The sequence below is a fragment of the Magallana gigas genome, chromosome 9 (genome assembly GCF_963853765.1).
Source record: "Magallana gigas chromosome 9, xbMagGiga1.1, whole genome shotgun sequence".
In the NCBI taxonomy this organism is placed as follows: Eukaryota; Metazoa; Mollusca; class Bivalvia; order Ostreida; family Ostreidae; genus Magallana; species Magallana gigas.
The window spans coordinates 35,379,359-35,667,716 of NC_088861.1; the positions used below are offsets into that span (position 1 = coordinate 35,379,359).

General features: G+C 33.3%; 12 protein-coding genes and 5 long non-coding RNA genes across 34 annotated transcripts; 7 read left to right on the top strand and 10 right to left on the bottom strand.

The window, feature by feature from the left end:
* Window positions 1-40,057: 40,057 nt before the first annotated feature.
* LOC136271648 (major antigen-like) lies at window positions 40,058-51,303 on the bottom strand. Its single transcript, XM_066072032.1, has 4 exons — window positions 50,488-51,303; window positions 41,131-41,259; window positions 40,930-41,025; window positions 40,058-40,521 (listed from the first exon to the last, which is right to left on the bottom strand). The coding sequence occupies exons 1-4, from the start codon at window positions 51,179-51,181 to the stop codon at window positions 40,115-40,117; spliced, it is 1,326 nt and encodes a 441-aa protein (XP_065928104.1). The 5' UTR covers window positions 51,182-51,303; the 3' UTR covers window positions 40,058-40,114.
* Window positions 51,304-58,555: 7,252 nt separating this feature from the next.
* Window positions 58,556-67,324, bottom strand: LOC136271649 (uncharacterized). Its single transcript, XR_010709583.1, has 2 exons — window positions 66,662-67,324; window positions 58,556-60,486 (listed from the first exon to the last, which is right to left on the bottom strand). It is a non-coding gene; the product is annotated as an uncharacterized lncRNA (long non-coding RNA).
* A 1,286-nt stretch (window positions 67,325-68,610) lies between these two features.
* Window positions 68,611-91,231, bottom strand: LOC105328745 (angiopoietin-2). The gene is made up of 5 exons (XM_034477242.2): window positions 90,483-91,231; window positions 82,654-82,802; window positions 82,171-82,267; window positions 69,736-69,906; window positions 68,611-68,995 (listed from the first exon to the last, which is right to left on the bottom strand). The coding sequence occupies exons 1-5, from the start codon at window positions 91,162-91,164 to the stop codon at window positions 68,745-68,747; spliced, it is 1,350 nt and encodes a 449-aa protein (XP_034333133.2). The 5' UTR covers window positions 91,165-91,231; the 3' UTR covers window positions 68,611-68,744.
* Window positions 83,704-161,546, top strand: LOC136271288 (uncharacterized). The gene is made up of 2 exons (XR_010709208.1): window positions 83,704-84,014; window positions 160,991-161,546. It is a non-coding gene; the product is annotated as an uncharacterized lncRNA (long non-coding RNA).
* On the top strand, window positions 87,576-88,641 carry LOC136271509 (uncharacterized). The gene is made up of 3 exons (XR_010709391.1): window positions 87,576-87,826; window positions 87,999-88,124; window positions 88,544-88,641. It is a non-coding gene; the product is annotated as an uncharacterized lncRNA (long non-coding RNA).
* On the bottom strand, window positions 96,639-101,180 carry LOC105323585 (uncharacterized). Its single transcript, XR_010709835.1, has 3 exons — window positions 100,289-101,180; window positions 99,241-99,333; window positions 96,639-98,961 (listed from the first exon to the last, which is right to left on the bottom strand). It is a non-coding gene; the product is annotated as an uncharacterized lncRNA (long non-coding RNA).
* LOC105323587 (uncharacterized) lies at window positions 107,436-123,616 on the bottom strand. Of its 3 annotated transcripts, XM_011422643.4 has the most exons (6): window positions 123,279-123,616; window positions 118,528-118,909; window positions 118,018-118,256; window positions 110,845-111,123; window positions 109,499-109,586; window positions 107,436-108,778 (listed from the first exon to the last, which is right to left on the bottom strand). In XM_011422643.4, exons 2-6 carry the CDS (start codon window positions 118,904-118,906, stop codon window positions 107,703-107,705), a joined length of 2,061 nt encoding a protein of 686 aa, XP_011420945.3. In that variant the 5' UTR covers window positions 118,907-118,909; window positions 123,279-123,616; the 3' UTR covers window positions 107,436-107,702. The 3 variants fall into 3 exon arrangements, with proteins under 3 accessions (XP_011420945.3, XP_065926885.1, XP_011420944.3); XM_066070813.1 differs by lacking the exons at window positions 118,018-118,256; window positions 118,528-118,909; window positions 123,279-123,616 and adding exons at window positions 111,537-112,122; window positions 112,239-113,214 and having other exon boundaries at window positions 107,436-108,772; XM_011422642.4 differs by lacking the exons at window positions 118,018-118,256; window positions 118,528-118,909; window positions 123,279-123,616 and adding exons at window positions 111,537-112,122; window positions 112,239-113,168.
* LOC105323588 (oligodendrocyte transcription factor 2) lies at window positions 142,051-144,436 on the bottom strand. Its single transcript, XM_011422644.4, has one exon. The coding sequence runs from the start codon at window positions 144,287-144,289 to the stop codon at window positions 143,504-143,506; it is 786 nt and encodes a 261-aa protein (XP_011420946.3). The 5' UTR covers window positions 144,290-144,436; the 3' UTR covers window positions 142,051-143,503.
* Window positions 150,848-161,546, top strand: LOC105323589 (cytoplasmic tRNA 2-thiolation protein 1). The gene is made up of 14 exons (XM_034477246.2): window positions 150,848-151,013; window positions 154,441-154,564; window positions 155,330-155,448; window positions 155,966-156,080; window positions 156,323-156,400; window positions 157,364-157,405; window positions 157,708-157,757; window positions 157,938-158,002; window positions 158,517-158,582; window positions 159,250-159,308; window positions 159,423-159,482; window positions 159,655-159,742; window positions 159,877-159,913; window positions 160,079-161,546. Exons 1-14 carry the CDS (start codon window positions 150,957-150,959, stop codon window positions 160,298-160,300), a joined length of 1,182 nt encoding a protein of 393 aa, XP_034333137.2. The 5' UTR covers window positions 150,848-150,956; the 3' UTR covers window positions 160,301-161,546.
* LOC105323590 (exodeoxyribonuclease) lies at window positions 161,158-170,261 on the bottom strand. Its single transcript, XM_011422647.4, has 10 exons — window positions 170,059-170,261; window positions 169,632-169,652; window positions 168,849-168,899; window positions 168,564-168,611; window positions 165,720-165,905; window positions 165,041-165,239; window positions 164,043-164,114; window positions 163,562-163,708; window positions 162,929-163,112; window positions 161,158-162,791 (listed from the first exon to the last, which is right to left on the bottom strand). Exons 1-10 carry the CDS (start codon window positions 170,170-170,172, stop codon window positions 162,668-162,670), a joined length of 1,146 nt encoding a protein of 381 aa, XP_011420949.3. The 5' UTR covers window positions 170,173-170,261; the 3' UTR covers window positions 161,158-162,667.
* Window positions 170,262-170,497: 236 nt separating this feature from the next.
* Window positions 170,498-174,207, top strand: LOC105323591 (ankyrin repeat and SOCS box protein 8). Of its 3 annotated transcripts, XM_066070982.1 has the most exons (4): window positions 170,511-170,653; window positions 171,059-171,082; window positions 171,808-171,937; window positions 172,389-174,207. In XM_066070982.1, the coding sequence occupies exon 4, from the start codon at window positions 172,396-172,398 to the stop codon at window positions 173,407-173,409; it is 1,014 nt and encodes a 337-aa protein (XP_065927054.1). In that variant the 5' UTR covers window positions 170,511-170,653; window positions 171,059-171,082; window positions 171,808-171,937; window positions 172,389-172,395; the 3' UTR covers window positions 173,410-174,207. The 3 variants fall into 3 exon arrangements, with proteins under 3 accessions (XP_011420951.3, XP_034333139.2, XP_065927054.1); XM_011422649.4 differs by lacking the exon at window positions 171,059-171,082 and having other exon boundaries at window positions 170,498-170,653; XM_034477248.2 differs by lacking the exon at window positions 171,059-171,082 and having other exon boundaries at window positions 170,506-170,653; window positions 171,757-171,937.
* An 809-nt stretch (window positions 174,208-175,016) lies between these two features.
* LOC105323592 (uncharacterized) lies at window positions 175,017-177,301 on the top strand. Its single transcript, XM_011422650.3, has 4 exons — window positions 175,017-175,255; window positions 176,275-176,397; window positions 176,686-176,808; window positions 177,112-177,301. Exons 1-4 carry the CDS (start codon window positions 175,183-175,185, stop codon window positions 177,204-177,206), a joined length of 414 nt encoding a protein of 137 aa, XP_011420952.1. The 5' UTR covers window positions 175,017-175,182; the 3' UTR covers window positions 177,207-177,301.
* A 1,466-nt stretch (window positions 177,302-178,767) lies between these two features.
* Window positions 178,768-188,981, bottom strand: LOC136271285 (tripartite motif-containing protein 3-like). Its single transcript, XM_066070981.1, has 2 exons — window positions 188,799-188,981; window positions 178,768-180,953 (listed from the first exon to the last, which is right to left on the bottom strand). Exon 2 carries the CDS (start codon window positions 180,922-180,924, stop codon window positions 179,218-179,220), a length of 1,707 nt encoding a protein of 568 aa, XP_065927053.1. The 5' UTR covers window positions 180,925-180,953; window positions 188,799-188,981; the 3' UTR covers window positions 178,768-179,217.
* A 2,534-nt stretch (window positions 188,982-191,515) lies between these two features.
* On the top strand, window positions 191,516-193,232 carry LOC117681738 (uncharacterized). The gene is made up of 3 exons (XM_066070983.1): window positions 191,516-191,558; window positions 192,270-192,620; window positions 192,822-193,232. The coding sequence occupies exons 2-3, from the start codon at window positions 192,305-192,307 to the stop codon at window positions 193,040-193,042; spliced, it is 537 nt and encodes a 178-aa protein (XP_065927055.1). The 5' UTR covers window positions 191,516-191,558; window positions 192,270-192,304; the 3' UTR covers window positions 193,043-193,232.
* Window positions 193,233-201,493: 8,261 nt separating this feature from the next.
* On the bottom strand, window positions 201,494-208,584 carry LOC105334814 (baculoviral IAP repeat-containing protein 2). 5 transcript variants are annotated; one of them, XM_066070979.1, is made up of 7 exons: window positions 208,447-208,584; window positions 204,312-206,102; window positions 203,922-204,123; window positions 203,376-203,630; window positions 203,199-203,273; window positions 202,801-203,012; window positions 201,494-202,537 (listed from the first exon to the last, which is right to left on the bottom strand). In XM_066070979.1, the coding sequence occupies exons 2-6, from the start codon at window positions 206,094-206,096 to the stop codon at window positions 202,816-202,818; spliced, it is 2,514 nt and encodes an 837-aa protein (XP_065927051.1). In that variant the 5' UTR covers window positions 206,097-206,102; window positions 208,447-208,584; the 3' UTR covers window positions 201,494-202,537; window positions 202,801-202,815. The 5 variants fall into 5 exon arrangements, with proteins under 5 accessions (XP_065927051.1, XP_065927050.1, XP_065927049.1 ...); XM_066070978.1 differs by lacking the exon at window positions 208,447-208,584 and adding an exon at window positions 208,205-208,398 and having other exon boundaries at window positions 201,494-202,569; XM_066070977.1 differs by lacking the exon at window positions 208,447-208,584 and adding an exon at window positions 208,205-208,397.
* Window positions 208,585-218,765: 10,181 nt separating this feature from the next.
* Window positions 218,766-274,215, bottom strand: LOC105334815 (baculoviral IAP repeat-containing protein 2). 10 transcript variants are annotated; one of them, XM_066070971.1, is made up of 7 exons: window positions 227,371-227,484; window positions 225,181-226,968; window positions 224,791-224,992; window positions 224,253-224,507; window positions 224,063-224,137; window positions 223,663-223,874; window positions 218,766-220,076 (listed from the first exon to the last, which is right to left on the bottom strand). In XM_066070971.1, exons 1-6 carry the CDS (start codon window positions 227,467-227,469, stop codon window positions 223,678-223,680), a joined length of 2,616 nt encoding a protein of 871 aa, XP_065927043.1. In that variant the 5' UTR covers window positions 227,470-227,484; the 3' UTR covers window positions 218,766-220,076; window positions 223,663-223,677. The 10 variants fall into 10 exon arrangements, with proteins under 10 accessions (XP_065927043.1, XP_065927042.1, XP_065927040.1 ...); XM_066070970.1 differs by lacking the exon at window positions 218,766-220,076 and adding an exon at window positions 221,169-223,460; XM_066070968.1 differs by lacking the exon at window positions 218,766-220,076 and adding an exon at window positions 221,169-223,554.
* On the top strand, window positions 229,282-242,368 carry LOC136271287 (uncharacterized). The gene is made up of 3 exons (XR_010709207.1): window positions 229,282-229,482; window positions 229,604-229,693; window positions 242,238-242,368. It is a non-coding gene; the product is annotated as an uncharacterized lncRNA (long non-coding RNA).
* Window positions 274,216-288,358: the final 14,143 nt, after the last annotated feature.

The following is a 288,358-nucleotide window of genomic DNA, read 5'->3' on the forward strand; positions in this document are numbered from 1 at the left end:
GTAAATAACTTCAGCTATCTCGCTACAACTATCACCAACATTTTCCAATATGGCTAGTGCTAATACATTTTTCAATTTAAATTTTTTTTCTCTCGAATAATTAAAATTTGATTTGGAAAGTGGGATCAAAACGATTGAGAGAGGGTTCTAAATGCGATTAATAACATAATATATTCTTTATTCAATAATCACATTCGTTTATTTCTTTTCTAAGGAATATTCATTGATATTCTGTTTTTGAAATATAGAATATGTAAACCATATACTCGGTACTCTATGAAATAAATATTTAAAAAATGATGAAAAACATTGTTTAATGGATCCTTAAAAATAAGAAAGAAAGGTTTATTAATCCAGCCCTTTTTGAAATCGAATTAAACAGGGTCCATTTTTTCCACAAGACAGGGTCATATTTTACGTGACACATGCATTATGTTTTGACTTCTCTACTTTATTTAGAATTACAATTTAAAAAAAAAGGACCTCCATTAAATGATACAAACGATATTTTTTATATTCCTGCGAAAAATTGCTAAAGTTCAGCTTATATATCAGGAAATAGATTTTGAGTTTTAATATATATATATACATGTGTAAATTGAGTTTTAATATATATATACATGTATATAAATATCTCGTTTCCTGACTTAACACGCGTGGAAGCTACGGAAGCTACGGAGTTAGTTTATTAAATATCCGTTGTCTGTGAAAAGGATTCAGAAAAACATCCGCTCAAGATATTGTTGCGTTAAACAGTCAATATATATATTGTATAACCTTTAGTTGTAAGATTTTTAAAGACATACATTTAGATTTGATTTGAACATATTTTATTACATTATATATTGCGATGGGATTTGGCACAAGTTATAAAAACTTAATTCGCCCTCTCCCTACATGTTGAACAACAAATACAATATTATTGCAAATGCGTCTCAGTTTGTACTTATACAGTAATAAATTACATTAGTACGTAGATATTTGATAAATGTAGTTAGAAAGTTAATGTTATCTACAATTAATATTACATGTACATATATGCAAGGATGAACGAGATAAATAAATGAAATAAGCAAAATGTTATCAACAAAAATACTCAGATTTGTGATTATTCAAATCTGCCAGTACCTTGAATATAAATTTGAACAATTGAAAAGGTATTCATTTTCATCCACACTGAGTGATACGTCTCTCCAAAGTAAGGAACGAGAGTCAAGAATACGAAAATGCCAAATGTAAGAAATTTATAAAAAAAAAAAAAAAAATGTCATCCCTAACAGTAGCATACTTAGAACAAGCGAAAAAGAAGTGATGTGCGTCTTCAATCTTCCCACGTGAACAAAGGGGGCTTGATATAATATTGCATCTATATAGATCTATGTTTAGCGCACAATTTTGACGGAGTCTTGTGTGTAAAATATTAGTACCTTTTCCCAAAACTGAAATAAGGTGGAGCTGCGGTTAGAGATTTGGAAATATTTTTTTTAAATAAGGATATCGAACTCGAATCTCTAATATCCAAAGGTAAGGAATTCCATTCGTTGACCACAGTTGGAACAAATGATGATTTATGAATTTGCAGTCTACACACGGGTATATTGTAGTTTTGTGAGTTTCTCGTATAATATACAGATGAATTACATCGCATATCCGATACAATTTTAGATCTCATAAACACCATAGAAAGTTTGGAATTATAAAGCCGTGGGGATTTTTCATTTGATACAATAAAAACCTGTATAACAACGAATTGTTAGGCAATGCATTTGTTAATTATTGCAATGTAAAATAATTTACAGGGTGTCGGTACTTTAGAAAGATGGTTAGTTAATAATCATTATGCAAGCTGACGATGATTTGTTGAAAAAGGAGTTTTTATAATAGTAAGCGAGTTGATTTACAATTTAATTTATAAATGATGAGCTTTTTAATATCATCTTTATAAATAACGGGATGAGAAAGTTGATGAACTTATGTGCAGCTGTATAAATATATATCTGTATTTTACGTCACTTATAATTTAAAGATCATTGTAACTTCAACCTGTTTCAAATATTAAAACATTTCTGATAGCAGCCGTAGAATGGACAAAGTAGCAGGTGATAAGATGATCGGGGTAACTACCATTATTATCATTTCTAAATGGTGGTCAAGGAAAATTCCATAAAGAAACACTGGATTTTAAATGGAAAACAAGCATGACGATTGAATAACAATTCGAGTCACTTAAACATAAGGATTCAAAGACCAGATTTATGGTTCAACGATTAATCGAAATGTTCTCCCAAATTGAGCAATTATACGCCTGATTAGAGAAACATTGCAGTCCCGGCACCCCTCGGCATTCATCTCTATTCATGGTCTCCTCTTCAATGTGCTTTTTCCCGAGCTTCATTAGTCAAATAGAATTCATCCGGGTGTTTAATCTTCGTCGGTTAAGCGCTTGACGACAAGAGGTGGAAGACAGCTAAATCTGCTCCGTCCAGCAGTCAATTACTCAATGATCGTCGTTTAGTCATTCAAACTCTTGTCATTCTAATCCCCTTTTGTTCTCTCTCCTCTCATCGAGAGGCCATTTATCTGATGGTCACCTCTGCGTTTTAAAACAGGTGGCCAGACTCTTGGAGCTAGGATGCATGTAATGACGTGAATATGCAAATTATTTATTTTCAACCGATAAATTCTTTGTTCAATTTTGCAGTTCCCAATGCAATGTATTTCCCTGTGTATATATAATGATAGCATGTGTGTGTTAGATTATACATCTAATTATATAATTCTCAATTTGAATTAATATGTGTAAATAGGTCATTCCAAGCAATATAATATTTCTGTACATTCCTAGTGAAACACGAGGAATCAATTTCCGCGTAAATCACGTTTCGCAGATTTAAAATCTCGCTTTTATTTTTCAGACAGATATAAACTATATGAAACTATGATAAAAATTCGGCGTTCGAGATTTTATATTCTCGCGATTTGATGCAAAACGTTTGAATCGCAAAATTACGTACTTGCGTAAAATTAGGAATCTACAGTCATTATAAAATAAATAACTGAGGCAAAAATAATCTTTTTTTACCTTTCTCAATTTTATCATAGATGAATCTTATTTTTTACTGGTATAAAGATCTGTTTTATTGTAATTAATCATGGATTTATGAAGGATTAAATTACGTGTATTGTCTAATTTTTATACAAAGATAACATTTTTACACTGAAAACACAGCACATGTAAATAAATGCTTTGAAATGATGACTTGTATAACCATTTAATAGGACATTCTTTCGCTGCAGTCATGTTAAAAATATATGTAAAATATTGGCCATTCTGTAAAAAAAAATTAACCGATTATTCCTATTAGGCTATTTTCAGAAGGATAAAAAATGATTGGCTTTTACTTTATATAACTATGTAAAACATAAAATTTACGAAGATTCGTTATTTAATCAAATCTAATTTTATTTAAAAAAATCAACAAAACGCTTTTTTAACTTCTGCATCTAAATAATGTATGGTTTAGGAACAATTTTCTAACAAGTTACTGATTTAGCTGTGTATAATCTATACACCAAGCATAATTCTCACCATAAGAATGAGACAAAAATATGACAAGATGATATATGTGTAAAAAGGAATTACTTGTTTAGTTCCATTTTGATGCTGGATTTTAAATAAAAGAAAAATATAAAGTATTAAACACATACACACACGTATATTTCATTTGTTTTTTTAATATTTTTTTTTTTGGATAGATCATAATCTGAGAACCTAAAGATCAACATTCTTCTGACTCAAAGTTAAAACGTCAACTTTGTTATCTTTATTCATTTGTTGTATTTTGTGTCCGAAAAAAATTCTATGCAAAAATCAGTACAGTACATTTTACCTGTACTACACAAAGTGACAATAAAAATCTTAACTGTTAACGACTGTATTGTATGCAAAGTACTGTTTTATATAACTTTTTGACTGTTATGTACTCTCTCTCTCTCTCTCTCTCTCTCTCTCTCTCTCTCTCTCTCTCTCTCTTTACGGAGAGAATGTTGACCCCGGTGTTAATATGGACTTTCTTTGAAACTTTAATAAAGGCTAAATTTCATGGTAAATAAGACTCAGATTAATCCAATGAGCGCGGCGCTGTGTCTGGCCATTATAGCGATAATTCATTTTGTAATGTTAACATAATAATTTTTTTCACTTGTTTTAATCTAATTTTCATATTTTGATTATTTAGCTCTTTATATTTTTTTTTAAATGTTAATGGTTGCAATCGTCATTATTAATTTAAATATTTTCTTGCAGAATTTACATATTAATACAAGTTATATAGAATGAGTTCGAGGTCACAGCAGACATATATATACACGTACAAATACTTTGACCCCAATTCTTAGTTTCTATTCATACAGTAATCGATGCTATAGCAAGGATGATACTGGAATGAAACGAAGAAAACATAATAAATTTTGTAAGAGTTCTTACTTTGTGCGAGAAATACGGGGATTGTAGTATAAGAAGACTTGTGTAGATGCAGCAATTCAATATTATATAAACATTTTTTAATATTTTTTTTTTTTTTTGGGGGGGGGGTTACTAACTGTGTACAGTAATTTTAAACATATATAGATGTATTTGACATGCACACACTGTTGCAACATTTTTTTTTTTACAATAATACTGAATTACTGCTCCGTTAGACTCAAATCCATTTGATATGTCGCAGACGATCTAAATGCAATTATTGCAATGCTGTTTAATAAATGGAGGTGATAATCCGAAACTGTCGGATTGTGTGCAATCGGTCTATTCAAACCAACATAAAACGTATGAAATCTCTCACCGAATCCAGCTATGTAGTAGACAACGAAAGATTAAACCCTTTTTTGAAGACTTTTTTTCACAACTTGATATATGAAATATGTGTCTTTCTTTTAACAATTTTTTTTCAAATATTTGCTCTGAGATTTTCCACTGAATTTCTATTTCCCCAGCAGACGATGTAAATTAAATGGAGACTGGTTTCTTTTCCTTAAACGCCGTCCGCTATGATATTGGCGCTTAATCTACTAAAAGATAAAAGAAAAATAATCCTTCGCAAATACGATTCGAGTACCCTCTGCAGTTAACGATGATATTGCTAGTTAATTTACTCCTTTGCTGGACTGTAAAACATACAACCTTTGACCCCAATGTACATATCAATAAGAGGTCCGGATTTTTTCACAAGTGGTCTGTACCCTACGTGTAACGTCGGCATTTGAAAAATTTCTGCATGCATTTTTTGGTTTTTGTTTTAGATGATCAAATCATTTTCTCTATTGTTATATCACTTGTACAGTTTGGACAATTACAATCTCGTCCTCTTTTTTTTTTTTTTGGGTATAAAGAGCTCGAGGATACGCGTATAAATTTTCGCAGCTTCCCAGTGGCTTACATAGAGAATACGTAGTATTTATATGATATGCATGTGTTTACAATCTCTTGATAGAGGAAATGAAGAATGAATAAATGAATGAGTCACAATTGTTATTGCCTTTAACATGTACTATTTCTTTTTTAAGAAATGCTAAGCAAAGTAACTTTTGTTCTTAATGGCAGTGACATAATTTTGTGTCTTTAAGTAACTTTCCCCACACAAATATGACTAACAGAAGATTATAAAACCATAATTGTTTTTGTCATTGTAGTAGTAAATTGCAATTTCACGAAAAAAATTGCGGTTATATGATTTTTTAAATAAATGTATGTCGCGAATCCCTATATTCACCTGCGATACATGTACATGTATATAATTAGAATAAATTATTTCATGTCATTTAAATTGTAAATTAAAAAATATAGTTTGCAAAACAAGAAAGCGAAGCGCACATCCATAAACACTTTATCTATATCGTTTAGAAAGCGAAGCATATGTACTTGTATATGTGTATATCTACATGTATCTCAGCTAGAGAGCACCGTGTTCAAACATCTAACAATATCAGCTAAAAAGCGAAGTGTAAATACATGTACATGTATTTTAATCAGCTAGTAAGTAAAGAATACATACATGTATTGGATTTCTTGGCTAGAAATTTAAATTGAAGTGTAGATACAGACATGCATTATACATTATGTAAAAGAAACTTTATCAGATCAAAGGGTTAAAAGCGAAATAGTATAAATGTGTCTATGTCAGCTATTTTTTTTATTGACAAAATTTATATGCAAACAACTTTGAAATATAGATCTTTCAACAGATGTTTTGAGAGGATGATACACAGTTGTGTGGACAATGCAAGTATAGAACGAAGGACGATTCAATCAGCTATATTTACATTCAGTGTATACATGTATTTCCCCTTATGTTTGCATTGGAAATCTGCGACGTTCAATTTTCTATGAATACACTTTGCTAATTCATGCGCCATGAGCACAAATATAAACGTCACCACGTGTTTTGAGTATATAATATTTATTTTTATAAGATTAAATGAAACGTTCAACCTGACATAACCAGTTTTATATGTACATTTGAAAAATGAAAAATAATCATTAAATTATATCTACTATATAGCTACTTATTTAAAAAGATTTTTCTCTTCAAAGTTTCTGTCACTGTATTTTTAGCTCCGGAAGCGTACTAGACAACATGTTAATATGACTGTTCCATGTATGTTTCATATCCTTGACTGAGATCTTATATAATGGCTTTACAGCAACAATACACATATATTTCGTACAAAAAACATCATTATGAGTATATGAATAAGTGGTACATGTAGACTAAAATAAATGAAAGATAATTTTGCATGGAATTTAATAATAGTTTAAAATGTAGTTTGTACAATGCCATGTTGTAACTACACCATTTTTATCATTTAAAGCACATTTTGCTAACTCTCATAGAACTTCTAGAATTTTCGCTAAAGATTTAAAAGTGTTGAGTTCTGGTCCCCGTACATCAATGGACGGATTACAAAACATCAATTAAGCGAGAGTCAATACCTTCGATGGTACTACACAAGTGATTAGTCCGGATTTGTGTACAGATCTACAAGAAATCTGATGACCAGCAGAAGGACTATGTTTTGAGAGCAAACACAGACTCAATGTCCCACTAAAAGGATCAACGGTATTTAAAACAACCCGGATCAACAGGGGCCTGGTGTGAAGTAGAAACATTACTCCTCGGCATACGCCGTGCTTCAATATTTGGGGAAAATATTAAAGCGCCTGTCTGACTTTGATCTGACGCAGATTTGTTGATGATGTTTGTACGTCAAGAGATTCGCCGCCCGAAGCGTGTCTTCTCTTGAAATCTCTGCACATGCGCTGATGGATATCCGTTACAAACGTGATGCTTACGAACCCAAAAATTCTTGAGATTGAAATTGATAAGTGATATTAGAATTTAGATTTTCATGGATCTAAATGCCAAAAGATGCGATATATAAAGTTCCAACAGTCACACTTTCGAAACGTTAGTTGTTAGTATCTGGAGTTATCATTCACTTTTCTTAGTCAAGTTTTATTACCTTTACTTTTTTTTATCTCTGTTTCAAACAACTTATAATGAATTGATTAGTTATGAAATAATACTTTTTTCTTTTGATCGACGTATCAAAAAAAAAAAAGACCGGAAAAACTTCATAAATGCGCGTAACGCAATGATGAAAAAATTTCCGGTTAATGAAGTTATTTGCACGAATGACGCAATGAGATTTCGCTTGTCCCTTTCGTTACACGAAGGTTGACTGCAAGTCAACTTACGTGATACGTACACAATGCTGTTGCTTCTGATGCGTGTGAATTGCATATTAATAAGATATGTAAAAGTGACAATGAAAAAATACCTATTACGTTATTAACAGAATCGAAAGTTTTAAGTACACTCCCCCCCCCCCTGAAAGAACACAACAACAAAAACAAACTGTACCTTCTTTTCGACAAAAAGGTGGAAGACAGTGAAAAAAAGGAAGAGAAGGAACTTGATATTGAAGAAGATTTTAGGGAAAAGGCAAAAAATTTCTCAACCACTTCGACTAACGATATTTTAAACTAAAACCAATATAAAATTGTCAAGGTACGTCGAATAAATTAAGGTCGTTTGTAAGCAAAATTTTTTCTCCATTTTGAAAATACTGATTATCATCTCTTATGACCATAGAAACATTTTAAAACTGTTTTCATAATTGTATCAAAATCAAAATACTAGTAACCAATTGGTGGACTTTGATTTTTTTTAAATGAATGAAGTTTAAACGTTGTCACTCTTTTAATAACATTTTTTTAGCCTGGCTATAGGCAGGCCAATCGCCAATGTTACTATAAATAGCACAAATAAACAAAAAACCAAACAGCGTCAAGGTAAAGCTTCCGCTATACGAAATAGTTACACAAAGAGCCACGTTTTGTCAAAAGTGTTGGCATTTTGTTTCTTTTTTTAAATTTAGAATGAATTGTCTATCTTTTTTAGTTTTCTTATTAATAACTTGTTTTTAAAACATTACTATGCATTTTTAACTCATACAATGCGCATGAATTTCCATGAACTACTTTGCTGCACGATGAAGAAACGGGGATTGAATATATAATGCTTGTTGCAAAATTCAAAGCAGCAACTGTTGAACTTTTTTAACTTCTACTAGACAGACTTGTTTTTTGTTTATAGCCGCTTACAAAATTTGGTGGCTCTCTGATGCTTTGCCGAAATTAAAAGCATGAGAGAGAGAGAGAGAGAGAGAGAGAGAGAGAGAGAGAGAGAGAGAGAGAGAGAGAGAGAGAGAGAGAGAGAGAGATTTTCAGTCTTTACTATACAATATGCATAAATACACACCAAAAGAGCCCGGCTTTCAGTACTTCAGTACTTTGATTAAAATCAAGCAATTCAATATGGATTGTTTTTATTGTTTATGGTCTCAAAACAATATTAATGGAATGATGGGGAAACATACATGTAGTTTTGATTTTACGTCCCTTACGAGAAACTGTTGTCAACACAGGCACGTAACATCGGCCCCCGGCCCCCACACTTTTCGATGAGCATGTAAAAATTGAGGTAAAAGAAAGAAAATTCCCCCCAGTATTAGGATTTTTGAGGATTTTCGAGAAGTTGCCTTTTATTTTATTTTTTTATTTTTTTTTTGCTTGTCAAGAATTTTTCGATCATTTTGCCCCCCCCCCCCCTTTCACTTTAAAAAACGATGCTACGTGCCTGTAACATAGTACATAGGACACTTATACTGTTGTTCCTCCTACGCATCTAACAGGGAAATATACTGTTATATAAACCTGCTAATTACTTATGTACAAATCTAAATATATGTATGATATCTATATATTTTTCATGTAACAACATGTTTTCCCCCCCTTCTATCTTTGCTGTATTAATGACATTCTTAGCATGAAACATTTCATATGCGGAAATTTACTTGTAAATGAATATTTTTCTCCTTTTTTTCGTCCTAAACTGTAGTACGAAAAAGTTCCAGAATGTATGTTGCACTAAACCTCTGCGCAGGCTCACTACCTTCTGTTTTGTTACATATATATGATTGAATAAATGTTTGAAAAAAAAACAAACCAAAAAACAACCCCCCCCCCCAAAAAAAACAAAACAACAAAAACATAGTACAAAGTTTCATGTCCGAAACATTTTACTCATTAATGTATCGGAAAATCATCCGAATCAATCATAGCATTAACCAAAAATACAAAAATATGCATCCTATAAGAATAATGATTTGATTGCTCATCATTAAATTAGATATTTGGCTAAATTCACAAAGCAAACTATTTTCCAAATTCTGCATTTTAGTGGTTTCACTCATAGTCATTCAGGGGTTATTAAGGAATAAGGAATCATTCTTTGAGTATTATGAGGTGATAATTTTGGTCGGGGCGTGATCAAATCCAATAAAGCCCAAAGGGCTTTATGATATATTTGATCACGATCCGACCGAAATTATCACCTCATAATATTCGAAGAATGATTCCTTATTACTTATATTTATATAATTTTAAACCATCTTACGATTAAATATTTAAATATAAATAAGCAAACCCCGCTGGCGCCTCAATTTGGCCTTATGAGTTATATAGTACAAAATCCATACGTAGTGTTATCACAGGCAAAGACACAGGAAAATGTAAATATAAGGAAACAGAAATACCGAAACAATTGTTTATTTATATCGATATTGGCCACACGAATATAATTTCTTGTTCGTCGGACTATACAAATAAAATTGTTGATTTTCCGCATCTAGGAAATTCTGTACTGTTTTCTGTTCTGTTGCCGCTCTCTTTTTTGTACTTTAAATACTTTTAATTTATAAATCAGAAACAAGAAGAAAAAATTTAACCGTCCGCATAGCGCACAAATCTATTTATGTACCGCCTAAAATTTTTGGCAACAGAAATTAATAATAATGGAAAGATTTTTTGGGGCTCTGTTTGAAGCTAATTTATATAAAATTGTCGATCTGTAAAAAAAAATTGGCTTGCTATATACTCACCTTATGTGTGATACTGTATCCTTCTAAAACCAGACCGTCTCATGCAAATAAAATAAATATTATACATGTAAAATGAAATTAAAAGATAATATGTTTAATATAAATACTTATTTTTGAAAGCTAGGGAGTACTACTTCGAAGACACATACATGAACACACTCATCCTGTTTACTCACATGTAATTGTAAATGGACAGCACGTGTGTTTGTGGGGGACCCGTGTACATACCTTTGGCTATTTATTTTGAGTAGATGACGTAACACGTGCCCTTTATGGTGTACGCTGACGGTAGCAATTAACATTTTCTCCGATAAATTTGTGAAATCGATATATTATACATGTATAATAAATCATGGTTTGTGCATTGTGCAAGATTTTCAAATAAAATACAACCATAAAACAACCCCTTAACTCGAATACTCCCCTCCTGCCTTGCATACAAGGTACTTAGTGTGGTAATGCACCACTTTCTACACATATGCACGCGCACGTACATACACTGTATAAAATATGCATTCTCGCATTTTCATTCTTTTTTGTTAAATTTGTAACATGCAATTTCTTTTTTGATATTTGCGGATTGTACCGAAAAATTCACATATTATACATTTTCAGCACGATTGCACATGACGGAGATATAAGGATTTATCCCCCCCCCCCTCACGGGAAGAATCATATTTCCCGAGGACAACGCCTGAGGGAAATACGATTTTTCTGGGGGGATAAAGCTTCATATCTTCCAAACTTTCATGCAATAAATTGTTTAATATTGTACCGAACGACAAGTGATTATATAGACTACATCAGGTTCTGATCGTTTTTCATTTCTTGTAGGGACTTAGTGAATAACGTAGTGACATAGTTGAATCTTTCTGTTAGTTTTCTGATATGAAAGGGATTTAAAATTATAATCATTAGATTATATCGTATGCTCATCTTCAGGATTTTCATTCGCTTGGAATGAAAAAACGCCTGGCTTTCGAAGGGGTGGAATATGATGAAAAATATGACGATGGCAGGGGAATATGAAATTTTTATTGCTATGACACGTGGTTGTCTACAGCCAATCAGCAGATAACTTGTTGTATAGAACTATTATAATAGGGTTTAATAAATAATAAAATTTCATAATCCGCTTACAGAGGAAATAGAGCTTGAATGAATGCTAGACTTTATTTAAATCGATGATGGCATGGATCTGTTTCTGATTATGTTGGCATTGCTTTGGTAATAATCCTTATTCCGTAAATTTTTTACATGTTTGTTTTACAAAATCCGTATATGCATGATTATTGCTTTGTTTGAAATTAAACAAGCATGAAGCAATGAAACATCGTTTTTGAAAGTGGGGGCCAGACTTAGCCATAAAAACTTGACAAGCCCCCCCCCCCCCCCCCCCAAAAAAAAAAAAAAAAAGAAAAAAGGAAAAAAAGGAAAATAATAAAATAGGCTACTTTCGAAATCCTCAAAGTATGCCTTGAACATTACTTTTACTGTTTATTTCCTTATTTTCAATTAATTAAAAAATGCCCCGATAAAAATGGGAAGGGGGGGGGGGGGGCACTCTCCATGTTCATAAATTTCTTTGTATGTACAGTTAAGAAAAGTTTTTCCTGCGACAAAAAGTGTGTGTGTGTGTGGGGGTGGGGGGGGGGGGGGGTTCCCCCACCCCGATACTAAATGCCGGTAAATAACGATAGATTTTAGCGATGAATGTAATAATGGCGGCTTAGAATAATCATTTTATTGATTTGGTTTGAACTATTTTAATGTAATATAATTACAATGGTACTGGAGCAGGGCACACGTTCTATAGCTGATTTAGCCCACTCTCTGCAATAACTGACAAACTGTTCACATGCAAATAAAATATCAAGATTCAAAATAATTTACATACAGTAGGGTTAGGTTTCTATTAGCGCATGCTGATACATAAGTTAATGCGCAATCAAAATTTCTAAAATGGGAACAAGTGTTATTTACAGCATTTATTTACTAAGTTTGTCATCTCTCTAGATTGAGCAAAATACTTGTGTATTAGATACTAGGAAAACTGATATACGCAACTGGTTGACCACGATATAAAAAATGCTGATTTAACTTCATTTGTTAAAAAACATACTGTAAGAATTCTCTAGGATTTTAAACATGATATTGAAAGCCAAACATGTAAAGAATCAGAAATACATTTACAGTTTTGTGGTCCTTCAATAACAACCATCATTAAATTAAAATTTATGTATTCGATTCAAAAACTAATTCAAATGAGTACAGCATTTTAAACAACATTACATGTACATACATATACATCTGGGGAGAAAACGGTGTTGAAGAATTGATTTAAGGAGTTCTAAATTATTAACAAATAATGCATTTATCTGTATGTTTTAGAACTCATACTTTAACAGAATGCTGGTATTACAAGCGAGACAACTCACACAACTAAACACCAAATCACAGTAACTCTTCTGTCTTTATCATTTATTTTTTTTCTTCAAAATTGAAATTGTTAATATATTTTATGTCATAACATTTTAATTTACACGCCAGTAACTCAGAGGCACGCAGAGGTGTATGAAAATTTTAAAATACCATGTTTTATTTACAGCCAGTGTATATTTTCCCTCATTTTTACATCAAAATGTAAATTAAGATAATATGTAACATTTCTGAAAATTTGGAGAATTTTGGAGAAATTTTTTTTGACTCCCCAGCATCCTTATGCATGTCCAGTATTGAGAGGTCACACCGTGTTTGGCCACAGAGGGAGAAAAACCATCGGGATATCATTGTTAAATTCCAAAGCTATCGTGATAGACACCTAGTGTTCACCAACAAACGGAATCTCAAAAGCTACAATCGCAACCCTTCAAATAACAGCAGAATTTACATCAATATTTCCATGTGAAGTGTGGTAGAAAGATATCATAAAATGACATCCATATCAATTATTTACTCAAAATATGAGAGATCTGAAAATTTGAAATGACCTGAAATTTGAGCTGACCTGATTTATTATTAATTCTTTTGAGAGCCTCGTGCAACTAAATAACCATGATTACCTTCCTAAACTGAAGTGTAGATAAGATTTATTATTCCACCTGGGGAAAAAAATACCGGCTTATTTTGTACTTAAATTTGTGCAGTTTCTAATAGATGAGCACGGTCCATCTCTATTTTATTATGTGGTCCCTTGAATTAATATTAACTGATATAATAGCTTTTAATTCAATACAGTGCAACAAAAAATCAAAATGGTTTGAAACACATAATCTCCAAGAAAATAAAGATGAGTTGAACTTTGTATTTGAACAATGTACGAATCTATTAAAGTTTACCTTAAAATTTGTATTGTATAGCAACCAAATCGTTATTTTCTTCTTTGTGGTGGGTTTTTAATGTAAACAGACAATGGTGATTCATACAACAATCATATTTTTTTGCGGTCCATTTGATGCTTGCGTAAATAATGTTTGAAAATCTTGTTTACAATCAATGCATAACATGCAGGTTGAATAAACTTAATTATTCGGATGACGAAACTAAATGATTACTTTTTCTAAACGTTCATATGATGGTTTGTTTTTGTTTGTTTGTCCAAAAAGGAATTATTTTATTTACTTTGAATATTTCTAAGGAGACCGATTCTGCTGGTGTAATTGTGCAAACGTCCATAAATTTCTTAAATATTTGGTTTGTATGGAAAATTATTCGATACTCTAGTAGCGAAGAAATCGGACCATGCAGCTTAAAGAATAATAATTAATTGTCATAGCACAAAGAGAAACACATTAGCATTTTAAAAGTTTTATTTCATTAAGAATAAATTTTTATAAGCCAATATATACCAGAACATGCCAGTTTTCTTGAAGACCATCTTTGGTATTAAAACCATTTTAACAAGAATTTGGACTTTGGGTAGTTGTGTTAAACAACAATCTGACGCAGGCCTGTCTTTTTCATTGTCAGTCATTCAGCCTAGGCCCTCTAAAATCAACAGGACGTGTTTGGTTTTTAAGCTAAGACTACGCAATCGCTGCATATTTTGCTTAAAACCGCGTCATTTTTAACTTGGTTTGACGCAAGAGATATATGCAAATGTAGCTACGTCATACTTAAATACAAGGTCTTGTTAAAATGGTTCTATCTGTAGACCAAACCACGAAGAAAATATTTTTTTTTAAATTTCATAATGATTAGCTGGTGAATTTTTAAGAATAGTTTTCATATATTTGAAAGAAAAGTAAATCCGTGGGGCAGAACCCCCACTCCCCCCAAAAAACAAAAAAAAAAAAACCCAAAAAACAAAACAAAACAAGAGGCCCAATGGGCCACATCGCTCACTTGAGCAACACTTGCTTTATATGGTCGTTCAAATGATATTGTGCCATGTGGCCCCTCGGTAGATTAACAAAAAATGAACATCCGCAATATAAATAACTAAATTTTCAGTTGGTGTTCACGGTTAACTTCCAGTTCCTTTTATTTTAGCCCCCCCCCCCCCCAATCACTTAATAAAAAGATTTAAATACATGAGAGCATAAAGGTACATTTTCTCACTCCACTACTGACTAGTTATTGTATTTTATTTCTAAAAATCCTATATGTGAAAGAAGAAAAGTGAATCTCAATGCATCAGAATAAATGCACTCAATTCTTCAAATTAAAAACATTGAAAAATTCAATTGGCCTTCTCCATTATAAACGATTGTCATTTACGTGGCATAAATTCATTTCATATGACGTTTCATTTCCTTACTCACTTGATTGAAGAATAAACTTCACTGAAAAATGTTGTCACATATGTTAAAAAGCTATAATTCAAATCAATGTATTGGCAGACATGTCGCTTTATTGCACCAAGGCCCACCCATTATTTTCATTTTTATTTGAAAACAACAAATGTCTACAAAGATGATTTTTCGTTGCCATAATTTTTTAAGAACAGCGATAATGCTTTTCTCAAAATAATAATGTGTCAGGACTAGAAAACTGTTTAAAAGGCGTCGTTTTCATATACTTGTGTTCGAAAATCCATCAAAAAAAGATGGGGGAATACGATGGTACAACTGCCCATTTGGTTTAGTCGTAAAATACAACTTCAATTTTAACACTTTTTTCAATTAAATATACTTGATATGTTATAAAACAAGTTTACAAAAGGGTAATTTCTAACTATATTCAGTTTGGAAATTTTTCAAAAAATGATAAGAAAAAGATAACAAATCCTAAAGTGTTGGTGGTATCGAGCCTACAACCTAAAAACCTATGTTCTATAAAGTTACCTAATGTCTGGTGCTCTAACCACTGAGCCATTTTATTTACAACAAAGTGTGTTGTTTAAATGCTTTATGAGACATTGGCCATGAATTTTCGGACTTGTATTATTTTTCTAAAACGTTCAATTGTTGGGCTATAAAATGACATTTTTAAAGTATAGTGGGTCATCTCTCCACATTTTTGTTGATTAAAATCGGTTTAAATTCCATTTAACCGCATTTAGACTACATCAAAAATATGGAGTACAGACCCACTCTATAAAAGAGAAGGCATTGAAGTTATAAAAATGACATTAATTGGAGGTTTTGAGACACATACGCCAGTTTGAATCAACCTATTACAAGTATTTAAAATTTACAAACCGATATTACGTTAAATATATATTGTTTTTAATTATTTTTAAAACACTTATTAGATTTAATGATATTTTATTTTTGCAGTATCTAATCATTCATCTACTCATATGGGCATTTTGCATGCCTTATTCACTCATCTCCTTTGTGTATATTATATGCAATTCATCGTTGAAGAAGGTGCACCAGAAAGTAGTTACAGCATATCATCCTTTTGGCAAGACATTTCTATTGATCAATCAAAATGTCAGCGTCAATCGTAGAATTATAGGAAGATATATAACTTGGTATTTCCTATTCAGAATAAACAAAGGCATGGCCTGAGTTCTGTGAGCAAAGCTCTGTATCTTGCTTATAATTTAAAACTTGACACAGCTGAATATGGTTAGTAAAGAGAAAATTGTAAACAATTAAAACAAAAGAAACATGCACTAAATTAAAAACAAAGAAATAGCACAATTTATTTTTCATAATATATTTATACCTATATATTTCTATAGCAAAAACAATTTCCGTTTAGAGTGACAACGCAGAGCATCTTAACAAAACACGTTTCATTATAATCAACCATAACGTAGAGATCGTACCGAATTACTAATAGAATGTATAGTATTTATAATATAATATGTGTAAGTGCATCAGATTTTGCTCATTTTGCGCAGGTAAACAATTAACTGTTTGATTTACCGAAGTTTATATTTGATTCGATACATAAACATTCCAAAATACAGCCAATATTTCCATAAAGCATAAACAAAATTCAAAACAACGTAAAAACACGGGCACGAGTGAAAATGGCAACGCATGGAAAGATTTAACCTCAATTCACTTCACGAAATCAGCACAAATATATTAGCATGTTTCAAGTATCCCTTCGTACGTAAGCTGTTGCACAACAGTCGACAAATTTATCTTTGTCAGTTTGACCTGTTTGTCATAAGTCAACATTCAAACATGGCTGCTTTGTACATAGAACTTTCGTTTTCGATATGGAATACCGAACCCGAAGTTATAAACTGATTGACCGCGATTATATCTTTATTTTTATTTTCGTAAATTACTCAAATTTGAAACAGAATTCGACAACAATTTTTGCAATTTATATTTTCTTTTCCATAAGGATTATTCATGCAAAATCACGTTGAATTTGACTCAGTAGTTCTTGAGAAGAAGATTTATTAAAATTCACCCCCATTTTACTACAGTTTCGATGTTTTCTCCGCTTAGAATAAAGATCGGTCATTTATTTCTGCAATTTATATTTGCCTTCTCATAAGGATGCTTTGTGCCAAATTTGGTTGAAATTGGCCCAGCGGTTGTAGAGAAGAAGTTCAAAATGTAAAAAGTTTACAGACGGACAGACAGACGACGGTCGAAAGTGTTCAGAATAGCTCACTTGAGCTTTCAGCTCAGGTGAGCTAAAAAAGGGAAAAACGTGAAAAATTAGAACTTTTTCAGCAAATTCCCATATGGTCCCTCAGTAAACAAGATATGTTTGTCAAACACTTATGCCCATCTCTCTTGGAAACATCCGCTAAGAAAAGGAACGGAAACTGCAAATAATTGAAACTTCTTTTAAGTCAAAGGGGCATAACTTTGTCAAAAAATGCTTGGTTGAACCTAACATTAAATTTGACCAAGATATTATTATGATAAACATGTATACCAAATTCCATTTCAATATATGCATCATCTGCGAAGAAAATGAACGGAAATAATTCCTATTCTACACCTAAGGGGCATAACTCTGTCGAACATTTCTCGGTCGTACCCTAAATCGAACTTGACCTTATTTAAATATGTGCATCTGCAAAGAACGGAAACTGTTGGTGGACCGACAGACCGACAGACAGCAGCAAAGAAATATGCCCTCCCTTCTTCGAAGGCGGCATAAAAATGATAACTTTTGAGTGACCTGTTACGACGCACTTTGAAAAATTACGCACTTTGAATTTTTTTTTTTTTCAAAGTGCGTTAATTTTGGGACCATGTCAACGCATTTTTAAAAAAATATTTTCTTTTCAAATTGCGTTGACATCGCGATATTTATGCACTTTGAAAAAAAAATTGTTCAGGGTTTAGTCGAAATAATTGATACTATTATATACTATAAATACTTGTTTTAACCTTGTGTAGCCTAATGGGGTATATTTTAGAAAGACCCAACTGCATTCTCAGCTAGCAAGATAAACAGTTTCTGAATTAAATATTGACTTATCCAAATATGGCATAAACTGCACCGCTTAGCAACTGCATTTTCTTATTTGTGTATGCAGTAAACTTAGTAATTATCTGGTACATTGTGCTGTGCCAGAAACGAAAATTATGTAATTTATTTATTAATAATGGAGATAATTTATAATGTATTTAAACAGTCTTCAATTTCATTTGCTTATAAACAAACATGTGAAAAAATGATAGGTTAGTTATAGTTATCAAACACAATATGACCTTTTAGAGGATCTGCGCGAGAGAAAAAACTCACATCCTTATGCATATTTTTCAGTTTACAATAATTTAGTCTTTGTCAATGTACATGTTACTTTTTTTTTTATAATAAAGTAATTTATTTCATTGGAATTAGAAAAGAGGGTGTTACGAGAGATAGATAAAACACATCTGTTCGGTACAAATTCTTTATCTAAACTAACTAAGTTATTTACATGGTAACAACACAATACAATCATAACAACACAAAGTACACAATGACGTCATTACTATTATGACATTACCATTATGACGTCATAACTGGGAATGTACATTATAGCATTGAATCATGATTTTTTGAAGTATACAAACTCATTACTGCGGAGTGACAAAGATCGCTGTAGTTATGAGACTGAATATTTAAAAAAATCATGATTAAATGCTTACATTTACATTATTAAAATTCAAGCCTTGTCTGCAAATGTGATTTATACCTTAAAATTCCTATCTTATCCTAAGGCTAAGTTCATATTAATGGAAGAGCCACAGTAACAGCCGCAAGCGTGAACTTTGATTTTCGCTTGTGACGTTGCAGTTAACAGCGTTTAACGTTTGTGGCGTCATAATGAAACTCGTCATTTTAACCTTTGACTACCCTGTGTGCATTACAGTGTTATAACTGCCGTAGATTTTAACACTTTTCAAGCAAAAAATTATGTGGAATCTAAATATTGTACATTATATGTCACACAAGTAGAATGTTATCGTATTCATAACATCCTCCGCAGGGCACAATGTTTCCGATGACGAATATATATATACATATACGGTTAATGTTCCAAATTACAATTCAAGCGGATATGATTAAAGTTACACGACCATTACTGGTTCTTATTGTTGCTAAACGAGACAAGTGATCTCTCCCTTCTGCAAGTTCTGTAATTAATCATAGTCTCCAATTCAGTCTTGGGCTGGTGTCTTAAATTTGGACGGCGTCTCCAACTTTTAAAGTCTGGACGTTGTTCCCACAATTACGATGGTATTCCCGGAGACTTGTAAGATATTCGTGTTTCCATCGTTGGTGTAAATTGGCAAGGAAATTCTGTTTGCGAATGAAGGAATCTGTCAAACGTTTCTTGTCCACTTCCTCTTCGTGATCTTTCTCCGGGCCACAAAAGTATTTTGGAAATGCTCTGCGTCCATTGAGTAGAAGAGAAGGTGTCAATGGTTGTAGGTCATTGATATCCGAAGAGACATATGTAAGTGGGCGGTCATTAATTGTGGCTTTTGTTTCTGTTGTCTGAAGATCTGCGGGATTGAAGTCAGTTGGAATGTATTTCCATGTATGTCCTTCTGTTGATTGTTCAATCAATCCTTTTTAATTGGTAATGAATTGATTCATTGGCTTTTTGGAATGAAGCTAGTTAAGGACAAGTTGACTGTCACACCATAAGGTTGTTGATATTACGTTTAATACTACGCCATTCAGGTACTTGGCTAATTTGGCTCCAACTACTGCTCCCATTAACTTAAGACGAGGTAAGGTTGTAGGTTTGATAGGTGCGACTTGGTTTTTTGCCATAATTAGTTGTGGGGTATTTTCTGTTACAAGATATGCACAGACCCCGTAAACTCTCTTGCTGGCATCTGTGAATATGTGTAAATTAGGAACCATATGATCTACAGTTGAATCTGCACATAGATATCTTGGTATTGTAGTAGATGACAATTCTCAAAGTTCCTCAGCGAGTTCAAACCATTTCTCCTAGTAACTTTCTGGAAGTCTTTCATCCTAGGTAACATTTTTGGCTCTAATAGTGATGGGACTCAAAATTCCTAGTGGGTCGAAGATCTTGGATGATTGGCTGAGTACTTCTCTCTTTGTTGTAAATTTTCTATTGATGTCCAAGTCTAGTGTTAGAAAGGAAATCTGGTCTGTTTTTGGATCCCATCTCAATCTAAAATCTCTACACTGTCATCACTGTCCAGTACTTCTTCCTCATCTGCTTTCTGACACAATCTCTTGTTATTTGAATTCCAGCTTCTCAAATTGAATCCAGCCTCTGCTAGAGGAACTCGAGATTTTTCATAAAATTCGACAAGTGAATTTTCATTCTCAAAATTGGTTAAAACATTGTCTACATACAACGATTTGGACAGTTCTCTTTGACTTTCACATGGATTTCTTTCAAAATGTGTCTCCAATGTTTTGTTGAGAAGAAATGGTGAACAAGTTGCTCCAAATAATACTACTTTGAATCTATACGTAGAAATCCCAGCATCTGGATTTGTATAATCCGCCAACCAAAAACAATCTGGTCATATCCTGGTCCTTTTCATGAAGTTTGATCTGTAGGAAGGCCTTTTCAATGTCGGTTGACACAGCATATTGTTTGGCTCGAAATCTTGTCAAAATCATTGGAATTTCATTGAGTTGTGGAGAATGAGATTCAAGGCAGTCGTTTTGGCTAAGGTTTCCAGATAGTTTACAACTACAGTCATAGACTATTCGACTTGGTGTTGTACTTGAATCCTTTTTAACTGGATGGTGAAGAAAGTAATGTACCTGCCCACCAGAAGTGTCCTCTTGCTCTACTTTCTCAATGAATCCACATTTTTCTTGTTCCTTGGTTGTGTTGTCATATGTTTTTAACATATCTGGATCTTGACATAAGCGCCGAATTACATTCTTTGTGCGTTCCAGTGCAATTATTTCGTTTGAAGGTAAATTGCAGACTTCTTCTTTCCATGGTAACTTTGCTGTGTATCGACCGTTTTCATAGGTAACATACTTCTGATCCTCAACCGGCAAATCAGTTGTTTTTTCCAAGCTTTCGGGGTCTTCTATTTTCCAGAATTGTTCTAAATTCAATTCCTCTGGGCGATGATAAGACAATACGTTGTAGGAAGAAACATGATTGTGTTTGACACTTGAGTGTGTTGGTCCGTAGAGGAGATAGCCTATTTTAGAACTTACAGCAACTGGTCCAGGTCCCCAAATGGTGTCATTTCCAACAATGTCCCAGTAGTGATCAACGCCGATAAGTAACGAGACATCAAATGGCGATCCATCATATGATTGTGCAAAAGTCAAATGTTTCATATAAGGGAGGTTCTTAATTGGTACATGATGCGTATGGACTTTGGCCGCAATACATGGGACAACAACTACATGAATCTGAATTGTTTCCCCAGAATCTGCAATCAAATATAAGGTAGAGGTTTTCAAAGTCCGCATCATTTCTTTTCCACCAAATGCTGCAATCGTCAGAGTTTCAGTTCCCGTGTACTTCAAGTTCAAATTTTCTGCTAATTCCTCTCTAATGAATGACCTCTATGACCCCTCAAATAATATATTTGTGGTCATGACCGTTTTTCCACTGGTAACTTTGGCAACCACTGTTTTAAGTATAGTTTGAGTATTCGCCACTGAAGATGCATGTAAAGCCGCTGATGAAGGGATAGCTTTCTCGTATCTCGTTGAATCATGTGTTGTTTTTCTTAAGGCATTGCATAAGTAAGTATGGCGTCGTTTCCCACACTATTTGCAGTTTCTCTTTATAGTACAGTCTTTGACACTGTGTTTTCCATGACAGTTGAAGCATAATAATTTCTGCTTCACAATAATTTTTCTTATGTTCACAGGTTAAGGTGCAGTTGCCTCCCATGTGAGTTTCATTATCACAAAATACACAAGATTTGATACTCGTGTGCATCACTGGTTTCAAAGTTTGGTTTGTCTTGAAAGAATTGCTGTCTTCTATTGTTAGTTGGCTTTCCCTTAAATGCCTTTGCATAAAAGTTTGCTGTTCTCTGACATATTGAGTCGTTGTAATACCAATCTTCATCAGTGTTCGATCCTGCTTCAAGAATTGACAGCTCATGTCCTATGGCTTTCCTCAGATCACCAAGTGTCCAGTCATCTCCTCCATTGGCTCTAGCCAAGTTCTGTCTGATTTTTTGATGGTAGTTTTCTCAAGACTACAAGTACCAATAAGTTTCCATAGCACTCTTCAGTCTGGTTTAGAGTTTCTAATCCACGGATGTATGTTTCCATCTTGTCATAGAATTCTCTCAAACTGTGTAAAGCATCAGTTGGTTCAGGTAGGTCCAATAATGCTTGCATATAAGTTCGAGTAATTTTGTGTGGCTGTCCATACCTCTCTCTCAGTAGATCAATGGCCTTTATATAATTGGCATTGGTAAGCGCTAATCCTTCTACCACTGATAAAGCCTCACCCAGGAGCAGTGATTACAAGTAATTGAACATCTGAAAAACACTTAAACTGATATTGGCATGAACTCCAGAGTTAAATGAATCCCAAAATGTTTGCCAATCTAATTTGTTTCCGTTGAATGTAGGTAAGGATAACTTTGGTAATTTGTGGTTGGAAGCAGTAGATAAACTACCTGACGGCAATGACACAGGGTATAGATCACGTATTAATGGGACTGTTGTGTGATCAGATGACACTTCATTGATTTCATAAGGATTGAATGTACCATTTTCATCATTTGACTTACGAAAATCTTTTTTACATTTGCAAATTTGTTGTCAATGAATTCTTTAAAACGCCTCAATCTAATGTCTAACTCGGTGCTATAATCATCTGTTTCAATGATTTCATTCTCGATTTCCTCCTCTTCTGTAATTTGATTCAATATCTGTTCGTCCAGATTGTCCTTTTACTTCCTTTTCTGCTTCAAGTCTTCAAGAATTGACAAAAGATCTTCCCTCGAAAAATCTTCAGATCCTTGGTATTTTTTCAGTTTTCTGGTAACAGCACTTCTGTTCCCTGTTCTAATGGCTTTTAACTTGCGTAGTTCCATTTTCCTGGTCACGGCACCAAAATATTACGAGAGATAAATAAAACACATCTGTTCGGTACAAATTCATTATCTAAACTAACTCAGTTATTTACATGGTAACAACACGATACAATCGTGAAATACAAAGTACACAATGACGTCATTACTATTATGACGTCATCTTCATTATGACCTCATAACTGGGAATGCACATTGTACATTATATGTCACACAAGAAGAATGTTATCGTATTCATCACAGAGGGTCTATGGGTGCTTTCCATTTAACCGGGCATCGCCGGATATGCTGGTGTTGCCTTTGTTGCCGATTGCTGGAACGCGCGTCGCCGGCGAGCGATTGTGGCAACGTAATATACCGTTGCCGATTAGGAAACAATATGGCGTCGATGTTATCTTCTTCCACAAAACCAGTATTTCTAAAACTAACATTTGTCCTACTACATTGAAATACATTAAAACTGCAAATAGCCAAACTTTCTGGATCAAAATTTAAGATAAGTATCAGTTTTAAGCTGCAATCGCCCTCGTTCGAGCATTGTGACGTAGCCAACCGTTCCATTTACGTCACCGTTTCCCGATAACGTCGCCGGCGAGGCAACGTTAATGGAAAGCGCCTTATGTTGAAATACTTATGGATTCTTTAACATACCGTTAGAGAAATTATTGTTTGACCAGCTCGTTTTTTTTTCAAAATCACTGTACTTAATTTACAACAAAGCGTATTTCTCTATCTGATTTTATACGTTTACTCTAACTTGCTGAATATCATATATGTTTTGGAAAGAAAAAAGAATGGTAGGGAGTCTTCTTCCAGTAATCAATGAAAAAAAAGTACTGGTTATTGACCTGTATTTTTGGTTAACCCCCACCCCCACCCTTGTCCCCGTTTTTAAAGACGGTAACGTTAATTACTTATTTTACATATACACATATTAATTATCATTACTGAATCATCATACTATCAACAATTAGGAATCTAATTCCAGAATATGTGATTTATACATATTTTTTGTCAAATTGCGTTAAGTGTCTCGATACTAAAAAATGTTGATGTACCTTCATAACGCACTTTGAAAAAAAAATGTTCAAAGTGGGTTAACTTGGTCCGAAATTTAACGCACTTTGAAAAAAATTTCAAAGTGCGTTGATTTTGTCCGACATTTAACGCACTTTCGAAGTGCGTAATTTTTTCAAAGCGCGTTGCCACAGTGGTAAATGAATGAATTTTTATCTTAAAATTATTGATATTGTAGTAAAACATTATGCAATATCTAGAGTAGAAATAGATTCGGTCTCGTTAAAACAGCCACTTTCCTACATTCTTTTATAAAATCATCCCGAGTTAGGCTGTGTTTAATGTCCCGTTTTCAACTGGACCTTGCAAGCTTTAAAAATACAACTGGCCGACTGATATTGCTTATTGATTACAATATTTCTTTCCGCTGATTTATTAAGTGTTTTTGTAGTCCCAATCGCAAGGTGATCATGGATTTTTTGGCGTGCAAAATAGCCAACTAAATTAGAAGCATCGTGAAAACAAGAGAAATTTCAGCTTCATGAAGCTCTGTGATTTTAGAAAAAGCATAGATTTTCGCTCTTATATCACTGCAAACAACAATACGGATAATCAGATAAAACTGTCCTTTGTTTAAGATGCTATTAACATTGTACCTTTATTAATTATGTCAGTCGTGACTCATTATTTTTAATTAATTATCAGCAAAAATAAGTCCAAATATCCGAAATCTAAACAGGAATAAACTTGGACTTTGCATTTGCCAAGACCAGAGCTCCCGCGTCACATGGATTTAGAAATGGAGCGGATCCATATTTACGGTTTTCAAGAAGTGTACATATAAATTCTACCAAGGATCTTTTTGTCTACCTATATATTAAGAATAGAACACATGACACTCAGGAATGTTTCTAGGACAGCTCACTATAGTGATTTCGTAAAGTGCACGCACAAGCTTTGCATTCGCCTGGGGAGGGGGGGGGGGTTATAACATAAAAACGAAAATGTTTATTTTTTTTTTATTTAAAACAATTACACATTCAATAAAACTAGTTTGATCTCCATTTACTTTGGCAAATACAATGTAGCACATAAACTATTTAACGGTAGAGGTTGTTTGCATAAAAAAAATTCACATGTTTATCCGTTACTTTTTATATAAAAAAAAATACTTAAAATTTACATTAAGGACTGGTATAATGCAAAAAAATAAATAAATAAATTGATAGAAGCAATATTTGAATCACATCATTTAAAGCAATGTGACCTGCAATAGTGCTGTCAGAAATGTTGTATTGTGAAACTGTAATGACCACCAAAAGTATGGATTACAACTTCGGTTAATCATTATTGTCGTGTTGTTCAAAAATTGATTTCTTATATATATTCCATTTTACAGAAATTTTGATTATGATACAAATTATATTTATTATAAAGGTTAACGTTACTCACTGATATAATATAAGATCATTTTTGGTAGCAAAATAAATTCTCAAAAAGTACAACTCATTCATGAATTGCCTTTAAACACTGCTGGCATTCCCTTGTAACCGTTCTTTTCCTTGGCAGTTCGATTCTAGTGTAATCAACATATGTGTGTTATAAAAATTTTAAATATCATACCGTATTCTACAAAATTAGTCTATCTCAGGTTATTTAACCTATCAACTTATGAGATTAAACAAATATTTTATTATTTTGTCTACCTATCCATTTCCCGTTTAGAAGAGTTCACAACGGTAACTGACCATTCAAAATAAACCGAAAGTCATTTGTAGTTGATGGTCCAATCTGCAAAGGTATTGGATGCTTTATAATCCTCTATTACATGTATATACTAAATACATGTACATGACTGTGTAACCAGGCAGTTTTTTATGTTTAAATTGAATCTTACCAGAAGATAATTCTGGGAAGTTTTCTTTTTCCCTTTTTTCTCTTGCTCATCAAGAATTTTTTGATGATTCTGCCTGTTATGTGCCTTTTCCCTGCCTTTTATACGCACTACTTTCTACATACACGCACATATGTGATATGCATTTTTTCATCGTCGATCTTATTTGTAATCTTGTAATTCCTTTTACATGTTATATTTTTCTAAAAATTGCTGATTTTCTTAAATACATGTTTTTACATACATGTTATTTCAAAAGAAAATAAATATGAATGAATGATAAATTCTATTATTTCGACGGTATAGCAGAGATCTGTTTCTTATTCAATTTGGTATTTTTCGGCTACAATCCCAAAATCCGTTATTTCGCGAATTCTGTATGTCATAAATAGTTATTTCATACACATATTAATGCCTAGGGTTTATTTATAAACTGTATTTTCATAGGTCCCGCCAGTGAATAATTATAATGTACAAGAAGCGATTGTGTCATAAAACTTCCATGTAATCCATAAGACAAGATATGAATAATAACAGAAAATGTATTAACGTGTATTCAAAAAAGTTAAACACAATTAGGAAATTTACATGTGATTGATATTATGAACATTACTTGATTAAGTGCAATATTAAATTAATTGATTATTCAAAATCCCAAACACTTTAGTATTAAATATTCTTGATATTACAAAGCCAAAATAAAGAAAGAATTTCACATACAAGTACAATAATATGGTCAATCAATAACATTTAGAATTCTCTTATAAATTAAAAAAAAAACATTTTATGTCTCGGATTCGTTAATCAAATGTGTACAGATGTCTGGACCACATTACGTGTACATACACGAACATCTGGGGCAAAAACTGCATAGATGAATTGATTTCAATTTAAACACCAAACGATATTTCATTAATTCCTATTGTCTTATCTGTATTTCATTTTGAATAGCTTTAAGGAGTCTGGGCAATTAAAAGATTACTATCAGATGTTCCCTAAATTTTATGATTTGTTCAGCCATTTTTTTTTGTAATTAATTGTTTTTGTTTCATGAATACAAAGTATAAATAAAGTTTATTATTTTTTGATTTATAATCTCACACATACTTTTTCCACACACATTGCATGCATTCAGGTAGGTGATTACCTTGCCTGGGGAAAACCATTCAAAAAACCCAGTAAGTACAGAAACGAAAAAGCTACAATATGAAGACTATTGAAGAATATTTTTCCATAAAGACCATACTTTTCGAAATTGAACAATTTTCTGTTATTGAATGGCAGCATATTTTTCTATGTGGTATTTCGTTGTAAAGTGGCAGAGTAGACCAATAAAATTTGGTTTTTTATTTTGTTTTAAGGATAAAAAAATTGTTGTTGAACATACAGGATAATGGAGTTAATAACCTGTTTGTAATTGGACAACGGTAACTGTCCAAAAATAATAGAACATACATTGAAACCAACTCTTTCTGAAGTCTTTCTAACAATATGCAGACTTAATTCCCTCCACCATGATTTTATAACTTTCTCACATGAAATAAAAACATATAATATTGTTTCAACATTTTCCATACAAAAACAACAAGGATCAGATGTCTTAATGTGTTTTTCAAAAGTACGATCCAACATGAATAATTCTGTGCAAAATACGAAATTGTAACCACTTAACAGAGGAGTCAGTGTAGTTTTAAAGTATATTTTAAAAACATCTTATACAGATACTATAATTCCATATGGCACTGATAAAAAGCTACTCCGAAGAACGCAAGGTACTTAAATTTGTGTTTAAGATATTTTTCAATTGCATAATATATTCTTCAAACCTAAAATTTTGCAACACTTTATAAATAAAAGACAAAAGACCATCACATTGGGTCAAAGGCCTTTCAAAAATCAACAAGAGCAAGGAACCTGGAAACTTTTGTTTCTCTGTGTAGGACATATGATCATATACAAAACGGGTATTCTCTTTAATTTATCCACCTTTGATAAAACCAAAATGTGTATCTGATATAATAAAATCTAATTTTGATAACGCTAAATTCTTAAGCTCAGGCAACCAGATATTATCTTGTAGAGAACATTTAAAAGTGTTATTGGTCGCAAATTCTTTTTTTTAGAAATTGTCTTGGTTTATAACCTTTTGGCAAGCATGGAATAATTCCAAGCTGTTGGGAAATACATGCAGGAAGCTTCTTCTTAGAAAATACAATTGATTGCTCTAACAACATAATTCTTTATATCACTCCAACTTTTTTTTAAAACTATGCAGCGTACCATCATTTCCAGGGGATTTACAAATGTATTATTTTTCATGTTTTAATACATTAATGACTTCTTTTTCACAATATTTCTCTAAATCATTAGTTAGATTTGTATCTATTTAATAGGAAATATCACAATTTGAGAAGATTTCTTCCGAATCTACATTAAATAAAGATGTATCTTTACATTTAGAAAGGTCTATAGTAAAACCTGATTTTATTCAAAATTTCTGCTTGTTCATAAACCTTACCGGCATCTTTTAATTCAGTTTTTTAATTTTTTTTTATAGATAATTCCGAGGGTCTAGGTTGCAAAAATATGTTGACGGTTTCTCCCCTTTCTCAACCCATCGTGCACGAGATCTTATCATATGACCCAATAACTTTTCTTTATGAATTCTTTCAAGTTCAAGTTTATTTTTATCTAATAAATTTAAGTCACTGGAAGAGTCCTCGATTTCCTACAATAGTGTTATTTCCTTGATGTATCTTTCCTTTTTCTTATAGGCTGAGTAAGAAATGGTCCATCAATAAAACCTAAAGAAATAAACTATACACGATGCTATTCCTGCAGTGAAAATTCTTACTATTGTCGTTTTCTAAATATTGATAACTAACACGCTGTGTTACATTTTTAACCTTTTGAACAGAATCTTTATCTGTTAATGGATTATTGTAAAATTTCAAGAAGCCATCACTCCTTTAGAATGGATGTTACCTACTATTTATCAGGATTTAAAACTCTATGATAATCGACAAGGTGTAGGTCCTCTATAACTTAAAATATATTACATGGAGCCTTAGAGTTGTTAACCCCACAATAATTATGTGTATCCAGGGTTGTCAATATTGGGGTCATTTATATTTATACGAATTACCTTGTGGTCCTCAAAAGTCAGGTCCAGAGCCAGCAAATTTCCTAAATTATCCTTTTTCACAGAAGGATTACAAACTCAAAATTACTGTTGAATAATACAGACACCCCTAGAGTTAGACAAAAAGGAATAAAAAACACATTTATATCCCAACATTGTTTCTACCAACACTTCATCTTCGGCATTCAGAAGTTGGAGTTCAATTCGCTTATCGCTATTTACAATTCGAAAAGCGATTAGAATTCTGTGGTCGGTTCGCTATTTAAATTATCATAAACATGCTAAAAAACGTAAATTCAAAACTCCATATAAAATTACCTTTTTATTTGAAAGAAACAGTTACACCTTAAAAGTATTACTTGCTGACCTGACCTGAACATTGCCATAATTCGCATAATACAGTTATAATGAGATTTCTTTAAGGGGCTGGCTAAAACCCTGTTTCCCATATTAAGACCTTCATATTTCGGTGAGGATGGGGCCCCGGTAAAGCCCAGTCGACCCTCAAAAGGAATTGGGTTTACACGACCAGTAAGAGGCTTAGCTAGTCTGGCAAAAATGCGACATTTCGTATAATACAGATATAATGCGATATCTTTCAAGGGGTTTGCTAACACCCTGTATCCCATATTTTGACCTTTATATTTAGTGAGGATGGGGTCCCGGATAAGCCTACTGAACCTTCAAAATGAATTAGGTTTACACGACCAGTATGAGGCTTAGCTAGCCTGGCTAAAATGCGACATTTCGTATAATACAGTTAAAATGGTATTTCTTTCAAAGGGCTTGCTACTACACTGTATCCCATATTTGGGCCTTCATATTTGGTAAGGATGGGGTCCCGATCGAGAAAGCCAAGTCAACTAGGCTTTCCCGGGGCCACATCCTTACTTAATATGAATGCTTAAATGTGGGATACAGGGTGTAAGGCAGCCCATTGAAATATATGCAATTACATGTATAACTGTATTATACGGAATGTCCCATTTTCGTCTAAGCAAACAACCATTTATAATAAAGAAATTGATACCTTGTTTAGGTAGCGTTACATAGAAGATGTAACTTTCACAGACACTCCCACTTCGTTGCTTCACCAACGCTGGTCCACAAACACAAAAAACAAAAGAAAAGGTCACAAACACAAGAACGAAAGTCGCGGTTACGTGTCTTTTTGACTGAGAAAATTGACAGATTTGAGACTTACTTTATTTTAGCGACAAGAGACGTAAGAATATCATGGAATTTTTAGTATAAGTAAAAGAAAATACAAATAAACGATTACAGTACATTCTGATCCCGATTAACCACCGATCCCGATCGAAATATCCATATTCTCGGATCGCTAAACAAAAACTATTATATTCAATGAGTCAATTTACCGGCGACGGTGTCAAACACGTAAAATTTATGTATATACCCGCACTTTCTAAAGAAAGTTCGGGTATATTGTTGTTACTCTGTTCCGTCCGTCTGTCTGTCTGTCCGTCTGTCACATTTTACTTTCTCAAACTGCTCTGACATCACATAAACCGGCAAACTGAACTCTTGGATTTTGATTTAGGGTGTCATGTTGTTTTGTATAAAAGTTTCAAAATGTTTTTTGTTGTCAAAGAAGTCAGATACTTGGAAAAAAATTGATGTTTTTTCACAAATAACCTTCTTCCTCGAACTCCTCCTACATGTTTAACAGTAGACAAACTATCTCTTTTTACACTAAACAAAACTGGTTTCAAAAACGTCAACATGTTTTTCAGTAGCCAAATGATTTTCTAGAATATGATTGGGGGTGCCATTTTAAAGTATGATCAGGTTCCAAATTTTTTTGTTTTATTAAGGGGATCAGTGGGCAACAAAAAATGATAATTTTTTTTGCAAAAAAAGTATGGTTCCCAGAACTCCTCTTACAACTTTTTGAGTAACTACGTCATCTCTTTGGATATAATTGCGGTTGTTCTACAAATGTGCAATAAGGTTATAAAAATTTAAATGTCATTCAGGAAGTCAAATAGTAACAGAAAATTGACGTTTATCACTCCCAAAAAAACATAGATCCCAGATCACCTCTTATATGATTTAATGCATAGACCTATTATATCTTGAGATATGATAGGAACTGTTCTATAGATGTGCACTATAATAATAACAATAATTAGATTTAACCCGCTCATGACATACACACTGTTTGGTGCCCTTTCAGGGTCAAGAATATATATGGTTAAGGGGTCGGGATCTCAACCATTTTTGAGATATTTGTGCACTTCCTGTTCGTGGGGGGCCACGACCACCCCAGGGGCCCATGAACTACATACTTTTTGATGCCCCTTGACACAAGGAACTAGAATATATATGGCTTAAGGGTGGGGATCTCAACTGTTTTGAAGATAAAAATGGACTTGCTGTTCGAGGGAGTCAGGACCACTCACAGGGCCTATGACCTACATAACATTTGATGCCCTTTGACATAAGGAACAAGAATATATATGGTTTAGGGGTCATGATTATAACAGTTTCTGAGATATATGGTAATTTCAAATTCCTGGGGGTGGGGATGACCCCCAGGGGTCAGATCTAATAAACTCTATATATTGCCAGTAACAGTCAATCTATGATTATGAAAATCCTATGTTATTATCTTTGTCCGTTTTCAAGTAAACAATAAAGTATACATAATGTTCAATATTCGACCCCACACCCTTTTGACCAACACCCCCAAACAAAAGTGGTTGTCTAACCCCAAGTGAGAAAATTAAACCAGGGTGCACAACTAGATATGCAGGCCTATCGTATCCTAGAGTTTTGTACAATTCCGTTCCCCTATCTCTGACAAACAAGTTCAGAGCGGGAAAGAAGAAAAAAAGAAGATGAAGAATAATAATACATGTAACAGAAATAGTACAAAAACAATAAGTCTCCAAATTCCATTTGGGATACTTAATAATAAAGGTTAAATTGATATAGGATCATCAAACATCAATAATTTAAAGATAATTGACAATTTCCGATTCGAAGGGGGTTAGGATGGCCCCTTAGGATCATGACTTACATACCATAATGATCAGAGGCGCCATGACCAAAAGAGGAATACTATCTTTAGATTAAGGTGGGGATCTCAATGGTTTTTATGATATTTGATAATTCCAGGAAGAGCACTTGGGATCATGACCTACATACCATCTGAAACGCCTTGAACAAAGAAACAATAATATATGCATATGATAAATGATTCAATTTAAGAACCCAGATATAGATCTATCATCTATGTTTTGTAATACTTCCAATGTATATATGCATGTATTAGTTTGTGTTTTGTTCTATACTATTCATGTTCATGACTGTAGAATGGCTTACTTTTATTTTAAATTACATTAACAAATTGTCAAATATTTGACTTGGAAGAACCCTCACCCTCAAACAAACTCAAATATAAACTCCCCCCCCCCCTTCCTCTTTGGAAATTTTCTGGATCCGAGCATTTAATCCTCCTATAAATAACTATAAATAAACTATAAATAAAATGAAATTAAACTATAGATTAAGGTGGGGATCTCAACTATAAATAAAATGAAATTAAAAAGAAATCATTTATTTATGCTTAAAATGAAAATAACCTTACATTTACAATTTCTATTAATTGTCGAATGATCTTTTAAAATCAAAATCAAAATATAATTTGGGGTCTAAAAAGTTTTATAAACTGGTAAAAAATGTTGTGTTATTTTTAAAAAATCACATTACACCTTGCATAACTGACATAATTGATATATGATCAGAAGTCATATTTCTACCTTTCTAACTAATATTTATTGAAAAGTTAAAATTATTAACAATAAATGATTAACATGTTTATATTCCACATTCAACCACCTAATCAAACCTGGTTCTAAAGAATCAGTCTTCTTACATTCTAACATGTGTTCAGTAGCAAATTTTTAATCTTTTCTTGATTGCTTTTTCTTTTCTAATGCACATTAACATTTTGAAATTTTTCTTTTACTAAAACCGGTTCAAATTTAGAGACAGAAGCTTTTTTGAATTTAACCAGTCGTCAATTAATTAATGTGTAAATGATATCTAACATTGTTGACAGATCTAAGCAGAAAACTGTAGCAAAATGTTATTTTTACGGATTTTTTCGTCAGGGTCTACTTGGTTTAGAGCTTAAAGCGTGAAAAGTAATCCGTCAACATATGATTTATTTTACCAAATCTTTTTTTCTAAGAAGTCATTTTTTAGAATAAACACCATGAATTTTAGTTTGAGTCCATAAAATAGTTTTAAAAATGACCAAACACGATACATGCATCGCATTTTCTTGTATTCAATTTTGATATATCAGGTCCATAAAGCGTACTTACTTACAACAATTTGCGCAAAATTATTGATGAGATATGGCTTAAATAAATGTTTATACTCTATTTTGTATGCCCAGTTCTAATTTCCCCAACATTGGTGATCATTTTTAGGAAAAACGGACTTCTGGCATTGTCAATAATTTTCGCAAGGGGGTACACCCGTCTGAGAGGTTATTACAAACAAACAAGCATGTAAAGATACATATTTTCTTTTGTATACATGTATGTATTGCTAGAATGTATATCTATCATTTAAAGCTAAGCTTTTAATGATTGAGCCCATTGAGTGCCGAGTATAGGACTACCTTAAGGCGTCTCGATGCTAAAATACGGCTTGAAAACGATATCATTTGAATCATCACAAAATACTTTGATCGGGGGTATTTCTTAAAATCTATGTTACATTTATTGTCACCGATGTTAAAAATTATATTTGATGCATTTTTGTGACGCCATATGCTCTTTGTAATCACGTGACGGGAAATCCTATTACTGCAAATGATCTATTTAAATCGCATCGGCGAAAGTGATTAATGACATTAAATCGTACATATTTTTAAGAAAAGTTCTTTTGTTATTTCATATACTATGAAGTTCTTGCTTGGGAAAGAAATAGATATTTCGTTTATGAAAGATTTAGTCCAATCCACACTTTGCAAAAGCTGTTCCCCTTTGCGGGGTCAACCCAAAGGTCAAAAGGGAAAAAACAACTTTTCTCTTCTTTATGCAACCAAATATTTGGGCGTCCTGTGAAGAAATCTCTTGGAATTTAATTTATTCCTTCGATGTGTGGGTTGTCCCAATTTGGGGGAATAAAATTCACAGCGGAAACGGATTTCTAATGTCAAATGACGAAGTTACAGCCCTCTAAACTACACAGGCCACTGTGAGAAATATATGGGTTTTTCCCCAAAGATGGCGGCCAAGGGACATAACTTTTGTAAAGTGTGGATTGGTCTATTGTTGAAACATTCCACAAAATCATTAAAATAATGCACATTTGTACTAATCAAAAGCGATTTACCAAAACATTTGGGTAAATCCGTAGGTTTCCCAAGCACGATTCACATTGGAACTTATATTCTTTACCAATATTACGTAAAATATTATAAAATTTTGTTGATCTTTCACCTGCGCCAAGCTGGTTTTACATGAATTAAAATTTCTTCATTCAGTTGTTTACACGTAGCAGGAAAGGTCTCCAAACCAGTAGTTTATAAATAGTCTTTAAACTTTAAACGAAGCTTTAAAACTACCGATTATTTGATACTGATTTTTAATATGAATGAATTCTGTACGTCTAGCATTAACGGCATCACCTATGTAAAGGAAACATGCGGTTTTTTAGTGGTTTGCTATAATGTTAAGATACATTCCCTAAGAACTAATTGACAAGAATGCAGATCGTGACGTCAAAGTTAATTATGACGTCATATCGTATGAAGTATAGAGACAAGTGACTTTCTACACAATGCTGTAAAATCCATCGGGAAGCCTTAACATGCCCGTGGATGTAATGTACGCTGAAGCATTTTTTTTTAAAGAAAACGTATTTATTAATACCTAAGAAACAGTCAGATTTTAAATAGTACGAACAATTTAGAAGTTTTTTGCAGCCGTATGTATTCCTACGCCGGAGCTCAATATGGTCTCGTTCAACCATTGGCGGAGATTAACGGAGACAGCCGAGCATCTGGTTGAATGAGACTAGAGTTCATAATTAGTTGAATCCATACCCCTTTTGAAATATTTCGAATACCGATACAGTGGAGCCTCAGTTATCCGGACGCTTTCGTTCCCAAGTTGAATCGTCCGGATAGGTGAAGCGTCCGGATATCTGAAATGTGTCTATTGTTGTCATGATTAATAATGTATTTGTATGCAATGGCTCCCAGTGTTGATACTAGTTTTGTTTTGCCTTTCATACCATATAGCAACACATGCTAGAGTCAACGTTTTTAAGAGATAAAGAACTCTGCTTTATTTTATTATTTTGTCATGAAATATTAACCGGACAATAATGATAACCGAATCTAGCTGAATTCTTTCTGTCCAAGTGTGATATGTGTGTGATACACTGTTGTTCGCAATTTTCCAATTTTTGAAAGAGATTTGGGAAGTCAGTGTACACTATTTATACAAGCTACTCATGAGGGTCTAGCACGTAAAAAAGGTGTGAAACTTAATTGACAGGCGTAATCTTTTGTACTGAGTAGGGTATCATCAAATTTTACCGTCCGGTTAAATGAAGCAAGATTAGTAGTAAATTAGTGTTTAGTGGCAAAAACAGACCGTCCGGATCCGGAACGCGAAATTCCGGATAAATGAGACAAAATAACGTATAAAAAATCTGTTCCCAAATAAAATCGTCCGTAAACTGAAGCGTCCGGTTATCTGGCGTCCGGATATCTGAGGCCCCACTGTACATAGTTTGATGAAATCAATTCCATTTTAAAATATTGCACAACATGATTCATAAGACGTTTTCTCGAAATTTTTGTCGGAAAAGTCCGAGAATCCATATTATAAAAATGTTCGTAATTCAAATAGAGATTAAAAACTACTTGCCAAACAAAATAACATATCGTTGATTTTAAGATAAATAATAATCGATAAAATCAACTCCCATGGTACAATAGTACTTTGATTAAGATTTATAAACAAACAGGCACGCAGCATCTTTTTTGAAAGGGGGAGGGGGGTAGACTCATCCAAAAAATCTTACAAAAATCCTTATACGTTGGGGGGGGGGGGGGGCAAGTATAAGGTATACTTTTTTTCACTTCAATTTCACTGTTTGTTTCCCTATTTTCAATTCAATTTTTACATTGTCGCAAAATTTAAATTTAAATTTAAATGTTAATTCAAACTTTTGTATGTTAACTAACGAGAAATCTTTGCTGCGCAAAAAAAATTGGGTAAGGGGGGCAGCCCCCCCCCCACCCCCCACTCCCGATGCTAGGTGCCTGACAAAATGTTATATGCATGTGTGTTCGCCTGTTTGGGGCAATTCTAAAGTCCCTAAACAAAGCAGTGTCATTATTAGGCTAGGAATTACCCACATGGATCTAACACTACATATGAATAAGATAAAATACTTTTTATTATTTTCAGAATGTCAGGGTGTCTCCAAGAGGTCAAAGCCTTTAAACAATTTGATGTGCAATGACACAAAGAGCAAGAATAAGTATATGGCTTAAAGATGAGGATCTCAAAAGTTTTCCAAAATATTCAGTTTATTATCATTTCCTATTTCTTAAGTGGAGGGGTGGGGTGGGGGTATAGAGGTTAACGACAAAACCTGGGGGTCATGTACTTTACACCATGTGATGCATCATGATGACATTAGAAAATATTTTGTATTTTCCTGTTTCATGGGGTCAGAACAATCCCATAGGGTCATGGCCTACATTGTATTGATGCAATATCTATGCTACCATATTAAAAAAATAAACTCGAATTTTTGGTCTTTAATACCGAGAAGTCGGAAGAATACTGTGTTTTGTTTTATATATTTTAAACATCAATGGTACTTGAAGATTCTCAATTTGTTTTTATTTTTTCTCAGTTAAGCTTCGATAATTAATAACCAACGAAAATTTCTCAAAAAAACCCCGGAAATCACCTGGATTTTTTGGATTTAACAATCTTGCGCTTTCGCAATACATTCACGCTAACGGGATCTTTTGTTTATGTTTCCACAATATCACATCTGCATGAATGAAATGATAATACAAATACGGGTATATTTTCATTTGACTTTTACTGTGTATTCTGTTCATATATTGTTTTTACATATATGTAAATGTTACATTTAAGTTTCAAAAATTCAGAGAATTTAAAACTATCTATAATGGTTATAATTTCTGAATGTTATTCAGCACAAGTTAATATTTATATTATATTTTTAGCATTTAAGAGTTACACTTTTTATTTCAAAATCATTTAAATTTTATTATTATTGCTTTGCTTTTTTTCTCTGTTAAAAGTTTTACAGTAATTTTACATCGTGATCGAGAAACTATGTAAGAAGCATTTTACTTTTTAATTGAATAACCATGGCATCTAAACAATTTGACACATTTCTAGAAGTGATTTAGTTACGACAGAATGTCGAACAATAAGTTAATTTGTTAAATAAACTGACAAATTCCTTGTCCAGCAAACCTTTGAAGATAAATTCTCTGTGTTATCAGAGCGACACTTTAGCGACTCGCGAAGATAATTCTATTTTCATTACCTCATAAAACTTATTTACTCGTTTCGGCTTTACTTAATCTTCTCCTGGTTAACATACGTACATCGAAATTCATCTAATTGACTTTATAACCTTTTTTTGGCCTTTAGCAATCAGTGTCAGCTTGTATAAGAAATTCTGTAAAATTAGCCCGCTAGCCTTTAAATCAAGTATCCTGATTGGTCAATTAGAGGGATAAATAATGATCTAAACCTTAAAGATTTTTTATTATATTGATGACGTCACTTCCGTTTTGGAGATATTGACGTTGTAGCTATTTTTAGAGCTGTGGCTTGTTACTCCTAAACTATAAAAGATATTGAGTTCAAACTTTCAGGGATTGTACACAAAAGATTCTAGATTTGCAATTTTATTTTCATTTTAATCTGGCTTGAAAGGCGCCCTTAAATTAGGGGACCAAAGGGCTCTAAAGATTTTTATACATTGCCCTTTACTGAAGGATATTTTGTCAAAGGTTTTGTAAGCAACTAATACGTTTATATATCCTTACAATGTAATTAGTTTCACATGTGTTTTCCTTATTAGGGTTTTTAGGGGCTAGAAGTAATAAAGTTTAATTTTTTCTATTTCGATTGGAAGAATCTTTTTAAAAAGAAACGTAAGAGAACTTATAAAAAGCGTTACAGAAAAGCATTAGTAATCCACTCCTTTTTCCAAAACATGTTTTGTTATCCAAAATCAAAGACGATGATGAAATATCACCGTCTAAAAATCAAATCAAAGGGAAGACCTTCTCGTTGCTCGAAACGAGATCGTGTCTAGGTTTATTGTATTTTTCTGTTGCTAATTTTGATAAATTTTAGTTTGTTTTGTTTAAAATACTTAATAACATTGATTAACTATATTTTTCTTATTATTCTGCGGAACTATGAATTCGTCATTCCAGAATTTTAGTTTTAATTTTCTATAAAAGATATTTGGCGACATTGTTTATTATGCTTTGATACATCATTTTGCTTCATTTCCTTTAAATGTGTGATTTTTATTTTTGAACTTCTATGCTGTTAAATACAGTAACTGTTTTTGTAAAGTCCGAATTCGCTGCGTAATTATTGTAAACCTGTAGTGAACACTTCAGTGTGAGAAGGTGAATTTAGGAATTGGTAGAAATTCGTCAGCTAAGAAATATTTGTAAGTTATTTCCTCTTTAATTATTTAATGACAACAGTTTATATTTTGTTTTCTAGTTTTCTTGCATTTTATAAGCGTTATGCATTTTCATACTTATGCGGAATTATCGATCCTTAGATTATAAGCGTAAAAAAACGATCTCGCTTTCTCGCATGGCTGTGTTGTGCTACAGGCTGTTTCGAAACATGTTTTTATTTTAACACTTTCCATCCGACGCTTAAAGAATAAAGAACTTGTTTTAATTTGATGAAATTGTTTCTCTTTTCCGTTAGCAACCAGAAGAAAGCCGAGTGGCATCCTACCAAGCTATTCCCCAACTTAAGCATATTCACAAACAGAGAAAGTCTCTGTGTGAAATATACACCACGTGAAACCCCATCTAAACATCCAAGCTGACTAGATTTAGGGGTCCAGATTCAAATCCTGATTTGTTAAGCTATGAGCAATAATAAATTAAAAAAAAATCTATTTATCTAAGCCATGAAGATTTGATATTTTGCTATCACTTCTTCGGGAGATTAATTTATTATATAAATGACCATGAAAATTGAACCGACATGTTGTAGCAAACAGGACAACTCGTATGATAATACACGAACTCTTAAAAGGGTATTTTCTTAGGTTTCTTCAAAGTTAATTTTGTAAACACATGTTATAAGCAAATAATTTAAAACACAGTATAGTAACTCGGAGATATATACAAGTTTGCAAATCATTTTTTGTACGAACAGATTTGTATCTTTAATTAAGATAATACAACTCCTTAATATGCAGACCTTATATTGGCCAGTGCAAAAAAGAGAGAAAATGACAAAAGTATTTACATGGGTTTTAATTTCTAACAATTAATGTTGATAAATTCTAGATTGATAATCAGTCGGTCAGAAATATTTAGTTCTGTGAAATAAAAATATATTAAATAGTTCTTCATTACTTCAACAAAAATCCAGAGAATGACTGATCTCCTCCAGTACTATGAGTATAATGCTCACCTCCGATCCTCATTCTGATCCAAACCCTGTCTCCATGGATTAATTGCAGTACTATTAAATTTGATGATGTTCTGTATGTACGATCCGATCTTCCAAAAACCAAGGTTTGTGTCGTAACTGATCCATTCAGAATAAATTGGTAAAACATATCATGACTATTTGTCGCCTGGGTTATCTTACAGAAAAAGACGTACACTCCGTCCGCTGGTGCCGTAAATACGCCATCTTGATTGTTGTAGCCACTACCAACGTTTGAAATAATGTCGTTAAATACTACTGTTTGTCCGTCTTTAGAGGTATATGACGTTGATATTCTTGATGAAAAAGCAACCTTTGAAGAACTCACTACAAATAAAAAAACAGACATATTTTTCATAGGAGTATACCACTCCAAATGAATCAATAATTTACTTTCTTTAAAGAAAGATAGATTTTACATTGTATAAAGATAGATAGATAGATAGATAGATAGATAAAGAAACGCATTTTAAATTATATCAAAGTGTGCTTGTTCCCATATCCTTGCTTGATTATGAACCATTGTATTTAAAATCAATATGCATTAACGTTCAAAAACAGATACATGGCTGTTACTTACCCAACATTTTGTAACAATCTTAATTGTCTCATTTCAAATGACTGAAAGGCATGGTTTCATGTTGTGTCGATAGACAGTAAACAGGTATCTATAATAGCTATTTCAATAATATTCTCCACATTATTTAATCATTTTTAATTTATTCCCATAAATACCTGTGTTGTTTTTCAACTTTAAATCAAGTAACTCGTCCGATATTTTGACTTGTTCGTGTTGAATTCTGAGTAATACCTGCTGCAGATCTCGAGTGTCTGAAAAGATAGTTTTAATGTATATTGACTGTAAAAATCAAAAATTTATTTTGTCCAAAGAATTAGCCACAATGACAGTTCAGCACTATGTGTAAAATGACTCACCGTTCATAAAATGTCTCACTTTAGGAAGAACCTGTTCCAAATTTCTGACAGATGTATTCAACATTGTCATTTGTGTCTCAAGGCTAAAGAACCTTGTAGTAAAATTCAAGATCTCTTCGTCGACTCTATCTACATGTATTAGAAAGAAATTTTACATTGTTAAGTTGTTTTAACTACACCAGTAAACGTTATGAACAGCCTCAAAGGAATTAGAGCTTGATATAAACAAAACACGTTAAAGGAAATTAATGCGTGAAATTTGTGCGTCTAGACAAAAAACACACAACTGTCATGTTGTGTATATCCTGTATATTCTGTGTTTGTTCTTGGATTTTTCTAAGGTTTATTATTAATAAACAATAGATTTTAATTTGATATTCACAAAGAAATATAAGCATGTCTCGACACACAACGCAGCGATTTTAACATGTGAATTTGATTATACATGAACATGTACAATAGATAATGTATATTCTGTCGCAAGTTTCAATGATTCCAACACAGGAAAGGTAATAAAAACGGTTTTTGCTCTAAAAAATAAAATGAACAAAAATTCAAAATGCCCAAGACAATGATTGAACCCGGAACCCTTCGTTTACTGACATCACCTCACTCCCTCTGCGCCACGCAAACTCATTTTTCATTTCACTGGTTTTTATAACCTATAAAGCGGTGGCTATTAAATCAAAGTAATGGGTATTTTTTACTTGAAACGATTTTGACTTCCATTCAGTTTGTAACAATCAATTATATCTCATTTATGAATTACATGCATGTTTTTAGAATGAAATACGGCACTTATTCTTCAGTTAGATTTCTTCCAAAACATCCGATCCAAAGTATGATATACATGTATGTAGCTGTTCCAATACAAATGTCAAAAAATTCATCTGACCCCCTCCCCATGGATCTCTGCCAATGGATGAGTTTATTCGTTGCGTGAACAGCAATAGTAATAGCAGGATTTCGCGACATAATGTCTCATTCATAGTTTTTGCGCACCGATTAGTTGACGAGTCCATTGAGATCATGCGAATACCCCAGAGCACACCATGTGTTTACATCACAGGCACGTAGCATTGGGGGTTGGGGTGAGGGGGGGCTGCTTCCCCCTCCCCATTTTTTTGCAGCTGGCACTTTTCTTAACTTTATATGATAAATGGAAATATCATGGATTTGCCTGTGAAGATGATTTTGATGAAGCTGCCCACACACATTAAAAAACAATACGTGTTTGTATTCATATTTCATATGGTTGGAAATTTTTAAAAATGACTTTTAGTTAATTTTGCATCTTAATATAACAAATACAATTTAAAAAAGAATGACTATTTACCCTCCAGCTTTCAAGCTTACACGCACAATAAGTCACATATATGATATGTGTACATTCCTAAAAATTGAATTAATAAAATAAATGATTTTCAAGTTATATATAGTACATGTTCTTAAATTTGCACGTTCTGTTTATAAATCTATGCAAAGAAAATTAAAATTCATTTTTAATTGATACATGCATGCTTCCAGTAGATAATTTTGTTTAGTCAGGCAAGCGTTTTGGAAAATTATTACTTGTATCATCACTTGGATCTTAATTTCTGTATTTAAGATGAATCTGTTCAGCTTGATCAAACTTGACTGAAAGGAACTTAAAGAAGGTGTAAAGGCAACTTTAAGGGAGCGTAAATGCCACTTAAGCTTAAAGATGACATACAGAAGTTTGGACATTAAGGACCTATAAGCTCAGCTTAAATGTGACTTAAAGGTGGCTTAAAAATTGTATATCCTTTAAGCCACCTTTAGGCCATCTTTCAGCCACCTTTAAGGACTTTCCTAAATATTGTTTTTCGCCCTGTGAAAGGCACATAAAGTGATATCGACGGAGCTTGCAAGCATTCTTTAACTGTACGATTGGTTATTCTTATTCATGTCGTCCAATGAAATATCAAGTTTCTCGATGTATTCAACTATGGTTTCAAATTATTTAAGGCTTTCTTCCATTAATAACTATCAAATTGATGTGTCTGTGTCATTTCGTCGCTGAGTTATTTGATAAAGAGTTATTGTTGGCAGTTTTTTTTTATCAATACAAAAATTCAGCTACCTTCGATGTACAATATTCAGCTCGGAAAATAATGTACCTCTCGGGTAGCTAAATCGTCGTATTGACCTACAAAACAGTAATGATTGTATTATATAATTAAGTAATACAGGTATAGGGTGGATGGCTAGGGAATATCAAATAAGAGCTAGCTGCAATTAAACGAAGCGGTAAAATGATATAAAAAAAATAACAATGCAAAGTAATTGGACGTTATACTATAATGACAAGTGCAATAAATTCGTGCAGATTTGATTGTCAAATTAATTAATGATATTTAATAAATAAAATAATAAATAAATATAAAATAAATAAATAATATTCGTGACATATAAGTAGTATGAGACAGGTGTTTGCATTTTAAATTAGTTATGTGATACAGTAGTCCCTGTTTTTAAATCTACCCCACATGTATGTATCAATATGAAACATAACAGATTTTTTTTACTAAAATAGCGTTTTTGTTAATTCAATCTTTCTGTTCACGATGTCGCAAACTGTGGACATGTATCTATGTATAACTTTTTTTTTCAAGTTGGACATAAGAGCAGATGAAAACTGTTAATAATGATCATTAAAACATTTCAAACCGTTAAGGAATAGCTTATATATTTTATAAGCCTTTTTGGCCAAACCAATTTCATTCTTTTATAGACACGCAAACACACAAAGCGCTTAATATCATTAGACATACTAAATATTTCAATTATTCTTTGCTTTTGAAGTCACAAACATAGCAATGATAACTATGTCCATTAACACTCTAAAATAATCGACAAATCTTTTTAAAATCTAATTGTTTGTGAGTTCATTTTCATTTTTAGTTTACTTTTCTGGCACGTATTTTCCTAGAATATTAAAATTGCAAAAATGGAAGAAATTTTTGGACAGCGCTAACAATTAAAGAAAATCACAAGCGCACGTTTTAGAATTTCTATTATTGTTGAAGTATTACACCATTTTTCTTTTTCTTTAATAAATATGACCAACTCCGCCAAGTTAACAAAGCTAAGCCCCTGATTATCGAAACAGCTTTAATACGTCGAAAGACAGAATGACAAATGCCGCTTTAGAAATATATATCATGTTCAATTCAGAATGTTTCGATAAAAAAAATATTGTTTTACTTTATTTTTGATTTAACTATATATTTAAATGATTAGTATCATATCTCACCACGGTTCAGATTTCTTTACATAATATGACTAATCATTGAGTAGTAAACATGATCAACGTGATTATGCTTAATCTATGCATTTTAAATGAATAGTCGGCGTTTAAAACATGTACAAGGAAAACAACGGAAGTTGATTCTTACCTTTAATGGCGTTTGAAATGTTCTTATGATAAACAAAAATATCAGTGTTGATTGAAGCTTGATTAGTTATTTCCCGTTCCATAGCAGTTGACAAATTCTTAACGGAAGATTGTATGCTTGTAATGTCTCTTTGAAGATCAAGAAATGTTAGTGATGTGTATCTTATTTCCCTCTTAAAATTCTGCATTTCTTTTGTGATGTTTGAAAATCACATTTACAAGTGTTCTGTTCTGAGCTTGAGAAATATTGTTTCCCAGTTGTCTTTCCATTATAATTAAATCGTCCTTCAGTTGTTTATTTTCGTTCCGCAACAATGTTATGTCGTTTTTCAGGCTGTCTTGTTCTGTCTTTGCTTCAACTTGAGTTTTCTTTACCTGTTCAAGTTCTTTCAATATCCCCGTTACTTTTCTCTCGAGCTCAATTCTAAGCGTGGTTTCCCGAGTAAGGATCTGGTGCAACAGCGTGGCATCATTGGTCAGTGCATTGTTTGGAACAGTCCTTTGAACCGTCGATGATGACGTAGATGTTTGCAGATGCGTATAAAGTGAACTAAAGTATGCGGGTGCTGGTTTATTTAAAAGACTCGATACTCCCAACACAGAAGCTGCGTAAGTTAGTAAAAACAACAAAGAAGCAAATTGCGCCATGTTGATATATGTGATCAAATGAATTAAGCGCATTATAAATGATTTTTTGATAAACTTATCATCTTCTACTTGGACTTTGGTTTTATTTTATCAGTTATCTAAAGTATCTTTTGAGATTTATCACTTATCAAGTATTATGTACATAACTACAACCTTTAACTGCGTATGCAGGGCAAAATAAATCTATTAATATTGACAGACAGGATACTTGAGGAAATTCTTTGCAAATGGTTACGCTAACCATCTGCTTATTTGTAAACTTATCACATCCAAATTACAGTGGGGCATCAGTTTCGCATTCGGGATCCGGACGGTCTGTTTTTACCACAAAACACTGATTTACTACTTATCTTGCTTTATTTAACCGGACGGTAAAATTTGATAATATCCCACTCAGTACAAAAGATTACCACTGTTAAGTTTCATACATTTTCTTACATTTTCTTTCCCTAATGAGTAGCTTGTATAAACACTGATTTTCAAAATCGCCTTTAAAATTGCCAACAGTGCTGGCGAGACAGGATAAGTCACGCCTCACAGCACGTGGCTTGGATATCTTAACCTGTGCACCTGTCAATTGTCGTCGCTTTTTTAAACATCCCTGTATTTCAAATAAAAAATATGCTTATTTATCAAGCAAACTGGAACGTTTTACAAAGCTTTATTTTATCTCCCTATTCAAACGCTATTTTAAAACGAATTGTCTCATAAATGCATTCTTAGAGCAAGTCAAAACCGGAAGTACAGGAAGAAAACAAAATGAAAGCATGTTAACTCATCGGAAGTGCATTGGTGGAACTTGCAATTTTCCAACTAGAAAACGTTACTTCTATCAATAAAATTAGAAAGAATAGAACATTAATTTTAAAAATAAATCAATTATTGTGGTAAATTGACACTTATAGAAAAAAATATTTGAAAACATTACGTACATGTAGACATGGTAAATGCTTGGGCACACATCACACTTGTTCACAAAGAATTTAGCTAGATTCTGTTATCATTATAGTCCGGTTGATATTTCATGACAAAATAATTAAAGAAAGCGGGGTTCTTTATATTCAAAACTGCTCATATCAACGGACAACTCTATTATGTGTTGCTATTTGGTATAAAAGGCAAAAAACCAAGTATCAACACTGGGAGCCATTGTATACAAATACATTATCATTCATGACAACATTAGACACATTTAAGATATCCGGACGCTTCACCTTTCCGGACGATTGGACTTAGGAACGAATGCGTCCTGATAACTGCATCAAAAAGAGCTGTTTAAGCTCTAGTCTCCCTTGATGGGGATTTGGAAAATCTTCTCCTATACTTCTTTACTATTGACGATGTAAGAACAATGGGACTACGGGTGTCAAAGAAGAGTAAGTGGCACAGTGTTTGTTGAAAGGAGAAATGGCTTTCCTCCTGTTTTAACGACTGATGAAGAGAATGTTATGGCTAATTATGTATGTGAAATGGCACTAAGGTGGGTGGGATTAGGACCATCTGATATTCTGGTTCAGAACTTATTGAATGAAGAAAAGGAGAAAAAAAATCCTTTTCAGGATAGCAGGCTATGCTATCCTTGGTATTATGGATTTATGGCTAGACATCCAGATAAATCAGAGAAAAGAAAACAACATACTCCTTGCAGCCTCTTACTCAAAAGTCAACAAAGAGGTCGTAGATGATTCGATTGAGAGGTACCGAGCGTTTCTTTTAGAGAGAAACTTGTTGGATAAACAACAAAAAAATTCACAAATCAGATGAAACAGGTTTCACATTTGGAAGTAAAACTGGAGTGGTTGTGGGGCCATCAAGACAGAGATGCACATATCACATTCCACATTTATCAGACGGGTCAACAAAACAACTCATGCCAGTGATACATTTTGTATATTGTGACAGTTCTGAAAGAGTTGTTTTACCACCCATTTATGTGTATCCAGAACCCAAACCTACAGCATATGATTCTTTGTAAGGTGCAACAAGAGGCTCAGTAATTCATTACACACCAAAAGGATTGATGGATTCAAATGCTTTGTCTGCATTCATACACAGTATTCATAACAAAGAAGACAAGAATGACATACCAGTTGTACTTTTGATTAACAGTGTAAGTTCCCATAACAACAAGGACATATTACAAAAGCAGGACGTAGAGGAATTGAAATTTGCATGCTAGTACCAAATGCTACCCACTTAATGCAACCATAAGACAAAGGTGTGTTTGTGCCTCTGAAAAAGAGTGGTAAAAGCAGTGAGGAAATACATTCAGGAAAATCCGGGCAAACCAACTGACAAAAAAGACTTTGCTTTGAAGTTGCATTAAACGTACATCGCATTTTATATACCCGGCATTGTCATAGGAGCATTAAAAGTCTCTGGTACATGTATTTATCCTGTGAGGAGATCTGCAATTTCGAATGACAAACTAAAGCCATCCCATGCTTTCACTGATACAGAAATATTTCTTTCAGCCATCGAGCACGTTGAAATTTCATCATATGTTTTATATGAAACTAACAATTTGCTCGTTTTTCTTAAATCTTTTGTTTTTTTTCTAAATAATATCGCAATGTGTGTAACACACAACAAGTTTTGTCAGAGAAAGAATTTATTTTTACTTTTTTCATATCATGACATGGTCTAGAAGTTTTCTGTAAATCAGAAATGGTGAACACCACGTATTCACCATGGTCAGACATATTTTTGATATTCAGTGATATTAATGTCTGAACCCTTTGTGGTGTAGTCAAAGCTATCAGTGATGTCGATTTCATAGTCAAACTTTTTAAATCTAAATTCTCCAATGGGTAAAGAGATTTTAGATATGTCAAAACCTTACCGACATCCCATGTTGAGGTATACTTTGGTTTAGGTCTTCTTTTCAAAAATACTCCTTTCACAAATCGTATCAGCAAAGGATTTTGACAAGTTTTTACAAGTTTTTTTTTTTTTTTAATTTGAACTTGTTTTTCCACAACAATTGATAAGTAAGTTCTTATTTTAATGTCTATCGTTGGTAAGGATGTTTTACACTATGTGGTTCCTAATAAGGGAGGATAACGCAAAATTTGCAATTTCTTTTTTCAAACATATTTTCTGAAGTAAATGTAAACATTGCGGTAAAAAAGTTGCTAATCGTGTTATGTAGATACGTCCTTTTACAACTAGTGTTTTTGGAGATGATACATTTGATTTTGAAAAATGTCATTAGATGTAAGAAATGCAAATTGAAAAAAAAAGTAGAAGTTGTGTCGATTCTGATATGTAGCCCTATAGCTTGAACAGGGTCAGATTATAGAACATTGTCAGTATTAATTTTAAAAAGTAGCAATGTTTGTTGTCAATTGTCTAACTGACTCATCCACTCCTTTTTTATAATCGATAAACCCCCTACTGTATTTTATGCATAAAATATCACCACTGCACACGTTCTTTGCAAAGAACGGGACACCTGTTTCGAATAACACAGAGTGAATGATTCTTGTCCTCAAACAAAGCGTGGTTACTTTAACTTAAAAATTATAGTTACGGTTGCGTGCTTTCAGTTCTATAAATACTTTGTAATAAATGTCTTCAATTGGAAAAGCAAGCCTGCATTGAATGAAGATTTATTTCGCGATTAACTGCCAATTAACTGGTTCGCGTCGACTAAAGTTCGTGACCAAGCCTTATCCAGACCTGTATTGTTATAAAAACTATAGACAAACGATTGGTTCGCGGCGAGAAATATTCGCGACGACAATGCTCTCGCTTACCTCGCTAAAATTTCTTGCACGCGAATAAAAGGATGTTTACAGTACACAATCCTGTATTGAAATAAAAAAAATCCAACCCGATAATTTTATAGAAGAAAAAGTATGCCCGCAGATGGAATAAAAGCAGGGCATAAAAACATCATGTGAAACATAGCCATCTGTTAAACCTTCTGAGCTATCCAGAAATTACTCATAATAATGAAAATATAAACCACTATAATAGAAATCTGTTTTCGAAATGTTTGTCGTTTTTTTTTTTCAAAATTCAACTCCAGGCTGTCCCTAAAGCAATTCTATCTTAATATATAATTCCTTTGAACAAAATGTATCAAAATATATAAGATTGTGTACAGAGCCAGGCCGTTCCTTAAGGATATCTAGGCTAAAAACCTTGCAGAAATATACCATTTTACTGAGAAAATGGTGTTTTGGAGATTAATAATAAAATTGCAAGAGGATTATGATAGGTTAAAATGCAAATTCGAAAAATTTAGAAATATCTACGATAGAAAATAACAAAAGAACTTTGATTTTCAAAAGTGACTTCGAAAATTTATAATTTTTAACAGTCCCAAAAGAAGGAGAGGGTGAAATTTTATTTTCATATTCAATTTTTTTTTTCAATGAAGTAAAATTCGGAATAAGTTTGCAAACAATTTAATACTTTTAATATAGTTGTCGATGATTTAAAAGTGTTTATTATCGTAGTTATTAATGACTGTGATGATTTTGCCTTCAAAGTATTGATATAAACTATATCTTTATTCTGTCTTACAAGCCAACTCACATGTCGATCACGTGGTTTGTGTGTGTACATGTATGTGTCTAAAGAGGAGTCCTAGATGGTCGTATCTATCTTTATGCTATATTAAGCTCCTTTACAGAAAGACTTTCGTATTAAAATATAGGAAGCTAAAATATTTGATTTATTTTTCTTAACTACATAATATAGTTTAAGTTTCCAGCGTATCATATTTAAAGTTTTAGGAAGATTGGATGGGAAATTTGTTGAAAGAAATGTACTTGGTTTGGTCACGGAGTTATTAAAATTATTATTAAAATAAGCTGCCTTTTACAGTTTGCAACAGCTCAAAATCATAATAAACTACATGTATTTTTATTTGCCTCAATATATGTCCAACTGGACAAAGAAAAACCACACCGTGTATACACACAACGACTTAATAGATAAAACACTTATTTCAGCATTACATATATTAGTAAATTTAAAATTGCACGAATTATAGTGTCTGTCTTTGTCATCATAGTGTCACGTTTAAGTACCCTTTTTGTTGTTGTTTAAACATCATTTTACAGCCTCACTTAATTGAGAGTTTTAATTAGATGTTCCTTTGTTACCAGTCTCTATTGTTATATTAAACCATACATTGCTAACTTTATTCTTATTTTATTATATCTAAGTCACTTAATATAATATTATCGATTTTTAGAGTAGTTATAATAATCAACAAATTTTAAATGGTTGGCGTTTTATACACATGTTATAGGAAAAGGACGTAGGTTAATTCTTACCTTTGATCGCATTTGAAATGTTCTTTTGATAAACTGAAATATCAGTATTAATAGATGCTTGGTTAGTTTTTTCCCGTTCCATAGAGATTGACAAATTCTTAACGGCAGATTGCACGTTTGTAACGTCTCTTTGAAGGTCAAGAAATGTTAGTGATGTATATCTTATTTCCCTCTTAAAATTCTGAAGTTCCTTTGTGATGTTTGAAAAATCGCATGTACAGATGGCCGGTTCTGAACTTGAAAGACTATTGTTTCCAAGTTGTCTTTTCATAATATCTAAATCGTCCTTCAGTTGTTTATTTTCTTTCCGTAACAATGTTATGTCGTTTTTCAAACTCTCTTGTACTGTCTTTGCTTCAACTTGAGTTTTCTCTACCTGTTCAAGATCTTTCAATATTCCTGTTACTTTTCTCTCGAGCTCAATTCTAAGCGTGGTTTCCTGGGTAAGGATCTGGTGCAACAGCGTGGCATCATTGGTCAGTGCATTGTTTGGAACAGTCCTTTGAACCGTCGATGATGACGTAGATGTTTGCATATGCGTATAAAGTGGACCCGTTGGGGATAAAAAATACGCAGGTGCTGGTTTATTCAAAAGACTCGATACTCCCAACACAGAAGCTCCATAAGTTAGTAAAACCAACATAGAACCAACTTGTGCCATTTTGATATGTGTGCTCAAATGAATTAGATGCATTATAAATGATTTTTGATAAACTTATCATCTTCTACTTGGACTTTGGTTCCTTTTTATCAGTAATCTAAATTATCTTTCGAAATTTATCACTTAAGTATTATGTACATAACTACAACCCCTAACTCCGTATATAGGGCAAAATAAATGTATTATATTGACAGTCAGGATACCTTGAGAAAATTATTTGCAAATGATGTTATGCTAACCATCTGCCTATTTGTAAACTAATCACATCCGGGCAATTCAGTTTACGGACGATTTTATTTGGGAACAGATTTTTATACGTTATTTTGTTTCATCTATCCGGAATTCCGCGTTCGGGGTCCTGACTGTCTGTTTTTACCAAAAAACACTTAACCTGACGGTAAAATTTGATGATACCCCACTCAGTACAAAAGATTACCACTGTTAATTAAGTTTCACACATTTTTACGTGCTAGACGCTCATGAGTAGCTTGTATAAACACTGACTTCCTAAATCACTTTCAAAATTACCGACAGTGCTGGCCAGACAGGATTAGTCACGCCTCACAGCATGTGGCTTGGATATCTTAACCTGTTCATCTCAAGTACCATCGCTTTTTTAACATGCCTGTATTTCAAATAAAAATTATGCTTATTAATCCAGCAAACTGGAACGTTTTACAAAGATTTATGTTTTATCTCCCTATTCAAACGTTATTGTCTCATATATGCCTTCTTTGATTAAGTCAAAACCGAAAGTACAGGAAGGAAACAAAACGAAAGCATGTCAACTCATAGGAAGTGCATTGGTGGATCTTGCAATTTTCCAACTAGTGAATGTTAATTCTATCAATAAAAGTGACTTTATTTTAAGAATAGAAAATTAAATTTAAAAATAAATTAATTATTGTGGTAAACTGGCATTTATAGAAATGAATATCTGAAAACATTACGTACATGTAAACATGGTAAATGCTACGGCATATATCATACTTGGACACAAAGGATTTTGCTAGATTCTGTTATCATTATTGTCCGGTTAATATTTCATGACAAAATAATTTTTAAAAAAGCAGGGTTCTTTATATTTAAAAATGTCCATATCAACGGACGACTCTAGCTATTATGTGTTGCTATTTCGTATAAAAGGCAAAAAACCCAGTATCAACACTGGGAGCGGAGCCATTGTATACAAATACATTATCATTCATGACAACAATAGACACATTTCAGATATCCGGACGCTTCACTTATACTAACGATTGGATTTGGAAACGAATCCGTCCTGATAACTGCCTCAAAAAGAGCCGTCCTAGCTCTAGACTCCCTTGATGGGGATTTGGAAAATCTTCTACTATACTTCTTTACTATTGACGAAGTAAGAACAATGGGACTACGGGTTTCAAAGAAGAGTAAGTGGCACAGTGTCTGTTGAAAGGAGAAATGGCCTTCCTCCTGTTTTAACGATTGATGAAGAGAATGCTATTGCTAATTACGTATGTTAAATGGCACTAAGGTGGATGGGATTGGGGCCATCTGATATTCTGAATCTGGTTCAGAACTTCTTGAAAAAGAGAAAAGGAGAAAAAAATCCATTTCAGGATAGCAGGCCAAGCTATCCTTTGTATTATGGATTTATGGCTAGAAATCAAGATAAATAAAGAGAAAAGAAAACAACATACTCCTTGAAGCCTCTCACTCAAAAGTCACCAAAGAGGTTGACGATGATTCGTTTGAGAAGTACCGAGCGTTTTTGTAGAGAGAAATTTGTTGGATAAACCAAATAAAGTTCACAATGAAGATGAAACAGGTTTCACAATTGAAAGTAAAACCGGAGTGGTTGTGGGGCCAACAAGACAGAGATGCAAATATCATATTCCACATTTATCAGACGGGTCAACAAAACAACGCATGCCAGTGATGTTTTGTGACAGTGCTGAAAGAGTTGTTTTACTACCCTTCTATGTGTATCCAGAACCCAATTGCAAACCTACAGCTCATGATCTTTTGTAAGGTGCAGCAAGAAGCTAAGTTATTCATTACACACCAAAAGGATTGATGGATTCAAATGCTTTCTCTGCATTCATACACAATATTCATAACAAAGAAGAATGACAGACCAGTTGTACTTTTGATTAACAGTGTAAGTTCCCATATCAACAAAGACATATTTACAAAAGCAGGAAGTGGAGGAATTGAAATTTACATTCTAGTACCAAATGCTACCCACTTAATGCAACTGTAAGACAAAGGTGTGTTTGTGCCTCTGAAAAAAAGGTGATACAAAATAGTGCGTAAAACACTCGTGAAAATCCGGGCAAGATAATTGACAAAAAAGACTTTGATTTGAAGTTGCATTAAACGTACAATGCATTTTATATATCCAGCATTGTCAAAGGAACATTCAAACCCTCTGGTACAGTGGTTACAACGTTATTGTTGACAAGCTTAACGTGTAAAATAATTCGTGTAACGTGGGTGATCGTTCGTGCAATGAGCAGGGTCGTGCGTGTATCAGAACAATTAGTTTGCGTTTTTTACCGTGCGTGATCGGGCATGATTATGCAGTATTTTCGTTTTGTAACTTTTTTTTCAGAATGCCACGATTTATTCTAAAAACAACGACAATTAGTTTTTTATTTAAATAATGCAACAATGTGAATTGAAAACTTTTTTTGTAGAAGAACATTGACAATTGTTAACATCTATGTATCATGTCAGGCTGATTTTTTTTATCTATTTTCTCTTTCGTCGCTAAATACATTTATTTAGTATTGCACTTTGTTCGGTCGAATTAGTCTTGCATACTTTTATAACCAGCCTTTATCAAGCATCTATTTTATCTTGACACATAATTTAAATCATATTAGCAGGAGAGACACGTTGAATGAAAGCAGTCAAGCTTACCCATCCCCGGATCGGATGACATAAATATCGACTCGTATGTAAATAATTTTGTGTAATTTATGCATTATTTTCATTTCTTTTACACTTAATTTTCTTTTACTTATGTTATAAGTTAATATTCGTTATGGAGACAAAAAAAATTGTGTTTGAATCCTGTATAATATTATTTACTCGTAAAAAATAAAACAGCGACTGCATGGCTACTGTACATGCCACTTTTCGATAGAACACAAGCATATTGTGGTACAAATTAAAGCAATACGTTTCCTTAATTCTAATCTTAAAAATTAATTTTGATTTTGAAAGTCTAATGGTGTAGAATTGTTCGTTTGTGTATTTTATCGTTATTGTTGTGTATCGTGAAAATTCAGTAAGTTAGTGATCGCCCGTGTATCATGCGTGATCGTTCGTGTATCGTGCGTGATCGTTCGTGTATCAGAAATGTGCGTGTCGTTTGTCAACAATAACGTTGCTACCACTGTATTTATCCTGTGAGGAGATCTGCAATTTCGAATGATAAACTTAAGTCATCCGATACTTTCTCTGATACAGAAGAAGTTCATGAGACAAGGGTTTCAACTGTAAACACGGTTGATAAAAAAGCGGGTTCAACAGCGACCAATGAGACTTTTTAAATTTACAATGATACTATAGTTCACAATCAAGACAAATGTACGAACAGTGATTGGGGGAGTATTAAATGGCTATCTCCTGGCTTTACAGTGAACAAGAAACTGAAAGAAAAAGCTCATCCTTATGCTCTATATGATATAAATCAAGAAACTAATACACATGCATCGAGTACTTCAATTCAGCATTCCATTCAGAATGTTGAACAAGACAGAGAGAAAACTTTATCTACCCCAGGGTTGTATTTATTATCATTAGCTTTACACGATGAGGAGCAAGAATGACACAACTCTTTCATATAATACAACAGTATTATGTAAGTTGTCACCTGCTTTTGAAGAAGTAATCAGATTATCTAAACTAACAGCTATCTATAGTAAACCAAAACCTAAAAAAAATGATAAGTTCTTTATCATACAGTTTGACATCAGCAAACTCCATAAGACGAACTTTTAAAGGCTTTGCACCAACTGAATTTAGCAAGAGAAAACTTAAGGCAGAAAAAGAAAAGGTAGCAAAGAAGAAAGAAAAGAAGGTAAAGCAAAATCATCTCCAAAAGCACCTCAAAAGAAACAATCCATTTTAAAGACATCATGAAGAATTGCAAAGACTGCCAGAAAGTCCATTCATTATGTGAAACAATATACCCAGTTTGCTTAGGCAGCTTTGAAGATGAAATGAATTGGGAACAATGTGGGTAGAATTTGATCACTGTCATAAATGGATGCACCATGATTGTATTCCATTAGGAATTTCCAGCGATAAAAGTTTGGAATAAAGTGATAAGTTTGTTTGCCATTTTTGTGCAGTAAAAATTGAATGAGTGTTATTATGTTTACTTTAAAAATATTTCATTTTCATCATTGACAAGAATTTTCTTTTATCTTGAATGTTGGAATACATTTACACATCTTGGTGTATTGCCAAATGCTTCAGAAATTAAGAATTGATTCATTTTTTTTTAGTAAAACCAGTGCTGTTCTTTATCAGAACCAGCAGATAGTGTATTGATTTTTATCCTATGTGTTATTTGTATATGATTGCAAACATATTTTTTTTTAAAACAAATTGTGTATTGTTTCAGAAATCCCTTCAATCTATCGACTCAGTATATCCAAGTGAACATGAAATAAAAGATACCACAGAGTCTATGTCATCTGTTTCATATTTTGGATATTTTACTGGAAATGGACATTGATGGTTACTTAACAACAATACTTTATGATAAACGTGATGACTTCAATTTTTTTATGGTCAACTTCCTTTACTTATGTAGCAATATACCTTAATCACTTGCATATGGTGTTTTTGTCTCTCAGCTAATTCGATACAACGACCTTGTCAGCAAATACAATCTTCCACTGGGTCGCATGCTGACTGACGTTTTTTATACTAATTGTAAGACCATAATTAATCGCCTACTTGTCCACGGACTTTTCGGGCGTTTTTCCCCCCAATTACGACAAAGAGCACAAGGCGGGTGTGACTGGTCGGCAGAGAATGCTCACTCCTCCTAGGCACCTGATCCTACCTCTAACTTTTTAGAGGTCTGTATTGCTCTGTTTTGAATTTGTATTAGGTTTTATGGATTTTTGAGATGGTTGACAGTTTGTTATTGTCATTTTCCATACCACTGAACTGTGGATGAAAAATTCTGTGATAAACGGATACCACGTGCATGAAATGCGGCCTCCTATGAATCTGACAGACTCTTCAACAAGATTACCCGTTGGTCTAGAGTATACCAAAAACAACTTATAAACATGCCTCTCTGATTTGGATTCCGCATATCTGTCAACCGATTTACACAATGTCACAACAGATGTGAAAAGGAATTTAAAACTAAGTGACATTGCTGGTTTGTCAGTTGGCCATGCCCTCTAGAGGCCTAAGTCTTGCATTTCGTCAATTGATAGGAAATATCCGCCACATACACGTCATGACAGTAGGAGATACTTGCCAAAGTTTTCCTCCATGGCCCCCTGTTATGGAAATCGGAGGGGGTAGTAATTCTCTGTGGTTATGTTATCACATGTTCACCAGATATCATTAATTAAGCCAAAGAAGTAATTCCGAATGTTATAAAACAAATCATGTGAGGAATGCCATGGTGTTGAAGGTTACTTGAAATCTAAGTACTGAAAGTACTCATGGGTGTTGAACTAGCATAAATTTCATTTCAGTAGTATGTTTGTAGTTGTACAATATACGTTAATAACTAGACAACATTGAGATGGTCACCATCACAAAGGGTCCTTGCTTAAATAATGGACAATAGAATGAAAGGATTTAAAAGAATTTTGCTTTGACATTGACCCATAAGCTAAAAATTTTCCAGCTGGCTTAGAACGTTTCTTTACAAAAAAAGATACCTGTTCGAGACGATTCAATAAACATATATATATATATATATATAGGGACAGAAAAGGACCATTTTTCACAAATGATTCACTTATATTGCCTGAGAAAGCATCGTAGCAACGTGTTTTTAAAACAAAAATAATTTAGCAGATCACATAGATTTAAAGAAATATGAGTAGAATATATACATGTACTGACAAACGTGCTGGTACAACTCATCTCCATTTTTCAAAATGAAATCTATATCTCCTAAAGTCCAATCCAAAACTTCCTTTAAATTGAGATACTTGTACAAAATACCGATGAGTGCATTTGAAACACACTACCTTCCTCGACTCCATTCTGGAAATATACTAGAACCTTGGTGAAAGTTACTAACCACACTGTTTTCAACATCACTACTACCACAAGCACCTTTTTAATGCTTCTTCCTTTCATTAGAACAATAAGGTGATATGTATCTCTTTGGCATATTGGTTTCAATTTTAAAACCAAATTCCCTCATTATAAGTTGATACACTGAACATACACATATCAATACGCCCTTTCCTTTTATTGATGTATGTACCGGTATGTAACTGTTCTAGTCCTTGATTTGCATTAAGTTCCCCTCTTTTGAAAGTTCATCTCCAGAATGTTCATCCCTTTGTTTGTTCCATTTACCATTGGATCTCAATCTCAATGATCAACTCTACGATTTAATCTCAATGATCACCTCTACGATTTAATCTCAATATTCAATGTTAATTTTTTCATCTCCATGTTTTTCAACTCTTGATAAGTTCTTTATTTATTAAAATCATCATCAAATTTTTTAGTTCAACCATACATGCATTTGTTGTAAAGAGCAAAACTGAGTAAGATTTCTAGTATATAAGGGGTTTCAAATCATTTTTTTTATTTCACGGAATAAAAACCTGTCAACTCATTAAACTTTGCCTCTTACACCCTGCAGCACACTGATTTCATAGATCACTACCATGTACAGTCATAGTAAATACTATTGCACAAATTAATAAATACCACTTAAACATCAACATCAACGTCATATCATTTACACAACCCTTCAATCACTGTTAAAATATAATTAAATACTTTCGAGATTCGGTGCACTCAAGACTTCAATTATTATAACTTTCAGATTCGCAGACTAACAAAACACTATAACTATGAAACACACAAAGTATTTTTCAGGTTCATTCTAAGATACTAGTATTCAAATAATAGTTTCTTATATCATAGACATAAACGTAATCAGAAGATTTTACATTGGCCTTATTCTACCTAAACCACAACACGAAAACACGTGAACATCGAACATCGGCTTGCACATATACAACTCTAATCTGACGGAATCGCTGACTTTCTGGCGAACATGCGTATTCTTGCAGTAAAACGTTATTTCAGCATTTTTATCAGGATTTGACAAAAACCTGATTTTCTTTTCTTCTCCTACATGTATAAGCAATTTTCGTCGATCTTCTTCGAATGTAAACAAAAGTTGACGCTATCGTGTATGAATATTTTAGTGTACTATACTGAATTTTCAAACGAAAACTTGTGAGGTATTCGTATACAAATTGTTCTAATATACTCAAGGTATCTATTAATTAAAAGGTATAAAGCAAACAATGAACTATTTTTCATTACACTCTATACATTGCAAAGCTGTTTCGCGCCACCGTGTCCGTCTCGTCAAGAGCACTACTTTTAAAAGCACGTTTGGTTACAAAACATAAACAAAAACAATAATTCATTATACTCAAGATATCAATCTAAAATTTAATAAGAATTTGAATAGAAAATATAAACTTGATTTTATTAACATCATATTCATCTGTTCATGTATTTTATCAACATTGATTAACACGGATTATTTGAACGCGGAATACAAAATTGACATTATATTAAGTAGTTCGCCCCATACAAATTATTCTTGCGCTGAGTTTGCGTGACAGTCTAGTTAGGTTGAACATAGTTCAACTCCCAACAATGAACAATTATATGCATCATTAAATGCCAAATGATGTTTTTTCCAATCTATTAATTGAAAACATTTTCATCATGTCTATTTTGATTTTACAAGTTTTAAAGACTCATTTTACATAATGGTATCTCAGTATTCTTGGGAATTTAGTACTATTTTATGATTAATCACATATTCATTTTATTGCTGTAACTTTTATTTATGTACTTCAACTCATTTGTTTAAATCAAGTGGTGCACATGAATATATTGAGTACAATGTTTTTGTTTTAGATATAAAATAGAATTACTGTTTTCTGCTCTTCTTGGTATCAGACTTTGTTGGTTTGTTGTTTTACCATATATTTTTCAATAGAAATGCCAATAACTGGGATGGTTTTTATTTTAAATTATCTTCTGGCAGGTCAATCAATTAAATCCTAGGTCCAAACTTTTAGCCCGCGTTCGAATTGTATGGGAACCGCTAAGCTATTCGGAACTCAACTTCTTAATTGTAACCGGTAAAATGACAAGCTTAGATTTTTTTAAATTGTTCACAATGTTCCTTGCAGTGATAAACTATATCAATGGTCCATTTCAATTTGTGGGTATCTGGGCTTCTTTGACAAACAATAAGGATTTCAAAATATCGCTCACGTATGTGACCAGCACAGCAAATTCGGAACTGGTCGAATGGCTGTACACATGTTTTACATAATATAGGTATTTTGCCCGTCGCATGGTGATCACATTTCTCGCGTACTTTATAAAATGGAAACATTTTAAAACGGTCTCCCCCACATATATCAAAATGTTCACAACATGGAGTGTTAATACGAATAGATCCATATGGTAATTCACAATATGCTCCAATAATAAATGTCTTTAAAATTATGACATTACATTTGTTCCTCATGCAATCCAAATATATTTGCGTATGCAATCGAGAGTATTTTAAGTAAACATAAGTGTCACTTTAAAGCAAATTAATGCAAAAAATCATCCAATGAATTGATTAAACATATACCAGTCTATGACTATACATAGTAATTGTATATTACAGGGTAACCTAAAGTTCTATAACATAAATCCAGAGAAAGACTGATCTCCTCCAGCTCCATAGCTATAGTGCCGACCGCCAAGAACCATTTTGATCCAAACCCTGTCACCAGGGATTAACTGCAGTACAATCAAGTTTGATGATGTTCTGAAGGCATGGTCTGGCCTTCCATATACCATATTATTAGTCATGGCTGATCCATTTAAAGTAAATTGGAAAAGCATATCATATTTATTTGAGCTTTGGGTTATCTTACAGAAAAATATGTATGTCCCACTAATTGGTACTGTGAATACGCCATCTTGATTGTTGTAAGCACCGCCAACGTTAGATAGAACTTTGGAAAAGACCACTGTCTGCTCATTTTGAGATGTAAAATGTTTAATAATTGCCGAAAAAGCAACCTTTTTGGAAGTCCCTGCAAATGTAAAAAAAAACAACATAACTATTCAAATATTAACCATCTTAAGACCAATTATGATATCGTATAGATAGATAGATAGATAGATAGATAGATAGATAGATAGATAGATAGATAGATAGATAGATAGATTCCATATATAAAACTGTATTTTGTTTTAATTAAAAATCAATCCATTAACATTTTGTCGTTTGTGGAATTTCCTTTTCTTGTCAACCCCTTTTTATATGAAGTATTCCTAAAACGAGAGATGACTATTTGAAACCCCCTAAAGCATTGAAAGTTCTTTCCAATTAAAGACACAGCTACGTAGACGAATATATTAACATCACACAATATGATGATAATGTTTTTTGATGTTAACATAAATCAATTCGATTTCTACTTGCCAGTGTGTTAAAAAATTGCGCATTAAATGCTCATGATATAATTTCGCGTTTCTCTGGAGCTGAAAGTATATCTTATTCTGAGTTTTGAGTTTTATTCTGTTTTTAATATGCAAATATTAATCAAATGTAACTTTAATATAAACACATGGAATTTTTAAAAATATTCTTCTCCACCTGTATTTCTTCATCGCCCAATTAGATCGATAATATTGGAAGAAAAAAATAAATAAATAAATAAGAATATCGAAATGATGTAATTAAATACAAGTGTTATTAAAAGCAAAAAAAAAAAAAACAAACAAACGTAGGTAATGATTTAACTTGCAAGCGTGATAAAAGTTTGAGCGATGAAATGTTTTTATATCAATACATTTCTCCGAAGCTAAAATATATAAAGGATCTATTGCGAATGATAATTGAATAGACCTATAGGATTGGTATTGGTTTCTGTCTTTATAAAAAAAAGTATCGATTTCTGTTCCACTTATTGATTTTAGACCATACACAGTAAACTCATAGGTTTTAGTTCTAATAATGTATAGTGATTGAAAAAAAAGTGTCAAAGTCGTTGTCCGAGCAGTATAAGTTATGGTCGGTTTTTTTTCTTGATTGTATTCCTCTCACAATTGTACCATTTCCTATAGATGTTCTGGAAAAGCAAACGCAACAGTTTTTGCTCAGCATGATTTTTTTTACGTGGCACCCGTTTTAGGTAACACAGAGTGATTTTTGTCCTCAAACAAAGCGTGCTTACACTGTATAGTTCCGGTTGTTGCTTTTACATGTACCTAAGTATATACTTTTTTCCATTGATATCTTTAATTCGTAGAGCAAATGTGCATTTAAGGAAGAAGATCGATATAAGATATCCAAAATGCACAATTCTGCATAAAAAGGGAGAGGTGTTTATAAATGTCGTTAATTTAAAAAAAATAAGTATGCCCACAACTGAAATTGAACCAGTGCACAAAAAGCATCACGTGTTACATAGCTAGTGGTTTAATCTACTGAGCTGTTCAGAACTTACACACTGGAAAAATAGACCAATATTATAGAAACCAGTTTTTTGTCCGTTTTTTTGTAAAATTCGACCCCATTTTATCTTACGGTATACGTTTTCTCAGAATAAATGGAGAATTCCACTGATCGATGATAATGAAACACCATCTAATGTGTGTTAAAGATCTATGATCGCAGTACTATTTTTCACTTTCAGAAAGGTAGGTCAATGACCTCCTTTTTGTGTTATTGGCCGTTGAGTTACTGTTTGAACAGTTAAGAAAAACTTTTAAAAAATTTACATGATTGAAATTGTCTTAATTGTAAAAACAATACAAATTGCTAAATTCTTTAAAAAATGAAATAAAGTTTATGAATGGCAATGACACTAAACAGACACAAAGCGTTAAGTTTTCATTCACATTTTTTATTTAAATATTCCAGTCCGAATTTCCTTTATCAGTTATCAGATCTCTACCAACTTTTTATTTAATTCAACAAAGAACTGAATGATGATGATACCAAAACATTTATAGCATGAAACTAAGTATATTGATCTTTCTCTGCAGGCACTTATATAAGGTCAATGATCAAAATTTTGAGATATGGAGTCAATATTTTTGTAGCAATTGCCATTCAATTATCTTAATGAAAAAGTGATATAAAACCAACTGAAAATGAGTTAAAATAAGCAAAAATATGTTGAATAACGAATAAAATCTTAACTATGAATATTACAATACTACCAAAAATATTTCAGTGAAAAACAAAATCTGAAAATAGTTCAAATTTCTTCTGTTTTGCTAAAAGTCCTAACTTTGCTTGAGCCTAATTCCATAACAAAGTGAAAATATTGAATGGTATGTCAATAATAATTCATATCTTAAACACTTTCAGTGTTTAGAACAATTTTATTTATGACATTGAACTTTATAACAATCTGAATTTGAGAACCCAAACCCTCGGTATACAACGTCCTTAATTTATTCCTTTGAACAAAACCTATTCAAATATCATAGATTTTTTTAGTGGCAGGCAGGTTCTGAAGGATATCTAGGCCAAAAACCATGCAAAATATACTATTTTGCTGAGAAAATGCTGTTTTCGCCAACTTTGAAGATTATTAATAAAATTGCAAGAGCAATATGATAGGTTCAAAATGCAAAATTCGAAAAATTTAGAAATATGTGCGATATATAGAAAATAACAAAAAAACTTTGAGTTTTAAAAGTTTTTTTCAGGACTCCATCTCCCCTTTAGATCAAATAAATTGTTATTCGCAATAGATCCTTTATCTAATTCTGACTCTTAAGGGAGGCCGATTTTGATTTTACTGCAAAAAAAACTACAACAGCAAAACTGTTCATTTTTTAACCATAGGTATTTTTACACAACACAAATTCTAGTATATTTGCGAAGTTTTTAAACAATGCGCAATGAAAACTAAAATCGATATCCTGAAAAAAAATTTGAGTTTAATTTTCTGTTTTCCAATTGCAAATATGAATGTTAGTATCAATTTACACGTGTAACGTTTTCAAATATTTATCTACCTATAGTTCTTTATCACCCACTCTGATCGATAACATTAAGAAAAAAAAAAGTAGCATCCAACTAAGTTTGTAAGCGTATAATCAAACCCGGAAGCTTCGCAAAAAGAATTGAGAAAATGAATGCTGAACAAGTTTAATAAATGTCTCTATCTGAACAAAAATGAAAAATTATATCTCTATTTCAAACTAATATAGCGATTGTACTGTTAGATGAAAAAAAGCGTTTTACTGAATTTTGAATTTGATAATAAAACGACATAATGACAACAATTAAATCATTTACTAGATCAGTACTGTTCAGAAACATAACTAACGACAAAAGGAATATTCTAATACACTGCCTGTTAAAATGAAATTATCCTTTGGTTCTCAATGTATTAAATTAAGATTTCATTATGAAAATATCGGTGATTTTATAATGAAAATATGCATACCCAATGATGAAAATACTAGAATTTTATAGTAAAAAACTTAAATATAACTTCGTAACTTAACAAATGTGTGAATGCCAGTTGTAGACACTACTGCTATTCTCCTACTTTTTATTTAAAACATGCGATTAATGGTGGTTATTTACAAATGACTTTGTTATTGAAGGGACATGGTCACGATTTTGGTCAAATTCTATTTTTTCTGTTTTTAATATTTCAATGCTTTAGAAATGCATTTCTAATGATCAAATGAAATTCAAAATAGACAGTCGTTAAGTTATAAGCAAGACACAGGGCTCACAGTTATTTGTCATGTAAACAAGGCTCGTTGCCCTATTTTGTTTACATATGTGGAATATACCAGTAAAAAAATCTTTTTGAAGCTAATTTGGCTATCTTCGTATTCATTTATAACATAAATAGACGGTTCCTAACGTTTAACATTCATTTTCGGTCTAGAACTAGAAGATCACTTCAGCATTCAAAATGTAAACAAAAACATTGTTTACATAGCTCTGTAACTCGCTTAGTACTCAACGACTGAGACTCAATGTTTGGTCGCCTATTAAAAATGCCTTTCTAATACATTATAAGCATTAAAATCGAAAAAATGATTTGTGACCAAAATCGTGACCATGCCCCTTAAGCATGACGTATTCAGTTTTCTTTCGGGATATTAGTATTCCTGCTATCTTTAATGTAAACCGAATTGAAAGTTAATTTTATTAATTTCATATGTATTCCTATACGAGACACAATATGAGTTTAAACACTTGTTTTTATCTAAATTATATCTGCTGGTTTAATTTGTTTTATTTCAAAGCAATGCATAGGGATAAAGATAAACTTTGGTATTCCAAGACAGTAATGATATATTTTAACTGAGCTTGTGTTATACTCGACACAATTTGAGTTTAAACACTTTTTATATATGCACATGGTTGCAATAAGTTGACATGCGAAAATTTAATGTTTTAATTTGGTATTATTTCAGATCATCTTATAGAGACCAATTTTTAAAATAAAACGCATTGCTATTCGAAGAAATTGAGAATATTGACTTGCCTGACACAAATAATGTTAATTTTCTGAGCTTGTTTTAGTTTAAAGATATATCTAAATTTAACTAGAATTAAGTTTAAATGTACCAGCTGCTCAATACCATACGTAGTTAATGAATCGTGCGTATAATTTGTATATAAACAAATTAAAAACGCTTTCGTGAGGCAAAAATGTAAGCCATACCGATTGTGGTCTGTGAATCAGATATCTTTTTCATCTCTCTACAGATTTAAATAATTGCTATTAAATCAATTTTTGAACTTATCTTAACTGCTATATGTGGATTAGAATATTTTTTACCTGACGTGTCATTACGTGACATCTTTTTGTTATCGAAAATAGCAATGCCTGTCCAAGAATGATTGGGGATTACTAGTAAATTCCTTATTTTACGCGAGTACTTAATTCCGCGATTCCACGGTTTTGTATCAACTCGTGAGATCATAAAATCGCGATTACCAATTTTTTCTTATTATTTCCTAAAGTTTGAAACTGTCTGAAAAATAAAAGCGAGATTTTAAAATCCGCGAGGATTGCTTCTCGCGATTTTACGCAGAAATTAATTCCTCGCGTTAAATGAAGAATTTACAGTAAATTAAGACCAGAAAAAGTACGGTTGGGGTAATCCGCACATTAGTGAAAAGTGGTTTTTGTTTGGCTGCGCTGGAACCCCGCACAATAGTGAAGTTGGTGTTGTTGGCCCAACTCCGTCAGATCTCTGCACTTGAGTATCGATTTAAATATTAGTATTACAGTATACTGTTCGTGCACAACTTCCGCGCGTTATCAAGTTGTTGTACTCTAACTCTGAGACTCGGTTTGCATTGGAGTACCATACACCATTTTTACAACACAACTTGTTGAATGTTTTTATTCGTTTTGGTGATTTTATTCAGCGTATACTTTACTTATTAAAAATGTACCTTCCTCTGAATTCACCATATCAATTTTTAAAACACATTTACATTACAGTTAATAAACATAAGGTATGTTCGAGAATGTTTGGCAGAACTTCAGTTGAAAGCCGATATGCATCCTATCGAGTTAACCAAAACTTCACGATAAAAACTTCAAGCTTAAACGTTAATGTTAAAACTTGTATCGGAACTTCATAGTGACCCACTTAAAATCTTATCGCATGATTTCCAACAATATAAAATCAACGGCATTCCGGTACTGTTTAGCACTTTGATTTATAATGTTTTAAAAATATGCATATAAAATACCATCCATTTGAACCTAGTAAAAACAAAAAAACCTGTTTACACTTGTTAGTCACACTGCATATATGTACTAAATTTAGTAAACCAGAGGCTCATGACATTAAATCCAAATAATTTACCGAGCAGATTTTAAATTTTGGAGGTATTCAATTTTCCACCCAAAACACAGATTTTTAAAAATATGCCTTTTTGAAGCAAAAAGCAAAAATAACATGTTTCAAAAAATCGCTGAGTTGTAATTATTAAAACAAATTTATTGTTTCAAGGAGTCGGCTTTATTTACCATAACGAGGATTCCCCTAGCACGAAATACTAGTACATGTACTTAGCATCGTGTCGAGTTTGATAAACATGTAATAATCCGCCCCTGGCAACGATCCGGCTCTTTAAATCAAATTATATAACTAAATTCGTGTTCAATGATTATATACTGCACATTGTACTATATAAATGACGAAATAACAAATGCAATGATTTTATATGAATAATACTGCCAATGATTACACGTTACATACCTTTCATCATGTTAGAAATATTTTGTTGTTGAACTAGAAAATCATCATTGAAAGATGCCTGAAGTTGTCTACCACTATCAATAAAGCTCGACAATTTTTTGAAAGCAGACTGTAGGTTGGATATATCTCTTGATATGTTTCCATTTCTGTTGTCACTGGTTTAAAGAATGCTAACTTTAATGCTGGTCATTTCCCTTTGAAAGTCGAGCAACATTTTTCTAACTTCCCTCTTAAAACCATGAAGATCACTTGTTATGTTTGTTAGATCACATGTGCAAGTTTGCATTCCTAAAGTTGAAAAACTGTTGTTTACTATTTGTCCAAGCTCATCTTTTAATTGTTGATTTTCGCTGCGTAACGAGGTGATGTTGTCAATCAGTTGTTGGTTTATTTTGTCTTGTTCCTTTTTCAATTCCGCTTGATTTTTGTTCATCTCTTTGAACTCGTTCATCATCTCCTTGACAGTTTTCTCTAGATCAATTCTAAGCGATGTTTCTTGAAGAAGAATTTGGTGCAACAGCATGACTGTTATTTGACTTGTAAAAGACGTAGAGGTCAATCCACTAGTCAAATGCATATCTTTGTACGGCGAAATCGTTGAGGATGGAAAGCCAGCAGATTGGGTAATAGAAAATCGACCAAAGATTCCGAGTATGAAAATAGCCAAAAGGACTATATATGATAAGGGCCTAAAATGGCCCCCTAAAATGAACATCATCATTTTACTATCATTCTTGGCTTTCTTAGTACCGATATGTATGTGATGTGTTTACATAATATTCATTTTGGTTCAAGTGCCCACAATTTAGAAATATGACATTGTAAAGACAACCTTTTCCCGCCATTTTTGCATATTTAGCGTAAACCAGCTTGTTTTCAAGCAGTTTTTCCTTCCGAAAACATAGAGCGCATTCTTGAACAAATAAAATATTTTAATCAGAGATGTATCTAGCCAACAATAATAAGAGACAAAAAAAATTTCCTTGTTCAAGCATGCGCTCTATAATTCCCATTCGTAAATAGATAAGAAAAATGTCGATTTTTGGCTAATTTTGATTGAATTATAGAAATGGCGTCACTTCTGACGTCATATACTGCCATTGAGTGCAAAGAAATCAAATAAATAGATGAAAAATATATTTTATATCAACTCTTCTAAAAAATTAGTTAACATTTTATTGTACCCGAAACACTTAAAAAATGGCGAATTATGGGGGCCAAATTTAACTCTTATCATATATAGTTCTTTCATATTCTCTACCTTACTTGGTCCCATCTATTCTATTCACGTTCTTTCATTGACATGATTACAAATCAAACGAAATTAACTGGTAATGAGTTTACAAAATCATCGATAATGCATCATTTAATAAGATATAAAGTATCAAAGCTATTCACAGAAGTTAAGATGTGTCACTTTTTTTAATTCAAATTTTGAAAAAATCAAATTCATGTTCCTTTGAAACTTAACTCAATAATAAAAATGTTTTTTTAAGTTCTGAACCATCATTTAATACCTATTAGGAAAAAATCATGAATCGGATAAATACCAATAAAAACGTTATAAGCTTTTCTTAAATCAAAAATGCGGTTTCAACTTGTGTTTCAAATGAGTTTAAACATTTATTTGTGACTGAACGTTAATGCTCCGTACATCGTGTCTGTGTAACCAATAGCATCTTATAAAGATGTAACTTCCTCCTCCTTTAATAAAGATGCGGCAGTATTGATAGCTTATTAAAGATTCAAATAGAATATTGATTTGAAATCAATTATTAGATAAATAATTTAAGATTTATCTGAATTAAATGGGGGTTAAAATTTATATATAAAAGTAATAAATTTATCTGGTAACATTATGACATACATATCGTGTACCATTGTCCAAAATATGATAATCAACTAATTTGATGACAACAATCATATAAAAAACAACTGAATAACTGCAATTGAGGGTATTTTCATCATTTATATATATGCATAAACATGTGAAAAAAGAATTTTAAGTTGTTCACATAACATAAATTTAACTTTTTAAAAAGTTACAAAAATACTAGTTCTTGTATGCTGATACTCATATTTTTTAATGTGATTTGATCAACATGGATGTTCCTTTCACTTGCCTTCCGCTGGTATATTGCGAGTACCAAGGATTACGCCATTTATCCGATTGCCAAGGACCAGTGAGATAGGCACTATGACACCTATTAAACCACCAGCCTCCTAAGAAATCTACTGCACAGTTACTGGAAAAATTGTCATTGTCGACATCGAATGTACTAAATTGCATTCCTGTAGCCCTGTAAATAGCTTCATTCTCTACCAGACTATCTCCTAAAAAAAAGACAAAACAATTTTTAACCATCATTTTTTATGTTGATAATATGTCCTTATTTGTCATCTTGTTGTTAGACAAATGTTGTTTTTCTTATGATAAAAAAATAGCACTTTATTTTATTTTTTGTTGTTGCTTTTTTATATAAAAAGTTATTGCAGTTCAGTCTCAGTGCTCTTCCAAATAAATAAAACAGTAACCGTTTAAAACATTTTTGATGTTTTCTTATCAAATAATTATCATGTTTTCTTAATACACAGCAGATTCTTTTGAAAAAATATAAGTGTCGATCTTAATTACGTGCAACATCAATTCTACGTAAAAATCATAATTTTATACTGCTTTGCATATTCACTGATTTGTTTTTATCGTACACATGGATTCACGTACTTAGGTGTAATTATAAGACGCTATGCATTTGTTGTCATGGGTAACTTTTGACATGTCATTTGAAAATTAATTTCTTTCAATTGCAGCTTGGATATTTAACTATAGCAATAATTTTAAATATTCATCTGTGATAAGCACGACAAATACAGAGAAAAACAAAAGTAAGATTTGTTTTTTACAATATTCTAAATGATAATAGATACTAACAGTCACTTTAAGCAAATGATATATATATACATGATTTTTAGACAAGTTGATGGGTATTTTATTTAAAAAGTATTAGTGCAACAATTCGTAATTATCTGCAACAGTGATATTCAAAGTAAATATATATTGCTATTCGAAGTACTTAAATTTCCATTTCCAGGATTTGCGATTTGAAGTCTATAGTTCTGGTCCTCGCCAAAAACGTAGAACTGATGATACGTTTTGAAAGAAACAAAACTATCGTTCAGTGGCGTAATTGTGACATGCAAAGACAAATTTCGTCCATTTGCTAACTGATGTATGGCATCGTTTCCTGAAATTATAAAATATATAACCGAATAAACGAACAAGCTACTGATTAACTGTGCAGATAAAATATGAACTGTAAATAATTTTAATATAGATGCATTACATATAGTAACAGCCCATTGGATGAGAAAATAACATGAGGTTCTTGTTCTGTTCCATATTGTTATCACCAGCAACAATGTCCGCCTCTAGCCATATTTTTCTTTACAATTTTCTTTTTATTATCTAACACCGGAAATAATTTTTATAAATTTTATGTATATTTTTTGACATCCTGTCATTGATAGCTATTTACATGGTTCTTTCATTACATATATACATCACAACGTGTTACGGGGTTCAGCCTTCTATACTATTAGGCATGCGTAAACAAAACACATGCAGGGCTCGCAAAGATTCCCCTGGACATGTTTGCTGATAAAAATATGTCTTTTCTTCTTCTACCAGGTAATAATTGTTCAAAGTTTTTAAAATAATCACAGCTATTATTTTGTAAGCATGTATTTTGCGTGTGTATTAAAGGAGTTGCTACAACCTAAATTCATTTTTGCAAATGAGGCCCCTTGAGGGGTTATTTGACACACACAGATATATATATATATAATTCATATTTGCAAATAAGCCCCTTGAGGGTTATTTGACACACACAGATATATATATAATTCATTTTTGCAAATGAGGCCCCTTGAGGGGTTATTTGACACACACAGATATATATATATATATATATATATATATATATATATATATATATATATATATATATATATATATATATATATATATATAAATGTCTGTTCTTTTAAAAATGAACCGAAATTGGTAAACCATTAATACATTATCGATAAAGTGATGATGTGTTCCGTTTAGAGAGTTCCGTTAACCTCGTATACCATGATGACCGTAGTGGGACGAAGCTCTTTTAGTTTTCGGCACGTGTCAATTACTGTCAATCAAAGTCTACGTGGTACAAATAAACGATATAAGATTATTCCGGTTGTAACTCTTAAATTTCCGGAAGCCCATAATAACCTTAACTAAGTATGAGAAAGGGATTTTTATGTATTTCAATTATTGTGGTACCACAGCTCGACTCTTCCTTGTACGACCTATCTAATGCAATTCTCTCCCCTGACCTCCATCTTGTCAGACGTGTGCTGCTACATATCCTGTAATTAGCCTATATCTGGAGGGATTTGTCAGGTAATTTCATCGTCCATTACGACATTGGCGTCGCCGGTAGCTGAGGAATCCACGATAACCTCGTTTTCCAAGTTACCAACTTGCATAAGACTTTATTTCCCATTAAATCAGACAGCCCCTCACGAAACCCGTGTTGCCTGTTTGTTGATTTTTAATTCGGGGCCCATATCGATAAGTATCGATTCTAACCTTTATTAATAGTATTTTTTGTGACATTTATTAACAAAATCGTAAAATTTCATGAAATTAATGCAGAAAGTTTGATATTTAGACTGCTTTATTTTCATTCTAAAATTAGTCACGTGACCCAGTTTCCCTCGCTTTTGTAAGTAGGGTGCGCAGTTCGCGCCATTATAATTTACGCATTTCGAAACTGAAACAACTTCTATTATAGAATATCATACTGAAATTTAAAAGATATTTTGTGGCTTCAATCCAATTTTTTTATTTCTATTCATCTGACAAACCATAGCCCCATACTTTTTGTAGGTATTGGGGCCACTGGCTCTGCTTCTATCACTCATTTTTTTTACTATAAACATACATATTTCTCTAATTCAAAAATCTTATTTACCAATTATGGCTGCAAATACAATCAACCTCTGGGATGCCTCTGAGGCTGACCTGAAATCCTTGGATGGCATAGGACAAGCTAAAGCCAAGAGAATACTCCAGCTTAGAGAAAGAAAAGAAGAATTTAATTTTGATGATGTGGCCAACGTCACACAGACTGAGCTGGCTAAATGGATAGCGTGGTGCAAAGCTGGTGTTGTTTGTATTAAGAAACCCACGGCGGAGCCTTCAGCGAACCCACCTGCGCAAGCGGTAAGCGATATGTCCACCTATGAGCTTCACTCTACCCTCATTGAAATGAACAAAAGCATCCAGCTTCTGCATGATGAAGTGAAATTCCTGAAGACAGCAGTTGTCCTAAAATCGGAGGTGGATGAATCTGTGTACAAAACGCCTACTGCACTTACCAGTGGACTTGAGGTCGCAGAGGAAAGCCTGGACAATACATTGACCTTTCCTACAAGTAGACACCAAGCAGCAACAGAGCTGTCGGACAAAAGGGCAGATCAGAAGCTGATCATAGACAGACTAACATCAGTTATTCCCCCGTCAGGCTTCATCTCTGATCCATTTAAGGGAGCCAAGCCTAAAACAAGTACACCCATCAATAGGGTGCTCGAAAATTCTGATTTCCATACCATTTCTCCAATACAGCCAAATTCTAAATCCACTCAAATGCCCAATGCAAATCCCAAAAGATTGGTGCACAATGAGAAACCAGCATCTGAAAAACAGTCAGCAACACCTAAATCCGGGTCTCAAACTTCACAGGACAAACCTAGTGCTGTGGGGTCTCAGACTCCCATGGAAACAAGCTGGGGTAGAACGACAAAGAAAAGCAAGCGACGCAGATCGCGGTCTACCAGTTCGTCCTCATCTGTTAATGCTTCATCAAATTGGACCCATACCTCGAGAAGCAGGTCAAGAAGTAAACGTCCGCAGAGACAGAAGATGCCGGTATTCAAAGGTAGTGACAGCCCAAATTGGGAATCTTTCATATACCAGTTTGAGCGAGTTGCAGCGCATAGAGGATGGTCTGCAAACAAGAAAGCTTTTCGCCTGCTGGATTGTTTAGGAGATGTAGCGTTAGAGTACGCCCGGAAAGTAAATAAAAATGGCGACTACAAAGACCTTAAACGGCACCTCATGCAGAGATTCAGCAGGAAGGAAGTGCCAATTCTTGCTCGTCGTCAGTTACCCTACACTTAGCAGCTGGAAAATGAGAACGTTGAAGAGTTTGCACAGCGCGTCTACTTTTTAGCACTAGATGGCTATGAAAGTTGTGAGGGAAATATGATTGAGGAAATTGCAACGGAAACTTTTCTACGTGGCTGCCGAGATAAGGACGCAGCAATGAAGGCCATGGACAAGGAATCGTCAACATTGCAAAAGCAGTTAAATATGTAAAAACCGCCATTGCCAATCACCGTGCTATGTGTGAAATTAGAGTAGCTAGTAGAGCGCCTTCCTATTCTCAACGCCAGGTCTCAATTCCTAGCAGGGAGGGATCCCCGACAAGTGATTCATCTCCTTGTTGGGCTGATCCCAAGCTCTCAAATGAGAAGGACAAAAACAATCGTTCATTGGATGAGCAGATTAGTCATCTTACCTCCCTGGTTGAGAAGTTGACAACTAGCTTCCAACAATCACTTAGCAGGAATCAAGTTCGACCCAGCTCACCAGTACCAAGAGGCCTTCATTTTGAGAAAAATTGAAGTCTCAGTAGATCACCAGCCAGAGGACAGCGCTTCCCTTCCCCTACCCATAGTAAGAGTTCCAACGAAGCTAAAGGCCAACCAACAGGGGATTTAAACAGGAAGGGGTCAGGCTATTAGGCCCACACTTGACCCTTGATAAGAGTGGCCTAACGGATCATGTTATTACTATATGACGGACTTCAAGAAGAAGTATTAAGCTAGATATCACCATGGATGGGGGGAAACCTATAAGCGCTATTATAGATACAGCCGCAATGATAACACTTATCAACGAGAGCTTAATCCCAGATAACCAGCTAGCCACGAACGAGCTCATCAAGTTAAAAGGAATAGGATCCCAGATACTGCATGGCAGGTTGATAAAAGGAGTGGCTTTTGCAGTTGGCAATCTTCATGTCTCCTGGGACTGCTGCGCTGTTCCAATAGATGATGAGATGATACTGGGACTCGACTTTCTGGCAGCGTACCATGGAATTGTCAACATTAAGGAGTGCACAATTTCGCTGGAGAACAACACATTTCCAGTAAAGCTGATATCGGATCTAAAACAGCACCCTAACTCTTATGTCCGGATACAAAGGACAATGTGTGTTCAGCCAAACACCATAGTTAGGATAGCTGTTCAACTAGAAAACCACTTAACAGGTGAATATGTTGTTTCTCCTGTACGCCTTAAATCAGGATTGCTGGGATCTCATACCCTTGGAAGGGGCAATACCACAGCTATGAGCTTTATAAATGACTCTAGTACTGCGGTGAAAATCAAAGAAGGAACTGTGGTTGGAGAAGCTGAGGCCTATGCAGAAATTTGCCAAGAGGAGGAAAGTCCTGTCCTCATCAGGAAGCTCCAGACCTCTGCCCAGGTTGATGATGAACTCCCGGAACATCTCACCGACCTGTACAATAGGTCGACTCCTGAACTCAACGACAGAGAGAAATGTCGTGTTAAGCAATTGCTAGTGGAGTACCATGATATATTCTCTAAGCATGATTTAGACTTGGGCTGTCTAACATCAGTTACTCATAAAATAGACACCAAGGATAACCCACCTGTTAAACATAAAATGAGAAGAACACCACTTGGGTTTCCAGGACCAGGAAAAAGCGCAACTTGACAAAATGCTGGATGCTGGTGTCATTCAACCCTCGAGCTCTGACTGGGCATCAGCACCTGTGCTCGTGAGAAAGAAAGATAGGTCCATGAGATGGTGTATAGACTACCGAGCGCTCAACGAGAAGACAGTAAAGGATTGTTATCCACTACCAATTATTGAGGATTGCTTGGATACGTTACAAGGAACAAAGTATTTTGCAACCCTTGATATGGCCTCAGGCTATTACCAAATAATGATAGACAAGGCTGACAGGCCAAAAACTGTTTTCATTACACGCTATGGCTTGTTTGAGCACACACGAATGGGAATGGGACTATGCAATACCCCAGCCACTTTCCAAAGGGTTATGCAACTTGTACTTAGAGGTTTAACATGTACTAAAGTCCTGGTGTACCTTGATGATGTAGTGGTACTAGGCTCCGACTTCGAGAGCAGTCTTAGAAATCTACGGGAAGCTTTTGATCGTTTTCGACACTTTAACCTGAAGCTAAAGCCAAGAAGTGTGCCTTGTTCCAAAAAGAAGTAGAGTTTCTTGGGGAAATTGTTAGTAGCAGGGGCATATCAATTTCACCAACCAAGACAGAAGCTGTCAAAAACTGGCCAGTGCCAACTAATCCCACTGAGCTATTGTCCTTCCTTGGATTTTTAAACTATCATAGGTATCACATCCAGAACTATGCTGACATTTGTGCACCCCTTAATGACTAAGCTAATGCTAAGGGCATTTGGGCATGGAACACCTGTCACAAGGAGGCATTTGAACAAGCTAAGATTGCCCTATGTTCAGCACCTTGCTTGTCATACCCAGATCCTGATGGACTTTTCGTCTTAGACACTGATGCCTCAGATAGGACCATTGGGGCAGCTTTATCACAAGTCCAGGAAGGCAAGGAGAAAGTTATCTGCTATGCAAGTCACGTGCTCCTCAAACCCCAGCGCAAATATTGCACTACCAGAAAAGAGCTATTGGCTGTAGTAAAATTCTGCAGGCACTTTAGACATTACCTCCTTGGACGCCGTTTTCTTTTGCGCACCGACCACAATAGCCTCATATGGCTCATGCGGTTTAAACACATAGAGGGGCAACTCGCAAGGTGGCTAGAAGAACTGGCACAGTACAACATGGAAATTGTCCATCGGCCTGGCAAAAAGCATACCAATGCGGACGGTATGAGCCGTTTGAGAGATGTTATACCTGAATGTGACTGTTACAATGCGGGGGCACGCGTTGAGGATCTTCCCTGCGAGCGATGCCGCTATTGTCAGAGAGCGCACGTACAGTGGGGGAGGTTCAGTGAGGATGTGGATGATGTGGTTCCTTTAGCCAATAGGTCTTCCCTGTCTGCGGGCCCAGTACTCGAAGTGAGAGCGGCCATGCAGGTAGATAAAAAATTTGAGCCAGGCGGCCTTCGAGCTTGCAACTGGGCAGTCGGAAACTCTCCAGCTGAAGTACGCTCGCTGCAGGAAAAGGATCCAGATTTGTGCCCTATCCTAAAGTGGCTCGAGTGCAATACTGAACCCAAACAAGCAGAGCCCGCTTACAAAGTCCAGGAACTAGAACACTTTGGTTAAGTAGGAAGAACCTGCAGTTTATCGACAGAGTCCTACATTACAAGTGGGATGGCAAGGCCAACAGAAGTCTTTGTCTAGTTGTACCTCAGGGTTTACAACGTACAGTATTGCATGGCTGCCACGATTTGAAGTCATCAGGTCATCTGGGACAACAAAAGACACTAGAGCGTTTAAAGCAGAACTACATGTGGTACAATATGTCTAGGGACTGCATTGACTATGTCACATATTGTCGCACTTGTAATCAGAACAAGAAGCCCAACGTAAGGCCAAAAGCTTCCTTGGGTCAGTTTCATGCCGGTTTTCCCCTGGAACGTGTTCATTTGGATATACTTGGTCCATTTCATACCAGTGAGGATGGTAATAACTATGTGTTGATGATGATCGACCAATTTACTAAGTGGATTGAGATGGCAGCTCTCCCGGATCAATGTGCCCTCTCTGTTGCACAGAAGTTCTTGGTGCACTTTGTCGTCACATTTGGGTGTCCCTTGAAGGTACACACAGATCAAGGAAAAAACTTTGACAGTAATTTGTTTAAAAGCTTATGTGAGGTACTGCAAATAGCCAAGACCCGGCCGGACTACACCCTATCATCCGTCATCAAATGGACAAGTAGAGCGGTATAACACCACGGTCCTCCAAATGATTAGATGCTATATAGATGAGAACAACAAGACTTGGGATAGAGACCTCCCTCTTCTAGCTATGGCTCTTCATTCAACAATACATAGACAGACCGGTTATACCCCAAACCGCTTAATGCTAGGTCGGGAAGTCATTCAACCAGTACATCTGCTTATGGGAAATCTCCCTGACGGCTTACACTCTCAAGAGCCAAGCGACTGGTGCTTGGATCTTGCCAATCGGCTCTCTAAAGCTCATCATCACGCTCGTCAAAATCTGCAAGAGGCACAACTACGTCAGAAAAGAGATTATGACATGAGGCTGGTTGAGCACCACTACAATCCGGGTGACATTGTTTACAAATTGGATTCAACAACAAAAGTATGTCAATCGTCAAAATCAGGCCCCCCTGGACGGGTCCATATCTGGTGATTTCCTGTAACGCTCCACTTTACACTATCCGAGATCAAAAGAAAGAGCAAGTACTGCATCATGACCGCCTTAAACTTTGTAAAGATCGAAATATTCCTATGTGGTTGCGTCGATTACGCCATCGATATTTTCAGAATGAGTTTGAAGCCATTGCTTAGGATGATCTAGACTTAACTCAGCCCGCAATAGAGCAAGACCAGGGAGAGGGCCCCGATGAATGTCAGGACCTTCACAAAACTAAAGTCAATGATGATGAATCCTGTTCGTTATCGGATGCACCAGTCCAGACACGACATGGAAGGAGTGTAAAGGCTCCGTCGAAGTATAAGGACTTTGTCTAGGACTGACCAAAAAAAACCCCCAAAAAACAAAAAAAAAGACAAAATATACTCTTCTCTCCTATTTTTATTCTTGCACACTTTTATTTCCTCTTATCTACTTTTTATCTGAGGAGCCAGTGGTCAATACCTTTATTATAGTATGTGTTTATTTGCATGACAACTATTTGCAGACTGTTGAAGGATGGAAGAGGACATGTACGACATCAGCTTCGTCCCCGACTATGACCCATCATCAGAGAGTCAGTCGGAGGATTGGATAGTCATAGACGAAGCCCTGTCAGAAGACGGAGAAGCGCAGCAGAAGGAGGAGAAAAGGCCCCAAGAGATATCCCAGAAGCCAGAACCGTAACACTGACAGAATCTGCGGTTAGACCAGCAGTGGTTCCTGATGTGAAGGTACCCAATCCCCAGTCAGTGTCTAGGGTTTCATGCTCTGACACACATTCAACACACATCGGGAAGTACCACTGTCCGATCTGTAACATAGGTCTCCACGGACACGTTAAGCGCCACGTGTTGCGTAGCCACTTGCCGTGGTTCTGGATTGGTAGCCTCTTGTGTTGGGAATGCAGACAGCTTGAAGGATCAGTCCTAAGCCTGACCGTTAAACATACAATGGCCCGCAAGGGAGAACAGCGTTCCTTTGATGATGACAGCTTGCATGAATGGTGCCTGCAGCTGTTTAACGGATCCCTACATTTGTTGAGAGAGTGGTTTGGGGCCGAGGACTTGGACGAGCTGCTTCATATGTTGTCCACCTACCATATTGGTGCTACAGGAGAGTTCACAGTTGCAGAATTACAACTAATGAGGTTCTACTCTGCCCATTATAGCACGACCAGGCCTGAACAGTTCAGCGTCTCCCCAATGAACCATATTGCATGATTGCTCCACTGGCAAATTATTTCCACCGTGTTGAGAGCCCAGACAGTAGAACACCAAGTGGCTTTCCAGAGCCATCAATGCCGCCTTCTGACCAGTGGAATGACAATAGGCAAACCATTGCGATATGAGGAACCCGCCATGCTGGTAGATAGCCATTTTCACCTAGACAAAGTGCTTGGGCGTTCAGGCTACGCCAACTGGGACGATCTTCAGAGAGACCTACAAGGCAGAAGGCACCTGGAGCTGGCGGTGGCCAATTACGTGATTGGGGCAGATGGGATAGACAAATAGGATCCTCACGTAGCATAAAGGTTTCCTTTGGGCTTCATCCTCACGTGGTGTGTGATGCACCGTCCGCAATATTGGACAAGCTTGGCGTGCTTGCTGGCTTACCACAATGCTGTGCAATTGGAGAGGTGGGGGTAGATCTGACTACAAAGTGCCACTGCAGTCCCTGTGGTGATCCTCATGAATGTCGGCACACTCCACTGAGGAAACATGTAATTAACTGTCTGAGGCCCTCCAGATTGCAAGGAGTTTGGGCAAGCCAGTGATCTTGCATTGTCGAGATGACGGTTCCGGAGAGGCAGCCGCACAGACGCTCTCTACCATCCAGATGATGGACATGTCAGATCATATTTTCCACCGCCACTGTTTCACTGGAGAGGCCCAAGAGTTGCGTCAGTGGCAGAAGGAGCTGCCAAATGCCAAATTTGGAGTAACAATGAAGTCAATCAAAGACCCAAGGACGGTAGCGCTAATACCATCAGAGCGGCTTCTCCTGGAGACTGATGCTCCATATTTGCCCCCTGCTCCTGGATGTCGCCTCAACCATCCATGGAATGTGTTGTCTCTAGCCAAACAAGTTGCCTTCATCAGGAACACTCCACCCTCACATCTTCTGAAGGTGGCTAACGCTAATGCCATGGACATCTACGGATGCCCCTAAACCCGTCATCCTGTAGAGGGTCTATAATACTGATAAACTCTGTATATACCTTTTTTAGTTGCGTTTTCATATGTGCTTAGGGAAAGTATATATAACAGCAATGTTTTTGATGTGTGATCTGGGCCAGGTATATAGCCTTTATTATTTTTTGGGTTTTTTTTTCTATTCGTCCCTTACACCACATACAGCTCCAGTACTATTGAAATTGATTTTTTTTTTACTGTGTAGGGATTCTATCTCTCACAGAACTTCATTCATATCACACCGAGTACTGCAGAAGTTAAGCATTCAAATGTCACCTATCTAAAGCATTACTGGACATAATTTTTGGGAGGGGTGGATTTTTCTAATTTATAATTATTGGATTCGCCAATGGATATCATCGGCTCTTCAAGAAGGGGAGGAGTGTGGTACCACAGCCCGACTCTTCCTTGTACGACCTATCTAATGCAATTCTCTCCCCTGACCTCCATCTTGCCAGACGTGTGCTGCTAAATATCCTGTAATTAGCCTATATCTGGAGGGATTTGTCAGGTAATTTCATCGTCCATTACGACACTATCACAATCAACGTTATTTCTTATTTCCTAACGATACATTTGGTAAATCTGAAGTTATTCACACATGTGTTTTCAGCTGTACTGTCTCTCTTAAAGTATGTCATACAATAGAAAGGCGGTGCAGAATTTAATTATTTTAGGAGGATTCAAACATGTCTGACGCAAGCCGTTGTGACGAAATGGTTTACAAAAAGGTCCTATTTTATTAGTTTTTGAAATTAAAATGCTTTTTTACTCATCCAAAAAATATGAGGCCAAATATATTTTTTTCTACCTTAGATAATGTAATGAAGTTTCTAGCATGTTTAACCACAACATACCTACTGGAAAATTTGTTGAAAATAACTCCAGTTTTCACAATTTTCCCATATTGTTTGTATCTATACCCAAGATAATTCTTTTTCTTTTTGCTCTATAAAAACTATTGAAAAAGTCGCCAAATGGTAAAATTAAAAGATGTCGACCTCTTGGTTTGCTAAAGGGTGTGTTGGTTGATTTCATTTTAATGTCTCATCTCAGTAAATTTGAGACAAGTAGGGGTATACATTGAATAAATGAAATCATCATTAAAATTAGATATTTAAAGGTATATGTGGCGTATTTTTTCATGCTTAGAAATATTTGATTGCTTTATTTCTTTAAATATGTTATATAAAGATATATCTTCACAATAAATTACGCAGTTTATATCAATCGGGTTAAAAAGATATAAAAATTAATAAATAATTTTTATAATTATTTTCGAGTCCACGATAAATAGAGCATTTGAATAAACCCCGCCTTAAATCGGCCACGTGATACCACGCTCAGTCTATCACAACAACAATGGTGACGACGAGAAAGATAGGTATACCCGAAATACATGTACCTTTAAGTTTGACAGATATGGCCAAAAAAAGAGACAGACTAACAAGGGTAGGAACAATGGGAAGATTGTCATCAGAGACCATGTAGATTGATGGAATAGGAATTAAAGCCGATTTAAGCTAAGTTTTTATCATGAAGTTTTAGGGATTTGCTAGTCAGGTTCGTACGTGCTCCATGTGTTCCATGTCTTTACTTTATAAGTTATGAACCACAAGTGGATTTTCGTTAAGAGAAATTTTTGAATAAAGAATAAATAAACAGTCTCAGTAGATGCATCCCTTTGGGAGAGGGGGTATTCACTCATTTTACCATGTCGTTGATGCTTTAATAGTGTCTCATCTTTATTACACATAATAAGCAATTTATATCGTTCTACACTAATGAATAACGGAATAATAATGCTTTGGGTATCATCTGAAATAAGAATTATCTAATTTAAGACATAAAAAACGTGATTCTAATTTGTAAACAAACTGTTCTTCCATCGTGTTTTCAATACTAGGTTTTCCCGCACTCATGCGCAGTGGCGTTACAAATGGCCGACCACATTAATATTCATAAGACCTGTAGCAAAGTTTAGAGAGACAAACAACTAAAGAAAGAACATGTTTAACGGGCATAGAGTTTGTGAAACGTCTAATTATAAGAAGCGTGATGTATACATGTCAATAATGTTACTCTAAATACGCCACATATACCTTTAAACTAACTGTTTTAATGCTCTGTTAAAAGAACAAAAACACCGCCTTCTCGAAATCGCAAGCAAGCTTTCGGCTTTATTCATTGTTGACAATGCCGGAACAGGGCTATCGTAAGTGCCATTTTGACATTTTACCCGAAAAATAACATGAAACTCATTAGTGTCACTTATTATGTTAATTTTGAATTAAAATATAACACGTGAGAACGTTTTATATTTGCACCTACAACTGCATGTCAAAAAAGTCATATGCATTCACACTTTGCTTGATTAAAAGAATTGTTGAAACATTATAGAAGCTTCTTAAAGAACAAAACCCTGTAACCAGTTTTTAACTATCACTGCGTGATTATAAAGTTGGTCGTTTGCATGCGCAAGATAAAAATGTCTATTACACAACAGGCGTGAAGAAAGGATTGACGGGAAATTTGCTGGCCTAGAGTACATCATCGTTCCAAGCCATGGTCTTGGGTAGGTAGGAGAGAAATGTACATTTAGTGTGTGGTTTGCGATGATCGAAACACGGTTGGCATGCAGGATTTATTTTCCGAGGAAAAGGGTTTTTTTCGTGGAGGGGGGGGGGGGGGTTCGTTGAGACCCCAAGTAATATCCTCTTATAATGTCTTTTTTGTCGATGTTAATTCGCATCTCTCTCTCTCTCTCATTTATTTTTTTTTTTGGTTTGGAGGGGGGGGGGGTACTTTTCTCAGTGTATTTATTATTTACCGATCCAGTAGTCACCATAAGGTGTTCCAAATCCAAGTTTGTACTCCGTCCAATTACGATTGAAGTTTTCTTCTCCATTAATTCGTCTTTGTATTGCCTGCAAAAAATTATTTTCTATTTTTACAGTGTATTTAAGTCTCTGTTTATTGTTAACTAAATTGTTCACTAAACTGAGTAAAACATTTAAAAGTTTAATTGCAAAGGAAAACGGGAAAATACTCAAAACCCTTGTACATGGTGTGCAAATGAAATATAAATTATATCACATGTTTTCTATGTTAATTAGTAGAAAAAATTTCGGACAGAAACTATACATTAGTGTCTTCTGCTCAAGGACTATCAGGACCTCCTTTTTTGCCATATGATTTTTTACTTGTAAAGTTTAGACCCACCTCAAAATATTCAATGACTTTTTTCTAATTCTTTTTGTTTTACTTTAAAGCCATGGATTTTTAGATTTCGTTTTTAAGTGCAAATTCTGACCGTCCATCCGCCTCCTTCTGTCTCCATATCACAGTAGACCTGGACAGGACGGTAATTAGGGTCAGACCTCTCCAACGGGTAAATAGTGTACACACCGGATTTTCTTTTGCCGTTCATGTATAGTTCCTTGCAGTCTAATGGCCATGTCTCTGTTTTGAAAAGAACAGCTGCGTAATCTGTGATCATGAATCTAATATGCTCAAGAAAAAACCTTAATATAATCTTTAGAAGAATATTCTTACATTTCAATTGACTTCAAAGAATGTAAAATGTACGTGACTTTTGGGTTTTTTAACCGGGTTTTCCAACGGAAAAATCCGGTTATTAAAATGGTGAAAATGGCGGGCGGGCGGGCGGGCGGGCGGCTGCCAAAAGGGTACCCTCATTGTACGGATAACTCCTCCTACAGTTTTCAAGATAGGAAGTTGTTCTTTTGCAGATCAATTGTACATATATTAGAGGTGTGCATATTGCAAGGATTTTGATTTCCGATAGTTTATCGAAAAAATACCAGCTTTTGAACTTAGTCATTTTTTGGCAAAATTTTGCATATAGGGTACCCTCATTGTACGGATAACTCCTCCTACAGATTTCAAGATAGGAAGTTGTTCTTTTGCAGATCAATTGTACATATATCAGAGGTGTGCATATTGCAAAGATTTTGATTTCCGATAATTTATCGACAAAATACCAGCTTTTGAACTTAGTCATTTTTTGGCAAAATTTTGCATATAGGGTACCCTCATTGTACAGATAACTCCTCCTACAGATTTCAAGATAGGAAGTTGTTCTTTTGCAGATCAATTGTACATATATCAGAGGTGTGCATATTGCAAGGATTTTGATTTCCGATAATTTATCGACAAAATACCAGCTTTTGAACTTAGTCATTTTTTGGCAAAATTTTGCATATAGGGTACCCTCATTGTACGGATAACTCCTCCTACAGTTCTCAAGATAGGAAGTTGTTCTTTTGCAGATCAATTGTACATATATCAGAGGTGTGCATATTGCAAGGATTTTGATTTCCGATAATTTATCGACAAAATACCAGCTTTTGAACTTAGTCATTTTTTGGCAAAATTTTGCATATAGGGTACCCTCATTGTACGGATAACTCCTCCTACAGTTCTCAAGATAGGAAGTTGTTCTTTTGCAGATCAATTGTACATATATCAGAGGTGTGCATATTGCTAGGATTTTGATTTCTGATAATTTATGAAAAAAATACCAGCTTTTGAACTTAGTCATTTTTTGGCAAAATATTGCATATAGGGTACCCTCATTGTACGGATAACTCCTCCTACAGTTCTCAAGATAGGAAGTTGTTCTTTTGCAGATCAATTGTACATATATCAGAGGTGTGCATATTGCTAGGATTTTGATTTCTGATAATTTATGAAAAAAATACTAGCTTTTGAACTTAGTCATTTTTTGGCAAAATGTTGCATATAGGGTACTCCATTTCACTGGATACGTGTTGATAGGATTATGGATACAGTTCACGTAAAAGAAAACCCGGTTTGCTGTCACATTGACAGCTTTTCTCTTGTTTCTATTTGATTTAAAGTATTCTAACGAATACTTTGGTTCCTTTGATATAGCGTGTTTAAATATAGAAATTAGAATAGACCTTTAGTTACTAAAATAAGTTTTCTTAGAGAGGTTTAACAGGCCAACGTGTACGTGTACACGTACGTGTAGGTTACAAGTTAGAACTACGCGTACCAGTTCACATTACTTTTCATGTTTAGCAGTTGTAACGTGTACCTGTTCGTTAAAATGTTTTTTTTTTATGTAATATTGATATCCTCTCCTACTAAGCGAAGAATTTTGGTAATAAGCGAAAATTAGGAATTCTGCAAGTGTTAATTTTAATATGCATCATTGTTTATATATGCATAATTATATTTATTTATCGCTAATTAATAAGATAACGGAGTTATTGCATGTTTTGGAGGAAGGGATGCGTGAAATAAAACCGGCGCCAATAACATATTAAACTTTAATGAAAATTTATGTTTGCAGATATCAGTATTCGAATTAAATATTCTGGCTTAAGAAAAGTTAACATATTTATTAAAATAAATAGCCAACAAGGAAACAGAGACTACAAGTTCGACCTTACGGGTACTTTGCAATTTACACGTTTGTGCATTCGGGTACATACATGTAGAAATTCGTTATTTCACAAACTGATGACGCAATGCACTTATTATTTTGTCTACACGTACACGTACGCGTTGGTTTGCTAATCCTCTCTATTAAACTCGGATAGACCTCTACTTTCTAATTATATACGGGAAACATAATTATGCATATATGTTGAAAATAATCTTATTTGCTGGCGTGAGTCATACCAAGCAATCAAATTTCCACTTCTGGTAAACAAACCACAAATATGGAAGTTTCAGATGTAAAAGTGAAAATTGCAATCCATGTTTTACAAAATTTTGTTAAAATATTACCAGTCCTTCTTTGGAAAATAATATAATAACTTTAGCCCTTCAACATGTTCAATCTGTAGATACATGTGTATCGATTTAAAAAAAAAAAGCATATTTCAGTAAAGTATTTTAATATCTTAACATAGACTAAAATGATGTAAAATAATCAAAGTACTGAAAGTACTGAAAGACGGGGTCTTGAAAGTTTGAATTTGTAACTGTCCACTTTTTCCTCGAATATGAATCTGTGTTAAAATTCGGATTTTTGCAATTGTCTGATACTTCGTCAAAGTTTTACTGAATCCCGGCCGGGACTGTCCTTCATAATTTAAGAAAATTGACACAACGGTATTTCATTTGAAATAAGACCCCAACGAAATTTAAAAAAAAAAACTACAACTAACCGGGAAAATTAAAACAACTATATCGAGGTAGATAATTTAAATCATAAAATTTATTTAATTTTCAATCGCAACTTCTCAGGCCATTCCGGCAGGCTCGGAAAAACACCTCGAATGTATTACCTAGGCGTCCATGACAACCCCCTTTTTATAAAACTTGATATAAATACAACACATTTTGCGATCTGTTGAGATTTTAGCTAGACGTCATTAAAGTAAATGATTTACCCTAAAATATAACACAGAAGCGACTTATAGTGCTTTCTAGCCGATACTTATTTTAATGGGAAGCGACTCCATTTTGTATAAAATTCTAACATCTGGTAATGTTAATACATTCGAAGTGTTTTTCCGAGCCTGCCGGAAAGGCCCGAGAAGTTGCGATTGTTTTAATGTTGTGATCGAAGGAAAAAACCACAAGTCGGACGGTATCCGTTTATGAAAACACCAATACTCTCAAACTGCTGAATTACAGAACAAAGTTAACATGTGTATACCGATACCAAATACAGGCACCTGACGTAAGAAGTATTAATATTTTCTTTTTACAATAAGATTATTCCAAGTACTATAACAATAACAAGGTTCGTCACGGTCGCCATTTTGATTTTTAGACCGACTTTAGAACGATTTTTCTTGCAGCGATTCATGTAAAATTAATAGGTACAAATAAAACCGTTTGCCACTGACTACTTTTTTGTGTAAAATCGTGCATCATCTACACGAATTACGATACAACCGCTCCTTTTATTAAAAATCATACTCCAAATTCAGTCAAATCGATAAAACTAGAAAATGGAGACCGAAAGTGAATGAATCTCGTCGAATGATAAAGACATAAACTGATAAACATACAGAGATTAGTCAATAAAAGGACTGGTCAGAAAAAAATAAGTAGAATGTCCAGATCAGTCAATTAGTGCTAACGAAGGAGAGAACTTCAAGATGTCATGCCTAAGAAACATATTCACACGGCGGTAATATGTTTTATTGATAATTGATAAAGCAATTATGTTTATTGTACATGTATGATGGTTGTAAATTGTTAATTTTAGCTATTAATTCAGAATTATTTGATTTTAAAATTTCTAATGTATACAAAGTTGACGCTTTTAACAGAAAAATTAACAAATGTTGTAGGACATTGTCATTTCAGGGAGTTGCGTCCTTTCATTACACTCTCGTCTATTAAGCGCAAATTTTCGTGAGTGGCTTGGAAAAAATGAACTTAATTTCGAAAGCGATTTAATTTGATTTTTTATTCGAAGAGCTACAATAAAGGATTTGTAATTCAGGTTTTAAAACTACGATATAAACTATCATAATGAGTTTGCATCTTCTTAAAATTGAGATAAGTACTATTTCTATTTACATGTATTAACACACGGTAAATTAAAAATTTAAAACATAACAACCATGCATTATCTCTGAATCCATATGTCTAACGTTGGTGTGAGATATTTACCGATTGAAGAAAGATCAACTGAGTTTTTGATGATAGACATTAAATATCCATGAAGATTTTTTTGAATCATAAATGTAACTGAATTTGTCCGTTATAAAGTATAGGGAAAAAAGTGTAAACTTATATCTTAAAACATTTAAAAAAATACATATATATTCCAATAAGCCGGACTACATGAACATTAACATTTAACTTGGTTCTTCAAACGATAAGACTGTATGTATTGTTTGATGTATTGGTCACCCAAAATGTATAATATATGTTATACAATGCAATGTTCAAAATTTAAATTCAGTTTAATTAAGTAAAGAGTCAATACGAGAAGGCAAATTCAGACTTTTTTTTATTTGCTATGTACTAAATTCCGCGGTCATACAGCAAGTAGACTGGAAGCCAATGAAACACCTATTTCTTATTTGTTATTTCCTGATTTGCAAAACATTTGTGTTTAACCCTTCCAGATTTAACTTCGGCTCTTGCATGAAGTTCGGTAGTATTCAGGGGATATAATGTTAAAGTGGAAGGCTACATCGTCAAAACATGTCTGACTTCCGTTCGAAACGCCATTGTGTTCCGGATTAATAACATTATGTCGTGGTACAAAATAGCTATACACCGTTTAATTGAACTCTTCTAACCAAGGAGGTGAGATAGGAATGAAATCACCAAAACGCTTAGAAAATATGTCAATTTTTTTCCTGTTTAAAGCTTTTAACTAACATTGATTATCAGCTGTTTTGTACGGAAAACGTGGAATCTAAATAATATACCGTTTCCCTGCTCTGCTGCTATTGGCAACACATTTTTGTCATGTCATCTGCAACAGACGATCATACATATGTGGCGGATTATCGATATAGGTAAGCAGATGTCAAATTTTCATTTAAACTATATATGTATGATGAATATAAAACGAAAGTACCGTAGTACGATCTCTTGAATTGATCCTAACTTCCCAAATTTAAAAACATTTGCAGTAAAAGACTTTCACTGAAACTTTGACATTGAACTAATGTATTTTGATTAAAATAGATACAACTAGGTAGCAGTAGCAGTGGAAGCCCGGATTTGCAAGCCAAATGAGGGAAAGACAGAATTCTGAAAAGGAGCATGTTTTTCATTTCCACACATGCATGTGTATCACTATGGACATCTAATGTATGTATTTATATGCTTATGGTTGTTGTTTATAATTGCTATTGTATATAAAAAAGTAAAAGGCAATTTATCATATAATTAACTACTAATAGTTTGTTCTGAAGAGTTAAATATATATATAAATGCATTCATCAATAATATGATTTTTCAGCTTCAAACATTATCATAAGCACTACTTATCTTATATCTACATATTTAGCATAAACTTGTTCCTTTTTTAATTTTTCTTCGGGATTTTTATTAATTAAAAAATTGATCCCAAGATATTTGAGACCATGTAAAATAAAGAAAGACAACTCTTAAACAGGATCTTTCATACCAAGATTTTTGCAATAATTAAGTATTTCCTTTCATTTTTCAATTTCATTCAATTTCTTTTCTTCATCCCACTCACCAACGAATATTGTTTATATTTTCAGGTTTTTGTGGGATTTTGTCCAGCAGTTTGCCTTAAAAGAATTTTTTTTATATTTTAGTTTCATATTTATGTGGATTCCAATAAAAATCATACAAACTTTATTCATGATTTTTTTGTTTTTCATTTCTAAACTTAATAACATTTCACTTTCATAAGAATTTTAAAACAGGAATGTTTAAAAATTTGATTAATAAGGGGTTATCTGGAACCAGACTGATATTTTAAAAATTCTCTAGAAAATAGTGTATTGTATTTTGAGGTATATTATTGTTGAATACTGTGCCTAGTATTGGTAACAAATGCATGCAACAAAAATCTCCTACACTTATTTGGTGTAGAGATCCACCTTAAAATGAAATTCACAACTTTTAAAAAATGGCATATTGCGTTTGGGAACTTTACTTTCGATTCAACCTTAAACCTCTTCTATTTATTAATGAGCTCGTCCACCAACTGAAACGTCAAAGGAGTTGTGCATTCAGTTACGTAACTCATTTCACAAATCGCTACAACTATTGAATCCGAGCAAGAATAGTTTTATCAATAAAACTATTTGTGTATTTTCTTTATAGAATTTGATTTATACATAGAGGACTTTAAAAGATTTAATGCGTGTTTTTATAATATATATTTACTGAAATGCATGAAAACTTTCTGCACTATTTTCTTACGCGTAGACTCAATTCATGTGTTCTGTGCGTGCCTTTCGGTTTGAGACTTCGGCTGACAGTAAACTAATAAACGGGGTCACGTGACCCCGTCTAAAAATCAGCTGGCATGTTGACGAAGCTATCTTAGGACTATATGGTGCGTTCTCAGTACATCGTAAAGGACATATCGAAAGTTTCTGCAATGTGGAATATTTTGCACGTTTTGCCTTCCTTGTTTATATATATTAATAACTTCTAACATTTTGTAAGCTGTATAAAAGCGGTAATTAGCCATAGTATCAAATTAAATCATAGCCCCGATTGTTTAAATATTCGTTTATCAGATAGCGTGTCACGTGGTTCAGTGACGTCACATGAAACCTTCTTCAAACAGCTAATTGTAAACAAATTGTAGGATTAGCATAACATTCTTTAAATCTTTGACAATTATTCACCATGTTTGTTGTTTTTGTACATGCTGACTCAATTAAAAGAATCCTACTATTCAGTCGTACATGTTTGAGCCAACAGTACGGATACAAAACGATGTTATAGCCGAAGAAGTAACAATGAAGTCGGCAATAACGATCAAGATCAAATTAATCGACGTGTAAACATGGTAAACACAACTTAGTGAGGATTTTAGCGAAAATAAATCGGTTACATGTGTTTATTTTATAAAAATCTACGATAATCTTGTTATTTTTGCGTTCTTTACGACTCAGAATGTCCATTGTTGTAAAATTGCGGTGCGCAAGAAGTTAAACTGGTCACAACTTTCGAAGGCTCTTTACTTCATATTATACTGTATAAAATATGGTTATAAATATATATAAAAGGAAAAAACGTTTTCTTAATTATTGTTTTTTTCTGTAAGATCCCAAATTCGTTTTTATCTATTTGTGTATAAATGTATATCAACAAACTTTGTCTACCTCTCGCGTAAACATTTAAGTTTCGACAACTGCTTGTCTTCTCCCACAAAACATAAAGCTTACAGAAATCTCAGATACCGTACTTATGATTTCTGCAGAGATGAGCTATGCATATGACGTCACACATAATGGCGAGTAGATCGAGAGAGAAAATATGCATACCGCCACATTTGAAAGTTCAATGATAATAAAACACATACTATGAAATATTTGATGACACAAATACTAAATGGCATATTTAAAAATAATAACGGGTACATCCTTTTTTTTCCATTTGTACAGGCAAACATGTTCGCATGTTTCCATAGGTTGATAGTTATTAAGTATCCCTTTTTTTAATTAACATAACACTTACCTATAATCACGTTGGAAATATTTTGTAGCTGAACTAGAATATCATCATTGACAGATGCCTGAAGGTTTCTATCCCTATCAATGAAGCTTGACAAGTTTTTGAAAGCAGACTGTATGTCTGATATGTCTCTTGACACTGCTCCTATTTTGTCGTCACTGCTTTGAAGAATGTTAGCTGTAGTAATGTTCATTTCCTTTTGAAAGTCGAGCAGGGAAAGTGAAACATTATATCTAACGTCACTCTTAAAGACATGAAAATCACTTGTTATATTAGTAAGATCATATTTGCAAGTTCCCATTCCTGAATTTAGAATTTTTTCCAGCTCGTCCTTTAATTGTTGATTCTCGGTGCGTAACGAGGCGATGTTGTCGATCAGTTCTTGGTTTAGAATTTCTTGTTCCTTTTTCACTTCCGCTTGATTTCTCTTCATCTGTTCGAATTCTTTCATCAAATCCCTGACAGTTTTCTCCAGATCCATCCTGAGGGATGTTTCTTGAAGAAGAATTTGGTGCATTAGCATGATCGTTTTTTTAGTTGTAAAAGACGTAGAGGTCAATCCACTAGTCAAATGCATATCTTTGTACGGCGAAATCGTTGAGGAGGAAAAGCCAACTGCTTTGTTCACAGAAAATTGATTCATGATTCCCAGTATGAAAATAGCTAAAACTACAACCTGCGCCATTGTATTAAACTCTCTGACTACACAGAGACAACTGTCACATGACCTCGATATTGGACTAAATAACAAGCGAACCACTTGTACTTTTAACTGATTTTTTTTTGTTTCCGAACTTAAGTGTGTACTGTGCTATTAACGATTTACATCTTCTCTTCGTCGAGGTCATGTTACAAAAGAGCAAATTTTAAGTAGACAATTAAAGCTTCAGGAACTTTAACAAAATTGCGTTTTAAAAACCACAAATGACAAATTAAAGATTACTAAACAAAAAGAAATTCTACTTTATTTATAGTTTAGAATATGGTGTACATGTAGTTAAAGAGGTACAATAGCGCAATTTATGAATAAATATTTTATGGTACTTTAAATTGTTTTATGAAACAAGTTTTACGACATTAGTATTCTTACAGTACCTTATAGCAATTTCAAAATTTATCTGTAAGGTACGTACCCCAACATGTTTTACCAATCAGAATTCATTATTTTTTCATGATCTTAAATCTTTCACTATTAAAAGAGGCAACAAAGTTTCAACAACCTCCACATCCGGTCCTCCTTTGTTCATTTGAGAATTATACATTTACAAAGTGAATTTCATTTAGCGTAACGTTGCACTTAAGATTACTCTTGATATATTTTGTTATTTATTAAATAATAGACCCTCTTTAAGTAAGTCATTTCAAGTAAATCAAATATAGAAGTAATAAAAACTAGAGGTACTGTGAGCAAGCTCACAATTGATACCCCCCGCTAAGAAAAAAATCATAACGCGTGTATTTTTGCTATTATAGAAAATATTGGATGAATCTATTTCACTGTCCATTTTCTATAAATAACAACTGCTTTATTTTTGAAAACTGTTAATTTTTAGCTTCTAATATATCCATTAATACAAGACATGACACAGACAGAATTTAGCTTTTTTGAAACAATGACCTTGAACTTTCTCAATTGACCTTGGGTCAAGGTCATGACACACCCTTTAATCATAAGCAATCTTTGTGTAAAGTAAGAACTTCCAATGTTTCCCCATAAGAAAGATATGGACCGGACACGAATTTTGCATTTTTTCTGCAAGTGACCTTGCCCTTGCCCAAATGACCTTGGGTCAAGGTCATGACACACCCTTAGGTCATAAGCAATCTTTGTGTGAAGTAAGAACTTCCAATATTTCTCCATAAGAAAGATATGGACCGGACACGAATTTTGCACTTTTTCTGCCAGTGACCTTGACCTTGCCCGAATGACCTTGGGTCAAGGTAATGACACACCCTTAGGTCATAAGCAATCTTTGTGTGAAGTAAGAACTTCCAATGTTTCTCCATAAGAAAGATATGGACCGGACACGATTGCACAGACAGACGGACAGACAGACAGACAGACAGACGGACAGACGGACGGACGGACAAGGTGATTCCTATATACCCCCCCAAACTTTGTTTGCGGGGGGTATAATAATGTCTATGTATATTAGCTAAGGCGAATGGTTAACTCCTCCTCCTTTAAATCCATTCATTACTTTCCAATACTATGATACTATAGTAAATAACAACACATTGTGTGGAATTAGCAACGACACGCTGCAGCTATTTTACAGGCACGTAGCATCAGGGGGGGCCAGGGGGGGCCTGCCCCCCCCCCCCCCCCCCCCACTTTTTCTCGGAGTAACATTTTTTTTTAAAATTTACATATAAAAAAATGAATTATAATGAGTTGGCCCCCCACTTTTTTGGAAGTAAGTAAGAAATTGATATGAAGATAAGGAAATGAGGAGTCAAATTGAAGTGTCCCCCCCCCCCCCCCCCCACGGATTAGGAATTTCATGATTTGGAGGGAAAAAAATTTTTGGTAGGGAATAATTTTTATATTTTGGAAGTATAGTTTACTCTCCCCCCCCCCCCCCCCCCCCCCCCCCCCACGGATTAGGATTTTGAAGATTTTTGGAAACTTTAAATTTCCTGTTTTTTATTTATTTATTTTTGCTTGTCAAGATTTTTTGGATGGGTCTGGCCCCCCCACTTTCAAAAACGATGCTACGTGCCTGTTTTATATTTGGCATATTAAATGTACACACACATAATTATGGCATTAAGTTGGATCACATGATTTATTTATATTAATAAAACAATTCTGAAAATTTAAACTTTCCGTTGTACGTGTCGTCCTAAACTGGTATTTAACACCTGAGCAATTCTTTATATAGCCTTGCTAATAAACCGGTTCTTATGAACCAGGTGACACACACAGGTATTCGAATGAAAACCTTATATTTCAGGATAATTAATTTATTATTATACCAAGTAAAAATTGATTTCTATCTAATTCGTCCCTCAAACGAAAGAAATCATATATATTTAGATATACTTCGCTTGTGATGTTCGTGCATCAATCTTGTTTAGCACCAAAACAAGTGCATCGTTAACTTCCATTCCCAAATACACCACAAACGTTAGAAATAGTAAATATCATCGTATTTCATTCTTTTGAATAGTGTATCACTCTGTTAGTTCTTATTAGTAATCCATTACATACATGGTGATCCAAAATATCTGATACTGTTATTCCCATTACAGCTTAAAAGAATAAATTTATATTTAGTGAATATACAATGAGTTTTACACTATGTAGGTTAAGTGCCCTTTGCATACTTTACATAGCAGAGCTGGGAAATTCGATATAAACATCAAAATAGCAAAATTACGTCCTATGGTTTACTTGACGTTTTTCGTTTTGCAGCTACAAAAATATAGTTTTTATGACAAATTGCCATCGCACCCTGTTTTACACTTCTGTTCGGATCCTCTCCACATTTCTTTCATTTAGCAGCTTCAATATTTGAGATTTTTAGGTTTTATTTAATAACTTGATAATTTAATAACATCAAATGAAAGATCCCCACCCCAGATTTACACCAGGGTTATGAGTAATGCAGCAGTGAGTCACCATCTAGGCTATGTTCTACAACAGGAATGATACTTTCTTCAATTTTGTTTCAAACCACACAACCATTCCTGATGTTTTATGGTACATTTTTCATCTTTTGATCTACTATCATTCAAAATTTTGTTATTCTGGATCTCATTAAATACACTTGCTAACATATTCAGCCCTTTCAGATGATTAGTTAGAGAATCTGGACAAAACAGAAATCTTAATTTACCGAGTTGTCCACAGTTTTTCTTTTACAATATAAGCGTATATGGTGAACTATAATCTTCTGCCATCTCATATTATTTACTACCCCACTACCGGTACTCTAAAAAGTTTTAATATGCCTGCAAAAATCAGTTCATCATAAAACGGATTACAGTTTAAGGTGAACGAGTCTTGAATTACAGTAGCTCGATTTTCTAGCCATTTGGTAAAATGGGGCACTAAGAAAAACCCAACAGAATTTTATAACGCCTTTGCTTCTTTTTCAAGTAGAATTTTTTCAGTAAAGTTAAAATGATACAAGTAATAGCTTTCCAAAAAGCTTGCCTGACTAAACAAAATTATTCAATGGAAGCATACATGTATCAATTAGGCTATCTTATCAGAAATAAATTTTAATTTTTGCTGCTGATCATAAATCTATAAATGGAACATGCAAATTTAAGACGAAATGTTAGTCTTTTCTTCTATCTAGAACATGTACATATAAATATATATAAATATATATATATATATATATATATATATATATATATATATATATATATATATCACTTGAAATTCATTTATCTTATTAATTCAATTTTTTAGGAATGCACACTGGTCATTTAAGTACATGTAAGTTTGAGAGCTGGAGAGTAAATAGTCGTTTTTTCAAATTGTATTTGTTATATTAATTGCAAAATCAACTGAAAGGCATTTTTTTAAACTTCCAACCTTATGAAATATGAGAGGGTATACAAACACGTATTGTTTTTGAATGTGTGTGGGTAGCTTCATTAAAATCATCTTGACAAGCAATTAAAAAGGGTAAATTCTCAAATTCATGAAAAAAACCCTAACTGTAACTTCAATTCAATTAGAATTCCTTTTTGCAGAACTGTTCATTATTGCTTGCTCCTACAAAAGTGGAGGGGGGGGGGGATAAATCCATAATATTTCCATTTATTCTATAAAGTAAAGAAAGTGCAAGCTTTCAAAAAAGAGGGGAGAGGAAGCAGCCTCCCTCACCCCAACCCCCGATGCTACGTGCCTGTAATGTAAACACATGGTGGGCTCTGGGGTATTTGCATGATCCCAACAGACTCGTCAACTAATCGACGCACAAAAACTATGAATGAGACATTTTGGCGCGAAATCCTGCTTTACCGTTCACGCAACGAATGAACTCATCCATTGGCAGAGATCTATGGGGGGAGGGTTAGATGAATTTTTGACATTTGTTTTGTAACAGCTACATATATGTACATTATACATGTACTTTGGATCGGATGTTTTGGAAGAAATGTATCGAATTAAGAAACACCTTGATTAGTAATTTTTAAATGTGGTAATGTACATTTAGTAAGACATGCGAGTTATGTTCTCTTTTCAAGATTAATGAAATCGCCCAACTAAACGAAAATAGGGTCACAACCCGCTTTGGCGATTTATTTCCTCCAGTAAACATTCCAGCTGTATAAATATTTATTTGTTTTAATCCAAACTGATGACTCTCTTGTAATAATGATAATCCAACACCAATTATTTCTTACATTGTACCGTAATAGACAATATGTTACAACTTGTTGCGGTGACCCCCTCCCCTTTCACCGTTCAAATATGGTGGGATGCTGATCTATTTTTAAAGCAGGATTACACACGTGTTCTGCATGGTGACCGTCCCTTTTACTTGAAAACTCTTGCTCGCTGTTGTTATTACATGCCATATAACATTTTCATCAATTGTGAATGTAAATGCTGGTCAACATCTTAAACATGCATCGGTTAATCTTTTTTGTGAAATATCATGATACTGCTTGTCCCATTGTCTGCACTGTTTCGGAGATTGCAACTTTTAAACCTTAGATATGCCTGACGTCATGACGTCAGGCAATAAAATTTTAGCCACTTGAGATCAAAATGATATCTTATTTAACAGTTTATCTCATCAGGTTGAGAGTTTTATGAAATTTTAAAATGGTATCAGAATTTATGGATCACCCTGTACGTTTGACGTTTATTTTGTTTTAAGTTTTGTAACACTTACAAAATGGTGGTAATTTTCAAGCCGTGAATTTAAATATCTCTATATTTTGTTGTCTTTTTTTAAAATATAGCATATAATCTTTCATTGATAAAAAATGATGTAGACTTGTAAGGCTCCTGAGGTAGGATGGTGGCTGTGAAATTTTGAGATTTGGAAATTTTTTTGGGGCACCTTTAAACTCTTAACCACAGTTCGTATTGTTCTTTTTATATTACGTGCACATGGCTGTTTATGGGCATCTACGTTTAAAAACAAAAATAAACTCGACACTTTATTATTACGATTGATCATTTAATTGTCAGTGCTAAACAGTAAATAATATCCATACATAATATTCGCATTAAAATAATAGTCATACATTAAATACTATATTGTTGTCATCAAGGCATTAAAATTTTTCGTGCCCTGTTCCTCCGCTATATCCTAAACAATATCGTTGAGTGGCTTATCAAATTGTTTATACGAAAGTTGTTAGAGAAGTTCGCGGACAAGTTCGATTGCGGGTGGACTATTTAGATGATACAAGCAAAACTTTTCAGATTTAAACTTTACGTATATTTTAAAGCTGACATGAATTCATAAATACGCATTATTTCCCTTTTATCTCCGAATACCGCCATGTATTAGTTCGCGATTTCTATTGTCCTGCTCATCGCTACACACCCCTATATAAGGCGGAGAGCGTTATCATGCTTCACCGCATTCAGGAATTTCATACACCCGAACACGTTACCTTGGACGAAAAGACGTGTAGAAATGCGTTTCGAACAAACATAATATGATAACCACTGCACTGGTAAGATATATCCAATAAACGACGAAAGAATACAAACTGAAATCCAGGCGGAGATACCTCAAAAATTCTTAATAATTGTAGACCGTTTACCTTAGTATGTTATAGCATCGCACATGCGCAAACCACACATTGTTACAGATCAAGCAATGTCAGTTATCGAATATGGATTTTAGAAACGGAGCGTTTTTGTAGGAAGGGATGGAAACGATGTCACTTCCTTGGATTTACTATCATTTAGCTATTGTGTTGAATGTAGTGCCGCCGGGGTTTTCAAGAAGATGCAGACGTTATGCACTCTGTATGAACAACACACGTGTTCGATGTGCATGCGAAGTAAGGGAGCGCAGTCTGTGCAAAATAATACGGGTACATTGGACATCTTTTCAAAGAATAAATATATTTTGTATTTCATCGATTGTTGTTTTCTTTATTCTCTATTACTACATCTGACTACAATGTGTAGTTCATGCATTTAAAAGTCCGTGCAACGTGAATGCCTCGATCGGAAAGCAACCGACCGTTACTTTCCCAACCGGTATATATATACCCCAGTGGCAGTAGAGGAGCGATCGAAACTAATATGGCGACCAAATGCTTTTATGAATTCATCAGCTTTACGAAATATTTAAAGATTTGTTTTTTTTAAATGTACCATAAAAATATAGAGCTTAACTATTTTGATAAGTTATGTTCACGGAGCATATCATTTTTTTAAATATTTTGTACGTATTTTTCCTTTTTAGGAAGATGTACCGTTTATGCGCATAAAAATTAATGATATTTCATATGACATCACAACTAATGAATAAGAATCAGAGAGGTTTAAAGATGATAGAACTAATTATTTGAGTTTTTGCAGCATCCCAACCCGTAGAATCCGGATTTTCCACCTATGGATTTCGCCTTTTTCTTCTCTTAAGTCGAAACTGCGTAAGCAGAGATTTTGGCTCTAAATAATCAACGATATGGCACAAAAGACAGTATACAAAATCCTGACAAATAATGGCAAAAAAGAGTATCTTAAAAATTGGTAAAAAATGACTTGAAAAATGTGTGGAACTCAAAGGTGTTTACTTTAAAAAAAAGTTACAGGTTTGCGTTCCAGTTGATTGACGTTACCTGACGTTGTGGAAATATAAAATTGTGCTCCGTACATCTAATTCATGCCAAGTAAAAATCGCTTTATCGTTTGAAAAAAAATTCAAACACATATTATTTTAAATACTTTTCAATTTGTAGCCATTTAATAAACCATACGTCACCCTACAAAGTACAGTAATTTTGCCGTCACTCACTTTGTCCAAAAACCTTTCTAAAAACCCTCGTATATCATCTAAAATTAAAAATTAAAAAATTTCAGTATAATGTAGACCTTTTTTGTAGAAGTTAGTCAATGTGCAGGATTCCACTTGCTAATATCACAGCAAAAATCCTGTTAATATTTGGTCTCCATATATAGTTTCAGTGTAATATAAAGAAACCCCTACAACTTTTACCCAAACTCTATCTCCAGGACTAAGCTCTAACACAATCGAACTTGATGATGTCCTGAAAATGTCTGAAGGCCCTTTGTTGCTAATGTCAGTGCCTTGTATTGCCCCATTCTTCACAAAATGAAGGCTAGGTCCATTACTATTTTGCCTGTCTGTTAATTTGCAATTAAAAAAGTAAACCCCGCCGAGTGGTGCCGTGAATATACCAGTTACATCGTTGTAACCACCGCCAATATTAGTTAGAATAGTGGAAAATACCAGAGTTGTCACACTAGAAAACGATTTGCTTTGTGAAAGCGTAGCCGTGAAAGCAACTTTTACTAACATATCTACAAAATAAAGGTATCTTGAATTCAGACATGTGCATATTTCTTCAAATCAATATTTAGGTGAACTTGCAGAGTAAAACATAAAATAAGATTAATCAAATCGAATAATTTATACATTTCAGATCAAATGTACACGTTTAAAATTATGATATTTCACATAAAATAATACACCATCATACAATTGATAAATAGGAATCATTCTTTTTTTAATTACTTAATCGAGTTATCGAACGGATGACAAATGATTAAAGTACAAAGATATTGTTAAACAAGTCTCACCTGTCTGATTTGTCCTCACATTTTCAAGCTCCGTAGAAAAATCAAATTGTTTGCGCTGAATTCTGACTAAAATATCTTTTACATCTCGGATATCTGAAATTAATTGAATTCATATACACGCATATACATTATAATCCAAATTTATATTCTTTTATCCGGAATTTTGCAGACAGTCTATTTCAATTTTTAATGTTAAGATGTAACAATTATAACTGCAATTTTGAAAAAGAGGTCTGAACATTCAGTGTATGAAAAGCATGAATTCTGATGTATTGATACATGTATATGTGATATATGCTATATGTATCATATTGCTTGAAGAGGTATTCCTGTTAGGATGAAGAAATCACTGATATCCTACAGAACAAGATTTATAACAATGAATAGTTTATCAGTACATATGCATGATATTTCATTTTCTATATCTGTTACAAGTATCTAAGTTAAGTACAATATAACGGACAATTGCAAATAAAACTAAAAAACCCAGAAACATATTAAAGAGATAAACATATTGTCAGATATGACAACAGTTGTATAATGATGCATTTCACCTATCTGAAGGATTTGACTTGAAACTTAAGGGTCCTGACATATCCAAGGCTCTCTGATATTATATACATTTAGCCGCAGCTACTTAATTATCATAACAATTAATATACATTATAAATTTCTGACCTTTTTAGCTATCTTCATTAAGTGTAAGTTTTTCCTGATATTAATTTCTTATTCAAGTGGAATTATCATAATGTTATATCATTTTTGTTAGTTAAAATCATTGCAGTAATATCTTAGATCCCTCATTTTTTGCGTTTCATTAAATGTACACAATTGGGAAATATATGTAACTTTTTTCATTTGTTGCTGTTATTTCTTTTTTTGCCAAACGTCTCTAAAAGCAAAAATACCGCATGCTTAGTTGTAATTCTGCAGTGATAAAGTGAAGACAAAATATACCAAAGTACGAACAAAAGTTATATGGTTTCGTCGCGAATTTGAAAAAAGAGATGTTTTTAAAATAGATATTAATAAACTTAGATTTTAATACCTTTTATGGCAGTTGTAACATTTTCTTGTTGAGTATTTATGCGGTCAATGTCCTGCTGGATATCAAGAAAGCCTAACGAAAAATATCTAAACTCCCTTTTAAAGCTCTGAAGTTCTTTTGAAACATTTGTAAAGTCGTGGTAAGAGTGCAGTCCAGTATTTGAACTTTTATTTTGTGCCTGCAGTTGAAGAACCGATAGTTCGTCTTTCAGTTTTTTATTCTCGCTGCGTAACGAAGTGATGTTGTTAATCAATTGTTGATTGACGATGTCTTGTTCTGACTTTTCTTCCATTTGATTTTTCTTCATTTGTTCGACTTCCTTCATCAGATCCCAAACTGTCTTTTGTAGTTCAACTCTGAGCGAGGTTTCCTGAATAAGAATTTGATGCAACAATGTGGCATCGTTAGGCAAGCGTTTTTCAGCAGTAGTCGTCGAATATTGAGATGCTGTAGGACTCACTCTTGGCTCACCAATCCACTGAGATTTAGAGTAGCTGGTGGGAATAGTTATCTGTGGATGAGTAGCTCTAGTTGAAATTTTCCATTGGTTTGTAAGGTAGTTGTACTTAAAAGATGAAGTCGCTGGATAAGGATGAGAAGGACCTTTTGTTGTTGTAGTTATTATCCATCGGTTAGTAAAAAAGTTGTATGGCCATGCTGGCGAATAAGGATGAGAAGGACCTTTTGTGGTTGCAGTTATCCATCGGTTAGTAAAAAAGTTGTAATATGTAGACGGTCGAGTACCAGTTGAGGGTGTAGACGTAGTAGTAGGTACAGCCACTGGAGAAGCAAGTTGGCGACTTGATACTCCCCATGAAAAGACAGCAAACAAAAATAAAATCCCAAAATGACCAAGCTGCGACATTATTGAACGCTTTTTCAAATGGACAGATATGGCGTATCTAATATCATATAATAATCGACTATCAATTTAACATCTTGTACTTTGAAATTTATTCTTATAATCTAACATATGATAAACAACTATCAATTTATCCTTTTGTACTTTAGTAGTTACTCTTATAATCAAACGTATCTACTGGTGTTTATAAAATCTTAGTTTCGGGAGTTTGAAATTTATATTAAAATGATTGAATAATATTTTGTTATTATTAACAACATAGTTAAGAAGACCCTTTAAACGAAATTGGTTTGAATATCTTTATATGCTGTCGCACAGCTACTTGTTGGATAAGAAGCACAACCCATTGTCATTTAATTTACAATCCTTTCAAGCATACATTGAAAGTGCATAAAGGACTAGAATTTTACTACAAAACAAATTAAATATTCAGTTTAGATGTATTACAGTTTAAGTGCAATAGTACCTTTTTAATAATATTAAATCATTTTATGAACATTTTTCCTGTACATTCTGTGATACCTGCATTTAAGAAATTTTAGCCTGATCTAATTTTCTCTACGTCTCTACTGCTTTACATTGATCTGATTCAAGGGCTACATTCATAAAACGGGAATTTCCAAAATAAGCACCGTCAACAGTAGGTAAAGCCATGGTATTTCTTATGTATGCGAACCTGATGTAAATAAAAAAAATACCACTGAAAAACAATACTCGTTAATTATAATTTTTTTTTTTAAATGGAAGAAACAGAAACTTAAATCTTTTCGTAATTTTGTCTACTTGAGGCTACGATCAATATTTCATGCGATACCGTTCCAGAAGTTGTGATTACATGTTAACACTGTCATGGTTGCAGTTCACATTCTTGATAATGATGAGTTTTAGATTAACACACAGATATTATCGGCCATCAGTCTCAAAATCGTTCATGATCAGCTACTATTTCCCCTCCTTCAGCGTAAATCAAGAGCCAGATATAAGATTTTAAAAAGTACGTCACTGGCTCACAAATTGCCAAGAAAAAAAGAACGTCCCGCTATTTTGAATATAAATGAAACGTTTATATTTTGTTACCTGTTTCGCTTTCATTCTTAAGAATATTATTGCAGAACGAGTTAGAACTTGTCTCTGGTAAATAGAATGAATTAATCAAATAACATTGGATTAAAAATGTCTTTCATGTACAAAGTACAAATAGTATTTTGCACTATTAGTGTTTCTTTTAGAAAAAAAAAACAACAACAATTAACTTATCTCACGCAAAACTTATTATTTTTCCACCTGAATCCCAATTCCCACTTAGCAAACATTTATTTGTTTATTATTTATAGAATTTAAAAATGCTAATGAACCCAGGTAGCACAAAACGTTTTCATAACATTTTATTCTGGTTGTAAGGTTGATTTCCAAGAACATTTTCATAAAAACATTTTTAGAACGTTTTAAAAACATTTTATTTTTGTTGTAAGGGTGTTATAAGAAAACATTATCAATATAACATTTTAAAAACATTTCCGTTTATAATTAGTTTTGACAACGTTGTAAAAACATTATAAAAAATGTTATGGTTTTTTAGCATAAAAACATTTCTAGAATATGTTATAAAAATGTTTTATTTTTGATTTTTATAACACTGTTAATTAGAAATGCCTGACCAAAATTGCTTTGTATTGGTATTTTATATGTATAATTCTTTATCGTCAGAAAACTGCTTATAATACAGAATGAAAATGTTATAAGACAGCATAATAAAAACATTACCTGGCAATGTTTGGAGAACGTTTTTAAAGCATCTAAATAATCTAATTGTTTTTTCTCTTTTAGAAGCTAAAGATTGGCATACCTCAGTTATGCATGCTACGGACAAAATAAAAGTTAAGCAATAATTTACAATTCAGAACACTGTATATTAAATATCATTATTTAAAAAAACCAGATAAATTGATTTTCATATTCATGCTGTTTGTTGTATTTTTGTTTTAAATTTAAATATTAAAAAGACAGATCATGAGTTTGATTAAACATGCATCTTACTATGGAAAATATATGAAAATACTTAGAGTGCAGGGCATTGGGTTTTCCCTTCCAATGTGTTTACTGCGAGTTAATTGAATGTCACAGCGGGATGCCATGGCCAGGGTGAAAGCAGCCGATCCCAGTTATACAGTTTCCGCGCTATTTTTTTTATCTTACTGGGTCAGAATTTTTGAAAAACCCACGCCATTTTACAAAGAGCAAGGATTTAGAATGGGGGATATTTTCGGTAAATGCAAGTATTTTTTTATCTTTCAATTCAGAATAATAACTTGGGTAGTGTTTAACAGCTTTGCGCTAAGCCATATCATATCTGTATACTGCTTGTGTTATTTAATTGGCGATATATGTACATATGCTAGCGATATACAACTCATTTGTGTTCATTCCAATACCATGTTGTTTTCAACTTTTAAATACAGGTTACATTTTACCATTTACTAGGGGCTGCTCCTAGAGCTTGACTACAGTGTACCATTCCAGAGTGAGAAGTTTTGTTTCATTGTGTTAGCCGAAGATATGACTTTCATGGGTTATCAAGCATAAAGGTATTTGAAATTTATTCCCCAGCATTATATATGTATTTTTATATAAACTACATGCAATTGTTAATTGAACTTGCTAAATGCATCAGAGGATAAACCATTTTAATGATTCAATTCCACTGACCAGATGTTTTATTTTTGTTTTGTTTTTTGTTTCAGGGCTAAGAAATTCAGTGAAACACATTTGTTGCAACTATAGCAATTGAAATGTGTGAAAACGTTTCAGACAATTGTGAAACTGTGACCACTGGGATGCTGTGAAGTCTTGATATCTAATGACAATGGATTATACTGTGGATTATATCGTTCATTTTGTGAAGTATAGTTCTGTGATAATACAGTTAGAAAATTTTAAATAATGTTGTTCTGTTGTGTATGAAAATGTTTAAGGCTCATGTCTTTTATATAAAACATTTAAAACTGTTGTATTAAAAACATTAGGTTTTAAAAGTAGAAAGAAAGTTTCAGAAGGAAATGAAATTATGATTTAAAAAACGTTCCCTAAATGATAACATACAATGTTTAGAAAATGTTTCTTTTAAACGTTTTTATAACATTTCTTAAAAATATTTTAAGAAAATGTTATTATAACGTAACAAAATCCACACAGATTTACGTTGTAATAACGTGTTTAAAATGTTTTGTAAACATTTCTTAGAAATGTTTTAGATAATGTTATTATAACGTTAAAAACACCACACAGATTCACGTTGTAATAACGTTTTTAAAAATGTTTTGGTAACATTTCTACAACGTTTTCAAAACGTTGTTGTGTTAACTGGGAAGTGGGTTCGCCCACACATGTACACAGTTGGGTGTTGTTAAGGATAGTTAATTCTAGATTCTGGTTCATGCGAATAAATTTTACCACGAAGACTAGGACAAATTTGAACAGGACTGACCAGCGATATGCAGTTCTAAAGTTTGACCATTCTCTGTTATTTTGCTGGCATTTTAATTATCTATATCATCTGATTTTATTTTTAAATTCATTGGTTATAAATAATTAACAACACAATATTTATACATTTTTTTTTTAACCAAACCAGTTTGTTTAAAAAGAATGTTATAAAATTTACATGACTATCCGGCGAACCTTAGTACATGCAGATTGTTAAAATTTAGAAGTTAATATGACATTTAATTGTTTGGTACATTGAATTTCTTTTTAATACTTTTAAAAATCTTTCTGTTGTAAATATCCGCAAATTCTTAAGAATAAAAATAAAGTGTATAAAATAAAGGGATTATTGTGACGGTATCATTTTAACAGACATGATAAGTCATACATTCATTAATTATGTAAAGAGTTATTCTGGATGATTTTAAGCATAATGAAATAGAAAATTAAGTTGCAGATAGTTTTAACAATTTCAATACGGGGATATGGTAGTATTAAAACGATTTAAACTAACTCATATTTGCTGAACTACAAAAATTGCTGGTCTATTCAAGATGGTTGATTGTGTCTGTCTTGTGATCCATACATCGCGAGTTCGAATCCTGCAGGGGCTTTTGTTGTTACTTACTGAAATCATTATTTTGGATATTCATTTTTTATCCCCAAACTGCAATTATTTCGCTTATTTGACATATGTACAGTTTATTTATCATTATATCTTTCATTATCAAATAATGTCCTGGGGATCGTAACATTAAGTATACTTTGAGTGACTCTTTTCAGGTGTGTTATTCCACCTTAAATACGAAAAATCAAAAATAGACTAGGCTGTGTAAAACTATATTCAACATTGGAACCCGTGTGCCTGTAAAATCCGAACTTTTATATATTAAGCTTTCAAATAAACTTAAGTTGTTTTTTTTTCAAATCACGATCCCTAATGGTTAGAAAGAGATTAAAACAGGGATTCAAAATTCATCATTAATATAATGCAAATGTTAGAATTTTCGTATTTTTCATTTCTTTTTGTTAACCCCGAAGCCAACAACTGACAACAATTTTGGCACAAAGCATCAGTGATTATGTAGTTTTATTCTGATTGAATGAAAGGGTGCACCAAAGTATAAATATAACCATTTTAACAATAGCTTGGACTTTGGGTAGTTGAGTCAAACGGCAATGTCACGTAGGCCTGTCTATTTCATTGTTGGCCACTCGGCCATTGATTTTTGAAATCAACAAGACTTGTCTGGCTTTTGAGCGAAGACTACGCTATCGGTGTATATTTCGCTTAGACCAGCGTCATTTTAACTTGTTTTGACTCAAGAAATAGATCCTTACATTCTACTGAAAGTCCAAGGTGTTGTTAAAATGGTTCTACTAACAAAGAAATATTAAGAAATGGGTGGGGTGTGTCATCCAGAGAATCAAAAAACAAGTTAAATCTTAACATTTACATTCCTGACATATGGAAGATTTTTTTTCAATAATGGCCCCCGGGCGTAAATTAAGGGGCCCCAATAGCGATGCAAAAATCAAGAAAGGAAATACCACTAGAACAGCAGCTAAGGACCAAAAGAATAACTTGCGGTGAGATAATTTAGGTTAGAAATAACAATTTTTACACTGAAAATATTCTTTGGTAAATGACAATATGTGTATTGTTATGTTTTGCCTATTGATATGTCGTCGCTTACATAACATGCACCATGCACCAGATGTGTTATAAAGCAAATCATGCGCGGATCCAGATATTTTTTTCCCGGGGAGGGGGGGGGGGGGGTCTGAGGGATAGCTAAGTTTGCAATTTAAAGAAATTTGAATTTCCAAGGAGGGGTGCCCAGCCCTCCCCCCCCCCCCCCCATCCCCGGTCATGCATATTGTTCACCTTCTTAAATAAAATATTTATGTCTTTTATATCAATATGAACTTAGGATTTTGATAAAAATCATATAGCTTCTTTGAAATAGTAAGGTATATGCATGGTTACTCTAACTTACTCATGTATAGTAGACCAATATATGTACTAATATATGTAAATATGGTCATCGGGAAAGTGGTGTTGATTTCTCTACATTGTGAACATTAGATGGGGCAAGTTTTACTAGAGGTATGACATTCTGTATATTATGTCATGTTGTAAATTTTGAATTTAGAACTTGTCATGTTGTAAATTTTTTTTTACTGCCACCCGGTAAATTCAAAATTTACATGACAATTAGAACCATTTTTACAAGGCCTTGGACTTTCAATGGGATGTAACTATCTATTTTTTTTTTGTCAAAAAAAGTTTAAATAACGCTAATTTCAAGCGAAATCTCAAAAGCCAGCCAAATCTTGTTTATTTCAAAGAGCCATGACTGAGTGGCCAGCAATGAAATAGACAGGTCTTCGTCACACCGCCGATTGACACAACTACCCAAAGTCCAAGCTCTTGCTAAAATGGTTCCAATATTAATTTCAAACGATATATATAATTAATGTACGTGTTTTGAGCTCATCTCTACTGACGCTAATTGTTTATGGGTAGTTCATTGATGGAAAAAAATTTGCAATTCGATGACAGACATTTGAAAACAGTATTAAACAAGAAATAAAGTCATTTTCACGTTTTTATCCATCGAAGTTTGACAAGAACTTACCTTGGATTGTACGCGATATAGATCTAACACTTAATATATCTGTCGGAAATTATAGCTTATGCTAAAAAATTTTATGAAATGTTAGAATATAGTTCATCACATGCTAACTGATATCTTATGCGATATGATTAGGAATAGCATAAACAGATATTTACAAGAATACATTAACATTAAGAATTTAATAAAGTTCATACTGTTTCACATAAGGCAAAAGACCTAGAGCTTGCTTCGACCATGAACCTACAGTCCTTTGTCCCTTTTTCATGAAACACATATAATATTTCTGTACATATATATACTATATGTATAAATCCATAATAACATGGGTTCTTTATTTGTATATTTTATGTTTTTGGGCTTTAATGTTCAATGAAATAATGTTCACACAGAATGGTTTTAAACACAAAATGAAGGTTATGCAAATTAACTACGATTCCAGTTCTGACATCATCAGTTGGTGTAGTTCCTCTTGTGACGTGTACACAGATGACAACGTCAGCGTGGTCTCGTTTGGATCAAAATGTGGCCTCTCCGAAATCGAATTCGCCAAGAAACGCACATATAAATGTTCCATGCAGAGACAATCCGAATAACACCATTTCACGAGTAGTGTCGACAGAGTTTCACAGTTAAGCTTCATAACAAAGTTCTCAAAATACATCTTTACTCGTTTCTCTTCCATTTCATGAATGCTGTTGTCGGTTGCAGAAAACATGTAGATTGTCTTCTCAAACAATGATAAAGCGTTTGGCGTAAGAAGAGAATAAAACGAGAACACGTCCTGTTCCTCTAAGTGGCTGAGGAAGTCGGATATGAAGGATTGCAGTCCGCTCCTCATCTCATACAATGCCCAATAGGATTTCTGCTTTAGGTAAAAGTTTGACATCTGTAGAAGAAGTTTCTCTAGATTCCCTGGTCGTGGTCTTTGTGTGTTGCCATATAATCTCAATACCTGATACAAGCTTTTGGTCGTCTGCATAGAAAATTCAGAGCAGCCGGATCGGATTTCTCTCTTTGCTTCAGTGATTACAAATCTTTCCTGGTCTGACATGGTCCGATGAAGTGACGTAAGGAGTTGTCTATCCGAACACGTGTTTAGTATCATGACGCATGCGCAAGCCTGTGATAGCTTGACTGGCCAATAGTCTAACAGTATTAGCCCATGGTAAAGGATTTGACCAAGCGTTTTGTAAAAGTCAGGATCTATGGAGACATCAATGATAGGGACTGATTCTTGGTTGCCTGCGAAAAAATGGGCAAAAGCTTCCCGCCAAAACTGCACAAATAATGCGTGCGGCGACAGTGGCACATGACACACATCGTTGTCACGGGAGTGTTCTTCGAAGCAGACATTAAAATCTCGCTGAACTATCTCTGGATTTTTCTGGTAGATTTTCAAGACATCTGACAGAACATTAGATCTCCTGACATGGATTAAAGTTTTGTCCTGGATTTGCATGCGAAGAAATTTGGATATTTCAAATATCTTGCATTTGGCTGAAACTAAATAAAATAAAAAATATATCATTTCAAAGCAGTTACTTAAAGAATAAATAATCGTTCTTTACGTATTAGGAGGTGATCAGATATGGTCGCAACTGAACAAATCCAACAAACCGAAAATCTTTATGATAGATTTGCTCACACCCTACCATATTTTATCATCTCAGAATATCCTAAAAATGATCTGTTATTACTTAAGCATTGAATCATTATTTTTTGAAAGATATAGTCTCATAACTGCAGCGGTGTGTGCATACAAATTGAGTAACGGGCGCTAGCATACATAACATAGTAATTGTTAACAGTATTGTACTATGCATTACAAATTTGATCCGTAGTTTCATCTCAAAGACACTGGAAAATGTATATATATATAATAGTGTAAACCTATGTGTGTATTCTTGCATGATGCATATACGTATGTGTATACAAGACAGTGAAGTTATATGTGCCAAAACTGCAAGTACTTGACAAAGGAAATTGAAATTAGATGCCTTATATGAACATGTGCCTTATATGCACAGATGTCTCATATGAACATGTGCCTTATATGAACATGTGCTGTATATGAACATGTGCTGTATATGAACAGATGCCTTATATGAACAGATGTCTAATATGAACATGTGCCTTATATGAACAGATGTCATATGAAATGTGCCATATATGAACAGATACCTTATATGAACAGATGCCTTATATGAAGGTGAACAACTATACCTTTGGGCTCATTTGCAATGTCCTTGGGATTACTTGGAGCATGAATAGGTTCAGTCTCACACTTTATGACTGTGTTAGTCAAGTCAAGCTATAGAAAAAAAATTAAATGAAAATTATCGTTATAAAATGAAAATATATCAATTCATTAGTTAATAAATAACTACATCATATGAACACCAATGACTGATTTTTAAAATGACTAATGAATACATATAATGATGGAAAACATTACAATTCATCTCAAAATTTGCTTTATAAACTGTACTCATGGGGCATAAAAAGGTTGTATTTTGTCATTATTTATAGTTACGCGGGTAGGTTAAGGCAACTCCGAGTTTAATGACTGTCAAAATTATGATCAATTTAAAAACTGTTTATTTTTATGAAAACAATGCTGAATATTAATACTAAGTGAATGTGTTCACCAAGATATAATTTTTCTACTTCGGAATCGACTCAAATCTTTGAAGCTGCCGTGCCATGGAATCATGAGACAGTTAAAAATAGATCACCTTTTTACCTTAACAAAAAATCAAGAAGTGTAACACTACCCAGAAGTTTATTTGTATGTTTGCTACAATAATTTAATCAGCAATTAGTTCATGTTTATTAGTATTACTGCTAGAATCCTATTGTCAATGGCATAAAATAAATATTGTCAATGTTTATCGGAAATCCTCTCAACTTCTTTAATTTCATTGAAAATACTACATATTTTTCATTTACAACAACAAAGCACAGGATTCTAGCAGCACTTTTCAAGTAATGTTGATATTTACAAAAGTCATCTTTCATAATATCAGGGGTAGTGTTACACGTTTGCCTTTTTTGTACACATTGACAGAGGAAAGGCTGGTCAAGCTATATAGATTTCGATCTGCTTACTTTATATCACACGCTGATAAAACAAAATATCTATGCCTGTATTATCATGATTATATCCTAACTAACACTCATATAAATTTTAGGCATCTGTATTAAATAAGTCTTCTTTTCGGCATTGTTTACACTACATTCCGATGATTTGTCTCCCGACATGATCTTCTCTATTAAACATGCTTGTGACGTCATCAATGATAATTATACGTAATAGAGAGAAATCAAAGATATATTCAGTAAGAAGAGTTTCTAGTGATATTTTACGCCTGTAGTTTTTATAATTAAACCCAGAGACAAAGTTAAAATCGACATGTTTCTGAGTAAAATATGACATCATGCTGCTTATTGTGATGTCATATCGATCAGAGGAATTTTTACTCAATCAATCGTTGAGAGTTGCCTTATCACACCCGGGTAGACTTCAAGAAAATTGAAAACTTGAAAAGCCTTAATTAATAAACACTCACGATAACTTGTTGCTGTACTATTGGTGGTGAAGGCGGTTGTTCCCTTTGATACGCATGGGTCTTGCCGGAAATGGACTCTTGGGCACTGTTGGACGATGTGGAAATAAACGACTGTGATGCCCCCTCCGCGCTGCCTTCACTGATAGGTCTGGGTAACTCTGGAGGAGTTCCGATGAGAGGTATCTGGTATGGCGGGCTGGTAGTCGAGGAGACCTGATGCATGAAGTACTCCTCACCGCAGCGGTAAAGGACCTGAGGGGGTCGCTCCTCATCCTTGGCCTACAAGAATTATACTACATATGTAAATAATGCCAGTTTGGGAGGATAACAGTAGAAATTGAGAAAAGTCAGTTGAGAATGGTTTTTGAGGGGTGTCAATTTCAACTGTTGCCCTCCCACACAGGCACTATTAATTTTATCATACTGAAAGTCTTCATTTTAAAGAAAACTTTACAGCTTTTAATTTTTTTTAATAATAAATGGATCAACAAATAAACTTCAGCAAACTCTTATTATGAATATTTTGTAAATAATAAATTGAACATTCAACGATGATTTAAAATGTTCAACAATAAAATAAAGTATTGAAACTGGAGTTTGGTTCTTTTATGAGTTCATTTATTTCAGTTATTCAAACAAGGACAAACTAATTGTGGCATCATGTTCAAACTCTGGGTTTTCAAAACATTGACCTCTTGTTGTTGACTGCTCGATGAGGATGAGAATTCGTCGAATGTTGAGTCATTAAAAACTGCATCGAGATGCTCTTGTTTTAGACTTGCACGTGAATTTTCTTGATCCATGTGGGTTTGGGTAGGATTCCTACAAACAGTGCCTAAAGATGAGCTGAAGTAATGGGACATTTCTCTTTCCTTTGGCTGGTCCAGAAGACATTCAGAGCATCTAATTGATGATTCATTCCTGTGTTCTGTAGTATCCATAATGTGTCTTGCCTCTATCTCTGCTTCAACATGTTGATCCAAAGCTGTAATAGCTGTTGCACGAATTGAATGGTTGGTGTATATGCGGGACAACTTGGCTTTCTTGGAAATTTCAGACATTAGGCATGCTAAAGTGTTTTTTCCTAATGGAGAACTGCAGTACCATGCTGTACTTTCTTCTGAAAAAGCCTCTACTGGACGCTGCCACAAAGCATCTAATTTCATGTGAAGCTTTGACAAATACTTTCTAAATGAATTCACAGGGCACATGCTTTCTAAATGTGGCTGTGCATACATTCTTTCTTCTCCAATTGTCTCATTTGGTGCTGCATTGGATCTGAAATAAAGAAAATTAAGTATTAACAATTATGAAAATTATTAAACATTAAATTTATAATTACATAATAATAAATCACCACTCTTCCTTTACAAAGAGTAATAAATAATCTTTACCCGTGGTTTTTGTCAACTTCGTCGATTGCCTGGAACACGTATTCTCTTCCTGTTGCATCAGTTTTAATCACAAACGTTTCTTTTGTCATTCTCCGGAGGTTCTCTCCGCCTCGTCTGCATAGGTAGAACTTTATATCAAACCAGACCTTGTTTTGTAATCCCCATGGTGTATCAACATTGAATACAATGCTCTCCGAGTTATACAGCTTTTTTAGGTCCTCTGAGGAAATGGCTGGTTTATGATCCACGAATCCAAAACCCTTCTTTTTCATGTCTGTGAGGGCGGCCTTGTACACTTCATTTGAATCGTTGAATTCTGGACCTTGAATGTCAATTTTGCAAGTGCCTTTCAAATATTTAGAAAGACCATATTTTATGTTGTTTAATGAATTCACTTTCAGGTTCGTTCCTGTTTTTTTTCGAATTGAAACATAAAAAAGTCGCAGATTCTCGTTTAGCTCTTGCTTGGATAGGCCTTCGAATTCCCCGCTTCCTCTTTTTTCAATCAGGAAGCTGCGGAATAAATTAACAGATCTTTTTACAGTACGTTGAGTACTAACAGAATCTTTCTCATCCATCATTTTCGCTATTTGGGACTCCTCAACATCTGCAAACATATTTCATTGTTTGTTATCCCTGTCCGACTGTCGTTTGTTTTCTTTAATCAATCTTTCTCGGGCGCACGCTTGGATTTATGCTTAATTTAATCGTATTATTTCAAACGCATTGCTGGCCTCATTAATAAGAATGCTGGTCAACCCGGTACCTGGTAAACTCGGCACTTGGGGAACTCGGCACCGAGAATAATGAATTCGGCATCCGGTAAATTCGGCATCTGGTAAACTTGGTACCTGGTGATTTCGGCATCTGGTGAATTCGACATTTGTATATTATTCATTTATCTCTTTGTTGTAGACACACATTTTTTATAAATTTGGAAATATTAATTTTATTATTACACAATATATGACCAATACCGTTATCATGGAAATCTCTGTTTGTGAAGAAGGTGAGTTTCAAAGTAACTTATTACTTAACGTTACAACCACATTTATCAACAGATACAAAATAATTAATTAGCTACTGGCTTAACATTAATTTTTGAATTGAATTAATTGATATAATATATGTAAGAATTTATCATTTTATGAACATTTGCACATTTGGTTGTTTATTATCAAAACCGATTTGGTTTGACTTTTCCTATAGCGTCACGATCATTTCTGTCAGCTACGTCATGCATAAATTATACACGCCGCCGACTCCTATTTTTAGGCCGAGTTATCAGTATACGCTTATGCAATGCCAGAGCTGAAGGATTTCTCAGAACAGTTTATTTCCCCCCAATATTATTCATTCAAAATCGACTATCCCGTATGTTTAAATTCTGTGCTAAACTCTCTCTCTCTCTCTCTCTCTCTCTCTCTCTCTCTCTCTCTCTCTCTCTCTCTCTCTCTCTCTCTCTCTCTCTCTCTCTCTCTCTCTGTGTGTAAACGGGCGTTAAACCATAGCCTCAAGCTACGGTCCAGAGTACGGCGTTATAAAAAATATAATATTTAAAAGTTGCATGTGCTAAGCGTTCATTTCATGTAAATACCGTAAATGTATAATGCACATGTATTACTTACTAACTTGCCAGTCAAAGTGATAGGTATGAATTCCTCGATTTCTATACCTTTCGATCGGCAATCGACAGTCAATAAAAGTATTGAACGATGGTGTGAAAGAACGAGACGGAAGTTGAGAGTGCAAGGAGGTTTGTACATGTGCGTCTTCATTAGGCAAGTGTCCGATTCGTTTCTCTTCTGTTGCCCTATCACTTTCGGTGTAAATATATATACTAAAATATCCACAAACCATTTACTGCAGATTTCTTTATTGAACACTGGTTTGTTTACATACATAAAAAATACAGTTCTTGATCCGCTTTCCGAGTACGGTTAAAGGTTGTTTAATAGGAGAAAGTTTGGGGCGGGTAAAGCTACAATTATTAACAGTAGTAAACTAAATGAAGAATTATTTAAATGGATTATTTGCACAAAATGTGGTATGGTATGATGTAAATATTTTTAAAAAATAGTGTTATTTTTATACGCGGCAAATTGCCGTAAAGTTTTTTTGTACATGTAAGTATTGTATGCACTGTAGCTTAGCTTTATATTTTCTAACCCAAAATTTATACACAGAGCTACAGCTATATATGTTATGTGCCGTATGTATTGTTTTATCACAAGTGTACACTTTCGAAAAATAGCCCAATTTCGACAGTCACGAGTACCCATGTGAATTTTTCATTCTCTGATATGTTGTTGTTCTGTCCGTGCATAATTTAGTCTTAGTTAACCAGCAGCCAATCAGCGGTAAGCTGAATCCACCAATAAAAAAAACTGGTTAAGGTGCGGGTATTGTTTATGTATGACGTAGCTGAAAAAGTTGAACGCGACGCGATCGGAAAAGTCAAACCAAATCGGTTTTAGTAATATCTGTCCAGTCTAGATTCGCCTTGGCTAGCGATGATCTTCACGTTCACCAATGAGAAATCATAGGCGATCCCCAGCTAATTACGGAGAAAATAGTTAAAAGATGAAAAGAGGCAATACATTTTCATGAATTTAAACAATAAGTATATGTAAATCTATTTACATTTGGACTATTTGCCTCTACACTGTATGTGGGTTTTTTTTCATTTATAATTATCAGAGAGAGAGAGAGAGAGAGAGAGAGAGAGAGAGAGAGAGAGAGAGAGAGAGAGAGAGAGAGATTTAACAAACTCTTAGAATATATATTGACAAGTATTTTTGTGTTGCAGCACACGTATCAAGACAAAGGTTTCCTAGATAGAAGATTGAGGACCAGTTGTTTTAATTGTCATAATTGTATAATGGTTTTATGTTTCCTCTATGTTTTTTATATCTTTAATTATGATAAGAAAAAAATAACGAGGTGCCGAATTCACCAGATTCATAATGCCGAGTTCACTCGATGCCGAATTTACCAGTTGCTGAGTTCACTATTTACGCAGGTGCCAAATTCACCAGATGCCGATTTCATTTGTTACCTTTAAGAATACGTGAATTCTACGGTGAACCGTACGCGCATAATTTAAGCACATGTAACAATTCGTTGTGTTACTAGTTGCCAAGTATGTTGCTAACGCTGAAGTGATTATACACAGCGTCTTAACCAATTAGATATAGGTATTTAACAGAGGCGTTGGAAGCAAATTGAAAAGGGGAGACTTGACTAATCATCAGAAATCTTGGGGGGGGGGGGGGTGCTATATGCCTCCAAATTTCAGTATCACTAGTAATTTTTCAATCTTTTTAAGGTAAATTTAGGAACAATTAGGTTGTCGCGAGAAAAAAGTGGCGGGGGGGGGGGTGGCCCCTCAATGATGCTACATGCCTAAAACAAGAGGCCCGTGGGGCAATATCGCTCACCTGAGCAATAGTGACTTTATATGGACATTCAAAGAATATTGTGCCATATGGCCCATAGGCTGTTCGATAGAAAAAAAAAAACCGTAGAGTATCCAAATTTTATACTTATCTTTGCATACACTTAATCTTTGACATTGTATTTTTCTGAAATACCATTTTTACCGAAAATAAGATCCAATGCAAGATATTTTTTAAAAAAAAGTTTGGTAGGGGTTCACGGTCAACCCCCAGTTCCCTTTCCTATCAAAATTGGTGTTGATTTTATATATATAAACAATTCTATAAGAAGGGGCGCCAGAAACAACTGTTTAAAAGACTTCGTTTTAATTTACTTGTGTTTAAAAAAAAACTATCAAAATTGGTGTTGATTTTATATATAAAATCAATCCTATAATAAGGGGCACCAGAAAATATTACTGCATATCATCCTTTTAGCAAGACATTTCTAATGATTAACCATACAAAATGTCAGCGTCAATCGTAGAATTATAATTAGGAAGATAGAGACCTTGTTTTGAGTCATATTTTTGTTTACATGAATTTATTTCATTCATTTTAAGATTTTTAAATTTGGTATTTCCTATTCAGCATTTAAAATATAAAGAAATTAAAGCATGACCTCACTTCTTTGTACAAATGTTACAATAAAGTTTTAAGATTCTGAGGTTGTACCGTTTACATTAAAAATTTGAATTGGCGGTAATTCCGTTGAAAGCTTCGTATGAAATGAGTCTTTTCTCAGCTCTTTGAACAAACATAGCATTATGCACAAAGCTCTGTTTCTTTTTATAACTCGAAACTTGATTCTTAGATAGGTCAGTAAATTATAGAAAAAGGTAAACAATTAAAACAAGAAAAAATGCACTAAAAACAAAGAAAGAGCACAATTTATTTTTCATCATAAATATACCTACCGGTATATATTTCTAGAAGCGGGGGCGCTGGCGTAGTGTATACATAACTTCCATTTCACTCCTAATTTCCTTATTTTCATACCAATTTTTCCATACTCCCAAACAAGTGTGTGTGTGTGGGGGGGGGGGGGGCAACTCCATAATAATTTAATTTTTTATATGTAAATTTAAACACATTAGTTGCTGCGTAAAGAATAAAGATAGGTCTTTCATTTCTGCAATTTAAATTTGTCTTACCATAAGGATGCGTGTTAAATTTTGTTAAATTTGGTTGAAATTGGCCAGTTTGGTGCAGCCACCCGGTTCCGACGCCTATGTACAACATTATGTACAACAACTACTAAGTATATATTGATACACAAAAACCGTTTACAAATGTACATGTACATGTACATGTATATATACGGGAGCTCTCCTTAACAAATCCCACCTTTTTATACACCATTCAAGTACATAACTCGCATACCAGTCATATTATACATAACCTACACCAACTCATGCACAAATCGAAAACAACTTATACACGCACTATATATTTATACAACGACCCCATAAAACATTCATATACATGTATACAGATATCCCATGTATGCATCACGCAACACACAAGTAGAATTTGATAGTTAAACTCATAAACGAATAACAAACTCGTATACAAATTACAGAGTTTCATCCATATACACTTTTATATATTGCTCCTGGATAATGAGGAAAGTATATATGCACAGTTCGAGTTTTCCTGACGTCTTACTAAGGGTTGTAAAACTTCTCCTTATAATCAAACAGGTTGATATAACCTGAAATGTTACGACTTCTTTTGAATTAATTTCAAAGTTAAAAAAGGGTAATAACGATTGCATTTGCTAAATATAGTCAATCTTATTAAGAATTACCGGTAAGTGTTATTGGGGTTGATTCGTTGCAGCAAATAAATTAATGCATGTACGAAGGAAAGATCATCTAGTTATCACATTGACAATTAACTGGAAGCATTAATAGAAGTAGTAGTAGTTTATTGGCGTATACATTACATACATTGCCATTAATATACAACCAGGGAACTCAGGTTTACGTGACATGGCATAGATCAAAACCCTTTCGACGCTGTGCATAGAATTGTTCTTATTTATCCGACAAGACATGTCGCCTCATAGGCAGCTGAAGGTTTACTTCTATGCAGGTACCATAGACGACCCATTTACGAATTTCGAAAAATATATCCACATTAATATCGACAGATGTCCCATACCACCTTAAAATCATTTTATATCTATTATTTAGGGAAGAAAATATCTGTTTATTTTAGCTTTTAAAGTTTCAGTATTTTCCTATTTAATAATACAGAGCCCTGTCTTCTTATGAAGATGAATATACAGTCTGAAAATGGCCCCAACCACCCAGCCCCCTTAAAATTAAAATACCTACGTAAGGAATTATAATGAGGCTCCCTTGATACTTGGAGTCTTTTATTGCCCGCGGGGTGTACTTGGCTAGCCGGATCAGCCGCCGCTGTTTGTCTATCTTGTAGATGTCAAACTTCTTCCCGGCTAGGTTAGGGTACAAGACTTCTGATATGTACTTTTCAAAGTCCTGTCCTGAGAGGGAGAGGCATAGCTCGGTTTTTCTAGGAATTTGATTGGAGTCGTAGTCCTGGGCAGGGTAGCCTGAAAGTTGAAGGCGCCACATGAGTATTTTTTTTTTCCACAGAGTTTTTCTTAACATACTTTTATTACTTCACTTTTTACTGTTAGTGTATTGCAATTATTTATTTTGGTGTGTAAACATACGCTTACATAAACTGAGTCATAAAGCATGTACGACATGATTTATGATGAGGTTCACGAACAAATTCAAGGTAAAGCTGTCATCGATACATCAAAGTGTCAACAAGTATATATTTTCTCTTTATTTTGCATATAAAATTAAACTGCGTACCGAATCCTAAATCTTGGTGCTCCTGTACCAAAGCTTTTTCGGCTAAGTCTGAGGAAGAAAACTTCGGAAGCTTTGCGTGTTTATCAGGAAGGCAGTACATTGTCCTTCGGAATGTCTCTTTTTCTTTTGGACCTCTTTTCAACTGTTCTTGCTTTTTGAGCATGCGCCATGCATTCATAAACCCCGGGTGTCCTGTGCTTGTAATGAAACGAGCTGGCAGTAGCTTATGTCCCGGAATTGATCGTCTAAGCATGACCGGAAGTGGTTTAGGAGCAATGGCCTGTAGACCTCTTGGCTTCTCTCTTTCACTGGTTCCAGGTGTGTTCTCAATGATTGTGACGTCATCGTTTTCTGACTGTAGATTTTCATCGACCTCCATTACCTGAAAGATTTAGGTATATGCATAAAATACAAATTAAATATGACGTTTGATTTCTTTCATCAATATGTGTAATGTATTTCGTGATACATTTGCAATACGCCAATTTGGTATGCAGTATTGATTGATATTATGCAACGTTGTGCTGATTATCTGTCAATAGATAGCAATAGATAACAATGTGATTCAGCTGTTGTTCTCTCTCTCTCTCTCTCTCTCTCTCTCTCTCTCTCTCTCTCTCTCTCTCTCTCTCTCTCTCTCTCTCTCTCCTTTTATATCACTGATACTCAATTGACCAGACACTAAGGTACATAGATAATATACAGTCCATTTAACAGTACATGTGTTACATTAAAAGTTTAAAATTTATCAATTTAAACTTAACTGTTATAGTTAAGTTTAAATTGATAAATTTTAAACTTTTAATGTAACACATGTATATGACATACAATTTACTAATTAATTTACGTGTTTAATGTTGTCTATGGGAAAGCATGGAATAGGCACATCAAGTAAAAACTGTCTGCATTAATTCATATAAAACATGTATCTAATAATATCACTATTAGAGGTCACAGTGTAGAATGTGTAATAACGTTTATCATTTTTTTCTTCAATAAATAACATTTGACGTATGCCATGTTTTTCATACTTTTTCTTTAAGTTGCTAGTAAATATTATATCTTGGTCCGATACGAATTAAACCACTGCCGTTGATCGAGCAAAGAAAATTCCTTATTACTGTTTTTTTAATAAAAGATAAATTTTACCAAAAGGCGTCGTCAATCATTGTTTTTATTTAATTTTGGATCTAATGATCTTAATCGTTGTGCACACGTGCATAGTAATGCAATACAGATAACAGTAATTTTATTATCATCGTATATATATTTATATGCTGGCAAGAAACTGCGTGCTCTTGTAAATTCAACAAATGATATCATTCGATTCTCTAATAGACTAAGAATTCAGTTATCAAAGATACCACTAATGATCGAAATAATATTTCCCGTGATTACGTACAGACGTAGATAAAATCATCCACTGAATCGACTCCTATCTATATAATTTATATTTCTTTGTTATTTGTCATGGACAATTAAAATAAACTACAGAGTGAACTAACTTTCATAAATTGAAATTCAGCGAACAGCAATCATTAGGATCATATATTTATTTTTAATGGAGATTTTATTCATGTCTATTCAAGGAAACATCCAGAAAAAAAAAACAATTTATTAGAAAAAACTTACGCAACAAATAGATCTATAAAATATCTGTATTGGATTAAAAAAATACAACTTACCAATACATTTTACAAATGTTTACTTTATTCGTTAAATCTCCCTTTCCACATAGCATCAACCACTAAACCATGTTTAGTTTGTTAATTTCAAAGTTTCGTCTGCTTTCGTCTCAATGTGTGTGGGTGTGTGTATGTGTTCGTGTGTGTGTGTGTGTGTGGGGGGGGGGGGTGGTACAGAGGATGCAACAGTTGTTAGAAATTGAATTATAATGCAACATTACATAACATCTCATCGTGTAAGGCAGTCCTACTCAATTACAGTATTTCTAACTACAAATTATCGACAATCAGGCTCTGTTGACAGATTTTAGATAACGAAAATCAAATACGATGTTGATTTTATTCCATTTTTTTTAAAATAAACAATTTGTTTACACGAAAAAATAGCCTCAATATTTCCCGTTAATTAAATATAAACCTATTAAGTTTTATATGAGAATACAACAAGTCTTGACAACTTACGAAGCTGTTGGAATCGAAAAAAAATTTTTGAAATAGACAACAAGGAAAATAACAAAGAGAAGTATAGGGGAATGAATGGTTAATTCATTTAAATTGTATTAAAATGACTTCAGACTTATTTCAAACCATTTCATTATTTCGTCTTATCCAAGTTACTCTTGCATTCCTTGCATTGCTAGTTTCCTTTCCTATTACACATTAAACAACTTACAAAAACCATGAAATGTTTTTCAATTCATAAACAATTAAGAGTAAAGTTTGTTTTATATAAAAGACTAAGTGTTTTACTTATACATGTACAAGATTGCCTTTCGAAACATTATATTATAATTTTTTGGTGTTTTAAACATGTATTCACAGACGGAAGCTTGTGAAACTTATTTGATAAACTATTTAAATTGAAATTAAAATGCGAAATGTAAATTAATTTTATTAACTTGAAAAAAATATTTCAAAAATACCTATTTATGCATGATTGCTTTTCGCTTTGTTTGTTTTTATGGCATACTGTAGGGGAAGAGATAATTTTCAAAGGTACAACTTTGATGCAAATTGCGGAGAAATAATTCACAATATACAATGAACGCAAACATTACTTTTGTTTATCTAAAAGTTTGGAAGGCAATATACCCTTAAGTTAAAGCCAAAATTAATTCCATCCAATCAATATAATTCATAAAAGTATGATTAATGTATTCAAAGTAAATATCCCAAGAATCGAGGTTTTTTTCTTTGCATATCAGTGAAATAATAAAATTACATGTACAAACAGCTTGCAGTTAAATAACGGTATAATGCATTCTCTGTTTCACCAGCCTTTGTCATGTGCATAATTATGTACATGTAACTAGTCCATTAGTATAATCTCTCTCTCTCTCTCTCTCTCTCTCTCTCTCTCTCTCTCTCTCTCTCTCTCTGTATATATCTCCTTGTAAGTTTTATTTGAGAAAAGAACATTGATATTTTTTTTCTTTTCCACCCTTTCAAGTGCATTACTTAACAAAATGTAAATTTAAAAGCAAATTCCACTCAATTTGCTTCTAAGGTGGTATGGGACACCTCCATTTTGTGCCGTACTTTCTATTAAAGGTAACAGTAAAATCCAGTAAAAATGTTATAGATATTTTCTGTGAATCAATATCGTTACCTAAATGCGTAGTGCAATGGGATAGAGCGTTAAGTTTTTTGGGTTTTTTTTTGTTTTGTTTTTTTTTTTAATAATTTTTAATATTACAAAAATATTAACACATATTTCATAGTCAAATATCGTAAAGTTTGAAAATTTTATACCGGCAAAATTGTATTAATTTTAATTATAATACTCCTATAAACATCAATATCGACAGGTGCCCCATAGTACCTTAAGCTAAACATATTGAGAGGAGAGCTGTGAGTGGGTGAGGTAACACATGCATGTATCCGTCTCCTTTTGTAATATCCCTTTATTTAGATAATACAAATAAATTCTATATATCAAATCAACATAATTCAGTATTATATATTAATTTTCATAATCAGATATGTCTGCTTATCAATGCACATGTAACTAATATCCATAGTCAAGTGGAAGACCATAAGTTGCACGCGTATCATTCATACTAATTATAACCGATCCATATTTACCATTTCATTGTGTGCTGCCTAATAAAATTGCCATTTATTTAAGATATTATATGTATCAATGATCGACTGGTTCACACTTTAGATTACACTCCAAATAATGCTGACATGCTCATATTGAAGCATGTTCTCTTTACTGAATAACACGATTCAAAGCAACTCATAACTTTTTATATACACGAAAACGGCAGTTCATCATATATACCAGTTAATGCACTTGATAATAACTTTATTGCATGGTCGACTGTTGATTCAACTTGGATAATCAATATTTTTGTCTCTGAAAAAAGGTAGGGGTGAAATAAGATTATTTATCGCTCATGAACTACTATACATATATGAAATAAAATTTAAATACCTCGCTTGTAAACAAACTAGATTAAATGGAGAAAAACATCTATAAATAGAAAGACGGATTTATATTGGACATAACCTTGTTCCAAAATTTCTGATTGTTAAATGTAAATACATGCATGATATAAAATGTAAACATTAACAGCGCAAAATCAGCCCGCGGTCACGAGTGAACAAACATTTTTTTTGAGAATACAGCGCACTATATAATATTACACCAAATATTTTGCTTGTTGCTTTCTGGCCTGTACATATAATATTGGCACAGCTGTGTCTCTATGCGACTTATCATTAAATTAAATCTATAATTGCATAATCTGATAAATCTTGGCTTCACAAATAGTGCAGTATTATATAACGCCATTTACAAAGCTAATAAATTGCGTTCCAATTTTTACCCTCTTCCAGTATCTTTTTAACTTTTTGAAGGATATTAAGAAATTTTTCTTGCGATTTAATTTTGTTCGATGTTTATTTTGGCCTGTTATACACTGCGACCTCGAAATGACCCAGTATATATAGAGAATATTTATTCAGATTGCGGCGAGATAAGCCGCGACGCGACACTTATATAACACGTGCGTTTTTTTAAACAGCTAAATCGTATTTTAACAAACAAAAAATACCTACCTTTCATGAAAAATCCAAGATCCCGCGACGTGAAACTCTCACTAGTAGGCGTATGATAATGATAACTCTCCTCAACTATAACACAATTTGCCGCACTGTGGATAATTACATTTCACCGGGTGCTATGGAAACGCAAGTCTGTTCGTCTGCTTCTACGTCGATAACGAAGATGACTCATCCATAAATAATGTTAGCAGACGATACAATTTCCCGCTATCGACCGCGTCAGAAGAGAAAGAAAAAGAACGGGACGAAATAGCCGCTGTTTATCGATTTTGTTGTGCCTCACTGACGCCGATAAAGAAATTTCTAAATAAAAATCGTAATTATCTGAAGAGTTATAAAATATCGTTTTACGACAGCCGACATTAAAACGAGACCTTTAATAAACCGATTAAAGCTGAAGGATATAAGCTGTTTAAAGTTAGCAGGGCAGAGAGAATTTAATTAAACGCCCGTAAAATAAGATTTTATCCCCCTCGATCTACTGTATAGGACAAAAGAACATTGTTTATTTTAGTTTATTCGCTCTTTTGTGTTTGCAGTAAATATAATGGCCCCTTTAATTATAACCTTGCAAACAGATCCGATAAACGCGATAATATTACATTGTTATACAATGTACAAAGTAAATTAAATGATATTTTTTGTAAGCTTTGCACGTAATCTCTTTTATGATGGTTTGAACGGCCAGCAATAGCTACATGTAGTGTTACAGAAATTCTGAAACACGCATATGCTAACATGTCTGGACATAAATGAAGGTTCAAACTCGGGTTACTCTAAATAATTTGAACTTAAACTGTACGATGTATACGAATAGTTTAATAGATATTTTGATCCTGTTTTTTTTTTTTAGAAATGTGTGTTTTTGTGAACAGTATACATTGGCAAGAAGGAAAATATGATTTAATTTTCATAAAAGAGTAAAAATAATTCTCAAGATGACCTTTTAGGAATCATTCTTTGGGCATCATGAGGAGATGATTTTTGTCGGGGCGTAGTCAAATCCAATAAAACCCGTAGGGCTTTATGATAGATTTTATCACGCTCAGACCGATATAAGCAGGTCATGATATTTAAAGAATGATTCCTTATCAATTATATTTATATTATTTTTACCAATTGTACGATTTAATATTAGAATATTGACATATTTATGTAATTTTCATTTATTAAAATTATGCAAACCCCGATTGCGCCCCAACAATATATCATTTGAATTTATTGGACTGTTAAATAAAATATCGAGTGGTATTTTTATCACAGACAAAGACACTGAAAATGTCATATTTAGATTTAAACATATTTTATTGATACTCAAATGTATTGGGTAACAGGGATAGCCTTTAAAAACCCTTTACCAAATACAAGTGCCAAGTCAAGTATTAGAATTATAAAATATTTCAATAATACAATATAGAATTATTGCCTACAAATTTAAAATATTGATATTTTGTATACATAAAATAAGGTAAAATTAAATAATAAGATATCTAAACATTTTCTTATATATAAAATTGTATCTAAAACAATTTGTAGTCACTGTGATCATAGGAAAATAATTAATGTGACTAGGAATAAGTTGATATAACTATATTTAAATAAAATAATTTTCAAGTGCAAGTACTATACTGCACCGGGCGATGATACCAGTGCCATAAAAGCACATTTGCACCCGTCTAAGGGCATTTCCAAAAGTGTTCAAACAGGTCATAGAAGACTATGGCTTAATTAGTTAGTAACCACTTTTATTATTGGTAAACTTTGAATTCTTATTTAACCTTTACAATAAAGATATCCTAATGGAAAATAATGAGTCCAGTAGAGAAAGTCGACTCTTCTGCAAGATCTTTAGAATTTTCCTCTGGGGTTCCTCGCGGAATTTCAATTCCAATAGGGTTTGAAAAAACGTCGTACAAAATTTTAAAAATCTGGTAGAAAAATCGAATTTTTGTAAGAAAACTACTTGTTCTTTTAAAATGTGTCAGTGAAATACTTATATCCTATAGGAAATAAAAATATGTACGACTAGATCAGAAAATATCATACACATTTTCTTTTTATATATCCTTAAAAAAAGGTGTTTTTCTCTAAGGAAGTAAAATTCTCCTATTGAATTTTTCATTATAACAGAAGTGACTTTGTCTACCTTAAACCATGTATGAATTTTCCTGTAGGAAAATGTACCATAGACGGGTGAACAAATACTTCCTTGGTACTGCGTGATCAGGCACAGTGTTTTTTGTTTGTCAAAGTACTTATGCTTGATTTGAGGATATTTTATTGTGTAAATTACACAAGAGGAGGATTGAAAACAAGTTCTTTCAACTAACATGTTCTTCTCCTAACTTATGCTTGAACATGTCATTTTCAAGAAACAACATACAACTTCCATTACATTTTCAGATTTAAAAATATCTATTTATCATTATCAAACTTGTTAATTGGTGTGTATTACAAGATAAAGCGCTGTCAAAATAACTCTTTTATCTCGATTACAATCAACAAAAAATAATGCAAGATTGATTTATTTCTTCTTTCTGGCATGTCAAACAAAAGTTGTCAGGATAAATGAGCTAAAACTTGAAACGTTTATCAAGTTATTTTTAAAATTATCTATAAAAATGTACCTGACTGAAAGTTGATCAAAGTGAGTAATACCTAACACCGGTTTATTATTTATTCTCAACCAATAAACTGTAAACCAACTTTTATTCAAGACGACTTTATATCACGATTTTCTTCCAATAAACTGGTTCACGACGACTAATGTTCGCCACCAAGCCATATCCAGACATGTGGCTTATAACAACCAAAGGACTAGTTCGCTGCAAAAAATGTTCGCGACGACAAGGCTCTCGTGAACCTCGCGGAAATTCCTCTCCCGCGAATAACAGTTGGTTTAAAGTTAACTGGTATTTCTGTATGAGTTTATTTACAACTTATTTAGTGAAATGTTTGTATAAGATTTAAGATTCTAGTACACCACTTCATAAAGTCATATTTTTTAAAAGACAAAAGAATACGATTTAAATGTTTTGTTCAATTGTTTGTAACGATTTGAATTTGTATTGTAGATGGTTAAATATCATCCTTGTTCAGTGGATAAAGTATTGGGATTGTGAACCTAAGATCGTTTTCATATCTATATACTACTATATTAAATAATAGACTCGAGTTTTTGGGCTTTAATATTGAGAAATCGGAAGAGTATATATTTTATATATTTTAAACATCATTGTTACTTGAAGATTACCAATTTTTTTTTTATCAATCAAGCTTCGCTAATTAATTATCAACGAAAATTCCTTTAAAAAATCCGGAAATCATCTGGATTTTTTGGATTTTACTATCTTGCACATGCGCATTACATTCACGCAAAATCACGGGAGGCTATTTAGTTTGTGTTTCCCTATATCACATCTGCATGGATAAACTCAGAAACGATATGACAAATATGTGTAGATTTTCATTGAAAATTTTTCATATGGGAGGCATTTAACTGTGGTGAAGGCCTGTCCCGAAACACAGTTAGCATGGTTAGATTATTCTAACTAAGCAGATTGTAGTGAAATTAATAGCATTATTGTAGGCTTAATGCTTGGTTATGTAAATGTTTCAATACGGTGCGTCGATGTATCCATTTCCTAAATGTTTGATATCATATGCAATGTCAACCCGTGCACGCACGGGTCAAAGTCTAGTTACGTTATTAAATTTCTGAATATCATCGTGTTCATCCAATTAAAATTACACATTTGTTTTTTCGCCTTATTGGCTTGATATACTTCTTATGCAGAATGATATCTATCATAATTACGTAATGTTCTGCCGATTTGAGAAACTATTTAAAGTGTAGTGATCCACCTTAAATCAAGAACTTTTCAAAAGTCTAAAGTATGAAGGATTAATTGCCTTATTAGCATTTAAATTTGATTTAATTGACTCGCTCAAATAAAATTTAACGCGATGACATTTGTCACTTGCGCACTTAGTATAATCACTTTGAATTCTTCTCTACATCATTTTGTACACGTTGTCAATCAGGTATTAGTTTGGGACTGTAGAGGGCCAATTTGAGAACTTACCAATCAAACTGTAGCTAACTACGAATCAATTTTGTACTATACAGTCCAATAAATTTAAAAGATATATTGTTGGGGCACCAGCGGGGTTTGCATAGTCACTTAATATTTTAAATATTCCTGAAAATTATATAAATATAAGTAATAAGGAATCATTCTTTGAATATTATGAGGTAGTAATTTCGGTCGGGGTGTGATCAAATTTTTCATAAAGTCATTAGGGCTTTATTTGATTTGATCACGCCCCGACCGCAATTATCACCTCATAATATTCAAAGAATGATTCCTTATTCCTTAAAAATAACATCTCAAGAACTTTAAATTGGTTTTATCGCCGCCGATTAGGAAAGTTGCATCTATTCCCATTAAAACTGACAAGTTGCTAATTCAGGTCTCAATTCTTAATTATCTATATTATGAGGAACTTTAATTATCCATTATAATATTTAAGAGAAAAAGTGTTGTCAGTGTTGAATATATCAAAATCCAATACTAGTGAGTTACGACATTAGTAAATAGGTCAATGGTCAGATTTAAAATTTTCAAAATTCAGAGTTTTATATCTTTCAAAGTTTTTTCGGGGGCACTGAAGTAACGGACACATTTTATCATTAACGTAAATATGAACTGGTTTATATACATGTAATAAGAATATTAAGTAATAAGTTACTTGTTATATATGTTATCCTCTTTAGATACTCACAGATGTAATACCATGTTGACTTTTACGATCCAACTGACGATTAATTTGTGACTTATTTATCTACTTTAAACAGTAAAATATATATCTTACTAGATTATTCAAAACAACAACGTACTTTATTTTACCCATTTGCTAACGAAATTTCTTTTGATTTGCGTTCTTACTTACTTTTAATTCAAATATTTATCACATTATCTTTCCTACTAAATGATAATTACTTATATAATTATGATAATCAACATGTCTTTGAAAAATAAAAACAAGTAATTTGTTACTTTTACTTTCTACTTCAATTCTTCATATAATGGTTTTCAACAGCGATCATTCTTATTACTTATATTGCATTTATTTACCTAATTAATCTGTTGTATAATCAAGCAATTTCTGACTTACCTTATTAATTGTCTTGGTGACTTTCTTACTTGCTAAATTATTCACATTTTTTAGGTAATAAGTGATGGTTCTATTTAATTCCTTTTAACTTTGTACTAATGCAGTTAATTGCGTCATGAACAACTCATAATAACTCTGAATACAAGACTTATTATGATTAAGCAATTTTTTTTTTACCAAATTACTTGTTTCTTACTAGCATACTGATTTACATACATAATTTCCCCGTATTTAAGTGCATTAATTAATTCACAATTTAATGAGTAATTTAGATTAGAAATGTATACCAATAAATTATGAGGATACATAGACTTATTTACAAATGACTTTTAGTAATTGTTATTATACTTTCTTACCCAAAGAATATAAAAAGAGCGTAATTTGTATATTCTATTTACCTTTTTTCTTATCCATCAACGTAGATTATTTTATGCGAACGTATTTACTAACTAAAAAAATTACTTATATATTTATTTATATTCATAACCTGATTACTTCGTAGTTGCTTTGGTACTAACTTGTTTATTTATGTAGATTAAATTCTGAACTTTTTTTCGATAATTATCTAGATAATTATTAAACTTGAATATGCTTCCTGTTTGAACTGATAAAAACGGCTTGCAACTGGTTTTGGCGTTCAACATGGGGACATTGAATCACATCTCATCAATCAAAAGGCGATTTTTACACATTCAATAAGAATAAAGTTTTGTAAGAAGAGCATTCCATTAAACAGAAATAATTGAGTATAAATTTGATCTTTTCATACATTTCATAAATTATTATTTTCGTCTAAAAATGATTTGTAGAAAAAAAAAACAATTTAGATGTTAATTTTATTAATATGAATTTTCCATTTGTGTTCTCTATTTATAACTTGATTAATTAAAATGAATAACATTGGACTTTCTTGAATAGGAACTTTTTTTCAGTGTGTGTATATATATATATATATATATATATATATATATATATATATATATATATATATATATATATATATATATATATATATATATATATATATATATATATATATATATATATATTTATCTATTTATTTATTTTTTTTTATTTGATATTTGTTACAATTGTTTTGATAATAAACATTTGAAATAAAGAATATAAATTAACAAGTGTGATAGGTTTAGAATAAATGAGAGCTAAAATAGTTAGTTAACTTTTATTTCATAAATCATGCTCACGTGCCCATTTTTTGTCTGATGTAACAACTCAACACGTGTATTAAAAACTGCGTAATAATGTCAACATCTGTCAAACTGTCAATCAAAAACCTAACGAATTGCATGGATTATTGTATATCATTTTTAATTCGTCAGTGTATTATTTAGCTGTTGAACCCAATGAATGGAAGGAAAGAATAAGAAATAGAAAAAAGATACGTGCAATGAATGCAAATTTTACCTTACGTAAACTTAAAAAATAATGAAGATTTATATAGCCTCACATTTTACCAGGCACGTGGATGTCTCACTTCATGTCACTTCAACAAGTATTGTGTTTATTTATGCAACTTCTTTCAAAAGTACTACCACTGCATACACATAACATGACATGAGAAGATATACATTTCAGAAATTTTATTTCACTTTTTATTTTAAATACATGAACCTGATATTTTAGCCACATTTATATTTCATTTACATATTATGATATATATTCCAGTTTGCAAATTCACGAAATTTAAATGTCCTAAGATCAAATGATAAATGAGATCAAATTTCTAAACAATAATAGATATTTAGAGAGAGATTCCATACAGAAGCAAAAACATTCTGTTTTATTTTGAAGTTTAATGTTATGAAATAGAAAAACCAAACAATTCAAACTAAACGTAAAATGTTTAGTAAATTTATTTGATCTTTTTTTTTGCATTTGATGGAAACAGTTAAATTAACACTGTTCAAGTTCACCAGCTGTTGTGAAGATGAGTCGACTTTAATTACATGTTCACAGCTGTTTAACGCATTGTCCAAATGCGTATTTTGTGTAAAAATAACAACAGAGAAAATATCCCATTAAGAGTATTACAAACTGATAGGTTGTAGCTTTATTTAGTTTGGAATTTTAAAAACATTACTTTTTCGTCATCAAATTGTTATTAGCTATATATCTTACAACTTTAATAATTTAGAAAACAGGATATAATATTTAAAACACAATCATTAGACTTACTTGGTACAGATGCTTGTGGTAGCAATGCACTTAGTTGACCAGAGCAAAGTTATGGAGTGAACACCTTATATAGAATACTCTATGCGTGTTGTGCATATTGAATTAATAAAATATTTCAAAAAAAAAATAATTTATAATCAAGACAATGTTATAACTTTTTTTATTTTTTACTTTGCATATAAACTCTCCAAATAAAATTAATACAAATTTCATACACAATAAAACCGTATTTTAATATTTTCACTATATGTATATGTATTTTAGGGAGGGTTAATGTGGCCAGGCGAGATGTCCAATATAAACGAACTTATAAAAAAAGTATTAAATTCACAACCAACATTAAACAATTGTTAGAATGTTTAAACTCTCCATTAATCCAAACTGAGTTTTGATAATAGTTTTTGTAATAAAAATACTTATAAAATAATACTAAAATAACTAATAATATCTACTAATAAGAAAATTAAACATCGGTCAATCAATTACACTTCTAATAATTTTGCCAGCTTCAAAATGAGAATTAGAGGAGATAGTAGTAATATTACATACTGTGAAATCATTAGAATTCACGGTGCTTTAATTTTTGTGTAGCCCTCCCCTTAAAAATATCCTCGACGAGAACAAAAACATTTCTTACGGAAACGAATTTAAATGATTTCACTGTACTTTGAGGGCATGGTCACCATTTTTTCTTTTAATTAACGTATTCCAATTTGTTTTTACAATGCCTAACTAAGGTATTTGAAATGGTCAGGCAATTGTACATTTACCGACTTTTGTCAAGTGAGAAAAAAGTGAGAAACGAATTCACATTCTTTGTTACATGTATGTTTACAATGGTTCGTGCTATGTTTTTGTTTACATTTAGGTTGCAACATAGAATGAAACATAACAAGAAAAACATAACACTAGAAATTTCTAAATCATGTCGATAATGTTAATAATGAACTTGCAGATTGAAATATCTAGGGGGGGGGGGATACCAGAATATACAATATATGTGCGCAGCACTGTTAAGGTTTATTTTGTGGTCGCGTCGACCAGAAAGTACGGGAAATGTTAAAGCAATATGAGCTGCAATTTTCATGCTGAAATTTTTTTTCACAAAAATGTTAAAAAGCATTAATTGAAGCAAACTTGAATTATTGTCATCCTGTACAAAAATTGAACTGCTATATATTCCTTAGAAGAGAAATCTTTTTTTCTGACAAAAATAAATGATTTTTTTTAATCTTAATTATCATAAAAGTTTAAGTTACAAGCAAACTTAGCGTACTAGCAGGGTTTTGCAGCAAAATAAAATTCTAAAAAATACAGCTCATATTGTTTTAAATATGACATCACACAAAATGACAATTCGTAAAAAATGCTAATAAATGGAGTAATTTTCGATTGTCATGGGTAGGAAAACATTAAACTACTTTGAAAATTACCTTTGCATGCAATCTTGTAGTCAAATAAGTCCGACAACAATAAATACAAGTTGCTGTCCTTTAAAAAAGGACTACAATACGTGGACCATTTGCATGTGTTTCCAACGAAAACGTGAAAGCCTTAAGATTATCAGAGATTCCACCGACTTTAGCCCTCTGCTTTTAACCACTAAATTAATACGTTGTATTACGTATACATGTATGTATATAGCCCTCACTTTTTATCTCAGAATTTAAAGGGTTCATACTTCTAGAATAATTATGATCTATCTGTGAATGAAGTTTGCATGTATAGTATCAGGCATTGGGTGAATTCTACTATTTGCGCACACATTACGATTCGCACTAAGCCTTCTTTGTTAAGTTCTATGCAGTGACAGCTTTGTGTAAATTAAAAATTTCAAATTTTGATGCATTTTTCTTGAGATTTAAACTTTAAGACAGTGACATAATTATTCATTCATACTTTAATGCTTAAAAAAATTATTCGGGAAGTTCTCTAGCCTCGCCTACTATAAAAGTAAAGTTAAGTTACATGTGTATTCGGAAAACAAAACATTGCAAATTATGCTATTTGATGCATGTTGTAGTCTCGGCATAACATTAACTTATTTCATAATATTGATAGTTCATATCACATGCCAATCATTTATTTAAAAGGAATACTTTGTTTCTGTACTGTTTACCGACAACTTTACAATTACAGCGCCTTTGAACTTATGTGTGCATATGGCACAGAATCCCGACCCCGATTCAGATAGACGTGTGCTAGCCTGGTTCCCTGAGCTACCCATTACGCACAAGAACCAGACTAGCTCATGCGCAGGCTTAATTTTCCCCATAGCATCCGGTTTAACCTCGCTTATATATTTTCTGCGTGGACCTCAGGGTCCACGCAATAAACAACTGACTGAACGCAGTGCACTTATCGATGTGACGTCATAGTGTTAATTTTGACGCATATTTTGTGTAGAGAGTGGCGTATCAAACGGTTTTTAACACGGAAAAATGCCTTTTATAAAAGAAAAGGGCATAGCCTTAAAATAATTATTACACCATTAAATTTTATCTATTATGTTTTTTATGATTCGACATGTGATTATTTTTTAGAGCGTGTATTATTTCTTTTCAATAGTGTTTAATGTACAAGTTCGATGTGTTTAACATCGGGAAGCCTATCTAAATCCGCTTTTTACAGGGGCATACACTAAACAGATCATGACTATCTTTTGGATATAAATTAAGGGAATGTTTAATTTATTTAAATGTGCTGCTGCTTTGATGAAATCTATAGAATGAATTATTAAATACGTAAAATATTAAGCGAAGGTCATATAAATTCCACTCGGTTCTCATTTCTTTGATATTTATTCTAATATAAGATGAACTCTATACAAAGCAGCAGCACTTTTCAGAATCTACCAGAAAAGTAGAATTTAATTATTATTTGAATTTTTAATAATGCCCTTGTAATATTAAAATTTGTTTATGACCTCCATTTGGGAGAATAATCAACACATGTCATGTGATTCAATTCCGGGGACCACACTAAGTTTCATACAAAGTAGCATTTACTATACTGTGTTTCTTTAAATATCACATTTATATCATGATAAAATAACTTGACATAAATATTTTGTAAAAATAAATGCATCGTTTTATGAAAGTTTAAAGCCGCTGATAATTTCATAATTAGCCTTAACAGTGCTGCGTGGAGATCACATGGCTGGGGCATTGTTGCATAACGAAGAAATGTGCGCTGAATATCTAACTAATGCGGAAAAAATCAAGAGAAGCAATCGTGAACATGGTTTTTAAATTTTCTTAATGTGCAAAATGTAAAAATGGTGTTTGTATAGTTACTATAAGTTTGATATTAATTGCATCAACCTTGGCTGTACAAAAAGGTGTCTTTCATCTATTTTTTTAAACAGGAATTCATTATCATAATAAAAAAATTGCTTCGATCTTGCCATAAAATCAAGTGAGGTCATTAGCAAATTGGTATATCAGTACCAGTTGGTAGTTCTTAAACCCTCCATCAGCCCGTCATCAATCACCTTTGTATCCATACAAAAACTATTGTACGCTCATTTTTAAAGTGTATAGAAGAAAAATATTACAAACAAGTGGTGTTTTTTTAAAGCTTCTGTTTTACTAATAAAGTTAATTTGGCGTGGTATATATCACATAGTTTTATTACAGGTTTTTAACATTCTGAGATTTATTTTCATCGGTAAAGTGTTGCCGAGTGTGAAATGTCCTTGCATGAAAATGTTTTGAATTTTCAAATGATATTAATTTTAGTGTGTTTTGTTATCTTTAAAATAATAGGAGCTTAATAGTACTTAATTTTGATAAAAGCACATTCTTTTTTCATATTTACGTTTCTTACAAAGGGTTATTAGATGAAGAAAAAACTACTATTCGACTTTTTTAATGCTTTGTATCAAACGGGAAATATAGAAAATATTGCATTTTCAAAATTGAACAATCCTTTTTATAATTATTAAATATAGAATATATAATAAGATATGATGTAAAAATATCTTTTAAAGAAAGAAGTAGAATGAAGACAAATTATTGATTTTTATATCTATAAACTTCCAAACATTTCTCTTTTTTTGTACTTTGAGTGAGGAAAAATATGCTATAAAATATATTAAGAATATTTTAAAACGTTCAAAACAACTTGATATAGAAACCCATGTGTCAAACTCTCGTATATAGATTACAATAACTGTCAATATAGAAAAATGAAACTGTGTAGTGTATTTTTCATGCTAGTCCACAGTTTTCGTCGACGAGTTATTTCCCATTGACTACACAAGTATTAAAAAGATTGACATTCATCTCACATTTGTATTTAGCAAAAATAAGATAGACCTACATTTTACAGTAAAAATATGTTTTCGACATTTTCCAAACAAACAAAATACCAAATGAACTGTTTACCAAGACAAAAATCATGATTTTGTTTTTACCTGAATGATCTTGAAAATAGTGTGCTTTCCCACCCAATTTTGATTCAACCGAAGATAAATCACTGACAGATATTTCAGCACAAGTGAACAGATATATGTTGTCAATCATTATATATTTAAAGTTTCTTAGAAAACACTGAAATCAAACTAAAGTCAAACTGTTAAATATAATGTTTAGTTGTTACCTAAAAAGACTTTTGGTGTCATATAAAAAATCAATTGTTTTTAGGTGTTTAAAATTTCTTATTGACTTTAAAATAATTCTTCATTTATCTGATTTTATATGTAGTATTCGTTAGATTTCCTCAACCTGCGATTGTGCGATTAAAACTAAAGTATATAACTTTTAACTTAGGTCTTATTTTCCACATATTCTTATTGCAATAGAAATATGATTGCAAACATATATTTACGTTTAAAATACTTGTTTACTATAATGACCGAACGTATATGCAAAGGCTTGTTATGATGTGTGGTAGGATATGTACGTATTTTGATAAAGAATTATTATTTGATGCATCATTGTGATATTTTTTGATATTACATTAATTTGATTGCTTGTTTCAAACACTTTATGAAAATATTATATGATGAATATAAAATATAATACATGTAACCCTACATAAACGCTTTTTAGCTCGCCAAACGCTCAATTCAGTGAGCCTTACTTGTCCGTTGTCTGTCGTCTTCGTTTTTGTCGTCCTTGTTGTAATAAACATTTATCATTTTACCTTCTTCTCCAGGACCAAAATCCAATTTCAAATAAACTTAGCATAAATCATCCTTGTTGGCAGGGCTTTCACGTTTCTTCAAATGATGGTCCATGTTCTTTTTAAAGGGGAGATAATTTAAAATTATTGAAAAAAAAAACTATCATCAGTCTCGTTGAGGTCATCTTTTCGTACGTTCTATGGTCGATACAACGACCTTGTCAGCAAATACAATCTTCTACTGGGTTGCATGCTGACTGACATTTTCATACTAATTGTTAAACCATAATTAATCACCTCATTGTCTACGGACTTTTTCGGGGTATTTTTCCCCGATTACGACAAAGAGCACACGCGCGGTACGGCGGGTGTGACCGGTCAGCAGAGGATGCTCACTCCTCCTAGGAACCTGATCCTACCTCTATCTTTTTTTTTAGGTCCATGTTGTTCTGCCTTGAATTTGTATTTCGTTTTATGGATTTTTGATATGGTTAACGGTTTGTTATTGACATTTTTTATGCCCCAATGATAAGCCTTCTTTAAAGTGTTTCATGTACATTAAATTGTTTTGTTTTACCTTTTATTTAATGGGAAATATAGAGCAACACTTGAACAAGGAAACCATTTTGTCCCTTATTAGTCTACAATAAATACACCTCTGGTAAAACTATATTGTTTGTTCAAGAATGCACTCAATAATTTCCGAAAGAAAAACAGTTTAAAAAACAAACAGTATTATGGGGGAATTGGCGAGAAAAGGTTAATTTTGTAATACCATATTTCTAAATTGTAAACATTTAGATCAAATTAGAAAAATTATGAAATAAGTTTACATGTACATGTGTATGTGTGTACAAATGAAAAAAAAATGAAGATCCTTTTAGAGAGCCACTTTAGGTCCATATCATACATGTATATAGTCCTCTGTTGGTAATATTAAAACATCTTTATCTCAAAAACTATTTGTTCAGAAAACCTGTAATGTGGAAGCATTCTTAGGTAGAGTACATTCAGATTTATTCATAAATTGATTCCTGGGGGTAGGCTGGAATCACAATTTGAAAGGGAGGGGTAGAAAATTTACATTGTAAAAAACAGAGAGAAATCAACTTTTCAAAAACTAGTCTGCCAGAAAATCTGTACTTTGTGTGGAAGCATTTCGGGTAGAGTATATTCTAGTTTTATTTATATCATGATCCCTAAGGGTATGGTGGGGCCACCATAGAGGTCAAAATTGGAGTGGCGTGGGAAGGCTAAATGTTTACATTGAAATAAATAGAGAAAAAGGAGCTCAAAATGCTTAAATTAAGAACATTTGTAGAGAAAAAATGAAAATCTTTTATGAACAAAATATACTCAATTAAGATATTTTGTATTTGATAAGATGGTCTACGCTTTTCTGATTAGTTATAGCTATTCCTGCTAAAGTGAGCGATGTTGCCTGTGGGCCTATTGTTTCTCTCAGAATCACATTCTAGTTTTAATGATGATAAGCACTCGTATAATTCAAAAGTATATAATATAAATATATCATGTTAATTCTTAGAAACACACAGGAACCCACTACGTTTTTTTAAAAACTCCTTTGTAAGTGCGTGTGTTTTATGAAATACAAAAAGCTTAAATAGTTTACAACACCATACAAATTTACAATAGCATAAAGAGATCTAGGGATGCATTTACATGAACATTATTATCTGAGTTTGGAGTCATTTTACTGAAATGTTCTTCGACAATTAAATTCATTCATAGATGGTTAATTTTATTTTTACTCTACATTAAACCAGGTTATGATAAGTCTTCTAACTAGGATTATAATACATGTACTTTAAAATTTGTGAAGTGCCTGTTTTATAAGTTGTATTACTAGCACTTATTGGTAAGTAGCTACCAATCAAAAAACAAGAAATCCTTAATCTAGGCAAAAAGAAAGTGGAAAGATGTCCGCCAAACTCTCTTTTTAACACAGAAAACATTAATGATTTGAGAAATCTGTTCATTTGGTAAAAAAGGAAAACAAGTGAAAGCAATTATATATCTATAAACAATGTTTACGAATGGCTAAACTTGACAATTGTAAGAATCTGGGGTCGTCCTTTGAACCCTTTTCCTTGATTCCATGAAGTCTGTGATTATATCTGATGGCTTTTGTCGGCAATGATCAGGAAGCAGCAGACCGGAAGATGGCTGGACTCCCGGGTTTGACTAAATGACGAAATAATGGCCCAAGGAACAAGAGTTTATGTTGCACTGCAGGGAAAATAATTATTTTCACAACTGCGCACCATACGAACTGTGGACCCTTCTGAAAGCGGGCAATGATCAGTGAAATCTGTGTTTCTTTCAAAGTAGTTTGAGTGTAGAATGGAGGTTGCACTTTTTACGAATGAATAGTTCAGTATGAAATGTGACTGTGGTAGAACATTTGGTAGAACTATGACAATAGGAATGCATTAAAATGAAAGGTTTAATATTTTCCCCCAAAAAAACATTTTTTTACAGATCTGCACTGCATGTAATAAAATTCCATAAGAGCTTTCAAGTAAAACACCTTTTTTAATGTTATTTAAGGAACCATGATAAATAATCCTGTCATAGTTGTATATGTCCAAATCCGTTCTTTATAACATTTATTTGCATATATTTAAAAACAATGGCAGGATGTGTTTTTGTTACATAGCGGTTGATGTCATATGCATTACATTTCAGAAAAATTAAGTTAACACATCTATGTTATAATCACAAGACGCTTTGTCACTTCATTGCACCTAGAACGGTAATTGAAAGCTTGAGGCGTCCTCAGCGCATTTGTCAGGCTGTAATATCATATCAAACGGTCTGACTACAGTTTGCTCTGCAGACTGCAGAAAGACACAATAAAGTCATCAACTCAATTAACAGATCAAAGTCGAACAAGAGCGTTGTTAGGAATCTGGTAACAAGTCGAACCGTCTTCGCCGATGACGACAAAGATTAAATTTGGCCCGAAGGAACAGCAATATTTGGCGCAATAACTTTTACACAAGAGTTCTTTAAAGTTTGACTTCAGTCTACATGAGGATGATCTGCTATAATCATACTTTGGTCGAAGTCATTACAGAAATGATGTATGCGTATAGAAATTGTATTTATTTGTAAATTTAGTTAATTGACAGATGTTATAACAGCATTGTGCGGATTTTAATGTTATGCTTGTTCAAAATATAAGCTACATCTCTCAAAATATCAAAATGTATTTTTTTTTTTACTTTTAGGACAAGATAAATGATTGAGTAGCATTAGTCTAAATACAGACTCATACTCTATACAAATTTATAATAGCATATATGAAATAAATTATGCATAAAAAAGATATTCGAAAACATTACATCTCTCTTCTGCTTAAAATGTGTTTTCAGTCCTGAAACTATCTTGTTTTCCTTGGAAGAGATAATGAGTAGCCGTGTCTCCAAGATCGATCGATCCCTTGTCGACAGCCTCACAGCTTCCATTTTTTGAATGCTTAATTATGAGAACACCAGCTATCCCTGAAGGACACAAACCATAGGGAAACATTGAAGACCAAGGGTGTGACGTGTGTCGTGACGTATTGACCACGCCCAAGCCACATGTTCGTTTTCATTTAATCAGAAGAAATTCTCCTTGGCCATTTCACAAATTGGTTTGTATTGAAAATGACAAACGTTCATGAAACATATTCATTTACAATAATCTATTGAAAACAGTGTTGGAATTTTCGTTTGAAAGGATACACCAACTACTTCAAGAAGACAAAATATATTTTGTATAAATTTTCGATTGCAAATAATATTGTCTTGAAAGTTTCTGCTGATTTTCCAAATCAATATTATCTTTGAATTTTCAGTACAATGAGTGAATAATTCGTTTACCTTTTTTTTCAAGGGAAAAGTGTAAACACTTTGTAAATTGTTCATATCGTATAATATACATGTATTACTGGCGACCAAATATAATATTCATATATGTCACATTTCATTAAAGGATCATTATTTTTGTGTACGTGCGCTAGACAAAGAAATAAAATGAAAATAAATTTAACAATGATGTTCCGACTAGTTTCTTAAATTGTAAAACAATTTTACATGTCATCCTTATGATGTTCAAAATAATTTAGCACTACGGAAACGACGGCATATTATGTTTTAAGAAACATTTATAGGTAATTAAAATTAATAATTTTGAAAACCATGTTTAGAAAATCATGTGCGTACCATATTTAAAAAACAAACATTCCTTTTTACAAGTAAAGAAATAACCTTTTAATTAAGCAATAACCTCATATCTATCGGATAGAAGATTTTTTATGAATTGAAGAGCAATGAACATACATTATATCAGGTTCTGTAACGTGCTTAGTATTTTATTTTTTATTTTATTTTATTTTTTATTTATTTATTTATTTTTTTTTTTATTTATTTTTTTTTTTTTTTGCTTTCAAAACAAACATTAAAGAATTTGTGTCTATTACTTGAATAGCAAAGCTAAGCAATCATTGCTGTTAATATTTTTGTCTGATCATTTATCTCGTTTGGTACGAAAATGATTCCAGTATTAAAACGGGAACACGAACATTCTAAAATTCTCCTTAGTTACGCTTAAATTTTTTTTAACTTTTCAGTGCTTTTTACAATCCAAAAAAAAAAAAAAATAAACCGACTGTTCATTACTTTGAAGATAAATGACAGAACATAATTAGTAGGATGGGGCTGACAAGTATTATGTGTGCAAGGCTAATAGACTGGTGCAGCTAATCAGGGACAGTTTCAAGAGGGTCGTCTTGTTGCCAGTTCCTACTTGAATCCCTCTCCAGTGGTTCGTGGAGGACCTAGGTTGCATGGTGTCAATTTCTTGGCGTGTCACTGGTTACGGGAAGTAGCCTTTGTTGTCCGCTTATTTTAAAGGGATCAATTTGTGTACAAAACGTTCAAGGGGTTTCCTAAACAGGTGGCAGAATTGGCGCGATGCATTGTCCTAGAGGTTCAAGTAGTTTCCTCAATAGGTGAACATGTTTCAGAAATCTCGTTTTTTCTCCCCTGATCTGTAAACGTTTACTAGAAAAGAAACAGCTGAAACAACTTGTATAAAGGCTAAAAAAATATTGCAGCTCTATTATCTGAGATAAGAATCCCCCTAAAACAATCAAATAATCTGACCTTTTACGATTGTTTGCCATACAAACATTGTATACTTTTTAAATCATATTATTATGCGTTACTCGTACAGATAAAGCTCGTTTGTTTGGTCTTGAGTATTAATGGATAAACAATTATTCAAAACTCAGAAAATAAATGAAAACAAATTAGAAAGTGCCAAAGCAAACGGATATTTACAAATTATAACACACAATGAGATTTATGACATTTAATTGAAAACCATTACACAATTTGACCTGCAAAAAATAATAATTATAATAATTATATTATTCTCACATTATATTGTTGATTTTAAGCAAGCTTATGGTATAATGAAATTGTTGCAACAAAAAGACAATATTTGCGATCTCTTTGCAATATGCTTTGAAAAATTAGGTTAAGTCATTATATGCTTACATGTTACATTATTTTACCAGAAAGAAATCTTTTAATGTTTGGAAATAAACTTTCTGAAACCAAACCTTGAATAGACGCTGACGTTCTGTATTTTTATTTTTTATTTTTACAAAGCTAATATCTTCGCACTAATTGCTATTGGTCTATGTTCTGAGGGTAGCTTTTAAAATGCTCTAGCATATTTATTAATATTTTTGATAAATGTAAATTAAGTTGTTAAAAATGCACTTTTCATAATTGTAGTAGCTTAGTTCATGAACTATAACAAAGCATACTTGTAAGCGTATAAACTTATGTTTGTTACCTTATTGTTTTGGTAATGTTGTATAGAATAAATTCCTTCTAAAAAATGTTTTTTATATTTTATACGTACAAATTTCTTTTAGTTATTTATCATTTTTCATTTTTAATAATTGCATTCAATTTGATTGCTTTTTTGTGTTTTGATGTGTTCTTAGTTTTTATTATCTATACACATTACCACATTGATACATTTCATTCACATTGCAATCAGATTATTTTGATTTGAATACTAAAACTGAATTAAATATTGCCCTTCCCAGTATCAATTTCATATTTTATTTCTGACATTGAAGTATCTCATAATTAAGGCATAAATGTAAAGAAAAAAATGCTCTTTTATTTGCTTTAATATTGTTCCTCTTATTGCATTAAATTTCCAGATCACTAATTAATGAAAATATTACTGTTCCAAATTTATAATGTACAAAAACATGTCTTTTTTGGCTATAATATTTTTACAAGAACCACTCTGAAATCTCAGGAAAATTTTTAAGAAATGAAGTTCAAAAGTTAAGAGTCATTTCATGATACTGTTTCAAATGGATTGAATTAAATCCCCTAAAACCTATAACCATCAACGAATTGCTTAAGTAAACACATTTTGGTTAGCTCGTTTTCTGCATGGTGACTAATCCATCATTCTGGTGACAGATCCAATATTGGGATACCTAGTGAAGTAAGTTATGTGTGGTCAGTGTCTGTGTCTCTAAACGATGGGCGGATCCAGGGGGATTAGAAATCTCATTATCCCAACGGGAGTTCCTGCTTAAAGGCCTTTGATATATCATACGTAGACAACATCTACGGTGATTTGGTTACAATGTTAGATGTTGACGAGAATTTCATCTGGTGTCGTTTTTACGGCTAGAGATTATTAAAATAGTTGTCCGTCTTACTCATAATGTAACTTAGAAGTCAGCCTATAAGTTACAAAAAGAAAACATTCCATAGCTTGTTATGCAACATTTCGGTAAATAATAATTTTTTGGTGTTCATTTTTCTCCTATTCTTTTTTAATAGAAAATTATTTTTTGTGCATGTTACTTATAATATCTATTTTAGAATTTGATGGGAAGCTGTGTAGTAATTATTTCTTGACTTTAAGTTCATTTTTGTTTCATGTAAATATATTTCTTTTCCATTTATAACAAATAAATATAAGCATAAACAATTTATGCCCCCTTTATTCATCAGATATAAAGTAAGTCTAATAAAATATGCGATTCAAACGCATGATTCACTGATGATTTGAATCATTAAAGGTGAGTTACTCTTATATTTCTTTTTGATATTTGAAAAAAAAATTATGAGAAACATAACAAAAATAAATTTGGGGATTATCTACATACCAAATCAAAATCTGACGATTTACAAATAACTGTTTATTATTACTATCTTGACATATAATATCCTTTTTAGATTTGTTTCTTTTTTACATTTACATGATTTTTTGCCCTGATTTTCGGTTTTTTTTAACCAAATGAGTCAAAATTAAAATGCCATAACATCATGTCATGACAAACCATGAACATAAAATAGTGCAGTTTCGTCAGATGCCAGGTACATGCTTCACGAATTTAAACCAGTATGGTTCCAAAGCGTTTTGTATATGTTTTGCATATGTACAATGTAATGATATGATACAACAATCATAAGATGGTCAGTGACCAAACTATACACCTTCAATACAAAAATAGAGTACTATGTCCTTCAAAAATGCGATTGTTGAAGACAAAACAGTACATTCGTTTTTTAAGTTAAAATGTATAGAAGACACAAAACGTTCTTTTACCAGTGAAAATGGCACAATGACAGAGATTTCTTCAAACATGAAAAATTCTATTGTCACTTCCGAAATGAAGATGGACTAGGTAAAGTTGCCCCTGGGTACTTGGTTGCCATGGATCCGTAAGACATCCTCATAGAATCCATCATGCACTGACTGCACGCGCACGGCACGGGCCAACGATGTGAGAGCATGTGCCGCTCGTGGGGGTTCGGCATTGGCGTCAGGGGTCCCTCCTTAGAAGAACCTGCACGGATGGTTTCGGCTTCAGCTAGATGAACTGGATGTTGTAGCGGGGTCATTGTAGACAAGAGGTGGGGATGTGGTGACGCTAGGTGGTGCGAGTGGTGTATATGGGCGGCGGGTGGTGCCCTTGGTCTGTTTGGGTGGCTCTGATAAATGTCACTCACTAGTTTCTTCATCTCTTCCAATGAATTGTTCAACATAAGTATGTAGTTTTTTGCTAGTAACAGGGTAGCGATTTTGGATAGTTTTCTTACAGACGGCCCGTGTGCGTAGGGCATCACCTCCCTTAGTCCGTCCAAAGCCGAATTTAAATCGTGCATTCTTCTCCTTTCTCTTGAATTTATTTTCAGTCTTAAAGCTTGAAGTTCTTTTTCATCCATGCACTTGTTCGAGGGCAGTGTTTTCTTGTCATGTTTTAACGATGATAGGTCGCAGTTTTGGGAATGTCTCTCTGAAAAGGAAAACATGGCAGATACGGATGTGGAGCTTCGAGACTCGTCGCTATCATCGATGGTTACATCGTCCGAGTCGTCAGCCTCCAGCGATGACATCGAAAACATCTCCTCCTTGTTTCTCGTCAACTGTGTAGAGTCCCCCATTTTATCATTGGACCGTACGCTCGACAAACACTTCTCAACACATCCACGAGGTTCCAGAGAATGAACAAAAATATTCTCTCCCCCCAAAATCAATTTGTCCCCACTTCATGGACAATGCCTTGAATTTGTTTCTTATTCAAACGGTGAAATCGCCCGATGCCGAGATTGGCAGACTTGTCACTTGCTAAGAAAACAGAAGGCGGGGACTGAGAGTGACTGAATCCACTCAGAGGATTGCTGTTCCTCCTCCCTGAGGCGATGTTCTGTGTGTTGGGTGTTGGCCCAATTCATTCTGAACTGCTTTCAAGAGAATATTCATTGAAGGAGACAGACGAAACATGTTTAAGATCCTATTAACTTTTATTGTGAATTTTCATTGTCCTGTAGAGCAGTTTTGGTAGCGTGGTGCTTCTGGATAAAAACCTCCAAAAACGTTTTAACATTGTTCTCTGTATGGAAATATACATGATAATCAAAAGAAGCTGTTTTTTTCTACTTTAATTTCACACGAAAAAGGATTTATAAAATTATTAACAAACATTTACTGGATTTTTAATATGCTTGGATTTTTAATGTTTTGATAGAATAAAGAGGATGAAGATATATTATTTGTAATATTCACGAAATTGTCACCAAAAGGGACTACTTTACTTAGATCAAAAAGGGTTAAAACCCAATTTATTTAGAATTTCTAATAGTTTTGTCAATCATAATTTGTCTTTTGTATAAAGTTTTTTTTTTTGCCTGTACATGCCCGCTAAGGAGTACGATCTTATTTTCAAGACTCGAGAAAAACACAAGTGGATTAAAATTAACTAAATATACCGAGCTGAGAAGGTTTAAATTTACCAATTTTCCCTTCAAACAAACAAAAAATAAAAATGTTCTCAGATCCAATTTGTTCATATTGTGAATTGCCATATAAGCTTTCTAATTGTCATAACGATATTGCAAATTGAGGTTTTGTTAATTTTGCTATCTACTTTGCCACCACCACTATGTAGGTAATCTTACATCTGTCATCTCAGATTCAGATTGAAAATCTACGCCTTCCATTGCCCTTCTGTACTAATGAATTAAACTAGAAGGAGTTGCATCCTATCCAATAGGTTGGTTAGGATTTAGGCTAATGCCTTAATCAAAGTATTACTTAAAAAAAAATCAAATTGAATCTGTTTAAACCTAAATATCAAAAAAGCTATCAAACCTTCAGTTTGAATAATTTGTTCAGTCATACATGTAGATGAACTTCGCTGAAACAGATATCAGATCAATTAATATCGATATATGATAGGGGCCGCTCGAAGTTTTGAGGCAAAACTTTGAAACGTTAAGACATCACGATAGATTTGGATATGCAGCATACAGTGATTTAATTTTTAATAATTTGTTCAGTCAAATTAACTATTTATTTACATACATATTCAATTTTATTACAGAGAGAACTGATGAGAAAATGAATCAATATTAAGGCATGTGTATATAAAACATTATTTTTACGTTTAGCATTTACACCCAGTACATTGGGTTTATAAATTAACAGTAAATGACGCTTGTGCGTTTCCTTCAAAGTGTATAATTTTTAGCTATGGTTCTAGAAGGACTAGATTTTTCTTGCTAATAATTATATGATTTCTTTCATATGACTACCGATCTTTTTTATTGTTAATTCGCCTGAATGTTTATTTATTTATTCATTAATGCAATTATCTATATGCATATATTGCTTGGTTTATTGATTGAAAAAGTGTGATCTATATTATGTAAATTAGTTAAAGTAAAATTAGAAATTGATTGCATAAAATTTGATTGATAAAAATTTGTCGTTTTTTTTCAACCAGTCCATTTGTTTTTAGATATATTATCCGGCAAAATCATGTTATATCAAATGTGAGGATTTAAATTTTTTTCTTTAGAGTTATGATATCACATACCGCGGTAAGTTTATTTAGAATGTTCAGATATATAAAAAAGTGAATTTATTGCACTTTAAAAATGGAATGACTGATACATGTAATGAAAATTCTTCCAAAATACTTTCATGTATACATTGTAGTTCACTGTTCTGAATAATTTTAAAGACTAGCAGTGATTTTACTTAAAAATGCGTATAACTCTAGCAGAATATGTACTAACTAGCCGTTAAGAGAAAAAAATAAGAAAAATGTAAAAATAAACATTGGTGTTTTCTAAAAAACAAATTGTTTCTTTTACCATAACACCCTTCCTCTTTTCAATCCGAATCCCTAGTTAGCTTAAATTGTTTGTTTGTTCTTTTGTTTTGTTTTGTTTTTTTGTTTTTGTTTTTTTTTGGGGGGGGGGGGGGGGGTGGGGTGGGGGGTTATTGATCATGTATAAGAAATAAAATTGGTTAAGGTAATGGTACATGCCTCTTCATAAGGAATTCTTGTTTTGCTTTTTTCGATTTGACAAGCTACTTATTTCAATTCTTTATCATATTTGTTTATTTCTTAAAAATCTTAATCTAGATTGTCGACATAGATATGAACAAACATTTCAATTCAATGGGTCTTAGCAGTTTCAGAGTTACTGAAAACGCGTTACTTTATATACATGTACATGTAGATACGTCATGAAGCTGCAGGTATATGTTAGTCAGATAAAATACATGTAGAAGTTAAGGGCTGTGGGCACATAAAATATGTATTTTTATTTCTGTAAATAAGAGAAGAAATATTGTACTTTAAGAAGAAACGAAATAATGTCAAAATGTTAATGGTGTAATACATTGTACATTGTTTTTTAATTATACAATTATGTTAAACAATCTAATATCCTACATATGTTTCACTATTTACAAATATAAAATGAAATGTAGATTTGAGGATGAAATTATGTCGGAAGGAAACCTTATACAAAAACTAAAATATAACCATAGTTTACAAAATGATATTCTGAAATGTGCCAAGAAATTGAGATCTTATGATAATTTGTTTACTAGCTTATAAAATTATTTGTGATTAGAATATTTTGCTTTGAATCTATGGTGTACCTGTTTCTTCAATATGATTCTTAAAATTGTTTTAATAAAAGAGAAAAAAATCATATGTGTACAGTTATGATACAGTGTATGTATCATAATATTTCTGATATAGAAAATAATGTTGAACTTGACAACTTTCGTGTGCATCCCTTTTTTAGAATTTATGTATGTCGCATTGACATGTAGATATCTTTTTCGGACTCTGATTTATTTTTTTTGGTTTTGTTTTTAATGAAATTTTAGCTATTTTAAAAAGTAATTCCAGGGGCATGCTTTTCACAAGAAACGGTAACATATACTTAAAATAACATAATAAACGACGATTTTATATATAATGAAAAAAAAAGATGAACGTTGTATGGTATTGTTACGTTGCAAATTTTGGTATTTGTCTTTTTAATAATATTAAATGAAATATATACTGATAGTTTCATGTCATTTAGCAAATTAAGCAATCATAGATGTATGTACAGTGTATGATATTTTTTGTATACACACGCTAAATGCCCCCCCCCCCTATTTCTTCCGATAGTTTGGTAAGTCAACAGCCAAAAACAAAAAAGAGAATGATGCTATGTTAATTTTGGTTGTTTTTGTTTTGTGGTTTGTTTGGTTTTTGTTTGTTTGTTTGTTTTTGTTTGTTTGTTTGTATATTTAGTTTTTTTTTTGTTCGGGTTTTTTTCTGGGGGGGGGGGGGGGGGGGGGGTACGAAACTTCATGAAAAAAAGACGTTCTTGGACATCCAAGACAGTTTCAATCTTTGTGTATGTGTGTGTTTTGTAATATCATTATTAAATTCGCACTGTGTTATGATCTTTATTGTCTTCACACATTTTGCTCTTTTTTAATTTCAAAATTATAGCTCTCATTTATTTGAAGACACAAGAGTACACAAGGAAAAAAAAATATTTATTTAGATACAACGTAGAGTAGAGTGGTTTATTTTAGAAAATTCAGAACGTGCTTCTCGTTTTTTATTATAAAGCAATATGAGCTGTAATTTTTAGAATTTTATTTTGCTGCAAAAACCTGCTGGTATGATAAGTCTGCATATAACTTCAACTTTTATGATAAATATGACTTGAAAAAAACCCATTATTTTTTGTCAGAAGAAAGATTTCTCTTCTAAGGAATATATAGCAGATCAATTTTTTTTTACAGGAGACATTAATTCAACTTTGCTCCAATTAAGGCTTCTTAACGGTTTTCCCACATAAATATGGCAAACAGAAATTTCAATTTCAATTTCAATTTTCTTTATTGCAAAGACATACGTCTTATAGCACTTACATGTATAAATGTGAACAATACATGAATAAATAATAATAATAATGGACGGTCAGTCCTTACAAATCTATAGAATAATTTGTATTTGGAGAATGAAATAACACATATATTATATATATATTGATAGTAATTATAACAATTGAAATCAGCAGATGACACTTGATATAGTCAAACCATTCTGAGTGTGAGGGCTTTGTAAATGAATTTTCCTAAATTACACAATTCTTTAATATTGTTAACACTTAATAACTGTATTAATTTGTACATGGATGGTTTACACCAGTAATACTTTTTTATGAGCTTTGATCGTAATGCTAAGTACATTGGACATACAAGTATAAAATGATATTCGTCTTCAATGTCTGTTATACAAGTTTTACAAAATCTTTTGTCTCTTGGTATATTTTTATGTCGACCTGTTTCAATAAGCAAATTATGTGAGGACAACCTCATTTTGGAAATACATTTTTTATACAACCTTGGTATTGATTTTTCTAAATAGTATTGTAAGCAAAAATTATCAACTAAGTGCTTGTAAATAAAACATTTTGTTTCTATTTGCATCTTGCCATGCAGCGTTTGAATAAAGTTGTCTTTAAGTCTTTTCTGAATAATTGGTAAACAAATACGACTATTTAAATTATTTTGACCATTCCACATGTAGCCAAGTCCCAGATTATATAATTGGTCCTTAATAAATTTTGCCCAGCTTTGATAATTTTGCTTTTCGTTTTCACAAATATGACCAGCCATAAGCAGCTCTTAATATACAATTTTCTGTCTGTAATAATTTAAACCAGAACTTAAACATTCGATATATACGAATAAGATATAAGGGTATTTTTTAGTAATTTTAGTAGAAAATAAGATTTTCGTAAAAAAAAAATTAACATGAAAATTGCAGCTCATACTGATTTAACAAATAAACTGAATAAGAAACACCTCGCTATGGCTAAAGATGTAAACCTCATGCAGAAAGTATTGTAGCAGTTGGAGAGTGTAGCCTGGTGGATAGAAAAGATTCCGGTGCCGATTTTAAATTTTGATTACCCAAGTCCCCATTCGCCCCCTGTGAAGTTAGACAGATGAAAAATCTGTCGCCATGGAAATAAAATACCGCACCGGTCAGGAAAAATGGGCGGGATGAATTGTAGCCGGCGATTTATTGGGTAATTCTACCCGGTTTTTCCAATAAATCCAATCAACGAATCACGGCGTATCAATGCCTCTCGTCTTTTAATCGCGGCGTATAATGATAATTTATTCGTGTTTTCGCGACTCGTATTCTAACCATAAATGTGGTTTTTGGTTAAGAAGGGTCAAGATATCCTTTGTCTTGGGTCTAGTACAACAAGATGGCAGACCGGGTGTTAGGGGCTTTTGAATGCAGTCTCTCTGGTATTAATGGCAGGGCATTTATGAGGGTTTTAAGGAATTGCATTTTATTGGTTTTAAACTTTATTGCAAACTTTACCCATTCTTAGTGTATTCACTTTTTTAGTTTTTCTAACTAGAAGGTGTATAATTTCATATACTAGTATTTGATAGACAGAAAAACGAATTCGTTACTTACTCGATTTAATACAAGTTGTTAACATTATTTCATTTTCATTTTTGTAGAAAAAAAGAGAAGGAAAATATCTCGAATAGAAAGTATTACAAAAATTACAACGAAAATAAATTTACGTATATAAACCTGATTATGCTTTCTCTATATAAAAAAATAGGTAATCATGCAGGTGCGTAAAGTATGTTTTATTTTGTTTTTGTTTCAGTTTTTTGTTTGTTTGTTTGATTGTGTTTTAATACATTCGAATCATTTTATATTTCATTGAACACAAATATTAATTTTTTCAAAGTCTTTTAGAGTCACTTCTGGATCAATTCAAAAAAGACTTTTTTTAACACTTGAATTTAATGATATTTTGCCCTGCAAATTGCAAAGTATAGAGGGGAGTATTAAATATTCATGTTAATTTCAGTTGTGTTTGAAATATCAAGTTTTGAAAATGAGTTGTCAGAAATCTATTTCAATTATAACGTCAAAAAATGTAAAGAAATTTTACATAATTTTTATACAGTAAAATTAATGTAAACTGAAATTAGGATTATAAAAGATTATTAATGAACGAAAAATAAATGGATACACAAATAAATTGACAGAATGATAAATAAATAAATAAATAAATAAATAAATAAATAAATAAATAAATAAATAAATAAATATGCAGGAGTTGTCGTTCTTTGGCAGAGTACTCTTTTGTGAGTAGAGGCGTTTAAAGCTATCTTTGCAAAACAAAATGTTGCACAACGATTGACACAGATAAAATTATGTTTGCTGGATAAAAAGAACTTAGAGACTTTATAACCAACACAATGCCAATCAAGTGTAACTTGTGTGAAGCGGGAGCTATTTTAAAACGACCTAAAACAGTAAGTGAACGCTACAACTCTTTGTGAAATCAATGCACACGTGTAAATTGACTCGAATTTTCTCAAAGTGTTTTGAAGTTTGGAGTATTATTATTTACGGCTTAATGACAAACGAAATTGCCGCTGATGAAGATCCCAAAAATTAATTATTCTACTTTAAAGTCAAATATTGTTAAAAAAAAACCCAAAGACTGGTGAATAAAAAAGAAACCGAAGTCGGACAAATTAATATATGAATAGCCTACTCAATTTAGTCATTAAATACATGTATACACTATTGTAGGCCATGAAGTAAAGTATTTTACAATACATGTATGTAGACATTTTCACTTGTTTGTATGGTTTTACACTTTCCTATGAGAACACATACAAGTAAATAAATAAATAAATACACATGTTGACAAAGCTTCCCCCCCCCCCCCCCCAGTAATATCTGTTTTTGATGTGTGGCAGTGACAGTGCTTTAGGTGAAATGTAAATGATGGTGGAGAATGCTTTTTGTTGTTGAGCACATTAAATGTCTGATTTGTTTGCTAATGTAAATACCCAGATCATTTTCATTCCAAAGTCAACTGGGAACCAGCAGGGTACCAATTTAACGAGGGTCGCTTTTCTGCAAGTAATTAGGCAGTCTCTTGTGAACACCGTGGAGACTTCATAAAAAGTTTAATAGAATATTATTTCATCAGCTGTCCAGAGTTAAACGCTATCAGTACATAAAATATGTCTACGGTCTGTAAAGTGATTCCTGGAGGCATAAAGACAGACCAAGAAGGTCCGAATATCCGTCAATTCTCTGACGGGGCCGTCGTATAATTAGAGCCGAATTTGAAACCGATTCTATGCATGTTGTTTTGGGAGACTGGTGAGTTCTACCTTGTGAATCAGTCTTCGCTTGTCAACCCAGTATGAAGCACCTGGATATTAGGGTAGTGTATATTTCCCCCAGAGAGAAAAAACTTAATTAAGACGACCATCTCCTGTTACCATCTTCAACCCGCCTCCCTTCAGTTATTCAACCCCAAAAGCCAAATACATACGGGAAACCGAGGGAAAAAGCATTGAGCACAAGTTGTTTTTGTTAGGCTTTGCAGGCCCAAAGTAATTGCTTTGATGTTTCACAACCTTGGGTATGGTCGATTACAGCTGATACCTTCTTTGCTCTGAATTTCAAGTGGTGCTCCAAGGCAAGTTTGAGAGGAGCCACGCTGTGAAAATTGGAAGTCAGGAGATGCAACGCTTGCAGCAATGTCAAGACAATGTATCAATGTTAATATCTGAGGCCGCAACATTGGAGTGCTGTCAAAATCAAAAGAGATAAAGAGATCTGCTAATAACATGAATAAAGTGTCTCTGTTTTGAAAGTCATTTGATGATGTGGTGCATTTATTATGAATTATGATTGGATGTAATTTTGTTTAGTTTAAATTTATAAAATTCAATTTTCATGAATAAGTATATTCCACAAAGAAATTTTTTGTTTAATGTAATAAAGTTTGATATGGATTAAAATTTGACTACAAATGCTTTATAAAAGGCTGCATTGTGAATCAGTTATTATTTATTTTAATTGTATAATTTAACATAAGTAATTCATTTTATAATAATAGATAATCAGGATAGTATTTTATTTGCAGTAAGGGTGACAACTACAATGTACATTGTACTTAAAACTGTTGTGTTATGGGAGTTCTTTTACAAAACTGCATTAATTGATCCCAAGTCATTCATTTTTAAAAAGTAATCTTCAAGAAGAAGAAAAAAAAAACAGATTGGAGACTCATATGAGGAATATATGGTGCAATTACTGGTTTAATTATATATATTTTGTCAAAGACAAATGTTGATAGTATTATAAAAAGATTGCCCTCAGGCTCTCTTTTAGATATTAATTAACTGGATAAATTAATTCATAGATTTATAAATAAGAATTTTTATATTAATTTGAAGTATGTTGGATTTTGCATAATGATAGTCATCCAATGCTTTTATTGAAAAAACTCAACCTGAGAGATTTGGAATTTAAATCTTATTTTTTTTGGGGGGGGGGGGTGTTCTTTGTTTTTTTTTTTTTTAAAGACAAGTAACAATGATTCAGACCAGATTCCACTGTGTTGATACTATCAGGATCGAATGACACCAATACTTTGTCTTGTCTCCAAGTCTGTAGTTGTAAACCTGTCCGATCCGCTCGTGATGAAATTGATTCAAGCATGAGGCCCCCTTGTCTGTTTTCCCGACGGAACATTTCAGAAACCTCCTGTCGGACATCTGCACAAACACACGCTCGAGTACGATCATGACCAAGATCCAGAATTAACTAATTAGGTATAAATAAACGCACGCTTGATGTTGAACGATTTAATTTGTCGGGACAATGGGATGCGCCTGCCGAGTGACTGGATCTCGGAGTTCGGAGTGACAATCCACGCACATCATCGCAAATCAAGCGCAAGGAAATGAGTCTCTCGGAATGCCGTTAATAAGTTTTCTGTCAGGGTGGGGGGACCATGTCAGCAGGGGTTTGTCTGCTTGACAGGAAATCTTTTCGCGCTCCACTGAATTGTCCTGTGTGAGGGCTAAACCGATTTTTAAAGAGCTTTAAATGCTTGGGCAGACTGATGGGATTTCATTCAATGGGTTTGACCACTGGTACTCACTTAATAGACGTTGATGACATGAGCGTGAGATGATACATTCTCTTTTGTCCTTCAGATGGGTAAATACCCATGAAATATGGAGGCAGTTTTAATTATTTTTCAGAATGAAAATGTTCATGGTCAAATACATATTCCAGTACATGTACCTTTCCTGAAGTGAGGCTATACAAATAGGTTTTTGTCACATGTAACTGTGTAACTTTTTTAATGTCGTTGTCTAATGACATGATTTTTTTAAAGAAAATTCGTTTAATGCAAATCAACATTCAACTTTAAAAACAAAATCATTGATTTTTTTTTACTAGCTAGAAAATCATCAATTACTTTTACAAGATGATTCATTTTTCCTAGTAAGGTTATGAACTACAGAGACAGAGTCAAATAAGTTATACTTGTAGTCCTACTCTGACAAGTGAACATTTGTGAGGGCTCTGGGCTATGGAGGAGGGTTTTTTTCCCATTTGGACGAATTGTTTTTATTACATGCCCTTTTTGTTCTTTCTCTTAACCTTCAACTTGGTTTAATTACTTTAAGGTCAAGGTAAGAAACATTAAAACAGGAGTGCAGGTATAAGCTTATTCATTAAGTGCAAGGTGATATTGATCTGATTCATAATTGTTCGATTGATGGATCACAAAGGTAGAGTCATAGAGTTAAATAAAAAATCATCATTATTATTTAGCACTCAGTGTGGAGATACACTTACTTAATGTACACTTTTATGTAATGACAAGTACTGAAGTTTTTTAAATTTTTGTATTTCAAGGGAGATGCTCTGTGTAAGAACTGTTTCTATTTCGCCTTTGAAGAGGAAGTCCACAAAACCATCACAGATGCCAACCTGTTTGTACGAGGGGAGACAGTTGCCATAGGAGCCTCAGGGGGCAAAGGTAAGCTATTTATAGAACATGGTCCATTATAGAAGGAGAAAAGAGGAGGGAGGCTTGGTTAAAAACGAGATTATTAGAAAATATAAATGCATATGTATATTTCTCCTGGATCAAGATATATTACAATATTTACATTCCAAATACTTTTTGCATGTAAAGTGTGTGAAAAGATACTGCAGTTATAAGACTGTATCACACACAGAGTACTCAAAGGTTAGAATGACTAATTTTATTATGACTTCACAAACGTTGAACGCTGTAAAATGCAACATCACAAGCGAGAATCAAAGTTCACGCTTGTGGCTGTTACAGTGGCTCTTCCATTTGAACTTACCCTTAGGATAAAAAAGAAATTTTGACCTATAAATCCCATTTGCAGACAAGGCAAGAAGTTAAAAAAAATGTAAATAAAAGCATTGAATCATTATTTTTTGAAAGATATAGTCTCATAACTGCAACGGTGTGTGCATTCAAATTTTCATAACGCGCTAGCGCGCATTACTCAATTTGTATGCACAAACCGCTGCAGTTATGAGACTATATCTTTCAAAAAATAATGATTCCATGCTTAAATGAATTTATTTATTATATGTGTATTTTTAAGCAATGATAAGAAAACTAAAACCTAGTGGTAAAAAATAATACATTACGTGAATTGTGAAAATTGTGAAATTGAACAAGCAGTACTGGCAAACATTTTGATGACTATTATAGGCTCCACATTACTTGCTGTTAAACTGGTAAATCTATTTGTATATGTTACAGATTCCACAGTGCTGGCCTATGTGCTGAAAGCCCTGAACCAGAGATACGACTACGGCGTGAATCTTGTCCTGTTGTCTGTCGACGAGGGGATCACCGGTTACAGGGACGACTCACTGGAGGTAATCCCTGGGGGTCAGAGGTCAAACACTGACCTTGAACTAGTTTTCCAAGGTCATGTGATATGATGTTAAAATCGGAGGTCATGCAATCTATTAGATATCTGAGGCCTGTTTAGCAGAGAAGGGGCTCATGAATACTATGTGTAATAGGGAGAGTTGTGTTGGGAGCTCTAGACTATGCTGTTGAACAAGTCTCTGATGTAACAGTGGTCTAACAACTAGTATTACATATACTGTAAGCCACAAATGCAAAAAAAAAAAAAAAAAAAAAAAAAAGAGTTTACCTAATAGGTCAGTGCTTACAAGCTAATAACATTATGAGGCATAAGAGAGGGTGGAAATAGAGATGAAAAAATTATGAAGAAAACTTCAAAGATTTTCCACTTTTGAACAACTGTTTCCTGTTACATGTACCAGTACATGTTTTGATGTCCAACAGTGTTAGCTAATATGTAGGTACCGATACTTTATAAAAAAAAATTTTATACAATGAGGTTTCATGACCATGTTGTTACAGACGGTGAAGAGGAACCAGCAGCAGTATGACCTGCCCCTGAAGATCGTGTCGTACGAGGAACTGTATGGATGGACCATGGACGCCATCGTAAAACAGATCGGCCTCAAAAATAACTGTATGTCAAAGATTGGTCAAAAATATAAATATGTACATAACAGATCGACCTCAGAAATAACTATGCATAACAGATCACCTCAATATCTCTCTGTGGCAGATCTGCCTCAAAAATAGCTGTACATTATAACGTAGAAAATCATAAAAGTAATTATGTAGGAGATCAGCTAAAAATAATTTTATATTTGAGTTTCTAATTCACTGTGGTCTGTACGATGATAATGTTTTTATCCTGTTCTGTAGGTACATTCTGTGGAGTGTTTAGACGCCAGGCTCTGGATAGAGGGGCTATCCTGATGAAAGTGGATAGGATAGTTACAGGTACATTTGTAAATGATATAATAGTTGCAGGTAAATGATATGATAGTTACAGATAAACGATAGGATGGTTACAGATAATTGATAAGATACTTACAGGTAAATGACATGATAGTTAAAGATAAATGATAGGAGAGTTACAGATAATTGATAAGATAGTTACAGGTAAATGACATGATCGTTAAAGATAAATGATAGGAGAGTTACAGATAAAGGATAGGATGGTTACAGGTAAATGATAGGATAGTTACAGGTAAATGATAGGATGGTTACATGTAAAGGATAGGATGGTTACAGGTAAATGATAGGATAGTTACAGGTAAATGATAGGATGGTTACAGGTAAATGATAGGATGGTTACAGGTAAATGATAGGAGAGTTACAGATAAAGGATAGGATGGTTACAGGTAAATGATAGGATAGTTACAGGTAAATGATAGGAGAGTTACAGATAAATGACATGATAGTTACAGGTATATGATTGAATATTTACAGGTATATAATTGAATGATTATTATTAAATATGTAATTGGCTAGGATAGTGACTGGTTAGTGAAATGGAAATTGTATATATTAAAAGATATGACATAGTAGGATAACGATAGGTACATTGATGAAGTATCCACATCTGTTAAAATTTATGTGGTGTTTCGTGTACATGTACAGGTACTGGTAAGTTTAAGCAAAAGCTAACTGGAAAGGATGGTCACATAAAATAGAGTAGAAAAGTAACATTCCAATCTCAGTTTATTCTATGAGCTGATAGGACATATAGGGCAAAAGTACATGTATTTATATTGATATGTAGGGGGGAAATATGTACTGGGTTAGTAGTGACCTGTCATACGCAAGGACATATTTGTATCTCATTTGTGTGCATTTACCTTTATAGCTTTTAAATGATGATTGGGTTTAATGACAGTAAGTGATTTTTTAAACTTACTTATAAGTTGTATTTATTGACAGGTCACAATGCAGATGATATTGCAGAAACAGTGATAATGAATGGTAAGTAAGAAACACAAAGGTACATGTACAGTGTAAATGATCTCGCATATATTGAATCATGAACATTGGTTAGAAAAGAATTCCTTTATACATTTGTACTGATTTTTTTCTATTCATGCCGTGTGCTCAGTTGCGTATACTTAAAATATTTTTAACAAAGGAGAAAAGCTCAGCTAGTTACTTGGAAAGCAAAAAATGTATTCAATGTTTTAGAATTGAATATACAATAACAAGTATATGAATTGAATGACAATTGCCTTTTAAGATATCATATGATGATAAAATGTTGTTTTTTTTCCTAGTGCTTCGAGGAGACATAGGAAGATTACAGAGATGCACAGCCATCACCACGGTAACCAAAACAATTTTATTTATTACAGAAATGTTCACCAAAACTGTTTGATGTAAAAGTTTAATATATGTGTTGCAGCAATGAATTCATTTCCTGATTGAGTAATGTGTTGTTATGTTTATAAGTCAAAGCATGATAGAAGTCAGGATTATTAAACTAGGGAGTTTTTTCTTTTAACAGGGAACAGAGGGGGCCCTGCCCAGGAGTAAACCATTCAAGTACACATATGAAAAGGAGATTGTCATGTAAGGGAAACAGGAGATGTCTGTTATACAGTTCTGAATTAATTCAAAAGAATATTAATACTGTATATACTGTCAGGGTTATTTGCGCCCTGTGTTATTTTCGCCCTTCTACACCACAGGGGCCAAGCCCGTTTTAACATTAATTTCAATGGTTACATTGAAATTAATGTTAAAACGCGCTTGGCCCCTGTGTTCTACACTTGCAAACGGATTCGCCCAGTCTTGATTTCGTCAAGATACAGTTGTCTTAAAAGAGATATAAATCGAGACATTGGAATTCGCCAAGTCTTAAATTCTTGCACTAAAACGAGGGCGAAAGAAGCGAAAATAAAACAGGGGTGAATATTTCCCTGTATACAGCAACACATGAAAGATGTAACAGCAAGATCTTGGGCATAAGTGCATTTATAAATAAAGATTTACTGAAATGCAATACTCAGAATTTTTTTTTACGATTATCTATTGCAAAATTGATTTACATATTATTCTATTAGTTTCTGTTTTCACACCTTAGGTATGCTTATTTCAAGAAGTTGGACTATTTTTCCACTGAATGTATATATTCTCCAAATGCATACAGGTAAGGTGAAATATTTACCGTACATAATAAAAAAGTAAAAAGATGAGACAATTTCTTTGAAATTTTAAGAGCTCATTACATTGAAACTATTTCTAAGAAATTATGCAATGTATTAAAAATTCTCTGGCAATTTTATCACAAGATGAAACTGTGCTATTCGATGCAGTCATTGACAAATGAATGTTACCTGAAATGTCTGAAAGATGACTATAAATGGTAGGGCTGTGTTTTACAAAAGAACTTTTATATTAAAACATTCTACAGGTCAAGGTACAGTGCAAGTTCTATGTGGGACTTTATCACTTAGTCACCTATAAGTTAACTTTCAGGGGACAGTTTTGCTAAGATTCATCTCGTATAAAATGCAATTTAAGGTAGATTTACTATTTGTAAAGTAAGATAACTCATACTTGGGTGAGAAATATGTATTTTTTGTCAGACTTTGCTCTGAAGATGTATGATACATATTCAGGAGCAGTAACTTGTATTGAATTTCACCTTTTCATTAAGGGTAATTAAATTTATTTTCAGAAATTTTAACGCATGTAGGTAGTGGCTGATTCACTTGTAAGTCTAGGATTTTAAAAAGTTATGTATACTTGTACCAGTATTACTATATAATACATGTAGGCATTTGACATGTAACATGTATAATTCTCTTCTGTAGAGGGTTTGCCAGAGCCTACATCAAAGATTTAGAGAAGATTAGACCTAGTGCCATTATTGGTAAGGCACACTAGCTAAAAACTTTATGAAATTGAAAATGTGGAGTCTTTCTGTAAATCAGTTACACACAGCTGTGAGAAAGTTCGATGTTCATGTACAATAAATTTGCTTCAGACATAATCCACTCGGGAGAGAGTCTGTCTGTGAAGAAAGCAGTGAAACTTCCCACACAAGGTCAGCTTCTCTTTTATTTTTTTCCTCTGTTACAATTTTCTTCCCATTCTGTCATAAAAAGACTTCCATTAAATTCTCAAGATTATGAATAGCAGTAAAATTTCCATATGAGAAATTTAAGTGGATGTATTTACATGTACATGTATTTTATGATTATTCTTGAATTGTACAGGAACTTGTGAGCGGTGTGGCTACATCTCCAGTAACCCCCTGTGTAAAGCCTGTATCTTGTTGGAGGGGCTCAATAGGGGGCTACCCAGGTATGTAAACTAGTCAAACTTTCTATACTATAATTATAATATTGGTCACTTCCTTTATTGCCTACATAAAATACATGTACATGTATGTACTGCATGTAATTTGTGTATACATTTTTCTGCATTTACAATCTTAGGCTCGGAATTGGGAAAAGTCACAAAGAAAGAAGGAAGGTTAGTTTTGTATAGTTAAAACTATGGCAGTCTTACAAATTACATATATTCATCATAAATGTTTCAATTCTGCAAAACATTGTTTATGTTTATACTGAATAGATATCTGAATGTTTCTAATGTGAACAAAAAATCAATGATGATCTTCCTCATTTACCATAACAGCTGAATGAAATGTTGGCACAGAAAGAAGAGGCTGGTAATGAGAAGACAACTCCTGACAACTCAACGGAGACAACTGAGAATGCTTCCTCTGAGAAGTCAGCAACAGGAAGCCCGAAACAGAAGTGTGAGAACTGTAGCTGTGGACAGAAATGTCTGTCAGAGAAAGTGGAGGACTTACAGCTGGACAGAAGGAAAATAGACCCCACCCTCATAGACTTCTGATTGTTGGGGGCCTAGATAGGCTTGTAATGAAACTGTTTGCAATAACTGTCAATCATGTTTTTAAAAAACCTTGCTAATTGAATATATGATCTGGTTTTGGTATTAGGTTTTTAATGCAGTACAGTACTTAAGAAATTTATATGTTTTTTAAATGCTCACAATTAATTTTCCACCCCCATTTCACATAGAGATTCATTCGTGTTTTTTCAAGTGGATTATTAATTCATGACAACTTTGCCTGTCACTGGCATTTTCCTTGATTTGAAATACATGTATATAAAAACAATTTAGCAAATTCTCAAATTTTAAAGCAATAACCTGTTGGTTATTGTTAGCCAAAGCTACAATGAATTTTGTTTATTAACCGGGTTTTCCAACGGAAAAATCCGGTTATTAAAATGGGGAAAATGGCTGGTGGCTGCCAAAAGGGTACCCTTATTGTACGGATAACTCCTCCTTCAGTTTTGAAGTTGTTCTTTTGCAGATAAATTGTACATAAATCAGATGTGTACATTTTGCTAGGATTTTGATTTCTGATAATTTATGAAAGAAATACCAGCTGTTGAACTTCGTCATATTTGAAAAATATCGCATATAGGGTACCCTTATTGTATGGATAACTCCTCCTACAGTTTTGAAGATTTGAAGTTGTTCTTCTGCAGATCAATTGTACATATACATGTATCAGAGGTGTGCATATTGCTAAGATTTTGATATCTGATAATTTATGAAAAAACACCAGCTGTTGAACTTAGTCATTTTTTGGCAAAATATTGCATATAGGGCACCCTCATTTGATTTTTGATTATTTAGTGAAAAATACCAGCTGTTGAACTCAGTCATTTTCTCACAGAATATTGCATATTGTTACTCCATTTCTCTGCATACAGTAGGAAGTGTTTATCAATTCAGGGTTGACATGGATTATTGATAGATTACATAAAAGAAAATCTGGTTTGCTGTCATATTGACAGCTTTTCACTTGTTGTTTTTATTTCTAGATAACTTGTAAACTTTTATGCTCCAAAGGATGGTATAAAATCTCATCATAAACATGTTTAAACATTTCAATGTTTTAAGCTTCTTGCAGACAAGATGATAAATTTAAAACATAAACTGTTTGTGCACTTGACATCCTCAACAATAAATTTTTTTATGCATGGATTTGCAATGCATTCAACCTTGTTTTGTCAACACATTTTACTTTTAACATGTTTTTCAACAAATAAAGACAAATTCTTTCTAATTTTGTTGAACTTTTTTAATTGCAAATTCCTACAATTCATAAGATAAAAAGTCTTTTATGGAAAATCTATTCAAATTACAAACAGGTACATCTTTCACATCCCATACTATTACAAAAACTTTATTTTATTGTAGACATAGAAATACGTACATGTCAGGTTTTTCATATCCCAAATGCCTTTAAAAATTTGGCAAGCAAAAGAGTCAACCTTAATGTGTTAAATTTATATAAAACACAAACCTTGTCTCAAACAAGACAGGTTTCTTGAAAAAGGCATGCATGTTCATCTTAAGTTGATTAAATACTGATACAGATCAAAGGTAAAATTTAACACTTGATTGTATTTCTCCTTAAGAGGGCTGGATGGATATGTCCGTTTTAAGGCTTTCTTGATCTCCTTTAGCAGAAAAGCTCTATTTACATATAAAGATATAGGAAAATACTCTAAGACTGAAATTTACAGATTTTTTCTTGACTAAATAATAATTTATAGCTTAACAAATCACGACTAAACATTTAAGGTAGATCTGATCTTCAATTCTGTTGACCATCAAGCCTTCTAAATGAAATGATTTTTCTCATGAAATGAACTAATTATGAGAAAACTACTAATCTGACAGAGGACCAAATGTAGAACATGGTTGCACAGTATGAGTGTATGCTATTATAAAGAAACATTACGAGTCAAGCAAAGCTACAAAAGTAGGCAAAAAAGTGGATCACGTGAACACATGTGACAAGATACAACATTCTACAACACACCGTATGTAAACCAAACCTACATATACTCAGATACAACATATCGGTGAGCAACAAATGTTTTCTACAACAACCAAAGTACATGTACCTAAATAAAGATCTACAAGTTTGTCTTTAATTTTTTTTTCGTACAACATACCAGCTATTTGTACTTCAAGTATGGTACACATACGACATTTTTTAAGGGTTTCCTAAATGAATGAGTCACTTACAACACAAAATATCTAAAAAAGCATTACATTACATAATGTAACAGATTGTAATACTGATGCAATGTTTCCATCAAGAAAACCAGACCAAGTATTCTTTATCCTTCTGATGTGAGATAATTTCCCCTCCTGGTGCCCCTGTGGAGTGCCTCCTTACTTGAGCCCCGCCATCAGTAACATGATTGGACAGTGGTCGCTACCCATGACCTTCTGTTGGATAATGCTGTCACACAGGTCCTTCTGGAGTCTCTTGGAGATCACAAAGTAATCCAGCCGCCTGTTCACAGAGACAAAAACACAAAAATTAGAAGCAATACAACACAGTTATGAAAGCTCTTATAATCATTAACAGGCTATTTATGGTCCAATGTTTTTTTCCTTTTATCCATTCCTCCTTAACAACACCCCACTCACCAGCCAATATTTTTGGCACGGGCGTTCATCATGTAGGTCCAGAAGGACCAGCAGTCGCGGGCGTTGGGGTAGAGGACGCGGAACGAGTCCAGGAAGCCCTCCTCAAGCAGCTTACTGAAGCCCTCCCTCTCCTTGTCCGTGTAGCCCGGCGTCTTGTTCCTGTTGCTGGTCGGGTTCTTTAGATCTGTGTGCAAGGGTAAACTTGAGACAATGGAAGTAATAGTTAACACACATATATACATGAAGTTGCTAGATGTTGAGGTCTCCACACATTATGATAGAGGACCTGGCACATAGAGTCATTAAAACACTCTGACACTGCCTGATCATTGAGGTCCGATCACATTATAAATTCATTAACATTCATATACATTCCTACGTGAGTGTGTAACACATTAAGGTCCCCACACAAGATGATTTGGGCAATTATTAGACACCTGTCCCTAACAATCGAATACCTACGGGAGTTTGTGACACATTGAGGTCCCAACAATATGGTAGAGGTACATTTTCACACATACCTACTGGAGTTACACATTGAGGTCCCCACACATGATTGATTCATTAACACATACCTACAGGTGTGTGTGACACATTGAGGTCCCCACACATGATTGATTCAATAACACATACCTACAGGAGTGTGGGACACGTTGAGGTCCCCACACATGATGACTGGCTTCTTGGCGTCCAGCTTCTTTAGGTAATCAGTGAAGTCGCAGTCCCACTGCTCTGTCCTATACTTCAGACGAACCAAACCTTTACCAGAATTTGGCACATCTGAAATTGATCAAGTTTACTTAAAACAAACACTAGTATAGCCTTGCATCTATATCTACTACAAAACATATCAACACTTATCATTAAACTTTAAATTATGGTATTTTTTCATTAGTTTACGTTTTAAAACTTTTTTACAACTAGAATCAAAAAATTCTAAATTCTAAAAAAATGGGCCTAATACAAGGTGCTTATTGCACTGTTCTGGTGAAAGACTCTAAAAACTAATTAAAGTAATCGAAAGAAAGTTAAGTGTTGAGAAAAAGATTAAGAAACATTAATAAAGGACGAATTACAAAACCAAATACAATCTGTCATTTGAATGTAATCTTACATGCATTCACCATGTAGAAGTCTTCATACTCGGCAGTGATAACCCTCCCTTCATCATCATGCTTGGGAATACCTGTAACAACAGCAACAGTTAAATCAACACCAAATCAGTGCATCGGAATGAGGGATACAAAATACAAAATTGAGTCAGGCCAACATCATTTACATGTAATAATAATCTATATGTTTGATGTACTCCGACCCTAATTTTTTCATGGTGGCTAGGGTTGTAGCTCTCTTTTTTTTTGGGGGGGGGGGGGGGGATAATTTTCATTTAACATTTACTGATACAATAACGTTATCTAAATGTGTTTTAATATGACATGGACAATCAATTTTTCAAAAAATTCAAATTCAAGATGTTAAATTTTGATGGGTCTGTCGGAATACATAAAACAAATCAATTTTAAACTTTGGCCTCAACTTTTCATAATGGAGCACAGTTTTAGATGTCTTAAATACTTTGAAATCTCATATGCACAGTGTCAATATTCAAAGGAACACAGATTTTCTAAGATTGTAGTATTCATTAATATAATAGTTATTACGTACATGAAATATAAATTTACATGTACCAGGTACATAAAATATTCATATAATCATATTTACGATCAAATGTAACAAAAATATCCCACCCTTTTATAAAAATTTCACACCTGCAGAGGCACAAAAACTTTTGAAATGAAGCTTAAAACTAAAAAGTTTAAAATAAATGTAAAGTTTGAAATGTACATGCACTTGAAATTCAAATACTGTAAACGTAAGCACTACATTTGGCTGTGCATTCTATTTAGCGGTTTAGGCAAAATGCAATTACCATTAGAGCTATGCTTATATCACATTCAGGAAAACGCTAATTCAAATCCACGCAAACTTATTCAAAACCTAATTTTGCCAAATATCGTACATAATATGTTTATGGTACATAAAATTACAAGTGCCTGTACTTCAAGCTATTTCCTTCCTTTAATGCCCCTATAAGTACATGCAATCTCTCACCAAGCCCGTAGGTGACCTTGATGGGCTTCTTCTTGCTGTAGAGTCCAGTGCCAGCGTAGCCCGCTTTCTCGGCAGGCGACCAGTAGATGTGGTAGTCCTTGTCCAGCACCCCCGGGGGTAGCTGATCCTCCTGACACTTGGTCTCCTGTACACATAAGATGTCCGGCGACGACTCCTTGATGTACGACATCTTGTCTTTCTGGGAAAGGAAGAGAAAGGAACAAAGACTGAATTTAATTTAACTGAGGATCAATAATTCAAACAGACTGAGAAGTTGGATGCCTCCTGAAGGGTCACATATTGAATAGATGCATATGTTTTTAAAAGAGAAATTACTATCAATTTGACCTTGACCTTCATAAAATTGAACTCTAAGACTATTAAATGTTTAATTTTTACCTTGACATTTATTGCCACCTAACTGAAAATAATCCGTACAAAAAGACAAATGGATAAATTTTTAAAAATTTTGGGTTTCAACTTTGGCTTTTCCATTTATAATTAAATCAATTCAATGTTCAAAAAATCATTTAAATGCATGCATGCATGATGAACAATTTATTTTAGAAATTCTGGTCTAAAGTTAATGCCCATTCACTGACCTCAATGACAACAAAAGCTATATGTTCAAAGCACAAGTTCAAGACTTATTTTCTGTCAAAACAATCCAAACACTTACATCATACCACGCCCGGATTCCATTTAAGTTCCATGAGGCAATCTTGAGGGTGAACTTCCGTCCATCTGTGGTCTTGGCCTCGGGGTTAACCTCGGTCGGGAATGAGGTGTCTGTTCCCTCAGGGAGGGTCTCAATGGTGTCCTCCTTCCTGGGCGGAGCTTTCTTTCCCTTCCCTCCTTTACCTTTCTGTACACAGGTTGTAGAAAGATACAGTTTTTACATGCATATAAAGACACGTAAGTGGTGCAATATCAATAAAATAAACACGATAAAAAATAATTATGCTGGTTTCTATATCTAAACAAATTATTTGATCATAACAGGATAGTTTTTATATGTTATTGTTAAAGGATTAGCTAAGCTTGATCAATTAGATAATATTTCAGAATCTTTACATATCAGACAGCTAGTGGCAAACCTGGGAAGATTGCATGGCCCTAGTATTAAAGGAGTTTTTCTTATTCATGTTATTTTGGTTAATTTTTTTTTTTTTTTTAGATATTTTATAATTTTCTCATGATCTACTATTAGACTATTATTCAGTCCTAAATGATCATGCTTGCATAAAGCAATTTTTGCAGTTCCCATCCTGAAAAAAATAAATCTTTTTTTTTTTTTTTTTTGGGGGGGGGGGAGGTTGAAAAGAATTTTAGGATTATGGAAAAGAACAAAGTAATTAACATTTTTAAGAATTGTTTTATGCCTCTCATCTTGTTCAGCTACCATAAATCAAAACTTTTTTTTTGGGGGGGGGGGGGGGGGAAGGAGGCTAAAAGATTATAAGCTCCCAAAGACTTTGTCTCAGCGAGTTAAAAAGCAGATCTAGAGATGAAATTTTAAAGATTATTTGTTTCTCAAGAAAACGAATGACAAGGTTGACTTTTTAAAAATTCATTCATGCTGTGTATATTCTTTCTATTTAGATCCTCGCAATTTTTATTTTTTTTTTTTTTTTTTTTTTTTTTTTTTTTTTTTTTTTTTTTTTTGTGAGTGAATATTTTATTGGCTCAACAATTATGGTACATATATTTTTAGAACATAATTCAAAACGTTTCACAATAGAATAAATGATAAATAGCATGGAAACAGATCAATATACGAGTACTTTGGACATGGAGCTAAAATATTAACATGGATCTAAAATATACATGCATCTTAGTTTTTAACATGGTAGAAAGCATTGATCAGCAATCTTCAAACAATCAAGACAATCCATATAATACTGAAAGACTACAGTTTATAAGTTAACTAATATTGGCTGCCATAATTCGTAAAAAATGTGCATTTGATTCTTCGAACAAAGATAATTTTCTTTCGCATGAAGTTTGTTTCTTAGAAAATTTTTAAAAGCAATGAACTCAATTTGTTTGCCAGGAGATTTTGAATGAATTAGATGTATAAAGCATTTTCCAAGTAAAATACAATAATTTAGTGGAACATTTTTTACTTTGTAAATACCAAATATGACATCTTGCATTGTTAAGTGATTGACATTTTCTATATGTTGTTGCCACCAATAAATTAGATCTTTCCAGAAAATTTGTATGCTTTTACATTGGAAATATCTATGATGTATAGTGTCAATTTCATTACAGTTGTCTGTGTTACAGTTCGGACTTGGAATCAATTTCATATTAAAAAGCGACTTGTTGTGTACTATGATTCTGTGTAATATTTTGAGCTGAAGAGATTGTGCGTTAGTTTGTGTGCAACACTGAAAAGGTAAATTAAATATCTTTTTATAATCAGAGACTGGAATTTCTACTTCAAATATTTCTGACCATTTTTGAATACAGAGAGTAATTTCCTTACAACTGTTAATTAAAATCCAATATGCATCTTTACATTTTAATTCACTTAATGGTATAAGTTTTCCTTGAACAGACAAGGAGTGCATTATATTCCCTTCGCTATGGGGAGGATGTGTTTTGTCTTTGACATGTTTTTTCCAGTTATTTGGGATAGAGGAAAGAAGACTGTTGTATTGAAGAAAAGAGGGTTTAAATTTAAATTTTTCGTAAAACTCATCTAAGGTTAAGAAAGAACCATCATTGTTAATAATATCTTTAAAAAACATTATACCATTTTTATACCATTCAGAAAAAAAGATTGATTTATTGTCGATGCATATAAAATTGTTAAACCACAAGCATTCTGTAAAAATGGGTGGGTTTATACTGATTTCATTCATACAATTTCTAAATATTTTCCATGAAGTAATTATATTATAATAAAAGGTAGGTAACTTTGCTGGAAAACTTGGCAGGCTACATCTTGTTAAGAGAAGATCAGTAATTTCTATTATACGATTGCATGGCCCTAGTATTAAAGGAGTTTTTCTTATTCATGTTATTTTGGTTAATTTTTTTTTTTTTTTTAGATATTTTATAATTTTCTCATGATCTACTATTAGACTATTATTCAGTCCTAAATGATCATGCTTGCATAAAGCAATTTTTGCAGTTCCCATCCTGAAAAAAATAAATCTTTTTTTTTTTTTTTTTGGGGGGGGGGGGAGGTTGAAAAGAATTTTAGGATTATGGAAAAGAACAAAGTAATTAACATTTTTAAGAATTGTTTTATGCCTCTCATCTTGTTCAGCTACCATAAATCAAAACTTTTTTTTTGGGGGGGGGGGGGAAGGAGGCTAAAAGATTATAAGCTCCCAAAGACTTTGTCTCAGCGAGTTAAAAAGCAGATCTAGAGATGAAATTTTAAAGATTATTTGTTTCTCAAGAAAACGAATGACAAGGTTGACTTTTTAAAAATTCATTCATGCTGTGTATATTCTTTCTATTTAGATCCTCGCAATTTTTATTACTCGTATAAAGTTTTGTACAATACCTTTCCTTTTTCTTCTTCATCTACTTTCTGCTTTTTGCTGGGTGATGGCTAGAAAAGAAAATAATTAAATACATTTACATTTATCAAGTTCATGACTAAAGTTATATCTGATTTCTTTATCATTTTTCCTAAATACTGATGATTATAGAAAGAAACGTTGTCATTGACAAGTCACAGCTAGCCACAAGTATGTTTTTTACTAAATATTTTTCAGACATTCAAATGCATGGAAATGACAAATTGCAATCAGCTGTATTTATACAGTTTTTGTGTTTCTATACTGACCTTATCCTCTTGAGCTGTGTCCCATACACTGCCTTCCTCTGGAGCAGGGGTCTACAAAAGGAAAAGGCAAGAAACTTACTTATACTGAACTGTAATCTCAGCGAGATTCATTGAGACTTAAATGTTTAGTCTCAAGGAATCTCACTGAGATTAGATGACCTGGTGCATGAATCTTGTCCATGTTCTACTGAGATTATTCATATTTAATTTCCTGTGTCTAAGAGATAATGTTAATACCGGTACAACATAACTTTTAAACCTAAATACAGGTTATTGCATGCATGATTCTTGGTTTGTAATATTCATTCCAGCACTGAACAGCACATGTAACGGTACACCAGTTACATGTACCATAACTTTATCAAAATTAACTAAAAAGATTGGGAAATTGAACATTTGCTATCTCTGCTAATTCCATCAATTTGGTTCATATTCTATTTTAGTCTTACAAGTTGTCAAATTTGACTAATGTTCATTTGTAATATATCTCCTGATAAAGTCTTACGCAGGCAATTAAAGCAACGTAATTGGTAGCAAATTATCTGAAGAATTTAACATATGATATTCTTCAATGGTACATGTACTATTTACTTCAACAGAATTTGTGTATGACTCATCATCACTCATTTAACAAAATATATATTGGTGATCAAATAATAATGAAATAGCATATATGATATTAAATCTGCAAAGACATTATCTTCCACAAGGTATTTTCTGCAATAATGGTCCATTTACAAGGAGAGTGCACACAAATTCGAGAAAAAAATATCCAATGTTTACCTTTCCATCATCTTTCTTTGCCTGGAAAACAAAATTAAAGAAATAAAATGATTACAATTACTCAATACATATATAAACTTGAAGTCTTACAATTTTTTCAATAACTTGACTCGAACACTTTAATTTATAAAATATTGAAAGTAATAACTTTTGCACCTAGCCTTTTCATACTTTCTTCTTTCTATCTTATTTTTGTTCTTGTTTGGGGAGTGAGGGGTGTCAGAAGAAAAAACTGAGAATATCTATATAATTTTGTTCATTCAGATAAAAGACTAAAGATAAATGTGGTGTTCGTATGGAGGCAATCCTTAATCCCTTCAAACACCAAAGCTTGCACACGATCCATTAAAATTGATTATAGATTGAAATCTTAAGATCATTACATGTAATGTATGTACTTTAAACATGCGCTACACATGTACTGTACCTTTCTTTTGGGTGGCATTTTGTCAGACGAAGACAATACTCTATGACTTATCCTCGAAGCACCCCTTACAAAATTGGAAAACAAAATTCGATGCCACGGCAAGATATTCAGCATAAAATTCTTTTGATTCGCTGTTTATATCTTTCTAAGAGGAAACTCGAACTTTTAATTTCTTTCTTCTCTTCCCGCCATATTTTATAATTAAGATTTTCGTTTCTTTTATTCAGATGGCGGATATTTCATACAGTCACAACAACATGCAGGTTTAATAAGACATAAATAAAAGTTTGAATATGTCAATATTGATTTTTTTCAATCAATGTACTTTGTTTTGGTTAAAACTTCAAAAGATTTCATAAAATTTATTTAAATTCGTTTCGTTAGAAAATATTTGCACACCAATTGAGAAGGTCTCACAAACGCTTTTTTATACGAGAAATTTACTTCATAGGTAATCTAACAAAGACGGGCACCTGTCCTGTTGATAATGACGCTTTCCGCCAATTCCGGGCGAAATGCTGGCCACTTATGAGAACATTAAAGAAATGCATAGAAAGGAAAGATGACAACAGAACACAAAACAACACGATAAAAGGTTAGTTATAGAGCGTATTCCTGTCAGTTTCATAGTGCAATGGAATTGATTATACAACGTAGCATTGTTATTGAGTACAGCCAGACAGCTAGGGGCTCGTGCGAACTATATTTGTCTTCTTATTTTTTATAAGGTGGTCAAAAACTAAGAAGACAAACATTTTGCAATTAGCCAATGTAATTTGAGCACGTACTAGTATGTACCTATATGCTACATGTACATGTTGATAGCTCGTCGATCACTACTATAGATGCATCGATCATTTGTACTTATATATAAGATCTTGAAACGGAGGAAAGAAATTTGTTTGAAAAATGTATAGATGTTACATTGTATTTGCAAATCACATGTGTTCATGCATACAATATAATTATACATGCATGCTTTATTTTATTGTGCATGAAGGCATGAAGGACCTACTGTCGGGACGTAAGTGCACATCCATTGTGTTATAATCTTGATTAATATTATATAACAGTCATGCATGCGAAGACATAACGGTAGGGAAAATGCTAAATAATTATTAATTCATCCCCTCTTACATCATATTTGTTGCATGTGGATACCCATCGCCATGGGATTTTTTTCAGTGGGATGGTGGGTGGTTGCATGTTGATTTTTAGTTTGAGAACGTGCAAAAAAGACTATTGATATACGCGCAAGTGTTTTAATTAAATTATTTTTAGTTAATCTGACAATGTGCACTATATACATGTACTAGGAAATCTAGAAAGTCAAGTGCGCCATTCTGTTTATCAGACGGTGAACTGACAATTCATTAACATTGATAGGAAAACCTACAGTACACGCTTATACCGTGTTCCTGTGAAGTGAGAATTAACTTATGTATAATTGATGAAGGAGACGCGAGAGACAAAGTAACTTATCAGAAATCAGTATAACGGAGGAACAATATCCGCTGTGATTGACTTGTTAGAACGAGTAATTATACTAATTGTAACCAGAATCATACATTAATTATGAAAAACCTTGATCATACATGAAGATTGGAAGAAATACAATGTTTTCAGAATTTTCGTGAGTTCTTGTCATGTTCTATTTGAAACTGCATTGTTTCCTCTGTTGCTACATGTATATTTCAGACTTGATATAAGTCCCAGTACTTTCATCAGTTTGAAATTTCATTTTAAAAGGCTACACGCGTTGCTGTTGCTGTTGCTTCCACGATGCTGAATGATCTGTGATCAGGCGTCAAAGAAACGTGATGAGAATTTGGAGGAGTCCGATGTTGAACTAAAAGTCATCTAACACGTACTTATTTAGGTATGTACGTACAAAATAAGAGAGGATGATTTATTATAAATGATCATAAACAACATATTTCGTACGCACGTAAACTTGAATAGAGCCTTATATTTTAATTGTAGATTACTATTGCATAGATTGTAATCAGTGCAGGAAAACAAATTGTGTAACTATTATTAATAATATAAAGATTAAATTTCATATACGAAAAAAATTAAAATTTACCAAAGTCATGACTATACCTCTATAAAGTACATCACAAAGCTTCATTAAAAAAATAATATCAACCCATTGAATTTATTATATATTAATCATATGTCAAATTGTCAAAACAGTATTACATACAAATTGAATACTAGTAAAACGATCATTTAGTCTGGTTCCTTAGGCCTTGCACAATCGGAAGGCCTTGAGAACCATGCAGTCTGTACGATCCATTTGCTTTAATTATTAATAACTTTCTTTTCAGTGACGTCATGGACTACATGGAGGACGGTCTGTTCGAGGTGATCTCTAGAGGGGACACCGCGGGGTTCCGGGATTACCTCCGTCGGGGCTTGGACGTCAACCACGCATTCAGAAGCACCGATCGACCAGACCGCCTTGGAAAAACGATACTAGAGGTCGCTTTGGAGATGAAGCAGCCGGATATTGCGTCATTGCTTGTCGAAAACAAATGCAATGCTGACTTAAAATATATTGTAGATGTGCGGAATTATGCGTATTTTCTCCGTGAATACAAAAAGAAAGACAAATTGAAGTTAACTCCCATGTTTGCTGCTGTTGTTCACGGAGATGTTGCTACCATTAAAATTCTCGTGAAAGGTGGATATGACGTCAGCAGCCATGATGATCGCGGGTGTACCGCATTGTGGCATGCAGTAGATTTAGATAACTATGATATGGTGAAACTATTGCTTGGTGGAGGTAATGCAAAGACTGCTGTGAATGCACCAGACAATGCGAAGTTGCGACCTCTTCACATTGCAGCAATGCATGGAAATAGTCGGATATCTTCGTTGCTAATTCGAGGTGGAGCGGAAGTGGACGCAACGCAAATCCGAGGTTGGACGTCACTTCTGTTGGCGTGTCGCGCAGGCTCAGAACCGACAGCCAAACTGCTTCTTTTGAATGGCGCCGATCCAAACCACGTGGGTAAAAACGGTCACACCCCTTTGTCCACGTCACTTCAATTTACAGAGAGCTACAACATTGCTTACATGTTGTTGGAGTCTGGAGCTGATGTGAACCTTGAACTGTTGAGACGCTGTAAGGCAGAGAAATTCATGAGTCTTCTCGCTAACCCCGGCCTGTACAGTCTGTTAAAGTTCTGTTCGGAATCACCCCGGACTCTTCGTACGTTATGCTGTTCGCTGATAAGAAAAAACTTACTGAGTTCCGCAAGTACTGTTCACCTGGTACAAAAAGTCGAACAACTTCCCCTTCCCAAGCTTATCAAGGAGTATATACTTCTTGGGCAGTTGATATGACAAATTTAAATGTGTCCACATTTCAAAAAGAGTATTCCATTTGCCCATTTGTCTTTCACTATACTCCTGTCTTGGATGGATGATGACCAAAGACGAACACGTGCATATTTTGTTTCTATTTTCAAAATGCGTTGCTCGGTGTACCAACATTACCTGCTCTTTCAGTATTGGTTTGAAAGACACACTCTGAATCTCAGTATATTTATATGTGTAAAAAATGACTGCGGATAAGTAATGTGCAACCAATCGATCCTCAATCAATTAATTAACCAATCAGTCAATCAATCAATCAATTAATCAATCAATCTAAGAAACAGTCTTTATCATTTAATGAAACATGGGAATTCATCAACATTGACCCAGCAGTATCTAACACCTGTGATAAAATGACTTTTAAAAATATTTTTATAAGATGTGCATTATAGTTTTATTTTTTCTTACTCGATACTGTGGTTTCATTAATATTCAAGGGTATCAATTTTCGTGGATAAAGTAAAAATCCCAGTTTCAAAGATACGTAAATTCCTGGACAATAACCCTTTCAATACAAAATGTTAATAGAAAATGCACTTTAATGAACATTTATTTTCATGGATCAGCTTAACAATGAAATCCACGTATATTGGTATTCAACAAAAATTTTTAATATTGATGAAACCACAGTATTTGTTTTGTCTGCGGACTGTTGGTATGCATGTAAGTACATTGTCAGACAGAGATATTTATTTGATTAAACAAAGTCATTCTCAAAAACATGTAGCGTAACTAAAGGCGAAACTTTGTTTGTTCATTGTATAGAAATAAATTAAAACATTGGTCATTCTTAATTATTGCTTTTAAATCGATAAGCGTGAATTGAAATAAAATTCAGTGTTCGAATAATGTTTTTATTTCAATTTCCTTTACGGAGACATGGTTTCAGTATTTGAAACAAGACCTCCAAGATATTATAATACCAAAAGTTCCGTACATGCAGTACTAGCGGACCACTGTTTGTCTCTCACTGTACTGTCACTGTGATGGCTTGGACAATGGTCACTGAAGATGGTGTGTATTTCTATGTATAGCTGAAAAGTGTTAGCGAAATCTAATTCCTCTTTCATAGTTAAATCATTTTATCTAGTACAATGTTAGGAGGCTAGCGCTGGGGCTAGGGAGGGTCCACAAAATATTCATCAAATCTACAATGTATCCTTTAAATTAATTTTTAGATATGATTATTTTAGATATCATCAATCATTATTTTATTATGAACAAAATCCAATGTATATATTGTCTTGAAAATTTCAACCTTTTCCTATATCTTATTATAATACAAATTCTTCTTCTCAAAGTAATGAAGTATATACAGTCATATTATGGCAAAACCATCCATCATTCTTAAAATGGGAGACCGCGGTCTAGTTCTTTTCCGTGGTTTCTAACTATTCCGTGATTGGTTGGAGTGAACTTCCGTGTGTTTTATACAGCTGAGGTGTTGCTCTAGATCAAGTTCTTTGCTTCGGATCTTCAATGTCACACTGAGGACGAAAAACGGAGTCTTCTAGCCATGTCAAAGATAAGTCACCTAAAGGTCGTGTAAGGTCACTTGCTTATATAGCGGCATAGATAACAATAGGTCATGTGACACAGGAAAAATCATAGATTTGACGTCAGAATCATATAAAGTTACGCAGTAAAGCTGTGGTATAATACAGGTCATATATTTTTGCTTGGATAATAGAACTCTAGAATTTTTTATTTGAAAATCTCCCAATAGTTTGCTTTACAATCATGGAAAAGTTGTATGTCTTTACCTTTGGCGTTTTGGGATTGTTTTGTGTTTTCACCCTTGGAAATTCTGACCGTAAGTAATTTTTTTTTAACAAAAATATAATTCTAATTTTCAAAATCTAATATGGAGCTGAACACAAACTTTACACAAAAGTTTCAATTAACAAATTTTCGAACCTTTTAATACTTTTTGAATTGGTTTAAAAGCTACAGGTATTTTTGCCAAAACTTTCCTGTACATTTTATGAAATTATGTGTGAATTTGAGAGAATTTAAAACGTGCTTTAGTCTAAATAATCAGAAACGATACATTTTATAGAATTTTTCCGGTTGCAATTCTTTTCGCTTAGAATCAGAGATAGGTAAACGTGTTAGATCTATTTCTGAATAAAAATATTTTGAAAACGATAAGCATTTTTTTTGCGATTCATTTATATTTTACTGTCTTAAAAAAGTGCAAAAATGCAAAAGCAGTTACACATTTTTGCTTTTGGAGTGCTGACACGATCGAATATCATTTTGATAATTTCCGTAGGATCACAAAAATGGTCGAATATAGATGGATACTCTGTCCCAAGATATCCTGGATTTATATTATCTAATTGCATGATATTTATAAATACCTCAGGGTTCAAACGATGTTCAATCGAAAGTATGAAAAATTTCCAAGATTTCTCAGTCGAAACGCCCTTTTTAGCTTATCAGGTTTCAGTACAATGCTAAAAAATGTGATGTCTACGGGGATTTTGTATAGCAGTAAGCCCGGATGATAACGTTGTAAAATTGCGCGATGTATTCCGAATGGAGAAAAGATGTAAACATTCCCACATTTTAAATCACTGTAAGGAATCCTTTTTCATTCCTGTGAATTTTTCCGAGTGAAAGATAATAATGTGTCAATGAAATTATCTTGGAAATTATCCCTTTCAACTATTTCAATTGCACTTCTTTCACAGGTATGTGTATTTATTAAAAATCGTCCAAATGTGCTGCATAGATATCTTGGGACAGACTATAATGTTGCTGTTTTCCGTAGCACCACGGAGAATGCCGAGAGTTGCCGAACATGTAACAACTATGTTTATATTGCAGTTATAAACTGGTGCCGCGACAAGGACGGATTGAACTGTTGGCGGTACGTGGACACCAAGTGTCTGGGATTCTACGAGGACTGGGCCAGAGAAAACTGTCCCTACAGATGTGGATACTGTCCAAGTATGTAGGTCAAGGTCATTCATTGCAGACCCATGCAAAACAATTAGTCAAAGCGTCTAACGTATTGAAGGTTCACCTGTTATCGGCCAAACTCATTTATATTTTAAGATAAAAAAATATTAATATATGTATATAAAGTGTTTCCTTTAAATATTTCAGTCAGATGTTTAATGTTGCACTCTTTTCTGCCGTGCGAAATTTGCAAAATAGGCATAAAATGAGCAATTCTTGCGGACTTGTTAAAAGTGCACATGTACCGAGTGCTGGAGTTGACTCCTCTCATTGTAGACAAGCCTCCCTGTGAGGACACGGACTCTTCCTGTGATGCCTACCACCAGGAGTCGTGTACTAACTCCACTACCAGGGCGTACATGCGCGAGCACTGCAGGAAGAGGTGCAACGAGTGTCACTGTGAGTAGCATTCACCTACATGTGACGTCACTGTATAACTATCCAGAACCCAGCATCAAACAATAATTTTTTACATTTTATGATAATATTTGAAAAAAAATGTAATTTCTGTTAAGTAAGTTAAACTGGGAAGATGTTTATTTTAAAAAAAGGTAATAATAAAAGATATACATGTATTTCGTTAACATTGGCACATGGTGTTGACAACTAGTTTGCATGTATGCAAAGAAAAATTAGTATAAACAATGTAATAGCGATTAAAAATTTACTTATAATATTTAAAAAAAACAACCGTTTCTGTAGTACCTGGAGAGCATCATCTACCAAACACACCCCCTCCTGGTGCGACTGGCCCCGTACCTACCGACTCAGCAATGAAACCCCCCGTGGGCAAGTAATGGGATTGAGGATACTGAGTGATACCGTCTTGGAGAGATGAGAAGATGTTGTTATAGACATGATTGACTATAGAATAAATTCTTATAAAAATCAATGTGAATGTAAGCAAGCGATTTATGCATGACAGTGAATATCAGTGGGATTGTGTGTGCATCACACATGCATGTCATCTGATAATGCTGAGCCTCTCTCGGCCGTTTGAAGCTAATGAAACATGAATAATTAACTTCATTTTGAAACATTATCGTTGGAAAGTAGTAAGATGGTGTCCCATTTTATGTTTAAATTGGAGTGAAAAACAAGATGAGTCACATCACTCACCTGCACAACAGTTCTTGTAGTATCTATTTTAGTTTATTATAATATGAAACTCTTCCAAATTATTCTTTAACTCATACTATGATATTGCAAAAGTTGACTATAGGTTTAAACAATGTCTATATGTAAAAAGAAGCCTAATTGCAGAGATCTAAGATACATTAACTGACAAATTTTATTATCTTAGGCCTCAACGTATCAACAAAAACAAAATTGGAAAAATAATCAAAGTACTGAAGAACTGACGGGAGTTGATTTTGTCGATGTGTATTTTAAATCAATGATATGTTATTTTGCATGACAAGTACATGTAGTTTCTAATTTGAATTACGCACATTTTTATAATAAGAATTTTTGGACTTTTTCGACAAAAATGTCGAGAAACCCCCATATGAATCGTGTTAAATAATATTTAAAGATAAAATTAATTCAATCAAACTATGTATCAGTAATAAAATATTTCTATGGATCTATGGATCCAAGCAATATTGAACTCTAGTCTCGTTCAACCAAACGCTCGGCTGACACCGTAAATCTCCGACAAGGATTTACGGAGACAGCCGAGCGTCGAGTTGAACAAGACTATATTAAACTCTGGCGTAGGAATACATACGACTACAAAAAAATATTTAAATTGTCTGTACCATTTAAAATATGACTATTTTCAAGGTATATACATGTATAAATAAGTTTCCTTGAAAAACAATGCTTTAGCATACATTACATCGAATTTATCAATTATTTTCAAGAACTAAGTCTTGTCAGCAGCAATGATTTGTGCTGAGGTCCAAACACTGTTTCACTTTCGGTTTGTCTGAGTAACTGCATAGGAGAGTTGATTAAAATCAACTCCCAAAAACTAATTATCAAATGTTGTTGGGTGACTATGCGGGTATGAATATGTAAGGATTGGCACTAAGGAATATAAGAAAAAATGAAACATTTTCCTAAATATATGTATTGTGAATCAAAACCCTTCTCGGGGCCCAAATATTTAGAAATTACACTATCTGAGAAAGCTTTTTTTATCACATGAAATCTTACAAATTTTAACATTGTATAGTTATTGAGAAAATAAATTAAACTTTTTCCATGTATAATTCTATCATGGAATTTGAAACCCTCTTGAGGTTCCAGTATTGGTTTAAGCAATTTAGAACCCATAAATCCTTTTATAGTATAATCTAACAAATTTTTAGAATTGCAGTTCTCAATATGATTTAATTTTGAACATTTGCCCTTTATATTTCTATAATAAACTTAAGGAACCCTTTAGGAAGTACATGTATTGGTCTGGGGGTCACCGTTCGAACAACTGAAAATTTACCTTTTCTAAGGGTGTTTGTATTATTTATCTCACAAATTGAAGCATTGTTCTCCTTGAAAAGAAGATTATAACATTTTCCCGATATGTTTCAAAATGGATATATGATTCTATAAATCAATGAAATGTTTATGGTTTGATTAATTAAAGATAATCCTGCAATGCCCACAGCCTCTAAATACCAATATAAACCAACAAAGAAGGTATTAGAAGTTACCTTGTTCACTCATTTACTGTACTTTATATATATATATATATATAGGAATCAGTTTTTTTGACATTGATATAAAACAGATGAATGAACAGATTCACGTTTATATTCATTAAATATTCTTTTTTCACGATCACATTTTTTGAAGACCGTTTGTTTATCTGCAATATTGGATTTTCTTTACGTCACCTGTGTACTCGACGACAAAGAGGTTATCACTAGTGTCCACACATAAACCACATGGGCGGTCTAAATTACAGTTGTCAATGTAGCGGAGGAACTGTCCGTCCTGATCTATGATGTGGATGCAGAAGTTATTATTGTCCGATGTCAAGATCCGACTCTGGCTGTCTGTAATGATACCGATTGGTGCAAATGATCCTTTAGGAGTAGAAGGGGGGCCAGTGTAGTTATACCGGAATTTTCCGGCCTCACTAACTACCACTACTGCATTGGCGTACGAGTCAGCTACACATATGTCTTTGTTCCTATTTTCACTGATTGATTTGCTGTAAAAACCAGATGAATAAAGGGACTCTCCTTTGTCATCAAATTGAATAGGTTTTTGTATCTCAGAACCAGAACAGGAATAACGCACAACTTTTGTTTGTTTATCTTCACTGACCATGACAACCAGAAGGTCACCAGAGGAAGTACTACATACATTGTAAGGTCTGGAGCGTGGCAGGTTGACAACCTCTTGTATCTTTGCATTCTTTTTAAAAACGTTCACTGCTCTATCATTATGGTCAGTATAAACTTTGTTCACTGTACGATCATTGTAGTCGACGTAAAATAAATACCCATCCTTTGAGACAGCTATATCATTTGGTGTATGTCTTGATTTTGTTTCAATTTCCTTCATCATTTTTCCTTTGAGATTGTAGAGTCTCATAATTTTGCCCTGACCACTCACCCATATTTCTTCATCACTCAGACAAGACACATTCCCTAATAAATTAGAGTCTCCAAACTTGGTGTTTATATTTGTGATGATCTTTGGTACATCAGTAAGTGGTTTGTCCTTAGGAGATGGAGGAATCGGTGAGTAGTCATGTACCTCTGTCGTTATTGATGACGCTGACAAATAACCAAATTGTTGATAAATCTGCTCGTAGTTGATTTTGTAAGGGGTAAAACTTGGTAATGAAACTATAGGTTTAGGAGGTACGTTTCGAAATTTTGCAATCCTGGATCTGTAGGCAAAGACCTTACTGACATCATTGGAGTTCAGTAATATATTTAGATAAGCAATACTTTTTTGTAATTCAGCTACGGTGCGTGAGATTTCATCGTCCTGTTGATTGAGAGCAACAAGGAGTTCTGAGTTCATAACATCAAGTTTAGATTTCATAGTCTTAATAATTAGGTTTACTTCTCTGTGCATATCTTCCCCATGCCTGTCAATTGCTGTTGTCAACTTTTGAGAGTTTTGATCAAGATCAACTTTCTGATCTGAGATGTTATTTACAATTTCTTGGTGTGTAGGAAAAATGGATTTCTCTAATTCTTCTAAATCTTTCTGTAGAAATTCTTTCTTGGTTTCTAGACTTTTCCAAACGTCTATTTGTTTGTGTCCTAAATGTTCACCAGAGCTGACACAGTCAATGCAAATAGGAATGTCACATCTTTCACAGTAAAGTTCACTTAACTTTGTGAAATGTTTTGAACATTGAGGAAGAAATTCTCTTTTTTTTAAAGATTCCACTTTATGTTTTCCAATTTCATCACATAAATGTTCCTCCTTACAGGTTTTACACAGATGTATGTGACAATTGTCACAGCACATTAAAGGTTCTGAGGGGACTGCAATCATACATCGACGACACTGCACGGCAACCTGAGCACAACGCAGGGGGTCCATGTTCAGTCACATTGAGAATGTTATCAATTCTGAAAGAAAGAACACATAATTAGTCTTTTTATAAAAATAGCTTTTTAGATTTTCATATTTGTGCAGTGCTCCGATTGGTCTTTGACTTTAAGAATTAAACCTTTTGCAAATGTACGCTGATCAAATAATAACCTTAACTATAGACTCTAGTAAATGACTTCGGAGTGTCTGTTTGGTGCTAGATCTATTATAATGTCATAATTGATTTGATTAAATTATCCAGCTTTTAAAGAATTATGTAGAAAAATAAACAATTTCTTAACATTCTATATCTAATCATGGGAAAAGTAATACCGATACGAATATTAAATTTGACATCATTTTAAAAAAGAAGCCGAGAGCTTGTTTAATGCCATTTTTTGAGAGACTGTAGGCAGTCTAGATATATCTTATTACTCAAAAATGGACAGAACTCATTTACTTATTTCCTACATAATACATAGAAAATGAAAGTCTAAAAGATGATTTTTCATTGTGTTTACCAAGAATTTTAGCACCTATACACCCTGTCAAACAAAGTGATTGGTATTAAGCACCATTAAATAATATTTATAGATTCGATTTGGTAAAAAATCGATTTGAAATTCGTAAAGCTGTAGGCACCTTTCATTTACAAGATCCTGACCTTAATGATTTATTTAGGAGTCTGGCTACGCATAGTCAACAGTTTTCTTTCGTATTTCATTTAACTCATTAAAGTTTATCAAACAGTAACGTAAGAAGAAAATCGATGACTATATGCGGGGCCACCAAATGTTAATTCGTAAAAAGACACTTCTGTGATGAAAAAACCCCCTGAACTATAAAATACCCCTGAGGATACCCTTAGTGGCACTGAGAAAATCCTGAGTGACCCTGAGGTTTGCACTGAGGATACTGAGGAAACCCTGAATTTCCTGGATTTTAGAGAATGTTCTCAGTAATTATCAGCAATTCTCAGAACCAACAATAAATATCAGTAAATATCAGTATTTATCAGAACTCGCAGGCAAAACTTCAAGAATGTTTTTATCCAATTCATAAATGGAGGGTCCAAAATTAAATAAGTCTAGAGTTTTTGCATGCTATAGAACTCCATGAGATAGTGTCGCAAGCCTTTTCGAAATAAATTAACATTAAAAGGCCTGGTATATCATTTTGCTCTGTGTAATAAATAGTCATATATAAGTCTTATATTTTCCCCAATAAATCTTCCCTTCAAAAATCCAATCTGGTCATTATTAATGTTATTTATTAATTTATCTAGAAAAATTTCATACGTTCAGCTAAGCCTCCTGATGCTTGTTTGTAAATAACAGTAAAGTAATGGAGCGCCAATTTTTCAGAAATTGTTTCGGTTTTCCAGATTTTAGAATGCATGTTATTACACCTAGTTCATCTATTTCTGAAAAGTTACCTATTTTAAAAGAATGGTTTATTTCTCTTGTGAAAAATGTTCCCAAGTCTCTCCAGAAGACTTTTAAAAAAACCACTTGTAAAACCACCAGGGCCGGGAATTTTGCCATTTTTCATTTTCTTAAGGAAATTCATAATTTCTGTATCAGTTAAAGGATCCTCAAGGGTGTTTGACTCTTCTCCATCGAGTTTAGGGCACTTTATTTTTTAAAGAGTTTCATAGCTACCTTCATTTATTATTTCTCTTTTTTTATACAAGTGTTTACAAAATGAGTTACTTTCTTTTGTTATACTTTCATGTTAAATACTGAAATCTGATTGGTTAAGACGCAGTTAATAATATTTACTATTACCCTCAGCGTTAGCAACGCACTTGGCAACGGGTAACATTAAAAATTGTTATACTTTCATGTTAAATACTGAAATCTGATTGGTTAAGACGCAGTTAATAATATTTACTATTACCCTCAGCGTTAGCAACGCACTTGGCAACGGGTAACATTAAAAAATGTTACATGCGCGAAAATTATGCGCGTACGGTTCGCTGTAGAATTCACGTTATTCCTATATAAAAGCAGTAAAATTTTCTTAAAAATTTTAAAAAAGACATTCAGTATAACAAAATAAATAGTGCCTGTTTGGGAGGATAACAGTTGAAATTGACACCCCTCGAAAACCATTGTCAACCTCCGCTTCGCGTCGGTTGACAATGGTTTTCTCGGGGTGTCAATTTCAACTGTTACCCTCCCAAACAGGCACTATTTATATATTATATATCCATTTGATAACAAAATTACCGATGCTGATGCATTATCTTTTTCAGTATTTGGTATTTGTTTACTTATGTAGTTCCGAGTCTCTAGGTTAATGAAATATTTGGCTTGTCTCCCCCATCAATCCATTTAGACTTTAATTAACCTGATTCATTCTGCTCATGACAAGTAATCTCTCTTTCTAATTCCATTTCTCTTTAAATTTGTATTTTTTCTTAACAGCAGAGTATGAGAAGCATTTACCCTTATTTCAGTAAGAAGAATACCTATAAAAAGTTGATTATCTATTGTAAATTGGATATCTTCATTTCTTTTTTATCTAGATTATCCTTATTGTATATAGGACAAACAAATTGTCTTTTTACTTCCCAAATTGTTTTTTATAGAGTTAATATATGTTGTATCAAGTAATAAGAAATTGTTGAATTTCCCAGAACCTTTCCCATTCATAAATTCATTTACTTTAAATTGAAGAGTTATTAAAGATTGATCTGAACGATAGCTGTTTTCAAATTAAAGCACGTGATACTCTGTGTGATAGAGTTTTTAGACATAAGGAAAAACTCCAATCCAGCTTGTTTTATAGGAAATTTTCTTCCCCATGTGTATCTTTTTAAAGAACTTGGTACGGTTTCAGTCATATTTTGCCCTGTTTAAGAGTTATTTTTAAAAATATCACAAAAAATGGAAATGCAACATTTATTTACACAAAAATACCCACAAACTAAGAATCTATTAATAGTTACCTGATTAGACTTTTCACTTGTGACGTTATAAACGACCTGCATTTTCCCATAATTTTCATAAAACTGAGCGGAAGATACTGATTCTTCAGTGGGGTTTTTTTTTCAATAGAAAACTATGTCCTCAGCTTTCGCCCAAGATGAAACTAACATTATAACTTTATCATGTGATATTACATGAAATATATTAATTTCTTTGTAGGCGACGGCTGCGGACACATTTTCCTCTTCAAAAAACTACAAGAAAATGTGCCATTTTTCATCTTTTTTAACTCTAATTCAACATTAGCCCGAGTTTTCTCATACAGATTCGGGATTACTTTATTTGCAAAATATCTCCAACTTTGAATATCATATCTTGATTCCAGTTTATAGACCATCGCTCTAAAAACCCTCGCTTTCTACAACAGAATACGGTCGCATGTCTTGAGTTAAAAAGATTCCAAGTGACTTCATGATAGATTATTGTCTAGGTGAAGAAGTTGACAGTTTGTTTTTTCTTAATAAAACATCTTTAAGGTCAAGTTGACGTTTTCCACGAGTACTACTACTAGAAAATTGTGTACAAACTGTTTTCTCGCCTGTCATCAATGTTGACTTACTTACAACTCCGAGTCTTTCACATAATTAATAATATGCTTTCTCTTTAAATGTGCTCACATAGAACTTGTAGATCCCGTTGCGTACATGAACTCAGAGGCACATAATGAGCAAACTGTGGTATGTTTATCTTCCTGACCATTTTTTACAAGGTATTTAAAATAGTCTCACACTTCAGGCTGTTTTTTTTTGGTGTCCATTTTTGTTTACATATGGCAAAAACCAAATCCCGGGAACCCGGATCGATGAACCAAAACGAACAGTATGAACCACCAAAGTTTTCGGTGCACTGCACAGCCCTAATGACATCCGTTGCCTTTATAAACCCCCTCGGGCGTTTTGTAGCAATACGCGGTAAAGTCACTGAGTTTAATTCAGATAAAGGAACTAATTTTGTTGGGAGTACAGGTGCACTTAACATCAATGTAATTAACATAGAATCTCAAACCCTGAAGAAGTATATGGTGGAAAATGGCTCTACGTGGATACTCGGATCCGGGTTTTTTTCGCGTATAACAAAATTTGCGATTAAATAGTGTCTTATAGAAAATAATAAAGGATTTAATTTCTGCGTATTCACTATTTTTCGATTTTAAAGAGATCGCAAAAAGTGCGAAAATAAGATCATCGCGAAAATTACCGGATATATAGTATTTATCCCAAAATACGCATCCCATTTTAGAGGGATATGGAAAAGGATCATTGGAACAGTGCACAGAATTCTTAATGCTATCATCATGGAGTCAACGAAACCACTTTCAAATGATGTTTTAAATACATTTATATACAAAGTTTGTGCTATAATCAACAGACGATCATTAGCGAACGTGTCGGTAGATCCAACACAGCCATCAGTTCTTTCCCCTTAAGTGTTGCTGATACAAAAGATGGAACGTTTCAAGCACCTTTCCAGGTAAAGATGGACATGTTCAGAAAGTAGATCTACGCACCGTAAGAAACGGAACCTGTATTACTTGTGTGAAACCTATCACTGAGATAGTTCACCTGTTTACACCTTAAGAAGAGTGACATTATAGAACGTCAGGCGGGACGTGTAACGTCACCGGCATTAACGGTGCCGGCTGTTTTTGGATGATGTAGTACTCTTTAAGGGTTCTGACACCGTTAGATTCGAATTGCCATTGGCAGTTGTTCAACGTACCTTTCCAGATAAAGATGGACATGTTCAGAAAGTAGATCTACGCACCGTAAGAAACGGAACCTGTATTACTTGTGTGAAACCTATCACTGACTGAGATAGTTCACCTGTTTACACCTTAAGAAGAGTGACATTATAGAACGCCAGGCGGGACGTGTAACGTCACCGGCATTAACGGTGCCGGCTGTTTTTGGGCTCTGCATTTACTTAATTCTAATTACATCCGGTTTGCTGGGAGACATTTTTTCCCATGCGTCTGGGACGTACAAATCCATTTGACGATCCTCTGTAAAGCGTCTGGGACGCTTCATCATTTATATTTTTCGTGGTGCAAAGGCTCAACGATATATGCTTTTCTTATATCTATATATTTGTAATATTTTTCTGATTATTAATTTAAAACTTAATTCTAGATTTTTATAAAGTGTGTATGAAAGTGAAGTGTTTACTGATAAAATTTTCTAATTATATTAGGTATAGTAAGAATATCTTTATATTTCAATTGTTACGGTAAATCATTCCTGCTATATAGGCTAAATAAAGAATGTAAAGGTGCTCGGCGTTTTACCCTGAACATAGAAAAATGAGCCTGTGACAAAACAATATGTAACTGCCAACTTTGCTATACTCCTACTCATTAAATGAAAAATTACGTTTCATATGTTTGTAAGTAAAAATTGCATCCGATTTCAAAACTTACACTAAAATACAATAAGCTGTATATTTTGACTTTCACATCCTTCATTTATTTTATCGATTTTGTACAATTAAAATTATATTCTTCACGCCGCTTTTAGGAAAAAAGAACCTTCTTCGAAACATATTCTCATTTATCCCAAAACTTGCTTTTTGTATCTGCAACTGTCTTTGCCTAGTTTGTCTTACTCAACATCTAGAGTATTGCTTAGAGTAGTAAAAACATTAAATTTGAAAGTGACTTCCTTGAATTTTTACAATAAAAAATGCTCATAAACAGCATTTTAGGAGCGCATATTTTGAATTCATTCAATTATCTTAAACTTTGACATGCATCAGCAAACGAAATAAAAAAACTTAAAAAATATACATGTATACATTGTCACAAGATATTCTCGATTCACATTTTGCATAATTGCTTGATATTTATAAATACCTGATGATTCAAACGATGTTCTTTTAAAGGTATGAAACATTGCATACGTTTTACTGGTCGCATCAAGTCTCCTCTGAATAGTGGACATGCACACTATTCAGACGCGACCGAACGCGATCCAAATTATCGCAGTGCAACTCACGAACATTAGTACGAACGTTTTACAATTTGTTGTGTACTCGCAAGAGTGATACACGATTTATAAAGATCGTAAGATAAATCGCTGGTGTTTTTGCGTCTGTTTTGCGACCGTGAGAATGTTGCCCAACGTGTCTCATGTAATCTTGCAACGTTTTACTTTCATTGCATGACTTATCAGCCTCAATATGCCATGCTTTGCTACTAGTATATATACCCTGTATAAATATTTCTGTTTCAGAACAAAATTTATAATATACATTCATTGCATGATGGTGAGGGAACTACATGTATGAGGATTTATTCCCTCAAGAAAAATCATATTTCCCGAGAGCTTTGCCCGAGAGAAATTTGTTTTTTCTGGGGAATAAATCTTCATATTCTCTGAACATTAATGCAATAAACGTTTTATTAAACCAAGCAACATATGATTACCCAAAATAGGTTGATTTCTAATAATGTTTGACTTTTCAACAGTCGCAACATCAACGTCGATTGTTCGATTTCCCATGTAACTGTCTCACTTTTTTTCTTAAATCATGGATAGTTAAGTTGGGTCTGAGATATAAAGAGAATCATAATAATGAAATATTTTTAATTTAATCATATTTGTCTACATCGTATGCTCATATCGGCTATTTTATTCCTATGACATCGCCCTGTCACGTGACTTTCTAGACCAATCAGATATAATAGAATAATCATATTGAGGTATAATAATAAATGCGGCTGCATATCTGTATCTTCTTGGGCGTCATCTTTTCTCGCTTTCAACTATGTCTACTGAATATGGGCGGTGTTTATACCCCCTCTGACCCGCACGATCATTTGTACCATGGAACGCATGATCGTTGTTAAACGTTCGTACTAACGATGACTTGGATCGCATTCGGTCGTGTCTGAATAGTGTACATGTCCACTATTCTTAGGAGACTTGATACGAGCACTAAAACGCATGCAACGAATTCATGAGCTCGTGCAACGTACGAGAGAGCTCGTGCGAATCCAAAAAAATCTGATCGCAAAGTGTTGTAAAGTGCTCGTGTGCCAATTGCAAAAGGGGCTTTAGCTTATCAGGTTTCAATAGAGTGCTAAAAATGTGATGTCCGCGGGGATTTTGTATTGCAGCAAGCCCGGATGATAACGCTGAAAAATTGTTTGATGTATTCCAAGTGTACTCCGAATCGAGAAAAGATGTAAACATTCCCCATTATAAATCTCCATTAGGAATCTGTTTTCGTTCCCGTAAATTTTTCCGAGTGAAAGATAATAATGTGGAAATGAAATTATCTTGGAAATTATCCCTTTCAACTATTTCAAATGCATTTCTTTCACAGGTATGTGTATTTTTATTGAAAATCGTTCAAATGTGCGGCATAAATATCTTTGGACAGACTTGAGTTGTTCGATTTTCATTCCTGAGTTGATATGCGTAAGTGGATGGGGCTTTATATATTTCGCACACCATGTAATGGTTCAATCGATATTTAATATTTTTTTTCCTGTCGGTTTCAAGATAGGCATTTCAAAATACTGATCAAACGTATACATTAAACATTATCAAAGACAAATATCGATTGTCATTCCTGGGTTGATGATTGGACGGGGCTTTATATATCTCGCCAATCGTGTAATGGTACAGTTCAATCGATATTTAATATTTTCCCCTATCGGTTGCAGGCAAGGCATTTCAAAATACTGATCAATCTTATACATGAAACATTATTAAAGAAAAATACAAAGAAAACAACAGATAATTGAAAAACATGTCATTGTTTTTACATTGAGATTGCAATTACATTTTACTTTCGGTTTGTTTGATTAGTATAGAGTGCTCTGTTTATGCACAACTAATGTTTGTTTGTATCGGACATATATTTATATAAAAAAAAATCTAAACATACATCTCGAAACATGTCTTCTGATATTGCTTGAAATTATTAATGTACAGATCCACAAATCAACTGCGAATACATGACTAACACGAACCAAGTGTGATATGAAACGTGCCTATAGTGGTTAAGAGGTAATTGGCATTGACTGGTTGGACATTTTATGCAGATTTTTAACTGTAAATATATATAGAATTTAAATAGATAAAACCCACAGGCGAAATAACCTACGGGGACAAAGTGCAGTGTTTTACTGATCAATATTTTACTTCATCTGTTGTACGATCTCCTTTTACTACAAACTGTTTTTCATAGACAATACACAATCAAACCAAGAAGCTGCTTGGTCTGGGTTTTTTGTGTTTTGTTGTTGTTGTTGTTGATTTTTTTAAACTTGTTTCTTTGGGGTTTTTTTGTTTTTTGTTTTGTGTAAGGTTTTTATTGTTATTGTTTTCGTTGTTGTTGTTGTTGTCTTTTTGTTTTGTATTGTATTATTTCGTTTTTGTTTTGTTTTGTTGTTGTTGTTTTTTTTTGTTTTTTTTTTTTGGTTTTTTTTTTTTTGGGGGGGGGGGTATTTTTACGTATACGGTATCAAATACGTTTCCACACAATCAAACTATCTAAGTAAATGGCATGCAATTAAAATTCACAAACAAATTCGATAATGATAAATGAATAAGATAATGACGTCATAACAGCGAGCACAGCTTGTCGGTGTAAAGAAGAAATATGATTCTACGTGGAGGAAAATAATAAGAAATGATACTGAAACCTTAAATTTACAAGGGGTCATTATTCTACATGGGACAATTTTCTTCATGTAGAGTGTGCTCATTGTTTTGTAAATCAGTTAAAAGAAAGTAACAGAAATTATAATTTATATTCAATGAACTAAAAGTGAAAGAAGGAGTATATTTTAGAAATAAAAGATCCTTCCGTTAAAACAATTTTTAAGATACTGACATATTGTACCGAAGAATAATTCTCATCTTAACTAGTAACATGTCATGTATTTCTTTATTATGAGTTAAACCACATGAAAATGTTTTTGTGATACAAGGCACTAAATAACAAGATTTTGTTTAATGACGATGAAAGAGTAGACTCCCTATTGTTTATGAATTATATTCGCATTGACTTTTATAATTTTCCCCACATATAAGTTTTGGGTATGCAAGTACAGCACACATAATTAATGATTAAACCAAAATTATGAAAAGTTCATTCCATTGTTATGAATTATTACTCAAATGATCAATCTCTCAAATCGTAAGCTCTAAAATAACTTGTCCTCAGTCAAAGCAATAAATATTTGATCAGTGTTTATTATCTATTTAAGATATATTACTTTAGCCAAGAACTCTTAACACAATTGCTTTTTTAAATTCATGATCAGCGAATACAAGAATACAACAAATGATAATTAAATATTAATTATTACACAATCTCTTCTTTATCTAAACAATAGTATTTTAGTAATTAACATCATACATGTTACAGCAACAGTACAAAACAGATTGAGAAATAAACCAAAAGACTTATGTCAATCTCGCTTTCGCTACTTTAAAAATGAGAGGTCAATAAATCATACATCCTTAACATTGATAAAGAGAAATGTAGTGGAAAGGAAAAAGAAAATAAAAGGCGAGAAAAGAATAGCAGAAATTAAGTATTGAGACATTGAGAGAATTGTAACAAAACAATATAAAATAATCTATACTAAACGACTAAAGATACTTAATATTAATATTGAAACATTATGTTGTTTAGTAAGTCTATAAAAATCTATATATATATATATATATATATATATATATATATATATATATATATATATATATATATATATATATATATATATATATATATATATATATATCTATCTATCTATCTATCTATCTATCTATCTATCTATCTATCTATCTATCTCTGTAAACATACAGGTATACAGGTTTTATACTTAGTACAACTATACTGTGCATACAAATATGATATTTAATGTAACACAATAGTTAGAGTAAAACAACATGTGAATCCAGAACTTTTGTTGTGAATTACAATGTGATTATAGGACGGGTACAGTCATGTATGATGTTAATCCAACTCAGATACAGTCATCAGGCACAGATACAATTGTATATGTTGTAAATCAAGCACATATTTAATTGTGTAAGTTGTAAATCAGGCACATATACAGTTGTGTATGTTGTAAATCAGGCACATTTTAAATTGCGTATATTGTAAATCAGGCACACGTGCAATCGTTTATGTTGTAAATCAGGCACAGGTAAAATTGTGTATGTTGTAAACCAGATACATGTGCAGTTGTGTATGTTGTTAATCAGGTACAGGTGAAGTTGTGTATGTTTTTAATCAGGTACATGTACAATTGTGTATGTTGTAAATCAGGCACAGGTGCAATTGTGTATGTTGTCAATCAGGCACAGGTGCAATTGTGTATGTTGTCAATCAGGCACAGGTGCAATTGTGTATGTTGTCAATCAGGCACAGGTGCAATTGTGTATGTTGTCAATCAGGCACAAATGCAGTCATGGATGTTGTTATTCTAACACTAGTAGATTTATGTATGTAGCTTATCTGGCATGTATCTATATACAGTGAAGGATATAGTTGTTCAGAAATAAATTTATTTACACATGGTACCTATCTTTCATTTAATTATTATCCATACTTATGAATATATTTATTATAATAAGATAAGATACGGTTCCGGAGAAAAGTCATGTGTGATACACTGTGACAATTGTGCAGGTAAAGCACGCACCGACAATAAACAGGATGACATGAACTACCGTATATCAGGTTTTTTCTGCGTCATGTACATGTTTTTTCCGCGATATAGAACCTAGAACGGTATATAAAATTAACGCAAATCAAATTTTCACTATTTCAAAGTCATAGAGAAAATTTAATTCAAGATTGTTTAAACCTGTGAAATAAGAGGGTAAAAGTGTCTAAATTACCGCTCTTTATAATGAAAAATTCAGACTATTAAACCATTTACACGATTTTCTTAATGTTAAATAATTATCGATAATTATTTTCAGAGACGTACGCAGTCATAGAGAAATAGATCATGTACCGTTACATATACCAGTAGCTCAAGCATAATTAGACATCAGTTTACGCAAGAAAAGAGACCTTTTTAATTATCTTGTCAAATTATTAAATAAACTACGAGGCTTACAAACCTGTTATCTGCCGCTTGTCCTCCGATCCCTCAATTTCTACTATAAACTTAATGAAAACAGTTCATTGTACTCTTACATACCTGTTTACCTCATAAGGAAAGAAAAAGCTTTATTATAAAAACAAAACTTTGTTTCAAATTTACGCTGATATAATTTCCGCGATTCAGAAATCGTCGCGAACAAAGCGGAAATTGGATACACGCGGAAAAAAACCTGATATACGGTATTATTTGTCGTTTGGTATCAAACATTAATATTTTCTTTTTTTTAGGTGAAAACAAAAACAGATATGTTCTGGGATATCTGATGTGGCGAACTCTCATGGGCTTGCATCACGATATTCAGCTGTCAATGCAGGTTCCATACCATGGCCGATGTCTTGTTGATGCCGGATTTGCTAACATAAAGCGGCTGTACCACAGGACGGATGTAGATAGCCTTTCCGGTCTTGTTGAGGTGGTTAGGAAAAGCGCCAGATCAAACTCTCCCGTTACCTACATCAACGACGCTGGAGAACACAGCTGGGAGTGGTATGATTGGAAGTCGTTTACCAGCACGTTCTTCACAAATGTGAAAGGCATCCGGAAAATGCGACATTTTAGATTTTCATCATTATCACCGGGTATGTATTTAGTTACATGTATGTAAAACATATAATTCCTCGGATTGACAGACTATTTATGTATCTTGAAGTTTATATATATTTCTTTTTAATCAATATCAATACAGTCAATTAAATTGTAAAAAAAAATACATGTATAATGTCTGTATCTTCACTGTGAGAGGTACATGTACTGAAATAAATTTATTCTTTTTTATACAGGAAAACTGTTCGTCAAAAGTCACGCCGATGACAGTGAACGAGAAATCACGCTTCTGAAATCCAGTATCAGTCCGGAAGACATAACAACAGGGTCAGTGATGCCCGACATTTTACCTCCCGGCGGGATGACCTCAGACAGGCAACGTTATCTGTTCCGTGTTGTTCGCCCTTTTGTACGAGATCCTTTTAAGGACACTACCTGTCCAGAGGCTGAAGAGTGATGAAGATGATGATAAAATGAACGGTTTTAAATGCAAACATAATGTATTGTTAGGATTCATTTAATGACATTGAAAGTGTATTTATTTTCGTTTTCCAACACGTTTGAATTTTGTTTTATTGAATACTAACATTTTAAACATTTGAAAATGTCAATTAGTTTAGTGAAATATATTTCTTCAGGACAAGAAATGCCATTGTTTTATTTTTGATGACGTTCTTATGACATTGATATTCTATGACGTTATGCAACGTTTTTATGACGTTATCTTGCATTAGTTAGTGCATTTCAAATGCATTTTATCTAGTCTTAAACTGAGTATTTGATTAAACATTTGGCATCAAAATACTCAGAAAGACGTGCTTATTAATAAACCAGCAAAAATCCATTTTCCAAAATTTTGTCACGAAGGTCCCTTTTCGCTTGACGCAATTCATATATTGTAAAATCTGACTTTGATAAAAATGCGTGGGTAACATGTGTTAATCTGACAGACTTGAACCGTATAGGTGTCGTTTTAAAAAATTGGGTTATCTCTCTTTGGTCAATTTTTTTTGAGTCAATGTACGAAATGATGGTAAAATTATACTTTGTTTCATCAAATAGGTCAAAACCTCTATACGCATCCAGATAACATGTGATGGTCGAGTCGACCCGACATCAGGTGGATCCGCCTTCAATGTTAAACAGTCAGCTCTCAGTCTTTGTCTGGAAACTACGCTGCAACACAATGTCTATACAGACATGTACATGTTATACAATGTCTATACAGCCATGTATATGTTACACAATGTCTATACAGGCATGTATATGTTACACAATGTCTATACAGGCATGTATATGTTAAACAATGTCTATACAGCCATGTATATGTTACACAATGTCTTTACAGGCATGTATATGTCACACAATGTCTATACAGCCATGTATATGTTACACAATGTCTATACAGGCATGTATATGTTACTCATTGTCCATACAGTCATGTATATGTTACACAATGTCTATACAGGCATGTATATGTTACACAACGTCTATACAGGCATGTATATGTTACACAATGTCTATACAGACACGTATATGTTACACAATGTCTATACAGGCATGTATATGTTACTCATTGTCCATACAGTCATGTATATGTTACACAATGTCCATACAGGCACGTATATGTTACACAATGTCTATACAGTCATGTATATGTTACACAATGTCTATACTGTCATGTACATGTTACACAGTGTCTATACAGTCATGTATATGTTACACAATGTCTATACAGACATGACTATGTTACACAATGTCTATACAGGCATGTATATGTTACACAATGTCTATACTGTCATGTGTATGTTACACAATGTCCTAACAGTCATGTATATGTCACATAATGTCTATACAGACATGACTATGTTACACAATGTCTATACAGGCATGTATATGTTACACAATGTCTATACAGGCATTTATATGTTACACAATGTCTATACAGACACGTATATGTTACACAATGTCTATACAGTCATGTATATGTTACACAATGTCTATACAGGCATGTAAATGTTACACAGTGTCTATACAGTCATGTATATGTTACACAATGTCTATACAGACATGACTATGTTACACAATGTCTATACAGGCATGTATATGTTACACAATGTCTATACAGGCATGTATATGTTACACAATGTCTATACAGACACGTATATGTCACACAATGTCTATACGGTCATGTATATGTTACACAATGTCTATACTGTCATGTACATGTTACACAGTGTCTATACAGTCATGTATATGTTACACAATGTCTATACAGACATGACTATGTTACACAATGTCTATACAGGCATGTATATGTTACACAATGTCTATACTGTCATGTGTATGTTACACAATGTCCTAACAGTCATGTATATGTCACATAATGTCTATACAGACATGACTATGTTACACAATGTCTATACAGGCATGTATATGTTACACAATGTCTATACAGGCATGTATATGTTACACAATGTCTATACAGACACGTATATGTTACACAATGTCTATACAGTCATGTATATGTTAAACAATGTCTATACAGGCATGTACATGTTACACAGTGTCTATACAGTCATGTATATGTTACACAATGTCTATACAGGCATGTATATGTTACACAATGTCTTTACAGGCATGTATATGTTACACAATGTCTATACAGACACGTATATGTTACACAATGTCTATACAGTCATGTATATGTTACACAATGTCCATACTGTCATGTATATGTTACACAATGTCTATACAGCCATGTACATGTTACACAGTGTCTATACAGTCATGTATATGTTACACAATGTCTATACAGACATGACTATGTTACACAATGTCTATACAGGCATGTATATGTTACACAATGTCTATACTGTCATGTGTATGTTACACAATGTCCTAACAGTCATGTATATGTCACATAATGTCTATACAGACATGACTATGTTACACAATGTCTATACAGGCATGTTTATGTCACATAATGTCTATACAGACATGACTATGTTACACAATGTCTATACAGGCATGTATATGTTACACAATGTCTATACAGGCATGTATATGTTACACAATGTCTTTACAGGCACGTATATGTTACACAATGTCTATACAGGCATGTATATGTTACACAATGTCTATACAGGCATGTATATGTTACACATTGTCTATACAGGCATGTATATGTTACACAATGTCCTAACAGCCATGTATATGTTACACAATGTCTATACAGTCATTTATATGTTACACAATGTCCTAACAGCCATGTTTATGTTACACAATGTCTATACAGGCATGTATATGTTACACAATGTCTATACAGGCATGTATATGTTACACAATGTCTATACAGGCATGTATATGTTACACAGTGTCTATACAGGCATGTATATGTTACACAATGTCTATACAGGCATGTATATGTTATACAATGTCTTTACAGGCATGTATATGTTATACAATGTCTTTACAGGCATGTATATGTTACACAATGTCTTTACAGGCACGTATATGTTACACAATGTCTATACAGGCATGTATATGTTACACAATGTCTATACAGGCATGTATATGTTACACAATGTCTATACAGGCATGTATATGTTATACAATGTCTTTACAGGCATGTATATGTTACACAATGTCTATACAGGCATGTATATGTTACACAATGTCTATACAGGCACGTATATGTTACACAATGTCTATACAGCCATGTATATGTTACACAATGTCTATACAGGCATGTATATGTTACACAATGTCTATAAAGTCATGTACACTGTATATGTTACACAATGTCTATACAGTCATGTACATGTACTGTACACGTAGTACTACACATACATTGTCTAAGTATTGCACTTTTAAGCGAATCTCACGCTACCTCCAATACCACACAAAAGCCTTTAAGACTCTCTTCTTTGTTCTGATGTTCCAGAAGTTGCCATTTATCATTGCCTGTAAAGTTTCCTGACAACTCGCAATACCCTCTACATGATGTTCAAAGGCCCCGCCATTCAGTCAACTAAAAGATGATTGAAGACTGAAAGATTATAACTAAAAAGTGACAGCTAGAATGGCATAGCTCTGCTGTTCAGTCACATTTCCTGACCATTCAGTTAACATTCAGCTGACTGAATGACAGAGATTCATCCTGTGGTGCAAATCTACGGCACACTACTTCTACAAGAGGACACCCTATCATCCATTCTCATTGCTGACCATCCGCGATCATTCAACCCTAACCCGTGGCTTATTTCATTGTGTCCCGTCAAGACATTACAAGCATTAAAAAGCAGTGTTGCTACTGAAAAAATGCCTTACCCTAAAGTGTTATCAACGTTAACTTTTTTGAGATGGACTAATGTAGATAAAAAAAAATGATAAGACTGCATGGACTGGCGACAGATTTTTTTTTTACTCATCCGTCTCTGTTATTTTCTTTTAATGATAAGTGCTACAAGTACATGTAGCATATCACCTACTTCAACAAACCCCCTCCCTGGGTAGGGCTACACTGATTCATATTAACTTTTACATATACCAGTAAGTATTTTTTCCTCTATTTCATGAGAAATTCAAATGTTTTTTTTTTTTGATTTTGAAACTGACAAGACTTAAATCAAAACGACAAAGGTCTTACCAGTTGAAAAACGATCTGCCCGAGTTGATTAAGAATAAACGCATTTTTAAGATTTTTAAAAATTATTTTGAAATGCAATGGTATAGCTGATTATAAATTAAATTTAATTCTAATATCTTTATAAAATCAATACATGTACAAAGGAAGTAAAGCATTTTTAAAAACCAATAAAATGCTTTGGTGATTCATATAGGATATGAACGTTAAACCATGCAGATAAAATACATAACCCTCGTTAACTTTTACTTGCTTTTTACATAAAGTTCATTAATTTGATAAAAGAAAAGAAATTAAGATGTAAATATAAACAATAAAATGTTTTTGTTATAATTCATGCAGGTCATGAAGAAAGCAATCATTGCAGAAAAGATCTTCATAACCCGCTAACGCTTATAATTCGAACACTAAACATTTAATGATTTCTTAAGAGATTTAAAACAGTTATAATCGAATAATTTAATTCTGGTTGTAACACGGAATTTGATTGGATAGAAAAAAATGGTTAAATTTGTATAACCTGGTTTGCACGTCACAAGACACGTTACAATGCACCAACGTCAAAAACTTACTAATCCGCTTGACGTTACATTTAATTTTGAATAGATTAATATCATTTTTTAAAGTAAATCGGACTTAATTTGTACAGCAAGTTACAGAGAAATAAATTATAAGGAATGAACTCAATGTCTACCCAAGTTATGCTCGTATAACCTGGGTTAGAGCAATTGACGCTTTTTTATAATCCGATTCGCGGATTATAAAGCGTAAATTGCCCCAACCCAGGTTATGCTCGTATAATTAGGTAGACCTTGAGTTCATTTCTTACATGTAGCTCAAGCATTGCGGGAAAAATAAACATAGCCCGCTCATGGGTGCCGGAGAACCCCCCCCCCCCTCCTCACTGATGTTGAGGAGGGGTAAAAGGTTTGGAGATATATCTTTCTTTTGTTAATATTTGTAATAAATAAAATTTTTATATACAGAAATTTAAAATACTGATGATTTTAAACATAAGTGCACTCGAAGAGGGCCGTACCTCGGAACGGAAATTGAAAATAACTGTAAACCACAAATTAAACTACGTATATTCAAATGGGGAAGTGATAGGATAATATCATTTCCGCACTAAATTTCAGGGTTTTCTTTTTCAATGAAAAACAATATTTTTATCGAGGATGGAAAAATCACTTGTTTCCATAAGAGTTGTCTTTCGTACTTCATATCTATCAACATTCTATTGATCTAAACAAATATTGTTTAAAGGTGCAAACTATATAAAACTTAGGAAAGCTAAAGCAAGTAATGACAATTAAAAATTATAAGATCAATGTAATGTACTTAACTTTTACATGAAAAAAAATAGCTATGTGTATACATGATCGAATGTGTGCCGTTTATACATAGCTATCAAAATACAGAGAACTAAGTTTTGTAGCCGATTCTTTCCTTAGTTCCACCAAAAACAACCAAATATCGTCGATCAAAACCCGTGTTAATATGATCTGCATTTGATTCAATGAATTGAGTTTTAGTATGTTTACTTTTTAAGTACATGTGAACTTGTTAGGGTATTTTTGGTACAACTTTGCTGTTTGTGTGTTGCTTACGCATACATGTACCGGTAATCTAGTTTCCCCATAGTACTTATCAGTAATTAAATCCCTCTCCAACCTGTCCCATAGAGATTGTGAGTCACTGGGTGAGGGAGGGGGAAGAGGGTAATTTATACACTGGCGCGACGCCAATCCAATTCCCACGTAAAGGGGGCTAAAAATAGAAATTAAATTCATTGGATGAAATTACGAACCAGTGACGTAGAACTAAGGATTTCTAAGGTAAGTAAATATAGTAGCCTTTGACGTCATCTTGCTTAATACTCGTGGGTTGAATCACTGTTCCACGTCACATGTTTACAGTATTATAGTTTCAACACACCAAAAAATTTATCAAACCCCCGCATGAATAAATATCTTTTTTTTCTTCGTTCCTTAGTACTTAATAGATTCTAACTAATCATATGATCGAATGCTATGCAAATCGGAAAAAATTCTATAGGCTAAAATCCAAAACATAAATGCATAAATCAACTTTCGCTTGTACTTACCAATTTTTTTTCAATCGGCTTCAACCATGTCTAAGTAATTTGAGAACATACAATATGGACAATTATGACAAAATTGTATGTTAAAAAAAATTAATTAATTTGTATTTTACATGTTATTCGTACCACAATTTTTTTGTTCATATGAATAAATTCATTACTTCAGTAAACACACACGTGAAAAAAAAAATAATAATACGTGTATAATACCCCGGTATGAACCGCTGTTGATCCTGGTCTATTAATTATTATTATTATATCCCCATTCCCGCTTAACGTACATATAACTCGCGAATGTATTTACATATGCATGTAATTACATATGCACGTTTCAAATAAAAATGATGCAATTCTATAATTTACGCAACGTTTCTCTATCAAAATCATATACATATGCTGGATTATTCCGAATTATCTGACGTTCCCCTGGCCTTTTCAACGATTTCGATATTTCCCTGACAAGTAAAACATATCGAAATCATCAAAAAAACGCCGGGAAATGTCAGATAATTCGGACTAATATTGTATATTTAGAAATGATATACATCTATATACATATCATCACATATACAGTTATCCGGCAGTGTTAAAAAAAAATTAAAATAAAGAAAATGAAAAAAGAGTGTACCTGCCTCTGAAGTCACCTGTCACCATAAATCGGGCACCGTTCTTGTCTTGTATCGAATACATGTACAACTACTGTACACCAGATCGGCCTTCACACATACTAGTTTTATGATCTATACAGGTATGCAATGAAAACATCACTGGTGAGTAAGATGGGTCGGTGATAGCGTCATGCATGTGATTAACCTAGGGTTTTTCTTTTATTTGGCGGTGAACTGTAAAAAATATAAAATTGAATTGATTGAATTGATAGATTAAGACACTGTACTCTTCTTTAATTGTATTTTTATTTGATAATCCGTTTTTCGATACCGAAATATCGAAAACCGGGGAGCGGATATAGAAGTTATACTTTTTAATTACGTTTTAAACATTTTCCGTGTGTGTGTGTGTGGGGGGGGGGGGAGTATTTTACAAATTGCAGGATTGATTCTATAATTTAAGTTTCAAAAGTCACGGTAAGAACGATAAAAATACATAAAATAAAGCGCAACATCTCAAATCATATACAGATATTGCGCAATTCGATGTAATGCGGGGGAGTTCAATTACCTTTACTTTGTTGTCATCTACAGTTTTTTATGTTTTGTGTTTTATTTTGGAAAAATACAAAAAAAAAATTGCTTTTTTGTATAATCACTATGGGAGTGGCAATGGTTTCGTGTTTTCCTGCTTAGGAAACTGTTCTATAGGGAGACTCCAAAATAAACATTTAAATTTAAAAGGGTGTTTTCCCTCCCGACAAGTACGTCACAACATTGCTATTGATAATAACAACCCATTCATAAAATTCACGATATCATTCATCAAAATACATCAAGCCATATTTTCGTATTGCATGCAAGTTCTATAGCAACGCGATTGAAATTAAAGCCATGATTCGCAGAGTCGCATATATTCATGACCGTCATACACGTGCTTTTGAAAATAGCATATGTTAGTAACGATCGTATGACTTTCGAATAATTGGCCTAAATTTGTAAATAGCTGAGTCAGGCAATATTGGCAAGCGTCAAACGATGCAATTCCTCAAAATAATTGCACAATTCAACTCTTTTGAAAGGAACACGTGGAGAATAAATGACAATCACCCACGTGTCCTATCTTACGCAATAAGCTCGGTACTTAAATAAAAATCAGAATTTAGAATATTTCTTCAATAAAAGTACAATATCTAAAATGTTTTAATTTCAACATATCTTTAAATAAATATGAATGATACGTTATTTCCAAAACTAAAGCGATACACATATTTGACTTTAAAAAAATTAAGTTGAACAGTAGAACCTTTGGATACCAAATATATCAAAACAAAACACATTTTAAATCAACAAAAATACAAGGAAAATGGTACATGTAATTAATACTGTATAGAAAAAAACCCAATATTTGTAACTTCAAAATTAAAGTAAAAATAAAACATCCATCAATTGGAGTAATTCTTTTTTTTTATTTTTCAAAAATGATCAATCATGATAAACAACCATGATGATGACATATATACATTTTTAACACAATTATATTTCTTATACATAACTCAAATAAATAAAATGAATTTATTTGATATGGGAAAAAATTCTATTGAACATATGAAAATTAGCCTATGTAAAACCTGATAATATAAAAAAAAGTATATGTATGTATGACATTTAGAGATGAGGGTCAATAAGAGTTAGAAATATTGCATATTTAGTACAGGTCAATAAATCCTTATATAAAAATGACAGTGAGGATGAACAATGTTCATGCAGTAAAATTAATGTAAAAATAAAACTCTATCTCATAAATAAAACAATTACATTATATTTGAAAAATATAACACTAATGAAAAGTAAATAAAATCTAATGCAATATATAAAAATAACAAGTTTAACAAATATATAAAATATACAAGTATAACTGATTTTTGAAAACCATAATATATTTCATTGTAGCTATAACTGTTGCATACATGATAACTGTTCACACAAATGCCCTATGATTCATATCACAGATAATAACAAATAATAAATATAACAAAATCTAACAAATAAAACAGAACCTAAAACAATAACAAAATATGATTTTATTCTGAAAGACTTACTAAGATTTTTTTTTTAACAAAACACTTAACAATGAGCTGTAAGCACCAGTTCCTTAACTCATCAAAAATAAAATACAATTGATACAACCTTGAATGGCTTTTGTGAACAGCATATGCATGCATATATATGTTATCATTGGGCATGAGTTTTTCATGTCAACATTATTAGTTGTATTCATTTGACATTTCTAAAAAATCCAGTGCAGCATGAACACTAACAAATCACAGAATAGTTACAGATTCCTGTCTGAAATTCTTTGTCGATAGTTAGAGTAAAATATCCATCTGCTGAATCAGTTCGGACTTAATGAGGCCCGGACTATTTCTTATATAAGTCTCTATCACTAGAAAGCTCACACACAGCTAGCCATCAGAAGGTACTGCCTGATACCATGGATCCCGTCTCGCACAAGTTCCAGATGAAATTGATGAGTCGCATCCGGATTCAGGTGGTAAATTGCTCAATCCATTGATATGGTTGATTATCCATCTAAAATGTTACGATGCCAACTCAGACACCATCTCACAAAAAAAAATGAGCGATAACACCGAATATTGAATCAAAATTGATTCCACGCACACGGTCATTTTTTTTTTCGCAAATATCTGTATCTTTGGATGTTTTTTTTGAACGAATATTCCCTATTAGGTTAACCAATCATAACCCTTGATATTTTTCATAACCCTCTTATTTCATGATCATATTTTATAATTTTACATCAACCAAAAAAAGGAAAAGGGTTAAAGTGTTACCTTGACCTATTCCTTTCACGCAAGCCAAGTACGGACTGTGCCCTTCACAAACTGCCGACATATTGGACACTTCCTCATGGCGGGGGCACAGTCTGCACAACAACAAAGATGTCCGCACGGCAACATGGCGATGGAAGCGTCCTTCTCCATACAGATCTTACACATCCTTAGGTCCCTCAGTTTTCTGTTCTCCTCCATTAGTGAACGAGTATCTATAAAATACAAAATAAGGGTGTATGAATATTTGCTTTTTATGTCAGAACATAAAATGTAAGTGAAAAAAAATGCTTTTGAAACAATTTACACATTTTTTTTTCAAATTATCAACAAAAACCATATATGTTTATTGTATGCATAGAACTTTACATTATAAGGCACCGGTTATGTAAAATACATACCTTCAAGAGACATTGCAGGTGCCAGTGCATCATTCAGAGAGTCAAACTTTTCTTCTGTGTTTGATGTAGCAGCATCTAAAATACAAAAATTACAACATTTTAGGACTTTTTAAAAAAAAATCAAATGATTCAATTCAGTTTTTAAAACTTAATATCAAAACAAATAATAGAATATACCTTTGTCCTGATTTTTTTGTGTTTTCTCCTTGGCCTCAGATTCTGAAGTTTCCTGTGGGGAGGGCCCACTTGCTGCCTCAAATTGACCTCCCTGAGATTTGTCAGGTGTATTGTGATCAACATTTGGATTTCTAGATTGATTTTCATTGGTTGGTCGCGAGCTGTAAATTTGAGGGGGGATGTCCAGTCCATTATTTCTATCTTCTTTACTCAAAATGACCTCCATAAGATCCATCCCAGTGATGTCTTCTGGATCTAAAAGAAACCAGTAAATGTTAACATCATGGTACATTTGTGTTCTCTCAGAGCACCTGCTCATCTCTCTCTCTCTCTCTCTCAGAGCACCTGCTCATCTCTCTCTCTCTCTCTCTCTCTCTCTCTCTCTCTCTCTCTCTCTCTCTCTCTCTCTCTCTCTCAGAGCACCTGCTCATCTCTCTCTCTCTCACTTCTTTATCCTTTTTTAGTTTTTCCATCAAGTTATCATAACGATTTACAGCTTTTAATATTTTGATTAATCTAAGAGTAAGTGGTCCTCTTATTAATTACCTTTTGTCCCTCTCAACTGGTTAAATGCTTCTCTAATTTCACCTTCAGAGTAACCCATTTCCAGGACACTTTGAAAAGATGGAAATGATGTGATATCAGATTGTCTAGATCCACTAGATAATACTCCGTTCTGCTCGACTGAACTGCTCTGCTCAACAGATGATGCAGCAGTGGCTCCCTCTCCCATTGCCTCTAGAGCTTCCTGTAAAAAACAATATAAAAATAGCCATCAATACACAATAATCTTAGTGCATCACTTAAAATAAAAGGTTTAACTCCTTGTAAAATTTCTAAGAATAAAAAAATCAACAAATAAATCATCAAGAACAATACGATTTTCAAGGTCTTTAATTTTGAAATTAAAAATATAAAGAAAAAAAATAAACTTACAAGCTCTTGGTGCCTAATTTGTACCAATGCAACAAACTCGTCTCCTCTGTTTTGTCTTACAAAGGCGCATTTTGGAAACCATCGGGCATGTTCTGTCCAAGGATCATCTCCTGGCTCCCAATTACGTAATCCTCCCCCGCAGAAGAAACAGCGCGTGTAATCCCCGTAACCTGCATAGAAAAATCCTGCCAGGGCCAAAACTTGCGGTGTTTGTGTCAAGCTAGTGGGCCAATCTTGAAATGAGCTGACCCTTGTTGCCAAAACAGCGTAAGCAGGATATTTCGCACGGTCAAAATTGATTCCTAGGGGATCTAAATTTCTTAAAAATGCATTGATCTGTTCTTGAATGGCTCTTGACTTTTTGTGATTTGGGTTTGACTGACTCTCAGTACTTTGATTATTCTGTGAGGACAATGTTTCACTCCTCTCTGTGTTTCTATTGGATGCTGGGACTAAGTGGTCACGGTCAAGTGTTGGTGACCCAGATACATTTCCAGAGCCTTGTTCAACAGTTGATTCTGCTCCAGTTTCTTCTGATTGTCTTCCAATTTCTGTAGTTTGTGGATCAGATAGATTTTGTGGTATGGTCCTTTGTGAAGGTTCATTAACTTGCTCTGAGTTTGAATGCTGATTGTTTCTTTCAGTTTCCGAGGTTTCACTGACTTGTTCTGTGTTTGAATGTTGGGGGTTTCCACTATGACTGTTTAGACTCCCTCCTACTGGGACATTCACACTATGCTCATTCAGTAAGGGACATTGTGGAGACATTTGCTGGTGAATTTCTCTGGGTATGTCTCCATCTCTCCATCCCCTTTTCTGTGATTTACATGCAAAGCAAATGACTAGATCATCCTCTCCCTGGCCTATATAATAGAACCCCTCTTTGGCAAGCTTGATTGCCGAAACAGACCTTGAGGGAGGGAAATTTTTGAATGTCTCCAGACGAACCAGTTCTACATTCATGGAGTGGGGCCCTTTGGACAATGATAATGATTCATTTGGCCTTGACCTAGAAGCTTCCTCGGATGGATGATTGGTTGATTGCAGAGTACCGCTGGACAATTCTTTTGCTACAAAATCGTCAAGATTTCTGGAGGTTGCTATGAGTGGATGCAGTGCAACATTTGTTTTCTCATTTTCACGAATAAAATAATCCCTGTACATAAAACTGTCCAGTAACATTTCACTTTTTGCAACCTTTGTTCTACCTTTTTCCAAGGTTCTTTCCGACATGTCATTTTTCACAAAAGCTCTTAATAAGCCACAAAAATCTGTTGTTGATTTTCTCCTCTTGATTTCCACTTTGTTTGGACCTTTTGATAACTTAGCTTGGCTCAAAACTGTCATTATTTGTAAGAAATATAAAACAATATTTGCACTCATTTCTTGTGAAAATTTGATGAATTCTTTCTCCATAGCCTGGGTTTTTCGAGGTTTACTATGGTGACATGATACTCCATTTATAATAGTTCTTCTGCTTACATTTTTCTTTCCTCTTTTCAATGTGGTATGTTTTCGTCCTGTACGAGATGTTTTATAACTTTTACTTTGTGAACAAATTTTTCGAACCTCCTTCACATCATTTGATATCTGTGCAAGTTGTTTGACTATGCTTTGCAGATATTCCATCATCATGATCATGTTGATTTTTTCTGGCACGATTCCCATCTTTGAGATATCGGATCCATGATTTTCAAACAACTGACGAAATGCCCTTTGTTTTTCTTTTTCAGCTTCAGGCCAGCTGAGGCTTCTTTCCAGACCAGATTTGTTCACTGTATTCATTGTATTCTATAAATTTAAGAATTAAATTTATTATTATTCATAGTACTTAATTGTCTCCCCTTAACAATGATATGTGACACCTGTCAATATTAAAGTACATCATAATCAAAATACTGTCACCAGTTTATAAATAAATGTACATTTGACAATTATTTTTTTTAATTTTTGGAAAATTGAACATCATAGAAAAGCCGGGATTCAAACTCATGACTTTCAGATTTGTTTTTTAACTCTCTATAACATATACACTACATACACACTGTTAGGCCACAACTTATATTTTTTAAAGAAATGTATAAAATCATACTTGGTTTTATTGTTTATTTCGATAGGAAGTACATGTACGTCATAATATGAAGGTGTCACATACCACCTTAAAGTTATACTATCCACTTAACAAATTAACTTGGGATTGAAACATAAGTTCGTTCTCCTTTTTACAGGTCACATGCCCATTGGGCTTGTCATGATACTTGTATCTCCTTACTTTTTGACCACTCTAAACAGTACGCATATATAAGTTTATATTAATGATTATTATATACACTATAAAAATTAAATACATGTAGTTGTCAAAGAGTAAGATGATCGAAATAAGCCGTGCTCATTTTATCTAGCAAATAAAATGCACTAATACATGAATATATATATTGTTAAATTATTTCATACATTACCTCAACTGAACTGGCGACTGATGTCGTGTAAACTACATGCACACACACACACACACACACACATATATATATATATACATAACATATCTGGAATATACCGGAAGAAACTAGAATATTATAATAGAAAATAGTACGTTAGGGAAAAAAAGCAGCATAATATATATATATATATATATATATATATATATATATATATATATATATATATATATATATATATATATATATATATATATATATATATATATATATATATATATATATATATATATATATATAGCATATCTGGAATATACCGGAAGAAACTAGAATATGATCATAGAAAATAGAGTACGTTGGGGAAAAATAGCAGCACGTGGTCCATCCGAATTGTTTTAGGTTCGGTTGTACGTAATCCGAGATTCCTCTTATTCTAACCCCCACTTGTGACATGCGGGGGATCATCGAGCGGTGGTTAGAATCAGAGGAATCTCGGATTAGGTGCTACATGTACAGACCTACAGAACAAACACAAATCGACGGCGGGAGTCTGCTAAGAGAGAGAGAGAGAGAGAGAGAGAGAGAGAGAGAGAGAGAGACTAACCAAATGTGGTCTTCTTTAAATTTGTATAAGTACTGGGACACGGTAACAAATTTCCTTTCAAAATTTATATTTTTCAATTTAGTATTTTATAAGAATCTCAATTTTTTCGTACAAGTATATGTAAACAATACTCGTATCATGTTTCGTTTACATCTATAGGATAAATACAGAAATGTTCAATTCATTTTCATAAAAAAAACTTGCAAATAGCAAGATCTAAATGAAATCGTACGTATTTATAAAAGCCTTTGCCAGTACATGCGGATAGGTATGCATGCAACCTAATATTGTAATTTAAATAAAAACATGGCACAAGCTACATGTAATTAATTCAATGACCCTCATAAGTTAACTTTTCAGATAATTATGTCAGGGCAAATAAACAAGCCATAGGCTATTATAGTACATTATTTTCTTTATATATATAATATATATAATATCTCGTATTTACTACCTGACTATGGACAACAACCGTGAGTCACGAGCAGTTTGTGTTTCCTCTTCAACAGCATTTCCATATATATACATGTACATGTAAAAGGACATCGGATTAGTCAACTCAATACCCATTTGACATATACATTTATCAATGGATTGTCATTCATTGGTTGACTGGGAAAATATTTAAAATACCCACGTGTTTCTGCGGTAAATTATACCCAACAGTACGCTTTTATTTACTACCACATGCAATACTGGAATTTAAAGCTACTGTATTGGGTACCTTTATCGCAGAAATGGGGGGGGGGGGGTGAAGAACCGATTGGTCTATCTAACTATTTATACCAACTGTACATAACAATTAACTGTGTAAGGGGAAATTAAGACACCGTGCAGAGCATTATTATTACCTTATGGCTTTGCTGACCCGACAAAAATAATTCCACAGCTGCACAAATGAAAATATTGATGAATTTGACCATGTTGAGCCGATAATATATATTCCTCCTAAGACCTTTGAAATTTTGAAAACCCCATTTTCTCACAAAATTGTTAATAGACGTAGATCTATATATTTCAGTTTCGGTTTTAACGTGTTTATATGTAAACAGTTAAAAATAGAACAAGGGAATATACCAATATATAAACATACCTTCAATAGCGTATTTCCTAAATAAGAAGCCAGTCGTTATATATCAAGTGTGAATATATGAACTTATCAAACGATTTTGTAATAGTGATTATTGTAAATAAAAAATCTTTAATATACGGTATCCATCGGACCTCCTCGCGTGCCTTCCAGCTTGATTGCTGAACGTGCGAGAGGAGTTACGGTTGGTTTTTTGTTTACAAACAAAAGTATTCGGTCTCATCGTCACGTGCTTTTAATGACTCATATATACGATGTTAGCTAGCTACACGTATATTGTACGATACGATAAAAAATACCTGACTTGAAAGGAGTGTTAAACACACAGAAGACCAACATGTTTTTGGTTCTATGTATTTTGGAATGTATATATTATATGTTTTTAACGAAAGTCGACCCCCCCTCCCCCCCCCCCCCCCCCCCCCCCCCCGAACCAATAAAACATGCACTTCGTGTTTTATGAAAAGACAACGTCTATGTCTAGAACATATACTCACAGGTTACAGATGGTACGCCTAATGTATAGTCGTCAAAAGTCTTTTTAAGAGTCCAATTCACAGATGTGTAAACCATGTTTTTATAGCTGTCGATTAGATTTATCCAAAAGCATGCAGTTAGGACCTGATACAATCTAATAATTAAAATATAAGACCTTTCATCTCGCTGTGTGTTACGTATGGTTATCACTCGTGAAAGGATCTCCTCTCACGAGCGAATACCAAACACCACAAAGCAAGATGAAAGGTCTAATTTTAACTAGATTGGACCTGCTAGATCATTCACCATCATGAGGTACTGTAGCTTCAGATGACCCCGTGAGAGACGGATAGAGATGAGTAACTTTTAGTACGTAGCACCTAGAGATATATGAAGTTATCTAAATATGAGATTGATAAAATTAAAGAGCAATTAAGACACATGTTATAATTACCATATGAGACTAAAATGAAATTTTTAGAAGTACTGTGATATAGGAGTTGTAAAAATATTCTCACAATCACAAAATTAACTTTAATATTTTCAAATGAATAAAGAGTTGGCATACGATAGATAAATGTAAGCTGTGGTTTTGTAAGTTTTTAATGAAAGTAACCAGCAATTTAAAAAAATTACGAGGTTGATACCAGTTTCTAAAAGTATGATAAATTTGTTTTGCATTCAGTAACTCGTACGTAGTGCTTTCAGTGTTTTTACTTTTCTAAAAATTCATAAATGTCGCGTAGAATATGAGAATTATTGATTAATATGCTGATAAAGGCAAGTAAATCCTAGTTGCATGTATTTTACATGTACATCAACAGACATGCCGTATAGTTGTAATGTACTTACGCTAAAGTTTCCTTTAAGGTTTACAAAGCTGATTTTCTACACGTATTTTACATGTATATACGTAATGTATTTAAGCTTATTGAATTGTAAAACAATTAATAATTTGAATGTTTCAGCACACTTTGATAAATTTGTTTCATTAACGGAAGACTGTTATTCACGATTCGGAACCTAACAGAGGCGTCGGAACAGAGGGAGGGGGGGGGGGGGGGCTAGTTTTGCAAAGGTAGATGAACCATTAGGCACATAGCAGCAGAGAGGGGCCAGCCCCCCCCCCCCCCCCCCGCACACACACATTTTTTTGCAGCAACATAATTGTTCCTAATCTACCTTGAAAAATAAGAAGTGGTATTTCAAAAGTATACTAGCCCCCCCCCCCCCCACCCCCCTCCCCCACGGATTAGGATGTTCCTGATATTGGGGATTAGTTTTCTTTTTTTTTATCTTGTCAAGATTTCTGATGATTAGTCTAGCCCCTACCCCCCCCCCCCCTTCCTCTTCCCCTTTCAATTTCCTTCCGACGACAGTGCCTAATATAATATCGCAAGAAGTGTCGGAAATTTCACAATTCACGAATCGGAACCTAATATCGCAAGAACTCTCGGAAATTACAAATACATATTTACGCCTCTTGTATTTCTCAATGCTGATTTTGCTGATTCGTGTACTGAGGATTTTAGAATCTATTTTTAGAGAAGGAATTTCCCTTCATAAATGAGAATCGAAATCCATTAATGTTGTACATATACTTATTTCTTCATATTGAAAAATTCATAAAGAAAAAAAATCTGTCCTCTGAATGTCAATCCATTTACTGACTTTCATGTTGCCTGCCAGTTTATATATTGCCAATCCATTAGATCTATAGTCCCATATGCATTTAAAGGTCAAACGTGGGTTGATTCGCACCCGCCTGCCTACTACCAGTTTCTTTCATTACAAAGAACGGAATTTTAGGTTAGGACCGTAAATTTTTGTTTTCTTTAAAAAATGTCAAATAAAAAGATAACAGATCTAGACCAAATGGCGATCGCTATTAATAAAACGAATGACTGTACAGACACAACTGAATGATAGATGAAATATTTATAGAAGTTGCATTTTGAACGGAGACAATACACGTTTTGATGATTTCAAGAGAAATAGGCATATATCTTGAGAATGGAATTAAGACTAAGAACATCTAAATCATAGTGTAAAATTTTGAGGGATTCATTTCCATTAACACAAAACGTGGACCATTGACCTACTTTTTGAAAGTGAAAAATAAAACTCTAACCAAATGTCTATAACATACAATAGATCGGGTTTTTTTTATTATTATCAGTTGATTTTTTTTATTCCGAGTAAACGTCATCCTTAATATCATACTGATCATGAAAAGCAATGAATAAATGTCTATCAAATTTCGAACAGTTTTTATCAAAGGGGAAGGAAACTAAAAATATGTTGTACAATAAATCAATCAATTGTCATCTACTATAATTGTAAATCATATTTATTTTCATTAAAAACCCCGGAACAATGAATAAATCAAGAAAATCGATCGCTTAATTTAAATTTCCCGCCGCCATGGGGGCTGCCATTGAACTTTAATCTATGACGTCATACCATCTATTCCGGTTTGTCTTATCAACATAGCATCATGATATTCGCTCTAAATGACAAGTTCTGGAAAATTTGAAATAATATTGATTTGAGACCGTTCTTTTACCTTTGCAAACTACAAACTAACGTCAAATGGAGCATGTTCGTTGAAATCTAAAAGCGGAGGTTAGTTTCGGAGAAATCTCCGCGTAAATGTGGAAATTGTCAACAGATGCCAAGTATCATAGAAAATGTCTGCCGTCGTTATTTCGACATGGTAATCATGGTAATTCCGACTTTAAAGAATGAATTTTAAACATCCCGATTACAATTATAACCTTTATTCAGTTAGCGAAGAACTTGACTTGGAATAAAAAATTTAATCGAGGTCGTTTTCAACGACGAATGATAGCAGATTATAACAGCTGTCATTTACTTATGAAAATGCATATATTTATGCATACAATGATACATGTATTTATTCTTTAGATTGACGTGTGCTCAAACATTATCAATTTTGTTTAGTCGATTATTTGAGTAACAGAAAGGCATAAACCAGCGTTAATTATATTCAGAGCACTGTGTACATTCATTTATATTTGCATTTCCATTGTTCTTTCCCACTGTAAGCCCATACGGAGGAGCTGCAATCATTTCTCTATAATCGCAATTGCTCTGTCAGTATACTATGGCGTCATAAAGGTGTAACGTTATATATACTTTTCCATGATGTTATAAATTTAAACCACTATACGATACATCATGTGTTTTTCTCCAACTCCATTAAAATTGACGTATTTACATGTAATATTAAAACATGTTTTTAAAGGAATTACTGTTATAACATATCATTGATTCTGTTAACAAATATGTGAATTAAAAAGATACATTACAGTCTGAATGTTTACTTTTGATGTAATAGCTAAATGTCAAGGTCTAGGCTAATACAGGGTATTTGCGAGTGGTAAAATGCAAATATAAGTAATAAACAACGATTATTTAGTGAACATGGCGTTATGAATAGCAACTGCTCTGCTGGCATATTTTCCATGCCAACAGAGCAATTGCTATTCATAACGCCATGCTCACTAAATAACGTTGTTAATTTTTTAAGTATATGTAAACCAAACCGGAATAGATGGTGTGACGTCAAAATAATAAATTTTTTTGGTTTTTAATATAAAAGAGTTCTACATCATGTCAGCCTCCAGTAAATACGATTTCTCCAACTTCAAACGTTCATTAAAGCTTAACTACGTATTTTATTTTCAAAACAGCATGACCACATGTGATAATTTACACCACTTTATTGAAATAAATAAATTATGTTTTTGACTTTCCTTCCCCTACATATCAATATTATCAATACTCAAATGCAGCAGCGGGCGCTTGATATTGGGTGGAGATTAGGTAGGTGGACACGAAGAATAAAAAGCTTATCAATTAATTTCCCACATTTATTGAGTTAAAAGATTATGATTGCGGAATGGAAACAAATGCGGGCGTTTTTTTTTTTACTGAAATGAAATTTGGTATGCAGATTCATCAGAAGAATATGAAGTTCGATTTGGGGTACGATCGAGGATTTTTTTAACAGAATTATTCCTCCCCCTAAACTCCCTTAACTCAGAGAGATCCCAATTTTTTGCACTTTCCTTTTATTTTCTTCGCCGAGTCTTCAAAGGAAAGGGGGTATAAGTGTGTCACAAACATTTTTTGTTTTGTTCAATTTTCCCCATTGTACAACTTTTGAACGATACATCGCAGAACCATCGGGCCACTTCAAATTGAAAAGATGACATTGACAATCAAAATGACATAGAGGTTAAAGCTCAAGGTCAAACCGTTTTCTTGAGGTAACTTAAAGGAAATTTGAGCATTTCATCAATATTATCGAAAAAAAAAATGTTTTAAACACATTGAACTGGAAAGACCTATGCATGTAATTCTTCAGGAGTCATTTCATATGCAAGCAATTCCATAATATACATGTATGTTAACATATATATGATTTATTACCAAATAAGAAACTGCATTAAAGCTAACTGATTAAGAAATAGTATAATCAGAGGGCATTGCGAACAGAGATATTGTAGACTAAAAGTACTCACCAAGCAGGGGCGTAGCTGCCTATACGGCAACAGTCATGGCATGAATATCGTTTGGTCCCAAAAAATAAAAAGAAAGAAAAATTATTAAATATGAATCAACCAAATTGCTGACAATATAACTTGCGTCATGTCCATGGATTTGCTTACTTACTTCAAATTTGTAAAAAGGTACGAACCTCCGAATTGGTTAATTCTCACTGTTAAATAGGATCCACTTTTAACATGCACGTATTTATTTTAATCTATCAATGCATCTTTTTAAACATGCCACTTGCAAACGGAACCACACAGAGGTCTTTCAGTGTTCTGAGGTTCTAAAACTCCATGCACAATGAACAATGACAGATGGTCATCGCTCGGACGCCTCTATATTTCTATATATATTAAAGTTTTAGAAAGATGGTTTCAAATTGTGAAAATTTAAGGTCCAGTACTTGATTTTATAGTCACCTTCTATAACGTATTACCATTGATTCAGTGTCACTACAAGGAATGTACAAAAAAGCATCTTCAACATCAAGATGAGTGAGGTCGGATTTGCGTAGCAGCACGACCTCTGGTGAGAGAAAGCCGATTTTATTTACTCATGATAAAATATCTTAGAAGAATAGAATGAGGATCACAATAAATAAACTATCATCCACATTGATTTCTTTTTAATATGTTGTAATAAAAGTGCAAACGTGGACGGGTGTATTAATAATTTTCAAGATTCAAGGTTCGAATCTCGGTCAGGTCCGTCGTTCGTTGTTTCTTTCATCCCGTTACAGTGTAGCGCTTGCGCCAAGTGAGGATTCAAGAGATAAGTATGGGTTGTAAATCTAAAGAAGTTACAGTTATAATAATATTTTGTTCAATGTGTGGAACAATGCATTCTTTAAAAAGTGGAAGAATATGTTCCACGGTGTATCCTTCTATACGAACGTGATCGATTAACCAAAACAATTTTCTGGACACAAATTCAACAAGATACAATGTAAGAGGAAATTACAAGAAAATTAGTAAATATTTAATTTTATTTTGCCAAAAATATATTTCATTCTAATATTAAAACATGGATTTTCCTAAGTATACCTACTGTATGTCAAAATGGTTATAAGCTAAGTTACTTTCTGTTATGACATATTAAATACTAGTCCGTAGTTTGATACAGGCACATGACATTAGGTTGAGTTACTGTGTATATTTTTTCAATAAATAATACACATACTACATGTGATCAAACTGTAAACATATTAATCAAACTAAATATTCTCCGGTTCATATCTACAAAAAAAAAGACTCTAGAAATTACAGGTTATTATATATATATTTTTTTAGAGGTACATGTAGATTAATACAATCCATCTAACAGTGACCGGTAACGTATACTGCTTGACATTACATAACCATATTTCAGGTACAGTCATGTATGCTATTTTTGTCATTAATGATGCTTAAACTGCATAGGTACAATCACTTTTGTTGTTAATCAGCTATAGGTATAGCCATATGGATGTTTTTTCCCCACAGTTTTCATGGTATATAGACAAACAGACAGATGCAACACCACTCTCTCATAGACTCTCACACACAGCAGGTTGGTATTGTATAAATAGTGCCTGTTTTGGAGGGTAAGAGTTGAAATTGGCACCCCGAGAAAACCATTGTCAACAGACGCCAAAGCGGAGGTTGACAATACTAGTAGTTTTCCAGGGGTGTTAATTTCAACTCTTACCCTCCAAAACATGCACTATTTATTTTACTATACTGAATGTCTTAATTTTAAAGAAAACTTTAATGCTTTTATATAGGAATGACGTGAATTCTGTGGCGAACCACCCGCGCATAATTTACGCGCACGTAATAATTCGTTGTGCTACCCGTTGCGAAGTGTGTTGCAAACGCTGAGGGTAATAGAACGGATTATCAACTGCGTCTAAACCAATCAGATTTCAGTATTTGACATGAAAGTGTAATAACATGTATTCATATACACCTACATGTACATACATGTATATAGATACGCACAGTACAAATATTCTCAAGAAAAAAAGAAAATAACAACCATGCAATGTTATTATTGTGTAGATTGAATATTTATACAAGAAAAAGACAACTCCATGGTGACCATCTCTTTTTAAAGTTTTCAGTAGTAAACAGATTCATTTCGATATCATAGTAAGTTTTTAAGTAGGACATTAACGTTGGAAAACATATTAACTTTGTATTTTTTCGACTTTTGAAAAATATATTTCTTTCTAAATCAGGCACATGTACAGTAATAAATTATGTAAATTAAGGTATATATATAATCAAGGATTATGTCATTAATCAAACACAATGTTGTTTATCAGGCACATTAACAGTCATGTACGTTGTTAATAAAGCGCAGGTACATGTACAGTCATGTCTGTTAAGGTACATCCATGTATGTTAAGGTACATCCATGTATGTTAAGGTACATTCATGTATGTTGATAATCTGGCACAGGTACTGTCAAGAGTGTAATATATTCGCATTGTGTATATAGGACAGGTATAGTCATGGATGTTTTTAAGTTGGTATATACAAGTACAGTCATTGGCGCAGGTACTTTCATAGATGTTGTTAATACATGTAATTTGGCCACAAATGGTGATAATCTGGCACAAGTATAGTCATAAATGATTATAATCTGGCACAGGTACAATCGTAGATGTTGCGCATAAATCATGTCATTAACACTTTCACTTAATTACTATGATAACCCATACTTATAGATATATTCAATATGAATTATAGAAGTATCGGACAATCTTACTCTTATAATCCGACTTGGTTGCGGGTACCATTCATGAGTGTAGATGTACTGTATCAACTGAAAATAAACGTTGAAAGTTCTGTTTAAATATTGAGTTATCTCTCTTTGGTCAATTTCATTTTCCTTTGATATCGGGCGCGTGAAAGATGGACATCATACCAGAATAATTTGATTAAAAAAAATCATAAATCATTAGTTTTTCTTGTTAATTTCATTGTTTCTTCAAATAATTAATAACATTATGTTTTCATATATCTATGACATGTGCTGGTTCTGTAATGGTCCCGTCATTCAATGAATTCTCCTTAATTGATGGTTGCTTTGGCGCTGTACATGCTCATCCACAATTCAGAGATGCTTCGATATGGATGACCATGCAAGTATTGGCCCAAACTATGCATCTCTTTACTTTTGCCGCAACGCACTGCATGTCTATACATTTACGAAAAAAGTCTTAAGGAAGGAGTCTTTCCTGGTTTTCGACTTGTCAAACGTAAAATTGATTAATTGTTCATTAAATCAAGATGTAAGGAAATTAAACTAGAATATTTTTCTTTCTTTTTTTATCATCATACAACTTGGCATAGAAAAAGTAATCAAAGTTTACAATCTAACAGGGACTATATTTTTGGCGTAATATTGGCGTAGGAAAATATCACATGTTGCGCAATTCAGAATTGCTGCAGATTAATGAGTCTGATTTAGCATTTTAAAAACAATAACATTAATGTTGGATTTTGTTCACTAATGTAAACTAATGATATGATACTTGGGTTTCAGAATATGTTTTTAAAATATGATTTGCCTATCAAACAACATTTTTATAGGCTTTTTAAAGCGCCCATTCTATACACTGATTTTTGTGAAAAAATCACTAAAATCAGTTTTTCTCTCTTATAAAACGGTCAATATATTAGCTTTTCTGTCAACTTATATCTTTTTATAAAGTCTTTATTTTACATAAAAATCATAAATATTTTATTATTTGAAGCATAAAAAAATAATAAAAATTTCTTCAAAATTTAAGAAAATTAGAGGAAATGCGGGCTAAGCAATATCAATTTTAGTATAAATATTTATTCCGATTTAGTAGTATAAGCTGATAGACATTCTGATATTCTATCATTTCATTGACGAATAGAATATTCAAATCTTAAACAAATGTCTACAGAGCTACAAAGACCCACACTTATTTTTATTATCCTTTACGTTGAGGAAAAAGGTAGTGACCTTGACCTGACCTTTATGCAAAAACGAAAAGGTCAAATTTGATAAAACTGATAGAATCATTTGGTAATATGATCCGTTTGACTGTGTCAAAATTTCATGAATTTCTTATTATAAGAAATATGTTTGATAACGAGAAGACTCCTTCCTTAATGTTGCACTTTCCACTGATCTTTAATTACTCTCTCTCTCTCTCTCTCTCTCTCTCTCTCTCTCTCTCTCTCTCTCTCTCTGATGTTCCATGATCTGTCCCTTACTCCACACAACGATCCACACATATTGCCGCACAAATCCACGGCATTCAACTTCCACTGGGATACACCATACTCTTCAGTCCCGCCGCTGATCCTCTGCTTTGTATTTGCTTTACTTCCGCTCGAGTGCTTGTTTTACAGTCATGTAATATTTTGACTTCCCATGTCACTTTATGGGTTAGTAGGAATGTTGTTTTATATTTTGTAGCTCCCTTTTTGAAAACTGTTCATATATTGACATGGGCTGATATAGCACCAGCAAAATTGAAAATAATGGAATTTAAAGACGATGGTTTTTTTTTGTAATTTCCAGATCAGCAGTGTGATACACTTATAGTATATTCCCTACCCCATACCATTTAGTGTGGCTTCTTTGAATACAATTCATAATTAACTGTTACAATAAATATCGCTTTTAACTTTACGCATGAGTGTAAACCTTGACCTTTATCATAATAAATTAGCGGGTCGATGTTCTAATTAAATACTTAGAAAACGTTAAGAACGGGGAATTGTAAATGCAGACAGAGATATAGAATGAAAAGAAAACGCAGAGGGTCCGATTGACTAAAAGAATACAACTGAAATCACGCGCGGATGGAGGAAGTGAGAGAGAGAAAATGATAAATCGTCTAAAATAGGAATTTCGACATTTTTTCTATTGGAGAATTTTTTTTAAATCATATTTTTTAGAAAACAATTATTCCGAGTAGACTCGTATAGGGACGTGAATCAAAGAAAAGTCGCTGTTATCGAAACTAGATAAATGACAACACATTCCCAATCCAATCAGTGGCTTGGAGTTGGAAAAAACTAGAAAGGTATTGCATGACACGATTAAAGACATTTTCTTATCTGACTGCACTGCATTTTCTAAAAAAAAAAAAAAATACTAAATCAAACATTCATTTTTCTGTAATGCTAATGTTTTTATGGAAAAGTCATTCATTTCTACTCATATATATTTAGCCTGACCCCCCCCCCCCCCCCCCCCCATAGGAATTTTTTTTTGGATCCGCGCGTGATTTGACAAATTGTCCTTCCTTTAGCTATATCAATTTCAATCATTCATTTCATTGTTAAGGTACGATCATTTTTATAGGATAACATATATGTAAAAAAGTTAAGAAGAGAAACATGTAGGCACCTACATACAAACTAACATTATGCTCGTAGGATAAGCGAAAGCAAGCGGGGTAAAAGTTACAAATAATGGTGTATTCATGGCACATGTAAACATTTAGTACGGTAATTTAGTGTATGCATTACTAGTGTTTGCGCATAATTTATTCGTAAACAATTTTACTCAGTATTATTCCCCAAATCCTAGTCGACGCGTGAGTCACAAGGAGAGGGGGGATTCCAAGTGCCAATCTGATTAGTCAGGTCATTAGAGCCATTCGGGTAACGACGAAAGGAAAATAAAGTGGATTGGGAAATGACCGAGAAGTCACGATATTGCAGCGGCATTAAAATCATAGGTGGCTAAAAATAAAAATAAAATAATTGGTTGGTGACGTCTGAATCGAAATCAATAGTTAAAGGGACACTTAGCATGACGTACATTAATTGAAGTATAGTAAACACTTTGAACGTCATGCCTTTTATCCCATCACAACGGTTAGGTCTAATTCTAATCTGATTTTTAGATAACCATGCATTTTCTAAACCTAAGTGCGTGTCAAATTTTCTTTTCTTTTCATTAGCATACATGCAGGACCAATTAAGGTGATTTACCTACAATTTTCTACAACTCCACAATTTTTAAATAAAATCATATCAAATGAACAATTATCAGAATTGCCTGTTTTCTATTTGTAATATAATTTTTCAACCATCCCAGAATATTAACATCAAGACCAATAAAATTTTTGAGTTGGATAATAAACCCCTATGCCAAACCCTATCAAATGCATTTGATACACCACAAAACACAAAAGTTACATCTTTGCCTTTTTCTAGGTGTGATATTTTATCGTAAAACTATGTTTCTCTAGACTATTTTTTTAAGGTTCGGTATGAAAACATAAATTGAAAAAAAAATTAAACTTATATTTATATGGTATATTTTCCATGATACAATGTACATGGGCTGAACTTTTTTGTTAATTTATACTGTAACTTTAAAATGAAAAAAAAAATCCCACTTAACTCTGAGAGCACCTGTTACCATACTATTGACGGTCCCACGATCTCAGGTAGCTAGCAGCGTATATTTAATACCAGATCCACCTTCATACATATCGAGTTATGATATACAGATATGTGATAAAAGCATCACTGGTAATGGAGTTCGAGAGAGGAGGCGTGTTGATGACCTAGGATCTCCCCTCACTTTGTACACTGTAAAGAACAGAATAAATGATCAGAGATGTTATATTGCGATCATTTACTCTCAATTTGAATGTCTTATCTTATTGCAGAAAACAAATTTTAAAGCACACTCTCAAAAGATATTCAAAATTATCACTTGTGTTTGTTTAATTGTGGTCTTATTTTGATTTCATTTATTTATTATAATTTTTTTTGGTTTCATTTGAATAATTATTTTAAATTGTCAAAGTGTGCGTGCTTGTGGGGGGGGGGGGGGTGTTCATGGAACAAAAGTATCGAAGAAAACACCCCAAAACAATCTTTTAAAAATTAATTTACATCGAATAGTACATAGTTACTTTAAATTCAACATACACAAGTATTGCAATGTTATTAAATGCGGGGGTGAATGTATTTGTTTTGGAAAAACACTCGGAAAAATAACTTCTTATTGATTTTGTGCATTTTTAATTACAATCACTATGGCAAAATTTTCATGTTCAGTGCTTTCAACTCTGCATTGACGACAGTTCACCAGGGGAATCCAAAATATTTATATCTGTTGTATATATACACAGGGTGTTTCCCTTTTTCTACGTCATAACTTGAAATCTAGGGCGAGTTCGATCATTAACTAGAGTTAAACCACGGTAGTAAGGAAAACCTAATGTGCGCATGTCTGTGTTCGAACGCACATTGGTCGATGTCTGGTTAAAAAAAAAATAGAAAAATGTTAATTGCTACTCATAATATTACTGTTCATGAAAAAGACGATCAATACCTTGTAAACACATTAAATCATATGTGTGCATGCTAAAATTTAATACATTGCATGTTGTGCTGATTAAAAAAAAAGCAATTTTTGAAGGTTTCGCTTTCAGCCGCCATCTTTAAACTACCTGACCAGAGACAGACTAGAGACTCTCCGTTGGTTGGACCACGGTTACATTTTAGTCGGACTAAAGTGAGTTCGATCTCAATTTAGTCGAACTACGGTGACAGTGGTTTGTGATCGAACTCGCTCCTAATTAAACTCATTCATAAAATTCCGACACGTCATTGCAAACAATCTCACGCCAGGTCATATGATTATTCCACAACACCACAACAAAACATTATAACTTGATTGAAAGAGATAATAATCTCGTACATATTTAGCTTTAATGATATAGTCACGATAATCCGACTTGACCTACATATATATATATACATCTTTTGTAATTCTACCCCGAATCGTGCAATTCACGTGAAAGAGTGTAGTACTATTTCAACATATCTTATCAAAAACTGTTATTGCAAATTAACATATTGGTTAACAAAGATACAAAACAGAACTAAACTTTAACATGCATAGTATTAACCTACACAATATATCATCTATATAATATTCACATTACATAATAAGTATACACATACATGTACCGTGTATTTCTTGCGCTATTTCACGTAATTCGTAAATTACAAAATCAAATACAAACATACGCAGGTTCTTCAAGAACATAATTAAGTGGGCGAAATCAAGTCAAATTTTAAAGGAAAGGGTACTCTTTTAACTGAAAAATTGAAGATACACATGCAAAAACGAGAATAAATAACGGCAAAAGAATGTCTTTTAAAAATTGATATAAAATATAGGGGTCATCATTACGCAATATATACATGTATTTCCGAATGCAAGTCATATTTACGCATTTCTTGCTTTGCAAGAGGGTTATTGAATTACAGGGATGGCGCCCTAAAGGGAATCTGGTGTAAACGCAACTTTAATGAATAATAACCATATTTAGACTGCTTGTCACGAATAACAACCCCGGAGTTCCAGTTTTTTCTATGGTCGTTATATTATAATTATGCAATAACTTAAGGAAAAGTCAGAATTTAGAATACTCCACTTTGTTCCAATTTCAACATCATTCTAAATTATGACTCACCATTCTTTTTTCCTTTAAACTAATTCTGATTTTGATATATCATTACCCTAAAGATGAATAACTTCAAAAATTAAAGTTTAATAACTAACTGGATTCTCACTCCAAAATTGAATGCATAGTCATGATAGTACCACCAATAATTATACTTAATTATACATTGTAGTTATACAAATTAAAAATTGAATATTCTAGCACTCCAGCTACATGCATTGTACTTAGATAAATCTTTCACTTCATGTGAAAACAAAAGAAAAATAAAAGGAAAAGATATATTATAAATGGATAGAAGAACAATTTATTTTGATATTTAAAAAAAAAATAAACTTAATAGCATGAAATATATCAACAAAAAACAAAACAATTAAAAAATTCAACTGTCATACCTGCTGACAGCTTGATAATAACTATATACCGCTGACTTACTTAAAAACATAAAGTAAAATTAGATAAAAATATCAAAAATATATAATAATCTGATTTTTAGCATGATTAGAAATAATACAATATATGGAATACAAAAATCTAAATCCATCCAAATGGATCATTGTAAAAACAAGATAAAGTAATTTGTAAAAATAGAACTCTATAATTCATTAATTTGTCTTAAACAAATCTGTAACAGATGTAAATAATAAATAAATGGCACTTTATAAAAGACCTCAACAATTCCATGAAAGACTTCAACAATTTCATATAAGACTTTTACACACAAATAACAAACTAATGAAAAATATCTAGCATTTAACAAATTACAGCTAGTATATCCACTAAATACATGTATTAACAACCTTATAAATAAATGTACAATATATGAATACAAGAAGGTAATGTTCATACAGTCAACAAAAAAATGCCCATTAATATATATACCAACCAAAGGTATTAATTAACAACAGGTAACAATTTAAAATAACAATAATTAACAACAACCTTTTTTGAAAGACTTATAAGATTATATAACTTCACAATGCTCCATGTTGAAAAATTGTAAAGCACCATGCAGTTACCTTTAAATAAATATATGCTGAGTCTGGTATATATATTATATAAAATGGGCTTCAGTTTCTTTTTGTCCATCATGATTAAGATTAACAGTTTTGATATTTCCAATATTCTTCTAATACACTGGTCAATACCATTTTACTATTTACTATTTTTATAGTTCTAAATTCAATAAAATATGTATTCTACATAACAGTAAATATCAGTGTTGCAGATTCTTTGCAAAAAATCATTGTTGACATGAATAAAATATCCATCTATTGAAGCTTCAGATTACCAGGTATTTCCTATAAAAAAAATCTCTCTCACTGACCACTGGGAGGTGTACACACATAGTAGAGGGAATAGTTCCACCAGAAGTTAGGCGATACTGTTTCGTACAAAATCAAGATGCGCGCAGGAGCTAAATCTGGATCCTGGGATGGCAAATCATTTCTTCCATGTTCATGTTTATGCAGTTTCAAAGGCAGCACCAATATCAATATCACAAGAAACGTAAGCGACGACACGCGACATGAATAATGAATCGAAGTTGCGACTCTCACCCACCACATCATTTTTCTTTTGTTTTCCATCTATTAAGATTAGGAAAACGGATATAACCTTTGATCTTAACCCTTTAATTCATTGATAGGGTTGAAAATTTTACACCAATCAACAACAAAAAAGGGTTAAATTGTTACCTTTTACCTTGACCTTTACGCAAGCCAAGTACGGACAGTCCCCTTCACAAACTGCCGACATATTGGACACTTCCTCATGGCGGGGGCACAATCTGCACAACAACAAAGATGTCCGCACGGCAACATGGCGATGGAGGCGTCATTCTCCATACAGATCTTACACATCCTTAGGTCCCTCAGTTTTTTGTTCTCCTCCATTAGTGAACGAGTATCTATAAAATACAAAATATGGGTGTATAAATATATGCTTTTTATGTCAGAACATAAAATCTAAGTGAAAAAAAAATGCTTTTGAAACAATTTAAACATTTTTTTTTTCAAATTATCAACAAAAACCATATATGTATATTTTATGCATAGAATTTTTCATTATAAGGCACCGGTTATGTAAAATACATACCTTCAAGAGACATTGCAGGTGCCAGTGCATCATTCAGAGAATCAAACTTTTCTTCTGTGTTTGATGTAGCAGCATCTAAAATACAAAAATTACAAAATTTTAGGACTTTTCTAAAAAATCAAATGATTCAATTCAGTTTTTTTTAAACTGAATATTAAAATGAATAATAGAATATTAACATAAAAATTACCTTTGTCCTGATTTTTTTGTGTTTTCTCATGGGCCCCAGATTCTGAAGTTTCCTGTGGGGTGGGCCAAATTGCTGCCTCCAATTGACCTCCCTGAAATATATCAGGTGTATTGTGATCAACACTTGGATTTCTAGATTGACTTTCATTGGCTGGTCTCGGGCTGTGAATTGGAGGGGGGATGTCCAGTCCATTGTTTCTATCTTCTTTACTTAAAATGACCTCCATAAGATCCATCCCAGTGATGTCTTCTGGATCTAAAAGAAACCAGTAAATGTTAACATCATGGTACATTTATGCTGCTATATTTTTCACAATTTTTTTTTCAAAATTAATTTTAAATGCTATTTATCACTCTAGCTCTCTCTTCTCTCTCTCTTTTCTTTTTCTCTCTTCTCCATCTCTCTCTCTCTCTCTGAGCACCTGCTCATCTCTCTCACTGCTTTATTCTTTTTTTCTTTCCATTAAGTTATCATATAACAATTTACAGCTTTTAATATCTTAATTAATCTAAGAGTAAGTGGTCCTCTTATTAATTACCTTTTGTCCCTCTCAACTGGTTAAATGCTTCTCTAATTTCACTTTCAGAGTAACCCATTTCCAGGACACTTTGAAAAGATGGAAATGCTGTGATATCAGATTGTCTAGATCCACTAGATAATCCTCCGTTCTGCTCGACTGAACTACTCTGCTCAACAGATGATGCAGCAGTGGCTCCCTCTCCCATTGCCTCTAGAGCTTCCTGTAAAAAACAATATAAAAATAGCCATTAATGCACAATAGTCTTAGTGCATCACTTAAAATGAAAGGTTTCACACATTGTAAAATTTCTACGAATAAAGAAATTAACAAATAAATCATCAAGAACAATATGATTTTCAAGGTCTTTAATTTTGAAATTAAAAATATAAAGAAAAAAAATCAACTTACAAGCTCTTGGTGCCGAATTTGTACTAATGCAACAAATTCGTCGCCTCTGTTTTGTCTTACAAAGGCGCATTTTGGAAACCATCGGGCATGTTCTGTCCAAGGATCATCTCCTGGCTCCCAATTACGTAATCCTCCCCCGCAGAAGAAACAGCGCGTGTAATCCCCGTAACCTGCATAAAAAAATCCTGCCAGGGCTAAAACTTGTGGTGTTTGCGTCAAGCTAGTCGGCCAATCTTGAAATGAGCTGACCCTTGTTGCAAGAACAGCATATGCAGGATATTTCGCTCGGTCAAAATTGATTCCCAGGGGATCTAAATTTCTTAAAAATGCATTGATCTGTTCTTGAATGGCTCTTGACTTTTTGTGATTTGGGTTTGACTGACTCTCAGTATTTTGATTATTCTGTGAGGACAATGTTTCACTCCTCTCTGTGTTTCTATTGGATGCTGGGACTAAGTGGTCACGGTCAAGTGTTGGTGACCCAGATATACTTCCAGAGCCTTGTTCAACAGTTGATTCTGTTCCAGTTTCTTCTGATCGTCTTCCAATTTCTGTAGTTCGTGGATCAGATAGATTTTGTGGTATAGTCCTTTGTGAAGATTCATTAACTTGCTCCGAGTTTGAATGCTGATGGTTTCTTTCAATATCCGAGGTTTCATTGACTTGTTCTGTGTGTGGATGTTGGTGGTTTCCATTATGACTGTTCAGACTCCCTCCTACTGGGACATTTACACTATGCTCATTCAGTAAGGGACATTGTGGTGACATTTGCTGGTGAACTTCTCTGGGTATGTCTCCATCTCTCCATCCCCTTTTCTCCGATTTACATGCAAAGCAAATGACTAGATCATCATCTCCCTCACCTTTATAATAGAACCCCTCTTTGGCAAGCTTGATGGCGGAAACAGACCTTGAGAGGGGGAAATTTTTAAATGTCTCCAGACGAACCAGTTCTAGATTCATGGAATGGGGCCCTTCGGACAATGATAATGATTCATTTGACCTTGACCTAGAAGCTTCCACGGATATATGATTGGTTGATTGCCGAGTACCGCTGGACAATTCTTTTGCCACAAACTCGTCAAGGTTTCTGGAGGTTGCTATGAGTGGATGCAGTGCAACATTTGTTCCGTCATTTTCACGAATAAAATAATCCCTGTACATAAAACTGTCCAGTAACATGTCACTTTTTCCAGCCTTTGTTCTAATTCTTTCCAAGGTTCTTTCTGAAATATCATCTTTCACAACAGCTCTTAAGCCACAAAAATCTGTTGTTGATTTTCTCCTCTTGATTTGAACTTTACTTGGAACTTTGGACAATGCTTGGCTCAAAACTGCCATTATTTGTAAGAAATATAAAACAAAATTTACATTCCTTTCTTGTGAAAGTTTGATAAGTTCTTTCTCCATAGCCTGGGTTCTTTGAGGTTTACAATGGTGACATAATACTCGATTTGTACTAGTCCTTCTGCTCACATTTTTTTTTCCTCTTTTCAATGTGGTATGTTTTCGTCCTGTACGAGATGTTATATAACTTTTACTTTGTGAACAAATTTTTCGTACCTCCTTCACTTCATTTAATATCTGTGCAAGTCGTTTGTCCATGTTTTGCAGATATTCCACCATTTTGATTTCCCCTGGCATGATGTGCATTTTTGAGGATTCCGATCCATGATTTTCGTACAACAGATGAAATGCCCTCAGTTTTTCTTTTTCTGCTTGAGGCCAGCTAAGGCTTCTCTCCAAACCGGGTTTGTTCTTTATATCCATATATAGCAAATCTCTGCTCTGAAAAAAAAACAACATTGAATGCAGATAATGTTAATCATAAATATAATATAATATATCTAGAAAAAAACTCAATTTACATTATAGTTTTTAAAGAACATATGTCCCCCTTAGGACCCTTGCATGTCATGAATTAATATATATATATATATATATGAACATAAACCTATAAAAATTATTCCTTATCATACAGTATCTATTTATTTAAGTGACATCAATAAAAGAATTTAATCTTTCATCATGTTTATACTAATTATATATAATAGTAATATAAACTGATAAGTTCTCTTTTATTTGAATTCACGATAGTTTTTTAACATAGACAACTGTAATCGTCATTTTTGGACAACCCTATACAGGTATAGGGTTCATGCAGGATATTCCATATTTACTCTGTCATACCTCGTCTGACGTATCACTGTAACTGAGGAGCTTTGAAACTTCCAATGTTATATATAAAGACCTATGACGTGACACGTCTAAAAATAGCTTATTTGTCATACTCGGCAAGCACGTGATGTTTACTGATAACATGCGAGACTGGCAATGCCTGTCTCATGCCTGTCTGTTATCACAGTTACTTTGAAATACTTTGTCCATTTCCTTCTTAATTTTCAGTTTCATTTTTTTTACCTGCATGGTACTAAAAGGGGAGGGGGGGGGAGGGCTCCATGGTTGTACGAAAAATATTTGCTGCGCCAAAAAGTGCCCCCCCCCCCCCCCCCCGCCTTCTCATGCTACTTACCTGTATCTGTTTCATTCTCTCATCGTGTAAGCGAAGCTTATGTAGCACGGCCTCTGGTGAGAATTAGTATTTGTTTATTATATCAATCTGATTAAAATTCGATCCGCTCCTTGTTTTTTTATGCAACAGAAAAACAAGGAGCGGATCGAGGATCTATAATTTTAATTAGATTGGGACGTATAAAATTTAAAATTTATGATATTGTCCCTAGCTGATACTAACATTTTATCCATTGTTTACACTATTTGGAAAGCTTATATATAGCGATTATACGGAACATACACAATACACGCATGAACGATTATCCATAAGAATATTTACTACGTATAGACTCCTCCAAAAAATCTTGACAAGCAAAAAAAAAAAGAAAAGGAAAACTTTCCCAAAATCTTAAAAATCCTAACCCGGGGGGGGGGGGGGGGGGGGGAGGGGGCTGGCGTAGTTTTTAGCTTCAATTTCGCACCTCAATTTCATATCAATTTTTTACATACTCCCATAAAAGTGGGGGGGGGGGGCAACTCCATGATAATTCTATTTTTTATATGTAAATTTTTAAAAATGTGTTGCTGCGAGAAAAAGTGGGGGGGGGGGGGGGCAGGCCCCCCTGCCCCCCCCCCCCCCCCGATGCTACGTGCCTGAGTCCTACAGAGAGAGAGAGAGAGAGAGAGAGAGAGAGAGAGAGAGAGAGAGAGAGAGAGAGAGATTTTCTTACCGGCAGCCACAATGCGGGGTTTTATACTTTATATAGTGGATTAATAGGGGTTTTCGAATTTATAACATTTTTAAACGCAATTCATTGACCTTGACCGAAATAAACAACCGTGACCCAAATAAACAACCTACGTGTATTATATAATTGTACTGAAGAATATAATTAATCAATACAACACATAGAGTAATAGCTGAGTACATGACTATATCATATGAAATATAGTTCACTACCTTTTGATGCAATCGATTGTCCGCAACAGATGTGCCCTTCACATATTCAGAAATTGTTTCTACTGATATGAAAAAGGCTCTCCCACGACCATTGAACTGAACTACGAATGAGAGGCCTAGGAGACAGCGGGACCAGTACAGACGGAGTTAAAACGGGAAATACCTCAAACATTATCTGCATTTTTATGTCAGATGAAATTAAATTCACAACCGCGCAAAAGAAAATATGAATGATTTTGGCCATGTTGAGCTCTGATTATGATTTACTTATATTCCTCATTTCTAAAATCCTTACATTCCCAGTTTCACGAATAAACTGAACATGTTGATAATCATCTTCGCTAGCCAAGGGTTTTCGGTCCACTTTGCTCCGAGCAAAGTGGACCGAAAACCCTTGGCTAGCGAAGATGGTTGATAATCTTCAGTTTCGATTTTAAAATAGAATTAGGGAATACCTATATATAGTACAGCCAATCGTTTAAGTGCCTATATTAATTGAAAAAAAAGTACACACATACGAACTAATTTAATTATTTCAAACAATTTTACATATTAATAAAGTATAGCGAAACATTTTGATCAATGGGACGTGCATGGATTTTTTTCTCAATGACAAAAATCTAGTGAGTTCTGTCAATCGATCGGAACTCCTCGGATTCGTCGTTGAGCGTGGGAGACAGCAGAGGAGTTCTGATTGATTATTTGTAAACAAACAGATTTCTATCGCCTTCGATGACCCATATGTTTCATGCAGGAATAGTGCCATTTACCTGAATAGGAGCATAATAACCAGATCCACAGAAAACATTAACATATTAAACATGTAGGTATGTCAAACATATTTTATATATACTGGTATATAATTGGCATTTTTCCAACATTGCACAACAATTTGTAAACATGCATAGATGATGCAATATTTTGAAAGATATTTTCTTTAATACATAGTCAATTGAAGCTGGTAGTGATGTTTCGCTCTGGTTAAGACAGGGGACATACATGTACAGTACATGTACCTGTACCAGGCTTAAATATTGGGTAAGTATACATGGCATATGTGTACATGTACTAAAATAGTATATATATATATATATATATATATATATATATATATATATATATATATATATATATATATATATATATATATATATATATATATACACACACACAAAATATGTACCAAACTTTAAAATCTTAATACAAAACATAAAACATTTTCAATAGCACTTGAAAGTGATTTTAATAATTTTACATGGTAACTTATAATAAGTTATCGCGATTGAAATGATTTTTTAAAACAAAATCCAGAAAGTTCCTTAAAAAACACAAAAAAACAAAACTTGATGAATATAACTATGAGCACATTTTACCGATTGAGAAAGAGCCGGAAGGAGCCAACAACCGAACATTTTCTAATTATATAACCGCTAAAAATTTAGACATTGGTATATGCATATATATATACATAACTTACCAATTAAATGTATATAGTGATTAATCAGAATATTGAGATACGATTTATATATAGCTGATCCATAATTGCGTCAATCGATAATCAATAATTCTCAGTTTTGTTTTCCATTCTCTTTGAAGCTGTTATTTGAAATGTTCATTACGTCAATGTGAACTAAGTTCTTTATTAATGACGATTACTGCAAATTGAATGAAAATGTGTGCTAAGTTTAACCATATTTAGTAAAATGTTCGCTTTCGGTCTCTTCGCCCCCTCTGTACGGCCCCTTTTACCATTAAAAGTTTAAAACCAAAGATGTCTTAACTGTCAAACATTGTATACAATTAATCCATACAAAAAATATACAAGAAAGGTTCGTAGACGTTGTGTGTAGTATTTCAGTATAGACAAAGCGCTGTCCTACCAGGTTAGCCACAACTTTACGTTAAAACTAGACGCTTAATACTTCACGAAGTATCATAATGTTAAACTTAACGAGTAAAGACTGAGCACACATTTACAAAGTATAGAGTACTAGTCAGAATTGTTTGGGTGTAAGCTGCTGACAATTGTTTATCACATAAGAGCTAGAGGAGGGAGAGGAGGCGTGTGGAATCGGTTTTTTTAAGGAAAAAAAGGAAGCAGACAACTTTTCAAAATTATGACAATCCTAAGCTGTATGGGGGTGGGAGTGGGAGGGAGGGGGGCTTGGGGCGAATACACTCTAAAAAAAGTTTTACTATACATTTTTAAAATAAGAATTTGAATTAAGAAAAACTATAAATATTAAGTAATACAATTAGTCAGAATAGCAAGTAAAAGGCAATCTCCTTTAGTAATTGGAATCGTAATTAGTAAATACCACTAATACAATTACTTATGATTTATTTTACTCATCATTTCTGCAATTACTTAAATGTATATACAGATTGGTTATTTATTTACTCAATTTAATACTTATTTTAAGTAATCAAAATCATTTTGTTATAAGTAATTTAATTACTTTTAGTAGACTATTTACTTTTTTGCAATTACTAAAATGTATATAAATATGTTTTTTATTTACTCAATATAATTCTCAATTCAAGTAATTAAATTCATTTATTTTCATTAGTTTATCTAATATGGTTTGTTATAGGTAATTTAATTACTTGTAGTAAACAAATTTATTACTCACTATTTACATCTTTTTTTGCAATTACTAAAATGTATATAAATACTTGTTATTTATTTACTCAATATAATTCTCAATTCAAGTAATCAAATTCATTTATTTTAAAATATTCTATAATTAATTAATAGCAATACTTATCTTTATATCTAAATAATTTACTTATTTCATACCAGTATGGTTTAGCAGGTTTACCCATATGTTTTTTACTTGTTGTAGACATATTATTCTCCAAATATTATATAACATGTCTAAAATTCTGTTTCCTTGCACTCGCTGATAACTGTGAACTAAGAAAATTTTAGGGAAAAAAAAAACACCAGACAACTGAGTAAATCAATAAATCTGTAATACCATAACACATATAAATAAACTGGCTAACAAAATGTTATGTGTACAAGGTTTCTAATTTGACTAGCTTGGATTTACAACAAATGTGCACTTGAGAGAAAGCAGTAATTACTTCAAGCAATCATAAGCATTGCAATTAATTTTCCAGATAAGAAAGTTCTTTAAAAAAGCTACAGTATATAGAAAATCTGTTGGTAATAATTGCAATTTAAAGCTTTACTGAAAAAAAAATAATGGATAGAAAAATCGTATTTCACATTTTTATATACACTTGAAAGGAAAATCTCTCGTTTCCTTCACAACAACCAAAATATTAGTTGTATAACATACCTCAACATTGCATTTTTAAACATTTTGCAGGATATGCATGGCAAAATACGTAATGACTCACAACTATATGTACATTGTAAACAATCAAACTATTCAAACATGCACGGAAATATAAATAACCATGTAAAAACAATAAAAATAAGGAAAAAATATATACTTAGGAAGAAATTAAATTAATTCCAGATAATTTTATATTTAACAACTTAAATCAGAAAATAAGGCCCATTATTTAATAAAATGACGTTAATTTGTACAACATTTTAAAGCAACGTCAATTTTGCAGAGAGTTTGCTGCAAATTTGCGACAAACAGTTGCAAGCTTACAGATAAACATAGCAACTTTAAGATATTACAACATAAAAACAATTAATAAACACTTATAATCATTTAATAATGAGTTACTCATACATGTACTATGCTTTTTAATCAATTTACAAATAACTTCTACTGGTGATTAACAAAGATGTTTAACTTAAACAGTTGCAGCAAAATTAGAGATAAAGGACACAAGATAAAATTATCAACTTTAAATTTTGCACATTTTATAAATTTCAAAAATAAACACAAAATTGATGAACAAACCATAGGCATAATGAAATTTGACAAATAGTACTCAACCAATTGGTGATGATTTGTTGCTGCAGATTGATAAACTTGAATGCAGTTTGATCACAACATGCATGCACAGATGGACTTGGATTAAAGTTCACAATGAGCGAAGTTCAAACCATATAGTTCACAATTAAGCCCTGCAAGGTCACTGGTCATATTACAATTAATCACGGCAATCTTTAAGGCATTCTTGATGTCTTTTTTATGACAGTCTCCTGTATGTGCTCTCCGATATAATTTCACAAATAAACAATATCACACAAATATCCGAATATCACAATAATGTCCACAATGGATAATGGAATGGTCAGACTTCAGCACTGTTGTTTATATGCTTTTCTACGTAGTCTTACACAAATTCTGTCTTCACTCTTTTTTGTTTGCATCATTTGATCACAAAATCAGTGAGTTAGTTGTTCATGCAAGGTTTTCTTTAGGTCTCTGTAACCCGGTCACCAGGGCAGACACCTATTGGGAAGATAAATGGATTTCATATAAGCACAATTTTTTTCAAATTTAAAAGCAGTTTCTAAGAAATACAAGTTAGTCTATCATATATATACTTACTCCATCTACTGATCTTTTAATCAATATAGCTACAAATTTGCACTACTAACTCTGACTATGTGAGTAGAACATGAATTCTTTTATTTAAGTAATAAAAATGTAAGTCATATAAAATGTACTTATACACTATGTAATGATAATTCACTAAATTTGGCGTTGTTTAAATAAATTTTGAATTTAAATTATTTGTTCATGCATCACAACAATGTCAATAACTATAACAAGCCTTTTGATTGATTCGACACCTGGCATTGTCATAGGGATGGCCTTAAACTGTTAAACCATAGGCGTCAGAACCCCCCCCCCCCACTTTTTTTGCAAAGTTAGACCTAATCATTAGGGACATAGCATCATAGAGGGTTCAGCCCCCCCCCCCATTTTCTCGCAGCAATGATAATTGTTCCTAAATTTACCTTGAAAGATTGAGAGGTTGGAGTCATAGGCATACTAGCCCCCCCCCTCCCCCCCCCCCCTCCACGGATTAGGAATTTCATGTTTTGGGTAAAAAAAATCTGGTAGGTAAGATTTTTTTTTTGGAAGTATAAGTATACCCCCCCCCCCTCCGCACGGATTAGGATTTCCATGATTTTGGGAATTAGTGGGTTTTTTTCTCAATTTTCTGAGGATTAGTCTACCCCCCCCCCCCCCCCCAACTTTCAATTTGCTTCCGACGCTAGTGTAAACTCATTATAAAAGATCACAGTCTTTCGTTTTATATTCCAATAACTGTTTAAACTGTCATTCAACGAATATATTTTCATTACTTCACTTACTTTTTCAAAAACGTGCTCATGATCATGCACGAGATGGTGCATGCAGTGGCCTTGGGTGTTGAGACTCGATTCATTGACTTATATTCGTCCTCTGTTTACATGGTTTAGCCGTGGATATTCCAAAAGTAAATACTCCATTGACAATCATTCTTTTACCTTGTGCACAGCCTTATTCCCTTATTTTCATTCAATTTACCACATCGGTGATGGCAGACAACATGGCAGCATCGAATGTGAAAATTGGCGGCTAGCTATTAATCGACCAATCAGCGCGCGCGTAGCTTTACATTGAAACAAAAGTAAAAGTAGAAACAAACACTGAACAGACTACGAAAAAATTCTTCAATCTTCATGGTTCAACATCAAGCGGTTTAGACACTCCAATATAAGTTAACTGATATTTAAACGTAGGAAAAAAGAATATAGCATAACAAAAGAACAGACAGGTTGGTGTTCACGTAATACGTGGGGTCTGAAGGGGGGGGGGGGGGGGTCATTTTGCCTTTTATGTAATAAAACATCATGCGATTAAAGTTGATCTTATATTCGTAATAATAGAAATTTTTATTGAGACTATCTTAGAATTATATAATTCATAATATACTTATATAGTAAGTCTTTTTTTGCTTTAAGTATATGATAGTTCTTTATCATAACAAATATCAGTAAAGGAATTACTTAGTAAATCATGTTAAGTATATGATAGTGCCTTATCATAACAAATATCAGTAAAGGAATTACTTAGTAAATCATGTTTTGTTTTTAGTAAATGATTGTCCCTTTTTTCATAACAATAATCAGTAAAAAGGAATTACTTAGTAAAACATTTCTACACATTAAGTAAATGTAAGTAAAATATTTTTATTTAGTAATTAACATGAAGTTCAGTAATTGTTTTAAATTTGTAAGTAAATGTTAAGTAATTACCTTTTACTTATTAATATGATTTTAAGTAAAAAATGATTACTAAGTAAAACTTTTTTTAGAGTGTAGCGCAATGTTTCACTGAATTTCCTTACTTTCACTTCAATTTTTCTTATTCCCATGCACCCAAAAAGAGTGGGGGGGGGGGGGGGGGCTTCATCTTTATTCACTTTTTTATATGCAAATTTAAGAAAAATGTTTGCTCCGTGAAAAAATAGATGAGGCAGGGAGCTGATATTACGTGCCTGGAGAGAGAGAGAGAGAGAGAGAGAGAGAGAGAGAGAGAGAGAGAGAGGAGAGAGAGAGAGAGATTTTCATTTATAATTTTTAAACAACCTCTCAATAAAGGCATATTTTAGATATCTGTATCCAAACACACAAACCACCCAATGAGTTTAAATAAATAAAAACCCTTGTCTTTTCATTAAAGTTTAGAATAATTCTATTATACTAGTACGACAACAAAGTATGTTTCAAACCGAAAATCTCCCGCATCGGATAGACAGCTCAACCCGATGTCGTAAGATCAGATGTGTAAATGTAATTCATGCAGCTAGCCTAACAAAATTATAATGTTAGCTTAAAATGTTAAAATTGCATAGGCCTATATATATCAAATACCTCAGACGTTTTTCCTCCTCCTCCCAAATGCATGTGCGTACGATGAACGTCTTGTACGTCTTTTTATATAGACAATGGCATTTAAAGCATGTGGTTGTATATATATACATGTATACGGAACCCGATTATTGCTACAGCAGTTATTTTCCTTTGAATAGTAAACCACTTATGTATGAACTTATAGCATAATTACATCCTCTGATAGGTAATTCAGTCCTTACATTTCATGCGCGGATCTAGAGGGGGGGGGGGGGGGGGGGGGTCGGGGGGGTCCCGACCCCCCCTGGAAAATGAAAATTTATTAAATTTACATAGTAAAATTATCGCGAAAATATGCCTCGGACCCCCCCTGGCAAATACAATTATCCTTCGGACCCCCCCCCTGGAAAAATTTTCTGGATCCGCGCATGCATTTTATCTATGTGAGACAAGTGCAACTATCTCACATGGTTTTACAAAGACTAGTACATGTAGTAATACTATTGTTTTTGTTGATAATGTACTGTCCCATATTGTACTTTCTGGCCACCGTCTTTTTTTTTATATTTCTATCGAACTTTGTGAGCAAAATAATAAGGTTTCGCTATAAACTGGTAACACCATAGTATTTGTGTTACAAAACATTTGTATAGTAAAACATTGGCTGCATGGAAAAATTAACCGGTACGTCATGTATAGAATGTAGCCTACCGGTTACGTCACAGTAAGACTAACGTCGAAATCGATACAAACCACCTGGCGTTACGTACGTTTGAATTTTGCACAATTCATTTTTAAATGTCAAAATACCGGGGTTTTTCCATCTAAAATTGATAGCAAAAAATTAAAATTATAATGAATGAATTCAATATATAGTTATATCCACATTGTACTCATAGATTTTACTGGCTTTTTTAAAAATATAAATTGCGCTTCGTGGTTTATAAAGCGTAAACTACCCCAACCTAGTTTATACTCGGATAAATTGGGTATATAGCTATTAAATTTATTTTTCGATAAAAATCAAGGCTCTGTAACGATATTTTGATTTACAAATTTATTTTAAAAATACTTTTTAAAAATTACACGTTTTGATTAAAAATTTTAAAAGCCTAAATGACCAACTTCTTCTTCAGGCTTTGACAATATTTTTAGCATCGATTAAGCAACTCATATGTTCAAATCAGAGTCTTTGATATAATGTTTTTGTTTAAAACACTTCAGTCTTAATTTGTGTATTCTTTTTTAATTCGCTAACGGATCTCCGTATATGTGCACCGATTCCATCATGGTAATGGGATAGAGAGAAGGCGCGGAGCGGGGATAGGTGGATAAAAACTTATCTACCAAGATCACTTGTAAACGAAAATTTGCCACAGAAATACCACTGTCTAGATAATATTGGGCTTGCATTGAATAAACATATTGCGGTTTCAAACATTGGGTGAAATATGCACACCAGTGAAAGAACTTGATAAACTTGTACATACGATGCGATTTTACTTGTAAGCAGGGTAAAAAAAAAGATTTGAATTGATATCTATGCCTGATGAGTGAAATATAATTAGTTATTATTTATTTTTTTTTTTATTTTCATAAAACTCAATATATAAGATATTTATTTCTTGATCCGAATTATAATGACCATTAATATTGGAACACAAAACCAGATTTGATACCAATTATATTGGTACACGTAAAAAATATGTAAAATATGTATACCTATGTGTACTTTAGATGTTTGTATTTAAATAACTTCCGAAATCTTAAATATGTGTGCAGTAAAACGACGTTAACAACGCTATACATGTAACTAACTATTCTACACCATTTTACCGGTAAGACGTACAAAATTCTGAAGCAAATCAAACCCTTAAAAATAAGAAATAAATCACCACACAGAATATCGTTACAGTTTGATTATACTAACTGCATGATTACTATACCCCGTCATGTTGTAGATTTTGAATTTACTGCCACCTGGTAAATTCAAAATTTACAACATGACAGTATGCTATTTTCATTCATAGTTTCGTTTAATCACCCACCCACTCTCTTCTCCCGCCCTGTCTTGAAAACTACTCAATTTATACAATATTTTTTGTATACATACTAGTATGATTAAATGATACACTCATAATTATGTTCCTATTTAAAGTCATGAATTTTCTTTTTATTTGTACTTGTTTATAAATATAGCTAGCGACTAATAATCGAAACACTAACGCCTGAAATTCCATGTTGCACTGCTAGAAAGGACACTTTAATTTATAAATATAAATGAAGGCTTTTTATATCTAAACGATGGAATTGGATATCTTTACTTTGTACTATAAAATGCATTTAAAAAAAAAATGCATATACAGTTAAACAAACCCACTGAAAACGATATCACACTCCGTGTGTTATAAAATGGCAATTTTATGTCTAGAGAACTAATACTCACAGATTACAGGTGTTACGTCGGTAGAATGTACGTGTACAATCGCCAAAACAGTCTCGTTCACAGATATGAAACCAATGGTTTTATAGCTGTGAAGAAGATATTTGACCCGTAGGACCTGATAAAGCATTCATCATTATGGGGGACTTATGACTCAAATGACACTATGAAACACAATTAAACAGGGGTGAGTACTTTTTAGGACGTCGCACCCAAAAACGTAAGAAGTTATCTAAATACAACATATTGATAAATACCTGGAAAACAATTTGAAGTCAGAAAAACTGAATACATAGACATGTAATAGATACCATGCACATAAGACTATCGTAAAGTTTTTTTTTTTGAAGAACTGTGATACGAGTTGCAAGGACATTCTTACAATCACAAAATTAACGTTAACATTTTCAAATAAATAAAGAGTTGGCATACGACAGATGAAGGTAAGTCGGGGTTTCGTAACCTTTTTATGAAAGTAACCAGCGATTATGTACAATCACTAGGTTGACACCAATTTCTTGAAACAAAGTAAACTGAATTGTGTCGAATTTAGTTATTCTAAATTTCTGTGATTTGCTGTATACATGTAGACCAATAGATATTTATTTAATGACTGCGTGCAAACAGAGATAAAATGCAGGCACGTAGCATCGTTTTTGAAAAAAAGGGGGGGGGGCAGACTCGTCCAAAAATCTTGACAAGCAAAAAAAAATTACTTTCCAAAATCCTGAAAATCCTAATCCGTGGGGGGAGGGGGAGTATACCTTTAACTTCAATTTCACTGTTTATTTCCTTATTTTCAAATCAATTTTTTACATGGTCCCATAAAAGTGGGGGGGGGGGGGCAACTCCATGTTAATTCAATTTTTTGTATGTAAATTTAAGAAAATTCTGCGCAAAAAGTGCCCTCCTCCCCTCCCCGATGCTACATGCCTGAAATGATATTATGTGGTGATATAGGAAAATCAATTAATAAATAAAATTAGTTATTTAACATGTACCTTAAAAGGCATGTCTCACAGTCTCAGTACACTTGAAATTGTTGCCTCTTATATATGTAAGAACCCTGAGAAAGCACATATACATATTAATGCATAAATATTTCTTAACGTTAATTTGCTGAGGTTAAGACGCACATTTCGATTAAAATCATTGTACCTTGGTTTTGAAAATCTATTTTTAGGGGAGGTATTTCCCGTTCAAAAAATAAAAAAATCAGTATAGCTTATAATGCGTCTTGCTTATATTTCATCAATATCAACTAATTGTTATTTTGTCAAAAAAAAAGGTCCTATTAATTAAAAAAATCTTACTTGATCCTCCGTTTTCTTTATATCAATCCATTCACTCATTTATGTTGCCTGCTCGTTTATATATTGCCTTATAAAAGTAGGAATTTAAGGAATGTTCCCCCATACATTTAAATGTAAAAAGCTTTATCGAAACTGATACATGTAAACTTCTAAATGCACCCACAATTTTAATTATTCACACCACCTACAGGCTATTAGTAGTTTTTTTTTTTTTACAAAGAATTTGGAATTTTAGGTTTGACTAACAGGAGCAAATTGAATAGGACCGAAAGTTCTTGTTTCGTAAAGGACTGTACTGACAACACTGAAACAATATCTACGTTTTGCATGATGATTTCTACAGATATATATGTGCCCCATATCAAAATATGATATGTTTTGTAAGAATAAAATAACCGGGATAGGTATACTTTAGCTAGTCTTTTATGTATTAACACAATAATTAAGTTAACAAAGATTAAATTATATGTCTCGCCCTTAGGTAAAGACCCCGTTACTTAAATATAACACTGCAATAACTCTCAAACTTGAGATACATTTTCCAATATTGAAGAATTTATAGATATACATAAAACACAGGGAAATTCAATATATTGGAGCTCCGTCCCCGCCCCGGCCGGAGATCGAACTTTCGACCCTTGGAACCTACTCTACTTAGTGGGGATCAGCATCAAAAGCAAAGATAGCGCCGAACTTTTCGCGCTGACCGCTCACTATTAGGAGAATGGGTTTCAGAGTTCTTGAGTTCCAATCCCGACCGGGGCGGAGGTGGAGCTTCAGTTAGTATTTTTAATCCCTGTGCTTTATACCTGTACCGTTTATTTGTATTCATTTTTACCGGGTACGAAACAAAAGCTAGGTACATATGTACATGTACATGTATATAAATTATGTACCAGATCAAATGTTGACAACTTGGTCATTGATTTCATTGAACATATAATCGAGTACAGTTACATATGGAGTTAAATGTCTTAACCGGTTAAAGGGGCATGGTCACGATTTTGGTCAAAAATTATTTTTCCGATTTTAATATTCACAATGTTTCAGAAAGGCATGTTTAATAGGCAACCGAAATTTGAGTGTCATTTGTTGAGTTATAAGCGAGTAACAGAGCTTGAAATTCTTCGCTATGTAAACAAAGCGTTTGTTTACATTTTGAACGATGATATAAAAATTTCAGTTTCAAACTTATAACGAATGTGTTAAACGTTAGGAACTGTTTAACCATGCCTAAAATAAAAAAAAGATGGAAAAAAGTTTTAAACTGGTATATTGAACCCATGTAAACAAAAACAGGGCACGAGCCTTGTTTACATGACAAAGAATTGTGAGCCCTTTATCTTGCTTATAACTCTGCGAATCACTCTCAAATTTTATTTGATTATTAGAAATGCCTTACTGAAGCATTATAAACAATAGAAATTGAAAAAATAAAATTTGACCTAAATCGTGACCATGCCCCTATATACGATCAGTGTCAAAATTGATTCAACAGAAATAATATACTCTCTAAAAATATACACTGAATTCTCACTAACTTCTAGTGGAATAACGTCGACGACGACGATGGTGATGATGGTGATGATGATGATAATGTCGATGTTTGTAAATTTATTTTGATAATTCTTGCAAAGGGTGCTTTATAAAATAGCTGAAGTATTATCTATTTCTTTGGAAGCTGTATCTATTGTACATGTATGCAGACCCATGCAGTTTTTAGGCGTTTATAATTGAAATAAATTCACTCATATGCATTATTATTGTTGTCCAAAAACTAAAAAAATCATTTTTTACCAAAAGAATTGCTTTATTAGGACATCATCTGTGCATTGACTGACACAAACGACTCGACCTATTAATGACTTAGTTTGAATATATTAAGTATCGAAGTGTCTATCGCTTAAGTTAGTGAGCGTTTTTCTTACGCAAGGGAAATGCTTTCTTATAAACACTTCAAATAGTGACAATCACCACGTTATGACATTTCATTGATAAAAACTTTCTACGCCCTTTCCTTTTCCATTTATTTATACCTTTGTATGTCATGCAAAAATATCATTGAAACGAAATTTTGTAAAACTATTATGGTGATTTGACCACATCAATGCATTGAACATTCCACACATTTATGTAGAATCCATTATCTATCATTGAAGCACATGCATATGGCATTACTTTATCGCATTTAGGAATCTAAGAAATTATCATTTTAGAGGGGAAAATATATTTAAAAATCAGCTGTACTTGTAAACAGAATATAACTCCATGGTATAAATTAATTTATTATAACATCTACCCCAATTGCAATGTCTACAATATTTTCTTTGATTTTCGTAGAACTCAAAAACTTTCATACTTAAAGACTGCTTCAATGAGTATAAAGACCTCTCACTTGATATGATAGCTTTAAGATATGTTTAAAGGCATATTCTAATGTGCATGTTATACCGGTATTCTAATTATCAATTCACGTGTATTTTAAATTACGAATTGAATCTATGTACACACACGCGCTGAAAAAAAAACATGATGTAGAACTAACTATTGATGTCACAATAATTAAATGAACACATCCCTATAAATCAATGTGCAAAACAGCGGACTACGACGTCAAAAAGGATTGTAACATGTATGCAATTCACATAATAAAAAAATGATAAACTGCTTAATAACGTTCTTTCTAGAAGAGCACATGTTCATTAACAACATCTATTTTCTTTTCATTCTAGAACATCTGTTTACTTTGATATTTTATAAATCTGAATTTAAGTAGCAAAAAATATTACCTGTTAAGGAACAATAATATACAATAAAAATTGTGAAACAAAGCGTTTTTTAAACAACATGTTTACGATATCAAATAACATTAAAAATTAAAAACCAAAACACAAAACAAAACTACGCACTTGCAGTATGTAAACAAAAACATGCATCAAATGCAGAAGGTCAAGGTCAAATACACGCTTAGTTTCTTTTCATAGTCTATACCCAAAAGTACCCTTTCTAAACTATCAAATTAATTGTCTCTTTCATCCATAGGTTCTTGAAGACAGGACCGACCTCCCTTCCCTCCCCAAACCAAGTAGACGAAATCGACACCACAAACGTTTCTAATATGTCATGCAGATGCATTAATTTTCATGCACGGATCTAGAACGGGAGGGTGTCAGGTGGGTTCGCCCCATGCAAAATTCAAATTTCTTTAATATATATCATAAAAACACCAAAATTATTCCTCGGACCCCCCCTCCCCCTCCGGCAAACTCAAATTACAGTCGGATCCCCCCCCCCCCCCTTGAAAAAGAAATCTCGATTCTCGCATGATTAATGATCAATGGGGATTTTTATCCTTACAACTTGAGGGGTCTTGGGTCACGGTCACTGCATGGTCAATGAACTTACGTAACCCCTCAATTTGTGAGAATGACTCGCATCGAATTAAAAAGTAAAAGAAATGTACGGATAATGAGAATGAACACAAATCACTGTTAGTGATGATTTTAAAAAAAATCATGCCGTCTGATGAAGGAATGTACATACGTATCGTTTAATTGATGATAAAAAATATTTAAAGGGACTTGGACACGATTTGAGATCAAAAATTCAATTTTTATTTTTTATGCATAAAATGGTTTACAGGTGCATTTTAAATGATTGACCAAAATATTGAATGTAAAAGTCAAGTTACAAGCAAGATACAGAGGTATGTAAACAAAGCTCGAGTCTTATAGTTGTTTACAAAATATGTTATGTAGAGATTTACCATTTTTTAGACAAAATGACATGTAAAAAACAATTTAAACTAACTAAATATCTTCATAAATACTAGTATCAACAGAAGAAAGATAGATTTGATTGAAACTTACACCAATACAATAAATATGTAAAAATGACAATATTCGAGCTTTGTTAACAAAACGACGAATTATGAACTCTGTATCTTGCTTATTACTTGATATTTGACTTTCAAATTTTGACATAGCATTAAAAACTTCTATATTGTATAAACACTGGAAATGGAATAATAAAAATGTAATACAAATTATCGCTCATTTTTAATACGAAACTCAAACAGCTATAAAGTAACTAAAAGTAGTTGTAAAATTTTCGACTAGAGTAGGTCGATCTGAGCCCCCTCCCTAGCCCCCCCCCCCCCCCCCGAAAAAAAAGATTTCAAACTCCTAGTTTTGTGAATGACAACGTCAGGGACATATACTCACATGTTGCTGGTGTTTCGCTCGCCAATAGAATACACGCGTAATGTCGTAAAAAGCCTTTTTAAGTCTCATTCATAGATAGCCAACCCATTGTTTTATAGTAGTCGAGTAGAGCTGACCTGATAATTCATTCATCATCATGAGATACTGTACACTTAGATAAACATGTGATGACACATTTCAAGAGAGGGGGAGTGTATTATAGTACGTCTCACAAGAGATACATAAAGTTTATCGACTTCTATATATTTAATATTGATAAATAATTAGAAAAACAATTTAAAATTAAGGACGTGCATGTATGTACAAGTTACCACGGAAGACTAACATATATAAGTACTGTGGTTAGTGTTTATTAGAAAACTCTTACAATCACAAAATAAATAAAGGACTGGCATGCGAGAGATAAACGTAACCTTTTTTTTAAAAGTAATCAGCGATAACGAAAATCACGAGCTTGATACCAATTTCTAAATATATGGTCAATTTATTTTGCATGTAGTGATATGGTGCTTTCAGTTTCTGTGGTTTTCTAAAATTTGATAAAGGATTACGTGCACAATGATGATTAAATTGCTGACACAGGGAAATAAATCTAAGCGAGTTACATCTATTTTACATGTACATCAAGAGCTAAACACATGTCGTATAGTTGTAATGTTCTAGCAGTAAACATACGTTGTTTTAATTTTTGACAAAGCTGGTTTTTTTTTACATGTAAATTATATATACGTTATGCTTTCTAAAGCAATGATTATCAATGATTTACATGTCTTGACCAGCACACGTATATTTTTTGCTTTTTAAGGGCCGTTATTAACGAATCTGAACCTAAAATCGCAATAAGCTCTAAAAGAAAATTTCATGCACAATTTTTCGCATAATTATATATTTGCTGTTGTGATGACTCACATTTCAAAATTGTTAAAATCTATTTTTAGAGAAGGAATTTTCTTGTAATGGCTGTAAAAACGCGAATCGAAATGCTTTAATTTCGTAAATATTGATTATTATTTTGTAAAATCAAATTAAAAAAAATTAGCAAGAAAAAATATCTTACATTGGCTCTCCGTCTTTTGAATGTCAATCCATTAACTCATTTCTGTTACCAGTCAGTTTATATTACCTTCCAGACATGACAGTAGGAGTTTTGGAATTTATGGACACCAACGCTTCACTCCCACCGGCAGTTCTTTTTATTTTTTATTACAAAGTAGGTTTGACTAATAGAAGGGAAAACAAAATAAATTAATATCTATCAAATTTCGAACCAGTTTTTTAAACAGCAGATCAATATTATCAATTCTAAAGTGCAGCAGTTGGCGCTTGAAAATGGAAAGAGATTCGGTGGGTGGACACGAAGAATAAAAAGCTTATCAATGGGTTATCTACATTTTTGGTCACCTGAGTCACACAGGTGACCTATTGCAGTTGGTGTACGTCCGTCGTTGTGCGCCGTGCGTCGTCCTTCGATCGTGCTTTACTATTTTACATTTTTAACTTCATGAAATCTACAGGACCAATTAATTGTTACATTTTTTGGTGTGAAGCAATTATAGTTATTTATCTATATTGTAGTTGCTAGGTTCATGGCTTTACCACCATGGGCCCTCAGACGAGGCCAAATATGTAAAGTCCTAGGGTGGGGGTTTAGCAATATAGCGAAAATCTATTACAAGTGGAATTAAAAAAACCCATCTCTACTCCAATATGTATAAAATGCATTTGTGAAAAAAAAATGCATGGTTATAATGTGGGTATATCCCTCTAACTATTTTTAAACAAAGTAGTGCCTTTAAGCATAATAGTCCCTATACTTGCAGAGTGTATATACATTTATTGGGACATTTTAAATCAGAATGCTTGACACATGTCAGAAAAGAGGATTTTCAATTTTAAAAACAAGTGTCAAAATTGAATTATCATTTGAAGAAAAGAATTGAAATTGTTTGATGTTCACCCTTTCCAAAACTGAGAAATTCCCTACTTTTACTTTCATTTTCAGAGTTTTTCAATACAGGAGCATTTTGCCGGAAAACGAATTTGACTTCAAACCACGAAATTTTAACAGGAAAGAGACAATTTGATGAGCTTTCATTCAAAAGGTCCCTTGTTGCTGAACGAAAATTAGGGCCGGAGCTATGAACCCTAACGTTAACATTACCGCCCATGGAAAATGCATTAGTTGACTATACCCATGTATGATGTCAATGAAATCCTCTACCTAAATTCTTAAATTCATGTCCCATGAGCCAGGGATTCAGGCCCTGTGGTGAGCTAGTCCAATATAACCACATAGGTAAAGTGTATCGATTTAATAATTTTTTCTTCTGTCCAATTACAGTCATCAGAGATATAGTCGTACATTGTTATTTTATTCATAATGTTCTGATGCTAACTTGTGAAATTCACTGGCCAGTTATAAGTAATATTATAAAAGATTGACTATTAAAGGCATGCAGGTCTTATTACAAAAAAGTTTACAATTTTCTGCCCACGGAGCTTCTTTATATTTATTCCGAGATTCCTCGGGCTCTTGAACCCCTACCCATTCCCCACATTTTCATGAATGAATATTTCTTAAACATGATGTCATCATATAGTAAAAGCGCGGTAAGAGCCAGAGGAGTCTAATGTTACGGTTCAGACTTCAAAATTAAGCTTAAAATGGAAACATGAGACTCTTTGACACGTCAATTAATGGGTTATGGTACTCACCGTCAAGGCCTGTGGGCCTCTCGTCAATTGCAGAGTAGTAAAAAAAGATGTTTGTGGAATGAAAGACAAACATGCGGGCGCTATGTTTTTCTCGGCAGGTCTTCACGCCTTTATTAACAATATCAACAAACATTCTAAAAGTATTACATAATCAATACATGCATGTCTCCTACCGGCTTCTCAATTTTAATCAAAGTACTGAAGAACTGACGGGAGTTGATTTTGTCGATGTTTATTTATTTTAAAATCAATATGATGTTATTTTGCATGACAAGTACAGTCATGTAGTTTCTAATTTGAATTACGCACATTTCTATAATATGAATTTTTGGACTTTTTCGACAAGAATGTCGAGAAACCTCCATATAAATCATGTTAAATAATATTTAAAGATAAATTAATTCAATCAAACTATGTATCAGTAATAGAAATATTTCTCGAAAATTGTATGGATCCAAGCAATATTGAACACTAGTCTCATTCAACCAAACGCTCGGCTGACACCGTAAATCTCCCACAAGGATTTACGGAGACAGCAGAGCGTCGAGTTGAACGAGACTTTATTGAACTCTGGCGTAGGAATACATACGACTACAAAAAATATTTAAATTGTTCGTACTATTTAAAATCTGACTATTTTCAAGGTATTTACATGTATAAATAACTTTCCTTGAAAAACAATGCTTAAGCATACATAACATCGAATTTATCAATAATTTTCAAGAACTAATTCTTGTCAGCAGCAATGATTTGTGCTGAGGTCCAAACACTGTTTCACTTTCGGTTTGTCTGAGTAACTGCATAGGAGAGTTGATTAAAATCAACTCCCAAAAAGGAGTGTTATGTTTTAGTTGGTTTCGAGAAAATCCGGATTCCAATTCGATGGAGGATTTTATTTTTGAGGATAAGACCAATAGGCGTCGGAAACAGGAGAGGGGGGGGGGGCTAGGGCCAGGGGGGCTTAGCCCCCCCTCGCCCACTTATTTTGGCAAAGTTAGATCTAACCATTAGACACATAGCAGCATAGAGGGTTCAGCCCCCCCCCCCACACTTTTTCTTGCAGGAAAGACAATTGTTCCTAAATTTACCTTGAAAAGATGGAAATATTGAGAAGTTGGAGTATTAAGTATACTATGATATACCTATACTATACTATACTATAACCCCCCCCCCCTTCCCCACCCACCCACCCACCCACCCACGGATTAGGATTTTAATGATTTGGGGAAAACAATATTTTGGTAGTTTTTTTTTTTTTTTTTGCTTGTCAAGATTTCTGAGGATCGAGTGTTTTTAAATTAATTCTCTTCATCATCTATCGAACATTTTTAACATACATTTAACTCCAACTTCATTTGCAGTTCAGTATCATTATAAAGCTTGACGGCAAGTTTACTCGATTTGTACGTATTCTCAATTATTGTTGATATACAATCCCTGAAAACCCTATACATGTCGGTTATCTATAAAAAAAATTAGTTTACGTTGTTGCTGCACTGGCATCGATCCTGTTTATTCATTCTGCATGCATTCCATTTTAATACTCAATAAAGTCGACGGATAATCTATCTTTTATTTGGAAACTGTAACTGTTTGTGCATGGACAAGTCTCCGAAGCTCATGAAAGGAATACTGATTAAACGGACATTTTTGGGGTTGGTTTATGCGAACTAATTGACAATGAAAAATTATTTTTAGAAAATTGAACATGGTTGATTCATCTCAAATGCAATGATATCAGTGTTAAATTCGTCAGTAATAAGAATGACGAATCAAACGTCCTTATTTGAATTTTTTTAACAATTTGACAAATATTTGTACAAATGTACAATCATACTCTACTTGGTACGTGTACATGTATTTGTGTTTTCTTCATCTTTAAAACGATGATATCATGTGCCGACCATATTCACTAGTTTCAAGAACTTCAAGAGAATGAATAACGAATTATGATTCCATGTTGGTAGACTAATAAAACGAATGCGGCATATACTTCTTACACTCGAAAAGAAGGAGAAAATATTTATCAATGGCTATTTCAGTTGAAAAGCATTAATGCACTCGCTAGTGACGCCTTGCACATCAAAGGAAGGCTTTGTTTTTAAAATAATTGTGATTTGTTTTAAATAATTTATTTTCAACAATGTGTATAATGAACAATTACCAAACACTTATTTTGTAGCAATTGGTATGCCTTGTACAAGTATCATTAGAAAAAGAATTTTATCCTAAAAAAATAAATAAATAGAGAACTAGTGATATTATGATATCAGGAAGTTCATTCGTAATTTAAATCGTTTATTTTTTTTTTAATGTGTCTTAAATTTCTTAATGCTTTTCTTTACATCCCAAAACTGTGTTTGTAAAAATGAAATTTATCTATCATAAAGCGAGAATATAGATCCTCTATGTTATTAAAGGGTTGTCTATTATTTAAATTGTTTTTATGTATCAAGTGGATATAACAATTTAGATTAAACCAGATAACATGTTTTGATTTTATGCAGTTTAAAAAAACAAGGCGCAGTTTAAGATGTAAATAAAACACAATAACAAAGGAAAATAACACTTTAAAGTACAACGCATTTTTCCACAACGAAAAGAATTGTTTGCATTTTCCGAATGATTTAACCATAAAATCATAATACATAACCTAGGTAAACAAATGACATCGTATACTGCGTAATGATAAGCTGCGTCGTATGTAAATAAAAATATTTCTATAAATACTTCAAGATACACTTATATAAATTCGTAGTGCATGATGATTAAAAGATAATGTATCGAAAATTTCTTTTACTTAGTTTCATCCTAGAAAGTTGGATGAATTATTTTTAAAATTAAGAAATTGCAACAAAACTAACTTATCTGATATAATCATTGAAAGCAAAACATTTTATTCCAAACTATAAAGGGATAAAAGGCACCTTTTTAACCGGTTTTTGTCGGTAAAAATGTTTATGATCTTTTTACCTTCTGTAAATTTGGTACTTGTAGCTTAAACGCAATTGTAATTTAAATCTAAATTATAACTTTTACAACTTACAAACCAATAATAAAATCGAACAGAAACGACGTTAAGCAAAAATCAATTATATTTTCATTATTAAATTTGTTTCATAGCCTGGCCTGAGCCAGAAATTATAATATGTTTTGTTTTATTTTTAGCATTATTCTATATTTGTAAACTTGCAGCGAAATGTATTTGACGATGCAAAAATATCAACAAACAGCGGAGAAAATCTCACAGTTGAAAAGAAAAGTACATGTATATGGTTTGCGCCCGTCGGACCGTTGATATGCCATCATTAGACCAGTTGTTATTTGCACAATATTATTAGAAACCTTTGCATAATAGACAAACCTCAATACCCTTATAATTGAACCTTTATCATCACACTATATTCATACATGTATTGTGAAGAAATAAGAGTCAAACTAGTCTTAAATTTTGATAATTATGTCTCTTTAATACCTTATGAACCCTATGCATTATAGGTATACATGTATACACTATAGTAGATACATTATAGTGCCTCCTAATGAAAAGGTCACAAAGGTTTTCAAGTCAAGATAATAGAGAAAACATTACAAATGACTAAGTTTTGATTGCCATTGACTTCTGAAGAACCAACTGGAGGAATATGTGTACTAGTGTTACGTAATAGTTCTTGTTAATCTTACAACTTTCTCAAGAATGTACAACAACTTGACATACCTCCCCAATGCATAACCCCAAACTATTGTTAAATTCTCATCAAAAGTCCCTTTTTAACCACTAACTAATTTTGTGGAAATAATGAGGCTCTATAATTTAGTTTCTATTTTTCTGATAATTCTTATACGAGAAAACGTGATATTCGTCAGCTGAAGTTCCCTAGCCTTTTAGGGTATTCTAAATACATTAAGATGTCTCATGCATTGCGGTTGAATGATTACAATCACGTTAGTTAATTTTTCTTCCCGGTAATTTATTTGATTTACAACCCTTTTTAAACGTATAGGATAGCCAGGGTATTTTTTTCGAAATACAATGACTTGTAAATGTTTAAGTGACTCTAATCAGGTTTGCTATTTTTCTTCCTGGGTTTTATTTGAATACAAACCTTCTTTTGATTTTGACCGTATATGGAAGACCAGGGTACTTTCATTTAGAAGTAATGGGCGTGTAAATGTAAATAATCCAGCTAGCAATAAATCTTAAATCTGTTGCAGTTACAGTTGGAGATTTATGGATAAATGGATTATTTACTTTTACACTTAAGCTATCCTCATTTTTTTCCTTGAAGGTAAAATGTGGATTGATGTGAAAATGACATTTTAAAAACAAAACATAAAAAAGCAACTGAAACAGCATAATCAATGTTTAGTCTGTTAAAGTTGCGCCTGTTTTACATCGATCACCTGGATTTCATATAAATCATCAGTTTAATCTTAGTTTCAATCTAATTGTTGAATTTGAATTGGTGCCGGATTTAACGAGTACTTAAAACAAAGCCCATTACCGGAGCAAGCCTAAGAATACAACGCACGGATACATGTAAGATTGCATTCAAATTATGTTCCTAATTGCAATTTGCACTTAAAAATTGCGTATAGATCCTGTAAACAATTGTAAACATTGCAACATGCCATGACTGAAGTTCATCTTTTTTTCTAAAGTGGGTGCAACTTAATGCAGTATTGTTTATACACTGATTATATTTTACCTCATAGGATTGTGTCTGTTGAACGTCTTTTGTCGAATCTAGATCAAGCCATACTCATTTAAGTCTCAGATTTAGGTATCATTTCAGTCTACGAATTATTACAATCGATGACCTCCTTGCACTTGAAAAAATTTATCAGGATAGACCTTTTTGAAACGTTTAGATAGTGATAAACCAGAGCCACCAGGAAAGTGTGTTTATAAATGCAGTGGATGAATTTCGTTAGAAGTGCAATTAAAACATAAAAATCAAATTTAAGGCGTTTATCCTGTACTCATTTGACTGTTTAGTTCTAAAATGTGTTCAGCAGTTTTTTTTAATACACTCATCATGTACATGTATGATGAGTTCTTAAAACAAACATGTCATTTGATAAAAGATATAAATGAACACTTTACAGGGAAAATAGATGACTACAATAAGGTTGTTGGATGGTGCATTATAATCAACTAAAGGAGACATTTAACAGAAGAACCCTGAATTTTGACCTTCTAACTGTGTTTGCGTTTTGGATTATTTGTGTAGTTTTTCAGTATCGGCCAGTAGACAAAACTTCAGACGTCTACAATCCGTACAATGACTTTGTTCTTATCATATAACTTTCGTATTAGAGCTACAAGGTAAACATAAACGGTCAAAGTACTTTACAGTTTTGTCGGTTCAGTATTTTGTGACAAACATATGAATAATACTAGGTATTCTTCGGGCATTGATTAATAACTAATTAACCTTATTTGTTTTAGAGTTGTAAAATAATACGCACGACTCACATGATTCAGTATTATTTGACTTTGACAACTAAATAGGAAACTTTTTAATATTTAACTCTGAAGTTAATCCTTGTCACGGCTGATGAAGGGTAAATTATACAATATGTGTTTAGTTAACCCGCGGAAGGATATTCTACTTTAAGGAGGCCAGATTACCTATCACATTTATATTATAACGTTAAATATGATTTTTCCTTCTGGCAATTAACATATATAAAAATAAATTTTTAATAATTGATCATAATTATGAAGTAATCAATAATTCATAGCATAAATTCCCAATATTCAAGTTTTAAAATTTAAATATTTTCTTATATCTTAATATAAAGCTCCGCTTCTAATGGATATTCGCATACATGAAATATGCCACAAATTGCCTCAACCATCCAGCCCTCTTGATTTAAAATACTGACCAACTTGAACCAATTGTGCATTCCATTCTTTTTTAAAGGTTGTAGGCTTAAAAACAGAATTGATCAATAGGTCTTTGAAACAGGACTTTTTGGGGATGGCTTACTCGAACTTTAGGATAGATAGTTAAGTTTTTTTAGAAACTAAAAAATCGGTTGATTTATCTCAAATGCAATGCTATCAGTGTTAAATTTTCGCATCTCTAATGGATATATGCCTCAAACAGTTGCCTAAAACTCTTTGATATTTTTTCATACAGAACTTTTTAAGGCATATATCGTTCTTAAAACACTGCCATTGAATTTCATTGTTGATTTACCTGAAACAGTAAGATTTTTAAAGATATCAGTACTGTAACCACTGGTAACGGTCTGTTATTAGAAGCTCATTAATATCGGACGGTCACAATTTTAGACTGCTGGAACAAAGGAATGACATCGCAGCAGAGTTTTTAGTAACAAAAATGACGAATCAAACGTATTTGTTTGCTTCTTTTTTGAAAATTTGACAAATATTGGCAATCTTTAAATGTACCATCATACTTTACTTAGTATGTGGTTACTTTTTAAAAAATTTAAAACGATGACCTCATTTGCCGACCTCAAGAACTAGTTAAATAATTTACATTTTAAACTTAAGAAGATATCTCCATTTTTTTCTTCGAAGATATTTAGTGAATTGATGTTAAAATGGCAATATAAATTGCAACATGAAAAAGCAACTACAACGGGATGATCGGATTTTAGTGTATTAAACTTGCTTCTGTTAGACCACGATCACCTTAATGTTCTAAAAATTATTTTAAGGGGCCTGCTCATTATTTAAGTCAAATTTTATCTTTATCATTTTATTGCTTACAATGTTTTAATAATGCATTTCTAATGATCAGCGAAAATTTGAGTCTCAGTCGTAGCCTTATAAGCATGATACAGAGCTCACAGTTCTACATGTATGTTACGCAAATTAACGAGTCCATCATCATCACAATAACGGTAAAGACAATGACAATGTTTGGAAGGTTTTCTTTTTTATAATACTTTTTTTGGAAGCTGTAACTTATGTGGAAATGTCTTTGAGGGTTGCATTTATTAAAATGAATACATTTATATGTATTGTTATTGTTGTCCAGAAACTAAAAAAAATTACAAGACAAATTGCCTTAATAGGACATTATCAGTAAATTGAATGACTCAAGGAACATATAACTGACTTAATTTTAATGATTCACAGTGTCTTCACTGCGGTAAGTGACTCTCTTACGAGAAATATTCTCTTAAACACCACTTTAAATAGTGATAATCACCATGTTATGACATAAACTTAATAAGACCTTTCCGCTCGCTGTGCTTTTTAATTCATTCATATTTCATCCAAAAATGTCAATATGAAACTTAATTTTGTCAATCAATGATCTCAACCAATCATAAACAACTCGTCATCAATTGTACAGGTAAACAGACCATAAAGCCAGGGTATAAATCAACATTTTACCTCAATCCAGTATTTTAATACACTGACACTGTATAAAATAATTGTTCCGATGATAGAGAGGATTTAGGTTAAATTCTTCAATATCTATGCTTTATGATGAACTTGGATGGAATGCACTCGTAGTTCGACGTAAAATACACAAGCTTGTTTTAATGTTTAAGATAATTTATAGATTTCACCTCAGTATTTAGTTGATCTACTTGAACGATGTTTACTACCTCAAAATCCGTATCCTCTAAAAATTAGGACAACCTTACATTTCATGTCCCTCGAGCAAAAACATTGTCAATTTTGTAACTCAGTTCAAATTTAAATACTGACTTATGCAATCATTTTTAATTGACAATCCAATTTGTGGTAAGTGTGGAAACAATAATGAATTTTTTTTTTATTGAATGCCCAAGAAACTGAGTTCAAAGACATTTACGAATTAAAAAATAAAATAGATTCCTTAAGACTGCTAACTTTATGATCAACTTATTCTTAACGGTGACATTAGCCTTACCTATGAACAAATACTGCAATATTTAAATATGTACATGAATTTATTTGATCTACAAAAAGATTAGAAAAAACCCATCTAGTCCTACTTATTGTCTTATACCATATAGCCTTAACCTGTGTATAATACTTTTTACTTTGTATATATTTTTTCACTTTTTTATTATTATGACCATATTAAATGTATTAAATTATATGGTGAGAATATACTTCTGAATATAAAAATTCAATATATTAACTACATGTATTTATGCAGTTAAGATCTTTTCAAATCAAATTATATGTACTTGAAACAGGTGCAAAGAAAACAATATAAACAAGGTGAAGTATTAAGGTACTTTGCAACACCTAGACTATACTTTATAAGACACTACATCACAAGCTTGCGATTCAAATGTTTTGTTAAACTGGTTGAATAACGTAAACATTTGTAAACATTTACTGAATTGAATTTTTAAAATATTATTTTTTATCTAAAATTGCACATTTTTTCATGCTGTCTATCATAGAGCCATTTTAACACGACCCTGGACTTTGAGTAGGATGTAACTATCTATTTTTTTCAACAGAACAAGATATAGCTGACGCTATTTTCGAGTAAAATATACAAAGATTACGTAGTCTTAGTCCAAAAGCCAGACAAATCTTGTTGAAAACAGAGGTATGGCCGAGTGGCTAGCAATGAATAAACCCAGACATACATTGCTGTTTGACACAGCTATCCACAGTCCAAGCTCTTCTTAAAATAGTTTTAATCAAGTTTTTTTCTGCTGATTTAAGAAAGTATTTCAAGGTGCAATGAGCTACCTTAAATACAGATAAGACAATAATCAAAACTAATGCACCCCCTTTAAAGTGCAAAACATTTTTCGATACGACGACAAAAGAGGATTGTATATTGACAAAAGACAAAATCTTGATGGTGTAATATTAAATATAATCTATTGCGTAAATACAAAAAACAGCGTACAGTATAATAGCGTTGGTATAAGTGTTGACAAAGAATATACAGGATCATTTAATAATAATTTCTTACAGCACATTAATTTTCTATTTTCATTTTTTTTTGCATTTCCAAAATCTGTGATGGCTTTGATTTATTATCAAATAGAACTAGATGCTGTCATTAGACAGTAATACCCGCACCATGTGTTTGCCCCTAAATAACACTGTTTTGTACCAGTTTAATTAAAAATGAAGGCTACATGCAAACTCCGGTAATACATTTAAAAATTATAATTTTCATAACTGAAGGATGAGATCCCTGCCCATATGATAATACACATCGTGACATAAGCAGCACTTTATGTGCAATTTGGGGTAGAACTGTTTGCAGTGAATTTTCAGTTAATCAATAATCTTAACATTTTATGTCATAGGAAGTATAATGGTCTATATAATTATTACAAACAAAATTAAAAATTAAATTATGCCCCCTCCCCGTGGCGGTTGCCGCTTTTAGATTTGCTTCTGTGTGCCTACATGAACATCAGCGTGTGCACAGATTTAGAGAAGGGGTGGGAGTGAGGGGTCCAGACCCCCCCTCCCCATGAAAATTCGTAAATTACCAAAAATACACCTTGGACCCCAATGCTCTTACAGACATGTAAACGCTCTAACCCATTGCGCTTCAATGTTAGGTAACATTATTTGGGGGGTAAATATTTAATCAATATTCAACATACTTTATTGTTTATCTCAATAGGAAGTATACATGTACATCACAATATGCAGGTGTCCTGCACCACCTTAAAGCTGTTATTTACCTAATAAAATAGTGCAAGTGGATTTAAAGAATAGGTCATAAAAATACATGCATGTTACAAATGACTGATCTTTGTCTGAAGTTACGTACACAACACAGGTTTGCATGTCTCATTAGCGGGTACTAGTTTTACCCAGCTCTTCGATTAGATGGGTTCACGTGTATACATACATGGGTGTTGCTAAAACGCGGAACGGAAAACGGAACGGAAGGAAAACGGAAAATCTTATCTAATGTTATTTACCTCATAGATTTGTTAAGTATGCTAAAACGATATACTTTATGTACCTTTTTAATTTTTTTTTTTCATAAAAAATTGTGCAAGGTCTTCTGAGTGACTTCCAAATGGAGAAAAGATGTCAACATTTTCCATTATAAATCGTCCAAATGTGCTGCATGAATATTTTTGGATCGACAGACTATAGTCCCAATATATAATCGGAAAATCAAACCAGGCAACATCTAGAGCTCTCTATTCGGATCATATGTATATAGCTGCTGGAATAAACAACTGCATGCTTTGTAATGCAAACGTAAGCAAAATTGCATTGCTAAAAATACTAGTTTCACAAATTACTAGTTTCACAAATTACCGGGTATTTTAATGTTTACTGTTTTTTAATTTTTTAATGTCGTCAGTCCTACAGTTTTTTTCTTCCATCTCAATGATACTGTATCGTCTGTATGATAAAAGATCGTCTAGAACACCGAAAATTCAATTTTGATGTAAGTATATACATGTACATCATATTTGAAAATAATATAAAAATACTCAAAACACGCATAAAACGCTTTCACTAACTGCGTACGTTACGCTAATATGCCAGCAATACCATAGAAGAGAAATAAGTAAAAAGTTATAGCTAATTTGCTCGTTTAATCATGTTAATGTTTCACAATTCGTATACATTTGATTTTTCCGTTTCGTACTTGGGCAACTAAAGCCGAATGAATACAATGCTATAATTGATAGACATTCATATGAATATTAATAAGATAGCAACATGTTGATAATCATTCATTAGATATAAATAAAAGGTACAAAGTAAATCGTTTCTGGCCAGTCTATACCCTTTTTAAGCGATAAACGTGATGATATTTTCCATTCCGTTCCGTTTTCCGTTCCGCGTTTTAGCAACACCCATACATACATGTCTGTGTTTTCCGTATGCAGAAAAGGATGACGGTAGTTAAGATCAGCTAAAGGAATTCATTATTGTGTTTTAATTGGATTATCATTATGGTGTTGACCAATTTAGGTAAGCATAATACATGTAGTAGCAGTAGCACAATATAATAAGATGCCAGCATGGGATTCCTGCCAGCATACATACACATGTATATAAGTTCTACATTCACTTTCTAAATGTAATCTCCCTTTGACAGCATACTGTATCATCATCTTTTAATATTTAAATAAGCTTATCATCGTTACCTATCCTATCGCATTTGTAAAGTTTCTGTCATTTTAGTTGCAAAAGTTATTTTTTTTCATTTGTCAGACTGCATGCACTATTGAGTTGACCCCATATTGACCCTGTATAAACAATTTCTTATTAAATTTGTGTATTACATATGTAAGTAAGTGTAGACACTTATATTTTTTATATGAGTAATAATAGGAAGGAAGGAGTATTTCTTTCTTAATGTATTATAATGCATCAAATACAATGTAGGTCATGACCTTATGGGACTGTTCTGACCCCACGAAACAGGAAAATACAAAATATCTTCTAAAGTCATTATGATGCATCAACTGGTGTAAAGTACATTAATGACCCCCAGGTGTTGTCTTAACCCCCCCCCCCCCCCCCCCATCCCCCCGCCTTTATGAAATAGGAAATGATATAATACACTGTATATTTTGTTTACTTCTGAGATCTGAGATCCTCATCCCTAAACCGTTTAATTTATTTTTGCTCTTTGTGTCATTGCGCGTAAAATTGTATTGTAAGATAATGCCCCCTTGGAGACACCCTGACATTTTAGAACTAGAAATAATAATGTATTTTATCTTATTCATATGTTATACAGTAGTGTTTGATCCATGTGGGTAATTCCTAGCCTAACGATGTCACTGCTTTGTTTAGGAGACTTTACAATTGCCCCAAATAGGTGAATACACATGGCAGTGATGCATATAACATTTTGTTTATAAATATTAAAAATTGAATTAAGCAATTTCCAAAATGTTAATGTGAATCACGAGAGAAAAAGCAATCAAGAAATGATTTAAAATTTGCTACTGTACACATGTAAGAATGTATTAAGAAGACTGAATCTTTATAAGCAGGTTAGATTGGGGGGGGGGGGGTGAATGTGGAGTATAAACATTTATAATTTGAATCATTTATTGTTATTAATTAATTTTAACTTGTCAATGAATACTACTTAAATTATTGATCCCAAGGTAGAAATATGACCTCTGATCGTATCTCAATAGATCATTTGTCAATTATGCAAGGTGTAATGTAATTTTTTTTAAGAATAACATTTTTTACCAGTTTATAAAAGTTTTTAGACACCCAAATTATATTTTGATTTTAATAGATTATTCGACAAGGAAGGGGGGGGGGGGGAGAACAGTTTATATTTGAGTTTGTTTGGGAGTGGGGGTTCCAATTCATATATTTGACAATTTTTTAATGTAATTTAGAATAAGACTAAGCCATACTACAGTCATGAACATGAATAGTATAGAACAAAACACAAACTAATACATGTACATGTATATATACATAGGAAGTATTACAAAACAGATGATTGATCTATATCTGGGTTCTTAAATTGAATCATATATCATGTACATATTATATTATTGTTTCTTTGTTCAAGGCATTTAAGATGGTATGTAGGTCATGATCCCAAGTGCTCTTCCTGAAATTATCAAATATCATAAAAACCATTGAGATCCCCACCTTAATCCAAAGATATTATTCCTCCTTAGGTCATGCAGGCGCATCAGATCATTATGGCATGTAAGTCATGACCCTAAGGGGTCATCCTGACCCCCTTAGAATCAGAAATTGTCAATTATCTTTAAATTATTGATGTTTGATGATCCTATCTCTATTTAATCTTTATTAATTATTAAGTCTCCTGAATGAAGTTTGGAGACTTATTGTTTTTGTACGGTTCTTAATACATGTATATATTCTTCATCTTCTTTTTCTTCTTTCCCGCTCTGAACTTGTTTCTCAGAGATGGCTGAACATAATTATACAAAACTCTAGGATATGATAGGCCTGCAAATCTAGTTGTGCACCCTGGTTTGATTTTTCTCATTTTGGGTTAGACAACCACTTTTCGGGGGAGGGGGGGGGAGGGGGGTGTCAAAAGGGTGTGGGGTCTAACATTGAACCTTGTAGGAAGAATCATAGCTATAGACTCTATTGTAAATAGTAACTTGAAAACGGACAAAGATAATAATATAGGGTTTTCATAATCATATATTGGCTGTTACTGGCAATATATAGGGTTTATTAAATCTGACCCCTGGGGTCATCCCCACCCCCCAGGAATTTGAAATTACCATATATCTCAGAAACTGTTATAATCATGACCCCTAAACCATATATATTCATGTTTCTGATGTCAAGGGGCATCAAATGTTATGTAGGTCATGGGCCCTGTGGGTGGTCCTGACGCCCTCAAACAGCAAGTCCCTTAATATCTTCAAAACAGTTGAGATCCCCACCCTTAAACCATATATATTCTTGTTCCTTGTGTCAAGGGGCATCAAACGGTATGTAGGTCATGGGCCCCGGGGTTGGTCATGACCCACCTTGAACAGGAAGTGCACGAATATCTCGAAAACAGTTGAGATCCCTACCCCTTAACCATATATATTCTTGATCCTTAAAGGGCATCAAAAGGTATGTACCGGTAGGTAATGGGCCTCAGGGTTAAATTTAATTTTTCAAAATCGTAATGCACATCTATGGAACAGTTCCTTTCATATCCCAAGATATGATGTGTCTATCCATTAAATCATAAAAGGAGTTCTAGGATCTATGTTTTTTTTTAAGTGATAAACGTCAATTTTCTGCTACATATTGACTCCCTGGATGAAATTTAAATTTTGAAAACCTTACTGCACATCTATAGAACAGTCCCTATCATATCCCAAGATATGATTGTCTATCCATTAAATCATAAGAGGAGCTCTTGGATCAATGTTTGTTTTTTTAGTGATAAATGTCAATTTTCTGCTACTATTTGACTCCCAGGATGAAATTTAAATTTTTAAAACCTTATTGCACATATAGGACAGCCCCAATTATATCCCAAGAGATGACTTAGCTACTTCAAAAGTTGTAAGAGGAGTTCTGGGAACCATATTTTTTTTTGCCAAAAAACGTCATTTTTTGTTGCCCACTGATCCCCTTAATTAAAAAAAAAATTCTGGAACCTGATCATGCCTCAATATGACACCCCCAATCATATTCTAAAAGATCATTTGGCTACTGCTTTAAAAAAATGACGTTTTTTAAACCAGTTTTTTTGTAAAAAAAAAAAACGTCATTTTTTAGCCATTAAATGAACCCCAGGACAAAATTGAAAATTCCGAAACCTTATTGCGCATCTATAGGATACCCTAAAACATATTCCAAAAGAGGATTTGTCTACTTTTGAAAATGTAGGAGGAGTTCGAGGAAGAAGGTTTTTTGTGAAAAAACGTCATTTTTTACCAATTATTTGACCCCCAGGACTAACAGAGAATTTTTGAAACCTTTTTACAAAACAACATGATACCCCAAATCAAACTCCAAGAGTTCAGTTTGCTGGTTTATAAGATGTAAGAGCAGTTTGAGAAAGTAAAACGTGACAGACGGACGGACGGACAGACGGACGGACGGACGGACGGAACAGGGTAACAACAATATACCCGAACTTTCTTTAGAAAGTGCGGGTATAAAAAGGCAAACGAAATAAAATACCCATTGGCAACGAATCGTACGCATACGAAGGGGTTTTTATACCGTCCTTTAAATGAAACATATGGTTTGAACCTCTCTATAGACTCTTTGATAGGTGAGTCAGAAGACCAAGCGTTTTCGGTACAATTTCTTTAGTTATAAACCTTTTATTTTTTCGACAAATATAAACCTGATAAGCTTGTAAGACTACGATGAGTCCTTCATTAATTTATTAGACACATATTAAGGTAAAAATTTAAAGTGTATGCTAAAAATACAACGGAATCTTCTTTTGTCCGCTCAATATATTGTGTGTGACAGATTACATTAGATCAATACACTACGCCTGTAACCTTTTATGAGTAGATAAACATTATTCATTGGTTTCCAGTCATCAAAATGAAGATAACGACTTAGATTAGCCTAGATTCTACTGTAGGTCACTTCGATTTAGAGAGATGATCATCTTCCGATCCTCACTAAGGACGGAAGGGTATTATATACCATTTTATGTTAATCTTACATCTACTGTCAACCTTTTTTATGCTTATGCACTAACTTATGAGACCGCACATCCTTCCTCAATCCTAAACCATTGTAAAATTGTTTACGTTGTTAGCTGTTAAACTGATATTGTAGAACAAGGGCGCACCTCCGATTTGGCTAAAAAACAAAGGGTATAAATCACAGAACGTGATATCCTGTCAGGGTAATGTAAAAATATCGCTAATAGATTTAAACAGTCCTGTAGATGAACTCACACCAATAAGACACATGTTGAATTCCTTCCTGCTTTAATGTAGATTTTATTTTAAGATTTCATCAAATTGGAGACATAAATATAACAACTATAAATTTTAAAAAAAGCAACGTATGATTAGTGTGTAGGCTTTCATTATTGATGTTGCCCCATTATATTAAGATCCCGTCTTTAATTTTTTTTTATCAGGTAAGTTTAGTTTAAACTTATTATAGATAATTAACTTGAATTGAGACGCTGGCTATTTATTTTGAGTGTTATAATGGTGCATCAAGTAACACCAATCCTACAAATAGACACCCATATAAGATTAAATACAAGTATATGTGCTCAAATGCACTTCCAACATAGTTTAATAAAGATCTTATGAAAAACTAAATACATGACAACAGATACATGTAGAACTAACCAACTAAAGTGCAGTCATTTTTCTGTAAACAATTTAAATGTGTGTAACTATTACTTGATGCAGTAGTGTTAACTTTATTAATCCTCACATCTTTTACAATGTCGTTTTGAAGTTATATTTCAAGTCATGTTTTTATATGACGTTCTATTTTTTTTTATTAACAATATAGTCGTATTTTTCTATATTTGATAAAACATACCTATACTTTGTATCTAATCTTAAAAATATAATCATAACTTACATATTGGAAGGAATGCGAATTTGGAGTCTAACGAAGCAAAGTAAGAAACTATCAAAATAAAATAAGAAACGCCGAATTTTTTTAAACATCTTATTGCTTATTTCTTATAACAAATAAAATTTACTAAATATACTAATTGTTATAACAGAGTAAAGTTTGAATTTTTTAAAAAAGCATTACTATGAAAAATTTAATGCGTTTTACATTTATATTAAATCCAAGTTGTATCTCTTTATAAGTCCATCACTGACTTTCTATCACAGAAACCAGAAATGAAAAGTAAATGTATAGCTTTTTAATTAATATTAGCATGTGTCTGAATTTTCCCCAGAACTCTAGCGAGTGTTGTTTTGGTGTAACAGGGTACACTTAAATTAAATCATTTGTCGAATCTAGGTCATCCAGTTCCATTTAATCAGTCATCAAGTCTTTACAAACGGTTATTGCATTGCACTTCCTAAGTTTATCAGTGCATACTGGGCTTGTTTTTAAACAGTTTTTAACAGATATTTAACAGTCACACATCTGTGTACATGTCATACCATTACTCTTTCGTTGAAAAATTTAAAATACTGATCCAACAGGATACTATTATTTAGTTTATCTGGTTCTTATGCACTGTAGACGGATGTACCAGGAGAGTATTTTTTTTTACTTAGACATGTACATCATTACATATTATAACAGTGTTTTCTTTAGTTTATATTTTCGTTTAAATAATATTTGAATTGATAATCAAACTTCAAAATTGACGTTCATTAACATGAAATGAAAGTTTTTATTAACAAAACATTAGGTGATATATATAGTTTTTAACCTAGAAGTTGACGGTAAACAATTTAATCAATCGTTACATGTAATGTTCAAAACTTCCCCAGTCGAACGCATCTTAAGTATTTAAAGTAGTTCCCGAGCATTTTAAGGTGAGCTAGTTATTCTCATATTTCTGCTAAAATGACATTTAATAGTTTGTTTACAATTTCAGTATATCATTATTTAAATTGAAATATTTTTAGAAACCATAAACAAGAAGTAAATTATATATTTTCTGTGATTATGTTTATATTACAACACTCATTGCGGTATACATTTTAGATATAATATATCATTGACGACTGTATATCACGTGAGGCACACTTGGCTCTATGTGTTTGTTCTCTTTTACCAAGGTGTGATGACATGTATTTAAGTGCAAATTTTAAAATATCGTTTAAGAACGTATTAACATGTAATATTTTCAAAATCCCATCAATTCTAAGTTGCATTGTATTATTTTATCAAACTTGATTATCTTGCTGTTAAAAACAATCAAAGTGAATTTAGCATGTCTATGCTTCTTACTTTCATAAATTTATATATAATTTTATTTTTATTTTCCATGTACAATTGATGAATTAAAGGTACACATTATATATATATATATATATATATATATATATATATATATATATATATATATATATATATACATATATATATATATATATATATATATATATATGTGTGTGTGTGTGTGTGTGTGTGTGTGTGTGTGTGTGTATTTGTTCGTTGATTAATCTTAGGCATATGGTGGTAAAATTAAAAATTAAAGTAAAATCTTTCACTTTATGTATATTTTTTGTATTTCTTTACTTTTATTTGAAATCAGTATGAAGCGCTTAAAAATCGCGTTGGTTCAATTATTTATATAGGTGTTTCTTTTACATGCTTTAATCATATTCTATATATATCGTCTTTTATGAACTACATAATTATATGCATGAATACATAAAAGTCCATAACCTTGACCCAAGGTCGACTTTTTCATATTTTAATATCAATGACTCACTTGTGAGTGTTAACTTATCACCATTCATGTGTATATTAGAATTGGATCAACTTAAGACATCAGCTGAAAGCTGAACACTATTCGTAGAGGGCATTTTCCCGCCATATTTCTTCTTCCGCACCGCTATTCCTATATCCCCTGTAGTGAGTAAGTAATTTATTTATCATACTCTTGTACAATAGTATCTGTAAATATACATAGATTGTTAGAAGCAGTACACATGACAAATAAAGTACCCCCGAACAAATCAGTCACTTAAATACATATATATAATTTTACGAATTATTCAGCATGCAAGGTGCGATACATCAGTCTCATTGCATACTGTAATAATGAAAAATGAAATGTAGTAACTAATAAATTTAAAAAGTACATGTAAGTAATAATGAATATCTTAGCATATTAGTGATCATCCATTGTATGAAAAGATTTATACCTGGCGTGAATCATGCAATATTTTAATGTATCAAAACATCATAAATGATATATTTTTGAGCATCTTATTGAGTATACCTTGTTTATAAGTTCGATACGTGCTGGGATTATTTGATAATTAAAAAAATTTGTAATTTTTATATGAGTACTAATTTTGTAGACACCAAATACTTGTTAATAGTGTATTTTTGAATAATTACATTTTTCACAATATAACAAAAAATGATATTTATCCTTAACTTGATTTAAAGAGCAAAGTATACACATTCTCTCTTATATAACTTCACCCCGATATATTCAAGTTTCTACCGTTATTGAGAATACACCACATCTAAATTGTGCAAATATAGATCTAAAGTACTTTTCAAGTTCATAGAACTATTTGTTTCTAACCCCGTAAGAATCATGTTTACATTGTACATTTTTACGTAACTTTGAAAAAGAAATTCAATGGTTTAACTCGCCAGAATCTCAGAATAATAATGCAATACATTTTTCTCCACAAGACTAATATTTTAAAATAGACTGAGTCTCGAAATAATGGCCAAAACCTTAATTTAGAAGTACAATCAGTTTGTATTTCTTTTATTTCACTTCACCAAACGGTTATTTTTTAAAAGCATACTAGGCTACATGTATAATCATCCATGTCCAATATAAGTTTGGTAATAATGATCAGGGTCAAATGAAAATACTATGTTCCAGAATCGAATCATGTTTATCCCCTGACGGTATTGACTTGGATCTTCCTTGATAGCAAGAAGGGATGTAAATCTATGACACCCATGTAGAAACGGATTATGAGGTTTTGAATATAATAATTGTCTGTAGCTTGGAATTTCCTAAACCCCTATACGTTGGAGGCGTAGCTAATGATTTGTACCACACACGAATAAAAATGTTTTTCAGCGTTAAACATATTTTTTGTAATTATCAATAGTATAATCATTTAATTAAGCAGTTCAAAATATTTCCTTAAACAGGTCTTGCCTGTGTAGACGAACATCTCACATTTCCGTGTTACTAGGTCGCGATGAAATTATCAATTTTAAGCCAGGACAAATACTGCCCAATGCATCATATACAAACGGAAAATTCCCCCTGAAACAGGGAAAAAAGGGCAAAATCTAAAACAGCAGTGTGAATACAAACATCGACCAAGAGGTTCAGGGGTTTGTTTATATACCCTTGTACTATTGCCCATTTATATGTAGTGTTCAATCTCTAATCCTCGGAAAGGCAATGTCCGATAACTCTCATAAAATTATTTCCATGTATCATATTTGAAAGTTTTAAATTAACATTTTGACTCTATCTCAGCTAAACAAATTTGTAAACACCAGTGATTGTAAAATGTATAGATACTTGAACAATTATTTCATGTTAAATTAGAATACAATGTATTATAAAGAACAGACGAGGATTATTATAATTTGACGCTAAATCTTGGAGAACCTCTATCAATTTACAAAAATGATATTTCATTTGAAGAAATAAAGTACTTTAGTTATTGTAAAAAGTGAAGTGCTTTATAAGGACGGTCGAATATGTTTTTTTATTTACTGTTTTTGGATTTTTATCACCCACCTTTATTGGTAATAATGAAAATAAATCAAGTTGTTTGTATAAAAGAAATTAAAGTTAATGTTTAAGTAAACGAAACTTAGATACTGTCAAGAAACATGTAGTTAGGATAATATAACAGCGCCATAATTTCTTATATTTGCTTTTTATCATTACAATTCATGATTTTAACAAATGTACCAATGGACTCGAAATGCAAATGTTTACTTGTTTGCTTAAGCCATAACTTATTCATAACAAATATAATGCAATTAAAACCTGATGATATTCACAATACATTAAACCGTAGCATATAATCACTCTAAACTGACTGAAGAGTAGACATTAAAAATAGGACATAAATATCTATATAATCAGTATCTCTTACTTCATTAATTTTGAGGCAGATGGATAGCTAATATAGATCAGTGTGGTCGCAGTTTAGAATTTTTTGGCTCTAAATACTTAGATACAGTTACTGCTAAAAATTAAATCTTGAGCATTTGAAAGCTTAGGACATACAACAAAGTCAGTCCAATCTTTGAACAGATGATCTGTTGATCTAAATGAAGGTCAAAGTGGACATGAGAAATCTCACAAGTTATTGAAAAGTCGTCGTTTCAGATAAGAAGTATTATCAATCTGTTAGCAAAATGCTAAAGTCTTTATAAAAGAAATATTTGTATGTAGGCGTTAACATAGTTTCCATGAATTGTTTTTTTATCCCAGAATTAGATACGCAATTATTTAGAGTGACCCTGTACCCCAAATCCTGAAAAAATATGTACATGTACTAGGTAGCCAGATAGTTGTTTCATATTGCAAAATTAATACATTTTTAGATAGAATAGTTTATCACTCGACTTGTTTGCAGCGCATTTCATAATTGTCTCTGTATTTCCTATCTAGGTATAGGGTTATTCATTCAAGGCAAAAACTTATGACATTATCATTTAAAGAGATAACATCATTATTTATGACGAAATCGATTCGCAATTAAATTTGATTTTCACTATTTATACTAATGATTTTGTGAATAACAGTTTTTGTGATCATTGATGAAATTCGGAATATTATCTATTGCAGAAAACGGTCAAAGCAAGTTCCCTTGTTTCTTTTTTGTTTTTGTTTTTTCCCAACCGCTGGTTTTTCTACATATGTGATGTAGTTAGGTCTACGAATAAGGATGAGGATGTAAGGACAGACTACACAGAAAATTGCAGGAAAAGAACAAAATTTGTTGGGTAACAATTGCAGGAAAGAAAATAAATTGTTGGGTAACAATGCATTCAAACAACTCTAACTTATCATAAAAAATTAGATTTTCTGATTCGTCAGCAAAACTGTCAAATAATTAGAATTTTTTGTCTCGTTTTGTTTTTGTTTTGTTTTGTTTTTTGTTTTGTTTTTTGTTTTTGGTTTGTTTCTTTTTTTTAAAACTGTATCTAACACTCGATTTTAATTATTTAATGCAAAGCGAAAAATAAAAACTGCTGTTTTACCTATGCAATAACTCTGATGTCAACGATAAGATTTTTGAATTATAATATCTAAATGTACTCCTATTTCAAAATTTTGAAATAATATAGAAAACTGATGTGTTGTTAACTTATTTTATTTTGAAAAAATACAACGCAAAACAGAATACACAATATCTCAAGAAAACCCATTTTAAATACAACCTGAAAAACGATTTGATATGTTCTAATTATGTGCTCTTGAATGCTGGTAAACCCAACATTACCATAACAGTAGAATGGAACCTGAAGCACATGTGCATTTCTGTTCTTCTGCGACCTTGACTAAAGGGGAAGTGCAGCCATCTTGTACATTTGAGAATAGAAATGTAAACATTTCTTGAATGGTTTTGTTTTTGCCACAAACTGGCCAAAACTGTGGTCAACAGATTAAAAAAAAACAATTTTTTATGAAGTTTAACACATTGTTATATAATCAAATTAAGCATACAAGAACAGAACAATGCCTGTTTAATCATTTAGAACAGGTGAAGAACTGCGCCGCTGCGGATTTATCTTAAAAATTTAAAAATCCGAAAAAAATAATGCGGCAACAAAATCTTTTTTTAAGAACACTAGTACTTCCCCCACAAAATACAATGGAAACGGAGATACCAATCGCCTTCAAAATAGAATCAAATCATCACTAAATCAAACCATCCTTTTGTCTTACATCAAACAACTTGACTATATAGGTTAATATGACTAAGACTGTAAATATCAAACCTTTCTAAAACGGTATTGTATGTACAAACTAAATAAGAGATACTTGAATAATGAAACAAAAGGAACAATGTGTTCAATAGACAAAATAACGACATGACTTTCTTATAATTATAATTTGTTTTTTCGACTTTATTTTTTTTTACAATGAAAAAAAATCGTATTTATTATGTCAACCAAAATTTTGCAATCTGAAATCACAAGTTGCTTGCAATGGAAAGCTCTTTTGTCAATAAATAACCAAAGTTCTAAACATTGCTAAATAGAAAATGCTACATTAAAAAATAAGATTTGTCAAACAATAGAACAATTTTAATTGTGTTTCTACCTGTAGTTAACGCGAAAATATAAAATGTTACCGTTAACAAAACAGATTACGTACCTTATATATACATAGCGAAGACTTGTTTCCTCTAAAAATTACACTTAGATATACAACTGGTGGCATGTATTAGATTCAGAATTCATTTTATATTAGCTTTACAACAAGTTTTCACCAAAAAACCCCAGAAAACAAAAAAAAAGCATAAAAAATTCAACTACAGTACGAATTGAATTTGATCAATTGTTCCTGCAGGTACAATAGGGAAGACGATCAAATGCATAGCGTCAATCAAAACACGCATGTTTCTCGTTTGCTGAACAGGAAATCTCCGTTACATAATCTGTCTTAAAGTGTCGAATTTAACACGATTCTAAAAAGATAGTTAGACAAATAATAACTGGAATTATCCATTACAATAAGAATAAATTCTTGTTAATATATAAAAAAAAATAATTACACGGACAGTCATTGTTTCAAATGATGCCAAATAACAACATAATATCTTGCACTTACACACACAAATATGTTAATAAATTTCTATTTTCTACTTACAAGTATCTATCGGAAAAAGTACGACTAACTGATTTATGGTAATCCATCCATAACTATCATATTTCATATCTAATAGATTTCAAGTTTGATCACTAAAATATTAGTGCGATATTTAGGAGTTTATTAGAAATAAAGATTCGCCTTTGAAAAAAAAAATATATATTAATAAAGTTATCATATGTTGATTTTAACATTGAAGTCTATGAAAGAAGTGCATTTTTAAGTATATTTCTTAAGTACAATTTTCTCATATTTCTCTTGATATAAAGTTGCAAAAGTTTTCCCTTTCTTCAAATATCCTAAAATAATAAATAGTTTACGATACATATTTTCAGAAAAGAGATTTTTGAAAATTGTCCTAAAGGGCAGACAACTCTTTAAAAAAAATCAGTGTAAACATTTCATATAATTGACTACATACATACACCCGAGTTTGGTTTATGCCAGCCTCATATTAGCTTTAAAAAACCTATTTGATGTACTTAAGATTAATATAAATAGTTTAATTCGCCTTAGTTATGCATGGATTACCTTAAATATAATGACTTATTGCCATACCTAAAATTCCCATCTAAGAAATTTATTAGCACGAACATATTTCATTGGAATATTGATGTAAGTTTCATGATTTTTCGGATTTTATATATTGTCACATTGTTTCAACCAATTTTGTGTCTTTGCGTAGCTTATAATTTCAATGTCAAACTAGAATTCTTATTTTAACAATTAATGCTTGAGGTGTGTAATTTAATTCTAAAGCAATGTAAACGCGTATTTTAACAAAAGCGTTTAAGGGTAAATTTAGTTACACACCCAAAGCCACTGCTAAGTCAAAATGACAAATAGTTAACGTACAAATTGTGACATTTCTCGAAGAACAAAACTTTGCACACCAAAGATGAAATCATTATTATAACACAATGTATAATCTTAAAAGGACTTTAAACAATATCTTTATCTGTCTTTTCATACACATGTAGTTATAAGCTTAAGGGATTCCTTTATCCATCTGACTTACGGCGCATGCAGCAGCACATCGTCATGAAGTCATCGCAAACTGATCCCTGAAAGATGTACGGCGTATTTCAAAATGAAATCAGTTTGATTAATTGCTTTTTAAATGCTGTTCATATATATTACTATATTTTGAAATCACTGTACATGCAATAAATTATCTTTCTTTAAGTTAAATTTCCATACGTCACAAAACAACGTCTGCATAATTGACGCGTTATTACGTCTAGTTCGTGACCGATCTAATTAAGACCTATAAACGATGTATTAAATAAAGAAAACAGTCTACCTAGATATTTATTTAGAGCAAATCGATTAAAAATACTGACTTTTGTAATCACATATTGGAATGAATACATGTGTCGACTGCGAATTTGAAAACATGTATCGCTTATTTATTTTCCTGGATATAAACATCATTACGTTGTAAAGTTAAATCTTACCCCGAATTATCGTTCTGAAGATTCTTTGAACAATTATTGCAAAAAGTCCATGGACATATTCAAATCCTGACTGACGATTGCAGTGCAATTAGGCAGGTAAATACACAAAGGGAGATAGATCAAATTTGACTTACTTGTTAGAGCTATTTTTATTCATAAACGCTTAGCTAGGAGCATATATTCCCCCCCCCCCCCCAAAAAAAAATGTTAGAATTAAACTATTCAAAATACATGTAAAAAAAAAACACCCAGCTATTCCTCTCTTGTAGAACAGTATAGCTACTTAACTAGTAAATATATTTGAATAGAGGATTTGTCTTGAAAGCATCTTAAGTAACAAGGGTTATCAGCGTATGTTGCTGCAATTTCCTTATACCGATCTCGATTTATGATACTTACCGAGATCAAAAGAATCTTATGCGATTAAAATGATAAGCTTTGATCAACGGTTTGTTATTTTCTATAATGACAAGAAGATAAAGATACTCTCTAGAGTGATAAAATAACAAAACCTATCCAAAGCTTTAATTTTACGAATTTTACGTAAATATATATATTTAAATGATTTTTACCAAAATTATGTCTAATGTGATCCTGAAAAGGTCGGAATATGGAGTTATTTTATTTTTAATCAGTTAAAAAACTTTATGCTGATGAAATATCAATTTTTCAAAAAATTTCTAAACATAATGTTTTCTTGCATTTTTCTGCAAGAACACAAATATAAGTAAAAGAAATAATGCTTTTGAAAAAATTAAAACAATTCTATAATGTTGTTTAATTTTCAATTTGTCCAAAAAAAAAAACTGGTTATATTGGATGCAATTAAATATTCATCAGGAAGTTCCAATTATGTATGAATGTTTACCTTCCAGAGACATTGCAGGTGCCAGTGCATCATTCATGGAGTTAAATTTTCCTTCTGTGCTAGATGTAGCAGCATCTAAATCACAAAAATTGCAAATTTTAGGACTTTTCTGAATGTCAAAAAGGACTTTTCTAAATGTCACATAAAATGAATCGATTCAAATTTGTTAACTGAATATTTAAATTGATATTATAATAAAATATTATCATAAAAATGACCTTTGTCCTGATTTTTTGGTGTTTTTTCTTGGGCCCAAGATTCTGATGTTTCATGTGGGGAAGGCCCAATTGCTGCCTCTAATTGACCTCCCTGAGATACATCAGGTGTATTGTGATCAACATAAGGATTTCTGGACTGATTTCCATTGGTTGGTCTAGGGCTGTAAATTGGAGAGGGGATGTCCAGTCCATTATTTCTATCTTCCTTACTCAAAATGACCTCCATAAGATCCATCCCAGTGATGTCTTCTGGATCTGAAAGAAACCTGTTAATATTACCGTCATGGTACATTTGTGCTGCTATTTTTCACAATATTTTCAAAATTAATTTTAAATGCCTTTTATCTCTCCACTCTCTCTCTCTCTCTCTCTCTCTCTCTCTCTCTCTCTCTCTCTCTCTCTCTCTCTCTCTCTCAAAGCACCTGCTCATCTCTCTCCTACTTCTTTATCCTTTTTTAAATTTTCCATTAAGTTATCATAACAATTTACAGGTTTTAATATTTTAATTAATCTAAGAGTGAGTGGTCCTCTTGTTAATTACATTTTGTCCCTTTCAACTGATTAAATGCTTCTCTAATTTCACTTTCAGAGTAACCCATTTCAAGGACACTTTGAAAAGATGGAAATGCCGTGATATCGGATTGTCTTAATCCACTAGTTAATCCTCCATTCTGCTCAACTGAACTGCCCTGCTCGACAGATGATGCAGCAGTGGCTCCCTCACCCATTGCGTCTAAAGTTTCCTGTGAAAAAAAAACAATAAATAGCCATCGATACACAATAATCTTAGTGCATCACTTAAAAAAAAAGGTTAAACTCCTTGTAAACTTTCTAAGAATAAAGAAAATCAACAAATAAATTATCAAGAACAATACAATTTTCAAGGTTGTTACTCTTGAAATTAAAAAAAATAAAGAAAAAAAAATAAACTTACAAGCTCTTGGTGTCTAATTTGTACCAATGCAACAAACTCGTCTCCTCTGTATTGTCTAACAAAGGCGCATTTTGGAAACCATCGGGCATGTTCTGTCCAAGGTTCATCTCCGGGCTCCCAATTACGTAATCCTCCCCCGCAGAAGAAACAGCGGGTGCTATCCCCGTGACCTGCATAGAAAAATCCTGCCAGGGCTAAAACTTGCGGTGTTTGTGTCAAGCTAGTCGGCCAATCTTGAAATGAGCTGACCCTTGTTGCCATAACAGCATATTCATGATATTTCGCACGATCATAATTGATTTCTAGGGGATCTAAATTTCTTAAAAATGCATTGATCTGTTCTTGAATGGCTCTTGACTTTTTGTGATTTGGGTTTGAGTGACTCTCAGTACTTTGATTATTCTGTAAGGACAATGTTTCACTCCTCTCTGTGTTTCTATTGGATGCTGGGACTAAGTGGTCACGGTCAAGTGTTGGTGACCCAGATACATTTCCAGGGCTTTGTTCAACAGTTGATTCTGCTTCAGTTGCTTCTGATCGTCTTCCAATTTCTGTAGTTTGTGGATCAGATAGATTTTGTGGTATAGTCCTTTGTGAAGGTTCATTAACTTGCTCTGAGTTTGAATGCTGATTGTTTCTTTCAATATCCGAGGTTTCACTGACTTGTTCTGTGTTTGAATGTTGTTGGTGGTTTCCATTAAGACTGTTCAGACTCCCTCCTACTGGGACATTTACACTATGCTCATTCAGTAAGGGACATTGTGGAGACATTTGCTGGTGAATTTCTCTGGGTATGTCTCCATCTCTCCATCCCCTTTTCTGTGATTTACATGCGAAGCAAATGACTAGATCATCCTCTCCCTGGCCTATATAATAGAAGCCTTCTTTAGCAAGCTTGATTGCCGAAACAGACCTTGAGGGAGGGAAATTTTTAAATGTCTCCAGACGAACCAGTTCCAGATTCATGGAGTGTGGTCCTTCGGACAATAATAATGATTTGTTTGAGCTCAACCTAGAAGCTTCCTCGGATGGATGATTGGTTGATTGCTGAGTACCGCTGGACAATTCTTTCGCTACAAAATCGTCAAGGTTTCTGGAGGTTGCTATGAGTGGATGCAATGCTACATTTTTTCTCCCATCTGGACAACCATTAAAATAATCCCTGTACATAAAACTGTCCAGTAACATTTCACTTTTTGTGTCGACTGAGTTAACTTCGTTTACTGTGGTTGACTTTCTCCTCTTCATTTCTCTTGTTCTATAGTCTGTCAATAAGCTTGCAAACATGTTTTCTAAGAAATGTTTATGCTCTTCTTCAAAATATCTGATGCCTTCTTTTCCCATGGTTTGTGTTTTCTGCTGCTGACATCGCATGTGTGATTCCCTTTCATCACATGTTAATCCTCCGTTCAAAGATTTCTTACTCCTTACAATTTTTTTCCTTCTAGACACTGCTAATCTTTTCTTGACAGGATGTTTAGATTTCATTTCTTGAACTTCTAATAATAAGTGTCCTAGTTTATTGTCCATCTCTTGCAGCTTTGGAAGAATGGTCTTCAAATATAAAGCGGTACGCCCTTCTGTAGTATAAATAGTCACTCCATTTTTGGGTGTGCTTGAGTCTTGAACTGGCCAACTTAAGCTTCTCTTTACAAGGGAACTTTTCTGATGTCCTGCCATTTTGTTGTGTTCTGTAATTTTTTGGATAGGATTTTAATCATTAAAATGAGTTATATAAAGCTTATTTCCGCAATATTTTTAACATCTTTATTATAAACAATAGTTTACTGATCGATAATTTAGTTTACCCCAGCATTTCACTCTGATTTATGCTTATTATAATTTATAGGCGTACATTTTTCCAGTTTCGATTTTAAAAATAACACAAGGGAATTCCAATCATAATATAAAGTCGCTAAAGAAATGTATTTCCTATATGGCATAACTAATCGTAGCTTATCTGTAAAGTAAAATACGGTTTTATATATCTGGTATGCATTATTTGCATTCACATCAAGTTCGTACACATGCATTCGAACGACAGCAATATTTTTATTTACAATCGGAAGACTTGTATTTTACATTGCAAATTTTAAACACGTGTCACTCCTCGCTCGTTCCAATAGACGTTTAGCTAACTATTGATCCATTTAAGGCCACTTAACAAATTAATTGGTTAAAACATACAAGTATACAAATAGATTGGTACCTGATTTTTAAATGGGTAATCCACACATGTAGTGAGTTTGGTATAAATTCCAAATCCTTTTAAATATATATATATATGTACCCAGTAAAAATTGCGCAATACCGTTTTCGGTTTGCCAAAATTAGTGACGCAATTTCAAGTATGCATTACTACATGCATGGTATAGAATTATGGAGGGGAATATACGCGATTATATAATGCGTCTAAAGCCCTTTCTTCCTCCTCTCCCCACCCTCCAAATTAAACATAAATAAACATATATTAGAAGAAAACAACTGTTAATATATCTATAAACCTTCATTAAACTTTGAGCCCCTGGTGGGGCCAACAAATTGTCAAGAGGCCACGCACAGTCTAAGCAATTGAGAATCAACAATACTAGTATGTCAAAATGCGTGCATATAAGTAATACCATGTATTAATGCATTTGAGTTTTTGAAAATAATTGTTTTTCCTAAGTAAAACTTGAATCTACACTTTATCAATATGTCAAGAACTTCAGACAGGAACGTGGAGATCTACTATTTATTTAGAAGCACATGGTACATCATCATAACATAGCGCGCACAAATCGGAATCAATGTCGCTTGTGTGATATACAAAAATACATGATCTTTTGCGTGGCCGCTTAGGCACATTATCAAACGTACAACTATAAATAGTTATAGTAATATTGTTACATCTCCCTTTTTTTTTTATCAAACAATATGAACAAAAGGAAAAGATCTACAGCTACTTGTAAATATTGACTAGCTTGACAATATTATGCAAAAATATCTAAAACTTTACATTTGACTAGACTTTGAAAATAATGCAAAGACAACAGTTCACAACAGTCAGACATTGTACACCGCTTGCACATAGTTCTCCAAATAACGTGGTGGTTTCACAACGCGGCCATAACGAGTGGTCGGAGCGGACTCTCTGTTAGTTGTTACTTCACTGCTCGTAATTACCATTGGTTGGTCATTTGCGTTTTGTTCCAGGTCAGCAGTTTCATCTATGGCTGGTTTTCGATCGTTCTCAGGAAGATCCTCGATAGACGGTGATGTGTATTCCGGAAATACCGTAAAGTCATTTCTTTCCTCACGTGTATCTTTTAGGTGAGATCGGTTTCTCCTGTACGTTCCGTCTTGAGTTTGCACGTTATACGATCTGGATCCTTCTCTTCCGATGATTGTTCCTTTCTTCCACTCCTTGTCTCGCAGTTGTGTTGGCTTCATTCGCACTGTGTCTCCTGGTTGCAATTCGCGTAGGTCTTTCGCTGTTCGGTTATAGTAGTACGCTTGTCTGTCTTTTTCCTTCCTTATGTTCTTGATGTTAGCTCGATCACCAACAGATGAGAGTAGTGATTCTTTTACAGGCATCAGCGTTTTGGTTCTACGGTTCATTAGTCGCTGACACGGACTCTCTCCAATACCCTGGGATGGTGTGTTTCTGAAATCCAGTACAGCAAGCCATGGGTCTTGTCCACTGTGTTTAGCTTTTCTCATCAGTTGCTTTGCTGATTTAACTGCATTTTCTGCTTTCCCATTTGATTGTGGGTAGGTTGGACTCGATGTTCTATGGTCGAATTCCCACATATGCTTAAATTTACTGAATTGTTGAGAGGAAAATTGGGGTCCATTGTCACTGATGACTTTGTCTGGAATTCCATGCCTAGCGAAGTGTTGTTTTAACTTGTTGATCACTGCTGCTGATGAAGTGGTCTCCAATCTGTCTATTTCGAAGAAATTGCTGAAGTAGTCTACTGTGATGAGGTACTGGTCATTGCTGACTGGTGACTGGAAAAGGTCTACTCCTACGACAGACCACGGACGGTTAGGTGTCTCATGCGAGATGAGAGTTTCTTTCTGTTGTGACGGTTCATAAGTTCTACAAGTGTCACACTTAGAGACTAGATCCTTGATTTCTGAGTTCATGCCTGGCCAATACACACATTCTCTGGCTCTGCGAAGACACCCTTCTGCTCCAAAACATGCGTTGAAGGCGTTTTGGAGCGGAGATCAGAGGTTTCTTGTGAATTATTTCTAAGGGTTTGTGGTCGCTTTCCACAAGTACTTTTCTTCCATATGTGTACTGGTTGAATCGTTCCATTCCAAACACCACAGCCAATAGCTCTTTTTCAATCTGTGCATACTGCTGTTCAGCTGGAGTCAAGGCTCTGCTCGCATAAGCGATAGGCTGTCCTTGCTGTAGAAGGGTTGCGCCAAGTCCAGTGCTTGATGCATCACACTGCAGCGTCGTTTCTAGCTTCGAGTCGAAGTATTTCAATACAGGTGCCTGTGATATTGCTTCTTTGATCTTGCTAAAGGCTTCTTCATGCTCATGTGTCCATCTCCAAACAACGTTCTTGTGTATGAGGGAACGAATCGGATCGCACATGACACTTAAGTTGTTCATAAACTTGGCTAGGTAGTTCACTAGTCCTAGGAATCTATGAACACCGGCTACATCCTTAGGAGTTTCAAAGTCAATGATAGCCTGTACTTTATGAGGGTCAGGCTTCAGTCCCTTGGTTGTCAGTACATGTCCAATGTAGGGCATTTCTTTAAGTCGCAACTTGAACTTGTCCTTGTTCAACTTGATTCCTTGTTCACGGCAACGATAAAGGAATCTGCTCAGCTTCTGATCATGGTCACGTATGGCTTCCTCTTCACTTTCTCCTTCTCCGTAGATGAGGATGTCATCTGCTACAGCTTTAACACCAGGTAAGTTTTGAATGGCTAGTTCCAATCGATGCTGGAATATTTCCGGTGCTGGTGAGATCCCAAATGGTAGACGACGCCAGCGATAACGTCCATATGGAGTTTCGAAGGTTGTAAGATAGCTGGACGGCTCATCTAGCTCAACGTGCCAGAACCCATTCTTCACATCACAGAGTGTGAAGATACGTGCTTTTGCTAAATCCGGTAATATATCTTCGATTATCGGAAGTGGGTAATGACTGCGCTACAGGGCCTTGTTCAAAGGCTTCGGATCTATACAAATACGTAACTTGCCATTGGATTTCTTGAATGCTAAGAGGCTCGAGACCCAGTCAGTTGGCTGGTTCACTGCTTCAATGACTTGTAACCCTTCCAGCCTTTTCAGCTCTTGCTGTAGTAGGCGTTTGATTGCGACTGGGACTCGTCGCAATGGAAGTTTCACTGGGGGAACCGTATTATCTACTTCCAAATGTACTTGTTCACTGAAACGTCCATTTCCAGTGAAGATGTCTCCAAACTTCTTCTCAATTTCTTCCATAGAGAGTTTCCAATCCTCAGCGGAGTCCTCTATGTTCATGATGTTATCATGCTGTACAGCAATTAATTTCATACGTTGACTTGTGCTTGAACCCAGAATGGGGTGTGACCCACTATTGACAACGACAAAGTTCTCATCATAACTTTCTCCGTTCTTTGGATTGGTCAAGGTAATTTCGCAGGCACCAATGGTCTTCATCTCTTGGCCATTGTAGACTCTCAAGGTGTGCTGTCCTCTATGAAATCTCACATTTTTCGGGATAATGTCCTGGCTTAACACATTGCAGGTTGCACCACAGTCAATCTGAAACTTCACTAGTTTTGACTGGTCATTAATTTTCATACGAGCGAATAATTTCTTTGGATGTTCTTTTCCCGAGGTCTGTTCCACACTGAGAATTTCATCATCAGATGTAGAGTCAGAGTCGCAGTTCTCCAACAAATGTACTCTCTTCTCGGGTTGTCGGCATACGGATTTAAAGTGGTTCTTGTTGCCACAATTTGCACAGACTTTGCCGTAAGCTGGACAAGCTTCCTTCTCTCTTGGATGCTGATATCCACAAAAGCTGCACGAGGTTTTCTTTGCTTGGTGAGATTTCCCTGATGCATGATGAGGTTTTCCTCCGGCGTGATGAGGCTTTCCTCCTTTTCTCTGTTCCTTGTGTGGAGCGTTGGCCTTGAGAGGTTTTCTAGATGACTTGTTCAGTGCATGAACTTCATCTTGCAGGTTCATAGATTTAATCTGGGTTGCAGTCTTTTCAGCTGCTCGACATATGTCAACGCACTTCTGTAATGACAAGTCAGCTTCTTGTAGTAACTTTTTTCTAACTGCATTGTCTTTTATGCCACAGACTATTCTGTCTCGTATCATCTGATCTGCTAACTGGCCAAACTCACATGTCAGTGATAGTTTCCTCAATTTTGTGACGTAAGCGTCCACAGATTCACTGGATTCCTGATGCTTGTTGTTAAAGACGTACCTTTCATATATCGTGTTTGTCTTTCCCACAGTACTCCTCCATTAATCTTAGGATGACAGTGGGGTCATTTTTTTCATTTTCATCTCTGAACGGAAGTCCGTTATATACCTCTAATGCTTCATGTCCGATGCAGGTAATAAACGTTGCCACTTGGTACGCATTGTCTTTGTCTGCAAGTCCTGTCACTATCACGTAAGAGTTCCATATTTGTTTCCACGTTTTCCATGTTTGAGAAATGTTCCCGCCTAAATCTAGTTTCGGGGGTAACGGAATGTGACTTTGCATGGCCGCTGCCTGGTCTCCCATATTGAATAAATGTCGTAAGGATTCACTAAAGTCAATCTGATCAGTGATGCTCATCGGCTCTTACGAATAAAGTCTACTTCAAACTCCAACGCTGCGTTTCTCTGCATGCGAGGAAATTCGGTCCACAGACGTACTTCGACGTTTTTCTCAATACACCATGTATGTTCCACAAAGCAAGTGTCTGTTACTTAAAACGTACTCACTTTTTTACTTCTGACACCATGTATCAATATGTCAAGAACTTCAGACAGGAACGTGGAGATCTACTATTTATTTAGAAGCACATGGTACATCATCATAACATAGCGCGCACAAATCGGAATCAATGTCGCTTGTGTGATATACAAAAATACATGATCTTTTGCGTGGCCGCTTAGGCACATTATCAAACGTACAACTATAAATAGTTATAGTAATATTGTTACATACACGATATGTTGATACTTGCTTTTCTAGGCGATCGATTTTTAAAAAAGATATTTTAAATATTTTTCTGTATATAATTCTATCTAAATATTCCATGCGACCCGCTTTTATGTTGTGGCCCAACCCTACCCATTGAAATCATAATTTGGACAAACCTGAATCTATCCAACCCGAGGATATTTCGGACAAGCGACATTTTTTGGCTTATTGGTTTTTTCTATATAATTATTCCTATGTAATGACTTGACCCCCCCCCCCCCCCCCCCCCCCCTTGATGTAAACGATTATATAAAAATTTTACATTGGAGTTTTGTTGAGATCATAACAGAAAATAATCGCCGACATATTGAAAGGATTGATCAAAGCACTAATAATTTCCTCTTTAAGTAAACAGTTTATGTTTAAGTCCATTTGTATTCGTCATATGTGATCGAAGTAGTTTAATCAATCGTGAAACCAGAACAGACGTTAGACATATTGACATATTGTCTTCGTCCTCCGTGATCTTTTCTTACTTTCGACTAGTACCGATGGTCGGCCGATTAAGTAGACAAGTTTGCAATTGCTGAATATTCACCTGTAACTTCGTGGGCATTGCTTCAGTTCAATTTATCGATAAAAGGGTTCCGCGCCTGACCGTCGCTTATATATTAACCGATAGCTGGTAAATGTTAAACCTAATCCGTATACGTTGATCGTCAGTGCATCAGCCGATTTGTCAAAATCGCCCCAAAGACCAGGGGCCCGTTTCACTAAAAGGCGTAAGATACGACGAAACTTAAGTTAGGCCTTATGGCGTACGCCAAAATTTAGTCCGGCGTAAACTGCGTTTCACTGAGAGGCGTACGGCTGGCCGTAAACACTAGTATCGGACTAAGTTAAGGCCAGGCTTACGTCCTTGACAACGGGCTTATGCACATGCGCAGACAGATGATAAACAGTAGAAAGGAAGATAGATAGATAAATATTTAGATATGTAGATAGATAGATATTCTTTAGATAGATAAAAAGATAGAAACTTGTCAATTGTGTTTGCGCGCGCGCGCGAGAGAGAGAGAGAGAGAGAGAGAGAGAGAGAGAGAGAGAGAGAGAGAGAGAGAGAGTATTCAGGCATATTAATCCTGTTTAGTGACAAAATCACACAGCAAAACTTGCTAAACTGTTTTATTTGAAAGATATATTTGATGAAGCATATAGGATATGTTCATTCAAAATTATTTACTCAACAAAACTATTTTGTTATCGATATCTCCGAAAAGTTAACCATGTTTCGAACACCCTTGGAATTTCTATTTTGATCATGCGTCAATTATGGCCTGGGTATAAATATTTTTTTATTAAATTTTTTGGTTTCCTCTTGCTATAATATCATTGAAAGAAAATCAGTGAATTTGTTTAAAAATAGAAAATATAGCAAATTAATGCAGTAATGAGCTATTTAATCATGGATTGGACAATATTAAGCAAGCATCGAACAACCATACAACAGATACAAAAAATAGCGAAATTTTAATATTTCATGCCAAAAAAAAACCCAAAGAGGCTCGGATAAATATATTTATTACTTTCATATTAAGATTTGTATCAATGTAAAATGTGGAGCAAAAATGTCCTTGGAAATAATTGATTTTTTTTTTACACAATTTGTTTCCGAAGTTAGCTTTTTTTTCGAATTATTTAAGTGAAATTGTACCTACAAACCATAAGTGCATGCACGTTTTTTTGTAAATGTGTGTGTCAGACGTATGGTGCACTCAACATAAACTACCCAAGTACACAGTTACATGTGTATTTAGTATATTGAACGAGTCTTCATATTAATTTGAAGCTAATAAAGAGGATGTGTATGTAACCTACGAAATAAAATCTATTTAATCTGGAGTCAATGTTTTGCATCGGTTGTATGATAAATAAATTATCTAATATTTAAAAAAATTAGGAACTTTTGACGACTCTAAAACATATCTGTAGTTGGAGTTTTCATCATATTTTGGTATTTACATTTTAACAATACTGAAAATACTTTTGTGATTAACCTTAGTTACACTACCTAAGCTAACACCTTTTACTCGCCAAAAATTAAATTAAAAAAAGAGGAAAATAAAAAAGTTAATAATTCACTTAGTGAGTTTTAAATTGAAAAAATCCCGCTCACACATATTTTGCGTGGAAGTTTGGGGGTGGGGGGGGGGTGGGATTGGGGGGGGGGGGGGTGAAATGCTTGAAATGCTAGACAAATATACCTTTGTACTACATATGCATAATGTATGTAGTTCTGCATTATTCATTGCCCAATTTACTAAAATATATGACACGTAAATGAAATTATTGAATGTACTTACCCAATATTTAAGCCTGGCGCATGTACTCACAGTACATGTACGTCCCCTGTTTTAGCCAGAGCAAAACAAACTGCACTACCAGCTTCAATTGGCTATGTATTAAAGAAAATATCTTTCACAATATTGCATAATCTAGGCATGTCTACAAATTGTTGTGCAATGTTGGACGTTAATTCGCTTTTGATAAAAATAGGTATACTATATACGTTTGACATACCTACATGTTTAATATGTTAAGGTTTTCTGTGGATCTGGCTTATACTCCTATTCAGGTAAATGCTATTATCATCGTAGGCTGTTACATGAGACATATATGGGTGATCGAAGGCGATTGTAAGTCTTTTTGTTTACAAATAATCAACCAGAACTCCTCTGCTGTCTCCCACGCTCAACGACGCATCCGAGGAGTTCCGATCGATTGATAGAACTTAATTACTAGATGTTTGTCATTGAAAATACATGCACGTCCCATTGATCAAAATGTTTCGATATACTTTATTAATGTGAAATTGTTTAAAATGATTTAATTAATTTGTATATGTGTACTTTTTTACAATTAATATAGGCACTTAAATACGATTGGCTGCACTATACATGTATATAGGTATTCCCTAATTCTATTTTAAAATCGAAACTGCGAATTATCAACATGTTCAGTTTATTCGTGAAACTGGGAATGTAAGGATTTTAGAAATGAGGAATATAAGTAAATCATAATCAGAGCTCAACATGGTCAAAATCATTCATATTGTGGTATTTACGTCGGGCTCGGTGCCACTTAACAATAGAACTCAATTAAACTGAACACTAATCAGCGCCTTTATTCCCTTGTCCTGGAGACGTTCACACGTATTTCTTGGGACTGAGGACCTGGGCCATCTACTGCTGACCTTTTGGTAAGCTTTAGTATAGATATATAAATTCACAAATATAACATTGGCGACGAGGATAAAAATTAGGTCACTGAAATTTACAATATTTACTTTAGTTATGTATTTTCCCGTACTTTCCCATTTTGGCGCTAAATTCAAAAATACAACACAAAGATCTTTTTTTTCTCTCGTTCTTTATTAGGATTTTTTCGTTTATTAAATATAGTTTGACGGTTGTTTACACAACAAGTTAAACTAATCATTTTAAATTTCTTTTAGGTCCCTCAATTTTGTTCCCCTCTTTCATGTTTTCAAAGTTCTGTGTTCTTTAACAATGGGCACAATACATCTCCAAACTGCTTCAGAATTTGAATTATCGAAATTACCGATAACTCACCATGGCGTTGACGACATCATTAAGGTTAGAAAAAATTGTGCAACAGTTGAACCTAATGTGTTAGGTAAATACACAAACATCCCAAGAAGGAAATGGTTAGAGTGGGAGAGAAATGGATTAGTTTCTTTTGGTTCAGGGGATTTATTACATTCAGATAGTCAGGGTGACAGGTGTGAGAAAGCACTGAATGTGAAATTAGAGAGACAAGGGGCAGAACTTCAGCTAGAGAGAGAGAGAAGATTGAAAGCAGAGCACGAGTTAGAAGAACATTTGAAACAAAAGAAACTGTTAGATGCGATTCCATCAGATGGAATTTACACCCCAAGATTAGGCACATTCAAAGACAAAATTGCATCAACACAACAAATGGATCATGCAAATACAAGGGGAAGAAAAACAAATAGACATACAAGACATTATAGTTCTTCAGATTCAGATCAATCATCCTCAAGGTCTTCATCTAGCAGTATTAGTTCAGACAATGACATGCGAGAACACAAACACAGAAGACACAAACACAAAAGTCGCAGCCCAACATCAAAAATTAGTACATTTAGTGGGGATGGAAAAATTAGTTGGGACACTTTTATCACACAATTTGAGAGATTGGCCGAGAGGCATGAATGGGGAAAGAGAAAAAAATCAGACAAATTATTAAGTTGTTTAGAGGGGTTGGCATTGGAATATGTGTGTAAACTAAAGTTACATAAGTATAGAGACATCAAAAAAGAAATGAGCAGAAGATTCAACACCAAAGACAATCCGATTTCTGCCAGAAGGAAACTTCAGTACATCAGACAACATGAGGATGAAAGGTTACAAGAGTTTGCACAGAGGGTTTACTTTATCACAATCGATGGATATAGTTAATCGGGTAGAAAAGCAATAGACCAAATTTCTACAGAAAGTTTTTTGAGGGGTTGTAGAGATAAAGAGGCCGCTAGGTCGGTGATGGAAAAAAATCCAAAAAATATTCATGAAGCCTTAGATCTAATTAAAGCATCAATTGCAAATCAAGAGGCAGTGTACGGTAGTAGCAAGGCATACTATCATAGACAAGTCTCTTTTGCCCCATCAGAACAACACACCAACACTGATCATGGTGAAAACAAATTTTCAATTCAACAGAAAAAAATTGAACAGTTAGAAGAAAAAATTACAAAATTAACAGATATGGTGTTTTGCATGAAACAAACAATTGATGAAAGGTTGCCAGTGAATAGGTTTCCAAACAATACACAGCAATTTTAATCAAGGCCCAGATCACCTAGTCCTTACAGATTCTATGACAGGCAAAACGCACAGAACACTAAACCATATCAATCTTTCAGCAGGTCATTGTCTCCTCTCAGATCAAATCCAAGATCTCCTACTGGTAGTCCATTTAGATCAACTACTAACAAACCTCAGGGCCCTACAAACTCTCCAAAATTGGTACAAAATTTAAACTCTGTCCAACCAGCCTAGCTGACCGTAGACTGGTTACCGAAGACATAGGTCAGGATCCTAGAATTAACCTTAACGAAAACTCTAAAGGTTTAACCTTGGAGATTCCTATTGTTGATCAGGGTCACCAAACTACAGCAGTTGTTGACACAGCAGCTATGATGACCTTGGTCAACAAGAAGGTCTTTCCAGGTAACAACTCTTTTATTATTACACCACAAGAGATTTCTTTGAAGGGTTTAGGACAGCAAAAAGTTACTGGGCAGCTATTCAAAAATGTTGAGTGTCAAATAGGATTGCATTCTTATACACTTGATATGTGTGTAGTTGACATGAAAGATTCTGTTATTCTAGGGTTAGATTTTCTTAAAGCCCACAAGTGTATTGTTGATCTTAGGAGAAATTTAGTAGAAAATGGAAATGACAAAGTAACAGCGAGTCTCAAACACATGACTAAAGAATCTGTTACAATATCAAGGGTCACAGTTCAGAGCAAAAGTATTATTCCAGCAAATTCTATAGGTTTTGTCAGTTGCTCTTTAAAAACCCCTATAGATACCAAATACATAGTAGAACCTTTAGAATCATCCAAGTTTTTATGCTCATCAGTTCTTGGTCAGGGTGATACTGTGAAACTCAAAGTTGTAAATTACTCAAACAAAAGTGTTAAATTCAAGGTAGGACAACACGTTGGAAATGCAGAATCAGTAGAAATACAGTTAAATCAGTTAGATTCTGACATTGACATTAACAAAGTATCTGTTGAAAACAATGCACCATCAAATCAAACACTTCCTAATCATTTGCAAGAACTTTATGACAGGTCAAGTGAGGGGTTGGATCAAGATGAGTCTCAGATGCTATTTCAATTGTTATCAGATTTTTCAGACATTTTTTCTACTGGCAAAATGGATCTGGGTTGTTTGAAAGGTGTTAAACATCATATAAACACAGGGAATGCATCCCCAGTAAAACAAAAGTTCAGGAGAACACCATTGGTTTTTCAAGACCAAGAAAAAGAACACTTACAAAAACTGTTAGACACAGGGGTTATAACACCATCATCATCTGAATGGGCCTCTGATCCAGTTTTAGTTAAGAAAAAAGATGGCAGTGTTAGATATTGTATAGACTTTAGAGATTTGAATTCCAGAACTGTCAAAGACTGCTATCCCCTACCCCTTATTGCTGACTGTATGGATGTTTTGTATGGCACAACATTTTTTAGCACATTAGATCTAGCTATGGGGTACTATCAAATAGAAATAGATGAGATCAGTAGAAATAAAACTGCATTTTTGACAAAATATGGGTTGTTTGAACACCAGAGAATGGCTTTTGGTTTGTGCAATGCCTCAGCAACATTTCAGAGGGCTATGGGTTTAGTTTTGAGAGGTATGGACTGGGAAGAACTATTAGTGTACTTGGATGACATTACTGTATTAGGCAAAGCATTTTCAGAATCTTTGGAAAAGCATTTCAGAGATTAAGAGAATACAATCTTAAATTAAAGCCAAAAAAGTGTTGTCTTTTTCGAAGAGAAGTAGAATTTGTCGGGAGAATTATCAATTCCGAAGGTGTACACATTTCCCCAGATAAGATCGAAACTATTAAGAACTGGCCCATTCCCCAAGACAAAAATCAGGTTCAATGTGCTTTTGACTGTTTAAAACAAACCCTCATCAATCTAGAGTGTCTAAAATTTCCATCTCCAGACGGTACTTTTCTACAGGATACTGATGCTTCAAATCATTCTATTGGGGCTGTTTTATATCAGATCAATAATGGTAAAGAAGAAGTCATTAGCTATGCTAGTCACGCCCTTCTTAAAGAACAGAGAAAATATTGTACCACAAGAAAAGAGTTGTTAGCCGTGGTCAAATTTTGTAGACATTTTCGCCATTATCTATTAGGAAAACCATTTTTGATTAGGACAGATCATCACAGTCTCGCTTGGCTGATGAGATTTAGACATATAGAGGGTCAATTAGCAAGGTGGCTAGAAGAACTATCTTCCTATGATTTTCAGATTAACCACCGGTCTGGATCTTCTCATATAAATGCAGATGCATTCTCTAGAATTCCAGAAACTCTTTCAGAGTGTGCATGTTATGATGCTGGAAATTCTCCAGAAAATCTTCCTTGTCTGGGTTGTCACTATTGTACACGGGCTCACCACCAATGGTCTAGGTTTCAGCTTGATGTTGACGATGTAATCCCTCTTTCCATTAAGTCTGAACTCAATAAAACACCCACAATATTAACAACACAGTTAAATTCAAACAATCAACAACAACAACAACATGAAGGTTGTAACTGGTGTGACACTTTTCAAAATTTAGCTCAACTTCAGAAAGATGATGCAAATATTGAACCAGTTATTTATTGGCTTAAAAATCAAGTAGAACCATCTGATCTTGAAATCAGGTTAACAAGCGCCGAAACAAAAGCTTTGTGGTTGTGCAAAGATAGGCTTCTCATTCAAGACAATGTTTTACATTACGAATGGCTGAAACACCCCGATACAATTCTATGTCTTGTAGTTCCAACATCTCTAAGACAAGAAGTGCTGAATCTTTGTCATGATGTTAAATCTGCAAGTCATTTAGGCATTGAAAAAACATTAGCAAATTTAAAATCAGCTGCTTACTGGCCAAATATGACCGTAGAATGTTATGATTATGTAAAATCTTGCTCAGTATGCAACATAAATAAAAAACCTACTAAAACTGCTAGGGCTCCTTTGAAATCTTTTCAGGCAGGGTATCCCATGGAAAGAGTACATCTTGACATCTTAGGTCTATTTCCTCCTAGCGAATCTGGAACATATATGTTTTGGTAATAGTAGATCAGTTTTCCAAATGGATTGAGTTAGTTCCTATTCCAGAGAAAAATGCAGAGCAAATTGCAAAAATGTTCTTAGAACACCTCATTGTTACTTTTGGTTGTCCACTAGAAATTTTTACTGATCAGGGTAGGCAATTTGAATCAAAATTGTTCAAATCATTGTGTGAGACATTAGAAATTGTAAAGAAGAGAACAACTCCATATCACCCTAGTTCTAATGGACAAGTTGAAAGGTGTAATAGGACTATTGTTCAAATGATTCGCTGTTTTATAGAGAATAAAGACAGACAGTGGGACAAATATCTTCCTCTTTTAGCCATGGCTCTTAGAGCAACTATACATAAACAAACAGGCTTTACCCCAAATCGGTTATGTTAGGTAGAGAGGTGATACGTCCTTTGAACATTATGACGGGTGCCCACGATCAGATTTTGAAAACTGCTGAACCATCCTGTTGGGTTCAAGAATTGGAAAAACATCTGTCTGAAGCTCATGAAATCTGTAGAACAAATCTCAAGTCTGCCCAACTTCGGCAAAAGAAAAATTATGATTGAAGAGTTTTAGAAAACAGTTATCAGATTGGTGATGTAGTTTTACTGTTTAATTCTGCCACCAAAGTTGGACAGTCAAGCAAATTGAAATCCCCTTATTTGGTAGTAGATTCAAAACCCCCTCTATATACTATTCAAAATAAAAAAGGAAAGCAAACTGTACACCATCATATAATCAAAATTTCAAAAGGCCCCATTCCATTTGCTC

Bases quoted from the DNA above. Each gene is read 5' to 3' on its own strand.
- LOC136271648 (XM_066072032.1), bottom strand. From the start codon at position 51,181: ATGCATCTAATTCATTTGAGCACACATATCAAAATGGCACAAGTTGGT. The intron at 41,026-41,130 runs GTGAGTCATTTT...CTATCTTTTCAG, and splicing joins AGTGAGACATTTTATGAACG to ACACTCGAGATCTGCAGCAG. The intron at 40,522-40,929 runs GTATTTATGGGA...TTTTATTTGTAG, and splicing joins AAAGTTGAAAAACAACACAG to TGAGTTCTTCAAAGGTTGCT.
- LOC105328745 (XM_034477242.2), bottom strand. From the start codon at position 91,164: ATGGCGCAGGTTGTAGTTTTAGCTATTTTCATACTGGGAATCATGAAT. The intron at 69,907-82,170 runs GTAAATAATAAA...TTATAATTTCAG, and splicing joins TTATGGTGACTACTGGATCG to GAAACGATGCCATACATCAG. The intron at 68,996-69,735 runs GTACTTCGAATA...TCTTTTTTTTAG, and splicing joins TCCTGGAAATGGAAATTTAA to GAGATAGTCTGGTAGAGAAT.
- LOC105323587 (XM_011422642.4), bottom strand. From the start codon at position 112,855: ATGTTTGCAGATGTTGAGGAGTCCCAAATAGCGAAAATGATGGATGAG. The intron at 112,123-112,238 runs GTAAAGATTATT...TCTTTATTTCAG, and splicing joins GAAGTTGACAAAAACCACGG to ATCCAATGCAGCACCAAATG. The intron at 108,779-109,498 runs GTATAGTTGTTC...TATTTTATTTAG, and splicing joins CATTGCAAATGAGCCCAAAG to TTTCAGCCAAATGCAAGATA.
- LOC105323588 (XM_011422644.4), bottom strand. From the start codon at position 144,289: ATGGGGGACTCTACACAGTTGACGAGAAACAAGGAGGAGATGTTTTCG.
- LOC105323589 (XM_034477246.2), top strand. From the start codon at position 150,957: ATGCCAATCAAGTGTAACTTGTGTGAAGCGGGAGCTATTTTAAAACGA. The intron at 154,565-155,329 runs GTAAGCTATTTA...TATATGTTACAG, and splicing joins AGGAGCCTCAGGGGGCAAAG to ATTCCACAGTGCTGGCCTAT. The intron at 158,583-159,249 runs GTAAGGTGAAAT...TCTCTTCTGTAG, and splicing joins TATTCTCCAAATGCATACAG to AGGGTTTGCCAGAGCCTACA.
- LOC105323590 (XM_011422647.4), bottom strand. From the start codon at position 170,172: ATGCTGAATATCTTGCCGTGGCATCGAATTTTGTTTTCCAATTTTGTA. The intron at 168,900-169,631 runs GTAAACATTGGA...TTCCTTTTGTAG, and splicing joins CAAAGAAAGATGATGGAAAG to ACCCCTGCTCCAGAGGAAGG. The intron at 163,113-163,561 runs GTATGTGTTATT...CCTTGCACACAG, and splicing joins CGTGTCCCACACTCCTGTAG to ATCTAAAGAACCCGACCAGC.
- LOC105323591 (XM_011422649.4), top strand. From the start codon at position 172,396: ATGGACTACATGGAGGACGGTCTGTTCGAGGTGATCTCTAGAGGGGAC.
- LOC105323592 (XM_011422650.3), top strand. From the start codon at position 175,183: ATGGAAAAGTTGTATGTCTTTACCTTTGGCGTTTTGGGATTGTTTTGT. The intron at 175,256-176,274 runs GTAAGTAATTTT...TTTATATTGCAG, and splicing joins CACCCTTGGAAATTCTGACC to TTATAAACTGGTGCCGCGAC. The intron at 176,809-177,111 runs GTGAGTAGCATT...CCGTTTCTGTAG, and splicing joins GAGGTGCAACGAGTGTCACT to TACCTGGAGAGCATCATCTA.
- LOC136271285 (XM_066070981.1), bottom strand. From the start codon at position 180,924: ATGGACCCCCTGCGTTGTGCTCAGGTTGCCGTGCAGTGTCGTCGATGT.
- LOC117681738 (XM_066070983.1), top strand. From the start codon at position 192,305: ATGTGGCGAACTCTCATGGGCTTGCATCACGATATTCAGCTGTCAATG. The intron at 192,621-192,821 runs GTATGTATTTAG...TTTTTTATACAG, and splicing joins ATTTTCATCATTATCACCGG to GAAAACTGTTCGTCAAAAGT.
- LOC105334814 (XM_066070978.1), bottom strand. From the start codon at position 208,276: ATGGTCAAATTCATCAATATTTTCATTTGTGCAGCTGTGGAATTATTT. The intron at 206,103-208,204 runs GTAATAATAATG...TTAAATTTATAG, and splicing joins CGGGTCAGCAAAGCCATAAG to AATACAATGAATACAGTGAA. The intron at 203,013-203,198 runs GTATGTATTTTA...TGTATTTTATAG, and splicing joins ACCTGCAATGTCTCTTGAAG to ATACTCGTTCACTAATGGAG.
- LOC105334815 (XM_066070971.1), bottom strand. From the start codon at position 227,469: ATGACAAATAAGCTATTTTTAGACGTGTCACGTCATAGGTCTTTATAT. The intron at 226,969-227,370 runs GTATGACAGAGT...TTTTTTTTTCAG, and splicing joins ACAGTGATACGTCAGACGAG to AGCAGAGATTTGCTATATAT. The intron at 224,508-224,790 runs GTAATTAATAAG...GGTTTCTTTTAG, and splicing joins CCAGTTGAGAGGGACAAAAG to ATCCAGAAGACATCACTGGG.